The sequence below is a fragment of the Acomys russatus genome, chromosome 25 (assembly GCF_903995435.1).
Source record: "Acomys russatus chromosome 25, mAcoRus1.1, whole genome shotgun sequence".
Lineage (NCBI taxonomy): Eukaryota > Metazoa > Chordata > Mammalia > Rodentia > Muridae > Acomys > Acomys russatus.
The window spans coordinates 16,268,651-16,557,008 of NC_067161.1; the positions used below are offsets into that span (position 1 = coordinate 16,268,651).

The 288,358-nt window shown below is 46.6% G+C and overlaps 1 protein-coding gene across 2 annotated transcripts; it reads right to left on the reverse strand.

Moving 5' to 3' along the window:
* Window positions 1-18,785: 18,785 nt before the first annotated feature.
* Window positions 18,786-238,559, reverse strand: Kcnip1 (potassium voltage-gated channel interacting protein 1). 2 transcript variants are annotated; one of them, XM_051167752.1, is made up of 9 exons: window positions 238,135-238,559; window positions 43,924-43,956; window positions 39,054-39,178; window positions 37,804-37,873; window positions 36,474-36,544; window positions 35,621-35,728; window positions 24,150-24,254; window positions 22,536-22,598; window positions 18,786-19,654 (listed from the first exon to the last, which is right to left on the reverse strand). In XM_051167752.1, exons 1-9 carry the CDS (start codon window positions 238,193-238,195, stop codon window positions 19,607-19,609), a joined length of 684 nt encoding a protein of 227 aa, XP_051023709.1. In that variant the 5' UTR covers window positions 238,196-238,559; the 3' UTR covers window positions 18,786-19,606. The 2 variants fall into 2 exon arrangements, with proteins under 2 accessions (XP_051023709.1, XP_051023710.1); XM_051167753.1 differs by lacking the exon at window positions 43,924-43,956.
* Window positions 238,560-288,358: the final 49,799 nt, after the last annotated feature.

Here is a 288,358-nt window from a genome sequence, read left to right on the forward strand (position 1 = left end):
GATGTAAAATTGACCACGGGAACCACCTTAAATTTTGTGCATTTTAAAGAGATATTAAGCTCCTGATATCTACTTTAAGAGAGTTCTCGTCACCCAAAACAGAAGCCCTGCACCCATTTGCAATTGTTCTCCAGATCCCCCCATACCCCTCCACCCCCCTCCCCCACCTCCCTTGACAACCACTGGGATTTGCTTCCTGCCTCTGCAGATATGCGCAGTATGGGTACACATCACAATCTTTTGATGCCAGTATTATCCATCTTCATATTTTATAGATAAGGGAGCTGCAACCCACAGAGGTCCACGTTCTCCATTCAAGGTCGCAGAAGGTGATAAGTGTCAAGAATCCTGTCATGCGCAGGAAAGAGAGGCCATCTTGGCAATGGGGCAGGCCCCAACAATGAGAGGCTATCTTCACTGAAGTGGTATGTGGGAGCAGTCCAAGACTGGGGAATCCTCAGCAGTCCAGCCTAGAGAGGCCTCAGGAGCAGCAGCCTCAAACCGCCCCTTGTTCCAGTTCCAGCCACTTTGCTTTCTGGGGGGAGCCTCAGCAAGCAGGTTGCCCAGGCCAGTTTTGGAGAAACAGATCTGCCTCTATGCACAAGTCAGTCCAGGCTGCCTCAGGGCTGGGTGACTGAGGGAGAATTCATGAATGGCTTGGGATCAGAGGTGCCTGGCCTCCCAGAGAGTTGTGAGAAGCTTTTGTTCCCTCACTGGGAATGGTGGCTGCATGCCCACTGTTACCTGAGGCCCTGGGCTTTTGCCTCCTCTCAGAGTGTTACATAGCTATAAAGAGATGCTTTCTGGGCCTTCTTCTAGGCTGGCCACAGAGACTTGCAGAGTCTCTTGTCTTGCCTGTGGCCTTATGGTAGGTGTTTGGACGTGTTCCTCCATTGTTTCTAAAATTTAGAGGCTCATGGCTTATTTCTCAGAATATTAGCCTCTCATTTTCCCAGCATTCCCACCCAGCCTGTCTCCCAGGGGGAAAAAAAAAAAGAGGGATAAGTGGGGTTCAGAATGATTCAACTTAGCATCTATGGAGGGGCCTCTCCCCTTTGGGGCATTGCTTCCACGCAGGGTACAGCACCCCTTGGCCCCGAGGGTCCTCAGAAGGGCTATGGTTGCAGCAAGCAGAGTGCTCCAGATGGGCTGCGCCGAAGCAGCTGCTGACAGGGTTCTGCTAGCCCCCAGGGCCTCTGGAACTCAATCATGACAGCATCTGCCTGTGTCTGTTCCCACCAGATGGATGAGCTGGGAGGTAAGGCATGTGGCTGCCTCCTGGCAATGTCTGTCTGTGGCTGTGACCCTGCAGATGTCTGTCTACCTCCCCCATACTTCATCCCTCTGGAAAGAATTTCCAGCAGTAACCTGACCCCTATGGGTGAGCCTGTTCCTTGGGGTCAGGACCTTGACCGTCCAGTTACTGGCTGGGGTAAGTAGTGAGGATAGAGGGAGAGGGTGGTGCAGGAGATGGCTGACGACTGACAAAGAAGGATCTTGGAAGAGAGTGAGTAGCGATGGGAGCACCCAGCTTTGCCACAAGTGACCAAGTGAACGTAGTCAAACAATCCTTTTGCCTGGAGGAGGCCCCGTCTTGTTCATACAGGGGAGTTTTAATACCCACCTTGGTCAGTTGCGTTGAGGTTTCACTGCGAAGACGCACAGTAAGGAAAACCCAGGTAAAACCCACCAAATGTGAAGACTTACCTTACTCTTTGACAAGACTGTTTTCACCAACCTTTTCTGAAAGGATGGGTAGATGTGGAAGCCAGGTGTGGTGTAGACATCCACTCAGAAGGCTGGATTCCATGTTTGAAGCTAGGTAGAGCTACATGGTAAACATCCTATCCCACACAGTCAAGCTAGTAAGCAGGACAAACAGCTTTATGTAGAGCTAAGTGTCTTGGATCCCTTTCCTGGGATATGCCTCCGCAATCCCCCCTGGCTCTTGGGTCTGAGTCTGAGGGGACCCCAAGCTTTATGCTTGTGACTCTCAGCTGTCTCCCCGAGAAACAGGCATCTCAGGCTGTGCAGTTGTTTTACTAAAGGCTGCAAGCTGCCTTTTGCTCCTGCAGCTGGGAAAGCCAGCACCCACCTTCACCTGGAGCTTGTTAGACGCCCCCACCTGTTTTGAGTTTGAGTGCTGGCTTCATTATTAGCCAACCCATGCTATTGTAACCCAGGGCAGGTATCTCCACTGCTCCTGCCTTGGTTTTTCTCATTTCTTAGAGGATGACATCATCATTTTTACTTAGCCATGCTGGACCACAGGGGAGGACGATAAATGAGGGACTCAGGAAAAGCTCACGTGAGGGACATACATGAGGGGCAGACATGAAGGAGGGCAAGGGCTCCATAGCTCTGAGTCCTTACGAAGACTTCAGTTCCTGTAGGTTTGCCTAGAGACCATCCGGACTCAGGCAAAGTGTGGGCCAAAGGTAAGACAGCATGTTTACCTTGTAGATATGGGAGGCAGACGTGGTAGGAGGTAGCAAGAACCTGGACGTATCTTGCTGCCACTGGGTGCTGGCCTCCCTCGCAGGTGCTCACTCTATGTTTGTGTGTTTGTTTGTTTATTTATTTAGGTTTTTCAAGACAGGGTTTCTCTGTGTAGCCTTGGCTGTTCTGGACTCACTTTGTAGACTAGGCTGGCCTCTAACTCAGAGATCTGCCTGCCTCTGCCTCCCTGAATACTGAGATTACAGGCATGCACCACCATGCCCGACTCAATGTTTATTCTTTCTCCAGCTGAGAAGTGTGGGTCAGGCTTTCACTCCATGCTGGAGGAAACAGGTTAGGTGGGGGGGGGTACTTAACTGTCCAGGTCTCAGCTGGCATAAATGAGTCCAAGGTCAGCACCAGGTTCGTACGAAAAGCCCACCATTTCTAGTATCTCTCCTTTCGTCCTATGATCTGTTGACCAGGTCTTAAACAGAGGGAACCGTCAGCTCAGACTTAGTCATCGTATCATTATTAAGACACATTTTAAAAGCTGCCCAAGTGATTGTGTCCTGGCTATAAAGAGTAAGCAGAGGCTCTCCATTTGCTAACTCCCAATCTTGCAGGTCAAGTTGCTGACAGAGCTGTGGCTCTACCACCCATATGTCCCGCCAGTGACCTGGGCGTTTGGCTGATCGTGGACATAGCAAAGGTAGAAAGACCCATGGATGACTCTATGGTGGCCACTTGCCTGTACTGAAATGTGTTACTTTTACAAAGATGCAGGGTCGGGGGGCTTTCCTTCACACTACAAGCCAACCCAAAAGCCAATGTGTCTAGAAGCATCACACCCAGAAGGTTCATGAATGGTGGGTCGATGGGTTTGGAAATTCAGCAGCCCTTGGTGTGAACGCTGCGGAAGTGGAAGCACAGGAGGTAGAGAGGGGTGGCCCAAGGGTAAGGAGAGAGGCTACAGTGTGGTGCCTGTGGCTATCAGTAATGTGGCTTTATTGTTTTACATTATAACCAAACACAGGCAAAACTTACCACTAAAATTATTATAAACTCAGGTCACTTACCGGGTTGTACAGCTGTCACCACTATCTGGGTCTCCAACATTCTCACCATCACTAAGAGAAGCTGCGTGGTTAACAGTCCAATATTCCTCCCCGGCAGCTCAGGGCGTGGCTGCTCTGCGGGAGATGGGTCAGTTATAATGCAGGCCTTGCCTTTCCTCTCTCCCTGATCCTGGTTGAACGCTGGAAACCCACCTTTGGGGTCCATCTCTAGGCAGGGAGCAATAGTGTGAAGCAGCCTCTGGCCGTCACTCAGGGACTCTGGTGTGGAACCCCTTACAGGATCCAAGGCTCTAGCTTATGGGAAACGGAAAGTCGTCTTGGTATTTTAAATGTCCCGAGTTTCATGGAGGGACCCAGCTCCCAGCAAATTCTAGTTACCAACCTTGGGGGGGTGGGGGGAATAAGTGCCAAGTTATATATAAGTGGTGTCAGGTTAGCGCCATAATTTTATCAAAATCACTGTGCTCTTTCAATGTGGCTGGGACCATGGGGAGGCCACAAGAGAGGTGGTCATTTGACAAGCCACTCCTGAGTGCCTGCTGTGTTTGTGCTGGGAGGGGGGCCTATGCCTTAAGAAGATCTTGACACGGGAGCAGTGGAGCGGGTGCTCAGAGGTAGAAAGTCCCCAACACAGGAATGCTATAGTAGGAGAAGGAAGATTGTGTGAGTGTTCCTCATGATTGGTAACAGTTGTGAGGGGCCTGGCTACTGGTCCGAGGCTTGTCTATGGCCAGGGCTGAGCTCTATTCTAAAGAGAAGCAATGGTGCCGTGGCATGAAAGCTGATGGGGAGCTGCCTCTAGTTTGGTTCAGCTGTATGAGTTAGGACTCTAAGGAAAGAAGTTTGTGGCAGATGGGTGGGAGGGAGGGACAGGCTTCACTGTGAAGATCTTAGGGTCTTACAGAGAGCAGCTGGGTTTTCCCCTCTACACCGGGAGCAATACACTAAGCTGAAAAAGCCCCAGTGCTCAGTGACATCACGTGCAATGCTTACTCATGTGTTTATGGGGAGCTGGTATCTACAGATTTCTACTGTATGTTGTGCAATACTTGATAAAGACGATAAAAGACTGTCACTGCCTTGCACATTTACTGCCTTATGCATTTAATCACCATTTTAAAGCATGCTCCCTCACCTTGTATAAAAACCATTGTAAAACAGTGCCCCATGTGTGACCAGGGGCACCCACTGCCTCGGGAGGCCATATATGGCACTTGGCTGGTATCATCTAGATTCATGAGAGGACACTCTGAGGCTCAGGCCACTTCTAAGTTGCCTTCAGCCATGTTTCTCAGACAGTATCTTCACTGTTAGTGCTGTCATCTGTCATTATATTGTCAGTCTGTTGTTCTGTCCCTGAGTGCTTGCTGTATGTCAGGAACTTCTCTGACTGCTTTCGCGGCTCTCTGTCACTAGTGCCCTTGTTAGCTCAGCCTTACAGATGGGGGAAACTGAGACCCAGAAAGATAGTAAATGGTGCTGTAGTCAGGCTTGGTGGCACCTGGGGTTTAGGGTGGAGCTCAGGATTCTGGGGTCAGGTGGAAGGTAGCCTTGGTACAGGAATGGCCTCTTTAACAAAAGACAGATATAAACCCCTGCCTGTGCCTCCTTTCCAGAGAAGAAGGTTATGGAATTGCTGTCTTAGGCAGGACTTTATATCCCTACTTTTCAGTTGGGGAAATTGAGGCCCAAAGGAAAAAAGATAAAGGAATTTAGGGATCTGTACCCCTTATGACTGTAATATTCACAAACTTTCCTCAACACTGTTCTTCTCTGTGAGCTAAATGTTCTACCATCATTCCTGTCTTATAGATGACAGGCTCAGAGGAGTTGAGTCACTTCCCTGGGAACACACAGCATATTCATGCAGTCCTGGGGCTGGCACCCAGGCCTCTCTCAGTCCCCAAAGACAGCCTTCCATCCTGGTTCACCTCTGAGGAGAGCAAGGCCCTAGGCGGAGGGAAACTGTGGTCACCTAGCCCTGTGGTTTCCAGTGCCACTTGCAGCTTGTGGGTCAGGGACAGGGAGAGACAAGGAGGGTGTGGCCTGCTTGTCTTGCCCTGTTCTTCCACGCCCTTGACATAAAAACCCACTCTACAGTGTCAGGGTGCATGCTGAGACAAACACGGGAGGTGGGGTCAACTTGTACGATCCTCTTGTTCTTGAGCAAGCCACTGATTTATGAAGTGGATGCAAAGGACAGGTGGCTGTGTGACCATGTGACCAGCCCAGAGCGGTCTGACTCTACCGGTGGGGAGTGGCACAGTACACAAGTAGCCTATCTGTCTGTCTATCTGTTTGTCTATCTATCTGTCTGTCTATCTATCTATCTATCTATCTATCTATCTATCTATCTATCTGTCCATCTATCCGTCTGTCTGTCTATCTATCTGTCTATCCATCTGTCTATCTATCTGTCTGTCTGTCTATCTATCTATTTATTATCTATTTATTTATTTTGCTGTACTTCGTGGCTCCCCTCCACCCACCTGTCCAGACCAGCAGTTAGCCCCTCTGTGCCTGGTCTGGCAGGCTGGACCACATTTCTCTCAGGTTTCTAGCTCGGCAGCCGAACCCCAATTCTCTGGAGACCTCTGACTTCTTCTCCCACCTGAACTCTCATCTCCTGAGGGGACATTCCAGAGCCGACAACCTGGCTGTCTGCTTTGGTGATGAAATCCAAAAGTAAATCCTTGAATGTTTGCTGGACATGTCCGAGTTTAATCTTTGTGGCAGCAGCCCTGCGAATTTGATCCTCTGTCTACTTTTGATGAAAGCCAGACCCAGGAAGGTGCCTGCCCAGGAGCTTGCAGTTGAGCAGAGGGGTGTGCCCAGAAGGTGGTTTTCTTCCCTTCAGACCCGCCCAGCAGGCACTTGCTTCTGATGGCCTCTGTCTGTCCTCTCTATTTGTGGCTGGAAGTCTGTCCAAACATAGAGCTTGGGCCTGGAGTCACTGCCTCATCTCCAAGTTTCCCAGGGCTTTCCAGTCCTCAGAAGAAATGGAGCATCTCTGTCACATGCATGCCTCAGCTTCAGCCCATCCTCTTGGGGACAGGAGCCTACACCACAAATCCAGGCTCCCCTGACCTTGAGCTACATCAAGCACAGAAGGGCCTGGAAGTGGCTCCCGGCTTGGGTGGGTGGAGGCTTTGGTCTGCATTCTGTGTGCAAGGCAGCCTCCTGGGTAGGCTTTGGGCCCAGCACCACCTGTACTTGTTCCTCCCGGATAGACCTTTCATCCTCTGGAGCCACACTTTCTTGGTCTCTAAGATAAGATCACATCTTTACCTCATTGCGGTTGTTGGAGGGCTAAGTGAGTCACAATGTGCAACTGCTCAAAATCCTACGTCCTGAACAGGACCGGCTTTTGTAATTTGCGGGCCGAGTCCAACAGTGGAATGGTTTCTTTGTTCACAAGTTACTTTACGTGTCAGCGCGGCACGAAGGAGCGTTAAATCAAACCTCAGCTGTGTGAGCATAGGAAATCGCTGGCACCTGGTTTGGGATCTGGGTGTGGCTCTGGATTTTAGGCAGCCAGGCTTAAGAGTCAAATCTAGAGGTGGAAGCGGCGCTTTCGGCGGGGAGCTTACTCCATCTAGCGGCGTGAAGAAGAACAGCACCCGCTTCTTGCATCTTAGGTGGACTCCTTGGCTAGAGTCACCCCCTCTGCCTCACCTTACTCCACATCCCCAGCAAATTGCCACATCCTTTGTATTATTTTCTAGGGTCTCCAGGTACCTCTTCGTCATCAGCTTTTTGGCTCAGTCTATTTCCTATTTTAAATTAAAAATCATTCTATGCACCAAGTGAAAAATTAGAATATAAAACATTTACATTTTAAAACAAATAATACATCTTTGGCAGAGATCAACATTCCTTTACCTGAAAATCTTCCAACCAAGTACTCCAGAATTTTGACCTCTTTTTTTTCCTTCAAGATTTTAGAAACGTAGTTCAGTCTGCACATGCTACAACATTAACCAGCCCTCCCTCATAATCAAACTAAAATAAATGAATATTCACACTAAATGGGATGAGAAGATTCAATTTCTGTTCACACGAGATTTGGAAGCAAATTAATTTTTTGCCACCAAGCTTATGAAAACATTGTTTTCAGAATTTCTTGGATTTTGAGGTTACAACTGCAAATGAAGGAGTGACAAGGCGTGAATGATTACTTAATAATAATAATAATAATAATAATAATAATAATAATAATAATAATAATAATAAAAGCATACAGTCTTTTAAAACACACCTTCTGAATTCACAAGGGTTTTCCCTTCAGTGCTCTGCGTGCATGCGTGTAGGGGTACACACCATGATCTGCACAGTCAGGGCATCCCTGTCCTCAAGAAGGGGAGCCGTTGTCCTGACGGAAAATTAAAAATGGAGGGAGGAACGCCTGTTTATTGCGACACAAGGAAGTAGTAGGGTTTATTTTCCAAGAAGTGTAATTTTACTCATGAGCAATTTCCCCCTGTGGAGACACAGCTCTTTCTAAAAGGTGGTTTTCCATCTCAGTCTAGCCCGATGGTTCTCAGCCTTCCTAACGCTGCAACCCTTTAGTACAGTTCCTCATGTTGTGGTGACCCCAACCATAAAAATCCTTCACTGCTGTGCCACAATCGTAACTTTGCTACTGTTATGAATCAAAGTGTCAGTATCTAACATGTGACCCACAGGGTTTGTGACCCACATGTTGAAAAGCACTATTTTAGAGGATCCCCCCGCCCCCATTGTAATGCTTTATCAAGTTTGAAGATAAACATGTGAGAGCGATATTTCTAACTAGTTCAGAAAATCCATCGATTTTCTTAAAATCATGTATGTTCAGAAGTCAAAATTATTCAAACTAAAGGTACTGAATTTGTAAGATCACTTGTATCTGTAGTGCTTTCTTCTGCTGAGCGTGAAGAGGGTTTTCATGGAGGAAGAGTGAATTTGGATCGTGTGCAGCACTCACCTCCATAGGTCTAAGGACAGGGGACTCCAGTCAAAGGCCCTCATATGGCGGATGGGATCCTTTTAGGAAAAACATGTTGAAAACATGGAAGGAAATGTAGGCAGTTGGAGAGATGGCTCAGCAATTAAGAGCACTGTCTGCTCTTCCAGAAGTCCGGAGTTCCATTCCCAGCAACCACATGGTGGCTCACAGCCATCTATGATGGGATCTGACGCCCTCTCCTGGCATGCAGGTATACATGCAGATAGGGCACTCATACACTAAATAAACAAATAAAATTAATAAAAAAGGAAATCATATACGAAGAAAAGAAAAATAAAAGAGGGCCACCTGCTGTGTCACTAGACATGGTCGGGTGGTTGTGACCTTGCAAACTGAAATCTTGATGCTGTGGAAGAGCACCTTTCATGAAAGACAGAACTTAAATCACTAAGTCAGTTTACGTTTTTCTTCTACCATTTCTGCTCATGTCTCTAGGCACGGCCCAGGATGCTTGTGTTCTGCTGAGGGTGGGGGCAACTGTACTCTGTATGGGGTGTTGTCAGGAGACTCTGTGTTTCTTTCTGCCTCACTGCCTGCCCCGGAAGCTTTGCCAAGGCCTCTAATGTCACTTCACCTCAGGCAGTAGCACAACAACTTCCTGAGATGACCAAACAGCACCTAGGCAAGCATGGTCCTCCCTGTCCAGCTGACACAGTGACCTTCACCCTCTCCAGATGGTTGCTGTAGGAATGGCGGCTCTCTATCTCTGGCTTTAGCTGCTTATGCTGATGAGTGCAAGCTATTTCACAGATTCCAAGAAGTTCCCCCCCCACCCCGCCCCAGGGATTCCATAGGGTATTATTTCACATACAAAGCCACAACCTGATCCTCACTGGGTCTAGAGACACCAACCCCAACCCTTCCTTCCATTTTTAAAACCCTCAATAGATGCGGCTGACCATCTGCTCACTGTACCTCTCCAGTGGATGCTTCTGTGAAAACGTATGCCGTTTAGCATTCTGTTGCTGCGATTCTGAGATAGAAATGCTTTTCATTTCTGCCAAGGTCACACTGCAGGGAAGGCCCAATTGGCAATGCTGCCCTCCTACTGAGTTCTCCTTGCAGCCCAGGCACACGGTGTAGCCTTTGGTCCATGTCGTACTCAGCGGAGTGATTGGAAACTGCCTTGTGTTATCTCGTACAATTTGAGCTACATGATTGAATGGCTGTCTGGATGCAGGTGAGCCTTCACAGACAGCCTTACTTCTTAACTGAATGAATAAACCATGCAGCCTGCAGAGCCTCTAACTACACCTAACCATATTGAGAGGTTGATTTGTGAGGATCCAGAGACATTCTTGTGGTGGAAAGCTCTTAAGAATCAGAAATTGTAAAAGTACTTTTCTGTATGTTATGTAGTGTGTGTGTGTGTGTGTGTGTGTGTGTGTGTGTGTGTGTATGTGTGTGAAGTCTAGATGTCACTATCAGATGTCTTCCTCTGACTTACTTATCACCATCACCATCATCACCATCACCATCATCACCACCACCATCATCACCACCACCATCATCATCACCATCCCCACCATCATCATCATCACCATCACCATCATCATCACTCTCATCATCATTGAAACAGGGTCTCTCAACAGCACCTGGAGCTCACTGATTAGGTAGACTAGCTGGCCAGTAAAGACCCTTCTATCATTGCTCTCAGATTGCTGCCACTCTTGGCTTTTTTCACGAATTTTGGGGATCCAAATGCACGCCTCCATGCTCCATTGCAGCCCAATATGAGATGGGGGTGAATGAAGACCTTTATCATGCGGTAACACAAAAGAATTTTTTTCAGAAGCACCATTGATTTTGAGAGGCATCTATTTTGGATATCAATAGTTTATTCATTTTCTTCACCAAGTAGTATTTCGCTGCACTGAGTATGCCACAGGCTTGTTTATGCATTTGTTTATCCACCTGTTGTTAGGCATTTGGGTTATTTTAGTTACCTTGCTGTTAAATAAAAGCTGTTGTGAATTTTTGTGGATACATAAGCTTCCATTTCTCTTAAGTAAAAATGTAGGAGTGAAATGTCTGGTAATTGAGTGGGTACATACTAAACTTTTAAAGCAGTGGTTCTCAACCTTCCTAAAGCTGTGACCCTTTAATGCAGTTCCTCATGTTGTGGTGATCCCTAACCAAAAAATCATTGTAATATTTATTTATAACTGTAATTTTGTTTTGTTACTGTTATGAATCATGATGTAAGTATCTGGTATGAAGGGTATCTGACATGTGACTCCTGTGAAAGGGTCATTCAATCCCCAAAGGGGTCATGACCTACAGGTTGAGAAGCACTGTTTTAAAGACTGGGTGAGATTTCTCTCCTCAATTAATCTATTCTATAAATACCCTCACAGGCACATCCAGGGATGTGTTTCCATGGTGATTATTATAACTCTTTAAATTACCATGGTTGTTTCTTTAAAACAGCAGTTTTAAACCCATTCCCACAAACATTGAGTAAGTTGGAGCTCATGTCATCTGTCGGCACCACATATGACCAGTCTTAACCATAGCTAGTTTGGCAAGTTTATGGTGGTGTACATTTGGACTCTTGCTTCCTGATACCGAGCAATATAGACTAGCCTTCACACCTGACCTCCATTCTGTTCGGATGAAGCATCTGTTCAACTTCTTTGCTCTTTTGAAAGTTTTTGTCTGATTGAGTTGTGAGACTCCTTTATGAATTCTGAATATGAGTTCTATGTAAAATACATGCTGTGCAGATATTTTTCTCAATATTTAGCTTGTCCTTTCACTCTCCTCATAAAGTCATTCAAACAGCAGATGTTCTGAGGAACTCAAAAGTTCTAAAAGTGAAGAAATTAGGGGGGATAGAAATGCTAATTGCCTCAATATCTAATCAGGATACATTGTATGCATGCATTGAAATATTACACTGTACTCCATAAATATATGCAAGTGTGACATGTCAATTAAAAAGAAAATTTAAGATAAAAAACAAAAAAAAAATCAAAGAGCAAGCATTTTCCTTCTGATAAAGCTTGTGTCATCATCTTGCACTTTTGTGGATTGTGCCGTTCGAGAGACGTTTGCCTAATGTAAGATCATAGAGTTTCTCCTGTATTTTCAAATGGGTATGTACATTTGTGTATATATACATGTACACACCTCTGGTTTAAGCTTATGTTTATTATTCATTTGAGCTAATTCTTGTATACGGTAAGATATCTAACGTTTTTGTTTGAATGGGAATGTCCCCCACAGGCTCCGGTATTTGAACACTTGGTCCCCAGCTGGTTGTTCGACAATGTTATGGGAGGTGCAGCCTTGTTGGAGGGAGAACATCACTGGGCATGGGTTTTAAGAGTTCATAGTCTTACTTCACTTCCAGTTTACACTCTGCCCTTCTATTTTTTTTTTTTTTGAAACAGGGTTTCTCCGTGTAGCCCAGGCTGGCCTTGAACTCACTTTGTAGACCAGGCTGGCCTCGAACTCACAGCGATCCACCTGCCCCTGCCTCCCAAGTGCTGGGATTAAAGGCGTGAGCCACCGTACCCGGCTCACTCTGCCCTTCTTGCTTACAGTTGAGGATGTCATCTCTCAGCTCCCTGCTTTGGTAGGTCTCACACACCATCATGGGCTCTCCCTCTGGGACTGTAAGACAAACTAAGCTTCCATAAGTTGCCTTGGTGTTTTTGCCCCAGTAAGAGAGGCAGCTCACAGATACGGTGTCATTTCTTCACACACGGACGTCCAGGTTCCTCAGTGCTGTCTCTGTTTTAGCTGCTCCTCTGTCTGTCTGTGTCTCAGCTATTTCAGCTTAATAATAAAACTTGAAATTAAGTAATGCTAGTCCTTTCATTTGGCTGTTGTTAAAAAAATCACTTGGACTAGTTTAGGTTAGTCCTTCAGCTTTTATAGAAAATATGGACTAATTTTATCAATTCTGAAAGGGATTTTAACTGGAATTGAATCTATAAGTGGATTTGGGAAGACATCCCAATACTGAGGCCATCAACCCTTGAACATTCTAATGTTTTCCATTTAATTGTTTTAGATTTCCACGGAGCAGAGTTTTAAAGCATTTGAGTACTTCTTCAGTGTTTGTTTATGGCAGCATTATGATTGGTCCTGTTTTAATAATCTTAATTTCAGATTGTTTCTAGCATAAAGACATAACAACTGAGTTGATATGTATAGATCTTGAATTCCATTATCAAAGTAGCACAATTATTAACTGCAGAATTTCTTTCTTTCTTTCTTTACTTATTGATCAATTTATAGATAAATCCATTGGGCTTTCTGAAAGAATTTTCATTTTCATGTCATCTGAGAGAATAAACTTGTACTTCACCCCCCCCCCCCCTATTTTTTTTTCTTGGATGACTTGGTTTGTTTTCCTGCTCTAGTGCACAAGCCAGAGCCTCCAGAGCAATGGTGAGCTGAAGTGGCAAAATCTATTCTTGTAGAATTCCCTTCCCCATTCTAGCTCAGTGGTTCTAATGCCTTTAATACACTTCCTCATGCTGTGGTGAGCCTCAAGCATAAAATTAATTCATTGCTACATTACAACAACAGCAACAACAACAACTACTACTACTACTAATACTAGTATTATTTTGGTTTTTTGAGACAGGGTTTTTGTGTGTAGCCTTAGCTGTCCTGGACTCGCTTTGTAGATCAGGCTGGTCTCAAACAGAGAGATCCACCTGCCTCATCTTATTTTTTTCTTTAAATATTGGATAAAATGTATTGATGAAGTCATATGAACCTGGAGTGTTTTTCCTGATTTGATCAATTTGTTCTATTATTTTTAGAAATTTAAGTGTGGTGAAATAGGCATTCAGCATGTTATCCTGGAGATGGTGTCTTGCTGGATGGTCTTGTACTCTCAGGTTTAAGCTGTCCTCCTGCCTCACCCTTCCTAAGTAGCTCCCAACACAAGTATACGCCACCACACTGGGCCCTTATTCTCTTAACTACTTTTAAGGGCACAGTTCGATAGTGTTAAGTTAATTCACATTGTTATGCCACCATCTTGCAGAACTTTCTGCACCTTGAAGACTGGAAATCTCAATGCATTTTAAAGCAAGGCTCATTACTTCTTCCTGTGCTGACCCAGTTTATGCCTGGTTGGTCTTCAACAGAGGTTCCAAGAAAGCACAGTGGTTTCTCAACTGTCCAGGAAAAAAAAAAAAAAAAAAAAAACAGTGGGAAAACATGTAGTCATGCAAAATAATCAAATCAAACCCTTATCTCAAACATACAAAATCATTTTATGATTGATTAACATTGAAGTGTAAAACCTAAGCTTGAAACTAGTGGACAAGAGTAGAGAAGTTTCCTGGTACTGACTGGGCATTGTAGTTTGGATACAACCCAATGACCAGTTAACAAAAGGCAAACTGTGCAAGGGGATCTCATCACTCTCCAGTCATTGAGTAACAGAGGAAATAATCAATAGAGTGAAAAGACAGCCTATAGGATTGGAGGAAAAGTTTGAAAACTACATATTTGATGAAGAGTGGATGTGCAAAATACATAAGGAATTCAAACAACCCCAAAGCAAAAACAAAACAAAACAAAAACCAAATAAAACAACATCAAAAAACAAAACAAACCCTAACCAAACAAAACCAAGCAACCCACTGACAAATGGACAGAAAACATGAGTAGGTATTATTTTAAAAATATACAAATAAAGAAGTGGAAGCTGGGCATAGTGGTGCATGCCGTTAATCCCAGAACTCAAGAAGCAGAGGCAGCGTATTTCTGTTAAGTCTGAGGCCAGCCTGGACTACATAGCAAGTTCTAGGCTAGCCAGAGGATATACGGTGAGACTCTGTCTCACAAACAAAAACAAACAAACAAACAAACACGAGTCCGCTCTTCATCTCTTTACCTTTATGTCTGCCACCTGTGTTGACCTACATGTTGGTTTCTCTGAGGATTATAAAACGGGTAAGTGTGGGCTGTGTATTTTAAATTGTCCAGCAGGAAAAATGAACAACATCATTGCATTGTTCTGCTCAAAAGCCCTAACACTGTTGCTACTGAAATTGATTCTTTTTGATTCTCAAGCCAATCCCTGCAGCCAGGGGCATGGGAGGCAATGCTTGGCTTGGCACACTGCCATATCCTTTATTCTTAGGACTGGAGTACGGTCATCTCCCCAGAATTTTATGGGTCTTTTAAGTTCCACTCAGGGTTTGGCTGCCCTCAGGGTGTCCCTAAGTCTGAGTTTTAGATAGAGCAGAGATTGTAGCGATCTGCCAGTTGAGCTGATCCTTGTTTTTGAGAGACAAGGATATTTTGTTTTAGCTTCTCTAAGAAACCACATGGCCTCTTTGCATTCCTTCTTGGCATTATTTCCCACAGAGAAAGAGTGATTTGGTTTGGATTCATGGACTTTTCCCTCATGGCTGTTCTTAGTAGTAGTATTCATGGTAACTGCTTTTCAATACCTTCTGGTGTTTGTGCGTCCGTAAAGCCAGGACTGAGCTTCAGCCTCATTCAGAAATAAAGCTAGCATGGATTTTGGAGGTTGGCTAAGCCTACTTCCAGCTACGTAAGCAGCTGCTTCAATGTTCCTGGGAATCATCTTTTCATCTGCAAAAATAGATTCCGGGGACAGCTAGCTTATGGGGCTGTGACAGAGCTTGTGTTGGGATGCTTTCTGTTACTGTAAGAAAATCTTGGAGGCCGGGTCTTTCCTAAAGGGAATAGATTTTTTGTTAAAAAGGTTACAGTTTTGGAGGCTGAAAGTCCCAAGCTGGCTAGCCCCTTGGGTTCACTTTCTATAGTGAGGGTCCAGTGGCAGAGTAGCATCACAGTGGGAAGGATCCTACAGTAAAACGGGAAGCAGGAGTGTAGAGAGCAGCCAGGCATGCTCTTTGATAGCAAACCTGTCTTGAGGACTAACTAAGGTCCTGTGAGAAGTACATACATTCTTTCCAAGAGCAGCACAACTAGTGACCTACGTGTACCACCGCTTCTCCTATCTTAAAGGCTCTACCACCACCTGATACTTCCGCAGTAGGATGACAGTCCTACTGTCGGGGCACATTCAGGACATGTCCAACCCATAGCAAGGATATGTGTATAGAGAATTTCATAGCTGGAAGTCACACCACACTGGGCCATCTGCTCTTCAGACATGTATCATTTATAATCCTATATAGAGCATCCACCCTCACCCTTACTCTCTTCATTGAAAATAGCTCTGTTATCTGTTTCCTCCCACCAGAATATAAGGCTCACAGATGCAGGGCACATATCCATCTGACCGATTGTAGGCTACTGCTGTGGGAAATGGAGGGCAGTGTGACTGAGGATGTTAGGAGACAGAAGAGACCTCCAAGATTCCCCTACAGAGAGGCGAAGGATGTGAGGCATCAATCCACCAAGTCGCAATGGCCATGAGGTTAGGTCCTCTCACTACAGACACCGTTGACCTATTTATTCTGCCTTGTCCTACCCACAGGCAGAGTGGGACTCCCATGGCCAGAGTAATTTTGTGTCAGAGACACGCCCCCACCCCAAAGTCTTGCCACTTGCCCTTGGTAGTGGTTGAGCCCACCTGCACAGTGATGGTGAGTGCTGAGGGAGTGTGGATGAGGCAGCCACAGTATCCACTAGACAGTTGACTGGAGAATGGTGACCATGATCACAATGTGCCGCCAACCCAGGGCAGCCCTCTTCCTTTCATCTCGTTATTAATTTGAAGAATGTTTTGAGTCTCCACATTTTTGTCTGAACAACCTGAGGATGCTCAGGGCTCATTTTAGCTTCTTTTGTGTGGTCTGGCTAGCACAGGGATAGAGGTACCAGTCCTTCCTTTAGCCTGGAGTTTGGCTTCTCAACCTAGGTGCACACTGGCGTCACCTGGACTGCTTTAAAGTAGCCTGATGCTCAGGGCTCCACCATTAGAGACCTTGTCTCAACCCATCTGGAATAATGCCTCTACATTTAACATTTCCAAAGAAAAAGTCCCTTTCTTTGCTCCCTAGGGAGTTATGATATAAGATGAAATCCTCATTACATAAGCAGCTAATGCAAGCATCTGTGAAGGTCAAATTGTCTGACTTCGTGTACAGCTTGATTTGATGGTTCATGATGTCACTAGGGTCTCAATTTCTATGATCATTACACCTCTGCCTTGCCTTGTATAATTGATATCTGTTTCCTTAGCCCTTTTGTTGTCAGAAAAATGATTGTAATGCCTAAATAGATACCAGTGCATCCTAGGGCATATTCCTTCCCTTTTATGCCCAGAAGAGACAACATCCTTGTCTTGTTATTCCCAGCACATGTTTTGAGAGTCAGGCTGTTTGAGCTATACTAAGACCCCATTCTACTCTCAGTTGCTATGGCCATAAGTAGTTCAAATCATGAGCTCCATTCTAGAGATGGATGTGGTGAGTTTCCCATCTTAGCCTTGAATGCACAGTACAACTCCCCGGGTAGTGTCTAAACATGCTGATGCCCAGGCCCCAGCTACAGAAATTGTTCTTTGACATGGCGTGGGTCATAGATATTGGCATTTCTCCTTCTTCTTCTTCTTCTTGTTCTTCTTGTTCTTGTTCTTGTTCTTCTTGTTCTTGTTCTTGTTCTTCTTCTTGTTCTTCTTCTTCTTCTTCTTCTTCTTCTTCTTCTTCTTCTTCTTCTTCTTCTTCTTCTTCTTTTTCGAGACAGGGTTTCTCTGTGTAGCCTTAGCTGCCCTGGCTCACTTTGTAGACCAGGCTGGCTTTGAACTAACAGCGATCTGCCTGCCTCTGCCTCCCGAGTGCTGGGATTAAAGGCGTACAGCACTACGCCTTTACAGCATTGATATTTTTCAGAGGTTCTCCAGGTGGCTCTGAGGTGCAGCTAGGGCAGAGAACCATTGGCCCAGACATCACATAGCTTAGTGATGCAGTGTGGACCACATAAGGAGGGCCATGAGTACAGATGCTCTGCTTGGGTCCAGGAAGATGCCTAAATTAGGGGCAAGCCACACATCTAGCAGTCTTATGGGGTTACATGACTGTACTCAGGACACTTGAATAGAGGAACAAAGCTCTGGACCAAACAGTTCCCAACTAGGAAAGGAGATGTCTAATGGCCACCTGATGGTGAGTAACTCGTGCACATGGGTGCTGTGGTGGCATCTCCCTTTTACAGATCTACAGCTGCTAGATACATACATCTTCCCTCTGCTGGTTTCCTCATCTGATAAGTGGCTTTGGAGAATACCCATGCATTGTAGTGTTGTCAATTTAACACAAACTCAGGAAAAGATAATCATACTTGAATTGCCTCCATTTGATTGGCCCATGGGCATGCCTATGGGGATAGTTTCTTGATTGCTGATTGATGTGGGAGGGCCCAGCCCACCATGAATGATATTATAATAGACAAGTGAGCCTGGGATGTTTAAGAACTTGAGCTTTGGAGTGAGCTAGGAAGCAAGCCAGTCAGCAGCACTCTCCCATGGTCTCTGGTTCAGCTACTGCCTTGGCTTCTCTTGATGGTGATGGACTGTAAAGTGTACCATGAAATAACCCTTTTCTTCCTGAGTTGCTTTCGGTCATTGTGTTTATCACCACAACAGAAGAAACCAGAATACCATGTCTCTTTTTAATTGACTACAAATGATTGAGATTTGTGGGGAATGCCCTCACTTTCTTGAATCAAGGGGAATCTACTCACAGAGTCGGGGTGCTATATGAAGGAAGTCTCTGTACTCCTCTGAGTTTCAGAGTCATCATAAGGAAAACCAAGACTACCATTGGGGATGGTCTACCATTAGCATGAAATACAAGAACATCTATAAAACTTGTAATGCAGCCATTAACAGATAATAGTGCTTCCATGAGTTTTTTCAAGGAAACTCGTTAGAAAAATTTTAATGTGATATTACTGGGGAAACTAAGATACATGACGTTGGGCCCCCTTAATCATTCTACGGTGATAAGATGGAACTCCTTGATCAGTCTTTGGACTCCACACCTTCAGCAACAAAGCCTGGTCCTTTTCAGCTCTGTATCCCCAACTGCACCCAAGGGGCTCTGGAGTTTCCATCTTGGAGTCTTGGGGCTGATAATCTCATTAGGAAGGTGGGGTTGTAAAAGGCTTTGCCTTGGAGTCTGTATTTGCACATGGTCACAGTGTCTGGATTTGAATTGGATGTTACTGAGGATGGCTTAAGGATGAAGGCACTGTGGCCTGAAGAAAGTGCTAGTAACCCAAGGCCAAGTGTGTGGACTAACCATCCCTTGTAATAGTTTCCCTCTCCTGAGCAATGGAGCCATGGAAGAAGTGGTTGAGAGTGTATGAAATAGTTCTGTTTATTGATTAGAACAGGGTATAAAAGTACAGCATTTTGCAGGCATTCTGGACCTTCTGGGAGGGACATGCAGTGTTGCGCTTGAGCTGGGAATGGAGAAGAGGGACAGACCTTGGGCAATGACTCTCCCCCTGGGGAGTGTTGAGAGACTTGCTCTATGAGCACAGATGCTAGTGTGGGAGAATTATTAGTCCCTACCACTGGAAACAGTTTGGGTCATCTGATAACACCATGCTTGATAATCCAGTCCTATTCTACGAGTGTTATGTGCTTGCCTCTCCCGATCCTGTCATGATAAATTCTTAATTGTTCTGTGTGATGCTCTTTCTTCCCACTAGAGGAAGGGACACAGGCACATTGGCTTGGGAGGCCATCAGAGGAGGGTGTGTGTTTGGCTCAGGCCCTCTGGCTGGCAGATCCATCAGGCTCCGCCTGGCTTGGAGGCAGTGAGTTGGGGGCATGTAAGCATAAGATTGTGCACTATGGTTTAAGCTCAAGCAGAGGGGCCTTCCGCAGGGCAGCAGCACGAAGAGATAGGCATGCTTCCAAAACAAACTCAGATCCCAGCTCGCCTCTCTCAAGAGGAGTGACAGGAAATGTTGACAATCAGAGGCGAAGCCACAGGGTGCCAGATTTCGTGGAAAAGGAAAATCTTCAGCAGAGAATTCTTCCAAAGTGTAAAAGGTATCTCTGTCCCGAGAGTCGGTGTGAAAAACCAGAACAAGGGCAGATCAGGACGTTAAGGTGTTTGTTCAGTGTCTCTGAGAGCAGGAGGGCCAGTGTCCTTTGTTACATAACATTTTGGAACAGCTGTAGTGATCTCATGATGTTGTCATCCTGGGGAAAGAGGAGCAGGGGAGAGGGTGGTTAGAGCTGTTCGAGGCTCCTGCCCCAGAGCCCAGTAACTGCACACATTTCTGGCATGGGATTTCTTTTTCTTTTTCTTTTTCTTTTCTTTTCTCTCTCTCTCTTTTTAAATTGTATTTAGCCGGGCAGTGGTGGCACACGCCTTTAATCCCAGCACTCCGGAGGCAGAGGCAGGTGGATCCCTATGAGTTCGAGGCCAGCCTGGTCTACCATGTGAGCCCAGGACAGCCAAGGATACACAGAGAAACCCTGTCTCGAAAAACAAACAAACAAACAAACCCAAAAGAAGTATTTATTATTTATACAGCATTCTGCCTGCATATGTGCCTGCAGGCCAGAATAAGGAACTAGATCTCATTATAGATGGTTATGAGCCATGATGTGGTTGCTGGGAATTGAACGCAGGACCTTTGGAAGAGCAGATAGTACCCTTAACCTGAGCCAGGAAATCTGCAGGAGCATTATTAACAAGGAACAAGCGGGTGGGGGTCTAGCTAGCCATTAGCTCAAGGTCAAGCTGAATGCCGGTATTCAGGAGAGAAAAACGACCCGTGGAACAGTGCATTGGTTTTTCTTTAAGATGCTCTGTCAATGTATGAAATGACTTTGCACATTTGTGGAGATAGTCATGCATTTTCCTGTTTATTCAATTACTCTGATTAATTATACTGACTAATTCTTGGATGTTAAACTAACCCTGCAATTCCCATCTTAAGGCTTTGATAGTCCCATCAATCAAGCTGAGAAGGTCCTCTTTAATTCTCTATTCCTTGAGATTAGTACAATTTTTTCTTTAAATGTTTTGAAGAATGCACCATAGAAGCTACTTGAATTTGTCATTTTCTCTGAGGCAAAGTTTTAAATTACAGATTCAATGCCTTTGAGACATAGGACTATTTACATTTTTGCTTTATTTCTGTATTAGTTTTGAAAGTCTGTGTTTTGTGGGGAATTCATACATCTTATGCAAATTGTCAAATTTACTGATGAATAAATTACTATCTTTTAATGCCAGAGAAACTGATAGTAGATGTTATTATTTTTACTTCTGATACCAGCAGTTTGAGAATTAAAAAAATATTTCTCTTACTAAGTAAGCATTTGTCAATTTTATTAATTGTCCTCAAAGAGATCTGTTAGCTTTGTCTGCATTGTATATTTTCTATTGTATACTTTCTAAGGTATACTTGAGACAGGGTTTAGCCTCTATGTCGCTCTGGCTTTCCTGAGTTCATGAAGGCTGCCCATGGACTCAGAGGTCCACCTGCCCCTGCCTCCTAAGTGCTGGGATTAAAGGTGTGCACCACCCTTCATATACGGCTTTCTAAGGTATACATATTGAAGACACAAAATTCTTAAATCTTCGCCTACTAAGTACCACACTTCTACATTTTGAATTAAAATATAGTGAAAATATTAAAATTTGTGGGATCTGAAGCAATACTTAGCTAAAGCAATACTTAGTATTCAAGAACATTGACCGCACACGTGTGTGTTTGTGAGTGTGTGTGTGTGTTTGTCCCACTGAACTTAAGGTAGAGAAAGCAGACTTTTGATCAAGAAAATCAAAAGAGACAGAGTTGATTGTGGGGATCTCAGTCTTTGGAAGTCGCTGTGGGCTCTGGAGTTAGGCAGCCTGTGTTCAAGGCTGGGACCTCTTACTTCCTGCCTGTGTCACTTATCCTCTCCGTGCCTTAGTTTCCCTGTGTATAAAATGGGGTTGAGTATAATATCCACCTATTGTGAGGTGGTGAAAAAAATGAGCTGCAGAAGGAATGGCTGTGGAAGGTGTTCATATGAGGAACAAGATCTGAAAGATCTCACCTGGAAAGCAAAGGAAGCAAAGAACACTTCTGTTGGGCAATTGACATTGCCTTACGGTGTTTGACATTAACATGACAGAGCTTAAATTCCCTCTCTGTCGCTCACTGTAGTTCCTCAGTTTCCTCCTCTTGCAATGAGTATGGCAGGCATAGGGTTTAAATATTAAAACACTTCTAGCTCCACAGAGTAAGCTGCTGGCCTGATTTTATCCTCTACCTAAGTGTCCTTTCTCCTGGCTGCCTAGGAACTTGCTTGGGAATCCGCAGACTACCCAAATATCTGTCAACTAATGGGTGAGCATCCAGCTGGACTGGGTCACTCTCGGACAATGGTAAAGGTCAGTTAAAAGAGGTCAGTATTATCGAGTCTGGCCTAACTGTTAGCTCTCTGGACTGCCGTCCTGTAGGGGCATCTGCTTGTAGGGGTTTCAGGTGGCTGAAGCTTGGTTGGTGCTCTCTGTGTGTTAACACAGCCTTCTCCTCGACTCCCTGGCAGTGCAGTGTTTTGGGGGAGCTTAGGCTGGGGCAGCATGACCCATGGGACAGCAGTGTCTCCTGAGGAGCATGCACAAAGCAAGCCTAGCCTCAGACCTGTGCGGGCCCTCCGAGAAATCTGGCTTGCAGAAGCAAGTTCTAGCAGCCTTGGTACGAGACATTTACATTATGATGAGAATTTCTAGGGTATCTGCAATTGTACTTTGAAGACACAAATTGTACTTTGGAAAAATTTGCACATCTGTTAAAGCTGTCCCAACTGTTCTGTATCTGAGGAACAGGCACAGAGGCAGCAAAAAAGGACAGGGCTGCCTATTCTGCAAATCTCATTCCGTGACGACCTGCTGGGCTTCACTTCTCCTAGACCTGGGCTTCCGCTATCTGTTGGTCCTGAGCAAGCTGAGGCATAGAGGTTGTAGGCTTCTGAGTCCAGGGCTTGCAGGTGTGTGCAGATTCCAGATCCTTCCCTCTGCAGTTCCCACTCCCCAGATGCCTTTCCTCAGATCTATTGTGTCCCCTGGATCTCTCCTCACCTCCTGACAGGATTCAAGAAATTCTTCTAAAGTTACGATGCCGTCTTTATTTTTATCCATTTTCTGAAAGACACAACAGAGAGGTCTTCAAAGAACCGGTATTTCACAGTTCAGCATTTGCTCTGTGTTAACCCCAGGATGGTCTTTCGCCTGCCAGTTGGTTCGTGGTTATAGCATTATGGTCCTCATGGGCTTCCTTACATCAAAAGATTGCTCTCAACACTTAACTTATTGCCACATTATTGTTATCCTACGCCCCAACATGCAGTACTCTGTTTCTGTTATTATAAGAAAATAACTGAGGCTGGGTGTTGTATAAGAAAAGAGGTAGCCGAAGCATGGTGGTGCATTCCTTTAATCCCAGCACTTGGGGAGGCAGAGCCAGGCAGATCATTGTGAGTTCAAGGCTGGCCTGGTCTACAAATCACAGAAAAGCTTTGTCTCGAATAAACCAAAAAATTTCTCCCTCCAAAATAAGAGGTTCATTTATCTTATTGTTTTAGAGCAGTGGTTCTCAGCCTTCCTAATGCTGTGATCCTTTAATGCATACAGTTCCTCATGGTGTGGTGGCCCCAACCATAAGGTTATTTTTGTTTCTACTTAATAACTGTAATTCTGCTACTGTATGAGTTGTCATGCAACTATTTTTGGAGATAGAGGTTTGCCAAAGGGGTCACGACCCACAGGTTGAGAACTGCTGTAATAGAGGTCCAAGAGCACACCACCAGCGAGGGCCTCATGGAGGACGGTGTATCATCATAGTGGGGACATGTGGAAGAGGTCACACAACAAAAACAAGAAGCCAGAGGATATGAGAAAGGGCCGGCCTTGATCATTCAACTCAGCCTCATGGCAACCACAGCACTAATATCTGAGGTAGCTCTCCCAAAGACCTAGTCACCTCCCATCAGGCTCCACCCAGGAAGGATTCCAGGACCTTAAACAATGGCCACGCTGAGGACCAGGCTTCCATGGTGAACCTTGGTCACATGCCCAAAGCACTTCCAAACCGTAACACGTGTGTGTTCCGCCTGCCCACTTTCTCCTGGCCTCGCTATCTGGCAGAAAGAACCCTGGGGGATAAGAGGTTCTGGTCCATCTCTGTGCAGACTGTCTGTGCAAACTTTCAAGATATCAGAGGGATTTCTGTTTTCCTAGCTGCAGAGAGGGAGGCTTGAGCCGAGAGAGCTCTGAATTCTTTGGTACTCTCTATTGCTAGACTTTCTTTTTTTCTTTTTAAAGCTGGGTGCAGCTATGCGTATGCCACGTCTCCACTCAGTCGTCAGCAGTGTCCACGCACTCTTTACTACATCAAGGCTGAACTGTCCCACTTCAGAATCTCACAGGCTGGCTTTGCCCTGGTTTTCAATTTTATTCCCCTTTGTAGCCCAGACAAACGTGCTCAGTAAGTACCCAGAGGGGGTGAATAAAGTCTCCTCTATCCGCTCAGCTTCTGCAAGGATTCTTATGAGATTTGCCATCTGTAGTTAATGACAACTCTTCCCCGCCCGCTGCCTCCCGCCCCGCCCTGTTCTCTTGGGTAACGCACTGGCCCACCTTGCAGGAGCGTCTCCTGGCCAATCAGTGTAAGCCCGTGCACATGTGCATGCGTACCTGGAAGAAGACGTCCACGTGCTGCCTGGGCGTGTCCTCTTTGAGCACAGGGTAGGTGTATTTCCCCATCATGTCGTAGATAGCTTTGACTATGTCCATCATCTCCTGGAAGGGGACACGGAGGCCAAACCTTCATAGGTGATTTGTTTAGGGTTCCTCTTGCCAAGAAGAATGGCAAAGTGGACCCTTTTAAGCAGATGAATGGGAGTTAGGGAGAAGACGCAACACCCTCCTCAGAGAAAGTGGTGGAATCCTCTCTGCCTTCAGAGATCTTTGCGGTTACCTCTTTTTGCATTGTCCCCAGTGAGGGGTGACACTGGAGTCCCCATTTGCAAACTGAGACAATGAAGAATTTTCCAACTTACAGGTAAATGACTGTTTTAGACTAGCCTTGAAGACACCCTCACAGGTTCTATTGCTATTTTAAGATAAGAAAAAGTAGCCAACATAAGGATTATCTACAGGACACTGAGGTTTTCTCCAACCCTGTAATTAATAGGTTTAGACTTGTAGACAAGTTATGAAACCAATACAGAGGGCTCATGTATATTTTCACCCACTTTCCCTTAATGTTAAAACTTGTATAAATGTATAAAAATGATAAAAACCAGGAAATTAACATTGCTATAATATTATTATCTAAACTATAGATTTTGTTCATATCGCATCTGTTTTCCCCCTGATATGCTTTTCTCCTTGAGATTCCATTTTGTGTCAAGCTGTGTGTTCTTTGGGACATTTTTGGGACCTTGTCATGTATGATGAGAGTGCTGGTCAGCTGACAGTGCTCTCAGCTTGGGTAAGACTTTGTAGAAGCCATGGATGTCTCACCCTCAGGGCTCCATCAGGGAGGTATATGGGGTGGCTATGTCTTGTGATTGGCGATTACTTGATTAAGGAGTTGTTTGTAATTCTCTGATTTCAATATCTGTCAACACACATTGACAGCAGAAATCTCTATGGTGTTTGCCTATTGAACATTTTATATTCTCTCTTAGAAAGTTAATGTTTTAAATCACAGATTTAAAAATCTTCTCAGAATCTGTTGCTGTGTCAAATTAGGACAGGAAAGCCAATAGCCAATGTCCATAGGGCACTTGAGGCTTTCTTTACATAGATTACTAATAATTGTAGACGTCCTGGAATACTTCTGTAATCAAGAGGTGACTTCATTTATTTATGTACTTAGTTCTTTGGACTTATGGATATCTATTATATTTTGTTTGTGGCTATTTAATATTATCACAGTTTATTTTGTTGATCAAATTGCTTTAGCTTTGACTTACTAAAACTCCTCTAGGCTATTGCTTGTAGCTGTTTGACCTGCCCCAACCAGGATTCAGGTTCATTTTCTATTTCTCCTTTCCCAGTCCTAAGACACACAGCTCTCTAAGGAGACTGGCTCCTTTTTTTTTTTTTTTTTTTATTGGAGAAAGGTGTTTAGAAAGAATGACCTGGCAAGGCATGGTCGAGCACGCCTTTAATCCCAGCACTTGGGAGGCAGAGGCAAATGGATTGCTGTGAATTCAAGACCAGCCTGGTCTACAAAGCAAGTCCAAGCCAGCCAAGATAACAGAGGAAAACCCTGTCTTGGTAAAAAAAAAAAAAAAAAAAAAAAAAAAAAAAAAAAAAAAAAAAGAATGATCTGGGTGTCACTGGGGGTCTCCCCCAACACGTGGAACTAGGAAATGGGTTTGTATTCATGCGTTCACTCCACAGGGTGCGCTTTACTAGACTTTCACAACCATGTGGCCATTGAGACCTTTTCCACTTGAGAACTTGTATCAAAGAAGGGACAGGAAAAAGAATTTGAAATGCTTGGGATTCTCATTGCCTGCAAGTTTGATAAGAATGTTCCAGATTGCAAAGATGAGGTTTTAGAAAACTACCTACATACACCTGTGTCCACCCTTCATTAACTCTGCCATCTAAAGACGCCTGGCAGGCATTAGTGGGGACAGCTCTGTCTTCTTTGCCCATTATAAAAAAGGGACTATTTAGTATGATTACTCAGTGATGTGATGGAAAAATGGATTGAACCAAGGTAGAAAACCAGGTGGTATAAATCCCACCCTAGACTCCTTTCTTTAGGTGTTCTGTGAAGTAGTATTTGAATATTTTAATTTAGAGTACCAGACATGTAACCATGTATCTAAGAGCTTAGCTGCCTAGAAAACTGATATGATGCTATTACAGTACTTTTAAAAGTGATTTTGTCTTTGATTTTTGAGATAGGGTTTGTAAAGTGATTTTAAAACCATGTAAAATTACAAACAGCTGTTAATATTCTGTGATTTTAAATGATCACCTGCTATGTAATGAGTGTTTGAAATCTGGCCTGGAAAGATGGCTCAGTGGACAAGAACAAGAGCTCTTCCAGAACTCTGCTCCCCAGCACCCAGGTGGCGCCAAGCGACCTTTTACTCCAGCTCTAGGGGATCTGGTGCCCTCTTCTGGCCTTTGTGGGTACTGGGCAAATCCACCCCCCAATTAAAGATAAAACAGTTAAAATGTAGAGCTTCCATGATCTGATAGAAATCCTATTGTTATTTTACTAGCTTTGGTTTCTTTGTGAGTTTTTAAATGCAATGACTAGTTCTTACTGCATTTTCACAAACTATTTGTTTATCTACTTTGTTCATTGTTCATTTTTAATGTGATTGTGAGATCTCTTTGTATACTTTGGGGATGGATAAGTTTATTTGTAAGACATTTAAAACTACGCAGCATAGGCTAGATATGATGCCAAGGAAATACAGAGAGAAGCGAAGCAGATGCGAGACCGCTGTTAGCAATGGCTAGTAAGAAACCCCATCACTTTCTGCACGTTGCGGATGTTTTAGCAACAGTGTCGCCTGCTTTTCAACTTTGCTCACAGCATTTTTTTTTCCTCCCCAAGGTGAAAGGCTTAAGACTATTTAGAATGACGTCATCATACTTTTCTTTGTGTTTTAATTTTATGCTTTTCCCATTCTGAGTTTAGGTGTGATGTCTCCTCCTCCTCCTTCTCCTCCTCCTCATTCTTCTTCAAAGGGTTTACATCATCTTACAGCTTACTGTCCATCATGAAGGGAAGCCAGTGCTTGAACTTAAGGCGTGAGCCCGTAGACAGGCACCGAAGCAGAGAGCATAGAGGGGTCCTGCTTCCTGGTTCAGCTCTTAGTTTTTTTTTTTAAGATAGAGGTCACCTGTGTGTCCGTGATTGACTCACACCTGTGACATCCAGAACGCTCATCCACTTGCTGCTGAAATGTGATAGTGAGCCAGTTTCCCTGCAATCACCTCTTTCATTATTCACATCTGTTTGTTCTGCTCTTCATGCTCGTTCCAGTATGAACTGAATTTCTATTGGTTCCCAGCTTCCCCTTCTGCTCCCCCAATCTATCTACAACCCCCCAACTTTTCACACACCACAATATGTCATAGCTCCAGTTTCCACCTTTTGAAAATTACCTTTCCTATTTTCACTGGTGACTTTTCCAATTTTCTATTCAAACAACCATTTTATTTTGGTTAGGAACAACTAAATTTAAAATTAGCTATTTTTACAATAGTGCCATCTTTAAAACGGACTTCCCTTGAGAAAATGGCAGGTGTTTCTGTTTTTGTTTTGTATTTCTCAGAAAACTTTTTTCTTCATCTAAGTTATGAGTGTTCTTAAATGCTCACGCACATTACATTTTAGACGTACATAATTAGAATATTTTAGTTACAACTTTCTAAGTATTTGTAACCGAGACACACAAAATAAACACAGTTTAGTAACACAGTTTACATATATTATTCTCTGGACATGATCTTTGGGTCTAATTCTTTAAATGGTTTCTCTTGTCTTTCCTGCACTAAGTATGAAATCATGCCATTGCTGAACATGGAGGCTCACACTTGTAATCCCAGTGCTAAGGAGGCTGAGGCAGGAGGACCACCATGCACTCAAGGCCAGTCCGGGTTACACATTGTGCTCCAATCAGCTTGAGTTACAGTGTGAGACTATGGGAGAAAAGAAAGTCATGCCATTAACAAAGGCCGCCCTAGCTTCCCAGATGTGTGCTTCTGTCCCATTGAGTTTGAAGGGTGTTTGGAAGTGTGAACAGATGGTGTGGGTCAACAGCAAGCACTCTGGTCTTCATTTCTGCTGGAGCTGAGGACCTCTGAGATGCCATCGTGAAGTGACACCTTTGTGAAAGCTGCGTAGAAGGCTGGAGCGCATCCTGTTCTGCTTGAGATGCATTTTATTTCCATTTTATTAGGGGTTTAAAAAATGATCAAGAATGTAGGGTAAACTTGACGGAGTGTCATTTTAGAACCATATGGCTTATTCCTCTTATGAACTGATGTGTTGAATTAATAGAGATTCCCTACTATTGAACTCTGCAATAAACCTGTTTCTCGTCATGCAGGCTCCTTTAACTAGAGTGCTGGGATTAATCTCCTGGCGTTTCATTTAGAATTTGTGATGTGTATTTCAAGTGAGATTGGATTCGTGTTTTCTCTTATATACTTTGCCAACGTCTTTTAATTTTTTTCCTTCAACACATTTTGAGCACGTTCAACCATCTAGGCATTCCCATGTTATAATGAGATCTCCCTTTAAAAAATAGGGCTTGTCGGAGCACGATTTGATTATGGTGAACTCACTTATTTTAAGCATCCTCCTTGGTAAACTTTGGTAAATGTACACAGCTGTGGCTCCTCCACACTCAAGACATGGATTATTTTGATCACCTCAAGAAGTTTCTACATTGTCTGCCAACGCTTGGCATCAAGCCATTGATGATGGAACTTTGGAAACTAAAGATATTTTTGTTTTCTAGAACTTAATGTGAATTGAATGATAGCTGTATGAAGCCTAAGCTGGCCAATATTTAATGTACACAACTGCTATAGAATCTATGCCCACTATTTCATGTGATGGTGACTGATTTCTTTTTGCTGATGAGTACCCATTGGATGGCTGGACAACAGTATGCTTATCTACCATTCTCTGGAAAGACATTTGGGTTGCTTGTAATTTGGGGGCTGTTTATGGATAAAAGTATGCAAATCTCCATGTGGGCACTTATGAATTTATATATTTTCATTTCTTTTAGGCACGTATGTAGGGTTGGGATTTCTGGCTCATACACTAGTTGGATGCTAACTTTACTTAGGATGCTGTTTCCTAAGCAACAAGGCTTACACTGTTTCCCACCAGCAGTGTATAGGAGTTTCTAACTGTTCTTCATCTTTGCCTACACTTGGAATTGTTGACCTTTGTATTTACAGCCACTCTGGTGTATGCATAATTATGATTTTAAAAATCTGTATTTCCTTGATGACCATAGATACTCAGCCATTTTCTCTGGCTCTATTGTCCATTTACTAATATTTTCTGAAGTAAATGCTTAATTTAAAAAAACCTATTTAAAGATAATACTTCTTCTTCTTCTTCTTCTTCTTCTTCTTCTTCTTCTTCTTCTTCTTCTTCTTCTTCTTCTTCTTCTTATTATTATTATTATTATTATTATTATTATTATTATAGAAACATTTGTAGGCCAGGAGTGGTGGCACACACCTTTAATCCCAGCACTCAGGAGGCAGAGGCAGGAGGATCATTGTGAGTTTGAGGCCAGCCTGATCTACAAAGCAAGTCTAGGACAGCCAAGGCTAACACAGAGAAATCCTGTCTCGAAAAACAAAAACAAACAAACAAACAAAAAAATAAAACATTTTTTTATTTTGTGTTTTGGAACTAGTATGTCACAATATATGTGCAGAGGGCAGAGGGCAGAGGGCAGGAGTCATTGCTCTCCTTCTAGTTGGCAGGTGGGTTCCAGGGGTCAAACACACGTCGTCAGGCCTGGCAGCATGTGCCACTACCTTCTGAGCCATCTTGGCGCGGCCCCTTGCTACCTATTTTTAGCAGACTTGTTTATCTTATGAAATTATAAGCATTTCTTATGTATTTGGACCTCAGTCTTCCTATATAATAATAACTTGTAAGGAGGGCATTTTCCCAGACTCTGGCTTACATTTCCCTTTTTCTAGTAGTGTCTTTTGAGACAGAAAACCATAGCTTTGATGGGTGAAGAGAAACACCAGAGTTTCTTTCATGACCTTGCCCCCTCTGAAGTAGTGAGGGTGCTTCTCCTACGCGCTCTTTACAACAATGGCTTTTGCCTTTGTGTTTATGTGTATATCCACTTAGTGTTAATTTTTGCTTCCAGCGTGAAGTGAAGGCTAAGATCCATTTTTATTTTCAAATGGATGTAGAGTTGGCTCAGACTCGTCTGCTCAGGACCTCGTTGTATTTGCTTTGGTTTCAATTATCTTTTTTGAAATGACAATATGGACAAGCTTGTTTATGGAAGGGGATCAGATGTGGAGTCTTACACTGGCTAGGTAAATGCTGTACGGCCAAGCCATGGTCCCAGGCCCCTTCTGGACCACTCATCTTGATCTTGTAAGCTGTGTGTCTATCAGGATGCCAAGTCCCCAGAACTTCGCTTCTATGTTAATCTTGAGAGAAGGTGGCTGCAGTCCCCTGACTTTGCACATTTTGGTTGCTTTGATTTTTGCATTTTCGTATACATTTTAGGTCAGTTTATCAGTTTCTGTAAAGCACCTGCTGGGAATTTTGGTTGAGACTACACTGAATCTACAAGCCGAAGGTTTGAGAATCTCCATTTTAACACTGTTGAGTTACACATGTAAGCACGGCACATCTGTTTACTTAGGTCTCAATTTTCAGCAATATTTTGTGGTTTTCTATGGGTAAGTCTGTCGGGAGCCGCTCCGCCATTCCAAGATGGCGCCGGTTTCCTGTCTCCTGTTTCTTCACGGAAGCCCTTGTGGCCAGCGCGCGTGCACAATTACGTCACCCTTACATAACCCGCTTACGCAGGCGGTATGCTAATTGGGTATTCTCTAGAGCGCCAATGATAAGAAGACACGTCCCTTTATGCCCCTGTATTTCCTATATAAGCCTCGGGTTTTTCGGGGAAAGGGTCCTTCTCCATCAGTCTGCAGAGAGCTGTACAATAAAATGCTGTCAGAAGAATCCTGAGTTGCCGCGTCTCCTTTATCGGCGAAAGGTGCGCGCGACAAGTGGTGCCGAAACCCGGGACCTGCCGACCCCTGGGTAAAGGAACGACTTGAAGGACCCCCGACTGCTCGTCGGAAGAGGATTCAGAACTGACGGCGTGAGAAGCCTAGGCACTTTTCTGCAAGGTATGATTTCTTTTGTGTGGTACGGTCCGCTCTTGCTGGTTGCTTTCGTTAAAATCATGTATAGAAGATGAAAGATGCAGAGAGACAGTTAGCGAGGGGCAAAAGGCTTTGGCCGACCATCAAGATAGTCTATCAGAAGCAGAAAAGGAAAGAGGTTTAAAGAAAAGGAAGAAACCTCAATCAAAAAGATCCGAATTAAAAGGGAAACTGAAGGAGGGAGAGAAAGAGAAAGCCAGTGGGCTGTATCCCGTCTTAGATGAATTTAAAAATCTTAAAGTAGAATCTTCCGCCTCTGAGGAGACGTCTTCAGAGGACGGGGACTTGGGATCTGCCTCAGAGGAGGACAAGTTAGATCCTGAGGAGCAAATAGAACTGGATGAGGAAGCTGCTAAATATGAGTCAGAGAGATATGAGGTTGATCCGCCATTCGCCCCTAGGTGTAGACCGTCAGCGCCTCCTCTAGAGGAGGCAACCTCGGCAAAAAATAAAAGGATGACAACGAGACCTAAGACAGCTAGCTCCTTGATTCCAATGGAAAGATGTAATTGATAACAAATGGAAAGGCCCGGATCCAATATTAATAAGATCCAGGGGAGCTGTTTGTGTTTTTCCACAGGACCAAGAAAAACCTCCCGTTCTTCTACAGGCTGCGGCTGTGTTGGGGCAGAGCCCACAGCTGTGGGCAGGATGAGCTGAGCTCCAGCCATGCCTACCACCTCCTCTGTGCGGTTCTCACAGGCTTCCTTTTTGCAGCCCGTCTGCCAGAGCGCTTGGCACCTGGGCGCTTCGACTATATTGGCCATAGCCACCAGCTGTTCCACATTTGTGCGGTGCTGGGCACGCACTTCCAGCTGGAGGCAGTGTTGGTTGATATGGGCTCCCGCAGAGCCTGGCTGGCCACACAGGAACCCACCCTGGTGGGGATGGGGTCATTTGGCCTTATGTTGGCGGCGGGACTAGTTTTTTGTCTTTGGTTGCTCTGCAAATTTAGGAGACAACAACAACGTGACAGAGTTGTGCTTGCGCAGGCTATGCTTGCTGTGGAACAAGGGGCATCTCCCCAGATTTGGCTTAACATGCTCAAACACTGAGACACTATCTTGGTTCTAGCATTCCTGACGGGCACAGGTTCCCATTGCACCAGGATGCTACAGGATAGACCTGTATACCTCCCAGGGCTCGAGTTCCCATTGCACGGGACTTCAGGTGTACAGGGTCTCCGACCATGTGCCTACCTTGATCGCTCCCTACTGATGAAGTGGAGAGCTGGATCGGTAATTTCATGGCCTCAGTTTGGCATTTTTAATTGAAAGTTAAGGGGGAGATGTCGGGAGCCGCTCCGCCATTCCAAAATGGCGCCGGTTTCCTGTCTTCTGTTTCTTCACGGAAGCCCTTGTGGCCAGCGCGCGTGCACAATTACGTCACCCTTACATAACCCGCTTACGCAGGCGGTATGCTAATTGGGTATTCTCTAGAGCGCCAATGATAAGAAGACACGTCCCTTTATGCCCCTGTATTTCCTATATAAGCCTCGGGTTTTTCGGGGAAAGGGTCCTTCTCCATCAGTCTGCAGAGAGCTGTACAATAAAATGCTGTCAGAAGAATCCTGAGTTGCCGCGTCTCCTTTATCGGCGAAAGGTGCGCGCGACATAAGTCTTACATTAGCTTTGTTGAATTTGTCAAAAATGTGTGTATATGGATATTACCATAAATGGAGTTGTTTTAAAGATAATTTTAATACATATATGCATATCTATTATTTTAAAAAGTAGAATTCATATCCAGCCACCCTGATAAATAAGTTTATAATTTTTTTTCTGGGAGTTTGAGACTCCTTAGGGTTTACCATGAATTCAAGCTTATTAAAGATAAAATTTTGTTTTTTTTTTTTCTTGCCTCAGTTTCCTTTTTTAATTCTTGAGGAGAAAGTATTTAGTATTCATCATTAAACAGATGTTAGCTGTAGGGTTTTACAGATATTAGGCTGAGAAAGGAATCTTCTAGTCTTAGTTTGTTAAAAACTTTTCCGTGAATGAGCAGTGCTTTTGTCAAGTGCTTCCTCTGCATTTGTTGACGCAATATAATTTTTTCTTTTTATTATGTGTTTGCAGCAAACTATGTAGATGTTTGAGTGTTAAGCCAATCTTGCAGTCTTGGACGAATCCTTACTTAGTTAGACTGTATTGTACTTTTTAAAGTATTGATGGGCTCGGTTTGCTAATGCTTTGATAAACTTTTTATTTTTATTTTTGTATCTGTCATCATGAGAAATAATGGTAATTGCCGTCTCCATAAGCCCTTTTTTTATTTATTTATTTCAAGTTTGAGAATCAGGATATTGTTGGGCTTGGGCAAAAAAAAAAAAAAAAAAAAAAAAGCTGGAAACTTCTTTCCACCTCAGCTTTGTGGGTTTGTGTTAGATGTCACTAGAAAGTCATCTGAGGAAATTAAATTTTTCTGGGGTTTTTAATGTGAATTTTATTTCTCTTAGTGACAGACAGCTATACAAAATTTCCTGCTGTCTTTGGATCACCTTTATTTAGTACTTACTGTCTCTCAAAGACTCTGCTGTATACCCCAGTTCCTGGTGGGTGCAGTGGGCTATCTAACCAGCTGCACACCCCAGTTCCTGGTGGGTGCAGTGGGCTATCTAACCAGCTGCATACCCCAGTTCCCGGTGGGTGCAGTGGGCTATCTATCCAGCTGCATACCCCAGTTCCCGGTGGGTGCAGTGGGCTATCTAACCAGCTGCACACCCCAGTTCCCGGTGGGTGCAGTGGGCTATCTAACCAGCTGTACACCCCAATTCCCGCTGGGTGCAGTGGGCTATCTAACCAGCTGCACACCCCAGTTCCCGGTGGGTGCAGTGGGCTATCTAACCAGCTGCATACCCCAGTTCCTGGTGGGTGCAGTGGGCTATCTAACCAGCTGTACACCCCAGTTCCCGGTGGGTGCAGTGGGCTATCTAACCAGCTGCATAGCCCAGTTCCCGCTGGGTGCAGTGGGCTATCTAACCAGCTGTACACCCCAATTCCCGCTGGGTGCAGTGGGCTATCTAACCAGCTGCATACCCCAGTTCCCGGTGGGTGTAGTGGGCTATCTAACCAGCTGTACACCCCAATTCCCACTGGGTGCAGTGGGCTATCTACCCAGCTGCACACCCCAGTTCCCGGTGGGTGCAGTGGGCTATCTAACCAGTCTTCCACCCTTTGAGCCCGACAACCTTCAGGCTTCCTCCCGAGACTGTCTTGCTTTTCTTTTGTGCCCTAGCCTGCAGCCATCTGCAAGGCTTTCTGTTTGGAGGGCATGTGGAACTCCGCCTTCCTTGAAACCCCCCTCTAGTGGCTGTTCCTTCTTCCTGGGACACTTTTCCTGACTTTTGGGGTGACTGGCCCTGGCATGGCAGTTCCATTGTAGAGAGGCCATTGCTGAGTCTTATCAAACATCTGCACGTCGCCCTGCACTTTGCTGCTGTTGCCCATGCCACCACACTGCTACACGACAGTCAGACCTGGCCTGAATTCTCACTGTTATGTCTCCAGCACCCAGGAAGCTGAATGAGTTCTCAGATCCGTATTCAGCTCGCATGACCAAGTGAATGAATGCACTCTGAGTGTGACTCCTCCCTCGACACAGAGGAGAACTATACAGTGTTGAGGCGGGGGTCAGAGATGGTGTTCACAGCTCAAGGCATCACGCCTGAGATACAGGAGTTCAGCAAGATGATGTTACAGCAAAGCCCCTGTGTTTACAGCAGACACCCAGGCAACTTGATATAGTCCCTGGCTAAACACATGTACACATGCCCTGAATGAGCAGTGAAGATTCTGAAATGCTGTTTTTTGTTTGTTTGTTTGTTTTGAGATAGCTGCCCACCACCCCAATCTTCCCTTTCGTTGGTGTTATTAGGCTGCCAGTAATGGGATCTGATGGCTGTCACCTTCACCTTAAAGAGCTCTCTGTTCTGGGCACTTCCTGCAGCCTTCCATGCTCACCTTGAGCTTTAATATAAGGCTGCTAATCAGCAGAAATGCAGGGTCCCTGGGGAGAAGACTTTACCCAGGCATCCGCATGCCTGAGCTTTTGAGAAATGGCTCTTTCCTGAGCCACTACGGCAGGGTGGGAAGTGGGCACATCAGCAATGAGCTTCAAGTGAAACACTTGGTTTCACTCAGAGAGTGTTTTCCCAGGTCTCGGGTGGCTTTGGATTCTAGCACTTTTCACCGTGTTTATCTCGTGTCCCCTGCTCCCAGCTCACTCACCTCTTTGTTTATGTAGCCGTCTTTATTGATGTCATACAAATTAAACGTCCACCTTAGTTTTTCATGGACTGTCCCTCTCAGTAAAATCGACAGAGCAGTCACAAAGTCCTAAGGAGTAGAAAAGGCGGGCATAACATTAATCACCAGCCACTGTGTGGGTGGAGAGGAGCCTGACCTCCAGGTGGGACTGTGTGTTTTTACAAACTGACACCTCCCACATCTCTTGTCAGCCGGATGGAAATGGCCCATTTCAGTGAAGAGCTCCTCTCTTCCATTCTGTACACCTACACCGTTGCACTTCCTGATGCCCCTTGGGGAAGACAAGAGCTCTGTATGTGGGGACACTTCAAGGCAGTTAGTTCAGCTTCTTGTGCTGATCCTAACCCGTGGCTGCAATGGCCGCTCAGCATCCGAGAGCCTGTACATTCCAGTGGCTATGAGCATGGGCTGAGGAAGCATACTGTCTGTGTTCAAAAGCCTCCTTGGCCACTTACTCTTTCTTAAACCCTCTCGAAAAAGCTACTCAGTCTCTCTGTCTTGTTTTCTTCTTCTGTAAAATGACAATAAATGGCGATACAGCCTTGCCTTGTAGTGCTATCATAAAAGTTAAGCAGGTTAATAAATGCGCAGTGCTAGGTCCAGAAGCTACCACCTGGCAAGCAGAGCACAAGGGGGCTCTTCTGGGCGACAAGGAAACAGCTCCTCCCTGCCTTCAGGTGATGCTTGTTAAATGAATAGTTTCTTGTCTTAACTGAAGGTGTTTGATAATTAACCCTTTCCCCTGGGGTCCCAGATTAGGAGGGAGAGGCAATGTGGAACCAGGGGATACCCAGTCTGGACCCGTGTACTGTACCTCAAACTTCACGGAGCCTGTCTGGGTGGTGTCAAAGGCATTGAAGAGGTAATGGGCATATGTGCTGGCATCTGCAAAGGAGAGGGGAAGGTGGATGAGCTGGGGGCAAGGCTCCGCAGAGGGCAGAGGCAGCACTGGAAAACAGGCAGGCGTGGGGCCAGAGAGAGGAGAGGGAAGATCCACTAAGCGCCCCGCCCCCCGCCCCTGGAGTTTAGGTGAGACGTAAGTTCTAGCGAAATGACAGATAGGTTCTTGTCTCTCTCCTGACCTTGTCATCTTGGGAATGGTTCTACTGCCTGTTTCTCTGGCGGGTGATAATGCGGTGCCTGGAATGCGATGTCCTGAGCAGTGGTCCTTGCTATGGCATGGGCTCTCCATTGCAAGCAAAGACCTGAGCTTGGAGCAAAGCTGTTTCCATATAGCTGTGCCAGCCAGTGCAGCATTTCAGAGCGTCTAGTCCACACCTCCATAAAGTGGGAGGTAGCAAGACCTGACTCTTGAAACATGTGAAGGAATACATTAAACTGAATCTTCCTTGCCACACAGCAGAAAACCATCTGTATGGAAGTCATAACTGGGAGTCTGCTGCTAGCACAAAGTGAATCTATTTGTCCCTAATACAGAGAGAGGCCCTGCACTGAGTCCCATGCTAGAGAGACACTTGTGTATTGCTGGAAAGGCCCATGACAGAGAGGGCCCAAGAAGGGTGTGGGACACTTGAGTCTCTCTAATGTTAGAACTCAGAAGAGGCGTTCTGCACCTGTCCAGTTTGCACCTGTGGACAGGTGACACACAAGAAAGCCACAGGAGGAAGGACTCCCGATGTGTAGAACTAGACAGGTGGTGGGGGTCCAGGGCTCAGTAACCTGACTTTACAAATAAGTACAACTTCCCACTATCCGCAGTTTATTTTGTTTACTGATGTTTATGGTCTGTAGTAGTTACTGATGCTGTCTTAGCTGTTTAAGGAACCAAGATGGCAAAGCTTTTGCCTCATATACCTTTGTATTCCTGGCCTGCCACATATGAGCTGTGTGATCTTGAGTAAATTGCTTAAGGTCTCTGAAACTCAATTGTTCCTTTTGGGGTCACGACACTCTCTTCCTAGAGCTGTTGTGAGAGTTTCTGGCTCCGCGTTGTCAACTCGTCCCTTAGAGTGGGTCCACTTTTGTTTTTCAGAGAATTCTATATTTTGTAGTAAGGAAAAGTCTTGTCATGAGTTCTCCTTTGGCCCCGAAGATGACAGAGACAAAGGGCATGGGGGCTGAGGAAGGGGAAGGGTGCTGGTTAGCGAGGATACTGGGGGCCTATTTTCCAAGGATATACTCACCTCCATGGGGGAAAAACTGAGCGTAGATCTGCTTGAATGTCTCCTCATTGACCACACCACTGGGACATTCCTGTGTGAAGGGGAGAGAGAGTGAGTGCCACGAGTCTGGGAACCTGTACTGGCCGCGGAGCGTGAGCAGGTTCCTCAAGCCCTCTTCTGGGCAGAGACTGGGAAGTATCTGTGTACGGGGTATCTTCAGGGGGGCCTTGGGGGAAACCTTATCATGAAAAGCTAGTCTGCAAGTGAGGGGAAGTCATCACAGAATAGGCACTGTGCTGGGAGAGTCTTGGCTTTAGGGCTAGAAAGGTCTCCATTTGGATCCTGGTTAAGCCTGTTGTAATTTTTTACTTTAGCCAACACATCCTGTGATCTTGAATACACGTACCTGTGGAATGCGGCTCCCTCCCAACAATGCTAGACTTCTGGTCCCTTCTCAGCCAAATGCCCAATTGGGCAACAACCTCCCAGGGCCCTGCTCCAACTCAGCTGGCCACTATTAACATGACCTCTTCAACATTAGAAGGAAGAAAGCCCAGTGGTAGCAGCCCGGACACATGACTGGCATAGTCTGGCTATAGGACAATAAACCACCCTCCACCGGGAGGGTGCGCCTAGAGGGAGGGGACAGGGATGCTCCTGCTCTACTCCACCCAGCAATTTCAGGATATGACTGTGCTCTGAGATGTAAGCTTTAAATGCAAACTCCATATCCAGGCTGGGGTATGAGAGCTCCCAAAGCACCCAGAGCAGGCCCAGAAGGCAGGGGTGGACTCGTGTGTGTGTGTGTGTGTGTGTGTGTGTGTGTGTGTGTGTGTGTGTGGTGTGAACTTCCTTCCTTACATGTGCCTTTGCTTTCTGTGTGGCTCACAGAAAGAGAAGGTCCCAACAGCAGGAGAGGAATGTCAGTGCCACTGATCTAGCTTTCAGGACAAGCGAGCACAGTGACATTCAGGCTTATACATCAGTCTTTGTGGGTCCCATTAGCACAAATCCCTAGAGCTCAATTCCATCACTATTTGGCCACCAAAAAGAGGGCAAAGTGTAAATGTCAAGCTAAGGTTGGCATCTGGGCTAGGACAGCCTCTCTGAGGTCACACCACACTATGGCCCTTCTCTGCAGTGGGTGAGGTTCCTGTCTGCCTCATCCTCCTGTGAGCTTGCTTTCTCACCAGGTGAGGGTTCACAGTGGTAGCCTTCCCCAACCTCTGCACTCTGGGGATCCCCTTTGGGGAAACCACAGCAGGTCTCACATTTTTGAATCCCCGGTACAGGACTTGCAGTTCTCTCTTGGTGAAGTTCGTCTGGGCCTCGAGCTGCTCCAGTCCCTCAGGCCGGTGGCAAACCATGGTCATCTCTAGTTCATCCTCGATCTTGTCTGGAAGCAGAGAGTATGGCGTCAGAGCGGGGCCTCTTTGGTCTCTATGGGGACTATAGTCTGAGTTGTTAAGAGAGTGATGTTGGGACCTGGGACTTGGGGGGGGGGTTGGGCTGAGTCACACTGCAGGTGGTCCTGGGCCTTGAGCCTCACTCCCCTGGCCACTCACTCTGTTTTATAATCTGTCCTCTGTGTTACTCTAGGCGTGACAGACAGCAAAGGGGAGGGAAGAGCATCTCTCACAGAGAGGTGAGGGTAGAAGTGTTCAAAACATAACCACACACACACAAAAACTTCTCTTTTAAATGACCTTATTTGCATATTCAAATCGATGCCACTGGCACTGCTTTTTAAGCAGAGACACAGGTAACGGAACAGAATGAGTGCTTCCAAATAGTAAAGAGGAAGAAGTCAGAACTATTTTCGAGAAGGATAGAGTTTCACCACGTGGGCTAGCAAGGGAGATGCGCGGGAGACTTAGTGGGAGGTTCAAATTATGGAATGGAAAAACATGGCTTTAAAGAACCCGGATATATTTTACAGGCAGTTATTCTACAATTCCTGCTAGAAATCCTTAAGCACTAGGTGAGCAGTGTGAGCGTCTTTGTATAACTGAAGGTCTCCAGGGCGTCTGAAGGGCTCTATAAACAGTCACAGAGAATAAGGGTTCCACTTCCAGTGTGTGCGCTGAAATGGGGTCTAAGGGTAGGTGCACAGCTTGTCTGCAAACTCCCTGTGGGATGAACTACCTAACTTCCCTCAGAGCACCTCAAAGGTCACCACCCATCAGTGGTATTTCCAGGCTCAGCCTCACTCACGGGTGAGTACTTACGTTCCTTTGGGCCCTGCCAGAGTGCTGTCTGCAAATTTATTCCAGTCAAGGATCACTTAGCATCTACCCCGCTCTGCCTGGTGTTGTCATGCAGACATCAGCCAATCCATATATTGAACAAGTCCAACTTCCGCCTCGTGAAAACACAGGTGAGGTGGGCAGGCTGCTGGGAACATAGGAACCCCACTGCACGGTGACAAGTCAGAGAGGAAGCAGGCGTGGGTTTGCCTTGCAGAACAGGGTAAGCAGGTGTAATAATGGTAGGCTTTCCGTTGGGCTCTTTGTGCCAGATTTCCTCTGCTACTGCCAATTTTCTCTCTGCTACTTAAATCCCAATACGAAACAGATCCATCAAAATTTATATCCTTGTGCAGAGTCCCAACGGTAATGGATGTTAGAGAGTAAAGCTCCAATAATGTGGCAGCAAAGCCTAATTGTTATCTCTCTTATGTGCTGAGCGGCACATATCACCTAATCCTTCTGGGATTGAGGCAGATAATGATTCAACAGGAATAAGATACTCTGTTTATGTTACATTGTGGCAAGTGGCCAATTTCCTCACAATTCGTACAGAGCCTTTAATTATTGTCTAGCTTGTAGCTAATGAGTTAAGTACCAATTACCTAAATGCAGAAAGTTTCTGTGTAAATCAAAGGACCAGTGCCCACAAAGGATAGCAAGGGAACCCTAAGTGTAATGCAGAAAGCTCACATGTGTCTCATGAGATCGCAAACTCACCCTGAGACCAGCTGCTGGTTAGTCCTAGCACAAACATGCATGTGTCTTTAAAAATGCATGAAGTCTTTAAACTTCAGAAGGGGCTGTAGGTTTATAATATACCTCACATATCGCCCCTCAAAGACTCGCTGGGCAATGCCTGGGTAGCCCCAGTAAAGGAAGAAGAGTTAACAAATTACATTAAAATATAAATTAGAAAATGGAAAACTATATTTTGGAAAGAAATGATTTATTTTTGAAGGTGTCTACCTGTAAATGTTTATCAGACCCAGAAGAGTAAAGATTGTGTGTGTGTGTGTGTGTGTGTGTGTGTGTGTGTGTGTGTGTGTGTGTGTGTGTGCATGAGTGTGTGATATTGAGCTATTTCCTAATCTCCTTGTGGCTGATTCTTTATAAGCTAAGGGAACTTTTTGCAGAAGCTCAAAGGAAAATTTTCAACTCAGAACCAGGACTCACTTCCCATCCCATCCTCTTGCTAAGAGGTGCTGATTATTGAGATACCAACTGTTAAACCCACTTTATTAAGACAGAGAAGTTGCTCCCGTTAACCAATGATAGGCTTGCTCTCTGGAAGGCAGGGTCGAGTTCCATGTTAAGAGATTCTACAGGCTGTGACTGGCCTATTGATGGCCAAGCTTGTGCTTCCCAGCACTGGCCTTTCATCCATGACAGGAGCAATTTAGGTCACTGGGGTTCAAGACGTAGGGAAGTAGGCACCTATGAGCACTAGGGGCTTAAACCAGTAAGTAAAAATGTGACTTGTGTAGCAATCCAGTATATGCATAAATGCATAAAAATTTTGTCAACTATTTCGAAGGTATAACTTGATGAAGCGACACTGTCATTGACTGATGTGAGATATACTTTAGCCTTGGCAAATCTGTGCTGATGGGACCCTTGTGAGTCATGGCCTTTGACTAGAAAGCAATACTTTAACTTGCCCACAGCTTTTGCAGCTGTCTAGGCTTGACCACATCTGGGCATTCCTCTCCTTCATACCACTTTGCAGGTTCAATGGCCTGGACCACTGTAAATATATATATTTTGGAAGGGTGGTTTATTCACATCTCTCCTGAAGCCACTCAGGGATTCCTTGGATGTCTCCAGGAAGAGCCAGTAGAGGAAAGACACTGGACAAGCTCCCAGAACTCACACATGGGGAGCTTCCTTACTGTTTGGCTCTTGTGAGAGTTCAATGCCAAACGCTGCTTGCTGTCATTTTCATTATTAAAGATAATGATGAACTAATTACTAAGTCAGACTGAGTTTGGGTGATAACTAAACTTCAGGTTAATGCTGTGAGAATTTCTGTTTGATAAAAAGCAATGAGGATTATTTTCTATTTGTAAATGTTATTTAAAAAAATCATCTGTCAACTGCTTTCATGCGACTTTGTGTGTGATGGTGTGAGGGGTCCAGTGCTCTTCCTACCTGATATTTGGAAGAAAGTTATCTTAATAGAGAAGGTGATTTTTTTTCTAACAAGCGACTCACAAGGTGATGGAAACTGGGGGGAAATGTGAGCCGGAACAACACACTGTAGAGGATGACACCGTGGAGAGGCCCAGACAAAACAGTATATGATTTAGAGTAAATGGTTTTTAAAAATACTTTAGGGTTTTGAGTTAGTCAGGGTACCAGATGCATGAAAACTTTAGACCCTCCTAGGAAAAAATTGTATGTATCAAGCCTGTCATAGTGCCAGTGAGTTCTGTGTCCTTTGAACAGGGTCCATGCAAAGGTCTTCGATTGTCATTTCCCCCCAAGCTCTGGCACTAACTCTTTTTGGTCTGAGGCTTTGATGACATCAACCAACAGTGACAAAGCTGGACCTTGATTTCAGCCAGTCCAGGACTCTTTCATCAGATTCAGCTTCCATATGTCCCCACAGTGGCTTCTACCTCATTGCATCACAGATGACCAGCTGGTTTGCGACTAGCCTTGAGGTACTGATGTCTGTGAACAAGCAGTGGGGACCCACACCTGGGGTGCACCTGTCACTTAAAGTGTCTTCTCTGGCTGATAATAAAGGCCATGACCCCAAACTATGACCCTTTCCTTCCTGCCTTGGAATAAAGCTTCTTGTGTGTGTGTGTGTGTGTGTGTGTGTGTGTGTGTGTGTGTGTTGGGCAGAGAGGGGAGGGGATATCTGGGTTGTACTTTATACCCACCCATCCGCCCCTCCATTCCACTTTGAGGCTACAAAATTGTGTGATCCTTAGCTTGAATGTAGTCCAAAGAGGGGTTGTATAAGAAATACACAGAAAGAAGCTTATATTTTATATAAAATAAATGAAATATATTTAAAACCAGCTGTCAATGTTTATAAACAAGAAATTCATGACCAGGTTTATATTTCTGACTTCTCTCAGAAAACCTTGAGTCTCAAATTCTCACCAGGGCATCATTTACTAGAGCTAGGTACTCTGGGTAAGTAGATTCTGTCGTTCACCTAGGACTCTTTTTTTTTTTTTTTTTTCCTGTTTTGTTTTGTTTTTCTCTTTTTGAGACAGGCTCTTTTTGTGTATCCTGGGTGTGTGCCACCATGCCCAGCTTCTCCACCATGCCCAGCTTCTCCACCATGCCCAGCTTCTCCTCAGGTTCTTTTAATGCAACAAAGCTGCCTGCCTGGCTCGGAGGCCATTGAGTATGGCTCGTGATGAGACCTGCTTAGCCTCCCCACCACCTGCCTTTCTCCTGTCTTTGTCAAACAGACTATGATACTTTCTCACAAAGAACATGAAGTGGATGATAGGAACTAGATAACACAATAAACATGGATAAAGAAAAATTGCTTTAGAAAATGCTGATTTGATTGGACGGCTGGACTGTGTTGGGGGAGGGGAGGAGAACAGAGAAAAATCAGGTCATTTATTCTAAACAGTTAATATACTTAAGCTCCAACTCAGCTCTGAGCTTTATTTCATGGTTGTTCAATAATCATGGAAGGAAAATTATGAGTCTCTTTAGAGGAACAAAGCTTTTGTTAAACCCCATCTCTAAGTGAAACACCCCTACCTGTTTATAACATAGACTGAGTTTGGTAAGAAGGGGCACAAAATCTGGTAAACGAAAAAGCTAATTGCAGAATATACACTTGATTGAGAAGTTGTTCCTTGCCAAGTAATGTGACCAAGACAATCAAGTTAGTGTAGACTTTTTTTTTTTTTTTTACCTCTCTGATACTGGTAATACCACCAGGCGATGTCTAGGAAAAAGTAAGAAAACATTTTACCAAATCCATTCATTTCAAAAGCACAACACACTTTTATTGTCATCGGAGAGGCACTCTGAGGAAGTTCTGGTCACCACCCAGCTTGACATATGCAAGGGGCCTCGGACCAGCAGGGCGGAGCCTGGCTTTCCCATCCCTTTCCCACAGTCAGAACAGGCACGAGCATCGGGTCACTTCCCAGTGCCCACGCCACCAGCAGGGCTCACCCAGCATGCTCTGAGCCATGCAGTCATGCAGCCCAAAGAGAAATGGGATGGCACGTGGCGGAGGATGCAGATGTGGATGGCTTCTTGGAAATGCCCACAGGTTTGATTGAAGAGTGGCTTTTAAGACACCCTCCACCATGAGAAGGCCCCATTACCTCTTACTTCTTTGTGATTAAGCTATGGATCTTGTAGGGTAATTTCTTCAACAACTATCAATAAAGTATCTATTGTTATACACCAGTGAATAAATGATCCATTTACTGCTCTCATGGAGCTTGCAAACTATACAATTCGGTTCCTTTCCTCCTTTCTTAAGTGCGATAAGCAACTCAGATATAGAAGAGAAAAAGTGCAATTGATGTTAAGAATTAGCATATTATGTGTGTGACAGAGCGGGTGCAGGCTAAGTCTTTTACTGTGCCATGTATGAAATACAGGAGAAACACCAGACCTGGTAAATCCCCCATGGCACGTGAACTGGGTAAGCCTAGGTTCCCAGAGAGCTCTGCTAGATGCCTTCCTGCTGGCCTTTCGGGTCTATGTGCTGGCCACTCTTGCTTTCCCCTATGGGCTCCTACTTGAACTCACTCCTACCTTGCTTGCACCCTTGGCTAAAGATGTGTCAGACAGTCCAGCCAGCATCCTCGGTGTGTTCTAGTCCCCACAGCCCCAGACTGGAATGGCTTCTGTTCATGCTGTTCCTAAGAGTGGTAGTTCAGAGAGCTGGGTATCCACTGATACCAAACATGGCACTTGAGTGTATGTGTGCACACTCACATGTTGTGGCATACATGTGTAAGTCAGAGGACAACTTGTAGGGTCGGTTTTCTCCTACCACCAAATGTATCCCAGAGGTCAAAGTCAGGTCATCCGGTTTGGAGATAAGCAGCTTTACCCCTTGAGCCTCTCACCAGATCTAGTGGGATGTTTTAAAATTCTCTCCCTCTCTCCCTCCCTCCCTCCCTCCCTCCCTCCTGCCCTTCCTCCTTCTGTGTTATAGACATTTGTGAGCGCTGTGACCCAAGTGCTAGGATTCCAGTTCTCAGGACTGAGCAGCAAGTGAGACTAAGTGCTGAGCTGTCTCTAGCTCTGTGGGCTACATTTTTAAAAGCAGTATTAGATTAGTAGAAAAGTTCCCCTAGAAAGTATTGAAGTTTTAGGCTGGAGAGATGGCTCAGAGGTTAAGAGCACTGACTGTTCTTCCAGAGGTTCTGAGTTCAATTCCCAGGAACCACATGGTGACTCACAGCCATCTATAATGTGATCTGATGCCCTCTTTTGGCCTGCGGGTGTACATGCAGGCAGAGCACTGTGTATATAATAATACATAAATAAATATTTTTTAAAAAGTATTGAAGTTTCTCTGTTAACACCTTGCATTGTATAGTTGATTTGTTAAAGTTGAAGTACTAATGACCGATGAGCCAACATTGACACATTAGTAAAAATGGAAGTCCATTATTCATCTTAGATTTCAATCATTGTGCTTTGTGGTTCTATGGGTTTTGACAAATGCATGTCAAGGGTCTGTTGCTACAGCATCCCATAGAATAATCTTACTGCCTTGCCCATGTGCTTACAAATATGAATTGATCCTCTCTGCCCTGCCAGAAACGTGATTAGGTTCTGGAAGGAATGACAAGATTCAACAATTATCTACAATGTAGTCATGTTGGCAGGGAGGCACACAAGCAGACCAGAGGCTGCAAATCAAGTGCAGAGGGTCATGGGAAGGTGCTCTAGATAGGCCCAGGTTATAGACCTGTGAGGCATGGGAGGCTGAGGGCTGGAGAGTAACTGCTTGGTGAAAGAGGGTGAAACATTTTCAACCACCTGTTTTCATGTACAGAGTCCAGATATTTAGATTTTTCAAGAGAAGCCATGAATGAAAAATGTGTGTTACTAAAATCTTGGATGCTATCAACGAATGACATCTAAAACGTATAACATGTGCTAGAATAAACATGGCCGTGGGAAGGATGCTCTCAGTTGCTGGTCTCAGGATAAACACACTGTGGGAAGAATGCTATGAACTGCTGGTCTCATGCTCTTCATTGGAAACCCATTCCAGAGCAGCAGCGAGAGTGGCTAAGAACAGGGGCCTGAAGGGAAGAAGTGGCTTAACGCCACCTCCTAAAGGCTCAGGACCGGATGGGAGAGAAGTCAGAGAAGATTCCAAAGAGAGAGAATAATTTAGTTGAGTCTTGAAGAAAAGAGAGACAAGGGGCTAACATTTGTGAAAACACAGAAGCAAAGAGACCAAATTGGGTGGGCTATTTTGTAGCTGAGCTGAACTCCCACAGAGAACAACTGGGAAAGATAGCTTTAAAACGTCTCATCTCTTTGAAGGTGTTTGAAAGCTAAGCGGGCGGCTTGCCTCAAAGAAGCAACCCCTGTCTAGATCAAGGTTGTCTTTTATTATCTCTCAGAAGTTGAAGACTGAACCAAATGCCTTCCATGTGGGAAACATTATGTTCACCATTTAGTGGAATTTGTTGGGTGTGTAAAAGGCAGGACCTAAGGGAAAGAGATGGATACAGCAACAGATATATAGGTGCTTTGTATATTAGACCGATCAGGCACAGAAATAAAATTAACAATGGATATATGCCCAAGAAAAGAGACTCCAAAACTTGGAGAATTCCATCAGAGAACCAGAATGTATACAAAATGTTAATTAAGAATTGTAGAATGGAAAAATATGTTACCCGAGATCACCAATTCACCAGAATTATTTCAGAATAGATTAGACACAGATGAAAAGAGAATCAACAGAACAGGAAAGATAGAAGGAAAGAGAAAGAAGGGAGGGACGAAGGAAGAGAATGTAGATAAGGCATGTATGCGTGTATATGTACATAAACATATATATGATTAACACCTCCCCCAAAGAAGGAAACAAATAGTGCTGACGATGCAATATTTGAAGAGACACTAAGACTGGAACATAAGAAACCACAGATTTGAGCCTGTGTGGTGGTGCACACCTTTAATCCCAGCACTCAGGAAGCAGAGGCAGCCTGGTCTGTAACGTGAGTCCAGGATAGCCAGAACTGCACAGAGAAACTCTATCTCAAAAAACCAACTCGTTCCAAAAAAGAAAGAAAAGAATAAAAGAAGACACAGATTCAGGAAGCTCTATAAATAAACACAAGCAACATAAAAACAAAACCACATGGAAAACCCCAGAGATACACCACTAAAAACAACAGCAACAACTATGAGTAGAAAATCGTCAATGCAAGATGCTGATCATCAGATAAAAGCCAGACCTAACCCAATGCCACTTGAAGGATGCTCCATGCAAACATAAATTCAAAAATACTGGAGTGGCTGAGTTCTACCAGGTGAAGTACATGCTAAGTTAAGAAGCTTTAGGAAAGATAAAAAGGAGTTTCGGGACATTAGAAAGTTCGTCATTTAGGAGGATGTGACAACTCGAAGTTAGTATGAATTAACATTGTTTCAAGTATACTTAAAGCAAAGGCTAACTGAACTAAAAAAAAAAAAATAACACATTCACTGACATAACTGAAGAGTTAAAAATTCCTCTCTTGGAACAAGCTATTGACAGTTAGTGATGGCTAGGGAAGGAAGAGTCAATTCTTTTCAGGGGTGTGGTCAGGGCGTGGTCAGGGGTGTGGTCACAAATGTGACCATACTTCAGTACAGTGGTTCTCAACTTTTCTAAAGCTGAGACTCTTTAATACAGTTCCTCATGCTGTGGTGACCCCCAGCCATCAGACTATTTTCCTTGCTACTTCACAACTAATTTTGCTACTGTTAGAAATCATAGTGGAAATATTTTTGGAGACAGAGGTTTGCCAAAGGGGTCATGACCCACAGGTTGAGAACCAGTGCTCCAAAAGATGACCCAAATTAGATGCAGCAGGTTATTAAAAAGAAAGAGTTGTTGTTGTGCTCTCTCTCTCTCTCTCTCTCTCTCTCTCTCTCTCTCTCTCTCTCTCTCTCTCTCTCTCTCTCTCTCTCTCTCTCTCTCTGTGAGCACAAGAGAGAGAAAGGGGAATCTGGGAGAAGCTAGAGAGGACAAATCAATATTATAGAGGTGCATTGCATGCATACATAAAATTCTCAAAGAGTCAGTAAAAATATCACACACACACACACATGCACAAATATAAGCAACCCATCACGTCAGTATTAGCATAGGAGATCTGATCAACACGACACATGAAAGGCCTCATTGATGCACAGAGCTTCTACCCAACTGTCACAAATACTGTTCATTCTTTCCGCAGTGCACGAGGAACATTTACCTAGACCGATGTTTCCCAGGGATCTAGAGCTAGTCTCCATGAAGTCTGAGGACCAAAGTTACTCAGGGTGTGTTCGTAGATGGGAACCAAGCATGATGCCAAGAACAAACCAGAGTGCTAAGAAGTCCTCAGTGACGAACCAAGCACGCCCCTGGGAAATTCCTCATTCTCCAAATTTATCTTAATTTCTAAGGCGCTCATGTCTCAGAAACACTCATGCTGTTCTGCACTAAAGTACGATGACAGGACGTGTCAAAACATGTGGGATGGCGTTGAAGCTATGCTCAAAAGGAGGTTCTAGAAGCTGTAAATAATTTACATGACAATGTGTACAAACAGTACAGGCATCCTACTCCCTCTTAAAAATCTTACTCCCAGGAGGAGCTGCATCAGTGATCACATGCTGGCATTTAAAGTGTTACTTTGTCCCTTCCCTTAGACACGGATGAACGCTTTGTTTGCGTGAAGTCAGCAGCCATTTTTGATCAATGGCTTCCCCTGCCAATCAGGGCTAAAGATCCTTCTCCGTCCTTGCAGATAGCAGAGAGGGGAAAAGTCCCATTTGGTCTCAAAACCGTAAGGCTTAGATTCTCACAGCTGAGACTCTGAGGTGAGTCAAAAATCTACCCAGACACACACATTGCACACGGCTCGTCAGCTCTGATCTTTATCTACCTAACGAGTCCCGTGAGTGCCCAAGCTCAGCCTGATAAAGATTTTTTCTGAGTGTTCCAGATATTTTTTTTTTTCAGTCTTCTTGGTTCAATAAAACTCAAATCATGTTTTGCTTCAAGCGTTTGTTCTCTTAATCTCGAAACCCCTCCTGCCCTTTTTAAGCAAAATTGAATTTATACATTACTCATTCATTTACACCTGTCCTGAGAATGTTCCTAAGAAGCAATCCTATAGAGAAAAAAAAAAAAATTGAGTGCTTCTTGCTTCTGTTAAATGGAAGCTAAGGATCAAAGGAGCTGAGAGACCTTCAGCATGGAGCCTGTTAGAGCTCATTGCCCTTTCTCCCAACGGGAGGGCACACTTGGTCTTCTGATCCACAGGGCACTGAATGTGTGCGCGGATAAAGGCTGTCAAATGTCTCCTGCAGCTTCTTAGCAGGTGGGCATTTACTGTCAGAAATAAGTCTCAGCAATCTAACACAGCCATTAAAAGTCCACAAGTCACTGTATAGACAGTGGTGTCCACGTCCCCATGTCTCCAAGTAGCATCCTCTGCAGCTGAACCTACAGGTATGCTGCAACTTAGGAGCGTCGGTCTCCCTGGAGCTCCTCAGCCACAGGCAGAAGGATCCAGATGATATTTTCACTGGAGCGTTTTGTCTAGAAAAAGTGCCCAAGATGAAAATTTTGACAGTTTACTTAGTCACTCAAGTAGTCTCTGTGGCTCTAGGGGGCAATTAGTCAAACAAAATCCAAATCCTACCACCAGCTAGCATTTGGATGGCAGCGGGGAAAGCCTCCCCTGCCCTTCCCCCCCTCCTGTGGACTCTCCTTTGGACTCAGCAGGATGGTGACCCTGACCTTCCAGCCTGTGGAGCTAGCCTGTTAACGAGCACTGCTGACCTGTGTAGGGGCAGCGGTCTCAGGAGCTAGGCTATCTCTGCAGGAAATGACAGGAGAACATGGGTGGCTTCTCACTGTTCCTCCTGACCAAGAAACGGTGATGACAATTCATTGCAAACGAAAAGTCTCCAGGAAGGAAGGGTGGGTTTTTGTTTGTTTGTTTGTTTAAGGTGGAGAAAAGAAGGAGTGAATAGAGAAGCTGAAGAAATTGCTCAGCGTGAGAGTCCAAGAGGATTTATCTCAGATGAGCCTAACGTTTACTCCTGGTGGAAATTCACCAAATGGGTGAGGTGTGCACTCTATCCAACTGCTAAGTACAGATGCTCTCCAAGCGGAGTGTTCGCTTTGGTGGGTTCTTAAATGCCCAACAGCTGCTCTTGGGCAGGAAGAAGTCATCACTTATCAGTGTTCTTCCTGTCAATATTCCCACCAGGCTATCGGCGTGAAGAGAAGAAGGGAAGTGGTTCTGCTTTGGGGAAGATGATTGCCCAGGATAACAGGTCCCCAGCATATTCTCACTGCTATTTCAGGACACGTGACATGCGTTCAACTGCCTCAAATCAGTGTGCTGAAGAGTCCAAAGCTGATTTCATCTAATCAGCTTAGTCTGTAATCCAAGATAACAGCTTTTTCTTGTCACTCGTGCAAACATAAACTTCCATGCATTCGGTGGGATAGCTCAGGCAGAGACATAATGGAAGGAAGGTAGCTGAGACCATGTCTGCTGTATTAGGTACCTTGCTTGGTGGGCTCAGAGAGCACAGTAATAGTTTTAGAATTGATCTGATCATCTCACTGTCCCTAGGAGGAATATGGCTATTAGACTAATATGAGTTATAACCATAAGTGCCTTGTAGCTGTAAATCTAGGTGAGATGAGGTCTGCACAATGTCTCCGTGCACAATAGGAACCAAACTGCATAATTCAATTCTTGCTTGTATTATGACGGTGATTTTAAAGGCATTCTCAACGGCGGAATCCAATGGGCAAGCAGTCAGACACTGTGCAGGTCATGAATATGCATATCCTGACAGATCTAGTTAATTAAATGGGCTTCTTTTTTCATATAGGGAGAGTTTCCTCTTCTGTGATTTACTCTGTTAAAAGGGCACTCAATTGTCAGTTCAGGTTGGACTCTGGCTGGCTAACATGCCCATTATTGTCTATATTAACTATAATGGCTGTTAGCAGACTCAAGACTCAGGATGAAAGAACATCAAGACTGAAGGTGGCCATGGAACAGGGCAAGGTATCTGTGGGTAATGAGACCAGAAACAGTGCCTGGAGCATTAGCAAATAGACATAATAACTAGCAGTCATTGAGAGGATTTCTTGCCTCTTTCTCCCTCGAGTTATCACATGGCTCCATGTCCTCTGCCCTTAATAATCCAGGCAGTCATTGCATGTATTGTTTTGGTCTGTTTCTTAGCTGGAGAAGGCCACTGGACATTACCCTCAGCTGGCATATGAACTGCCAAATGTGAGGACTGCAGCCAGTCAGTTTGTATGAGAATGTGTGCACCTGCCCAGAGGCACGAGGTGATGTCAAGGTAGCACCCTCCTTCCCAGGACTCAGTGTGGAAGCCTCTTAACTGTGCACTTAATAAATGAAGCCTTGGCAGACACACCTTGAATTATTAATGAAGTTATTCAGCTTTGATTGTTTCCTTCTTTTGGGGAAAGGTTATTCACTCAAAGCCTTTGCTTAGCCTACACAATACATCACAATTGGGCATATTTTATGTGCAGCTTTATGGTGATAATAGTTCTGTCTCATTTAGAAGCAAATCAGGCATTATGAACTTCGTGATTTATTAATATATTGATCTCTAGAAATGTCAGCGCATCTCACATCCCGTCAGAGAGCCGGGAGCAATCAGCGGAGAGCCAATAAAAATGTAAAATGAGCCATCATAAAAAGAGGAAATGCAGCCAGTTTCAAAGCCCTGCTGGCTTCCTGAATTGTTTCAGGACCCAGATCAGTACCACAAAGGCACCCCAGCAATGAAACCCAGGCAGTGGGGGAGTGTCTTGGAGGGCTCTGTCCCACTTACATCTACTCTGAGTAAAAATAGACTTCATGGACTGAAATAGAACCCAAGAGGTGAGGAGTGGGTTTGATGTGGGAGAGGGCCGGGGCTGGTTCCCAGACGGTCCTGGAGGAAGATGGGGGTCTCTTTCTGTGAGGTTCACCACTACACCCACTGCTTGCCTGCTGAGGTAACTTCCGCTTCACCCTAGCATAGAAAGGTTTACACTGAGGTGCTGTTTACCTTGGGGTGACCCTCCACAAACCTCTGTGGGGATCCTCTGTAACAGCCTTGGAATCCAGTCACATGTAAACCTCTGTCTCTATGAGAGTGCACCATCAGCTGACACCACTCCCATTCACCCTTGAAACCTGACTGGAGTACTTAGCAAGTCCTCAGTGTGTGTTAAGTGAGTAGCAGCACTATGCGAGTGTGGCCGGAAATAGAGAGTGTTGTGTTCATTGACAGGCTCATTCTGTAATTCGACAGTTTAGCTCACAAACCATGGTAACTCTCCCATCATTGGCTCACTTCTTTTAAGTGGGAATTTCACCATTTATTTCACATAAAAATTTGGGACGCTGGCTTCTCTAGAGGTGGTGGCTGTGCCGGGCTTCCATTCCTATATGAGAACTCTAGCAGCAGAAGAGCAGCAGCCAGTTCCAGCCAGAAAATGCACTCTCTAGAAAGGTGCCATTACTCCTTGCATGGGAAGTGCAAGGATTATTTATTCATTGTGACTCATTCAAACTCCCTGGGCAGTGCTGCATTCCCGACCCGACAGCGCCTCTTCTCTGCCCTGTACTGTATTTTTCCAAGTGACTTTTAGGTGTTTGTGGCAGTCTAGAAACATGACCAAATTTCATTTTTTTGGGGCGGGGGGAGGGATCCCAAACGTCGAGCATCCTGGGTGCTTCGTTAACATCATCTCACTTAATTCCCTGTAGCTTTTCAATATCACTATGACATATTCAGTGTCAGTTTATTATCAGCTAAATATTTCCATTCCCGTTTTATCTGGAGACACAGCACCAGAAACATCCCAGAGGTGATGAATGGAGAGCAGAGACAAATCGCAGACCCTGCTTGGCCCGATGCTGTTCAGTCATCCTGAAGGTCTCTGCTGGGTCTGTTCTCCCGTGTCTGTGGTGTGTCTGTCTCCACAAGTTGGAGACCAGATTCCTCTAGCCAAACTTCTCTACTTTTGTGAATTTTAGGGACCCCCGTCTGAAGCAGCCGGAAGGGAGGTCTCTAATAGCTCCAGGAGTCCACTTCCCATCCTCCTCACCCCTCACCCCCCACCCCTCACCCCTGCCACCCCTCACCCCTGCCACCCATCTAGCATTTCTACCCTTGTTTCTATTTTCTCACATCGAGGCAGGCTTCAGTTCAGTTGATGTATCCAAGACCCAGGGCATTCTAACTATGGAGAGAGACTTTTATTCTATGTTTGCAAACTGCGGTCCTGGAAGGTAACTGGATTTTCCCAGGGTCATACACTGGCTCTCTGGCACAGAAGATGAAACTTAGGTTCAGGGTTGAAAGGACAGCATCATCACCTCATTATTCATGTACCTGTTCACCAAATAATTTCTAAGTCTCTAGTAGATGTCATATAGACATTATTAAATAAGAGCAGTGGCTAGCGGGCCCAAATGTGGTGTTGGAGCTCCGAATGAAGATAGATGGGGTTAGAAGACTAGAGAGAAACAGGTCGTAGGGGGCACTGTTTTATACAGGGTAGCTACAGAAGGTAGGGTGGTGGCTTGGTGGCCATGAACAAGCAGAAGACGAGGAGAGGCAGGCTGAAATCCCAGCTCAGCAGAACCTGAGCAGCCTTCCCAAATTCAGAGGGTGCAGCAGCAGACAGATCCCAGGGACCTCAGCCTCCCCATGCAAGGAGGTCAAGGGGACCTCTGCAGAGAAAGGCCTGGCATCTATCAGGCACTGCTGCTCTAGTGTCTCCCAATTGTAGGCAAGGCCCTGGGGCTTAGCTTCCTACTCAATGTCTTTGCTGGGCTGTGAGTCGGTTGAGACCTAGGGAGAGCTCACACATGAGTAACTGGGGAGCAAGTGGGAGAGCTGGCTAGAAGCCATTTGTAGTTGATGAGGACGGATGAGCCTGGATTAATTAGCCACGTGAAGCTGTGAATACATTGACTGGTCACAGGGCTCTGAAGCTGTTTAATCTGCCTAGTGGTAGGTAATAGTAACTGCTGATCCTGGCGCAATGCTTTAAGGGAGGTTTCCAGATGGAGTTCTGCCTTTAAATTGTCAACCCTTCTGAATGTCTCTCAGGAAGGTAGCAGGGCCTCTCAGCAGTCAGGCCTCGGGGGCGGGGGGCGGGGGGAGTTCGCCATAAAGCTTTGGTTGGAGTAGAAGAATCTTTGAAAATTAAGCCTCACATACAAGAACAAGCTTCAAGTCATGCTCAGCATGAAGCCTTTCTTGTGTTCCCAGCTGGTACCTGCACTTCAAGCTCCAAAGCCCTTCTTCGTGAAGACCGCATCCTGGGTTCTGAGGCTGGGGTGGAGACATGCCTTCCCCTTTACTTAGATTCATTTGTGTGTGAGTGTGCACGAGAAGTGCATGTGAGTGTTGTGTGCATGCGCGCGTGGGTGCGTGTGTGTGCGTGCGCGCACGCGCATGCATGTGTGCGCATGCCTGCATGCCATAGTGTGTGTATGAAAGTCAGAGGATAACTTTTGGGAATTAGTTCTCCTTCCACTGTGTGGGTCTCAGGGATCAAACTTAGGTCACAAGGTTTGGCATCAAGTTCTGCTGAGACACTGTGTCAGTCCTATTTGATCTTCTATAAAAGCCACTGGTATGAATTGCATTGAGAACTGTAATCTTTCTTCCTTCCTTCCTTCCTTTTTTTTTTGTGATAATAGGTAAATCCCATTGGAAGATGGGCTTGAGACTTCTTGCCTATGTTGTTTTTATTGAATAAAATTTATTTTTCAAAATATGACACTGTGGCGGTCACTGTTGCTCATCACCATCTCCTCCACGTACTTCTTGTCCCTGTGACTGGCACTGGCCAGTCAAATGTAAACAGGAGCGATGTGTATCCCTGGTAGCCCAGCTGGCTTATGTCCCATGATTCCGCCTAAGAACCCTCCTTGCCCCAGGGAGGTCTCTCTGTAGCATCCTTGTTACTGAGCAGGTAGAAGGCCAGGTGAGGAGTACAGAATGTCGTTGGGTGGGTGGAACAGCCTCTACAAGAACTTGAGAAGGAGGAGAAACAGTGGGATGTGTTTAAAAAGGGAAGGAGGTCCAGAGGAGAGCAAGGCATCCTGCTCCATCTTGTCCTGGACTTAGGAGCTCTGTTAGAAGTTCTAGCAGCAGCAAACCCAGTGTTAATTTATGTGTGCCACGAGAAGGCAGCGAAGAGCCATGAATTATAATAGTAATTATATGTATCAGACCCCCATAAGGTCTGATGTCAGTCATAGAAGAACTGGGGACTACACTGCCCTTCCCCACTGGCTGGAAATTCATGGAGACGGCTTTTTCAGGCTAGCTCTCTGCCTGAGGGCTTTGCTTACTTGCTCCCCTCCCACTTCGCTGGCTCACTGCAGTAGAGGACCTGATGAATTACACGGGTCTGAGGCTTTCCACTAGGTCCCAGTTCCCTGCAAGTGAGGTCAAGGGAAAGAACATCCATTTCCCCTTCTCAGTTAATAAAAGCTACAATCTGAGGTTTCGGCTAGAATACCAAAGGGCTTGATAATTCCTGTTTAGAATGCCAAAGGCTGATTCAGGTTTGGCTGGGGACCTGACTGCATGGCCTGAGAATATTATAAGGCTGGAAAAAATCTCCCAGGACTGAACTTTTTTTTCCCAGCTAATCAGTAACTTCCTCCTTTATTCTCACTTTAGTTGCCTCATGACCCTGCAGGGGGAAACAGGTCTTGATAGTTGTAATTAAAAGGAGGAGATTTAACATGAGAAAAAGATGTGATTTTTAATTGAAGCAACTAGAAGGAACTACGAAGCAAGGAAACCAGGTTCGGAGGCACTGGAAACATTTTGCAAATGTCATGAAACAGGAAACATGTGTCTCTGGTCACATCTATTACATCATGTCATGTCATATCGTACCATATTCCATCATATCACATGTCTTGCACCTCTCTATCCCTTCCTGCTTAGATACTGTACAGGCAAGTCGTACATGGCTGTCTCTGAGGGCTAGGGTTATGGATGAGTGTCACCTTCTTTGCTTAGGTGTGTTTGTCTAAATCTTCAGTCCATGACTTTGGATTTCAATTATGAAGAAATTCATAAGAGCCTTTGCTTGGGAGTTTCAAAAGTACATGTAGAGAGTTCCTCAACCCCAAGAAATCCTGGAGGGATAGAGTGAAACCCTGGGCTTGGAGTATCTCTCTTCAATGCATTCTGAGAAGCCAGGTAGGTAAGGGCAGAGCCTCTGGCTTAGAGGCCCTCTCTGAGGTAACCTTGGTCACATGTTTCATTTATCAGCCTGTGCTTCAGCATCTGGGAAAGGGTATGGCCAATCTACACGTTGCCAGATTTGTGGTATTTAAATGAAATAATAAGTGGAGGTGCCATCGGTTAGTGCTACTCAGCTACTAATACTTCTCTGTCTTGAGACCCCGGTCTGGTTAGGAGCAGTAGATCAGGCAAGGACCTGATTCAAGGACTTCCCGGGACAATGGGGGTTGCAGTTGGAGCTGGAGCATTGGTGACCTTCTCATCACTACCGTAACTAACATTTCAGTAGTGTGTGTCTCATGCGTTAACTTCTGTCACCATCCTGAAACCCTGTGGGCAACATGCTACCACTTATTACAAAGGAAAAAAACCCTGAGACTTAGGAATACAGGGTGATCTGCCCAAGGAAGACGCCACAGCAATTAGTAGAGTTGGGTTCAAATCCAAGCCAGCTTGATGCCAAAGTCCACATCCTTTTTTTTTTTTTTTAAAGATTTATTTATTTATTATTTATTGTATATGAACGTTTTTTTTTCTGCAGAAGAGGGCATCAAATCACACTACAGATGGTCGTGAGCCACCATGTGGTTGCTGGGAATTGAACTCAGGACCTCCGGAAGAGCAGGCGGTGCTCCAAACCACTGAGCCAGCTCTCCAGCCCCGAAGTCCACATTCTTATCTGCTGCAATCACTGAACAAGTTTCATAACCATGTACAATGATTCAAATACAAACATCATTACTGGATGCTACATGGCCTTGTGGTAGTCCCCCCATCCCCAGCCTCAGTTTACTCATTAAAACTGTGTATGTGATGTCATGCATGGCTCATAGTTCCCCCAAAGATGGAACATGGGGAGATGAGAGAACCTGAGCAACACGAATGTCTGTTTACCATGCAGCTGTCCTTGGTGCCCTGGCTGGTCCCTGAGAGGTCATTCTTACAGTACCTGGGTTTTTTGAGGCAGTGACTCTAAGCCACGCTGCTGAAAAAGCAATTTTTTTTGGCTCTGGCTGTGTGGATAGATTTTTAATATTTAATTAGGGAGACCTTCTGCTTGGAGAGAGGGCAGGACTTGTTATTAAATCCTGCTGCTTGGTCTTTCTCACTCGCCCGTGGGAATATTCATTCATTTCCAGTCACACAATTTAATATTGCAACAGCTAATGGGGAGATGTTGATAATTTGTAAAAACTGGTTGGTCCTGAGGCTGTGGGGAGAAGCTCCTGCCCGGGCCTGCTACGCGAGCTGAAGCGGATTCTTTGGAGACCAGGGCTCCTGAGAGCTTCGTGTTCTCTCTCTAATTGCACTCACAGAATGCCTTCTGAATGTCAAGTGCCATGTCAGGGGCTATGAGGATTAGAAAGATGGTCACGGTACAGTTGCAACCCTGAGGTTGGGATTCCTGCCCGCATCAGAACGGTAGGCTCTGCCACCAGACACACAGGCTCGAAAAGTCTCTCTTGACATTTCTTAACCTCAATGTCAGGCATTAGCCTTCTTTAGATTCAATTCCAAGGACCTGGGATCTCTCCCTAAGACACCTGTGGTGAACCAGCCTCCAGCCTGTAGGTTGGACCCTGCCAGTAGATAAGCTCCCTGTGTAAACATTGTAGAAGGATCTTTTGGAGACAATGGGGAGCAGGTAACTGTGGAGCATCTGGTACGTGCCAATCTCATTGACAGGCATTGGTGAGCCGAGCCAGGCATGGCCTTGTCCCTGGAGACTATGGTGTGGTACGTGAGGGAGAGAAGCTAAGAATCACAGGTGTGAAGTGTCACAGCAGTAGGAGATGCTGCAAGAGGGTACGCTGGCCCTGAGGGGGGAAGGGGCTGGGCTCAGGGGGATATGTAGGCTTGTAGGGGATGCTTCCCCAAAGAAGTGATGGTGGGGATGAAATTCAAATAAATGGGGCTTAGAAGATGAGAAGCAGTGGTGTGTGTGTGTGTGTGTGTGTGTGTGTGTGTGTGTGTGTGTGTGTGTGTGTGCTAGTGCATGTATGATGGGCAGGAAGATTCTCTGTGTGGAGGGAGGATAGGAAGGGCTTTCAAGAACCTTCTGTGCAGATGTGTGTGGGCAGAGGGAAATAGAACGCATTTAAGGAGGATATATTTGACCGTGTCTTCACTTCAAAGCCCTCCCTGGCTCCCATTGCTTGAGGTGAAAGGCTATGCTTTTGAATGTGGCATTCAAGGTACTTTACGACCTATTTAACCTTCAGGTTCTGGTTGGAGAGATGGCTCAGAGGTTAAGAGCACTGGCTATTCTTCCAGAGGTCCTGAGTTCAATTCCCAGAAACCACATGGTGGCTAATAATCATCTATAATGAGATCTGGTGCCCTCTTCTGGTGTGCAGGTGCACATGCAAGCAGAAAATTGTATACATAATAAATAAATAAACCTTCAGGTTCTGTCTCTCCTATTCATGCCATGCTAGTTTCTCCTCTTCTCCCTTCTACAGTTTGACTTTCTGATTGACACTTGCACACTTTGATTCCCTGATTGACACTTACACATGTCGACTCCCTGATGGACACTTGCACACTTCGGTTCTCTGTTGACAATTGCACATACCCACACATGCTCTTGTCTCCCCTCTGGTGCCTGCTTGCCTTCCCTCATCACTGGATCGTTTCCAGGTCTTTGTGTGTATCCCATTGTACCCACACCACCAGGGCTGCACTGACAGAGACCACATCTGAGCGGTGCTTTCTCTAGCCTTACAGCGCTGCAGAATTTGCACAGGCCTGCATTGGAAGCACTTTAAATGCTCTTCACGGTTCTGAGTGTGACGGGGAAGGGGAGCAAGTCTTAAAGGAATTCCTTCAGTAGAAAGCGCTATGCCAAATGCGTTTCATACCCTCCATTCACCACATTTATGAGGATTATTTTGCAGTTTCCATTTCTTCTGTCAGGAAAGCCTCATTAGTAGCTGTCAGGCTTAGGTACCCTTGCTTTCGCCGGCCCACTGGTGAAAGGGGCTCACTGGGGTGCTGGAGAAGGGTGGGACTATCACCCCAACCCCTTCCCTGTGATGATAGAGTGAACTTTGAGATTATAAAGAGTTTCCTCAAGCAAGACCTGTTCTAGTTGTTTTACCATTTAAAAAACACCTTCCCATAATGTTTCCTTATAGGTGCTGTAGTTACCATCAGTCAACTTGATACACCCAGGAAGATGGAACAACAATTAAAACAACAACAACAACAACAACAGCCTTCCATCAGATTGGCCTCTTGGCCTCTGGCATGTCTGTGAGGCATTTTCTTATAATTGCTAATCGATGCAGGAGGGCCCAGCTCACTGTGGGTGGTTCCATCCCTGGGCAAGAGGGCCTGGGCTATATAAGAAAGGAGCTGTGCAAGCCAGAGGAAGCAAACCAGTAAGTAGCATTCCTCCATGGTCTCTGCTTTAGTGCCTGCATTGAACTTCTGCCCTGGCTTCTCTCCATGATGATCGTAACTTGTAAACAAAATAAACCCTTTCACGGCATCGAAGAAACACACTAGGACGATAGGATACTAGAAAAAAATGAACCATCTGTGGTTCATTGAAAAACATGTCTCAGGCTCATTAAAAACACATGAATTTTTATAGGATGGCCATATCATTCAAGATTGCCAGCCAAAATGCACTAGCTATTATTAATTTATTCTTAATAGACAGCTTTCTTACAGATTAGCACTCTAATTACTCCTGAAAAAGTGTGCAACTGCGACATGAGACTGCCGATTAAAATGGTCCAGAAGATAAATTGAAGTCTTTGGCTGAGAGCATTTCGGCCTTCTCCCCATCTTCCAACAAGAGCATCTGTCATCCTGGAGGGCCATGCAGAGTCCTACTCATTTCTGATCTTCCTGAGGACTCTGAGGTTCAGCAGTCATCCAGGGCACTTTACAGTGGGCTGGAGTACTTTACAGTGAGCTGGGGTACTTTACAGTGGGCTGGGGTGCTTTACAGTGAGATGGGGTACTTTATAGCGAGCCAGGGTGCTATACAGTGATCTGGGGTGTTTTATAGCAAGCTGGGGTGCTTTACAGTGAGCTGGGGTTCTTTATAGTGAGCTGGGTTACTTTATAGTGGTCTAGGGTACTTTACAATGAGCCAGGATGATTTACAGTAAGCTGGGGTTATTTACAGTGAACTGGGTTACTTTACAGTGGTCTGGGGTGCTTTAGATTGAGCCAGGGTGCTGCTTTACAGTGAGCTGAGTCCTTTACAGTGAGCTGGAGGAACTTTTCAGTAGGCTGGGTGCTGTTGACTGAGCTTCCTGCAAGGGAAGTGTGCAAGAAACACAGGGATGAAGGAGCTGAGGGTAAACACCTTTTTTTGTGTTTCCCTGTAAGCCTGCATCTTACTTCTTTTTTCCCCCTCTAGTTCAGCCATTCTTAATCTGTGCTTCGAGACCCCTTTGGGGGTCATATATCAGATATCCTGCATATCACATATTTACAGTAGCAAAATTACAGTTAGGAAGTAGCAATGGACTAATTTTATGGTTGAGAGTCACCGCAACACGAGGAACTGTATTAAAGGGTCTCAGCATTATGAAGAGTGAGGACCGTTATTCTACGTCTTTTATGTTTGCCAAGACTTACTCAAATAGAAAATTGTCTGCCACAGTAATGTAGCCGTGGAATGAGAGCTTAAGGGATTTTCTTATGTATTTACAAGTGGAAAATTCATTTATACGTCAGTGGAGGCTCATTTGTGTCAGTGTGTGAGTTCAGGATGATTGAGCCTCTCACGGTAAGGTATTTTGCATCAAGAAAGGTGGAGAAATGGAGAGAGCTGGCTGGCGAACCTAGACACTGGAATGATTACAATGTTATTTCTGTCACATGCTTCCTGTGAGGCTTATGAGTGGCTTCGCTTGTCTAGTGGCCTCACCCGTAAAGGGCACGCATTTCTCAGGGCCTTCCAGGGGATGTGAGGAACCAGGGACTTGTTTCCAAAACATGGTACTCAGAGGGTGGGCAGTAGGCTGTGATGTGTTTCCTGTCACTCTAGTCTACCCATCTGCAAAGAAAGGTGGGATGTTAGCCCACATAGACATCTGTGGTCACCCCGCTCATGTGCCAGCCTGGCTCTATCAACAAGGTACAATGTGGAGGTCGGCCATCCTGTCCCCAAGAATGTCAACAATGCAAAGAACACTGGCCAGTAGGAATGACTGAGCGAGCATGGGGGCCGGGATGGGAGACTTGGGATCTGGGCCAGCGCATCCAATTCTGGGATAGGGACTTCCACTTTCTTGTTCCTCTCTTCCTTCTGCCACAAGCCCCAGGAGGACACTGGGTTTCTACTTTACCAGCATTGGTTGACTCTCTCTATTTTTAGTTTATTAATCAGCTATGAATTCTGTCTTGAGAATGGTCTCTAAAGTCATTTGAACCCATGCTATTTTCAATTTTTATGAATTTCCTCTCAAGACAGCAAATTTCATTAAATGTATTCATTTGTGGAAGTCAACCTTATTTTAATCAGTCCTAATTTACTTCTCCTAATCACCTAATTTCAGCATGTTTAGGATTGCGCAACCACTCACATACTTGCTCAACAAACCCATCAAAGCATCCATTACTACCATAGTCAGATATCAGCAGAGAAGACAGAGGGACATTTATTGAACAGCTGCCTGTAAAGATAAATTGATACTTTTGTGCTCACTAATCTCCCTCTATGCCCTAATAATCCTGTGTGGTAGTGGTCTCCCCATCATGCCATTCGCTAAGCCAGCTCTCAGGAAACTGAAGTGATGCACAGTCACCAGAGTCATCATTCACCCTGGCGTCTGAAGGCAGATTATACTTCCGGTAAAATGCTGTAATGGTGGCGTGGCTTATGCAAAGTAGTGATGAACTGATGCAATGCCCGGTGTGCTTCTTTTTCTGCCCTCTCCCTTACGCATCAGAAAGATGAAGTCATTCTGTCTGGATGGAGCGTCTAAGCGTTGAGTCTCGGCATCTCCAGAGCCTTGTTTACCCTTGACCTCCTTGCCTGTATTTTGGAAAAGGTTTGTAAACTCTGGAGGCCACCGGAGGTCCTACCCAGCAGCTGGCTTTTTCCCTGTTGCGCCTGTGGCAGAGGGATCGCTTAGGATAAAGCATAGTAATTGTTGTGGCTTGGTGGCGACCTGGATGAACAGCCGGCTGTATATTTAATGCCAGGCATGTTTATTTGCCTCTGGCCAATGAGCAGGCTGCATGCTTAGGGATCTTCACTTAGGTGGTTCTTGGGGAAAATTGAGGGCATGTATATCAAGCAATTTTTGAATTATGGCTCTATTAGTGTCTGTGAATGTCTCCCCGGGGAAGCCAGGAAAGCTCTATTAGTTGAGCAGTTTAAAGCAGGATTGGAGGAAGCAGTGGGGGAATATCCCATAGGGAACAATAATTATAAACAGCAGTTCCATGTAAACAGGTCTTAATGTGTTTTCTATATTGAATTCCTGAGAGCGAGGTCTTGTGGCATTCCAGCGCCCCCTCCAGGGCCTAGCCCCTGCGCGCTGGCGCCTGGGGGCCACTTTGGGGAGCTGAAGAGGAGCCTGGGGGCAGGGACACTGGCTCTCTAGGTGCCAGGGGCCTTTTGGACCTTAGCAATGCTGAGCCAGTCTGGCTGTGCCCACTGTCTGCCCGTGGGCCATGTGATGGCCATGACCACTGGGAGACTGCTTGAAAGCGGCTTGGGCGAGTCATTTTCTCTTTGTGTCCTTGCGAAGTATTTGTAGACAGCTTTAGGACTGAGTCAAGATCTTACACAGTGTATTTCAACTAAGCCTTCCAATATGCTAGAGATGGACCCTGTCACCCCATTCACAGAAGCAGGAGTCACAAGTGAGCAGATGGCAGAGCTCAGTCTAAATCTGTTTTATTCTTAAACTCTCATTCTTAGGGGTTATTTCCATAACGTCAGATAATTTCTACACTTTTCAAAGGGCTTGCATGGCCAAGCATTCCAGGACCCGTGCCTTGTCCACACAAGAAGCTTGAGGGTCTCATTTTGGGTTTTCAGTATTTCTTTAACTTATTTAGACTATAAAAACGTATTTAGGCTATAAGTAGAAGTCTTCCTCTTTAGTGCTTTGTGGCTGCTTTCTGACCCCTGTATCACGGAGATAAAGACCTGGGCCCACTGTATAAACCCTAGGATGTGCCCATAAAAGCATCCTACCTGATGTTTGTAATAGCAATGATTCTGTAGAGAAATGCTATGCCCCTGGGTCACATTACTCTTGACTACCCTGAAAGCCAGAATGCTGTGTGCCTTCTTACGTCAGTAAAGGAAAGTGATGGGGTCACGAAGACTTCATGGCTGGCCACACCTCACATTTCACCCATTGCTTTCCAAAGTTGCATAAAGGTAACAATTTCTTTAATGGAGGGAAATCACATATGGGGAGCTCAGTAGGTGGAACAGATGGCTGGGTTAAAGTGGAATGTTGGAAAGATGGCGCTTTCATTCGCCAATTCTTACAAAGTGGTCCTAAAGGGGAGTCTGATGATCATAACCTGGAAAACACTGATTTAACGAAGCTGCTCATTCCACAGCTGTAAAGTGATTCCAAAGTTCCTGGAGGCTGGTACCAAGGTGAGAGTCTGTCTCTATACATCAGGGAGGGAGTAGAGAGGGTTAATGAGCCGGTAATTGGAGCAAGAAAGCCAAAGCCTAGTAGACATGAGCAAGAGGTATGTGTGGGGTATGGGTGCTGGAGTCTTTATTGGTGAATTTGAAAGCATTTACTGTGTGCATTGGGCCACCAAATGCACCCAAAGGTATAAAAGGAAGTTTTGGCAATAAATCCTCAGGCAGGCTAACCACACACTACTTCTTTGTTCATTCATTCATGCAACATCTCCAGGCCACCTGCCATGTGTTGGGTTGTCCTCATGATGACTCTTCAGTCAGCTGCTCCCTCTGGCTACAGGATAAACTAGGCTTGCAGGCTTCCTTCAAGTGGAACACAGCCACTGAGCAGAACAGAGAGTGACACGTCCATGTCAAAACAGTGCGAAGGCCCCAGAGCAAGGCTCTCCAACAGCTTGGCCATAGCTCAGCAGTGTTCTGCATAGAGAGCCTAAGTCTCATTTCTGCTTGGAGCAGGGAATAGGTTTTTGTTTGTTTGTTTGTTTTGTTTTGTTTTTTGTTGTTGTTGTTGTTAAACCAATCATTGTAGTTCTCTTGAGAAAGGCTGAGCTCTGAAAGCCAACTTCTCAGGTTTGAGTCCCAGCTTGCTGCCTCCTTAATTGAGTGGCTTTAGTTCTTTGTGCTTCGTGTGTAAGACGGGGGGAGGTGATGGGGGTCAAGGACCAAATGAATTGATAGTTCTCTGAAGTTCAGCCAAACCCAGATCAAGACTGCCTGAGAAAGTGCACACATCTGTTCTGAGGAAACATGCAGCCATGTTTCCCAATGTTGGTTCCTGAACAACACGGGGCAATACTTATTTCTATAGCTCTCATATTGTGTAAGGGCTTATCTGTTATCTAGAGATGGTTTAAAGCACACAGGAGGTTGTGAGGAGGCTTTGTGCAAACCCAGCACCGTTTTACATAAGGGTTTTGCTATCCATGGGCATTCCAGACCTAATCCCCTGAGGACATGAAGGCATCCCCCTTTGAAATGTATTTTAAAATATTGCTTGACAGGGAGATCTTAGTAAATGTACCTCTTATAATACAGTCATATTCTTTTTCTCTTGTAAAGCCTCTAGGGCCCTTTCCTTCAGCCTTAGCACTGATGCTGTGCCCCCTCTTCTGTTAGGCACCACCTGTTTTCCTGTCTTCAGCTAGGTGACTTGGAATCTTCTGGAGAGAGATGGCATTTAGTGCAGCATCATTCCATGCTCAGGGAACACCCTCTCACACTGAATCTCACGACACCCATGTGAGACAGTAACTTTCTACCCATGTTGCAGATTTAAAAGGTTGGTTTCAAGAAGGTGACGTTCACTGTCTATGGTAACACTGTGCATACTATAGTCTTGGGATTCAGACCCTGCCTGTAACTCAAGAAGTGGGCACATTACCCAGCATGTAGCACATCAGCCCATTCCTTAAACCCAAATTTCCCAGGAGGCACAGCTTAAGCTGACTTCTGGAAAGAACGTATCACATCAACCCTCTTTAAAATGCGGCAAATCTGAAGGCAGCCTACAGTTTAAAGCCACAATGCCAAGATTACAATTTCAACAAAGAAACAATAAACCAGGAAAAATACAGTTTACATGTCAGGCTCAACCAGTGACCAAATGTTTGCTGTGGTGGTTTGAATAGGAATGCCCCCCATATATTCATGTGTTTGAATGATTGGCCCATAAGGAGAGGAACTATTAGAAGATGTGGCCTTGTTGGAGGAAGTGTGTCACTACAGAAGTGGGCTTTGCAGTCTCTTATGCTCAAGCTATGCCCAGTGTGACACTCCTGGCTGCCTTAGGATCAAGATGCAGAACTCTCAGCTACCTCTCTGGCACCATGTCTGCCTGTACACTGCCACATTTCCCGCCATGATGATAATGGACTAAACCTCTGAAACTGTAAGCCACCAAAGCAAAATGTTTTCTTTTATAAGAGTTGTTGAGGTCATGGTGTCTCTTCACAGCAATAAAACCCAAACTAAGACAGTTGCCTCAGTAGGATTTTTTTTTTTTTTTTTGTAGTATAACTCAAGAGCAGTCAGAGTCCAAAACTATAAGGAGGGAGGGGACACAGGCTGGGCAATTATTGATGCTAACAGACTAAAAGTAGAAGCCAAGGAGAGCATAAATGTAGGCCAGTTCTAGGTGACATCACAGTAGGGTGCCCTGAGGCGCAGGGTGTCGACGACATCTTGGGTCTGGAGGCTGAGAAGACACACACACACAGAGGTGAGGTGGGAGTCAGGAGAAGCAACCTAGGCACAACCTAGCTCTTTCCTTTCTGTGCTGCTTTGAGGGAAGCAACATTCTGACGGTGTCACTGTCAAGGAGAGTGGACCAATGGAGAACAGTGTTGAGCACACTAAACAAACAAAAGCCTCCAGTGACCTGCTCCAGGGTTTACTGAAGTGGGAGCCTTGTCTTGTGCACATCTGCTTCAGCTGTGCGCTGGTTTGTCTGGGAATTGTATCCTGGCCAGAGCTTAAGCACAGGGCAGGTCGCTGTGAATGAAGGCTAAGCCAATTGCAGTGAATTACTTAAACATTATGTGAACCAGAGAGCAACATGCTTGCCCGAGAACGACGAGGCTTCCTATTAATGTCTCTCCATTCCTCTCTCGCTTTTACTCATGCGCCTCTTTCCACCCTGCCATGTTTTATCTCTACTCTGTACCTCTCACCTTCCTATCTTACCTTTCCTTTTCTTCCCTTTCTGTAACTGGAGATGTTATGAACTTACTCGGTAGCTTTTTTCTTCTTCTTCTATTACATTTATATTGGCTTTTCTTAATGTAAGATGCAGGTGTCAATCCCAAGCAATCTGCCCCATGATTTCTAGCATCTGAACCCAAGTATCCTAATGTCATTTTGTCCTGAGGATCACAGGATGGGCGTACAGGCTTGGCTTCCTGAGGCTGGAGACAGAGAGGGGACAGACACACAGAGGGATGTAGTGGGTACCTCTTCTTATATGGTAAGGGGTTCCTGAAAAGATTCATACACTTGTTTTTGACCCGCGGGTTTAGTTATTTGTGGAGTGGCGAGGAGGGTTGTGACCTGTGAATAAAGAATGGACGAGAACAGAGACATGGGCCCAGGAAAAATTTGCTTATTGAGGGCCGTTTATTATAAGGGGGCATTTAAATTTATAATAAGCTTTTGAAAGGGCGGGGGTGAGAAGGAATGCAGTGGAAAGTTATAAAATTTTTTGGGCTAGGCCCAAGGACAGCAGGTGTGGAGTGGGGTAACTATATAGAAGTTTTGATATACCGAATTTTTTTTTTAAGGTTAGGCTGGATTTTTGTGGTAGCCAGGCAGAATAATTATTTTAAGTATGCAGACAGCTGTGGCTTTTAGCCAGCAGGGCCTCTCAGCCACTGGGGCAGGTCAGGCAAGGTCCTATGGCTTCTGACTAAACATTTAAAGCAGATAAACTGAATGGTTTTTTATTTTTATTTTCTTGAACAGAGTCCGATTCAACGCACTCACTTCCACATGGACATGTTTCCCCCCAAACCCTGCTCAGCACTTATGATCTTTGACAGAAAATTAAAATTTGCAATGCTCTACTGTGTTTGCTAGAGTATATTGCAAAGTACAGTCCTCAAAACTTGGTGCCTTGGTTTTAGGAGAGTCTCAGCTATAGGACGAGTCTGGGGACAAGCAGAGACACAGCAGGTTGGTCAGATTTGGGATCTTCAAGCTGAAGGGAGGATAGAAGACCTGTCCCTGGGCAGCTCTCATTGTCCTCTGGAGATGGGAAAGGCCAGGAGGACTCCTGAACACAGGGTATTCTGCTGGCGAAGGAGAAGGGGAGGTGTTCCTGACCACACAAGCAGAGAAGTTGGCAGACAGAACTGGGAAGCGCCCAAAACAGGAGCCAGGGTGGGGGTGGGGGTTGCCCTCAAGCTGAATGAGATGCTGCGGGAAGAGCTTCCCATTAGTATTGGAATAAGGATTTTTTTGGGGGTGGTGAATGTCAAAATGCTGGTGGCAATGCATAGACTTGGTAGACAGGATGGAAAAAGTAGGAGGAAGTGAAGGAGGTGTCCTTGTCTTCTCCTATCCTGGGCAAGCTGGGTCATAGACACAGCTTAAGCAAACAGACAAGCAATCAGGGCCAAACATGTCCAAAGTATGACTACATCTACAGAAGCCCTGAAAACCGAGCAAAAGGAAGAAGACGCAAGAGGAAAGCTTGAGATTGTAGAGGAGAAATGCATCTGTTCATGCATCTTGGTTCATTAAGAGTTTTTTATTGTTTAAACATGACACGTATATGCACGTGTCTGTGTGTGGGTATGTGCGTGCATGCGTGCATGTGCCAGCAGAGTCCAGAAGAGGGTGTTGGGTCCCTAGAAGCTGGAGTTATAGGCACTTATGAACTGCATAATGCATGTGCTAAGAACCAGACTCAGGTCTTTTGCAAGAACAGTATGTACTTTCAGCTACTGAGACATCTCTCTAGCTCAGGGGAATTTACTATGAGGAATTTGGCTTGGCCCATCCTGGATGTGCTCTCTTATTGCTGCCTTCACCCTTAAGGTAAATCTCTCCAGTCCTCTCTTGTTGGTGCTGACAAGTGGTCAGGTCTGCTACTTCTCATCTTTCCTCTAATGCTGAGAAAATGCAACCTGAGTCCTTATATTACTAGCATTCTGGATCAATAAGTCTATCCATTTCTGAGCTTTTAAGTGTATCTATTTTATTTCATATTCTATTGTAGCAATTGAAGACATACTTTTAAAAGGCTTTCACATTGTTTTCCTAAGGCTGTCACAACAAATTACTACAAGCTGATAGCTAAACTAGTCAAAATTTATGCTGTGCACCAGAGGCCAGAAGTTCAATATCTTAGGCTGAAATTAAGGAGTTAGCAGGGTCACATAGGAAACTAATTCTTTGCCTCCTCTAGCTTTGGGCCCAGGGGACTGCCAGCTCACCTTGACTTATCAGCACATCACTTCAAGCCCTGTTTCTGTCTCTCTGTCATCTCACCCATCTGTGTCTCAACCCTATCTGCCTCTCAGGACATTTGTGCTGGCATCTAGGACCCACCCAACAATCCAGGATAATCTCATCTCAGGCCCTTTAGCTTTGTCACATCTGTAAAGAACCTTTTCTTTTAAGGTAACTGATACGCATTACAGGGGCTCACATCTGGTCGCTTTGCACAGTCATTATTCAGCTTTCTACAAACCTGGCTGTATCAGGTTGTGAAAAATAGCCTAGATGGCCACTGAGTGGATTAGCCATACTCTGTATGTTCCAGGCACAATTTAAGCACAAACCTAACTATTCTTAGAAGAAACCCAAAGTCTTGAACTAAGCCTTCAAATAGTCACTTCTTGGTCATTCTGTTTGAAGAAAGAGCTCAAGTCTCAAGGACTTTTAGACCTATAAGTTTAGTGCATCAACAATATGCAGCTTTTGTATATCATAGAACTGTTCTGACATTCAAGTCAAACACTGTATGGGCAATGAATGGAGTGTTGAACTGTTAGACAAGTGATAAGCCTATAAATAATGGTTGAATCTAGGCGCATATGGTGGTGGCCTTCTTTTTTTTGTTTGTTTGTTTCTTTCTTTGTGTTTTGTTTTTTGGGGTTTTTTTTGTTTGTTTGTTTTTCAGACATGGTTTCTCTGTAGGCTGGCCTCGAACTCACAGAGATCTGCCTGCCTCTGCCTCCCAAGTGATGGGATTAAAGGCATGCGCCACCACACCTGGCGGTAGTGGCCTTCTTAAGAACCATATTTAACCTCTTCACTATCGAGTGGGCTTAGCAAGCCTACAGAGTGGCAGTGTTAGTACATGTTTCTGCTAATATAGAATGCATAGAAAATTGATCCAAGGGCCCCGAAGAACCTGGGTTCTCATTATTTCCACAAGAATTGTAATTATTGCTGCTGCTCTTGTTTTTGGTTGAAGCTCTTCAAGAGCCTGTGCTATTAGTGATTTCATGAATGAGTTATGAGGGTATAATAAAGTCATCCCTTTCTTAGACAGATGTAAGATATGGCAATAGGAAAAGCCTGTTTAAGAGACACTGATGTATGCCTTGCTGTCTCGGCCAGTAACTTGACTTGGAATAGCAGATACCTTCTGAAGTTGCTATGGCAGAGCTCATAGACACGGCTAGGGGTAATACCTGATGGAGATGAGGTTCCTGGTAAGGTGGGCCCACCAAGCAGCAGGTGAGCAGAGAGACGGCTAACAGACTGGGGAAGCTTTCTGAACTTCTAGAATCTGCTCACTTGCCCTCACCCCCTCCATAAGCACTTGCTATACTCCATTAGGTGGAAGCAATGATGAGTTCAGAGACTGGCAGGTACTGTAGGGAAAGTGGAGCATGCATGGTGACACAGCACACAGGGTATTCCTAGAATTTTTATTTGGGAAACTTCTATACCAACTGCCATACCAATTCTTCCCTCCCAAATCCAAAGGAAAGTATTATACTGCCCAGGGACATAGCCATAGCAGTGCATGTTTTCCCCCTAATGAATACTACATTCTTTTTTATTGGAACGCTTTCAGGTCAAAGGAGTGTTAAGCACAGATGAAGCACAGCCATAGGTAGGAAGGTTGGCCTTTTCCCCATGTGTCTTTCATTTACTCTTTTATGCAGCTACAGGAGCATGACTGCGGCTGTTCCGAATTGAATTACACACCCCCAATTGTTATAAATTGAATTGCACCGTCCCGAAAGGCTTATCGAAGTTCTAACCACAACACTTATTTGGAAATAGGTCTTTGCAGATGTAATGAAGTTAAGATGCGATTATTAGAGAGTCCCTGACACAATGTGACTGCTGTCCTTATAAAAAGAGAAAACGATCACGTGAAGACAGATGCACAGAGGAAGAAGAGCCTTGGTTGATGCTGACAGTGATGCCATGCTGCTGGAAGCTAAAGGGCACCTGGAGTACCATAAGGTAGAAGAGGGCAGGAAGGACCTTTCCCAAGATGCCCCAAACTTCAGAGTCTGCCAATACCTTGATTTTGGATACCTAGCCTCTGGAACCCAAAAGGGTGCTTGTCTGTTATTTTAAAACTCCTAATTTGTAGTTACCTGGTATGCAGCACCTAGGAAATTAACAGAATGACTGTACTGATCTCTTTTTTCTTACAAATGAGGAAGATGGAAGAGAGAAGGGACTCACTGAAACTCACAAACAACACAAGGCTCACCCAGGACTGGATCCCAACTCTTCTGATCCTGGGACCTGACAGCTCTGCACCTCTCTGATATTGCCCCTGAGAGAATATGTTAAGAATAAGACTAAGGTCCTAGAGACACCACTGATGAGTCCCATAAAGGTGCTTTCCTCTCCTTAGAGTGACATGTCACATGGACGCGATGCCCTTTCCTGGAGATGTGCTTTCCTTCAGTACTCACCCCAGTAGGTTAATGAGCTTGTGATGTCATTCCACACCTTATTGTGAGGGCTCTAGCTATAGGCTTAATGACACTGCAGACCTCATCTGGACCAGCTTACTGCCTGATGGTCTGTAAGGCAGAAGATGGAGCTATAGAGGCAAGCTCTTCCACCAAGCAACTGAACCTTTGGAAATTTTGTTTAACTTTTCTCAACCTGTCAAACTTTTCTCAACAAAGGCATAATGACACCTGCTTTCCAGAATTATTTATTTATTTATTTGTTTGTTTATCTTCCTTAGAGTGTCACTCTGCTGGTTGCATTCTCTCTTGAGCATAAAAACACTTAACTATCCTTGGTGCATTATAGGTGCCGCATGAATGCTCACCCCCTCCTTTCCTTCATGTGGGGTTCCTAGCAATAGTACTAAGTATGTCCCCACTCTTTAGCTTTACCTCCTCCCCATTTATATAACACCAGACGAATGAGATATCCCCTCTGGTAGCAAAGCAGGAAGGTACACTCTTTAGACGCGCTAGTGGGCCTAGGGAGATGGGTACTTATGGAGACCAGTGGGAAGAACAGGACATTCCAATATCACCCCTAGCCTCATGAGGCAGCGGGCAGCACATGCACTCACTTATGTGTCAATTCGTACCTACTCTGAAGCTCTGAGCAGGCCTGAAACATGGTCTCCCGAGGTCTGTTGAGCAACAGAGACACTACGTTGCTCAATTACGTCTGTTGTGGGTGGGTGGGCTGAGCTTGTATATTTGATGGATTCACTGAAGAGACCAAATTTCTCTATGCGTGTAGGTCTGTTCTTACAGATTTTTAGGTTTCAGGTGGCTTTTTTTTCTTTTTAAAGGAAGAAAAGTTTTTCTAAATGTGCTTCCATTTTCAACATCTCAGGGAATTAGGGTTATAAAACTACTGATTCGCTACAGTTTTAGCTAAAGCCTTCTAAATACAGGCCTAACCCAGACACCCCCGTTAGCTGGGCTGGCTGAGGCAGAGATGAAGGACTTGGAGTTAGTTACCATCTCAAACCACAAAAAGCAGTTAAAAGAACTAGCTCTAAAATTCCTTGGAGAAAAGATTAAAACACACCAGACAGAAAAATTCAAGACACAGATTGGATTTTTTTTTTTTTTTTCTGAGACAGAGTCTCACTCTGCAGCCCGGGCTGGTTTGGAACTCATGGTATAGATGAGGATAGCCTCAGACTCACAGAGATCCATCTGTGTCTGCCTATGGGAGATCAAAGGCACATGTCATCACACCCAGCCTAAAGAAGGAGACCCAGATACTTAAAAAACAAACTTAACCAAGATGAAATTGAACTAGACTCTTGGCTCTTGTTCAGGGGCTCAGTCAACCAAGCACTGTTACTGCTTGGTTTTTGGTCTACCTCAGCTTTGACTAGTTATTGATAAACAAACCATATTTCATTATTACCCAGTATTAGTCATACAATGCCCATTGGAGGGGAACTTCTGCCCACACTATGTAGTTATGAAAGAATATATATTGAATGCATTTGCATATACTTTGTGTATGCACTGACTGTAAATGTTGAAGGCTGGCATTGTTTAATACTCTGCTCATCAAATTGCAAATCTTTCCAGGGGCTTGGTTCTATGTGACAAAAATCAGAGACACTATACCAGGAACAATATTTCACAAAAAGGAAGAAAAATTAATAGCGTTCCATTAAGTTTGTGAAACTTGCTACTAACTTTCTTTTGTGTGGCTTTTAATTCTTTTGTTTTTAAAAATGTCTTAATTCAATAGCACAAATTTGTAAGACATCGTATAACAACGTGGTACATGTATGCAGCATATGATAATCAAATCTGGGTAGTTTGAAATCCCATCAGCAGCATTAAATTATTTTGGTTAGAGAATAATAATTGCACAGGTCTAAGGGTTATGGTCTGATTATATATATGCATGTTACTAGCAGCATTGGGGTAATTAACATTTTCATCTCCTTGTCATTACTCAAACAGTCACATGTAAGTACTAAGTTCTTGTATTCTACAGAGCAGTGCAGGAGACTGCAGTTTGAAAAACCTATTATGTATTTTATGTATAACCAGAAGAGAGGAACTCAAATGCTCCAAACCCACTACTAATTTTGCAATCATAAACAATACTGGTGACTCCGATTTATAGCTACATTCTCATTAAGAACTGGAAGTTAAAGTCACAGCTGATGAAGTGGTTTTAGAACAAGGGTCTTTATGAGGGTTGAGGGTTAGGGAAAGGAGCTAGTGTTTCTTAAATGCTTTCTAATTGTTAGGCACTGTGATTAGCATTTTTACCTCCCTATAATATTTTCAGCTGCTGCAAGTTAATCAACATCATAATGACTTTTAAAAGTCTTTGGCTTCTACCAAAACATGCATATTTATCAGACACCTTCCAGGAGAAGGAGTTTACATTGTGCTCTTACTCAGCAAACACACACACATGATCTTCACTGGCTCGGCACTGTTCAGCACCACGGACAGCGTCACGAGGGCAACGGGTTAGCTGGTGCAGGTTGCGCCCTCAAATCCTACAGGACTCCTCGCTATTTCCCGCGTGCCTTTTTTTTTTCTGAACTAGTTTCACAACAGTCTAAGCCAGAAAACACGTTCGTATAAAACGGGGAAGCTGTGGGGCTCGCTTACCGTCCGACAAGTCAATCAGCCCGAGGTAGTGCAATAGTTTCAGAGAGGAACACAAGACCACCACTATCCCCAAGGTCTGGAGCCCTTCGGACTCTCCCTCGGTCAACATCTCCGATCCCGGGTTGGCAAGCAGGATGCGGGCAGGCATTTAAAGCTGTAAAACCGCGCTTCTTTTCTCGCTGTTCGGAGAGTACGTTTATTTCCACCAGCCTCGCTTCCTCTCACTTTCTCCCTCCCTCCTTTCTACTCCTCCCTCCACCTCTCTCCTCCTACCTTGCAATCTCTACGTTTTATGGTAATCTTTGCTTTTATTTCCCTGTTTCCTAAGGTAATTTCTCCAAAGGTTCAGCCAGCCCCTAAACATCTGCCAGCTGAGAGAAACAATAATCGACAACACCTCATGGCATACCCTCCTAAGGATTAAGGGGGCGTTGTGTGCCAGTGTACACAGTTTTAAAGACAAAGACATTGATTGCTTCAGATCCCAAATCCAGACATGAAAATGAAAGTTCTCCCTCCCTCCCTCCCTCCCTCCATCTCCACCCCCCCCTTCTCCTTTCCTAGTGAAAAATCAGACAAGCCAATTCCAGAATACAGGTGATTTCAGAGTTGTCGTTATGAAGTGGCCCTGAAAATGATCACCAAGAAAGTTATCATAAACTGGGCACACCCACATTCACATCGTCTCCTGGCAGTCCCCTAACAGTGTCGGGAGTATACCTTGGTGGTCAGGCTGACCACGTGATCCCTGGGGCTGCAGTGAGAGAGCCAATCCAGAAATAAAATACGGGGACACAAAGGGGTGATGTCGCTCTAAACGTTCAGGTTCTGTGCAGGCTTCAGTCTCTTCTTACACAGAACGCTAAGAGTACGCTTGCTGGGGGAAATATTAAACGCACTGACAGGGAAGACCAGAGACTTAGAGTCATGGACACCTGATCTCCTGCACTATCCCGCACCTCCATGAGAGCAAGCAGGCATGCAAATGTGTAAATAAAACTGAAGACATTTCTTTGACCCAGAGATTTCACCTGTAGGGATGCATACCCATGTGCACCAGTACGGACAGACATATTTTATTTTTTTGTTCATTTGATTGTAGAAAAAAAAAGATTGAAAAATGTTCTATGCTTATCACTGAGGAGATGGTTAAATAATAAAGGCGCTGGGAAAAAGAATACTGTGTAGCCATTAACACAGTAGCAAACATCTAAGTCTGTTTGGGTGGGGTCTCCAAAGATACATGGTTAAATGAAGGAACAAGTTGTTTTCACATTACCATTTTAATGTTGAAAAGAGATATGCACCTCCTGGCATATTCATAAAATATCTCTAGGTGGATATAATGACTCATTGACAAATTTGATTGCCTCTGTAGAGAATTAAAGGATTGGATTAGAGGTCACCCCATTATTGAGGTTTCCTCATATATCTGTAGAATGGATTTAAAATAATAGTAACAACTAAATGTGAGCAGCAAATCTCATCTTTCTTTTTCTTATTTTAAAAAGGGGATGGTTCTACATAACTCAGTTTGACCTGTTTGTGTCTGATCTTACTGGTGTCTGGGCAGTGATATCCTGGAGTGTTATTCAATATCTGTTGCAATAATAAAGTAAGTGGGGGGGGGAGGAATTTTATAAACAAAAGTCAGCCCATAATCCTTGTTATTTGCATCTGTTTGGCTCCAAGAGGGTCCCAGAGCAGACAGCATTACAATGGTACAAGTGTGTATGAAAACTAGAAAGGTGACATGGTAAGACCTGGGGTGAGAGACCTGGACAGCCAGGTTTGCTCTTAATATAATAAGTTGTTTCAGAACTCTTTATGACCAGAGCAGACTCATTCTTTTCAGACAGCATTAATCTGTTCAGGAGGGGAAGCCTCTGTGACCTAATTGCTGCCTCCTAGACCCCAACTCTTAAGGGTTCCTGGGGACTAAGACTTCAGTACTTGAATCTGTGGGAGCCAAATCATGTCTAACCACAGCACCTGGGAGTCAGCCTGTACCAGCTTATAAAGCTATTCTTTTTTTTTTTTTTTTTTTTTTCAAAATTAAAAAGATAGTCATCAGCACGGTAGAAACATTTATACTTCAGAAGTCAGCAAATGTTATAGATGAACGCTTCATTTATCTCCTCACTGCTCCTGGTTTACAAGACACCATGATGCCCTTCCAGAGTCCATCTATCCAGAAGGAAACCTGACCAACCCACCTGTGCAGAGCCTTCATGATTAAGCACGTTTTGTACCCTCTGAGGGCTGGCTTCAGTGACCCTGCCAGGACCAGGCTATCCAGGCATGTGAAATGGCAACAAACATGGGAGGCCCCTAAGTAAGTGTCTCTAGCCTGAGCCTTGCCAGCACCTGTCCCTTTCTTCCACTTTATTGCCTCCTCTCCAGTAAGTCTCGGGCTCCCCAAGACTGTGCTGTGCTCGCTCCTTTGGCCTCTGCCTTCTCCATCCTTGCAAGTGTGTGCATGCATGCTTATGGCGTCAGATGACAGCTCTGGGCAGATGGCTCCATCTTAGCTCCTCTCCTGGGCTCCTGCCTCACCCTCAACTTTCACTTATTTCCCTATTTGACTCCACACACACACACACACACACACACACACACACACACACACACTCCCACTTCGTTCCACCACCAAGTATATTTGAGCATCTGTAAGATGCCGGAAACCAGATTTAATTGCTTGCCAAGTCCTCTGTGAGTGAGCAGTGCAAAGGGGTCATGACGGCTCCACTTTCTGCTCTGCTGTCATCATGTAAAGGCTAAAAACTTCCAAGAAACTGCAAGGTGGTCTCCAGGAAGATCAGAGGGAAACTCAGGTCTTCTGGATATGCCCCGCCTACCTGAGTCCAAGACCTGCAGCATCCCCGGACATCTGGTTGATAAAAGCATGTCTGTGGTTTGGCATTTGTGAAAGCTCCAGGACTCACTGACTCTAGAAACTGCCTCTCACATCACAGCCTCATCCACCCACAGAGCTTCCCCTGCCCACAGCCTCCTTTCAGCTCCATCATCTGTCACTTGAGAAAATTTTGCTCTCCTTGGACCATTTGTGAAATCCATTTTGCAAATTGCCATTTCTTATGTCCAGTGGACTATAAGGTAAACCTGTTTATATGGGCAGTCTAAGCGTGCACAGAACTTGACAATTTTCTCATTAGTTTGTCCCAAATTACTGTTTTTGGCTAACAATTTTCACTTTGCTGGCCTTCTTCAATCCTTCATTGGCACTAGCAGGCATTTGCCATAAGAAATGAAGGCTTGATCCCCTGAGACTCGCTGGGTGACTATCAGTTGTAGGTACTAGATATCTGACTTCTGTTCTGACTCCGAAACCACAGAAGGCCAGGTTCTGACACAGGTCTCCACTCTGACAGGTGGGTGCGCCCTGCCATGCTTTTGTGAGGTCTCTCAGGAATCCCAGAAATCAAGAAGCGCATATTTACAAGTTGGCGAATTGCTGCCAAATAGCCATCGAGTTCCTAGGTTTGAATTTTAACCGTCACCTTGTAGGTGGGTGACCTGGGCCAAGTCATTTTAATCTCTCCTCTTCCTTACTTCCGTGGTATGGATCAATCCTATGGCCTTGCATAGTCTGGGTGCACACTATACCCCTGAGCTATACCCACTCACGATAACTAAGTAAGGCTGTGAGTGCCACAGAGTGCTTAGCACAGTCCCTGCTGTACACTGAATAGCAGTGCCAACAAAGAGGAGGCCAGACTGATGAATTACATCCTCGCTCCACCTCCCTGTTGGTCCCTGAGTTGGCTCATCTCTGAAACACAAGTGATAAGCCATAATCGTATATCTGGCAGGCTTCGATCTGGAGAACAGAGAGGGCGTGTTTCAGACTTCCTGTGAAACTTTATGGGTTGTTGAACTTCCACTCGTCAGCTACAACTCCTCCTTCCAGACAGATGTTCTCAGCTGAGAATAATTTGTTGTTGCTTAAACCCTGCCTGAGAGTCTGCCCCAAGCAATCACGAAATCAAATTCTATTTTAGCCATTTACACCTGCACCCCAGCTAGCTTCCTGCTTGGTAATCTAAGCTAATGTAGGGGCCCTGTGATTCAGTGACCCACAGGAGGGAGCCATCTATTTAACTGACTGAAAACACATGCAATACTCCAACCTGACTGAACAAGGCTCGCTGCTAGCATGTGGCTTCTCTGAGTGGTTCTCTGGCTCTTGGGCCATTGAGACAAATTGTTCAGCTGAATCCCCCCCTGCTAAGGTACTGTCTAAACTTCATTTGGTTAAGCAAATTTGGTAGGAGCCTCATTTTCTGGAATGTTCTGCTGCAGGTATAAATATAATGCCAATAATTGCACCTGGAGTTTTTTTTTTTTTTTTTTTTTTTCTTTAAAAGGTTCGGAAGAAATGAAAGAATCCCTCAGAGTGCCGCCTGAGGGCTTCTGATCCGGCCCGAAAGCAAATTATTTAACTGCAAAATGGCTATGGTTCAGAGAGAAAAAAAAAATCATTATTATTCCCATCACCAGTCAAAATGAGGAAGCTATTTCTGTGTTCTTGAGCCTAGCTCTTTGCTTGGTGCCCTTTTGGGGACACAGGCTGAGCTTGTTTGAATTAGTTTTCTAATGATGATGGTAATTGTACACTAATAGAGCAATGATATTTACCTTTCTTCCTACCCACCTCCATCCCTTGTTTCTTTCCAATCTCAGTTGTTCCCTGTCCTCTACTTTCTGTGTTTCTCTTTTACACTGTGAATAGACCAGGAGAAAAGAATTACATCCACCCAAAAGTTGACAATGTTTAGAAAGACCCTTACAAGCTTTTTTTTTTTTTTTAAATTACTGCTTAACTCTTTAAATTCTTTGTATATTTCCAGATTTCAATAAATCCTTGTTGAGAAATTACTGTGGTATGGTTCCTAATTAGATTTTTAGTTAGGGTACACCCCGACCTGTTGTTCAGATAAGAAAGCAAGGGCGACTGAAGGAGACTACCTGTGTGTGGTGTCCATGAACAGGAATCATGCATGACTCTATTCTGGTTTCTTTCTTTGTCTGAATGACTGCAGCAGTCAAGGCGGTTTTCATTGGTGTCAACTGGACAGGGCAATTTTACACAGGGGCTGAAGGATGCACCTCACTAGTAGCCCTCTGTCAGAACCCTGTCCCTGAGAAGTGGTGCTCTGCTTTAGGTGGCTTTCCCTCAGTCTGGCTGACCTGGCTTTCCACTCCCCTCCCCTCTCCCATTTCCTTCCCCTACTCTCCCAGAGGCTTGCTCCTACCCAAATTCCTGTTCCAGTTCTCAGGACTCCATTCTCCACCAGCATCTTCTTGGTGCCATGGAGACCCAAGGCGAGGGAAGGGGACCGACTGCAGAGAAACCGCACTGGTTTCTGCCCTCGGAGTTCAGGAAAACCCTGGGGGAAATCTCCTTACAGGCATTTGGGGAAGTCAAATTGGAGGGACCTTGGGCCTTGTTTTCAGGATCTTGTGCTTTTTGGAATGGATAGTCAGGGACCAGTTCTCCAAACTTCCAGCCTGCAGCGCATCTTCTCCCTTTTCAATCTCCTGAATATCTGCCTCTCCTTCCTTGGCTCCAGGCCCGGGAGCAAAGCTGTGGGTTCTGGCTTAAAAACAGACCAGAGAGCAGAGCTCTGCTTCCATGAAGAGTGAGAGGGCACCAAGCACAAGCTGTCAGTGAGCATCCAGCATCTGTGTGGGTCATCTGTGGCTCCTCACTTGTGAGTCTGAGCAAATTTTGCCTGTTGTCAGTTGAGACAACACCAGCGAGTAATGGTATTTGGACACTGTTCCCCTCCCCGCCCCCTCCCCCTGCTGGCCGCACGCAGGCTTGTTTCCATATTTCCTCCTCGGCTTTCTCAGGGGGGCACTGGGCTCTGTCAGAATTTCAGCAGCAGAAGTTCTGAGGCAACACACACATTTGTAACTTAGCCTAAGGACCTGGCTTAAGCTAATTAACTGCGGGCCTCTCCTCTGTCTCTTTTCTTCTCACTGGTCTTCCTTCTCCTCCATTTCTTTCTCCATAGGAAGACATTACTTAAGACGCTGCGGTTCCCAGATGCACACAGCAGCCCCATAGCATAATAAAAAATATCGCACCCTCCAAACATGTACAGAGGTGGGAGAACATCTTGCCTTCCAGAGATCCCCAGGAGGATGACTGCGTCATGGGTGTGTTTTCTGAGTCACTAGATATGATATTGCCAATTACCCTCCAAAGCCATATTCCTAATGTACACTTCAATGAGTAAAGCACATTTTGTACGCCACGGACCCAAGGCTTTGAAGGCTCATAGCATGGCTTGGACAAGGATGGCCAGAGACAGGACACTAATAAGGCTTTGACAGAGACACCGATGTTACATCTCCCCAGAGAGGATGCAGCAAAGGAAGAGAAATCATATCCTTCAGTTAAAGAGTCATTTACCAGTTTCTATTGCTCGCTGGAAACTACAGCTTCTGGAATCTTCCCCCAAACTGCACAGACTGGCAGCAGAGCATTGCAGAATTTGATGGCATAGGCTCTGATGTCAGATGGCACTGCCATCAGGCTCCAAGAACAAGTATTTACTAGCTCTTGCCTTAGGAAAGATCTCTAAGCTCCACTTTTCCTCATCTGTAGGATGAAGTCCCCGATGAGCAACACCACAGTATTGTGGTAGAGATAAAGTGACAGGTGACTGTAATTATCAGGTGTCACAGTCAACTTCCTCATGGAACACTGTCTGACAATAATAGTGATCCTTTCATTCCAAGGGTGTCAAGTTATTGTCCTAAGATCTGAGGACTCCTAGCTCCATTATGACAATCTGGACCCCAGCAATCAGGGCAGTCCACAGGAACTGCTAGCAGTTAGAATCCAACAGACACTTAGAACAATGAATTTCAGTGGTTGCAGAAGTATTCAGCAAGAAAGTGAAGCAAATACTGCCATGACTCTATCCCCAGGGATGCTGTACCAGACAAACCAGGATGATCATTGATCCGGACACCAGCTGCGTGCAAACAGTGATTCTACAGCCTGCAGACAACCTCACTGTCCCTCAGATTAGAAGTACCCTCATCTGGTGTTACTGCGGTAGCCTGTCCGCCTTTGAAGACAACCCAATGAGACCTGTCACCTGGGCGAGAGGTCACAGTGTGGTGGTAGCAGAGTCCAAATGAACAATGCCTGCCTTCCTGCATCTCATTTTCAACAGAGTCCTGCGAGTTCTCCTCCCTCCCCCTCCCTCCCGGGAAGACATTTGTCTTCAGAGGCTGGCAATGAGGCATTTGCCAGTACACCCATTCTGACATGTTTTACATATGCTCCAAGAAGCAGAGGCTAAATTACATGGGTGAGTTATTAAAAACAGCGCTCAACGCTATTATTATTTATTGCGTTTCCAATTCTCAGCAGCAGCTGATTACGCCGCTTAATCTTGTACTTTTTAAAAAATCTCCCACCCTGAAATGAATGAGCAAGGTCAGCCACACCGGGCCTCCCACCCCAAGGGAAAAAAGACAGCTTAGGTTTTGGGGAGAAGTGTGAGTCCACCTTGTTCTCCCCAGAGCTGGCGTTCTTCACTTGAAACACAAACATTCCTCTCCACAGTGTCTCCAGGGGGAACTCTTCAAATTCGAGGTCTCGTGGCCAGGCCCTTCTGCCCAGTCTTTAGTTCTCCCTGCAAGGCGCCTCCCAGCCTCCCTTCTCCAGCCCAGCCCCTCCCTCCCAGGCTCAGTCACCATGGTGGTTGTTTTCTTCCAGCACTGGTCTCTGCTTTCCAAGTTTCCAACGTGGGGTCTGTCAGCTGAAGCTCTGAGGCTGCCTGGATTTTTCTCTGGGTCAACACAATTCTCCTTTCAGGATCAGCTTAGGGTTTTAGTTTTCTGTGAAGCCTCCCTGGTGAGGAGTGGGAGGTTTCTTCCTGTTTCCAAGAAGCCCCATGCTTAAGGCCCGGCCCGTTGTAGAACATGACACACTGTACTTCAGTGAGTAGCTGCATGTCTCTTGTTACATGGTCAGCTGACTGAAGGCAAGATAGAGCTAAGATATTTAAGCTCCCAGCATAAAGCCAAGCACAAAGGAAGTGCTTCGGGAATAAAGAAGTCCAAAACTGAAAGCAATATAGCGAAGGAGGAAGAGCAAAGCTTTTTTTTTTTTTTTTAAATAATTGAATTTATATTTAAAATATACATGTCTGTGTCTGTATAGGTGCACATGTATATAGGTGTCTGTGAGGGCTAGAAGAGGTTGTCCAATGCCCTAGAGCTGGAATTGCTGATGGTTTTAATCTGCCTTATGTGGGTGCTGGGAACCAAACTCTAGAGTGCTCTTAACTGCTGAGCATCTCTCTGGCCTAAGAGCAAAGCTTTTGAATTAGGCATTAGTTAATTAATTAATCCATCCATTCAGGGCCTATGTACTGAGCATCTATTATGAACCACACATGGTTTACTGCAAATGGCCTAGTCATGGAGACATCCATGACTCAAGTAATAGCACAGCTATATGGTTATCGGCTGTGCCAGTTCTGTGAAGGATTGCTATTCATAGCGGTGGCAGCAGTGGATGGAACTGGTGCCAGGAGTCATTCCAGATGTCTTCCTTGAAGTGATGTTTTGAGGTAAGAGTGGTGGATAAATAAACATTTACTAGATGAGAGGTGAGGCAAGAAGGTTCAACCAAAAGCACCTGTAAAGGACCTGAGGAAGGTGGGGGTTGAAGGTGAAACAGTGTTTAGGAGTAGATAGAGATGGAGGAGCCATGGCAACAGATAAAGTTGGGTGGGCCTTTGCAAGCAGGGTCGGATGTACAGAGAGCCATAGACCATGCAAAAAATTTGTACTTCCGGCAGAACAAACGGGTTTTAAGCATCTCTCTCTCTTTCTCTCTCTCTCTCTCTCTCTCTCTCTCTCTCTCTCTCTCTCTCTCTCTCTCTCTCTCTCTCTCTCTGTTTAGAATGTCCACAAGATGGGGAACAGAGTATATGGGGACAGCACACACAGATTGGATAGTATGCAACTACAGATCGCCTCAAAAGTATGAGCAAGGTGGAGTTAGTGACTAAAGTGGAAGAGTGGGCAGCCCCCCAGAGGCCATTAAATGGATACCTGGGCTAAGTGCCAGGCTCACAGGCCTGGCGATGTGTGCAGGAAGGCTCAGTGAGTCCAGAAGCTAGCTGCATCCAGGAAGCTCTACTTCAGAGAGGGAGAAGGTCCCCTGGGCAGTACCTAGGCTCAGGCTGGCTCTGTAGCAAGTAGATGTTGCCCTAGAGTAAAGAGGCAGAGAGCTAGCCCTGACCTGAAAACGCTGCCTCTACCTTCTAGAGTCAGGAAGCGGGCACTTGCTTGTACATTCTGCCTCTAACTTCTACATTTTGGGAGAGTCAGATGAGTTCCATAGAAGACTTGATTTATTGCTTTGGGGAAACTTGGAAGTCATCTTGTTCAACTCTCCATCCATCCACGCATCGTACAATCACTACTCAGAGAAAACAATACTGGAGGGAAGCCTGGAACCAGTCTGTTAATCCCTGATACAGCACATATTTGTCCTGGTCCACATCTGCCCTAATGAGTGAGGCCTGCCAGCTGTGGTCCTGGGGTGCAACCGGCCTCAGATGCAGCCTCATGGTTTTGCTCCTTCAGTTGCTGGGTTGCTGAATTGGAGGCCCAGGCAAACCCTGCCTTCGTCTCCCCTGATTTAATTGGCCCATTATTTTAAACTTTTGTAGATAAGGGAATAAAAAGTCAGTGGAATATTGTATTCATCACACTCAAATTAATATGCTTCATTACCACAAAGACAAGGAGCATAGTTGCAATATTTTCTCAAAACTTTTAATTGAACATAGCATGCGAGGGCCGAGGTGGGGTGGGGGAGCAATAGTGGAAACCACTGAGCTCAGATGCTGTTTTTCACTTTCTCAAAACATGTGCAGTGTGTGATCTGCTCATCTCATTAGTGTTAATTATGAACTAAAATAAAATGACATTTAACACTGTGCTGAGACTTTAATTAAAGCTAAGTCTTCTCACCCAGGAGCTCTCTGAAGTCCAGGATCGTTATCCCAGAGTGGTGCAGCCTTCCGCTCTGCCAGTGGGATTTCCGAACTTATGCTAGCCATGGCTACTGGAAGGATGCTCTGTCTGGCCTGCATCCATCTATTGTCCAGCCACTATACGTCTATGCATCCACCATCCTTCATCATCTGTCATTCATCTGTCTGCCCATCTTTTTGTTATTGTTATTGTGTTTTTTGGGGGGGGAGGTTGTTTGTTTTTTTGAGACAGGGTTTCTCTGTGTAGCCTTGGCTGTCCTGGACTCACTTTGTAGACCAGGCTGGCCTCGAACTCACAGCAATCCACTTGCCTCTGCCTCCCCAGTGCTGGGATTAAAGATGTGTACCACCACACCTGGCTAGTATCTTTTTTCTGTTTTTTTTTTTAAAAAAAAATTATTTATTTGGGCATCAGATCACATTACAGATGGTTGTGAGACACCATGTGGTTGCTGGGAATTGAACTCAGGACCTTTGGAAGAGCAGCCAGTGCTCTTAACTGCTAAGCCATCTCTCCAGCCCCATTTTTAAAAAGTTTTTCAAGACAGGGTTTCTCTGTGTAGCACTGGCTTTCCTGGACTCATTTTATAGACCAGGCTGGCTTTGAACCCACAGAAACCCGCCTGTCTCTACCTCCTGAATGCTGGGATTAAAGATGTGCACCACTGCCATCTAGCATTCACCATCTTTTTAACTAATAAACTTTATAGTAGTTCCAGGAGAAAGAAGCCAGTATTTTAAATGTTACTATATTCATCAGTTTAAGTACATCATATACAGCTTAAGATAGCACCAGGACACAGGGACATTCGAGCAGTGCTGGACAGTGATGGTACATGCTATCTTACACAACACACACAGATGGCCTTGTTTAATCCTCTGGAGGGAGAGAAAATTCTCATTTATTCTACTGTGCGGGAAGTGGGACTAAAACTCAGAGAGATTAGGCAATTCACCCCAATACTATCAATTCCATGCTTATCTCTTTTTACAATGCGGAGCTGGGAAGATGATTTTGGTTTACCTGAATTCGTTCATTCAACAAACACGATCTCTTTCCTGTGTACAAGGGCTGGCACTGAGGTCTGGGGTGAGTTAATCTCCCTCCTCATAGGTTCAGATGAGCGGGCTGCTCAACTGGATGGTAGAGCGGATTCTGAGAAAAGGAATCAGGGTGGCCGTGGGGCTGTGATGCTGGGGTCACAAGACCCAGCTTGGGGACAGAAGGAGAGTACTCCTAGGAGGGAGGACTAGTGAAATAGTTTCATCCAGAATTCCTAGTGAGTATCTAGCCTGAAAGCATTCTAATGCTTCTTCCAGAGTCTCTGGACCCTTAAGTCGAGCCACCCAGTCACAAGCATCAGCAGAGCCCACCTGGCTAGACTCCAGGAATCAACTGGATACCCTGCCCACACAGCACGGCAAGGATGGATCCCAGCACGTAGGCTGTCTACCATTGGCTGGTAGTGCTATCTCTTTGCCCTCTCTTCCTCGCCTTTGTCGGTTCCCCAGCAAGCCAAGTATGACTTTGCGCCAGTTCCCTCTCCTGCACTCCCCCAGCCCACAGTTGCTCACTATTGGAGGAAAATAATGACTTTTGATACGCTCAGGAATGAGGAGAGTTTTTAGGGCTGACTAGGTAGTAACCCTCCAACTGTCGAGGACAGACACAGGGGCCTATACCCAGGCAAGCCATCCCCATCCGTTCTGTGCCAGAGTGTAGATCATCACTTGTGCCCAAGACTCTTGGCTCTCTTATAGTGCCATTTTGCTTTCTCAGCCAGAGATTCTCCCACACAGAGTCTTGCCCGCCACATTAAGCCTGAACCTCAGTTATTAAATACTTGCATCTTGGAGTGTTGATAACAGTATTATAATAAGAACAATTTTACTTGCTGGACCATCTTTCCCACCCTTTATCACACGATCATGGTTAATCCTTGGAGACCAGGAAAGTCGGGTCAACTATGACACACAAGGAAGAGTGCCCACCTCTTCAGAGTCTGATGGACACTCTCTGACTCTTGGCCTCTGGGGCCTGTGAGGGAGGAGAGTCCAAAAGAACCCAGTAAACATAAGCAAGCTGTCCATACAGAAGACCAGCGACTTAGGTAGACACCCCCAGTGAGCTGGTAATGAAACTTCACTCCTGACTTGTGGGCTCTGCAGAATGACTTCTTTCCTGAGAGATCTGTACAACCTGGGAGGGAGAGTTACCAGAACACACTACCCTACCAGGGACCAAGGTCACCATCGGCAGTGGAGGGTCAATGCCAACAGTGTGACCCTTCAAACAGTGGAAATGATGGCATTTGGCTCTGTGTTTTCCCTCCCCAAACCTCATACTAATCAAGATGGCGATTTCAGATAAAACCCAGTAGAGGGACATCCTGCAAAACATCTACAGAATTCCTCCTGGGTACAAGTACCAAGGGAACGAAGCAGCATAGTGGAGAACTCCCCGCATGTGCGTGTTTATTGCGGGATTATTTACAATATGGGATCATTCCAGAGGCCCATCAATGAGGAGGGTGGATAAAGAAGATGTAACACACGTGCATGTGCGTGCACACATGTGTGCGTGCACACACACACACACACACACACACACACACACACACGGATAGTATTAAGCCATAAAAGTTGACATTTGGGGTGATGGTGGCTTGCACCTTTAACCTCAGCACTCAGAGGCAGAAGCAGGCAAATCTCTGTAAGTTTGAGGTTGGCCTGGTCTATAGAGCAAGTTTCCAGAACAGCCAGAGCTACATAGAGAAAAGCTGTTTAGAAGAACTAAAGAAAACAACAATTGGCATTTGTAGCAATATGGATGGAACTAGAGGACAGCATGTAAAATAAAATGAGTCAGACCCAGAAAAACAAGGATCATATGTCTTTGTCTGTATCTGTCTGTGTATTATGTCTGTATGTGTCTGTATATGATGTCTGTATTTGTCTGTGTGTGACATATGTCTGTGTCTGTGTATGTATCTGTTTGTGTCTGATGTCTGTATCTGTCTGTATATGGTGTCTGTATCTGTCTGTGTGTGATATATGTATCTGTCTGTGTCTGATGTCTCTATGTGCCTGTATCTGATGTTTGTATCTGTATGTATTTATCTGTGTATGATGTGTGTATGTGTCTGTGTATGTATCTGTATCTGCTGTGTATGATGTCTGTCTAGCATACATAGCTAAAACACTGGTTGTAGAACAGAGGTGACAAGAAGTTGCAGAAGTGTCAGGGAGTCAGGAGGCAGGTAGAGGGAAGACAGATTTGATTTAACACCATAGTACACGTTCAAACATCAGTGTGAACACATTAATGTATACAGTGCTACAAGTTTGAAAAACAGATTCCTGGACATCTCAAGAATGTACTTTGAGACAAGCAAGCACAAAAGCCAAATATCTGTAGGAGGTCTCTTTAGAACTGTTAAGGTCAGAAGTAGAGCGATGGCTCAGTGGTTAAAAGCACTGGCTGCTCTGTTCTTCTGGGGACCTGGGGCTAACTCTCAGCATCTATGTGGCAGCTCACAACCATCTGTAACTCCAGTCCTAGGGGATCTTATGCCTTCTCCTGGGTTCTGTGGGTACCAGACACTACTTGGTGCACAGGTACACATGCAGGCCAAACACCCTTCCACATCAAAAAGAAAAAAAGAAAATCATCAAACCCATAAAAATGAAGGAAGGACAAAGAAACTCAGCCAGGAGATGCATGAGGAGACTGGACCACTGGGTGTGAGGTGGTGCCTGGGACCACAGAAAGGACAGTAGGTGAAAATGAAGGCAATCTAAATTAAATATGAACTTTAGTTAATATTACAAATGTAGCAATTAGACCATTACTGCGGCAAGGCTAACCTAGGCAGGCCATGAGAGTCGGAAGACGTTCTGTAAATAGAAAAATATTTTCAAATGGAATTTATTTTGAGTCTTGCAGGGGAAGCTGAGGCACACTCCAAAGGCTTAGGCTGGTCCATCTGGCCTGCTCAGCACGTTCTTACTAGCTGCTCCACTTCCCTGAGAAAAACCCACATTTTTGCATAACTGGAAGGGGACAAGGTTATTGTGTCTAACTGGCTTTCCCCAAGTCCCACTGGGGTCTCCTGGCAGTTAGATTCATTAACTTGGCATTTTCTAATGATTAACACTGATCAATAACCCACCGGGTCTGGTCCTCAAATCAATTGCCCATTAATGAGAATGAAAGCACCATTTTATTATCTGAGCTCAGGACCTTTTGCAGAAAGGGCTTCTGGGGTTTGGAGCTGCCATCCTCTTCGCTGTACAGGTTAATTAAAACACGTGCTCGCTCCCTCACACCACACGCCGAGACAAGGAACAAAATTAACTGTAGGAAAAGATTTCTAGGAACTGTCCACTAAAGCCCTGTACATTAGGGCTTGGCTCCTAGGGTGGCATTACAGAGAAGTAGAGGAGCCTTTGAGAGGTGGGGTCTGATGGGAGGGTCCTTGAAGTGACCTGTGGCTGCAGAATCCTAATCTTCCTCAACTCCGATTGTTATTTTCCTCGTCGCTTTCTGGCCCAAGTATAAGTGGTTTATTCTGTCACATTCCTCCCTGTGGTGTATGGTCCCAGCCAGAGGCCCCCAGTACAAGGGAAGTGTATACCTGTGAGTGTAAAGCCCCTTTTATCTTTGTAAGTGACTTGTCTCATGCGTTTCATTGCAGCAGTTCAGATATGACTACTGTGGTGAACGAGTTAAGCAAACATTACTGAGGGTCTACTATATCTTCAATTCACTGCTAAAGTGATGCTCTCTTAGAGAGACCCATGGACCACCTTGTCTAGGAGAATCATGTGCTCCATCATATGAGATGCTCAACAAAGGCATCTGAGTAAAGATGTCCGGGGAGGGGGGTGCGTTGCTAGGTACTGGACTGGAGAAGTACATGAGGCTTGACTGTAACCCTGATGTCTCTGGAAGAGATGTGGACAGGGTTCGAAGGGAGCTGAGAAAGGGCTGAGAAGGGTGTGGAAACAGGATAGAGAAGAGCAAGAGTGAATCAGTTCGGTGACTTGAGAGATGTGACAGTGACAGCAATGGGACCTGGGCTGGATTTCCTCCTTAGGAAATGTGACAGCATCATGTGATGAGGGAGACAGGAAGTCTGTTCTGATCTTCTAATTCTGAGAATTTACCCAACATGCAATGTCTTGCCTTCTGCAGGGGAAACTCTAGAGATGGGCTAAGATCCCCACTGGCTGCACAACGTACAGGCATGTGAGATGATGGGCAGGGTGAGGCAGGAGGTGTCAGCCGAAGTCCTGAAGTCAACATCACTCAACAACTTCATTCTTCCCCTTTGGTTGATGTGGTGGGAGAACAACCTGTCCACATGACCCTGACCAGTTCAAGTTACAATGACTCAAGGTGGGGGAGTTTAAAGACTAGAATTTGTTATTATTGTTATTATTATTATTACTACAGACAAAATCCCATTCCACAGCTCAGGCAGGCCTTGAACTCATAGTGATTCTCTAGCCTTAGCCATCACCATGCATAGCTTAAAGGCTTGAATTTTAAAAGTCAAATACTTGAGCCAGGCATGGTGACGCATGCCTTTAATACCAGCAACTGAGAGGCAGAGGCAGGTGGATCACTGTGAGCTGGAGGCCAGCCTGGTCTACAAAGCAAGCCCAGGATAGCCAAGAATACAGAGAAACCCTGTCTTGAAAAAAAATAAATCAAATATTCCAGGATTCCAATCTTGCTATGCTAGTGTCTGTGTCTGAGTTCACATCACCCCCTGGAGAATGCGGCTGGCAGCACCCTGCTGGGATTGGTCTGGAGAGGCTCAGACAGCACACAAGTCAGGATGAAATTTGAAGTTCACCAGAGTGCCTTTCCTTGGTGTTTTCTCTTCCCTTGACCTTTCTGGTGCCTACAGTAGTGACTGGGCCTCAGGGGAGGACAACATTATTAGGACAAATGCCAAGAAGAGGGAAGAACACCAACGAAGACCCAGATTCTGAAGTTTAGAGTGGAGTTTGCAACCCATGTTCTTGGTTTCCAAACCATGTCCCTGAACTGGTCAACCTGCAAGCATATGTATTAACCATAGATCTTGAGAATGGGTGAGGACACATGTGACAGGCTCTCCATCTTTGAAGGCCAGAAAAGAGGAAGTCCAGACAGAAGAGAAGCAAGAGAGGGGCATGCTGGACCTATTCTTTCTAGGGCTACAGTAGGGCTTACGCATGTGGCCTTGGGACCATTGACCCCTCCCTTGTCCTTTGGGATTCAGGATGTGCATGCTGAATACTCTCTCCTGTGTAGTTGGGTGGTGATAATGCTCCAGTCTCTCTCCTCTGCTCAGGGACAGAAGCCCAGGCATGGTGAGAAGAGGCGGTCCTATCACTTGTATCGGAGAGGAGATGCTCCTGGCAGCTGAGGATCTTCTGTAAAGGGGTTAGAAGACAGCAGGGGAGGGGGGAGGACAAGCCTTCAAAGGCCTCATCATTAAACACAGAGGGCGATGGAGGGAACGGCATTCCAACCCTGACATTGATGTGGGAGGACATCCCTTCCCAGGGCTTCTCCCTCTACAGTGCCAGGGCATTGGTAAATTCTCTGCAGAGGAGAGAGAGAGAGTGGAAAGAAAACACTAAGCAAATCGCAAAAATCTCTGCACTGGCTGAGCTTATCCACATATTCTAAAATTAAAATATCCACAGAATGGAAACCCAGGACAGAAACTAAGCTTAATTATAAAAAAAAGAATTAGAAGCGACTCTTGTGCACACTGTGTCAGGGGTCTGACCCATGACCTACTAGAGGATTGTGTTTGCTAAGTGCTGGCTCCTATCATTTGATGGCAGATTTGTGTCTTTTCCTGATTAGACTTCAAGGGGCAGTGAGAGCCTCTGCTGATGGCTGCAGCCATTCAGTCCCAGAGATGAGGACTCTGCTGCTACTATGCTATGGCTTAGCAAGGGATGTTCCTTGTCATGTCACACATGTTAAAGGAGGCCTGGGAAGTGGAACCAATGTTGAGAAGAGTTGAGCTTTTCTGGGCATCGTGAGATCAACCCATGGGTCCAGTACATTTTTAGGTTCTTTAAAATTTTGTATGTATGTATGTATGTATGTATGTATGTATGTATGTATGTATATACATGTATGGTTTTCTGAGACGGAGTTTCTTTGTGTAGTCCTAGCTGTCCTGGAACTTACTCTGTAGACCAGGCTGGCCTTGAACTCAGGGATCTGCCAGCCCTCTGCCTCCGGAGTACTGGGATTAAAGGCGTGTGCCACTATCACTTGGCATTTTTCCCTTTCCATTTTTAGGTTCTTAATTAAAGCAGGAGATGGCTGGCTATGAAATACATCACTTTGTGTTGAATTGCAAAGAGGTAAAAATGTGGATTATGATACCAAGGGAGCAGTAACTGATGGGGTTTCTGGGCTCTGACTCTTGCTGATCTTGGAGCTCAGGAAAGTCCTCAGTTAGTTTAGGGTGTGAAATGGAGGAAGGATCCAGATGGGGAGCTGCCTACATTGAGCTGCATGCCACGGAGTCTAAGATTTTCCCACTCGTGCACATCTAAACCATGGCTGGCTCCCTCTTTGTCATTCTCAAATTCCTAGAACCTTGATGCCAGCATCTCCTTATACACAGGCTAGGGAGAAGTCAGACATCCTTGGCCTAAGACAGACAGGAAGCTGTGATAGATGTGACGTTGTAGGTTACCTGCAGCAGTGTGCACATGTGGATAAGTGCTCACATGTTCCTGTGTTCATGGAAATGCAGCATAGTTAAGTGCAACATATATGGCGCTTACATGGGTGACTCCCATGTGTGTGACTCTAGCCTTAGCTGATCTCCATGCCAGAGCCAATTACATTATGCCCAGCATTGTGTCTTTTCTTTCCTCCACCTCCTAGTTGCCATGGAAACCCTTCACTGGACCAGGCTCTGAGACAGACCTCAGGACTCTGCATGTGGATCTCGCTTGGTTCTTGTGCATCACTGGCTGTGCGTTGGCTCTGTGTTCAGGACTCAAGAAAGGATGGCCTAAACATATCCTCTGCTGGTGGTGGGCAGGAGCATGAAGACAGGCAGCTGTTGGGTGAGGGTTTATCAAGAGCATGGAGCTGCACCTTGGCAGGGTTCTATGGACCACATGAAGAGGAGACAGGACAGGACCTATCCCCATCTTCCCCTCTGTCCCCCTTTCTTGGTATCTCTTGGCTATAGACAGACAATCTGAACTCTGGGCATGTGCAGGACAATAGCACTAAGGTAGGGACATGAGCCAGACACTAGCAACCTGCTCCCATTGCCTGGGGTCTTTAGCTGCCACCCAGCTAGTCTAGGCTGAAGAAAAGAGCAAATCTCATTAGCTGGGTCTCTCCTTCCAGAAGCCGTAAATCAAGAGTGTTCCAGTCTCAACCCCAACTGGCACCACAATGTAATTTACTTTTAAGCAGACAAATGAGTATTTTGTATAAAAATCATTCTCCTTTAAATATTAAGGGGGTGGGGCTTTTCCATTTTCTTTTGTGTGGTTTTTTATTATGTCTTGAGGGTAAAGACTTCCAATTTTAAGATGGAAATCAATGAGGAACATGATTGAATTTCAGAAACATGGTGTTACAGCCAACGGTTTTGGACTGTGTCCGGAATTCTGAAGGCTGGACCTATCTATCTCCATGAAACACGCTGGCTGTTTGAGCCAACAGAATCCAGGACTCCTTCATGCAAGTGGTGTGTGCAATGTTCTGAGGACAGGGACATCTTGAGATAAGCACTATTTTTGTATTTATGTATAACCACTTCCATGATTTTTGGTAAGGAATGAGTGGACCCTGCTTGAGCAAAAAGCCAAACAGTGAGAGACAGAGGGACAGGGAGAGAGAGGGAGAGGGAGAGGGGAGAGGGGAGAGAGAGAGGGAGAGAGAGAGAGAGAGAGAGAGAGAGAGAGAGAGAGAGAGAGAGAGAGAGAGAGAGAGACAGAGACAGAGACAGAGACAGAGACAGAGACAGAGACACAGAGAGAGACAGAGACAGACAGACAGGGACAGAGACACAGACAGACAGAGTGACAGAGAAAGGATAGAGACAGGGAGACAGACAGGAGAGACACAGAGAGAGAACAGAGATGGAGATGGGAGAAGGACAGAGAGAGAGGGAGAGAGACAGAGAGAGAAGAAAAAGAGACATACAGAGGGAGGAGAAAGACAGAGAGGAGAGAAAGAGACAGAGAGACAGACAGAAGAGAGAGAGACAGGCAGAGAGGAGAGAAAGACAGAAATAAGGAAAGAGAGAGTGAGCCAGAGAGGAAGGAAGGGATGGAGGGAGAGAGGGGGGATCATTTAAACTTGGGAGCACCAAGAGGTCAAGAAAAAAGTCTAAGGTGTCCTTAGGAGATGGGCAACAGGGAGATAATGCAGGATGTAGCGAAAATGATTCTAACAGGACATGTTTCCCTCAAGATCAAAGTTCTGAACGCAGGACAGGAAAGGCCAAATGTCTTGTTCTCAGCCAGTGCTGGATAAAAGGCAAGATGCTGTCCGAACTGTGGGAATTCACTGTCTTCACCTCGAGAAAGTTTTGAAATTTCAAACAACTAAGACTCTTGGCAGATTTCGGGAACCATCTTGCTGTAGAAATGAGAGAAAGAGAGGAGAGATTCCCCAGCCTCCTGTGCAGCAGAGTTTCAGATGTTTTGCTTCTTGCTGGTCCTCGCTCTCTCATTTACCAGGGGACCACACAGTATCCATATAAGGGCCAGGCCCTGAACTCTCTCTTGTATCCCCCTACACTTGCCCACACGTTTGTCCAGAATAACTTTAAGATGTCCCACCTTGGATCCTGTCTGTCTCTTGTCAGGTTTCTGACGGGCACATGCCATAAACAGGTCATTGTAACCATGGAGACAACTAAGGAGAACAATGCCGTGAGGTTTCATTGAGAGGATGTGGCTTATCATGTGGCTCTTCTTTGGGTTAAGAGAGAATGGTGACGGAAGCCAGCCTGGATTTGAGAGGCCTTAAATGTGTGCATGTAAGAAGTGCAACTTTGTCCTTGAGTGACGCAAGTCCTGGAATTCCTGTCTCAGCCTGTTTCTCAGTGCTTTGGTGCCGATCCCATCTACCATCCCAACACAGTCACAAAACAGAGGCCTCAAGGTTTTGGAAGCTTCAGCTTAAACTTTCTTCTCAGCTCCTGCCAGCTCTTCAAGGTTCTGAGAAACTTGCACGTTTCCAGGTTTCCATGGCTGCTCGATCCCGAGGCAGTGGTTCTCAACCTGTGGGTCTTGACCCCCTTGGAGGGCTAATGATCCTTTAACAGAGGTTGCACATCAGATATCTATATTATGATTCCTAACGGTAACAAACTAACAGTATGAAGCAGCAATGAAAATAATGTTATGGTTGGGAATCACCACAACCTGAGGAGCTGTATTGAAGGGTCACAGCATTAGGAAGGTTGAGAACCACTGCTCTAAGGGGATGCAGTCTCTGGGAAGCCCTGGCAAGATCTGGTAGGAAGTGTGCGCTCCGGCCCCTTCCTTGTTGGGATATAGGTAACAAAGACAGTATGATACTGAAGGTCTTGCTGGGCAGTACTGGCCTGCAGCAGCATGACTCTCGGGGTTCTGCGCTTCAGTCTCAGGCTGGCTGTCACGCCCTTGTTGGCGAATCCTATCTCCAACCCGCTGCCCCCCCCCGTGTCTCCTATCCCCCCCCTCATGTCTCTAAGCCTTTACCACACCCATATGCACAGCCCTATCCTAAAACATCTGTCGTTTCTTGGGCACTGCTTTTGGACTCTGCCCACAACATTCTTAGCATTTCGCTATGTTTATTTCTGCTCCTCACTTGGTCCAGTTCAAAACGCAGAGTACGCTATGCAGGGGATACGACAGGCGCAGAGAACAAACAACAGCGATGGTGCCTGGGTTTTGTTTTGAAAAGACCCAGAACTCAGAACTGCAGAAGGACATGAAGCCAAGATAAAACACTTCCGGTACAGGCATGGGGACAGGGGAAGATGGGGACATGGGAAGATGGGGACGTGGGGAGGGGTTGTTTGTCACTTCTCTTGAGAAACCAGGGTCTCTGACAATAGGGGAAGAGACAGAAATACAGAAGGGGAGATCTTGGGATCCTCAGTCTACTGAGAAAGCTGAGAAGACCTCCAATAGAAAATGGCAAGATACGGTGCTGGGTGGCTGGAGGCGAGGGGCAAGGCAGCCTCAGACCTCAAGGTTTCTAGGTAGGACAGCAGGGAACAGGGTAGTCATCCATGTATGGCTGTGTTCCGAGAATAAGTTTCTCAATAGAGAGTGTGCTGGGTAGGTGGCAGGTGGGGGGGGGGGGTGAGTAGGGTAGGGGCGGGTGGGTGGCTTAGTGCTGCATGAGTTTCCAAGAGGCTCAGACCTATGGGAACTCCCCAGGACATTGACATTACACTGGTCAATTTTTTAAAAAACCAAACTGGCTATTAGAGTGGCTGTGAGGAAGCTGTGGTCGTGTCCACCCTGAAGAACACTGGAGCTGAGGGACTGTCTTGAACTCCAGGAGGGCATGATTTTTGCCAGCTGCAGATAGTTTAATTCTGGGGACTGCTGGTTTTCTGGATTGATGGATACTTTTTTGTTTTGTTTTGTTTTTGTTTGTTTGGGGTTTTTTTTTGTTGTTGTTGTTTTGTTTTTCGAGACAGGATTTCTCTGTGTAGACCAGGCTGGCCTCGAACTTACTGAGATCTGCTTGCCTCTGATTGGGCTTGCCCCTAGGAGCGCAAAGCTCCTAATCATCAGGAAGTAATCTAAAGGGGTCTACACCCCATTTTTCCTCTAACCTTCTTTCCCTCTTACCCAGTGTCAGGGTGTTGGGAGGAATTAGAGTGGAATAAGGGTTGGAAGGGAGGTAGAAATATAAAAAACCAGTAAACAGTCCAAAAAGTACAACTACAAAAAGTAATACACTGGTTCTGGGTTCGGCCATTTAAAGGGGGCCAGTGACTTCAGCCTTGGTCTCTTGGAATCCTGTACTGCTATATAAAAAGCCAGACTGTAAAACTGGAGAAATTCCTTGGAGACTTCTGGGGGAAGAGGACCTTGGTAGTGCAGCTTACACACCATCCCTGACAAGGTATTAGACATGTGACCATTTTGGACAGTGCAGCGTGTGTGAGGCAAGACTGTTTCTCACTATACACCAATAGTAATGCTGCACAGAACAGAGGCACCACTCAGCTGTGCCTTGGCCAAGGCATGACCACCAGTCTGCAAGAGGTGTTCTTCAAAGACAAGTCATCCTCACAGTGTCCTATGGGTGATACCTGGGCAGACACCAGCTGGGAGGGAAGGTGGGAAATGTAGGCTATGGCCCATGGTGTCACAAGTACTGAAGATGTAGTCAATTCTATCCTAACTCAGGGGTAAGTTGGAGAGAGATTGGAGATGGCTTTCCCTATATAGCCCAGGCTGGCTTTGAACACATGATCTCCAAAGCTTGAAGAGTATGGGTGTGTGCCATTCTGCCCAGCTTCCAGTTTATTTCTTGCACTATTAGTGCATGCATTGAGATTCCTTCTGGGATAGGCATTGAAGAAAGAGAAGACATCAGACTCCAGGGCCCAGAAACTATTCTCAACAAAATCATAGAAGAAAATTTCCCCAATCTAAAGAAAGAGATGCCTATAAACATACAAGAGGCCTACAGAACACCAAATAGAATTGACCAGAAAAGAAAACTACTGCCGCCACATAATAATCAAAACACAAAACATGCAGAACAAAGAAAAAATATTAAAAGCTGCAAGGGAAAAGGGCCAAATAACATTTAATGGTAAACCTATCAGAATTACACCTGACTTCTCAGCAGAGACCATAAAAGCCAGAAGGGCCTGGACAGAGATCCTGCAAACCCTAAGAGAACACAGATGCCAGGCCAGACTACTTTACCCAGCAAAATTATCAATAACCATTGATGGAGAAAACAAAATATTCCATGACAAAAACAAATTCAAACAGTACCTATCCACAAACCCAGCTTTACAGAAGGTACTAGAAGGAAAACTCCATCCCAAAGGGTCAAGCTACAACCAAAACTACCCAGGAAATAGATAACTATCCCATGGCAAAAACACAACTACACAAACGCTCGACTGGAAACAACATCAAAATTAAGACTCTTAACAGTCACTGGTCATTAATATCTCTCAACATCAATGGCCTCAATTCTCCAATAAAAAGACACAGACTAACCGAATGGGTACATAAACAAGACCCAACATTCTTCTGCATCCAAGAAACACATCTCACCCATAATGAAAGGCATTACCCCTCAGGGTAAAAGGTTGAAAAAAATATTCCAAGCAAATGGTCACAAGAAGCAAGCAGGTGTAGCCATTTTAGTATCGAACAAAATAGACTTTCAACCAAATTAATCAAAAGGGATGAGGAAGGACACTTCATACTCATCAAAGGTAAAGTCAACCAAGATGACATCACAATTCTGAACATCTATGCTCCCAATACAAGGGCAAACCCACATATGTAAAAGATCTCCTAAAAAAGCTTAAACCACACATCGATCCCCACACAATAATAGTGGGAGACTTCAACACCCCACTCTCACTGAAGGATAAGTCATTGAAACAGAAACTAAGCCGAGAAATAACATCATTAACCAATGCCATGGGTCAAATGGATCTAACAGATATCTATAGAACCTTTCACCCAAACAAGAAAGAATACAACCTTCTTCTCTGCACCCCATGGAACCTTCTCCAAAATTGATCACATCGTAGGTCACAAAGCAAGCCTCAACAGATACAGAGGATTGAAATAATACCTTGTATCCTATCAGATCACCATGCTCTTAGGCTGCAATTCAACACAACAGAAATACAAAAGCCTACACGTTTGTGAAACTAAACAACTCTCTGCTAAATGACACCTGGGTCAGGGAAGAAATAAAGAAAGAATCAAGGAGTTTCTGAAATTCAATGAAAATGATGAAACAACATACCCAATTTGTGGGATACATTGAAAGCAGTGCTAAGAGGAAAATTCATAGCACTAAGTGCCCTTTAAAAAGAAATTGGAAACATCGCACATAAGCATCTTAACAACACAACTGGAAGCCCTTGAAAAAAAAGAAGCAGAAACACCCAAGAGGAGTAGACGCCTGTAAATTATCAACTCAGGGCTGAAATTAACAAATTAGAAACTAAGAAAACAGTCCAAAGAATCAACAAAACCAAAAGCTGGTTCTTTGAGAAAATCAACAAGATAGACAGACCATTAGCCAAACTAACTAAAAGGCAGAGAGACAGTATTGAAATGAACAAAATCAGAAATGAAAAGGGAGACATAACAACAGACACTGAAGAAATTCAAAGAATCATAAGATCCTACTTTGAAGGCATATACGCCACAAAATTTGAAAATCTAAGGGAAATGGACGATTTCTTGATCAAGTTCACTTGCCAAAGTTGAGTGAAGAACAGATAAACAAGTTAAATAGTCCCATTTCCCCTACAGAAATAGAAGCAATCATCGATGGTCTTCCAACCAAAAAAAGCCCAGGGCCAGATGGTTTCAGTGCAGAATTCTACCAGACCTTTAAGGGCGAGCTAATACCGATACTCTTCAAGCTACTCCAAAAGATAGAAACGGATGGAAAATTACCAACTTCATTCTATGAGGCCATAGTCTCATTGATACCGTAACCTCACAAAGACTCAACAAAGAAAGAGAATTTCAGACAATTTCTCTTATGAACATAGATGCAAAAATACTAAATAAAATACTTGCAAAACGAAATACAGGAGCACATCAAAGATATCATTCATCATGACCAAGTAGGCTTCATTCAGGCATGCAGGGATGGTTTAATATACGGAAATCCATCAATGTAATCCATCATATAAACAAACTGAAAATAAAAAACCACATGATCATCTCCTTGGATGCAGAGAAAGCATTTGATAAAATTCCACACCCATTCATGTTTAAAGTTTTAGAGAGATCGGGGATACAAGGCACTTCCTCAACATAATAAAGGCTATATACAGCAAGCCAATAGCCAAAATCAAAGTAAATGGTGAGATACTCAAGGAAATTCCTCTCAAATCGGGAACAAGGCAAGGCTGCCCACTCTCTCCATATCTCTTCAATATAGTACTCGAAGTTCTAGCCAGAGCAATAAGACAACAAAAGGAGATCAAGGGTATCCAAATGGGAAAGGAGGAAGTCAAATTATCCCTCTTTGCAGATGATATGATAGTGTACATAAGTGACCCTCAAAACTCCACCAGAGAACTCCTAAAGCTGATAAACACCTTCAGCAAATTGGCTGGATAAAATTAACTCAAAAAAGTCTGTAGCCTTCCTATACACAAATGACAAGCTTACAGAGGAAGAATTTAGGAAAACCACACCCTTCACATTAGCCACAAGCAATATAAAATATCTAGGAGTTACCCTAACTAAGCAAGTGAAGGACTTGTATGAAAAAAAATTCAAAACTCTGAAGAAAGAGATTGAAGATGACCTGAGAAGATGGCGTGATCTTCCTTGCTCATGGATCGGGAGAATTAACATAGTAAAAATGGCCATCCTACCAAAAGCAATCTATAGATTCAATGCAATCCCTATCAAAATAACTACACAATTTTTTAAAGACATTGAAAGTTCAATTCTGAACTTCATATGGAAAAACAAAAAACCCAGAATAGCTAAAACAATCTTATACAATAAAAGATGCTCCGGAGGAATCTCCATACCTGATCTCAAACTGTACTATAAAGCAATAGTACTTAAAACAGCATGGTACTGGCACAGCAACAGGCTGGTTGATCAGTGGAATCGAATCGAAGACCCAGATATGAATCCACACACATATGGTCACTTGATTTTTGACAAAGGAGCCAAATCCATTCAATGGAAAAAGGATAGCATCTTCAACAAATGGTGCTGGTCTAACTGGGGTCTATGTGTAAAAAAATGAAACTGGACCCATATTTGTCACCTTGCACAAAACTCAAATCCAAGTGGATTAAAGACCTCAATATAAAACCAGAGACACTAACTCACTTAGAAGAAAAAGTGGGAAAGAGCCTGGAACATATTGGCACAGGAGACAACTTCCTGAACAGAACACCAACGGCCCAGGCCTTAATGTCAACCATTAATAAATGGGACCTCATGAGGCTGAGAAGCTTCTGTAAGGCAGGAGACACTGTCAAGAGAACAAAGCGACAGCCTACAGACTGGGAAAAAATCTTCACCAACCCTACATCTGACAAAGGTCTAATATCCAAAATATATAAAGAACTCAAGAAATTAAACACCACCAAACCGAATAACCCAATTGAGAAATGGGGCTTGGAACTAAACAGAATTCTCAACAGAGGAGTATCAAATGTCTGAGAAACACTTAAAGAAATGCTCAACCTCCTTAGTCATCAGGGAAATGCAAATCAAAACAACTCTGAGATTCCATCTTACACCCATCAGAATGGCTAAGATCAAAAATTCAAGCGACACCACATGCTGGCGAGGATGTGGGGAGAGAGGAACACTCCTTCATTGCTGGTGGGAATGCAAACTAGTACAGCCACTTTGGAAATCTATCTGGTGCTATCTCAGAAAAATGGGAATAGGGCTTCCTCAAGACCCAGCTATTCCACTCCTTGGAATATACCCAGAAGATGCTCTAGCACACAACAAGAAAATTTGCTCAACCATGTTCATAGCAGCCTTATTCATAATAGCCAGAACATGGAAACAGCCTAAGTGTCCATCAGTAGAAGAGTGGATAAAGAAACTGTGGTACATATACACTATGGAATACTACTCAGCTATTAAAAACAAGGAATTCCCGAAATTTGTGGATAAATGGATTGAGCTAGAAATGATCATAATGAGTGAGTTAACCCAGAAGCAGAAAGAATCAAATGGTATATACTCACTTATATCTGCATACTAGCCCAAGGGGCATGTCCCACGAAAGCCTTCACTTACCAGGAAACTGGGACAGAGGGGAAGGCATCCTATTGGGACTCTAAATGAGAGACGCATGGGAGAACAGCAAAATAAAAGGATCCAGAGGGTCCTAGAAATCTACAAGTAGAACAATATGATAGGCAGATTTGGGCCCAGGGGTCCCGCTCAAACTAAGGCACCAGCCAAGGACAATACAGGAGGTAAACTTTAAACCCCTTCCCAGATCTAGCCAATGGTCAGAATATTCTCCACAGTTGAGTGGAGAGTGTGATACGACTTTCTCACATACTCTGGTGCCTCACATTTGGCCATGTCCCCTGGAGGGGGAGACCTGGTGGCACTCAGAGGAAGGACAGCAAGTAGCCAAGAAGAGACTTGATACCCTATGAGAATATATAGGGGACGTAATCCCCTAAGGAACAGTCATAGGGGAGGGGAATAATGGGAAAATGGGGGGGGGAGGAATGGGAGGATACAAGGGATGGGATAAACATTGAGATGTAACAAGAATAAATTAATAAAAAAAAAGGGGGAAAAAAAAAGAATAAATTAATAAAATAAAATTTAAAAAAAAGAAGAAAAAAAAAAAAAAAAAAAAAAAAAGAGATTCCTTCTGGGAAAATGGGCAAGGTGCTCTCTCTCTCTCTCTCTCTCTCTCTCTCTCTCTCTCTCTATATATATATATATATATATATATATATATATATATATATATGCACACCGTCCACTAACGTTGCCCATGACTAGGTTTCTGGTAGCTGGAAGACCTCCTGAGATGGTCATGCCAACTCAGGGATATGCTGCCCCAGCAGCACTGGAAAGGCAAGATGACCGAGGCTCTCAGCCTTGTAGAGTGAGGATCGTTAGTACCAGACCTGGTGTTTCCTCCTCCTCCTGTCTCTCACAACAGACCTTACTCCCATCTCTGGGCGTCCAAGGCGTTTCCAGAGCTGCTGTGGCAACAGTCTAGAAGCTTTCTTCCCAGCACAGAGCTTTTAAAAACAGTCCCTGCCCTGTGGTGAAACCATTGGTCAATGAACAAGATGGGTCTGTGAGCAGTGCTTCTAGAATAAGATTTTTCCCCCACAGCAGGAACGTGGTAATTAAACTTTGTTACAGCTGGGAGGACAAAGGTTCCCCAAGCCGACTGTCAGTTCTCAGAGCACAGTGCGATCAATATTGGAGTGGAAACAAGGTCACAATCCCAGGCGTGTGGCATGCCCACTCTTCTGGCATGGACACCCAAGTCTTCTTCCTACTCTGACACACTGAGACCAGGCTGGGCACCTACACCTGGGGAAGAAATGATTTACAGAGATTTTTATGTTCCTGTTGGTCCAGCCTTTCCTGTAGCGCCTGCTCTCCTGCAGGTGCACATAAGAACTGTGGCTCTGGACCTCGTTGATGTTGCTTAACCCATGTGATTTTAACCAGAGTGTAATGGGAGTAGGGGAGAGACTGGCTGAACGTCTGAAGCCAGGCTCCAGAGGGAGCTGCTGCCTGCCTTGCTTGGCTTCAGTGTCCTCTTCTGCCTAGAGCATCTCACTGGGCTGAGTGTGACTTGCACATCAGCATGAGCGTGCACCAGACACACATTGTTTCTCAATGATACAGACCCAAGGAAGCCCCAACATCAGCTTATGTTCAATTAAAAAAAAAAAAAAAAAAAAAAAAAAAAAAAAGAGCTTCTCTTGTCAGTGTTGGGGGAAAAGAAATGGTTTGGTTGGATGTATTTTGAGTTGGTTTATTTACATATACCATATTTTAAGGATGATTTAAAAGATAATGAGGATAATTGCTACTGTGCTCAATTTTTATGTGTTGGTTGCAGTTACCAAGCTCATTACTTAATCTTTCACCCAGCTAACTTATAGACTCTTATTTTTGTGAATAGCAATGGAGCAACGGTGATCTCAGCTTATTTTTAAATTGGTCCGAGCTTCCAGATGAGCATGCTCTGGAGTTCCAGAGCAGGCAGTCCTGACCTTATCAGATGCACACTTTCTTACTGGCTTCAGAAAAAGCACAGGGAAAGTTCTTTTCACACCATGAATCAGATATTTTTTAATGCAAGCGGTGGCCCTCAGTGTGAAAGCAGAAAGTCATAGAACACCATGCAGTTTAGTTACTGTTGCAGTCTCAGCCAACAAAGGGTTAAGTCTGGCCACAGGTGGACTTGAGCTAAGTGCAGACCCTTGACGTATAGGTAATTTGTGGACAGTATCTGCAGAGGAAAAAATAATGAGGGAATCTAGTAGCAACTGGAATTACTTTGTTTTAAGTAATATGTTTTACCCCCATTAAATGCATTAATATTCATGAGTAACAGATTATATACATATAAATTTCCTACTGTAATGACCCAGATTCAACCAAGCCCCCCTTTTCTAACAGATATTCATCATCAATGTACAACACGGTTTTAGTATTGACTAGAATAGTGCTGTGTACAATTGTGAACGTATTTCCTCTTTGTGAGTGTGTCTGTAATGTGAGTTCCTTCTTTCTACGTCTTGTCTATTTTTTTGTCCTCTGGAGTATCACCATAGACTGGAATCACAGTACCTGGCACCTGGCTGGTGCTCAGCAACCTTCAGCAAATGGGGGATAACAGTGCTCAGGTGATGCCTGGAACCACCATGGCAGAAGAGCACTGAGAAGGCCGGTCATGGTGACCACAAGAGCCCAAGCTGGCCTTCTGGAGGAGGTGAGACTGAGCAAAGCTCGGCACTGGGGAAACGGTGTGCAGAGAGCGTGAAAGAGGTATCCGAAGAAAGATGCATGCAGGTGTGCAGAGGCAGGAAAGCGGGAGGGAACCGTGTAACCTGAGAGAGACCCCCGTGGTCTTCTCAGACTCTTAGTAGAAATGGTAGCATTCTTAGGATGAACCTGCTCCCTGGCTAGCACATGGGTCCAGACTAGAGCAGTGCAGATCTCCTGTGAATGAGTAAAGCTGGGGGGAGGGCTTCTACACTGGACATGGCTGACTTGTTGGCGAGAATGGCGTTCCAGCAAGCACGCAGGTGCTACTCCTTGACCAAAATGCTAGGAACCAGAAGGGTTTGGGGTTTTGATATCTTTTGTTTTTCCTTCAGTGCAACTTATTTCCTGTACATCTTATGCTTATAACCTGAAAATAATTTTAGGAAGTAGGTTTCAACTTTTTGTGCAGGGAGCAGTTTGCTGGTGTGGAATGTTCACTTTTGTCATCAGCAAAGAGTTTCAAATTTTCAGGTATTCGCATTGTGGATTAGAACGCACAGCCTCTCTGGTTTACTGACGGTATATCCATAGGTAAAACCAACTTCGGGCAGGAATGAGAAAATGAAAAGATTCCTGGGAAAGCTGGGCCACTCTGGACCCTGCCTTGCATGAGGTCCTCTTGCCTCTGTCCAGCAGGATGCTCTTGGCATAGATAAGTAATACAGCCTGAAGATTTTCATATACATTTGCAACATGGGGCTGCAAGAGGCACGGTGTGCCTCATGCGTTATTCAGCAAAACCCAGTTTCAACACTGGTTAGATCCACACGCCATGAAGGGGAAGGTAAGGCAATAAAGACGCCTTCGAGACAGGCTTCCTGTTAGATGCTGAGGTCTCAAGCGAGCACAGCAGGAGGTGAGCTTCTCACCCCTCTGACACGCAACATCCTTCTTAGGTATGGTGGGAAGAAAACAGGCCCAGAGCTGTGTGTCTTTCCTCACCTTCTCCCATGTCCTCCTATGTCCTTCCTAATTCTACCATCTGTACCTCCCACTTCTGCGCCTTTGTGAGCAGTCCCTAGGGGTGGGTGGAGGCAAGCCTCACTCCTCACTCCTTTACCGCCTCAGCTGTATGATCTTGAATCCCTGAAAGGAACACACTCCTGGCAGATTGGCTTGCAGAGTCTGTCCCCATGTCTGGAAGCTCTAGGTAGGGAGGCAGGGACCACCCCTTGGACTTCTGTTAGTTGTGTAAGGGTGAGGTGGGATGGTGTAGAGTGGCATCAGGGAGGGCACCCAGAAGTTGCATAACCACTCAGCTCTCCTGTTCCTTCATCTGTAAAATGGGACAGCCGTATTGATTCATCCCACAGGGTATTTTAGTGACACGAGCAGAGATGAGGTACACAAAGGAAGTAGCACACATCCGGTGGCCATAGTTGTGTGACTGATGCTAGGCCTTCCCTGTCCCAGCAGGGCACCCTTGAGTCTGACGTCAAAGGTCAGCACACAGGACAGCCTTTAACCTCCTGTCCAGCCTTCTGCTTTTCATCCTTGGTGGGCAACCTTGCTTTCCCCCCACTTCTGGCTACCTCTGATAAAACCCAGTGATGTCAGGTCTCCTACTTGTGGCCCCCTAGAATGCCCCCTTTCCCCAGCACAACAAACTGTGGAAGCTTCACCCCATCCTTTGTGCCTTTCTCTTGCCTCTCCTCCCCCACTGCCAGTCCCTCTCCCATCGCTCACCCTGGCAGCCACAAATGCCTATTTATTTGCCAACTAACTTCCTGGTGGTTTAATATCCCCTTGAATTACTGTACAATCTCTTTCGAGTTATATTTGATTATTTTTCACATTTAAAAACATGAACACAATTACCCAACAATGGCACGTGCCGTTACAGTTGGGAATAAAAAAAGTACATACGCATCTTAGACAAGTAGTCAATCCCTGGGAAAAATGTCTCTGGCGCGGAGAGAGAGCGCGGTGATAGGTGCCATATAAATGCATATGAGACAATAAATAGTTACAAAGGGAGCGGATGCTGAATAATTAATCCGCCGCCTCTCCAGGAACGCTCTTTATAAATCTGTCCCTGGCGTTCATTTTTTTTTTTTTTTTTTTTTTTTTTTTACGGAAACAAATATTTAAAAGTAAAGAATAAGTAATGTCCAGGAAGGAGACATAAAAAGAAAAAAGTCAGTAGGGGGGAGGTAGAAGATTATAAATGGCGAAGGCTCCCAGACAGCTGTAACTTTCAGGAATGCCATTTGCTAAGGAGGTGAGGGGAGGAGAGGAGGGATGATGGTGCCTGGGAGAGCGTTGGAGTGGAGGCCGATCTAAGCACGCGGCATTCCTGCTCGGTTGACATCATCAGCTGCTTGGGAGAAAGAAAAACCTCCAGGAACATCCCTTCCTCTGGGGGAAACAGACCTTTGAGACTCTCAGGACAAGATTAGGATTGATTGTGACCCAGGTCACACTTTAGATTTGTATCCCTCTCCGTGACAGGCGCTTACTGTTTCCACAGTCCTGATTTGTTAGAAGGTCCTGTCCAGTCCACAGTCTCTAGCTGTACCCAAGTTACATCTCTCTCTCTCTCTCTCTCTCTCTCTCTCTCTCTCTCTCTCTCTCTCTCTCTTTGTCACACACACACACACACACACACACACACACACACACACACACACACACACACACACCTTATGCCCTTCTGTCCTTCAGATGTTAGATGGAGTCCAGTTCACCTCTTCTCCCCTCTGCATGTCCTAAATATGGGTCCTAAATATTTCCACTCGAAAGCATCCTATTAAGGTCCTTGGACCAGTCATGTTTACCTTAGTGGGAGATGTGTATTTTTCCTTGTGTATTTCAGCTCCACGTTTTAAAAATCAGATATACGCTTTGCTGTTCCTCTCTCTCTCTCTCTCTCTCTCTCTCTCTCTCTCTCTCTCTCTCTCTCTCTCTCTGTGTGTGTGTGTGTGTGTGTGTATGCATGTGCACATGTACACATGTGTGTGTTTTTATATGTGCATAAATGCACACTCAGGCCAGTGATGGATATCAGGTGTGTTCCTCATTCACTCACTGTTTTTGGGGGGTGAGAGACATGGTCTCTCACTAAATCCGGAGGTCACAAATTCAGCTGGATTCAGGCAGCAAGCTCCAGGAATTCTGCAGTTTCTGCCTCCACAACAATGGGAATGCAGATGTCCTGGTTTTGTACATCCATACCGTGGCTCTCAACTCCAGACTTCATGCCCACATGACCAGAATGTTATTGACTGAGCCATCTCCTGAGTCTTTGTGGCTTTCCTTTTTACCAATGATGTTTGGGAGCATAAGTCCAAAGTTTCGATGAAATCTAATTTATGAACCAGTGGGTTGTAAAAAGGTGCAACTACTTAAGAAAATGTGTTGACTTTTTTTTTAATTAGCCTTCTCTGAGTGTACTTAACTTCAAACCATTTGTCTGAGAAGAGTAAAAAAAAAAAAATGCAGCAGTCCATGGGAAGCCTCATGCACAAATGTTAAGGTAGCTTTATCTGTGGTGACCCAAAATGACACAGCCTGAATGAATGCCCATGAAAAGGTGACCGGGCAGAGGAAGTATGGTGTGTCCCCACAAGGGGGCACTGGTAGGAAGTAGCCATGTCATTGATCCCAGAACATGTTAGTGAGTTAGCTGGCCAGAAGGTGTGCATCCTGAGCCACTGATTGCTCACACAAAACTAGAGATTACCAAGTTCCACAGAGACAAAAGCAGAGCAGGGTTTACCTGTGGTGGGGATGGTGGGTGGGAGGGATGAAGACAGGGGAGAAAGGAGCAGGAAGAAACATTGGGGGTAATACCTTTTTATATCATGGATTTTGCCTTATGTCAAAATGAATGAACTTGTATACTTTAATATGTACAGTTTTTAAACAATTCAATTAGACCCTGTATGTTTCTCTTTTTAAAGGAATTTGAATTTTTGTTTATTTTTAAAAATTTGGTTTTTTCCCCCTCTTATTTATGTGCCCTGTATGTCTGGGGGTGTTGGCACCAGTGCACACACGTGTGTGTGGGTGCCCATGGAGGCCCGAGAGCCTTGGAGTTGGAGTTACAGCATTTGTGAGCCTCCTGGTGTGGTACGGGTAGGTGAATTCCTGACCTCTGCCAGGGCAATAAGTGCTTTTAATCTCTGGGCTACTCTGCAGCCCTAGGAATTTAGATCTTTACAGGAAAGGGTCTTCAATAGATAACTCTTAGGAGCTCTTTAAATACCATTTTCTCTCTTTTGATTTTCTTCCATTTTCCAGCTGTGAGGCACAAAGTGTACTTCAAATTCTCAGCTTCTGAGTCTGTTCTAGCTCTTTCCCTCACTCTCATCTCCTATCACTACCACCACCATCAGCACCATCACCACCATCACCACCACCACTACCATTACCACCACCACCATCACTACTACCACCACCATCACCACCATCAGCACCATCACCACCACCACCACCATCACCACCATCACCACCACCACCACCATCACCACCATCACCACCATCACCACCACCACCACCACCATCATCACCACCACCATCACCACCACCACCTCCACCACCATCACCACCATCATCACCACCATCACCACCACCATCTTATCCCTGTTGTTGGCTATTCATGCTGACTCAAGGTCTCCCTTGGTAAACTTTGTAAACTCTCAAAACAGGAAAGTGGCCAGGCCCCAGCCTGAGGAGCTCCAGAAGCCAGGCCCCTTCCCCCAGACCTCTCTAACTGTCAAAACAGTGTTTCCAGCCTCTGTAACTGTCACAAAGGGCATCTCCAGTTCCTCAATAGGACTCTTCTCATACTATGCTAATTTAGGTGAAAAGTCAGAACAAAAAGCCACCAATCCCTGAGCAGGAAAATCCACCAATCCCTGAGCTCCTCCAAGCTCAAGACTTGAAATTCCACCAATCCTCACCCTGGAAATATCTGCCCTAGAAATATCCATCCTGCTAAGAAATTCTGTATAAAGGCTGTGTCTACTCAGTTTCCTGCTGTTCTCTCCTGGGAGCAGAAACAGCCAGCTCTGGATTTGTCCCTCCACACCCTAATAAATTTATGAGATTTACAGCCTGGTGTGATTTTTTTCATCAGAAGAAGCCAAGAACAAATGAAGGGAACAAGCAAAGAAGTGGGGTGGGGCTGAGGTTCCTGAGCTCCTGAGCTCAGCTGGGGATACCTTCCCCTGGGAGCTGCAATGCCTCTGCCGAGGAATCTTCCTCTCAGTGTGTGCTTCCTGGGCTCCCATGTCTCAGGATGTCTTTCCATTGGGATACCTTCTCCCCTCAGCGCAGTGTGGTTCCTGTGCTTGCTGGGCCCCCGGAGTCCCAGGACAGCCTTCCATCCTTCACTTAGAGCATGCACTTAAATGTCCTCTGTGTCTTTTGGGATTCACTAGCTTGCACCCTTTTGCACGGAATAGTCCAGTGTCCGGGTTGCACACAGTTCATCTGTCCACGCAGTCACAGAACAATATCTGGGTACTTTCAAAGCTTTCCAGCTATGTATAAAGCTGGTGTAAGCAGCTACATGTAGGTCTTGTTCATGGCTGAGGCAGCATTGAATGTTTTCAGTTCACTGGGGTAAGTGCCAAGGAGATGGATTGGGAGGAAGTGTGGGAAGGGGGTGTTGACCTTTGTCAGGGAACTGGAAACTGCTTTCCAAAGAAGCCATGTCCTGTCGGCATCTCTGCCAATGAACGGATTCCCTGGTCTACACTCTCATCAGAGCTCGACACTGTCAGTGGTTACGGCTCATCCTAAGAACTGCGGTGGTACCCCAGATGCCTTGGTGACCCCCTCAGTGACATAGGAGATTGAAAGTCATGTCCCACACTTACTCTCCATCTTCATATCTTCTCTGGTGAGCTGCCCAGATCTTCTGTTCACATTTGAATTAAGTGGCTCCTTTTGTTGTTTTTGGGCTTGAAGAGCTCTTTGTATATGTTGGACAATAGCTCTTTATTAGATGTGCTTTCTGCAAATGTCTTCTCCTGATCTATGTTTGCTCTTCTTGTATTTTTCTCAGAAGCTTCCCAATTTTAATGAAATTGCAAATTCTTTTCTCTTGTATCTTTCTCTGCTGTTGTAGCTAGAAATCCGCTGCCATGTTCAAGGTTGTCTACATTTTCTCTTACATTACCTTCCTGGAGATCTTAGTTTTGATCTTTATATTTAAGCCTCTAAAACTGTGATCCATTTTGAGTTAATTATTGTGGAGTGAGTAAAATCTGTGTCTTAGATTCTTTTCCCCCCTCTGCATGTGAAGTTCAGTTGTTCTAGTTTTATTTGCAGAAATGACTGATGTTTTGCCCTTGCTCCATTGCTGTGTATGTAGTTCTTTTTCTTGGTGTTCTCTTCTGTGTTCTCACTGAGCTATCTCTCGTTTTTTCCCCCCTCACCAGTATCATAGTGTCTTTACTATTGTAGCTTTGTAGTAGGTCTGGACCCTTGGAGAGCCAGTCTCCAACTCTGTTCTTCTTTAATAATGAAGTCGGCTGCTGGTCACAGGGTAGCTTGCTGGGCTATATAGCTGGGATGTATAACTCCCCATCAGCGGCGGAGCTTTACACCTCCTCCTTCATTAAACGGAGCATCTCTTCATTGTTTAAATTCTTCCATATTCTCATCAGCGTCGGACAGTTTTCCTCATGTGTATTTTGTCAGACTTACACTTTCATTTTGGGGTGCTGCCATGAGTGGTAATGGGTCGATACTGTCATGTCCCATATGTTCAGTCTCAGTGCATAGACAAACAATTGGCTTTAAGGTATAGATCTTTTGACTTGCAATCTTTTTTTTTTTTTTTTTTTTAAGAGACAGGGTCTCTCTGTGTAGCCTTGGCTGTCCTGGACTTGCTTTGTAGACCAGGCTGGCCTCGAACTCACAGAGATCTGCCTGCCTCTGCCTCCCAAGTGCTGGGATTAAATTGACTTGCAATCTTACCATCATCATTTTTGTTTCTTCCTTCAGATTCTGGCCCAGTGACAACCATGTCTTCTCTGAGTAGTAGTGTCTTTAATTTCTTTTTCCCAGGCTTCTTTCCTTTTCTTACCCCACATTGCATTAGCCAGGTTTCCAGTACAATGGGGAAAAGGAATGGTGACATTTTTAGGTCGCTCCCGACCTTCATGGGGAAACTTCTCAACATGAACACGATGTTACCCATGGTTTCTAGGCTTTCTTTATCGGGCCAAGAAAACTCCCTCCTGTTCCCAGCTTGCTGAGAGATGTTTTTGTTTATCGTGAGTAGGCATTGAATATTTGTCAAACATTTTCCCCACACTCATTGATATAAGATTCTTGTTATGCTGATGTGATGACTGAATTAATGATCTTTGACAGTTAAATCAGCCTTACATGTCAGGAGTAAGTCTCACTTTATTGAAGTGTATATTTCTTACATGTTTAGGTTCAGCTTATTAATATTTTGTTACCTACATGCATGAGAGATACCGGGCTGTAGCTTTTTTTTTTCTAATAATGTCCTTGTTTGGTTTTAATATTAGGGTGAGAGGTAACAAGAAATGTTTTTCCTTTAGTTTCATATTCTGAAAAGAATTAGAGGAGATTAATTTCTTCCTTAAATAGTGGTCTTAGCCAGTGAACCCATTGAGGCTGGCTGACTTCTACTTTGCAAGGTTAATTTCTTTTGACTCGGTTTCTCCACAGATAAAGGTTAATTCATGTTGCACATGTCATTGTACAGGAGTTTTGACTCACTGTATCTTTTAAAGAATCGGTCCATTTCATACAGTTTCTCTAATCTGTGGTCATAGAAATGTTTACAATATTTTCATTGTTATATAATGTGATCTATGGAGAACATTTCTGACTTTATTAACTCGTGTCTTTTCTCCCTCCCTCCCTTACTTATCCAGCTACAGGCCTACTGACTACAGGCCTACTGACTACAGGCCTACTGACTACAGGCCTACTGACTACACTTTCCCTTTTCAAAGAATCAACTTTGGATTTTATTAATTTTCTCATGTTGACTTCCTGCTTCCAATTTGACTGATGTATGATCTAGTTTTTGTTATGCCCTCATTTCTGCTTTTTAGATTATTGATATTTAGTTATTTTTTAAGCCACATTCACCGTTATATATCCTCTTCAAATCATCGCCTTTGCTGTGCCTTAAGCACTTTATAACTTGTGTTTTCATCTCACTTTAGTTCAAAACAGTTGTAAATTTCTCTTGAGACTTCCTTTTGGACCCGTGTGTTATTCAGCAAAGTGTTGTTTAATCTCTAAGCATTTACGGATCTTCTAGGATCTCTCTGTTATTGATTTTTAGTTTAATTCTAGACTGGTTCAGGAACAGACACGATATGATTTATATTATTTTAGATGTGTCAAGATATGTCTTAAGGCCCAAACTATGACCTTGTGCCTGTGCAGGAACGCAAATTCTCTTCCTGTGGAGTGATGGTCCACGGCAGTCTGCTGAGCCTAGCTGGATGACAGCGCCAATAAATTCGACTGTGCCCTCACTTATTTCTCCTGAGGCTTCTGGCCATTTGTGGGAGTCCCATGTTGAGGTTCCCAGGTGGGATGGTGGGTTGCTGCTCCTTGTGTTTATCCACTTTCCCCTCGTGTATTCTGACGGTCTGTTGTTAGGCACATGCTCCCTAATGGCTGTGTCTTTGTCTTCTTGGATGCTGAGCCTTCGTCATCACAGCACACTCCTTTTTATCCCCCAAAACTTCCCTGCTTGGTCTGGGGCCTACACTAGCTGCCCTGGCTTTCTTGGATTGCTGTTAGTGGGGTGCCTCCTCCACCTTTGGCCTCTTTAAGTCTGCTTCCAAAGCCTAGTTGAGGCAAGCTTGTGACCTGGTAGTGGAGAGAGTCCTTCCTAACATACTGTCAGAGCTACGCATGACCCATGAACAGCCAGGGCTCACATACTGTCAGAGCTACACATGACCCATGAGCAGCCAGGGCTCTGATGGTCGACGGTCTGATGCCCACACTTGGGGAAATGCTGATCCATGACTTCATGTCGCCAGACTCGGTGACAGAAGCTTTGGGTCAGACATGAAAATTGCAACGGGCCTCGCAGCAGTAAAGGTGACTGTGTGCTTCTTCCTAGGGAAACTGTGCAGAAGGGGCTAAGCTTGACTCAGGTCTTCATGGCCAGCCCTAGGGCTTGGAGACCTCTGTTCACATCTGAGATCTGAGGTCCCCCTGCCACAGCTCTGGGTTCTGTTTGACTATAATCACTGTGGAGTGGCTCCTGAAGACCTGCTTAAAGCCTAAGGACAAAGCCCCAAGCCAAGGGCATTAGAGAGCTCCTGGGAACAGGGATGGGCACGTCCTAGCCCCTTAAGACATGAGGAAAGCCATTTGTACAGTGATTTAAGCAAGTTCTCCTTCCCTGCTCTGCCTCTGGTCCACACCAGGACTGTGGATCTCCCAGTCAGAGATAACAGAGGTTGAAAGGTGGGTTAACCCCAGTTCTGAAAAAGTTGGAGAAAGCCTAGGCCACACATACGCATCTGGATGTCCCTTGTGCTCCCAGAAGGTGCACCATAAGCTTTTCATCACATGCATTTCAATGTTAGCAATCAGATGTCACATGGAACCTGGCCCTACAAAACAATGCCACATAGTTGAACCTCCTCTCCCCATTTCACACTGGTATAGGAGCCTACAACTTGTCCCTACTGGTTGGAACCTTGGCGTGAGGTGATGGGTGAGAGAGGTGATGGAGAGGGAGAAAGAACCTGGAGTGAGTGACATGGCTGGTGGGATGCCATGAGCTTGGAAACGGCTGAGGCTGCATGCCATTAAGGATGAGGGTCTTCCAGAGCAGAGCTGATGAGGCCTCAGCAAATGTCCTACCCCCTCCATTCCATGCCAGGAGGTTTCAGCCATCTGCAACTGCCCAGAGAAGCTCCTCAGAATCAATGCAGTGGATTGTGGATAGATGCCATGCCCCCAGTGGAGCAGGCAGCCCAGTGCAAGCTACATGCACAGACATTGGGGCCAGGTAATAGTGTCCACCAGACACCCTTCTGTCTCCCCCAGCCAAGGCTAGGGGCCCTCAGTGGGACCTCCCAAGGCTCAGCATCACCTTCCAGACCCAGAGAAATCTCCCACGGGACAGAAGCCCATCCTGATGCCCGCCCCAGCAACGTTGAGATACTATGAAGCAATGGTGTCTTACTGTGGCGACTTTTGCTCCCACACCGCCAACTGTGTCATCACACAGCCCTCTCGACTGCTCGAACCTGACTTACCTGCAAGAGAGAACACAGAAGGGTGACAGCCATATTCCCCTAGAACCAGCGTAGCCTCTGGAGCTGGTGCAGCCCCTTGAATCCAAGCTAAGTCAGGTCCCACAGAGCATTTCTCCATCAGGGCAGGGGCCAAGCAGGGGCTGCTGGACAGTTTCTCTAAATCTTGACTTTGACCAAGTCAACAGCCCAAGAGAAATGATCATGAGATACAGAGGCAGGGTCTTAGAAGAGGCTCTTCCCAGGGGTACAGGCAACAGCCATTGGCTAGAGGGAGCCAACCAGCCACAGCTGGAGGGGCATTCCCAGAGAGCTAAGAGGTGGGATTGCCTCTGGTTTGATCCTTTTCTGGGAGGGAATATTATTGATCAAGATCTTTTCTTTTCTTTTCTTTGTAACAGGTCATTGATAAATTTACAAAAACCTCTGCAGAGCTGCAAGCCAAAAGGAATGAGCAACAGTGAGTGGAGTTTAGCCTTCTTCCTTGCCCACTGTTCACTTGCACTGGAGGCAGTCTCAGGCTTACCTTGTCGGAGGCTCCCAGCCTGGACTTCATGGTTCTTCGGCTCAGGGGACATGCTGGGATGCTACACAAGACAGAGCTGAGAATTCTCCACACTGATACCTCTCCTCAGGATACAAATATGCCTGGTGCACACTGGGAGATTTTAGCAAACTGTGCCCCTGTGTTATAGCCCACATCCGTGTGTGTGTGTGTGTGTGTGTGTGTAAAAATGACCCACTCCTGTTGTCACAACCTCTGAGAGCAGGGAGAACAAGTTCTCTGTCTATCATTTGCACGATATTACTCATTTCAAGTCAATATATCAATCTGCAATTTGGGAACGTCACAGGGACACAGAGTCAAACGGTAAGATAAATGTCCTCAATTCAAGATGGTGGCTTTGGTGCCCAGTGACTTAGATTTAATCACTTTCTCACAACCTGCTAATGTCTCCCTTATGCCATGCGGGCTTAGGCAGCATTCTTTCCTCTCATTGCCTCCTTCCACAGTTGGCATGCTAATGAGCACCGTGATTTTCTGCTCACCACTTCCTGGCTAGCCAGCCATTGCCTGTGTCTCGTATAATGAGTCAATATCTTCCTGGTTCTCATACCAGCTACATGTGAGTCTCTTTTGGTGTCACCAAAGTCCTGTTGTTCCTACTTCCTGGAATTCTCTGGAATGGACTGTGGCTAGCTTGCCTCAGCTCCTAGCTGTGGAAATGGTTGCCCAGCAGTCATCTTGGACCCTGAAATACAGCCATGGATACTAGGAGAAGATAGAGGAAGTCCAGGTCCCCCAAGATCTCTTGAAGCATGCTCTTAGCTCCTAGGGAAATGCAAATCCAAATGACTCTGAGATTCCATCTTACACCCATCACGATGGCTAAGATAAAAAACTCAAGTGACAGCACCTGCTGGCGAGGATGTGGAGCAAAGGGAACGCTCCTCCATTGCTGGTGGGAGTGAAAACTTGTACAATTACTGTGGAAATCAATCTGGACATTTCCCCCAGAAAATTGGGAATAGATCTACCTCAAGACCCAGCCATGCCACTCCTGGGTATACACCCAAAAGATTCCACTGTACAACAAAGACACTTGCTCAACTATGTTCATTGTAGCTTTATTACCAATAGCCTGAATCTGGAAACAACCAAAGAGTGAACAAAGAAACTGTGGCACATTTACGCAATGGAATACTACTTAGCTATTAAAAACAATGCAATTTGTAGGAAAAAAAAAATCCTGAGTGAGGTAACCCAGACTCAGAAAGACAAACATGGTATGTTCTCACTTACAAGTAGATATCAGCCAAATAGTACAGGACAGCAAATGCTACAATCTACAGACTTAAAGAAGCTAAGTATTAAGGAGGGCCCAAGGGAGGATGCTTGAATCTCCCTCAGAAGGGGAAATAAAATAGACACTGGAAGTAGATGAAGAGAGAGAGAGAGAACTGGGTAGGGGAGGGTGTGAGAAGAGGAACAAGGGTGGGATCAGGTTAGGGGAGAGCAGGTGTGGGAGGCGGAAAGGCTGGGAGAAAGAAGGGAAACAGATGTGGTGGCATCTCTGGGACAAGCTAGAGACCTGTGATAGGGTAGGCTCCTAGCAGTGGGGGACATGGAGACTGAAGTGGCCACCTCCTTTAGCCAGGCAGGATTTCCAGTGGAGGGAGGGGGTACACCAATCCACCCACAAAACATTTGACCCCTAAATTTACCCTGCCTACAAGGTGTGCAGGGATATAAGTGGAGCAGGGATTGAGGGAAGAGCCAAACAATGCCTGGCTCGACTTGAGACCCACCCCATGGTAGAAAGCCAACCCCTGACATTATTAATGATACTCTGCTGTGCTTGCAGATAGGAGCCTAGCGTAACTGTCCTCTGAGAAGCTGCACCCAGCAGCAGATCAAAACAAACCCACAGCCAAACATTAAGTGGAGCGTGGGGAGTCTTGTGGAAGAGTTGGGGAAAGGATAGAGGGACCTGGAAGGGAACAAGAATTCTACAAGAAGACCAATAGAGGGAACTAACTGAGGACCATGGAGGCTCACAGAGACTGTGCATGGAGTGGACCTAGGCCCCAGACACATATGTAGCTTTCAGGCAGCTTGGTCCTTATGAAGGTCCCTTAGTAATTAAAGCAGGGGCTGTCTCTAACATGGACTCTGTTACCTGTTTTTGGAACACTTTGCCCTGGCTGTGCTGGGCCTCAAAGAAGAGGATGCATTTAGTTCTGATGAGACTTGATGTGCTGGGGCAGATTGGTGAGGGAAGCTCCCGTTTTTTTGAGGAGGAGGGGATCTGGAGGAGAGAAGGGGTGGGGGGCTTTGATAGGGATGTAAAGTGAATAAATAAATAAGAAAAAGATGTCTTGAAGCTACTGCACCAGTGTGTGCCTTCTAACGTCTTATGAGTAAGAGGAATAAACTTTTCTAAAGACCCCCAGATAATTTTGTGAAGGAAGGGAGGCTTGATCAGGTACGTATATCTGGTAGACAATCTTTATCTACCATAGTTACTCAGGGACAGGAGTTTGACTCACAAGTAGGAGTCCTCTGCCAAGACAGGCCTGACTTCTCGTTTTAGTGTGACTGGCTAGGAGGGATGGGAAATTGAACCAAGGGGGATATGTGACCTTGGGAGCCCCAGGTGGCCCAGCAATTAACACTGTGCCCAATAGCACGGACACTGCTCATCCACCTGGATGCATAGAGAGGAAGTCACTGGCCAAAGCAGCTGTGCTGGTTTGAGTGAGAATGGCCCCCAAAGGCTCATATAAACGTGAATGCTTGTGCATCAAGAGGGAGTGGCACTACTGAGAAGGGTAAGGAGGCGTGGCCTTGTTGCAGGAAGTGCGTCCCTGGGAGTGGGCTTGTGGGGTTTCAAACACCCAAACCAGTTCCTGCTGCCTGGGGATGCAGATGTAGGGCCCTCAGCTCCTTCCCCAGCGCCATGTCTGCCTGCACGCTGCCATGCTCCCTGCCATGTTGAGAATGTACTAAACCTCTGAAACTGTAAGCCAGCCCCAGTTAAATACCTTCTTTCATAAGAGTTGGCATGGTCATGGCGTCTCTTCCGCTGGAACAGGCCCTAAGAGAGCTCAGGTAGTGAAGGATTCAGAGCTGGGAAGAAGTCTGGCCCCAGAGTCCTGCCCTCAACAGCTAACAACCCAGAAGCGTGCTTTTTTGTTTTGTTTTTCCCTTTTGGGGTCTGGGAGATGGCTCAGAGAGTCAAAGCATTTGCTGAGCAAGCCGGATGACCTTAGTTTATACCCCAGAACTCACTGTGGAAGGAGAGAAGAGGCTACAGAAGGTTCTGGCTTCTTATGCTATCTTGTGTGAGTAGCAGCAGTAGCCAGGGAAAGAGAGGAAGACGCAGACCTTAGCCAAAGAGGAGCTCAGGTGGAATCTTTTGAAGAAATAGAAGGTAGGTAGACGCCCGTGGTGCAGCACAGGTGTTGCTGGTCTTGAAGAGATCCTCTGGGCCTGGGCCTCTGGACCTTCTCCAGGCTGCTGCTGCCCTCTGCTGGTCACTTCTGGAACTGGTGCACATTTAGCAGAGCTGACCATTAGAAGCCTGAGACAAAGATTTTTTGGGGGGGGCTTTCTGGATGCCTCCCTAGGGGGACATAGCTCCTACAGCCCCTGTCATCTTAGCATGAGGGGCAGTTGCATGAGTTTTGGGGAGGTGAAGGAAGAGACCACTTTATGTAAGGCGTGTTTCTAGGAACTGCTACTTGGAGCGCTAGGACCAGGTTGAAGAGGAGAAGACTGGAGCGAGGTCTAGGTGAGGCACCATGGGCACTTCATTACCAGCTTTAACCTCAGCCTCTACACCACCCAGAGCGGAATCTGCCGTTCAGAATGGCAAAATAGCTTCCTTCCCCTTGTGTCAAGTCAAACTGCCTGGATGAACCTGTGCCTCTATCACTACACGTACATGGCCTTGGGAGGGTTAGCCGGTGCCTCTGCAGGGGGGGCGTCACTTGGGGCACCCCAGCTGTGAGCTGTGAATGAGAGGACTCCAGGACCCCAGGCAGGTGGGCTGAGACACACTCCAGCCTCAGCACCAGGATTGCACAGAGCATCAGGCCTCCTCCCTGTCCCTGACTTCCTCCCATAGGACAGTTGGCCTTGGAGTACCATGAGGGTTGTCTGCTCTCTGAAGTGCAGGCTATAATCTGGGAGAGCTCTGAGCCCAGCCTCCTTCTCTCTGGAAATCACTTCTCCCCGGAGCCTGTGCATCCCTTGGGTACCTTTCTCTGCTTTGAGCAGAACCAACATGGGCCACAACAGAAAGCCGTCTTTTCCAGAGCCACCCAGGAGGACAAAACTGGCGATCTGGTAGCCTTGGCAGAGCTTATGTCCACCTAGAAAAGGCAAGATGTCCGCAGGGGTGGCTGAATGGAGCTATGCCAACAAGGAAGACGATGTTACATTAAATAGTGTGAAAGTCACGGGGCAGAAAGACTGCGGGGAAGGAGAGGAGCTGAGTCCACCTGTGTGACGACCGTACTAGTACCAGCCCCAGCATGTGCAAAGGCCCTGAGGCGGGGACATGGAAATCACATTTATGGGCTGTCAAGGAGGCCAAGGTGGACAGGGCAACATCAGTGAGCTGTAGAGTGGAGGTTCTGGGAAGTGTGGGTGTCAATGACAGCATGGGGCCCCCGTGCCTTCTGCTCTGAGCGAGAGAGAAAGCAGTGGAGGGGTCCTGAGCAGAGGTGCATGTGGTCAGCCTTGCCTGGGAGGCACCTGTTTGTCCACGGACTGAAGTGAGACTCAGCCCAAGCTTCTTTAAACTGTGGGTCACAGCCCCATATGGAGTCTTACCAGTGAACGAAGGGGACATGAGCAGTTTGCCAGTGTATAAAAGTTCCTGAGCACACAATGATCAAAGATTAATTAAACATCCAACCCTCAGTGGCTCTGGCTGCTTCCAGCAGGCCTCACCCACGCATGCTGCAGGAAGACACTTTGCAGAGGCCTCCGTTCTGAGCACAGGCTGGTGCTGTGCATGCCGCACACCTCTCATGATTATGGCCTGCTGTGTACCGCCGTCTCCGAAGCATAGAAACATAATTGTTTAATTACAGGAGGAAAAAAAGTCTTAATATTTTCCTTCTGCCATCCCTCAGCACATAAGTATCAAATTAGTATATCTTTGGGTTGCACTGTGTTAGAATACTTGATTTTAAAACTTGCTGACTTGAGTATCATTTAAAAAACAAAAACCATTCAGTGAATTTTGGAGCTTCATCTTTGGAGAGAATTTACACCAGTTTCTAAAATGGAGCTCAACATTTGTCTTCCACTACATACACGTGTGTGCTAAGTGATGTTCTCTGCACTCGTGACTATAGAACAGAGAGCACCTGTCAAACCTCTAGGTTGCTCTGTGCCCTGCAGCACGGACTATTCAGTCAGGATCCAGTTCTTCACGTAAAGATAAATAGCCACACCCATCTCATCAGTATGCAAACGATTTCTTCTTTAATGCACAGAGAAATGAAATTTACCCCAGAGATTTGTTTCAAAAGAAATTTACAATTGTCAGCAAGTGATTTGTATAATGATTTTAGAGTGTGATTGTGGAAAATTTGGGTGAAAGGAGCCGCACTTAGGACAGCTAAAGAAGCCAAGGGTGGCCAGACTGAAAGGGAATGAGTGGGGTGGAGCCCAGGGCAGAGAGTGGGAGGGGCTCCTGTAAAAGTCCAGCTAGAGAGCCAGTGGGTTTGTGCACTGGGCTGGCTGCTTCTGGGTGGGAAGCCTTGTTGGATGTTGAGGGCCTGGGAGGAAGAGACAGCTCTTGGGTGTCACAGCTGGCCTGGTAGTTCCTGGGAGAACAATGCAATTTGCACTAAGCACATATGGATGGGATGTCGCTGGGGAGTGTGTCCGGTGTGAGCGATGTGGCTGTGCCAGTGCCCTTGACTTGAAAGGGTTCTAGTTCACTGTGCTTTAGTCTCTGCTTATTTCACTCTGTGTATATGAGGTGGTTGGATGTGAGCAGCTGGCCGCTGCCCACGCAGAGGACTATCATGTGGGACAGCCTGATGTACCATCCTGGATCAGTCCCTTTAAGCCATGCATGACTTCAGATGGATGGCCACATGCTTAACCTCCATCTTCCAATGGGAGAAATGAGGTGATGAGGGAGGGTGGCCAAGAATGTGAGCAGAACACTTAAGGCTCTAGGCAAATATACCCCGCTTTCTGCTCCCTAAAAACTGCCCTTTCTTCTTGGCTGAGCTGTGGCTGGCCATAGGACTTGGGGCAGAGCAGCAATCTGTCCTCCCCAACAAATGCAGATATGCCTGAAATAGAAAGCACCCGCTTGCAGATCTGGGGTGTGGGTGAGACCATGTCATTGTGACCCCAGACTCACCACTGAGGAGGAGTCATCACCATATCAGGGGAGAGTTGGTGACAGTCCCTGTTCCAAGCTGAGAAGCTGGGGGTGTGGGGTGTCCCTGAAAGCTCTGGAAGGGTTCAGGCTATAAGGAAGCAAATGACTGTGTGCAGTGGTGTTCCAAGTGCTGACAAGGGCACAAGCCTGTTTGGACAGAGGGTAAGGTGCTACCTCTAAACAGAGTGTGGAAGTTATTGAGAGATTTGGAGCTAAGGACCCTTGAAACATCAACATTAATAAATCTTCTGGGTTCTCTTGTAGAAGAAGAAGGAAAAAGAGAAGAAGTCTAGAGAGACGAAGCAACATAATTAAGGCCACACGGCATATTATAGAGCTGGAATTACAAGCAAGTGAGTTGACAAGCTAGTTTGTGCCTTACAGAAGACTGGCCGGTGCTGCAGTTCCTGACAGAAATGTCTGAGGATGCTATGAGCTGTTACATGTCTAACACATACACATACGCGGATATATACCATACAGAAACACACACATATGCACATATACACAGACAAACACAACACACAGCACACACACATATACACATACAAACACACATACATACACTCACACACAACATACAACACAATACAACACACACACACACACACACACAGGTTTTCCCCTCAGTATCCAAGGCATGATGTTCACACATGACATAGGTTACTTTCACTCAGCATAGAACAGACCTGCCCTGTCAGCAATCATCGTGCTACGTTGTTTAGGAGATGGTCACAACATTCTGGCTTCTGCACTGGATGATCTGTCCCCAAAACTCACTCACTGAGATCCGAAAACACCTACTCCTGGAAACCTGACTATGGAGCCTGGCGTCTTTGTGCTTCCCTGAAAGACTCAGCTACACTCTCCTTTCCTTGTGAACGTATTTCCTGTCTGTCCAGCAGTGTTCTCTCCCTGGGGCAGAGGTGGCTCAGTAGCTCCTGACTCTTCAATATAGAATTCATCTACTCAGACCTGCCATGTCATCTTTGGACACCAGGTGGCGCCCCACACCGCCCCAAGTTCATAGCTTCCTTCACCCTTGCTAGAGACTGTCCAAGGGGAGGCCCGATCTGCCAGTGACCTCCCCTCAAGGAGGGTGCCTTTCCTGGCCACACATGGAAATGGCTCCACACAATTCACAGGGGAAGAAGGGAGCAGAATGGCCTCTTACAGATTGGATTCGGACACTGTCCACAAACAGCTCCCATCCCACGCCAGGGCTACTGTTGCGGGAGTGGGGGGTGAGGCTGTCCCGTGCAGGAATCCATGCTGCAACCGCTTCCTTCTTGACCCACTGAATCGTCACCACTGCTATGTGACATGAGTCACACAGTTTCCGTTTGCAGACAAGGAGCTTCGGAGAGGCCAGGAGACCCGCACGAGGCCGCAGAGCTGCCTTCCTCTGCACCCAGTTGTCTGCCCTACTGACCATCTCCTCATCTGGAGGGAAGGAAGCACTCACTGATCATGGCCCTTCTTTGGTCTGGGGCCCTTCTTTGGTCTGGGGGAGCGTGCTGGTCGCTGTGGTCTGCAGTCCGGGGGGCAGGGGGGGACTTTGGCAGACCATGTGGGTATGCACTCCTTGGATTTATTCTCCTCCCCCTCTAGAAGCACACACAGGCTCCAGGGCCCCTGATGTGGGTCTTTACTGTATGCTCTCAGTGTAGATACTCCTGTGAGGCAGTGCCAGGGAGGGGCTGTGAGCTGGGCCAGACGCTGGTGGAGTAGGACTGGCTGCCTCCACTGTGCCCCACCACTGACTATCCAGAGCCCCCGAGGGTGGGCTGGGAAGGTACACTGAGCTCTGTTGGAATGTCCCAGAAGTTAATCCCAGCACTCGGGAGGCAGAGGCAGGCGGATCGCTGTGAGTTCTAGGCCAGCCTGGAGTGAGTTCAGGATAGCCAAGGCTACACAGAGAAACCCTGTCTCAAAAAACCAAACCAACCAAACAAACAAACAAAAAACTAGCTGGTAAGAGCAGGTCCAGGTGCTAATCTTTTCCATTATCTGGTTATGATGGCAAGGGGTGGTTTGCAGGTCCTGGAGCATAGCGTGGCACCAGACTGTGGTGAGCACCGCAGGAGATGGAGGCTCTGCATCACAGAGGGCCTCCTCCTCGCTACCTAGCTACACTGTGTCACCAGCGACCATGAAGTGCAGCCTGGGCCTGGAGTGCTGCTGGAGGATGGTGGCATCTGTGGGACATGATTCTGTTTGCTCTATCCAGGAAGCCCTGTGTCTCCTCTGCCTTCTCTTTGGATCTGGGGCTGCTTCTGAGATGCCTCACACAGTGTTGAAAGGAACGGAAGTGCATGCAGCCATCATGAAGAAGCACATGAAGGTTCTGTCAAGACCTACAGGTGCATGTGCCACGTGATCCAGCTACCCCACTGCGAGCTATATATTGAGTAAAGTCAGCCAGAGTGTCAGATGCTTGTGAGGGATGGCCATGCGCACGCCCACTTTTTACAGGAGCTAAGACTTGTTACCAGCCCAGGTGCCCACAACATGGGTGGTAAATACAACGTGGCATATGTACATAATGACATATTTCTGAGCCACAAACAGGAATGAAATTATCTCACTGGAGCAAAATCGTAGACTGGAGGTGGGGTCGTCTACTGTAGTGTTGCAGGACATTTGATCCCATTGTGAAGCCCGAGACTGTGAGCAGTTTAAAAAAAAAAAAGGTTTCTAATTGTGATATGGCTCAGCCTTTGATCCTAGAGCTTCCTGTTTGCTGTAAACAAGTACTTGGGGTGTGGCTCAGCTTTAGCACACGCACCTTTAACCCAGGAGCTTTCTGTAGCCAAGAGCTAAATAAAGCCAACCATGGGTCATGAGGTGGAGCAAGCAACCAGTTGACATAAGAAAGCGCAGGAAGGAGCGACATTGAGTTGAAGGTTTTATTTGTTGTTGTTGTTTTGGTTTTTTTGCTTTGCTTTGTTTTGTTTTGTCTTTAAATGGTGTGGAGAAGAAGGGGCTTTTTCCTTCTGGGATATCATTGGAGTAAGAAGGTCAGCTGGGTGCTTTCTCAGCCTCTCTAAGCTAGCAAATTTTCACTCCAGCATCTGGCTTCATTGGTAAAATTGAACATTTGAGATTAAGAAAAACCAACAGCACTGCAGCACCCCTGCTGCTGTCTCTTTAAGCCTGCACAGGTGAGCAAGGGCAGGTATGAATGCTGCGTGCCTTTGCTCACCTGTGCGGACTGAAAAGAGGTGGCTCATCTACCCGAATGGAAAGGAGCGACTACTGGAGACAGGAAGCAGGGTGTGTGAGCAGAGGGTAAACGGTACCCACACATCGTCTATCCATGTGCTGACATGCCACACTGACTCATGAAAATACATGCATCAATACATGCTATCCATAGAGAGTTTTATTAAAAGCTTTGAAAGGGAGAATGTCAAAGGTCGGTCACCAAGGCCCTGCGACCACTATGGGGTCATGGGGTTCTGTGTGGGGACAACAGCATCACACTCAGCGTCACCTAAATGCCTACTGTGTAGCAGGGACTTGAGCTCCCCACATATTTTAGTCCTCCGCTCTGAGAGCTCCAACCTTGCCGCACACGAGGAAACTGCTCAGCCAGTTTACTGGTCAGCTAGGACTGGAGCCTGCTACAGATTCGGGTGCTGTTATATCAAACTGCCCTGCTCATAGAAGACAGGCTCACAGAGAGAAGCCATCTGACTGTAGTCACACAGTGGCCACTGACAAGCTACTCAAGCCCTGCGTTTGATCCTAACTCAATGTGTCATCCTCTAACCCACATTGTTAGCTGTTTTCTATTGCTCATGCCAGACCATGAGCAAGGCAAGGAGGCAACCTTGAAGGATGCTCTTGGCTGACCCTAGTACCAATCAGAATGGCTTCTTCCAAGCCTCAGTTTCTGGGCCTGTGAAATGTGGGTGAGGCTGGACCCAGGAATAACATTTTAAGCCAGTCCCAGCTCCCCACCACACTCCCTTCTGCACCATGAAGCTGTGTTTGCCCCTTCAGAGTACAGCTCTTTCTCAGGATGGCCACGTGCTCTTGGGACACGCCTTCCCTCTCCCATGAGCCTATTCAAACTCCACATTTGCCCTTCTTATTAGAGCCCTCTTGCCTCCTTCTAGACCATATACCATATGCCATCTCTGATTCAAGCTGTCCAGCGGCTCCAAGCTAGTCATCAAGGCAATTTTCATCTGCCTCCTCTAAGTCCCAGTGGCCATCCAGTTCCAGTCATGAACATGTGCTGCTCCAGACCCCCATGGGTCTCTTTCTGCTTCCGCTCTCTGATTCTGGTGTACTACGGGCCTCTCCTTCGTGTGCCGAGTGAACTCCTGTTTGTATTTCCCAGTCTAAATGTCTCCGCCTTTCAGAATCCTCCCTGCTTCTCTGACCTAGGCTGTGTGGAGGTCCTGGGGCCATAAAGCTAGTCAATAAATATTATTTTCTTATTTACTGCACTTAATAGGAGAACCAGAACATATTGATGAGCACTCAGTACACTCATCTGTCCATTCACCCTCCATCTATCCACCATCCATCCATCATCTATCCATCCATCTATCCATCCATCTATCCATATATCCATCCCTCCATCTATTCACCTAACCTCTGTCCATCCTTTCTTCATCCATCCTCTGCCCATTCATTCAACATCTGTCTATCCATCCATTAAATCCCTGTAGTCAGGTAGTATGGGGTGGACCCATCTTGTAAGCCACATGAAAGTCTTTTTTTCCTCCTGCAGTGATGGGTTTCCTATTAGAGAGTGACATTGCCTAAATCATTCCTGTTCCCTAGAGTTGGCAACGGGTCCATCAAAGCCTGTCACCCTAATAATCCCATGGACTCTTTCATGCTCTTTGCATAAGATACCAGCTACCCTGGCTCCCGGCTCCCAGACCCTTCATGGCAACATTCAAAACTATTAGCTTTTGCAGTCCCTACCCTTGGCTCCACCCTTGTTAGGAGGAGCAAATCCAAGGCATTGGAGTGGGCTGAATGAGGTGGTGCCATTGCTTCTGCGGAGTTTCTGCTGTTGTCTAAATTGTCTTGGATGAAAGGAGCACAGCAAGACAGCTTGCTCAGTAGTAAAATAAAAATTCATCTTGTTTAGAGCTAATAACAGCTGTTTTCCAACTTCCTTCTTCTTTTTCTTTTTCTTCTTCTCCTTCTCCTTCTTCTTCTTCTTCTTCTTCTTCTTCTTCTTCTTCTTCTCCTATTTTTAATGATTTATTTATTATTTATACAGTATTCTGCCTGAATGTGTGCCTGCAGGCCAGAAGAGGGCACCAGATCTCATTGTAGATGGTTGTGAGCCACCATGTGGTTGCTGGGAATTGAACTCAGGATATTTGGAAGAACAAGACCTCTGAGCATCTCTCAAGCCCCACAACTACCTTCTTTAAAAGCCATTGAACCAATGATGAGTGAGTGGTGGGGAAATGACAGAGACTCGGCTCCTGTTCTCACCAACCCCAGATAAAACCAGGAAGAAAGCACAGAGTTGGGAGCACAGTCCAAATTACCCCCAGGGAGGATGCATTTACCATTTCCCTGCTCTGAACATCTTATGCCACCAGTTCCTAAGCCCTCGTGTCCCAGACATACTCTAATATCCTAGCTGCAAGAGAGGCTCACGAAGAATGAATGCCTGCAAGGGAGCCTGATGGAAAGTACCTGGCCTCCTAGGATTCTCAAGAGGCAGGTGAGCCTGTTCCCACCTATACTCAGGAAGGTGTTCTGCAGTAGTCACCAGAGTGCCCCTCAAACACAAATGTCACTATATACAATATTTGTGGCTACCTCACTGTAGTGCCCACGCAGACTTCTCAGCCTAACACTATCTAGATCCAGCGGTTCCTTCTTCCTGGACAGCAATTGAGACCTGAGGCCAGGGGATAATTTCCCTGGGACTCTAGGGCCAATGACACATGTCTGTCTTGTGGACTGTGCCTTCAAAGGAATTGGCATGGGGTGGAGATGGAGCATGTCCAAACCCCGGAAATCTCACACGTGAGACTTAAAAATCTCATCCTGAGAACAGAAGGAGTGGAGCAAAGCTCTCTCCTTGTTTCCTGTGCCTGCCTTGGGAGCACGTAACCCAGCCCCCAAGAGCGTACAGGTGGTCAGTCAGTAAGCGGTCCCCTCTTATCCTTCCCGTGCAAAGCAAGCATTGCCAGCACGCTGGCCCCAGCCAATGAAACGCATTCATCCTCAAAAGCCTTTCCAACTGCCCAAGGTTTATAAGTCATATTTCACATGAAATAAATGGGCCAGCACCATCTACTTCATCAATGACTGTCTGAGACTCACTGTTTATTCTGGGGAAAGAAGGGCTCCCCTCCTCCCTGAAGAATTCAATGCTGGACCCCTTCCCACCCCCACCCCTAGGCTTGACTGTGGGCCAGGCAGCTTCAGTGGAACCGCCTCAGCCATAGCAGAAGCTCGCTGGACCACCACACGCTCAGCACCAATCTCTGTGCCGCTGTCCCCCTCGAAGCAGTTGCCAGGCCTGCGCTCCATCCATAAACTAATCAGGCTTGGCATTCGCCAGCACCAGTGGTTTAACCAAAGAGCATTAATACTGTGATACGCCCCCTGCTTCAGCTTCCGAGTCCCGATCTCTGAAGCCACTTGGTGTCAGTGGTTCAAACAAAAAAAGAGCTGTAGCCTTCCGCTATTAGAGCTGCTGTTTTAGAACAGTAACAACTTGCTGCAGAGAGAAATCTTTTCTCCTGCGCCTCCAGCTAAACAGGCTATCCTGTGACATGTGGCTCCAGTTCAGTATGTTTCATCCTTCCCTGCCTGGAGACCAATGTTCCTGGGAGAGGTGGAACCTTTGACTGTGCTTCACCCTTTTCCACTCGGAAGCCGGAAGCCGGAAGCTGGAAGCTGGAAGCTAGAACCAGGAGAAACATATTTCTGGCGCCGCCGAGCATCAGCTGGCGGGAGACACCAAACCACAAACCGCCTGGCAGTGTCATTCTTACCAACTACTGGGGTTTAAAAGTGTCTCTCAAATCTCATGTATTGCAAACTTATTTCCCAAATTCATATATTTGAGGGTAATAAGGGGCAGGGCCTTTGAGGGATTATTAGAGTTTGATAAAGTCATTAAGGTGGGGCTCCCACGACAGGAATAGCTTGGTAAGAGCACAAATAGGGGCCTGACTTGGGACATTGCTCTGTGTCATTATGTGATGCCTTCTGAAATTAAGAAGTGGCAAGGGTTCCTTACCAGATCCAGCACCAGACATCCCAACCTTTAAGAACCATTAACCAAATCCCAGGATATGGGATGCCTGCTGACTAACGCATGGGTATTCCTAATCAGAGGTAGCCGCCATGTCTATGGGTACCTGGGAGTCACCCCCAAAAGCAGCTTCTCTCTCAGAGAGTCAGCAGGTGCCTAGGTTTCCTGGCTAGAGCAGGGATGCTACTCAGGCTGGTGTGAAATGGGTATGGACTGGCTCCCAGTCCACCCAGTTGGAACACTAAGACTGTCAGAAGGAAAGCCAAGGGCATGGGACTGAATTTCTGTCCCTGCACCAAGGAGCTCTGGAGCTAGGGAGGTGCACAGGAGCCTTGGGTGACCAACTAGAGTCAGGGCTGAGCCTGTGTCTCCTGTACTTCCCTGATCTACAGTGTAAGGGCTCCCAGTCTCCTGGGACCAAGTGAGCTCTGAAGAAGAGGAGCAGGCCTAAGGAGTCTGGGGGAGAAGTCTTTCTCGCCAAGCCAGGAAAGCGGGTGCTGGGAATAGGAGGGCCAGTAGAAAGAGGATGAGGGGTGGTGGGTAGGGGAGCAGGGATGCTTATGGAAGCTCTACCAAAGGCAAAGCCATCTGTCTGCTTCCCAACAGCAGGACGTGCTCTGGGGACCAGCACTGCCATGGCCATGTGCCATGCTGGGCAATATTGCAGGCAGCCTGTTCTGGCCAAAGGAAGCTGCCACAATGCCAGCCAAGTCAAAACACCCTTGTGCCTGCTCTGCCAATTTCCCCCTTCCGCAGGTCAGGAAGGAAGAGCGAGAAATCAGGCAGCATCTCTTGTTTTATCCTGTCGTCCCTTCCCCAGGTGCTGGCCACGGAGACAGGTCAGAGTTCAAAGCCGGGTGCACATTTTAAGTATAGATAAAGCTGAAATTGAAAGTATAACTGAAAAAAAAATGCAACCTAGCTTTTGGAATGACAGCTTCAGTGACTTAAAACCCAGGGCAGTGGGAGACTTTAAAACTGTCATAAAACAGAGGGGAAGGAATACAATGGAAAGGCTTGGAGAGGAAGTTTGGGGAACACAAAGTCACCATAGTCTGTTTGGTAAGTGGGCTGCCTTCTGCTTCACTCATGTGCTATTTGTCTCTGGCTTCCCTCTCCCACACTGGACTCTCAGGGCCCCAAAACCAGGAACTTTCTATGGCAAGCCCTTTCTCGGTCCCCAGGACCCAGAACAACCACTTATGGCTCTCAGATGGCCAGTATATTTTTGGATGTGTGAAAGAAAGCAACATCGGCCTAAGATAGGTCATCAGTAGGTATGACCTATGTTTTCATTAAGTTGCTTGACTATTATATAGTATTTGGAGGCTGCAAATGACTTGGTAAAGCGGCCCAGAAAATGGACTGATCACCCAACACGATGCCTTCGGTCTGGGCCGCTGTTCTTAGAACCTGGGTTATGCAGGCAGGCAGTACCTGCTTTAGGGAGTCAACCCCTTGAGACTGGTGAATAGTGGAAGCTGGCCAGGCTTTTGTCCTGAGACTGAGCAGAAAACAGGCTCAGAGGCCCTGATGGGAGGCTTTCCAGTGCCAAGAACCTGTGGCATTTGGTCTGTGTTAGTCCAAAACCCACCAGAGGGTGGGGCTGTCATCCGCGTTTGGAAGATCCTTGTGGATCTCGGGCCAGCGTTCAGCCCTCCTGCCACCTTCAAAGCAGTTTCAGGTTTTAGTCTTTCTTCTGTCTTTGAGGGGAGGGCCAGGGAAAGGAGAGGGGGCTGGGTTCCTAGGCTGAAATGAAGTACCATAAGCCTTCAAACGACAGACATAATGGGGGTGGAAGGTGCGTCTCACTGGCAATGTACCTCCTTCTCATTAATGGAAGCCTGGGTTCAATTCCCAGCACCACCAATTAAAAAACAAACAAACAAAAAACCTATCAAACAACAAATCCATTGATTCTCAGTCGTTGGGGATCAGGAGTCTGAAACGGGTGTGTTGGCAGGGCTGTGTTCCCTCCCATGGCTCTGGGGGCAACATGCTTGTCTCGTCCAGCTGGTGGCCTTCTAGATGTTGTTGTCACTGCAGTCCACACAGCCATCCTCTCTGCTGTTTCCCTGTCCAGTCACCACTCACTGGATTAGCGCTCACCTCCCGCCAGCATGAATGCATCCCAAGACTCTAACCCAATCACATTTGCAACACTCCACTTCCAAACTGGGTCGCATTTTGAGGTTCTGAGTGGATATGATTTGGGGGCTCCCCTGCTCTCCATCATGCCCTGCCAGACAAGGGGGAACAACGTTGGGTCCAGTTTCTCTCCGAGAGATTCTGTATCTGAAGAAGAATCATATAGCTGCTTGGCAAGGACCCGGGAAGGGAGTTTAGGACTCAGACCCCAATTCCCCCGGCTTAGGAGCAGAGTGGGGACAGGAGTTTCTGTCGTGTTCACCTTTGCCCTTGCACCATCCATCAGAAGCCTGATGTGTGTCAAGCACAGTCTGAATCTCACGACAAGGAAGGAGGGGTGTCACTGGTCAACCTACTGAACCTCATGGCCGCTGGTCAGCTGGCTAGGGCTCCCCTTAATCCACACCAGGCAGTAATGCAGCTTGCTTCTATTCCCCCCCCCCAGCACCATTTCAGCTCACCTGGTAAAGGCGGGGCAGAGCAACAGGGCACAGGAAGTACAGTGTGCAGAGTGGTGGTTACCTGGATCCATCTTGGTGCTTCTATACCTCTGAGTCTTAAATGACTTGAGAGGGTCAGAAACATTTCTTGGAGAGTCAACTAAAGCAAGTGAATTTGCATGCCTACGTGGATACTTGGAAGAGTGTGGCAAACTCCCACATGAGAGTTGGCTCAGGGGGTCCAACTCTTGAAGATTTTAGTGTTAGTAAGAACTACTTGTTTTATTTCTCTGGCTGTTCCATTTGATCTGGGTATAAGAGAGCATTCATTAGCTTGTGGAACTAGGCGGTCCAGAAACAGATCACACTTCGGGACAGTTTGATCAGGACTTTGGCTTCATTCCGTGATGATTGGTTTCTCTCCACCATAGTGCACAGAGCAGCAACGTGATCTCAGCAGTCCTAGCTCTCATTATTTTTCCATATACTTCTTCCAAGGGAAGAAAAAGCATCATCTACAAGCACCGTCTACAAGCATCGTCTACAACCAACGAGGCAGATTTCAGAGCTTAAGCCTCACTGAATCAATTTAGACAATGCATTCTCTCTGCAGTAATGTTCAATGTCAAGACTGCACAGCCGACCAGCACCCAGAGCCTTCTCATGGAGGCAGGGGTGAGACCAACCATCCCAGTTGCTGTAGGATGGGGAAGGGTGGCGTGGCTGTCAGAAGATGCTCTCTGCAGATGTATTTCTGGTCTGGTGGTTCCCCTTTCTCTCTGTCCCTCTCACTCCCTTCATTCCTTTTCCCCATCAGAGGATCATGAAATGAGGACACTGACATAGAGGGTTAAAGATCCACACATAAAAAAGAGGGCCGAAGACAAAATTAACCGTGTGTTGCCAAAAGCCTGCAGAATTCTCTCATGTTGTCAGGGCCGTACCTCAACGCTGTTCTCAGAGACCCCTCAGCAAATGCATGGATGCACGGTGTGTACTGAAACCACAGAATGAGCAACCGAGGAATAAGGGAATCCTGTGCAATGTGCTCCCACAGTCTTTCTGAGCCTGGGAGGAAGGAGTGCTTGGCATGTTGGCTGCGGCGCATGTTTAACCGTTCTCAGCGCCAGTACCTTCAGCTGGGTTCTCAGGCAGATCTTGCGTTGGCTCACCCCCTCAAGCTCATGACTGGCTGTGAGCTCAGTGGCTCCCTCCAGAATCTCACTGCATTTAGTGTAACAGCTATCCTGATAGGTCACCGACCGGCGGGCTCTGGGAGACCTCAGCTCTTCCCACCTCGTGGCCACAGATGAGAAGTGGGGCTGAGGCCCTGAGAGGGGAACCGAGGCTTTGAGCATTTGGCCACCTGGCTAGGTCACAAGGTCCATGACTAGAGCCAGGCTGTAAACACCTCCAGCCAGCCTGTCCCTGGTATGCTACTCCTGGTCAGGACAGTGGGACAGGGTTTACCGGGAGGTGGTCTCTTCTCTGAAGAATGAGGTATCAGTCTCCTCATAATAGGGTAACTGTTATTGTCCATAGAATCGCTCCTTAACTTTGTCATCCATACTTGTTGTCAGCAGCTATTTATTGAGCACCTACTGTGCGTCAAGTACTGAGGCTACAAAAAGGAACAGGACAGATTCTCTGGCCTGGTAAAATTGCTTGCAATATTGCAATACTATGAGGCAGGGCACACATCATGTCAGACAGACTGGGAAACAGGCCCAGCCAAAAGAGAGCACGGGGCTGAGATCACACAGATTGAGTGACATCGCTAGAATTAGAACTTCAGTTGCTAGCGTCTGGGCCACATTGCCCTGGAGGCCAAGGAGACATAAGGGAGAGGATGTCACCACCCCCTCCCCCCTCCCCACCCCTACCCCAGTCTCCCTACTTCAACACACAGCAGACAGCTCGCTCTTCTGTGATTACATAGAGCGTGGTGAAGTCATGGGGATGCTGTGTGTACCTGGGGCCCTTCTGCTTCCAGGGCTTGGGGTCCCCAGGGAAAGGGCTTGCACGTGTGTGTCCCTGCAGCCGTGGGGCTTGTAACCAGGCGGCAATGAACGGTCCTGTTTTGTCTGTGATTATGCCGGATGTTTACATCACTTGTAATGAGACAAATTGGGACAAATTGCCAAGGACACTTATGTAAATGAAACCAGTGTCGATGCTCGCTTCTCTTCTGTCGGCCCAAGCTTTCATTCCCCTTTCTCCCAAGGGGCCACGCCTGGGAAGGGAGAACTTTATATTCTGGAGACCCTCTCTTCCTGCTGTTTCCTGCCCAGAAAACAGATTCATGGTGCATTCCTCAGAATATGTCCACAGTTGCTCAGCGAATCAAAGCAAGGATTCTCCACTCAGTTATGCGTAGGAATGGGGCCACAAAGGTCACCCCAGCTTTCCTGCAGGACTTTTCAGAGCCAAGGATAAGCTGAGGGACTATGATGGTCTCCTACAGCCCTTGTGGATCACAGGACCACAGAACACCAGGTATTCTACAGAAGCTGGTTTAGCCTCAGAGAAGTTGGACAGATGCTGTCTCTAGCAGGACTAAGAGCTCCTCTAAGAGCCCATAAAGTCTGGAGGCTGGCTGCTGTAGGTCAGGCTGTGGAGGATACGGTCCCCTGAGTGGACAGTGAGCACCCCATGGGATGTATGACACCCTGAGGGTCAAGGTGTTCAGGAAGCCTAGGGTGCTGCTGTCTTTACTTGGTCTTTTTTTCTACTCCTCCTGACCTGCTGGCCTCAGAGGGACCAAGTCGTGAAGGCCTTCTGTGTGGCTCTGGCTGCGTCCTCTGCCTGGGGTATCCTTACTCCCTAGGCACTGTTGTGGCTACAGTGGCCCAGGCCCAGGCAGGGTGTCGACCCTTAAAAATCAGTCATTAGTGTAGCCTGTTGTCTGTCCTCTGTGACCCACATAGACCTGGGGCCTTCTTAGAGCCCAGAAGGACTATGTTCCTAATCGAGATGAAAGAATAAGAGTCAGCCACAGTACAAGGTATGGGATGTACACCTGTAATTTCAGCACTCGGCATTCAGGCCAGCTTGGGTTACATGAGACCTAGTCTCAACCAAACCAAACCAAAACCAAAACCAAACCAAACCAAACCAAAAAACCAAAAACAACAACAACAAAAGCAAGCAAACAAACAAAAAACAAACCACAGCTACAATTCATTGCAGATGAGGGTGCTCAAAGAGGACACGCAGGCTCCTGGCCAGCAAGAGACACCTGGAAGGGCAGAGTCAAGGGATATTTCACACACACCATGGCATGAGGGTTAGTGAGTCAGTGAGCTGAGGACAGGTGTCAGGAGCCATAGGACCTTGCCTGACCTGCCCCAGTGGCTGAGAGGCCCTGCTGGCTGAAAGCCACAGCTGTCTGCATACTTGAGATAATTATTCTGCCTGGCTACCACAAAGATCCAGCCTGACCTTGAGAAAGAGAACATTCGGTGTATCGAGACTTCTGTATAGTCACCCCACTCCACACCTGCTGTCCTTGGGCCTGGCCCAGAAGATTTTGTAACTTTCCACTGCTTTCCTTCCTACCCCCGCCCTTTCAGAAGCTTATTATAAATTTGGATACCCCCTTACAATAAATGGCCCTCGATAAGCAAAGTTTTTCCTGGGCTCGTGCCTTTCTTTCACCTAATTCTTTATTCACAGGTCGCGACCCTCCTCGCCACTCCACGAATAACTGAACCCGCGGGCCGGGAACAGACAGGTATGTGGAAATATGTTCAAATCAGATAGGCGAAGACTTAGAAGCCAGAGAACACAGGCTGCCTTAAGATGTAGCATGGCTCAGGAGGAGCGTGAGGACACGGGTCCTGCTGAACACCAGGCAGAGTATCTACAACAGAGGATGCTGAAGAGAGGGGACCGAGCCCTACAGATTTCACACAGAGACACGTGGGACTGCCCCTCATACCCAGACCTTGTGGGAGAAGCGCTGGGGAGCACACAGTGGGAGAAAGGGGCCGGACCCGGAGGGGCAGAGAGGGGTGGGGCCCTGGGTGTGAGCATGAAGTCACTTGGAATTATTTCAAACTTTTCAGTTATCAAAAGGAGAAAATGGCCAGTGGTGGGAGCGCAGTGTAGCTGAAGACTCGCCTCTGCCGTTCCTGTGGCAGGGGTCTTGCGTCTCTGTCACCTGGTCTACTCCATCACTTCAGTCCAACCTCTCAGAGCTCAGATAGCACCCTGTCAAGAATCCACCCCCCCTCCCATTCCAGCGGCCCCTAGCTTGCCCTGAGCTCATGCCGACTGACAGTCTGTGTGTGTGGTCTCTTCTTTCTGTCCCTGACAGTTGGAACCACTACCACGCTCAGCTCTGTGGAGGCCGGCCTTGCCGCCATTGTGCTGTTGACTTCTAGTGCCAACTCTGAGACTGCCCAGGGTCTGCTGAAGAGACTGTGGACTGAATAAATAAATGCAAGGGTGGTGAAGAGTCCTGGATGGTCCCCAAATACCCCACAGAATCCTATATATTGTCCTCTCTGCAGGTGAGGCTCAGACAAGTTAAGTGGCTCATTCGGGCTTCCGTAGGCAGTCACTGGCAGAACCAGGGGCGAGCACAGACTTGAAGCTCTCTAGTGCTCCATCCCTGTCCAAAACACCTCAGTCCTGTCTCTTAGAGCCCAGGGAGCTCTTAGAGCTTTCAGAATTAGAAATAATAGTGCAACAGGCCCAGCAAGGATAACGTACATCAGGGATTTGCTCCGTGCAGCTGTGTGGAAGAGCTGGAGTGAACTCCATGCTCAGCAGGGCAAGGGATAGACACTCTGGTCCTCCAGGCAGGCTGAGTAGGTCAAGGTCCTTGTGTGTGCAGGGGAAGGCTTGGATTCAGGGATGGCATTTGGGCTTGGAGCCTAATCTTTTCTCTTGTCATAGCAAGCAGAGGGCACCAGATGACAGAAAAGTCTCATTTTTGCCATTGGATGACTTTTAACCTGGTAGAAAACCCCAGCCCATTGGGATTCTCTGTGCCAGGAACTCACACCATCCAGGCTGGGACAGAGATGGGTCTTTCCTAGGACAGGCAATTAATCAGGAGTATTAATGAAAACGCCAGTCCCACAATTGCAGAAACTTAAGTAATTTATTGGGAATTGAGCTCAGGCCATTAAAATGTCATTATAGGCTTGTCAGCGAAGCACCGCATGCCTGCGCCAAGGAGGAGCCATGCCTGAATGCAACTGGTTAGTGTTCTCTGAATAGACGAAGCCCGGTGTGTGCACTGCCCATAAGGGCGACTCACTACTCTGTGAGCTCAGGCTGAAGCCCAGTGCCTTTCCTCTGGGAAACATCTACTGCACCAGGCACTGAGAGGAGACAGACCAACAGATGTAAGGCCTGGCCCTGAGGGCCTTAGACACTTCCAGAGAGACCACATATGACACGGATGTGACCAGCAGAGCGGCTCAGGCAGGGGAGCCAGAAAGAGAAAGAAGCTCTGGCCGAGGATGCACAGAAGGCATCCTGGAGGAGGAGACCACAAAAGGATCCTCTCTTTGATGAGTTCCTTTCCCCCGCCTCCCCCCCTACAATCTGATAGAGCAGAAGTCAGCTTTTTGATGGCTCAGTGTCCAGCATCATAGTAAGGACAAGAACCTTCTGGTGGGGGAGACACTGATTCTTTATGGAGTAAGAGTGTCAAAAGCATCACTCATCCTATGTTTATGGACGGATATGCACACTGGGAGTAAGTAGAATGTACATCTGGTCCTATGCCAGTGGGTGTTTAGGAAAAATGGCCAGAAAGGCCATAATGAACACAAGGTGTAGAATGCAGTATGTGGCCTGCATTTGCCTGGCCTGGAGCCACGCTGTCTGAGGTGACCAGGGACAGTCTGGCTAGTCAGATGCTCAGCAGAAAAGGACTCCAGGCTCCCCCATGGAGTGTGGCTTTTACCTCTTCTCTACGTTGTACCCATGAGATCTGGGGCCCCGTCTTTATGGTCCCAGCCTTCTTCCTCTTGGCTGTGGTAAGTCCACGGATGAGTAGCCTTCCCCAGTCACCTGCCACTGTCTGCTGTGACCCAGCCAGATGAACCAGGCTTCCCATGGGGACCCAGCCCCGAGCATGGCTGTCTAGGGATTTGATGATTGCTTAGAAACCCGATGACTCATCTGTCTGGTGGGCAGATGGATGATAGCTTCCTGAGCATGTCTTGTTCAAGCCTGGGGTTTATTCTCTTTCTGGGGCCACCAAGAGCCAGCAACGCCAATTAGTGACCCTGCTAAAGGCTGACTAGGCATATTCCTCACCCCCTTGTCAGCTGTCTTTCACAGAACTTATCCGTCACTCTTATTCTTCCTCTTTTTCATCCCTTTATTTGTGTGTGTATATGCGTGGGGTATGCATCTGTTTGTGTATGTGTGTGTGTGATATGCATCTCTCTGTCTCTCTGTCTCTCTCTGTCCCTTTCTCTGTCTGTCTGTCTGTCTGTCTGTCTGTCTGTCTGTCTCTCTCTCTCTCTCTCTCTCTCTCTCTCTCTCTCTCTCTCTCTCTGTGTGTGTGTGTGTGTGTGTGTGTGTGTGTGTGTGTGTTCTGCCCTGTGTTTGTGTATGTGGAGGCCTGAGGCCAATGTTGGGTATCTTCCTGAACTCTTCTCCAACTTATGTTTTTAAGACCAGAGTATCTACTAAACCTTGAGCTTGCTGACTCAGATAGACTGGCTGGCTGACCAAGTGGCCTGTGTTGGCCTCCTGGGAATTGGGGCTACAGATGCATGCTGCCATGCCTAGCCTTTATGTGAGTGCTGGAGATCCACTCTCCAGGTGAGGGGGCAGCCTCACACCTGCCAAGCAAGTTCTTTGCCCAGTGGGCTATCTCCCATCTCTTTCTTGATTATTTCTTAACCTAGCAGAACCTTCTTGCTATGCATCTATTTTTGTTACTTTACAAATTTTGTTATTTATTTTATCAGAGAGATGTGCTGGGATTTGCTGTAGGGTCACAAGCCCCAACCTCAATGGCTCAGAATAGCAAAAGGTCACATCTCGCCCCGTCTCTTCCTTCTGTCCCCTAGCCTTTCATCTCCCCCTCACTGTGAGGTTCAAGGTTGGGCTCTCACAGCTGGCCAGCTCCCGTCTTTGTTATTTTCATCACTTCCCGCCTCTCTTGTCTGAAGTGGAGGACAATAATGGTATCTGCTTAATGAGATGTTGAGAAATTAAACAAATTAGCACATAGAGAGTCCTCAAATCACACCTGACATAAAATAAATGCATAATTAGTGTTTTGTCTAATTATTAGCTAGAATATTATGACTCTGTGGAAGAGATACAAAAGTGAACAAAATGGACTTCACGCCCCAAGTCTGGGACACATATTGGGGTGGGAGTGATGGGTGCTGGCTTGGGGCAAATGGGACAAAGGATAAACTGGGGTTTTCCAGGTGGACAGTGTAGAGGGGAGCAGACCCTTTGTCACAGAGAAGTGAGAAGTTGGGGTGTCTCTAAAGATGTCTTCAGCAGGGAAGAAATATGATTGCATGTGAGTTTTAGGAAAACCTCTACACAACGTGGAGAGTGGGAGGACCAAACTTGGCCCAGGAGGCAGGGGAACCTTCAGGAGGCTGAGGTTCCTTCAAGGATCTAGGGAGGAGGGGCTTGGCAGGTGCTGCAGTTTGGTTAACCTTTGAGGATGAAGAGGTTAACCATGGGTTTGCAGCTGACTGGCACAACTCACAGCTACAATTTAGAAGGTGAGATGGTGAGAGTCAAATCAGGCTGTGACACAGGCCACATTGGATAAAAGCTAAAGCTAACGTTGTTAGGCTGAGACTAGGGGGCTCATCTGGTCCTTTCCTGCCACCATGACAACGAAAATTCACTCCATTAGACTCCCTGTCTCCATCTCCTCAGACTCAGGGAAATGGGAGTGATCTCTGGGGAGGCCTGGCCCATCCCTGACCTTGGGCTCGCCGGGGAAGCTGCACATCTTCAGCTTTGTGCAGCAGTTACATTTGCTGTCCCTCGCTCCCGGTTCTGCAGTCTGAGATGTGTGAGTCAAGCTGCCTATGTGCATCTTCCCCATTAGTCTCAGAAATGGAGTCGGCTGGGAGAATGGTGCTTCTGGCTTATGATGGCTTCGTTCCCACTAATTGCACTTAATTTCCCTGTGCTGTGCCCAGCAGGAACCTGCTGAGAGCTCTCCTGACATTCAGCAAAGCTGACTGGCCCAGGCCACTCAAGATTTAAGCTTGCAGCTGAGTAGGAGATTGGGGGAGAGAGGGGAGGCAGGGGGGTGGTGCAGGGTGGGGGCCTACTGTATGAGGTGTTTTCCAGGGACAATTGGTACTTCCTCTTTCCCTGCTCACTCATGCTGTGACTCTGCATGTCTGAGGTCTCTGTGTAGACACCGTTGTCTCCGTACATGACAAAGCACTATACTGCCAGGGTGGCCACTCTGCTTGGGCCTATGGCTAGCTCAGAGTTTTCTAGTTCTCTGGACTTACCTCTCTGAGGGACTTGATTTGTCTGTCTTCTCAGCTAGATTGCAGCTTGGAGAGCGAGTGACTGGCTTGTGCCCCACAAATACATGTTCAATGAATCACCCTTGCCAATAACCCTGAGGTGGGGCTTATGTCCCTCTTGTCCCTCGCAAGCCTCAGTGAATTTGTTCTTGGTCACAGACTTGCTTTGGCCAATGCAATAGAGAAGTCAGGCCCAGCTTTAGAGTTATATAGCTCTTTCCTCCAAAAGCTGCTGGTCATGAAGGAGTTACACAGGGAGGGAAGATGAGTCCGCTGGGAAGGCCAATGAGTCAGGTTCAGAGGAGACAGTCATGGCTACAGCTACGGCTACGGGCTCTAGGAGAGAAGGGCAGTGGCCAGCTGCAGGCTTTTGGAGTCATTGACATTAAGTGGGTCACAGTGATGCCTTCTTGAAAGGTTGGGTGTATGATCTCTACCCTTTGACCTTCCCTGTCCTGAGCAGCTGGACCCAAGCTTTCTGCCCCACCCAGTTTCTCCATTCTCTGTGCTTTCTGCGGAGATTGACCTCGGTGTTCACTGGTGCCCTAGGGCTTGGGGCAGAGAGTGAGCAGCAGTGAGTTAGCCTGGACGGAGCTTGGAATCTGGACTGTCATGCTCTAAGTCTGGGTGCTACTGTTCTAAAACTGGCCCTCCCCTCCGACCCCCACTCTTCTATCGCCCCATCTCTGCTGGAAGTAGATTTGAGAATGACTTCTCCCAGAAGCAAAGGCTACCGACATTGCCATGGTAGAAAGCATCTCAAAGACCTTTAAGCCATGATTGGTAAAACTGAGTGGAGTTGGCAAGCCAGACAACCTGGAATCAAACCCAACTCTGTGGCTTTATTTCTTGGCGGGTGGGACGGTTGGCTTTAGAGAAGTCAGCTCACAGGGATGGACACAACAGATGAGAACCACCAGCTGTGGACAAAACTGTGGATGGAGAAGAGGAATGATGTTTGGTAAGGAAGCCTGTCCAAGAGTCTAGACTTTGTCCCTCGGGGATAATCCCCCAGGAAAGATGGGATGCTGTGAATGCATTGGGATTCATCTGCAGCCATTGAGAACCAGCTTGTAACCACAGGCCACTGATGAATCTGTGATGGGCTCTGCAAAGCTTGGCTCCCAGTGGCTGTGCAAGAATACTCCACAGCCCTGTTGGTACTTGGGCCATCGCACTGTATGTCTGGAGGATACTGTCTGGAGTGGCTTTCAGTAAACGGCGCCTTGACAGGTCCTGCTGAGGGCAAACTCCAGAAGCACGATTTGGAGCCCATGAGGGTGTTAACATTAGATGTACGGCCCAAATGACATCTGCTGCATACAGCTAGAGTAGAAGTTTTGGTTTCTTAAAAGAAACCAGTTGTGTTATGTTTTGGTTTTGATCTCAAGTGTGGGATGTGGGGCTGCTTTGTCCACAGATGATAAGTATTTTGTGAGGGCTTGGAGAGGGGTGTGGTCTTTGCCAGCTGAGATTGTTGAATTCTGAGGACTCTGAGAGGCTCTGAATATCCAGAGCCAATAAAAAGCCAGGGAACTCAAAAAGGATGGAGAGAGAGAGAGAGAGAGACAGAGAGAGAGAGAGAGAGAGAGAGAGAGAGAGAGAGACAGAGAGAGAGAGAGAGAGAGAGAGAGAGAGAGAGAGAGAGAGAGAGAGGATTTGAAAGGATGCTTCAAGGGACCCTCTGAGAGGAAGAAGACTGCTATTCTGCTGCTGCGTTTGTTGCTACTGGACTGCTAAATATCCTGACGACTGAGATTGGTATTGCCTCAAAGAACCCTACGACCCTAATCAGCTGGAAGCAGCTAAAGAGAACTTCGCCCCCTCTCCCTTCGAACCTTCTTTCACGCCTTCCTTGTGTTGGGTGATTGGTGGAAGGGAAGTAGAGGCATAAGAAAACAAAAATAAAATGGTTAAAAAAGGATGCTACATGCAGCAGCAGAGGTCTCTTACACAGGGATTTCGAGATGCCACTGTCTTTTGTTTGTTTTCCCCAAATGAAAGATAAGGAGCCAGGATCACCTGCAGGACTTATTAGGCACAGGTGCCACGCACCCAGATTTTTCAGTGGAGCCCCCGAGGAGCACACCCGGAAGGACCACTGCTGTAGAGCCTTGCCTTGCAGCCCTGTTTGCTGGGGCTGCTCTGAAGTCACACAAGAGGCCACTGCAGCGAGAGCTCATGACACGGCTTCTCTTTTGCTGTCAGAGTGTTCTCACGCAAATAAAAAGGAGCTGGTGTCTTAAAGATGAACACATCACCCCCACATCTGGGAAACTGCACAGGAAGGAGCTGATGTCCAGCAAGTAGCCGAGCTCTTTAGTTCTGATGATGGTGACACACGGTACCAGTTTAACCACTCTTGGCATAGGTGTGGACTAACTCCAACCGGAAGGGCCAATGCCTGAGCTGCAGCCCTCTGAGGTTTGTTTAGATAGCCGTTCAGGGACATACCTACAACAGGCAGCTCAATTCACATGAGCAAGCATTTCAGCTATTACCAGGCAGAGAGTAAACAAACAGCCTCATGCTGTTTACGCTGCTTGTTGACTCTGCACGCATTTGGAAGAGAGAAAGCCCTTTCTTGCTACACGCAATGAGAAGCCGCGGTGGGGAAGACAGGTGTCTCTTCCAATCCTTGCTGTATCAGGTTCAGCAGGTGATGCAGTGAACAACCTTCTCCTGCCCAGAGTGCGGCATTGTCGGGGAACCCCAGGCCATCCCATTACACTGCCACAGCGCAGGAGGAGGCAGCCATCTTCTGTGTGGATGGACAAAGATAGGAATGCTAAATATACAACTTAGGGAGACAGGAAGGGTACCAACCTCCCTGCCTCCACCCAGGATGGCACATACTTTGAAATGTAACAGTTCCATCAGTGGGCAAGTTTAAATCAGCTAGCAGCATGAACAGCATGACTAAAGCCGTCACTTTCCCTCAGACCAATTTCATCTGTACTGTAAGCCCATCTCACTGTGAGTCAATCAGGGGAACAGTTCTTCCCATCTACGGATGGGTAAACTGAGGCTCTGAGAAGTACAGTAGGCTTTTGAAGTCACACAGCTCTGCTAATGGACTTCATGTCCCTTATTACAGTGACCTCCACTCCCCCAGCGGATCTTCAGTCTGGAGGTGAGTTGGCCCTTCAGAGGGACCCATGCAACTTCTCCCAAGTCACTGCTCTTCACTGCTTCTTCCACCTCATGCCAATCTTGTGTCTGTCCTGACGACTTTCTATGTAGTTTGTATGCCCAGGAAACTCATGCTGGGTCATAATGGCTCAGTGGGGGCAGTGTGAAGAGGTAGCCCTAGGAGAGGTAGCACCTGCAGAAGGGACTCATGCCAGCAACCAATGGGACCACAGAGACCTAGCCCACTCCCCAAGATGCTCCACTTTCTCAGTTTCTCTAGCTTCTTCTATCGTGTGATCTTTTGGGTATATGCCCTACCGCGTGTTGCCATCCACCATGTTATAGCAGCCTCTACCATACAGTAATGCTGCCCTGTGTGGTATTTTTGACCAGATATATTACCAGACCATGAGCTAAGTATCCTCTTTTGTTTTCTCTCTCTCTCTTTTTTAAATACATCACCCCATATCAGGCATTCTGTCATAAGAATGCACAGTAGACTGAGACTTTCTGCATGAAAGCCCCAAGAAAGTACCCAAATGAAACAGCTGGTTCCACATCACAGGCCATTGCCACGGAAAGTCAAGAAGACAGGCTGGCAAGGACAATGTGTGCAGTAAACTTCGAACCCCTAACCAGATCTAACCAATGGACAGGACAGTCTCCACAGTTGAGTGGAGAGTGGAGAGCGGGAACTGACTTTCATATGAACTCGGGACCATGTCCCCTGGAGGGGGAGACGACCTGGTGGCACTCAGAGGAAGGATAGCAGGCTACCAAGAAGAGAACTGATACCCTATGAGCATATACAGGGGGAGGAGGTCCCCCTCAGTCACAGTCATAGGGGAGGGGAGGAGGGGGTAAGTGGGAGGGAGGGTAAGTGGGAGGGAGGGAGGAATGGGAGGATACAAGGGATGGGATAATAACTGAGATGTAATATGAATGAATTAATAATAATAATAAAAAGAAATAAACGTTGTTATTTAAGCCCTAAAAAAGAAAGAAAGAAAACAGGCTGTGTGTGTGTGTGTGTGTGTGTGTGTGTGTGTGTGTGTGTGTGTGTGCGTGTAATAGTGGAGGGAGATCTAGCCTGGGCCAAGAGACCAGGGTTGTCCTAGCTCTGCCATTTGCCAATACTTGTGTGATACTGACGGTGGCCTGAGCCTGATACAGACCCCTGGACAGTCTGGTCTCTATGCTCACACTTACATTACATTACATCTCCCCATAATGTTCTGAACTGTGGTTGAAAGGCACCAAGTCCTCACCCCAGAGTCACCTAACAGAACATTAAGTGTCAAGGACTTAGCAGATGGGATCAGATGAGACATTATTTTAGTTATTCAAATGATCCCTGAAGGTTGGAAGAAGGGTCTTTGCATGAGGGAAGCAAAAGGAGACTGAGGCAGAGAGAAGGCACTGTGGCCACAGAAACAGGTACCATTACTGTGGCACGGCCACAAGGCAAGGGATGCTGGTAGTCATCAGACACTGGCGGAAGCCAGGATCCAACTCCCCAGCAGCTGGTGGTCTCAAGATGAAGGGCAAATCTGCAGATGCCGAGACTTCAGTCCAACAACACCGATGAGGACTTCCAGCTGCTGAGACAGCTGGGTGAACCGTTGTTTCAAACACACTTGCTTTGTGGTAACTGGTTCTAGTCATCAGAAGAGATGAATTCAACCATAGCATCCTCCTTTCTAAGAGCCTTGGCAAGCTAAAACAAAGGTCCCAAAGGTTCCTTGGTTGGTTGGGGGGAGGGGTGGACACCCTTCATGACAGTGCATAGCTGTAAGCCTTCACATTAGGGACCTTGTCCTTACTCTTCCTGGATGCCCCCATTTCACCTCCACACATCCTCTCTCTGACCATATAGAGCTCTGGCCAGTTCCTCCTTGGTCATCTTAAGTTAAACAGTCTACTTGGCAAACAAAGGATCCCCCTCTGGGCTGGAGCCAATCAGAGGCTGGGTTCCACTGTTATATCAGAAGAGTCCTTTCTATGAGTCAAATGAACATGAACATTAGAGTCAAAGAAATCTGGCTTCATTTCTAGACCCTGTCTCTCACTCATGTAGGATGAATGTCCACCAAGACAGGGCAGGCTACTGACCATCCGTAGTTGGCCAGTTGCCCCATTCCATACATGATCATATCGGATATGTTGCTGAGGTGAGCAGGTCCACACTAAGTAAATGAGAGAAACCCATATATTCCTCATGGCTACCCAAACACGTGAAAACTGTAGACACACTTTCATTCTGCCATGAGAAAGTTGGGCACAACAGCTGAGAGTAGACTGCGCAGGCATGGCTGATAAGTGGACCCTCCCCTGAACAGAGCCTAGCTCCCCTTGGCATTGGGGGCCATGAAGATGTGACAGGCAGGGGACCCTTGGAGACACGTAGAGGGGATTTGGTCATGCTGGGCATGCTAGGGAGTCCACATGGTCCCTTCGGGAGCCCTGGTAAGAGGATCCTGAGCTGCTTCCTTGGGAGGAAGATCACAAGAGCAGCTGGGCAGGCAGGAATCTGTGCCCAGGCTATAGCGGCATATGGTTGATATGGGCACCTGGCCCAGTCTAGGTACCGTGTTGAGGGTGGGAAGGAAGGATTTCTTGGACAGTCATACTTTAGTGGAAGAAAGTGGGAGTCGCAGGAAGTGGGAACAGCTGATGCAGCAGCATTCACGGCTGAGTGCTGCAAAGTAGTGGGCAGATGAGTCAAGGAGGCTGGGGCTGCCGCAGTAAGTGTGGCCTCGCTGCCGGCTGGCAAGAGGAACTATTAATTTCCTTAAGTGCTGTTATGAGGACTAAGTGAGGCCATGTGTGTCTATGAGACATGCCACATGGCTCTCCAAGCCCAGTCTTCTTTCTCTGCCCCGCCTGCAGGCCCCAAACAAGGGGAAAGTTGAAATGGCCAAGTTCAGCTGCGTGCAGCAGTGCTCAACTGTAATCCTAGCACTGGGGAAGGTAGAGGCAGGCAGATCTCTGTGAGTTCAAAGCCAGCCTGGTCTACAAAGCTACACAGAGAAATCCTGTCTCAAAAAGAATAAAGAAAAAAAGAAGAAAGAAGTGGCCAAGTTCTGGGTCAAGGAACTACAGGCTCCTCCCACTCTGTTTGCTAGCCAAACCGATTGGCTGACTAAAGCTGTCAATCACTTCATCTTACAGATTACCAAGAGATCACTACCTGGTGATGTAAAACAAGAATGAAGAAGTGGCCTTCACATCACCTACAGTGGTCATGAAAACACAAGCATGCTTGCTATGGAGGGACACTTGTGCTCTCCCAGGAGGAACTCAAGATGGTACAGCCTTTGTGGAAAACAGTCCAGCAGGCCTTTGTTAAGTTAGACACAGGATTACCATATGGCCAACAATGTCATTTCTAGGTTTTTACCCAAAGAACTGGAGATATGTTAAACAAAAATATGACTATGAATGTTTATAGCAGAATTATGGGCAATCATCAAAAGATAAAAACAATCCAAATGCCCATCAACTGATGGATAGGAAGCCTGTGGTATGTCCACACACTGGGCAATATTCAGAGATCAAAATGAATGAGGTACCAGCACATACCACGCGGTGGATGAACCATGAACACGTTACGGTAAGAGAAAAGAACCGGGCACAGAAGGCACATGACACACATGACACGGGCTGATTCCATGTAGGTGAACTCCCAAGAGCAGGCGAATTCATAAAGACAGAAAGCAGAAGCTGGGGAAGAAGGGAGGGGCTAGGAATGGGGCTTCCATTCAAGGTGATGAAGTCTTGGAAGTGGGTCAGTGGTAATAGTCAGAGGACACAGGATATCATTAATGCCACTGAAATTGACACTTAAAATACATAGATGTACTTTGACTTACAGAGGATGCCAGTTCAATAAACCATTGCAAATGGAAAATTACAGGTTGAAATACATTCAATACACTCAACTTACTAAGTGTCCTTGCTTAACCCAGCCTCCTAAGCCTGGCCTCCGTGAAGCAGGCACCATTTCCTGTTGCTCCAGATCTCCGCTGTGGACCTTCTACAGTGTCCTATGCATTACTGCCTGATAGCTTTGGCATTAGTTCAGCCTACAGTGACTCCAGGGCACCCCGAGTCCATCCTTACTAAATGCCTTGGATCAGCCCAAACCATGAGCTCCGTCTAGATCGATTTCTATCACTGACCGGAATTGCTCTAGACTTGGACTTTCCCTTCCCACCTCCCCTTCTTAGCAGATGCTGCCCCCTGTTGGTCACAGCAGACACCTGTGCCACTGCCTGCCCTCACTCTAGCACGTCACACTGTCCAGCTGAATGCAACACTTTCTGCCCATCGCATGTCCAACCCTACCATCTCCTTCTTTAACAGTTCTCTTTAATAGTTTTCCAGCTGACTTCCTGCTCTCTGACTCTTACAATCTCCCCTCCAACAGCACAGTATGTCCCCACTCTTATTGGTCTTGGTCAATACCTTGCGTGGCTATATCCTCAATACCAGTGTCTGCTTGCTGGGCATTCAAGGCCAGGGTGACTGGGGATGAGTTGAGCCTCCACTTATCCCACAGCACCAGCTGGGATGGTTCCCAAGAACATTTACTTAGCTACCCCTCTCTTTTTACCCCGATTCCCCTTCTGTCTGGCTAATGGTCACCTACATGGCCTCTGCCCTCACACACCTCAGGCACACTCAGGCATCTCTCCCCTAACATAAACTCAGCCCCATGACCATCCTGTCCTGTTTCACATGTTGTGGCCCTATAAAGTGCTTGTCCCTGTGAGTTTGGTGTGTCTTGCGTTGACACCTATTTCTTTTGTGTCTGTGTCCCTGCTTCCCACCACAGGGCTAGTTCCACAGTAGCTGCTCCAATGTGAAACCAGTTAATACATGAAAGGAAGTCATCATTGAGCCCGGGCTGAAAGCCCCCAACTCCCAGGCAAAGCAAGCGGAAGCTGTTCCTTCAGCAGCCCTTGCCACCAGAGGCGTGATGTGGCCCATGGGAGCCTCTCTTTCACACCAGTTCTGCTCAGCAGAACCTCCAGTGACACTTTTTGGATTCCTGTAAATTACTTCCCTGCTATGACTTGTAAGCCACGTTGCCAAGCAACAAGAGGGGATTTGGTACTTATCAAAGGGCCTCATCTGCACGTGATGTGATGGAAGAGTATCCTAGAGCAGGTTAGGCATAGGAAGAACCCGACTTTAGCCTCATCGCCTCTTCTACTAGCTTCTGTCTGGGCTGACCCCTGGCCCTGAAAAGAGATGACTGTCTGGAGTAGTAAGTGTACCCCACACGGATGCCATCTGACTGGCTCGCTCCAGGACTGCGGGACCATAGGCTCATGGATCCTAGGACCCACTGTAAAACCTCAGGATCACTGGCTTTGGGATAAGGAAGGCTAGAACCCACACTCCAGAACCAGCACCCCATTCCATGCCTAGGAAGAGCTCTGTTTCTTGATGTGTTGGCTTTTTCTCTGCTCAGGGGAAATGGATGAAGGCAGTGAGGATTCTGTGGTGCAGCCCCTCACCCGGGAGTGGTGCAGGTATGGCTGTAGTTACTCAACACTCCAGGTACCATGGCACCCTGGGTTTAGGGACAACTTGGCCTTGGTTGTCAGGATTCCTCTTAGCAGTGCATGGGAGTCACCAGATGGAAACAAAGGAAGCCCAATTTGCTGCCGTGGCCCTTTGGAAAATGTCCTGTCACCCATTCCAAACATCACAGCCTGCAGAGCAGATGGGTGGATGCTCAACTTAAAAGATCCCTTCCAACATCAAATCCCCAAAGCGCTGTTTACTGGGCATCTGCTACATCCAGGAACCCAGCCAGGCACCCATTTTACTCTTCTCCAACACTCTGGCATTTGCCTGGTCTCCCTCCATGATCCGGAGGCTCTGGGGCTCGGGGCTGGTCTGAAAGCCATCTTGTTGCTGAGGGACGGTGTGGGGAAGACTGTTGTGGTGGGCCTGGATCGATGCCTAGGCATTTGGTCCTCTCCCTAAGTATAGCTAACTAACAGACGAAAAGCAAAACAGGGTAGGATTCCACTCACATAGCTACATAAGCCAAAGGCACCAGCCGAGCATCTGCATGTATTAGTAATGGGATCCTGGACTCCTGGGGGCTCTGCAGTGCATATACAAGCTGCCTTCTGCACCTGCCTCCTACAAGAGGCCAGGTGGACCCTGTGATCACCTGGTTTGGGCCTCACTCAGTCTTCCAAGTAGCACCAGAGGCTTGATGGCAGCTGTCATCCTCTGCTGCCTGCTCCACTGCCTTCTGCCTGGGACAAATCCCAGGTCAGACCCCAGATAGGGTCCTCCTCTGCCTGCATCCACGGCTTCACTGATGCCTCCTTTTGGAGGCACCATGGCTTCATTCCAGGCCAAAGTTCACACCCCAGTGGCCTTGTAAACAGCCAGGGAGAATTCTAAGCAAAGGACAGCACCTCGACCCCAGCTCTGTGTAAGAGAACAGGGAAAGCTGGGTTGAGTGCTCCCCAACTCTGCTTTCTTCACTGTTCAAGGATGTATCGTTTTCACCCTCATCTGCGCTCGAATTTGATTCCCTCTTCTTCTTCCATCTCATTTGCCTTTTTAGTGCAACCAACATCCTACCACGAGTGAAGAGTAAAAGGAGCCCAGAATGGACAAACTGCCCTGTCTGAAGAAAGGGCCTGAGAGTGACAGCCCCTGACTGTGGAAGAGAGTGTGTGTGTGTGTGTGTGTGTGTGTGTGTGTGTGTGTGTGTGTGTGTGTGTGTGTGTGTGTGTGTGTGTCTACTTCAGGCTGGCTTCCAGACAAGGTCCTTCTCTGCCTCCCTCCCTCCCCACTGTCTCTGGGGAGGCCTGGCAGCTGACCATGGTTCTGATCCAGTGCACCCATAATTACTTCCAAATGTTATTTTCGTGAAACCATATTCTCCTCCACACGGCTGTGACTTCCAGCCGTTGCCGCCATGTGCCCCATTAGGCCTGGATCGAGAGCTGGTGTGTTTAGAAGACAGTGCAGCCAGAGTCAGACTAGGCATGTGGACAGTGCCGGGGGCAGGGCTTTTAAAGCATCACCTACAGCATGTCTGGAATTGATCAGCTTTGTGCTCTTTAAAATCTTTGTAACCTTTAAAAATTTATCTTTTGATTGACAGGTAAAGCTTGCACGTGTTATAGTAACCATCCCATTGCTTGAGTGTCTGCATGCTGTGTGATGGCTGAACTAGCTTGGCTAGTGTACACAATTCACAGTTCGCACTTCTGTGTGTGGTAAGAATAATTAAAGTCTATTCTCAGCAACATCCATAAATCTCTGTTATCTTTAAAATAGGCAAATATGCACATAGGACATGAAGGAAGATGGGGGACTATGTGCGGAAGGGGAGGCCAAAGAGAGGGAAGAAGAAGAAGAGCAAGAGAAAGTGTAGGATAAGGGAAGACAGATATGAAATGTTTACTCTTATATATGGAGCCCACAAATCACCTACCTATGCATTATCATTCGCCTATTTATCTGTCTATCTATCTATATTTATCTATCTATCTATATCTATCTATCTATCTATCATCTATATAATAATAAATCAATCATGAGAAAAGAGGACTATTTGTTGGGAGAAAGAGGACCAGCAGGGGAGGAAGAGGGATACCAAAGGGTAAGGAAGGGATCCGTACAAACAATGCACAATGAGACACAGGTGTGACATTTTCCTAATACATTGAATAAAACCCATAAATTTGCACGCTAACTGAAGGCAATAACATAACAAACCTGCTTTGTAGATAAAGTCCTGAGCTGGGGGACCAAGTGACTTGTCTAAGACCAGACAGCTGGCCAGTGAAGAGCTGGGATTGAGATGATCTAATCAAAAGCCTGATTCTGAAGGGACCTCTCCAGCATTGACTGGCTACTTGCTGCCCCCCTAGGCCACCTATCAGCTCACAGCTTCTGTCTCACTTGACCACCAGTGGCCTTGGGGAGTGTACTGTTTAATAGGAACTGAAATGTGTGTAAGGAAGGAGAGCCTTGAACAACAGACTAACTTCTCCAGCCCTCACAGCCACCAAATGGCTGCGTCGAGACCTGAATCCACACACTTTGAGATCCAAAGCGTAGGCTCTACTCTTTTTCTGACTTTTTTCCTGTAAATAATATCTCTCTGTTGGCTGTAAGGCACCAAGCTGGGCTCTTGGCAGACTGCAGTGAGCATGACGGTGAGAAAAACGATGGTGTGGTGGAGTTCTGGTGCAGTGTGGTAGGCCTCGCCTGTCCATCCAGGTGGTGGGAGCGTGGTGGACTGTGGGTACGTTGCTAACTTGGTCTATTGGGTTGGGGGTGCCAAAGGGTTCCCAAGAGTAGGGGAAATTTCAGCTGGACCTGGATTGGAAAAAAAACCTAACAAAGCAACTAAGGAAACTAGTCCCAAAATCTAAAAAAGAAAGGGAGAAGGAATGGCATGTGGGAAGGCCCTGGAACAGAACACAGCATGCAATGCATTCAAGGAAACCCAAGTCATTCTTTATAGGAGTTGTCCTCAAATTTCAGATCATGAGCAGAGTAAGGTGTGGGCAGAGAGGCCCCATGCAGGACCAAGGTAAGTTAAGTCCGGAGTCAAGAACTAACCGAGTTCAAGTCCCAGTTCTAACACTGATTAGCTGTGTGGTTCCAGCAAGCTAAGTGACCTCTCTGCACCTCAGCCCTTTCATCTACATGGGGGAGCAGCACAGAGTCTTCTGGAGGGGCATCCCTGAGCTGTCCTCGGCCTTCTCTTTCACCTGTGACCAGGAAGGCTCTACTTGGTTGCCTCCAGTGATGGGAGGTTTGTTACTTAAGGCAAAAGCTTTGGCAGTGGTGAACCAGTTGCCTTGCTTTCCTCTGAGATGCAGATAAAGCAAACCAATGTTCCCTGGGCAAGGCAAAGGATCCCTGGGGAGGAAGGGTCTGTTTAGCATCTGGTGTAGGGATGGACGCACGATGTTGTAGTGAATACGATCAACAGCATCACTTGAGCACTTGTCGAGTGCCTGGTCCTGTGTGAGGTCATTTTCACTGTCCTAACTCCATCCACGTATGTTTAGCAAATATCCACAACAGAAAGAAGGAGACCCGGCCCCGCCTGGCTCCTGTTCAGGGGGGTCTTTTTCACCTCTGGCTTTATTTAAGAGATTCTGGCAGCCCTCGGAGCCTGGGCATCCCCCCTGGGAACTGCAGACAGCCTAGGCAGAGCTAGAATTTCATATCTGTCTGTCTGTCTGTCTGTCTGTCTGTCTGTCTGTCTGTCTGTCTGTCTGTCTCTCTCTCTCTCTCTCTCTCCTCGCTCCTCTCCTCTCTCTCTCTCTCTCTCTCTCTCTCTCTCTCTCTCTCTCTCTCTCTCTCTCTCCCTTGCCTTTGCCTCCTGTGCTCACATGGAGGGTCACACAGAGAGTGAGAGCTCTGATGCTGCTCCTGGGGGTGGGGAGGGGCTGTTGTCTTCTGTCCTCCAGGTTCAGCCTGCAAGAAGCTCCTCCCTCAACAAAGCCTGGCAGAGTAACTCTGTCAAGTGCCCCCCCCCCCATTCTGAGACAGCCCTGAGCCCTGGGGAGGTGAGGGCCTCCTGGCGGTGTCTCCAGGCTCCCTTAACTGAATGACAGCAGAGTCTTGACTTGTGCAAGCAGCTCTCTTGAGGCTTGGCTTCAAGTCTTTTGAGACTGTCTTCTCCTTGGGTGTCTTGGATCATGGGCGGTACTTGGGACAGTAGTAGCCTGGCTCTGAATATGTGCCAGATTTGTGTGGTTGATTTGTAAAATTCTCAGTGCAGAAGACTGCCAATGCTGAGATGACAAGCAAGTCCTTAGTGTAAAAGCTGGGCGCTTCCACCTTTCTTACCCTTTTGATCCCCATACAATCCCACGAGAGAGGCCATATAGGCAGGTGCTCAGGTGTTCTTGTTACCATTTTACAGGTCAGAGAAAAATGGGGCATCGGGAAGACAATATGGTTTGCCTATATCCAATGAAAGCTCGGAGCCAGGTCTTCCATCTCCTGGTCCTTGCATCTTCCAGCTGCTTTTTTTTTTTGGGTGTGTGTGGGGGGGGGGGCGGTGTGTATGTGGGGTATGCTCTTGAACTCCCAAGGCTGGGTCAACCATCTGGGAGTCATGTGTCTAGAAAGTGTTAGGGACAGAATCTGAACTCAGGGACTGCGGGTAGGCACCTGTGCAAGGCAGGTGTTTGTCAACTGCAGCCCAGTGACCCACAACAGCATGGCCTCCTCCTCAGTCTCCTGCTGCTCTGGATTTTCTCTCCTTAGTGCCAGGCACTGTACCGGGGTGGGTGGGGGAAGGGCTTCAGCTCTGCCTGCCTCTCAGCTTCCCCGGGCCAGCCTCAGAAGCAGGTGGCTTCCCCTCATCTCCCATGCAGAGGGCGACTAACTGGCAGAAGGCAGATGAATGAGCTCGTCAGCCAGGGAAGAGCCTGTTGCTAAAATACACGATCTGATTAGGAGTGATTGAAGGGCTGGAGAGAGGGAGGCTGTGCTTGGCTGTGATTTGTTCGGATTTGAAGTACTTCTAAACAAGTCACCGGGAGGCAGGAGCGCGCACTGGTGCAGCGGTGCGGGGCCGGTGTCGTCGATGATACATTTCTGTGGGTGCCAGGCTATTCCAGGGGACTCTGGACGGAGCTTTAAACAGTTTTTTTTTTTTTAAATCAGATTCAGTGTGTTTATCTTGTTTCTTTAACTCTTGGCATAAAAGCATCTGGGTTTTTTCCCTTTTATTTTGTCGTTTCTCCCCCACCCCCACCCCTTCCCCTGCCGAACCTTCTCTCCAGCATTAGTAGCGAGCTGCCAACGGAGTGGAGGTGACTTGGGAACCGGAAAAGCAGCCTGCTGCGGAATAATGATGTTATCTGTGGCCTGAGCCCTTGCCTTCTGTGTCTCCCGGACAGGAAGAAGGTGCTAGGGGGAGTTCATCCTGTCAGGAGTGATGGCAGTAATTGGGGCCGGTGATTCATGGCCCCTTTATGGGCTCATGAATACATTTATCTTCCAGATTGTTCTCATTTCAAAATTCCATGACTGCCCTTCCTCTGAGACAGGGTGGAGGGGTGGGCTGGTGTCAGGGGGAAGACTTTCTGCAGCGGGAAGATGAAGAAGAAAGCTCACTTGGGGAAGCCCCTCTCAGCAAGGTTTCAATTAGACAGCTTGCAGGATGACTGGGGTCAGCCCACAGCAAGGAAAGCTCCACCGTCGCCAGGAGACCTCCACCCGAGAGTCACTGTCCTCCTTTCATCACTCTGCCTTGGTTTGAGGTAGGATTGTTACTGCTGCCAGGGACTGTCCTTCACCTAGCCTCGAGACTGAACAGGTCACCCTCACGTGGGGGTCCAAATGATGACCTTGGACTGATCCCAGAAAGAAGAAGGCTGGACCAGCACTTAGGAGCTTTGGTGTTGGTGCTGACTCAGCTGGGTTCAAACCTTGGCTCCCTCCACCCCCACCCCCACCCCAGCAGCTTTATAAGCTTGAACATCCTCCTTAAATTCTCCTGTGAAACTTGTGTAGCCGAGAGAAACAGATGCATCTTCAACAACATTGGATCATAGCGAGTGCTGAGCACTGTGTGTGGTCAACACTCATTCGCCCTTTTTCCTGCTTTGCTACCTGCTCTCCTGGAACCCTGACCCTTGACTTTGATGTTGCAATCCAACCTCGTTGGCTGCAGAGCCCTCTGGAGAGGCCTCCCTTTTTCGATTAGCACAGCATCTCCTGTATTCATTTTTAGGCCTGGTTTCACCTTCAGCCTCAAGAACCTCACTGGTTATTCAGGCTGCAGGGTGCTGAGGCTGCTCGTTTGTCCAGCTGTGGGTCTGCTGTTGGCCAAGGCCCTTGGAGGCATTCCATACCCTGTCCTGGGAGGACAACACCTCCAGCTCCTCCTGTGGGGCTCAGGGTGGTGTTTGCCTGTGCTGCTATCCTCCCAGCCTTGAGTGGAGCTCAGACTGGAGTCCTGGTCAGGAACTTATTTTGCTGGCAGATGACTGCATCAGACTCTGTCTTAATTAGAATGCCATTGCTGTGAAGAGACACCATGACCAAGGTAACTCTTAGAAAGGAAAACATTCAATTGGGGCTGGCTTACAGTTTCAGAGGTTTAGCCCATTATCATCATGGCGGGAAGCTTGGCAGAATGCAGACAGACGTGGTGCTGGAGAGGTAGCTGAGAGTTCTAGATCTTGACCCCCAGGCAGCAAGGAGGAGAACATATATAAGACCTCAAAGTCCCACCTCCACAGTGACACACTTTCTCTGGCAAGGCCACACCTACTCCAACAAGGCCACACCGCTTCACAGTGCCACCCACTATGGCCCAAGCCTTTAAAAGCCCGAGTCTATAGGGGCCATTCCAAGTCAAACCACCTCAGACGCCTTAAGCAGGGTTTGGTTTGACTTGTGTTTCCAGGTGGGAGTTTCTCCGTCAGCCCTTGGTCCAGGAGGCAGCTGTGAACTGTGACGGGACCTCCTCATGGCGGCAGTCCTTGAAGTCCGTGTTGTGCTTAAGCAGAGCAGAGCATGCTGGTGTGTTCAGAGACAGAGACGCGTGCTGACATTCAGACGCACAGATGAGCACGCAAGTCCTGAAGTGGGCCAAGGGAGCTGTTTATCTTCTACAAAAAATCCTGTGGTGAATGACACCTTTGCCTGCTGTTTCCTTTTCCTAGGAACAGAGCCCCCGGGACCTCAGGAGCAAGCTTTTGGGTCAGTTCATTCCGATGCTGGAAGGGAACCTGGAGTAACCAGGCATTTACTCTCTAGGCAGCCAGATGCTCAGGTGGGCCCTGAAGGAACTCAGCTAAAGCCGACCACTCTGGCATCCCCTTCCACTCATTCTCAGGCTCACACCTTCTTTAAGGTCAGGGGTGCAGCCCCGCATGGCAGACAGATTGTCTAATTCCACAGCACAGACTTGAAACGTGCATAGGAGCCACCAGCAGAGCTGCTGTGGAGAGCTTGGTCCTTTTGGAAGGATCTAGTTCAAACCCAGTGATTTATTAGAAATGTCACGTTGGCACCATCATCTTCTATCTGTAAGCCTCAGTTTGCCCTTCTGCAAAATGGGTTACAAATGCCCTGTGGAGTTGTTGCAATAAGGAGTGACTAACTTTGCTGTGTCACGGACACTTGTTCCTTCTTCTCACTTCTAAAACCTGCACACTCCTGCTTATTACAGACCATGTGATCTGGGGAGGGGATGAGCCGGTGCACTCCACTTCCAAGCAGAAATCCAGCTGTTTCTATACATCTCCCTCCTCTGCCCACAGTCCTTCCCTCCATCCTCACTGCCACCCTGGTACCTTAGCCTCAGCTAAGCCCCCCACCTGCCACTGCCGTGAACACCTGTCACTCAGAGCCTTCTGGAAGAGACAGGCCTAGGGGTATGTTGGGCTGGACTTTCGAGTCTTCCACATGTCCCCTGACTCATGTATGTTTTGAAGGAACAGCTGAGCACTAGGGCTGGCTAAATTAGATGGAACCAGCTGTGCATGTGGGTCAGAAAACCATGGTGGTGTGGTATCTGGCTGTGTTCTCCACATGCCTCAGGACACATGCAATGTGAACAGTAGCTAAGGGTTAGCACATGTAGTCTTGGTGACAGTCTGAGGGGAAGGCTGTCTTTGAAACACAACTTTCTGACTATGAAGTGTCCCTGTTTTAACGGTATGGCTGTTCCTTTTCTTCAGAGTGGATAAAAAGTAAATGTCAGCTTTTTTCGTTGACTCAAGAGACTGTACCGTGATCCACCCCGGGGGTCCTCCACACACTGTGGTCAGCTCTGTGTATTCCAAACAGGTGCAAATTTTCAGGAAGGAGGAAGAACAAGAAAGAATTAAAAAAAAATGAGGCATACATGGGGCTCCTACTGTATGTCTCATACCATGTCAGGTACTGGTAGATATTCAAGTGCCCTTAGCTATGGCATACATGGGGCTCCTATTGTATACCTCATACCATGTCAGGTACTGGTGGATATTCAAGGGCTCTTAACTACATCATCAAAACTATGTCATCATCATTCTTGAATCCCTGATCCAAAAGATGGGGAGCCTCTCAAACAATGTTACTTTCTCCTTTTGGGCAAAAAGTATACTTTGACTCAAGATCTTCAAGGGCCACCTTGCTTTCTGTTCTATGTGAGAGTCTTGAAAGGCGGATAGGCTTTTCAGAGCTCACAGCCTAGGCAAGCACCTGCCACTCACCTACATCCCCAGTCCTCTTTCAGTTCTAACTTTGGCACAGGGCTTGATGATGACGCTCAGGCTGGCCTTGGATTCACTCTACAGCTCAGGCAGACTGCGACCTTGCAATCTGGCTGCCTCAGTCTCCTCTGTACCTGGGACTCCAGGCTTGTTCCACACATCTGGCACAGAGGCTGCTTCTTTCCCGTCAGCTCTCATTTCCTCTCTCTTTTCTGGGAAGAGAACGCCTCAATCATGCACCCCCAAATCTTTGCCTTCCCCAGAGGCCTGCGCTTCCACAGCCTCCTCCCATCTCTCTCTGCTCAGGGAGAAAGTGATTGAGAGCTAAGGGAGGAGGGATATCCCAGGCAGGGATGAAGTCTCACTTAATGAGGGGCTGTGGGAGGGTGGAGAACACACCCGATTTATCTCTGTTGCCTAAATACCTCTTAAATTCTCTGTTGAATACTTCCAATTCTGCGGAATGTGAACAATTATAGCAGGAAGCTATTCATAGGTGGAAGGGGGCTGATGGAATTATTTATCAAAGTGACATTTTAATTATAGTGAAGAATGAGTTTGTTGTCACCAAGATGGAAGGGTGGTGTTTCCCGGCCTCCACACTCCCCAGGGTAAATTAAGGAGTCCCTCTCTCATGATAAGTCCATTAGGTGTTGGAAACACTGGGAGCCCAGGGCAGGTTTTATGGCAAACATTTCTGAGATGGGATGAAGTGAGTCCCTGTGAGCGTGTCTGCTTCGTGCTCAAAAGTGTGGGATCACAGGATGTGATGAGTTGGAAGGCAGGAGCCAGATGTCTCCGGCAGGCCCCCTTCTCCCGGATAAAACCTGTGGGACAACTCTCCCGCCCACACTGATCTGGCTTGACACTCTGTTAAAAAGCAAAATAAATGTGTGGCAAATTCCAGTGTGCCAAAGTGTAAGTGGTCCAAATTAAGTCGCTTGTAGTGAATGTGCCTGTTTCCTTGACCACCGTGACCCCAGCTTTTCTTCTCCAAGGCAATCCACATACCTGGATTCTCCTGAATTGGCCCTGAGATGATTGACACATTCATAACATTTGTAGTCTGCATTGCCTTCAGCTTTCTACTTTCAGTCTCACTAGCATATTTTATCTCCCCAACTAGAAGGGAAGTAAGCAGAAAGCATGGATTACGTTGGAAGATTCTCTTGTGTTGGCCTGTAGTTCATAGAATGTGGCATTAGTAATTCTGCCACACAGTCTCCTGCCAGACACATGCCTAGCAGTCTGCAGAATCTCCGTTCAAATCTTTGACACAACCCAGTGAGGAGTCCATTTCTACTTCCATTTCATAGAGGAGGCAGTCCAGGTGGGCTAGCCTGGATCCAGCGTTCCAGGTGTTCTGTGGAGTAGCCTTGGCCTTGCCTCCGTGCATTCAAGACTTAACAGAGTCACATGCCTGCCAGCGGCCAGGACACAGTCTCTGCTCTGAGAGCACTTAAATCTGTGCCTGGAGTAAGACAAGGAGAAATCAGATAAGTGTGCCGATATGACGAGCTGTAATGATGTCGAGGATGCACTCAGTGCTCAAAAGGAGGAAGTCTAATGTTCAAAACAAGCTCTGTCTCCTTTTGTGTGTGTGTGTGTGTGTACACGGCTTTGGAGAACTAACTTATTCCTTTTAGGCCTCAGTTTACTTAACTATAAAATGGAGGTAATGCTTCATCTTCACTGGACTGTTCCAGGGTTAGGAATAATAACTATGAAGAAGTGAGAGGTGTTGAGTAGCCGTATTTTTCCTTTGAGAAATGTATAAATAGACAATAAACGTAAGGAGTCTCAATGTCATTAACTCAATCAGGAAGATGCATATCAAAGCCGCAGTAAGACCTGAATGATTTGGCTGCCTTGCCTCTCACTCCAACATATGAAACAACAGCATCCCATCGGCAAAAACACTAGTAGATACTTGTTTCATGTGAAATCTTACAAGACTACAAATTGTGCCTGCAACCGATGTAGGGATAGGAATCTCCCCTGAGGGTGGGCTGGGAGGCCCCAGGAGTGGGTTTGTTAAATGTGTGTAGTGAGCGTAGGAAAGCTGGCCCTGTGGAGAGCAGATTTCTTTCATTGTTTGTGTGAGTGCACACAGGCCGTCTCTATGCCTCATCTGAGAAATGACTATCGTGCCTCAGATAAAATATTCTAGGTTAGGGCTCAATACGTGGCTGCCTTCTCACATGCCTCCTTGCTATTGGTTTTATGGCACCCACTCTTTTATTTGATGACCCTAAAAAGTTCAGCTCTTGATGTTATGACCCCTGAAGGTTGAGGACACATTGATGGGCAAAGAAACTGGTCCCCAGAGAGCACTGGAGCCCACATTAGGCCTCAACCTCACTGTTAGGATGGCGTTCCTTATTTTTCTGTCTGTGACCTCTGATGCTTTAAACAATGAGTTTGGTGATTGCAAGACTTCTTGTCCCCCGCCCCCCATGGATGTCCAGAGGGTGAACTCCTGGAACCTCTGGACAAGATACCACATTCACTAAGGAGACTGTAGATGCGACTGCATAAAAGACTCTGGTTAGAGCTTCTGCCATAGCTCTCATACAGTTGGACTAATGTAACAACCAGGCCTTCACGAGAGAGAGGTAGAGGACCAGAGCAAGGGTGGAGTGAAGGAAGAGGCTTTAAGACAAGGTGGACATCCTCTAGGAAGTGAGGCAGGCAAGAGGATGCGCTCACGCCTTGTCTGCTGGCCAGTGTTGTGCAAGCACTTTATGGGCACAGCTTAATTTACTCCCTACAATGGTCCTGAAGAAAATGAGGGGCTGTGGTCCAGACCCAGAGGGTCTCATCATGCAAAGAATAGTGAGTTTAGTACACTCGCTGGACTCTAAGGTTAACTCAGTTTCTACTGCAACAAACTGTCACTCTGAGGCTTCTGAGACTCACTAGGGATGCTCCATTTTCACCCTCCATTTCCTCCTCCTTTTCAATATCATCATCATCATCAATCACCATGACAACCATCATTATCACCCTCCTCCTCCTCCATCACCATCATCATCATCATCACCACAGTCATGGCACCCTCCTACAATATCTAACAAGATTACAGAGGAGCACTCCTTCTTGAGGTCTTGACAGATGAGTTTCAGAGGGTGGGCCATACCACAGCAAGTCACAGAGAAGAAGGCCACCACTTACTATGCTAAACCACACCTGCTATGTACCAGGCACCATGCTACATTTATATTCATAGAAATATTCTTAGGACCATCCTATAGGCTAGCTATTATCTCTATTTTATAGTTGAGGGTACAAAAATCCATATACATTGTTCAGCTTGCCCAATTGTTAGGGGAAAGGTCAACACCGAGGTAGATACATCTGATATCAAAGACTGCATGATCAAACATCCCTATGCTCTCCAGCTTCCAGAAGAGTAGGGTCAAGGCCAGGTATTCAGAAAAAACACTATAAGATATATGTGGAAGTACTGACTCTTTCTGGCTTTGGGAGGGGTGGGATTTAGAGCTCTCTGATGCATGGCCAATCTGAGAGACTGTTGTGATATGGTGGAGGGGTGGAGTGGCTCATGCTGAAGAGGCCTGGTTAAATAAGCCTAGCTGACTCCATGACAGGCTTTAGTTTCTTGTTAGTTTAGGACAGGCCTAAGTCCCCATTCATCAGAAATGGGCTCAGCAGTCACTGAGAATACTACAGAGAATGGGCATCCCATCAGAGATGGCCTAACCACCTAATCAGAATAAGGTAAGATTGCTTAAGGTTGGTTTACTCCTAGTCTGGAAATCTCTTGTCTGATGATTAACTCATGACCCTGACTAAGTTTCCCTGCACTTTTTCTGTTTGAATGCTCCAATCATGTTACAGGTTGCCTTGGGACTGGGTTACAGGTTGCCTTGGGATTTCCTGGAATGTCTTTTAAAAGAGTCTGCAAGCTCACCTCAGGGTTTGTCTAAGTGGTGACTCCAGCATACTGGATTTCTACAGAATAAACATTCTTTCTTTATCCTGGGGTCTTTTCTTCAGCACATTCAAGACCCTAACAATGTGAGCATTTGCCATGTGACCCCTGGAGAATGACCCTGTCTGCCTGGAATGATACACATGGTGAATGAATTTAGTTTTAATTCCCTTTGTTCGCTGTGTTATCATGACGTGAGCTATGGAAGCCACTGGGGATACTGATTGCTTCCATAATGACAGAATCATCTTTACAGCAGGGCTGAGGCACAGGCTGTGAGGCTCACAGGTGTCATAGTGGGTCTGGTAATGGGCAGAAAGGAGGCGAGGGGAAGATAGCAAGCAGGGCTAAGCAGCTTCAAACAAGGAGAGACTGAGTAGGAGGATGGAGGGTGTGTCGTAGTCACAGAGTTAGTCCTTGGTGAAACTTGGCTGGGGAACTGCAGGGGTCAGGGCATGCCTGGGCATGCCCAGTGGCACAAGTGCAGTGGAAGGGAAGCCAGAGAAGGGAACAGGGAATGTGTAGGAAGCTGTGAGGCTCACACTTGCTTCGGGATCAGGTTCAAGGTCCAGTGTATCCGCTAATGCCGCTTGCTCACCTTGCGTAGACCACTGCTCTTCTCTCTCAGCAAACTGAAAGAGTCAGGGTTGGGAAGTGATTCAGGTGGTAAAGTACTTAGTGTGCGAGGATGAGGACGTGAATTCAGGTCCCCATCACCCATATAAATGATGGGTACAGAATTTGTACCAGAGACAGGTAGATCCCTGAGGGTTGCTGGACATCCAGCCCAGATATTGGTGAGCTCTGGGTTCAGTGAGAGAGCCTGACTCAAAAGACAAAGTAGGAAGTAATAGAAAGAGACACCTGACATTGACCTTTGACCTCTACATGCATATGTGTTTGCACACACACACAAACACACCTGCGGCACACAGGCATACTCCTACACAAACATGTTGTACACATACCTATAACACATACACACACACACACACACACACACATGAAAAGGGGGATGAGTCAGATGTTCCCCAACATCTGGGAAATAATATGGCTCTGTGAGAATAGGCACATAGTAAGGCAGCAACAATTGAACTCACGTGGTTTTTTTAGGTGATTTCAGATTCTGGATTTATAACTGACTGGTTCAGAACGTGTCTCCTTCCCTGTACATAATGGGAGCCACTAACACCAACCTTGTAGAGCTAGTAAGAGAGGCTCATGCCAGTCAAGGATGATGTCAGTAGTGGACCACGAGGGGACTGGGCAAATGTAGCCATGGTGACAATGACCACGAAGCCAGGAGACTGCTCTGCTGTGGATGTCAACTCTTCCTGTTGGGGGAGGAATGCCTGTCTCTGTGCATTTCTGGGGAGCAAAGGAAGGCAGCACCTGGCTTTCCTATTCTCACTGATTGGAACTGAAAATAAACCTGAAAGTCAGCTGGAGTAGAGGGAGCTTGTGAGTCATGGGAAGAGACCCTCTGCCAGCCACTGAGTCCTGGGAGCTGACTCTCTATGGCGCAGTATCCTTGACACTATGACCTGGGTGGCTCCTTCTGTGCCTCACATAGACTCTTCAGGCTGATCTTTTCACCTTCTTTGTTCTATATGCAGATTCTTAATGTTCTATATGCAAATTATTAATGCTAAATGTAGACATCTTTACTATTATTCCCCAGACTCCCAGACTTTCCTGACTCACAGGAAAGAAGGTCAGCTATTGTAAACATTCCTGGGTTCTAGTCTCAGGATCTCCCACAGTCCTTATCTCTGATGGTCCAAGCTGGTCTTCAACATCCGTATGAAAGGGTCATGTAGCCTCTCTCACTTTCAACTTCAGCCCTTTCCTCTAAATGTCAGGGAGAAGGTCTTGTGCACTGTGCATTCAGATGCTGACTCTGTGCTCTGAGATCTGGTTGCAGTTCGGACATGGGCATTGTCATTTCTATGAAGAATCTCCTGTCTCAATGTTGTGTCAAAATTGCTCTCTAATTATCTCTGATTGGTTAATAAAGAAGCTGATCAGCCAGTAACTGGGCAGAAGAGACAGAAGGTGGGACATCCTTTCCCAATCAGTGAGTCTCAGGTAGGGACCAGAGAGGAGAAAAGAAAGAGAAGTGGCCATGAGGAGGCCATGGAGGAGTTCACTATGGAGACAGAGAGTTACAGCAGAAGGCCAAGGCAAAACTGAGATGGCAGTTAAAGGCCACATGGCTGGGAGGTAGTCAGACTAGCATAATTGGGTGAGAACAGATGAATATATGCCCAGTTATGGAGCTCAAAGCTTCTTGAATAATTCAAATAGGTCTCTGTGCCATTATTTGGGAGCTAAGGAGAGTAGCATAAAAGGCCCCTCTAATACTTTTATTCAGCCTCTAAACTCTGCATAAGAGAACTGTTCACGGTGAAGAGTAGAGACACATGCCATTCATCTCAACACTTGGGAGGCTGAGGCAGGGGGATCCCTGTGAGGTTGAGGCCAGCATGGGTCATATAGCAAATTCCAAGCTAGCCTGGTCAACAGAGTGACACCTTGTCTCTCAAATAAAATAGCAGAAGTAGCAGTCCACTCCTTCATTCATCTATCTATTCAGAAAATGGCAGCCCAATTTCTAAGAAGCACAGCGTCTCAGAAGTGTGACACAGCTCTGATGGCCCATAAGTAGATCACCTTGGTCCAGTGCTTATGGCAGACATCACTAATATATCACAACAGTTCTTTTCTCCCCAGTTCCAGATCCTCCTCCAAATCACCCCAAAGCCATTCCTCAGGCAGCCTCTCTTCATCCATTGGGTTGGCTCAGTCCTTACTGTATCTTCGGGCAGATGGGGATGGGGGCTCCAGAAGCACTATTTGCCCATCGTGACTTCGAAGGATGAACACATTCATTCTGAGTACTCGTGTCCCCAGGCTAAAATAAGGACACTTATCTTTACCATGCAGGCCTGAGGGATTAGAGTTAATGAGTGCTGCAAGAGTATTTGGGGTTTCTCTGCGGCCCTCCTTTAGCAGCTCAGCAGCGTTCCCTGCCTCGGGATGATGTGAGGCTCAGAAAAGCTGGGGAAAGATGTTCAGGTTATTGAGGCTCAAGATTCCAATCTCTAAGACCGTTTTGTGTCTTGAAGCATAGATTTCAAAGCCTTTAGGTCAGATAAATCCTCTCTAAGTCACTTAGTGGACAGGGAGAGAACTTGGCTGCTGTTGGTCGCGCGCGCGCGCGCGTGTGTGTGTGTGTGTGTGTGTGTGTGTGTGTGTGTAAATAGCTTGGAGATGGGTATGCAAGAAAAGCAACCTGGGCTCCAGAGTTTCTCTATGCTTAGCATGGCGTGGGAAGTGCAGGGCAGCCCATGCAGGCAGCTGGGGTTGGCCTCCAGCCTGTGCTCTGTTTTTCCTTCCCCAGCAGGGCCCTGGAGTCCTCCACCCACAGGCAGAGAAGCTTTACGTCCACCATGCAGGCAGCTTCTCAGGAGTTATGAAGACATACGAACTGATAGCTCATCAACTCGGTTGTCAAGTACATTTGCTGTTTACTAAATGGTCTTTAAAGGTTCTTTTGTACTTTGATAAAACTGGGCCACAGCCGGCCTGGGAGGCAGTCTGAGCCTGCATGAAGAAGGACTGGAAGGTGAAAGGGGAAGTTGGCTGCTTCTGTCTTTCCCTCTCGGCCTCCTCTCCTCTCCTCTGTCAACTGCAAAGCTGGTCTTTTTAAGGGCAGGATTCCGACAGTTGGCCACGTTCCAACACTCTAGGGTTAATGACCTGTGTTCCAGAACTGTCTCTTCGTGTAGCCATTGCTGCTAACCTTCCGGCAGCCTGAAAGCAGTACTGGCACACAGAGAAAGGGGCAGATACGGCTCACCGAGGGATGTTGAGCATTTGCCTGCACTGACTTACTTGCTTATGTCTTCTCTATTTCTCAAGGCAGCCTTAATAGGGAAGGCATTTCTCTCAATTTAGAGACTAGCAAAGAACCTCAGAGAAACAGCCACTCATGACCACTATGCAAATGAGCAGGAGAACCATCTGTTATTTTCATAGCCAGTCATTCAACTCACTCACACACCACATATCTCATTGCATTGATTGGTGTATGCACTCATCATGCATGGGTCCTTCAGGTATTGCTGTTGATGTTGTTGTTTTAATAGCAGAGGTGGTAAGACCTGATCGCACATCACAATCTTTTCAGTAATATTAACACCATGCCTGCAAAGCCCTAGTTGCACATCCAGCAAGTCACTGGCTACCTCATAGAGGACAAGTCTTTCCACACTGGTGACTCATTCATGAGTCACAGAACTCATTTCCGCTGGGTCCAGATGTGCTTCCCAATCCTGTTTGAAAAGGACCCTGTATTAAACCATAACCGGATAAAGCATGGCAAAGCACACCTGAAGCTGCAGCCTGGATCTCAGGAGGTAGAGAAGGAGCATCAATGTGAGTTCAGGGTGGCAAGTCAATTCCAGGGTATCTTGGGCCACAGAGCAATGTCCTGTGTCAATAAAAGAAAGGCAGGGAAAGGAAGGAAGGAAGGAAGGAAAGAAATGCTAGCAGTAACCTGGGCCCTGTGGCACAAGTCACTACTTGTCATAGTAACTACTTAGGAGGCTGATCAGAAGGATTGCAAGATAAAAGCTTGTCTGGGCTGTAAAATGAGTTCAAGGCTGGCCTGGGCAACTTATTGAAACCCAGTCTCAAAACAGAAAGGAGAGAGAGAGAGTTGGGATGGGAGAGAAGGAAGAAGGGAAGGAGGGAGGAGAGAGAGAGGGGAGGACAGGGAGAGACAGGGAGAGAGTCAAGGAGAGAGACACAAACACACACACACAGACACACACACACAGACACACATAGAAAGAGAGGGGGGGCAAGCACTATGGAATTAACAGTTAGCATATGATGTGAACCCTATTTCCTTCTGGAGGAAAAGACCACCCACCAAGAGATCATTCTGTTCTGAATCTCTTTGAGGCTAGTGTGTGGGGAAAGAAGGGGGACACTGGTGATTTCAGACATGGGAGCCCAAGCCCTCACATAACTTGGCCACTCGCTTGCTCTGTGACCTTGGATGAGTCAGTTTCAATCTATACTCTTTAGCTCTGGGTCCCATTAGCTTCTGTACTCAGCAGTTCCTGACATATCACCTGATGAGGATGGGTGCAAGTGCTCTGGTGTGATCCGGGAAAGCAGTGCTTCCAGGCTCCCCTGTTGAAGGCTTGACCCCCCCACTGTTCACCACTGGGAGAGGTGGGGCTTGAGGGCATGTGCTGGTTAGATCACAGGGCAATGCCCTCAAAGGGTTCTGAGATCTCAGACCTCCCTGCTCCCTCTCTCTTCTTCCATGAGAGCCACTTCATCCAAAGCAACAGGGCCAACTGACCATGAGCTGAAACTGCTCTAACTGTAAGCCAAAATAAACCTCCTCACTTGGTGAGCCGATGATCTTAGGCATTTGTTATGTTGTCAGAACGCTGGCTGTCACTTGTTCCCTTGAGTTTCCTGTTGTGATACCAAAGACACATCATCCTGGAGCCACAGGGCTGAACTGGAGGGTTATGAAGGCCATGTAGCCTCAGACATTTTCGCAGCCATGTGCAGAGAGCTATCTGAGCTATGATTCAAGTGAATCACAAAGGAATTGCCTATTCTCGGGATCAAGGGGGGCCTCAAAGGTCATCTTTATCTGACACTTGGGACCCTTTCCAATCTGTCTTCAGAAGAAGGCATCAAACTTCTGCTAGACTGTCTCCAGGGAGATTTCTACTCAAGGCAACCCCTGCTTGGACACCTCTAAGTAAAAGCTCTCTCTCTCATAGATTGATATTAATTTACCTCACTGGACTTTAAAATTCCTGGACCCAAGAGGGTCAGCTAATTCTTCTGCCTCTTGATAGACGTTAACATCAATGTCTTATGCCTCTTTATCCTGCTCAACTATTTGTCTCCCCTTCCTTCATGCTAAGCCAGCCTCTCAACTAGGCCTTACATGATGCGATTCTAGGCCTCCATGCCTCAGGTGTTCCTAGGGCCCTCTCTGTTTATTTCTAACCTCAACGGAGAGATGCAATTCTGCTCTGCTCAGTGTAGCACATCATAGGAACAGGGAGCTGGCTGGCTTTAGCTCCTGGAATCCGATGGCTTGGCTCTCGACTCTGTGTAAACATGCTCTGGTTTCACCTGGAAATCAGAGCCATTAACAGCTCCTGACTCAGGAGGTTATTTTAAAAGGGTTAGGCTGAATGACACATTCAAAGTGCACCCAGGCAGTGACCAATTAATTTGAGCTTCAAAGTGCATCCAGGCAGCGCCTAATTGATGTGAGCTCTTATCACCCAGACTTACTAGAGATGGTGATTCCGTTAATGTTTCTAAAGAAGCAACTTTGCAGCAGAGTTTGTAATTAGGCACGGTCCCTGGAATCAGCTCCATATTACCCACAAAGGGACAAGGACGGCTGGGTGGCGGCAGAGGGCAGGCTGGAGGAAGTGAGACATCCAGGTGATTAATGACTGGGGTGATTGAGGTGATTTTTTTCCCTCCTCCTCCTCCTCCTCCTCCTCCTCCTCCTCCTCCTCCTCCTCCTCCTCCTCCTCTTCTTCTTCTTCTTCTTCTTCTTCTTCTTCTTCTTCATTAAAGACTCAGAGAATCAAATTTAGAGCAGAGAGGGCTAAATCCTAGCTGGGCAAAATGCACCAGGCACATCTATGCACTTGCAAGAAAACTCATTATTTTATTTTTATTCTTATTCTTTCACACTTAGGACTGTTCGTTCCAGGGTGTTTAAGTGCTGGTTTGGGGCAAAGTATATAAGCCAATAATGAGCTTTTGGAATGCCTCCTCCCTCTCAGGCAGGGATCAGAGAAGATGCAGGCAGGGCTGTGGGAGAAAGGTGGGGAGTGCTAGCTTTGATTCCTTCTGAGCCACTCTAAGCTCCGGCCCAGCAGGCCTTCCTGCCTCCCAGCAAAGTCAGATCCGACTCTTAGCTGGGGATAAAGAGCCTTTGGGTCCCAAGGGACCCCTGGGGACTGTTAGAAGAGTCTTTGCTTTCCCTCCATGGTGCCTCGGGATTTAGTAGCTCTCAGCGGGGAGCAGATTCTCAGGGGACGCATGTCCCGTCATAGCCAGGAGATGAGGTTAACTCATGGCATTTTCAGTTGTGTGAAGGCTTGGCAATACTGGCACCTGGGGGTGGGGGTGGGGCTCTAGGGTCAACCTTTTTTTTTTTTTTAAGTGATAAATGGAAGGACACAGAGCCATTGTCTAGTGTGCCTGAGACTTCCTGTGGCAAATGTCCCATTGTTATTTCTCCAAGTGTCACCCACAGAGGACCCTCTACATGGCTTTTTAAAATGCAGCCCTCTCCCTACTGTGTTGAATCACTGACTGGGGAGTCAAGGGGGCAGCCACAGGTGCTTCTCAAGGGTCTAGGGCTCCTGAGCTTTTGAGTCCAGGTACAGGGCCACATGCTCTGCTCCCAGGTGACTGTTGCTTTAAGATAAGCTGCATGTGGGGAGGTGGTGCGTGTGGGTGGAGCGAGGCCAGAGTTAAGAGAGAGTCATAGCTGGCTCTAGTGTCAACTCCACTACTTGGGTGTTGCTGCTGAGTTGGGTGACGACTTGCTACCCAGTGTGAGTAACATGTGCAGATACCCCGACTCCGGCCATCTTCAAAACAGCTCACTACACACCAGGCAGAGTCGTTGCCACACACCCATTGTGCTCCCACCTTAGGGCTGTGGTTTCTGCTCTTCTGCCTCCCATTTTATCTTCTTAACCTAGTCCAATCCTGACCAAGCCTGCCTCAGTATTCACTTCTCAGCTAAACCTCCCTCCCTCTGAGGTTCTCCTTGCTTATTCTTCCATGCCTGCTTCGGTCGACAGCACACCTGTGTCTTATCCAGTGTCTGGTCTGCTCACGGTCCATCCACATCTGCTTTAAGACCCTTCATTGTGTACACTCACTGCAAGGCCATCAGTGCTGGGCAGAGCTGTTGGTTCTGGGCCTAGTCTTTCTTCATTCCTGATGACCCCCTAATTTTCATGGGTTTTCCTCAAGAACTCTTTGCTCCTCCTGTATCTCCTAATGGGCATAGCATGCTTGAAGACCGTTCAGGGGCACAGAGTGTACCATCTGTGGTCATGGTTAGGCTTCCAGAGAGATGGTTTTGGTTTGCTCCAGGGCACTCAGCTAGCCAGTTCTCTCATTTCCTGCCCTCCACTTCTGTCCCTGGAAAGTTGGCTGTTCCCTTCCATCAGGCTGCTTCCTGAGCTCTTGAGTGCCACCTCAGTCAGTGTCACCATAACCACAGGGCTGTAGTCTCCTGAGTAGTGTTTCTACAGCCCACAGCCCCTTAGCTCCGCTGCTGTCTGCTCAGTTCCCCTCATTTTCTATTTCTCCCAGATCATTCTACGAACATGAGCACTCTTCATCAATCCCGGGGCTCCTAGTGTTTAAAGAGGTTTCCTCCTGGCATGTGGTGAGCCGTTGGGCCACATTCGTGATGCAGTGAGTAAACATGCCCCATGCTGAGTCCCAATAATTCCACCTCTAGCAGTTTATTGGAGAGAGGAATCAGACTTGGGCAGAGTTTTTCACTGAGGCATTTTTAGGATAGCAAAACACTATGCAATTTAAAATCAATCAATAAGAGATTAGATAAAGGAAAATGTGGTGTAGATATACAGTGGAAAGGTTTCAGCCACAAAAACAATAAAATCCCGTTATCTGTGGTGATGTACTTGGGGCTGGAGGACATTATGTTAAATGAAATAAGCCAGGCATAGAAAGACAGGTGCTGGGTGTTGTTACTCCTATATGGAAGCTCAAAAAGTTTATTTATTTTGAGAAAGAGAGTAAATAGTGGTCATTATAGATTAGAAAAGAGAACCAAAAAAAAAAAAAATAAATAAAAAAAGAAATAGAGGAAGGTCAGATAACAGGTATCTAAACACGGTTATGTAGGACAATAGATTTCAATGGCCTGTGCCATATCAGGGAGTGGCTACAGTTTACCGCAACTTATTGTATGTCTTATAAAAAACAAGAAGGGAGGAGTTTCAAAGTTCTACATACCAAAAGATGATGAATGGATGAGGGGATGGAAATGCTAATTATCCTAATCTAATACATCATTATGCACTGCAATGTATGTATTAATTATCTCACTGCACCTTATAAATATGTATGATCATAGTGTGTCAATTGGGAAAAGAGATGGACTGAAATGTTCTATGATGTCATATGGCGCCTGGGCCTGTTGACTCGGCTGCCTTCAGGTAACTTTCAATGTTTCAGTTTTCTTCTGTCTATAAATTAACCCTGTACTGAACAGCCTCCTCCTTACATATGTACTCATTTTTGCTGTGTTTTCAGGGTAGGACCTATGATTTTAATTACTATGTCACTAAAATAAACTCTCTCTCTCTTTTTTTTTTTAAAAAGTCCTTCTCTTTCCAAATTCACAAGCCTATCTCCCCAAATTCATCAGCAAATTACGTCAAGTCCCTGTGATAACATGGGGGGTGGGGTTAGTTTGTTTGTTTCTTTAGTCCATTTTAATAAAACAAAAAACAGTGCTTCCCTGGAGTGAGAATTAACAAATGAGACATTCCGTATTAAAAGGCTCAGTTAGAATGAAGACAAAGGCATCATATGAGCTCTGACACTTACATGCAACAGACACACAAATGGATTTCTCGTAGGCTCCAGCTTTTGACTCAATGTATCCAGGCAACAGAAGCCTGGATTTAATAACAGATGTTCGCTGCATAGCAATCACCATATAATGCCAGGGTAGACTAAAACAGCATTTTATCAACCAATAAATGTGCTGTTTGCTTTATTTTACCATGTTGTTCTTCAGTTCTCTTCAAAGCCGAGAGGACAGATTGAGTCACTCGGCATCTGCTGGGAGCAATATGCTTGGCTTCATTTAAAATGAAAAATCAGGTCTGTGTTTACATTTTTCACTAAAGCATGGGATCTGATGTGCTAACACTCCCAACTGGGCTAGCCGGAAGAGCTTTCAGGAAAATCTCAGGGAGCCTGGGATGGACACAAGAAGTCACTCGGCCTTCTGAAAAACACATATGGTGGCCTTGTCAACTCCACTCAGGCCCAGCAGAGGGAGGTCTGCTTCCCTCCTGCCCCCTGAGACCCCAGCTGGGCTGCTCCATAGTCTCTAGACTTTGAAACAAGAGTCTCTTTGGGAAAGACCAATCAGCTAGCGACCTGGTATCTCCACCTATGAGACACAGCATGCTTATAAATACAATGATATAATTTCTAGGGTCAAATGTTACAAAGCCAGTAGCCTGGAGGAATGCTGTTTCAAATTGGTCTAGGCAGAAAGAGATGAAATAGAGGAAGAGGAAAAGCAGGCGATATTGGTTCAGAATGCTCTTGTCTGTCTCCCTATCCGCAAACTGTGCGCCACACAGTCGACAAATAGAGGGTCAAAACTAATGGAAAACAATTGCATCAATACTGATTGTGGACAGAATCTTTTTCTTTTCATTACTCTATAAACAATACAGGGTTATAACTGTTTACACTGCATTTAGGTGGCTTTAGTTATTATGAGATGACTGGTGATGATTTGGAGTATACAAGATGTGTTTAAGTTCTATGCAAGTACTATTCCATTTTACAAAAGGGATTGCATCATCCTCAGATTGACACCTGTGGGAGATTCTAGACCTAATTCCCCTATGGGTACCCAAAGACAACTGTGCTATGTGGCAAACAGCAGGCTATTTTGTTATATATTGTCTCATTTGGTGATTGTAGCCTTAATCTGAGCTAACACTCATTTGTTACATCTGAGGCAAGATAAAGGACTAGAGAATTGTTGCCACTTGCCTAATCACCTAAGAAATTATGGGCTGTGGGAATAAGGGAGAGCATTTGAACTTGTGCTGGCATTGCCTGTAGCCAACTGCATTTTACACTGATGCTTAAAATATTATCTCCCATATGTTCTCTTAGAACCTTAACACTTTGATAAAAATTTGACTCTAGGGTTGAGGAGGACTCAGTCAGTAAAGTGCCTTCTTCTTCTTCTCCTCCTCCTTCTTCTTTTGAGTTTGATCACCAGAACCCAAGTAAAAAATATCTAGGCAGGGTAGACTATGTTTGTAATCCCAGTAGTGAGTAGAGATGGGAAAGGATCCCTGAAGCTCAGCAGCTAGACAGTCTTACCGACTAGGATAATTTCAGATCAATCAGAAACCCTATCTCAAAAAATAAATAAATAAATAAATAAATAAAAAATAAAAGTGGACAGCACTTAAGGAATGATACCTAAAGTTGCCCTCTGGTCTCCACATGTATACAGACAGACAGACAGACAGACAGACAGACACACACACACACACACACACACACACACACACACACACACAGAGAGAGAGAGAGAGAGAGAGAGAGAGAGAGAGAGAGAGAGAGACAGTCTATACCCTTATATGTTCAAGTGAGATGATATATGTTAAACAAAACATGTAGTTAGGTGTTGTGGTTGGATATATCTTATCTCCACCAATACTTAGGTTGAAATTTGACTTCTAGAGTAATGGCGTTGAGAGGTGGTGGGAGTTTTATCACACAATTAAGTTTTAGGAGCTTCACTTTTATGAATGGATTAATGTCTTCCCAGAGAGACTAGGTTATGGCTCTCAGTACCGGATTAGAGCTCCTGGAGCTGGATTAATTACAAGAGCAGGATGTTATGAAGTAAGATTATCCTTGGTGTTTTGTTTATCTTCAAATGTGCTTTCTGCTAGGAAGCCCTTGTGGGACTCTGCTGAAAAGGTCGAAGTCTGGCGCTTCTGGATAGCCTGAGTTCAATATACAGTGACAGACTCCCTTTTTCAGTGGCGTCTCCTCTCTACCTGAACCCCAGAAACCCTAAGGAGTATCACATAGCCCTCAGGGAAGATTACAGGTCTGACCCTTTGCTGATTGAACCTGTTTGGCAAACACCTGGGATTCCTGAAAATACCCCATCCTAGCCTTCAGCAAATGATCTTTAATCTTACCAGGAAGTTCTTCCCCCATCCATAGGATAACTAAGTACTGTGCTCTCCTTCTTGTGCTAGGACCCTGTGCCATTGCATGTAAATGAGGTACTGTACCACTGCATGTAACTCAAGTATCCCCAGCCGCAGAGAAATCAGACACAGTCACCCTTGAAACCCGTCCCACTGCCCAAGGTCTATAAATGTCTCTGATTCATGAAATAAACTCTCTCTCGTGCTTGTGCCATTCCTTCACCATGACCGTCTGAGATTCCATTTATTCTGAGGAAGGAAGGGCTCCCTTCCTCCCTGGAGAATTGCCACTGGACTCTCAGGGCTTGACTGCCAGTCAAGGCAGCAATGTCAAAGCTGCCTTGGCAGCTGCTGAAGCTTGCTGCGTCACTGCTAGCTTGGTGCTGACCACCAGTGAAGCACCCACCGGGCCTGCATCTCACCAGACCTGCCTTCTGGTTGGTTTTTGTCATCTCCCCACATCCTCTGCCGTGCTTAGCACAGCAGTTTAACCAAAGCACTGTTAACACCACGGCATTATCACAGGCCTTTGGAATGTTGTCTGGTACCAGCAATTTCATCCTAAAAGAGCTAACTGTAACACCCAGCAGGAAACTCAATTTCTATTTCCTGTGATGAGACCAGGAGCCTCGCCTAGTGCATGGACTTTGCCCTGAGTGCTCTAAACTGCCCCATGATCAAGAAATGGGACCTTTGAGCTTGAGGTTCCCCTGTCCTTGTCTAGAAGCAAGTAGCACCTGGACCATCCAACCGCCGCTGGACGATGAATGACAAGCCCTGGTCAGAACCAGTGGATTCGGGTTTCAGCATCGTGTTCTTGGACCTCTAGAACGTTGTATAGTACCCAGCCTTCAGTATTTTGTTTTAGTAACCGAAATGCACTATGAAAAGAGGCATGGCTGTGTGTTTTCTGAGGCTAGGTCACCAGAGCTACTCTAAATCCTACTTTGCTTCCTGGAATACTAACTGTAGAAGACTACAGCTGCAGTGTAAGAAGTCTGATGTGAGATTGCTCTAAACTGTGAGATTCAAATAAAGGACTATGGAGATGCTTATGCAGCCAGAAACCAAGCTTCTGCTGAAAGCCCTGCATGTGGCGCCATTTTTTTTAGTGTTGGGGGAAGGAATCCAGAGCCTTGTGCATGCTAGGCACATACTCTACTGTTTAAACATACCGCCAGCCATCTTGAAAGTGGATCTTTTCCATGCTACTTGCATTACATAAGGCTGTTTTTCATGGAGCAGACACAAACCCTGCACGAATTGTACACTAGTGAGCCAAAGAAATGATTCTTGCTGTTTTAAGGCATTACACTTCTGGGGATTTGTTACACTGCAATGGCTAACACTGAGGAGCATTGGACATTCTATTCTCCCTGATTGGAATGCCCAGGTAAAACCTTTCAGTTAAAAATAGTGTAGAAAACTATGCAAAGGTTGCAGTAAGGTACATTGCTACAGAGAACAGTCCAGTGCTGTTTGCTGCCCTGTCTGTTTCCACAATGAAGAGTTAAGCCAGCATTTTGCTACTGAATGCTTACAAAAAACAAAAAATAAGCAAACAAACAAACAAACAAAAAACAAAACAAAAGAGAGAAGTAGGAAGAGAAAAAAGCAGAAAGACTAAGTGGGGAGCACCTGAGCCTCTTCAGGTGCCCTCGCTTAAGGAAGGGCACTCAGAGAAAAGGAAGCAAGCTGTCTCGATGAGATCTGACAGACTGTGATCATATGGTGGGGGAGGAGGTCCCCTTCTGTCACAGGTCTGAGAGGAATAGGTTGAAAGAGGGAGGGTGGGGAACAGAACGGAAAGATACAAGTGAGGGAATAACAATCAGGATGTAATCTGAATAATAAAATTTAAATAAAAAAAGAACAGTTTTGCACACCCTGATGCAGTATAGACAAAGAAGTCAGTCAATTTTCTGTTACTATGACAAGATACCTAAGACAAATCTTATAAGCTTATAAAGAAGAGAGGTTTAATTCAGCTTGGGTTTCACAGACATGGACCGGTTGGTTATTGTTTGGGGACCTATGGTGAGGTGGCATATCATGGTGGCAAGAGAAACCCTGTTCAGCTGGTGGCACCCAGAAAATGGAAAGAAAGAAAGAAAGAAAGAAAGAAAGAAAGAAAGAAAGAAAGAAAGAAAGAGTCGGGTCCCACTACCTCCTTCAAAGGCACACCTCCATGACCTGACTTCCTCCCATGAGGGCTCACTTCTCAAAGCTCCAATAGCATTGTAAGCTGGTGACCAAGGCTTGGTGGGCAGCAGGGGAGGGGCGCATATCCAAACCATCATATCAAGTGGCCATCAGCCCATCAGAGAACTCCGTCTCCACTTAAGCTTGGGTTTCTTATTTGACAAGCTTCCACTGGGCACCAGCACGGAGATCCCCAAATACCTGAAATTGAATTTTCTGCCAGGGTGTCAGGTAGTGTGTCTCAGTTCACTCTGATTTAAAGACAAAATGGAACCAATGTCTCTTATACCTATTTTTCCTTCTTAACTGTGAGCAACATATGCTTTGTGAAAGGGGAAATTTTCACTAAGCATTGATTTAAATTATTTTTTATCTTAATGTTACTTAATATGTACAAACATAAAACTTCGGTATAAAATCCTTATGCGTTTAGTGCTACTCAGCTATAAAGCTGAAACAAATTTCTAAATTAAATACCAATAAGACTGTAAAACCAATAAACTTCAAATTAACAACACTAGTTTAATATAAGGCTGGCTATTGGAATGGACTGCAGCTGGCAATGTGTCTGCAGTGGCGGGGGTGGGGCATTCATGTTCTTAAATCCTATTTCAGCTCACCTATGAGACCCCTGCCCCATGCTGCAAGATCTCAGTGACACCGGCAGCATATAACCTGTGACCGGAGTCTTCGTCCCCTCCCCTCCCTTCCCATTTCTCTCTTTCCTCTCTCATTAGCCCCAATGGAAGTAAACACATACACACACACACACACACACACACACACACACACACACACACCTGGTTCTGTTCCCACCGGAAGCATAAAATGTGGGATGCTAAAACCACATCCCAGAGGGCAGGGCTCAGCAAAGGTTGTTGAACACCAAACAGTAAACATTTTCAACTGATGGGCCATACAGTCAAGCTGCAACTACCCAGATCTACTGTTCTATTTGCATAAGCAGAGTCAGAGGTGACAGTGGGTCCTCCATATCCGCAGGACATTGGTTTGAGGATGACCTGCAGGTACCAGCGTCTGGATGCTCAAGTCCTTCCTACAAAGTGCCATAGTCTTTGCTTTCAAGCTACGCACATCTTTGCGTGTACTATGATCGTCTCTAGACGGTTTATCAAGCCCACTACCCCGAACGCGGTGTGTAAGCTATGACACTGTATTGTGCGAGGGGCAGGAACTTCTTAAGCTGTGGGCAGCAGCAACTGAAGGTGGAAGGTCAGGGAAAATTTGGCAATAGTGAACATTTTCTGAATGCGTAACAAGCAAGAATTCGCTCAAAATGAAACGTCTAAGGATTTGAGGTGTGTCTGGCAGCAGTCACCTATGCTGTAGTGTGAGACTTCACCAAAGCTTGGGTTCTGAACAACAGCCCCCACACACTGTTCGCAGTATATGTCACACTATGTTATGCCATGAATGTTGCCCAACTAGAGACTGTGTGTTAAGAACACAGTGTTTTTAACTGTGCATATGGAGTTGTCTGCTCTTACAGAAGTGTAATGAGTGAATTATGGAAAACAAATATTTTTAATATTTTCTTACTGTCATTCCTCAACAGGTAAGTCTTGTCAATATGTCTTTGGATTGGGTTAGCCTGGAATGTTTGACTTTTAAAGTTGATGTTTGAGCTGCTGCTTGAGTTTCATTAAAAAAAAACAACAACAACAACAAAAAAAAACACTCAGAGAATTTTGGTTTGAGATTAGGGCAGAATTTTTATCAAAACTTGAAATGCCTGTAAATCATTCTGTAGTATGCATTTATGTAAAGTGTCATTCTCAACATCAATAAGTATAAAATTGAAAAGGTGATCAATTTTGAAAACTGTGGAAGATGCTCCACATCCAGGGCCAAAGATTCAACCAAGTGTAATTTTCATGTAAAAATAAACAAGTAATCCATGCCATTAGTATGCAAGTATACTTCCATATTGAGTAAATGATAAACTATATACCAAATAATTGTTTTAAAACAAACTTCTTCACAATTTGTTATCAATAAACGTTTAGTTTGTACATCTATTTTATATGCCCAGAAGCCTATGCCATTTCCTTTGGCAAAGAGGGGTAATGAGTGGAAAAGTTTAATGCCAGTGTCCAGTAAAGGCTTGCTGAATTGAGTACTAGAATCCTGCAGTGGGAATGGTTGAGCAGCCTGGAGTTGGTGGACAGTTAACATGGACAGTTGGGAAGAGAACAGTATTAAAAGAGTTGACGTAGAGTTAGACTGCCAACTGTAATGTAACTGGACATTTTACATTAAAGACATCAGTCACCCTGGAGGATTCATAGAGTCTGGGCCTCCCTCTCAGGATCTGAGTATGAGCAACACTCTTCTGGGGCAGCCGAGAGAACAGTGTTCAACAGGGCTCCAGAAAGAGACACATGTTTTCAGGTGGCCACTGGCTCTTCGGTGCCAACTCTAGTGCCAGTCACACACTGGGAAAATGCTAACGGGGCTAAAAAAAATGGGTCAGTGGGCAAACCGCTTGGCACCCAAGCAGGATGATCTGAGTTCAGACCTCAGCATGTGTGTAACAGGCATGGTAGCGGACACCCACAACCCTAGTGCTGGGTAGGGGGAAAGGGTGACAGACAAGGAGGTCTCTGGGGCTCTCTTGTCACCTAGCCAGTACATGGAGCTCTAGGCTGACTGGGAGACCCTGTCTCAAAAAATAAGGTGGTAAGTGAGACAGGAAGATGTGTAAAGTAAGCCTCTGTTGCTACGTGAGCACAAAAGGGAAAGGTGGCAGGGAGGTCTCTGGGAGCTCTCTTGTCACCTAGCCAGTACATCGAGCTCTAGGCTGACTGGGAGAACCTGTCTCAAAAAATAAGATGGTAAGTGATACAGGAAGATGTGTAAAGTAAACCTCTGTCACTACGTGAGCACAAAAGGGTTAGGGTACCGTGCACACACAAGCATATATGTGTATGTGTATATATACACGGACCAAACAGCACACAGAGTCCCTGACCATCCATGGAAGGTTATAGTAGCATACATTTCTGAAAGACATATGAATAAAAGCTGAAACCTGTTGCTTGCTGTCTAGTTTGGTTTTTTGCTGCTGTGATAGCATTGTGACAAAACCCATCTTGAGGTGGAAAGGGTTTATTTGCCTTAAGAGTCACAGTCCATCACCAATGGGAACCAACACCAGAACTTCCTAAGCACGTCAGTCAGCGTTAGAGGCCTAACAGAGCAGAGTACAACTGGCCTTAGTATCTACTGGCTCCGAGTCCTGAGATGCAACCACTGCTGACTGAAAAAAAAAAGCAGAAAGAAAGTGCATATGTCCTGAGCACAGATGGACTTTTTCTTGCCTTTATTCCTTAAACAATACAGTGTAACTACTATTTACACAGCTTTTGCATGGACAGTAGGAATTAGAAGTCATCTAAAGATGAAATAAAGTATGCAGGAGGATGCGTCGATGATATACCACTTTTTTTTTTTTTTTTTTTTTTAAACAAGGACTTGAGCATCTGGAGAATTTGATACTCTTGAGCATTCTGGAAGTAATTTTGGTGTAGCAAGGGACAGCTGTGTGTGTGTGGCATGCTTGGTACAATGATAACAACACATAGAGCTTTCAGCAGTTTAACTACTAATGATGGCATGATGGTTGTTGTTGGATAGCTGAGTTCCATTAGGCCCGTCACAGGTTGAAGGGGTCTGGTGTGGGCTGAATTGGGCAGCACAGAAATAGTGTGCAGCTTGCAAGCCCCAGACAAGCACTGCCTCACCCTAGAGCTTGCGTGTTCCAGCAGCCAAGCTGCACAATGAATATATCTGCTCGGTCAATAACATTGTACAACTTGTGGTGAAAACCAAGAGGTGATTAATCATTGCAATGGGAAGCAGTTGATCCCTCAGCAGAGAGAAAACAGGGATGGCTTGCCAGGGAGTTCAGCTTGCTGTGATCTTTTAAGTGCCATTTGTTGGGCTTCGAAATGGTTTTCCTTTTGTGTGGGGGTTTGCTGAGGCTTCGAGAAGGCACTGAGAGGCTGAGAAAGGAGGGCTTGAGGTTCAAACAAGTACTCAGGACCTGGTGGATTCTGGGAGTCAAAGGTCCCTCTTGAATCCACCTGCAAGGTGATTTTCTCTTCTCTTTGGGAACGTTTATGGAGAAGTTGTAATCTAAGAAGCCAAAGCCCTGAACAGATGTTTGATTGCCTGCTTGATTTTTATGTGTATGTGTGTGTGTTTGTGTGTGTGTGTTTTAATGAAGGCAACTCTTTAAAAATTTTGAACATTACACATATGTTCTGTTTCTAGCTTCTCTTGAAAAAAAGAAATCTGGCCACATGGCTCCCTACTCCCCAGGGCACACAGGCTGGGATGAGCAGCAGGCGCTCCTCTGGAGAGTCTGTGAACCTCAGCTGCCCCACCTCCACTCCTTGCCTCTTCCCAGGCACAGGCCCTGTCTGCTTGCCATTTGTCACCGCGCACAGGGTCTATTTGTCTTAAAGTAGAGACACACTCGCTGTAATCACATCTCTATTAAATGTGGGGAAATGAAAGACAGATCAAGAGGGGGGTACATTTTTCAAGAAAAACAAATCATAGCACACACATTTTTCTTGTGACGTTAAATAATACTTTCCTTGGGTGTTTCGTATGCAGATGGCCACCTCTTGCTTCATCTGACCAAAAGCTGCAGACTCTGCCCTGTTCCCTAAGCTTCCACAGACCTTGTGGCAGAATTCTAGTCATTGTTAGCTGTGGTCCTGCTTTGTGCTAAGTGCTGGGCTCTGACTCAGGTGAGTGGCTTAGGGACCTTCTCTGTCCTCCCCCAGTCTGGCCAGTTTAGGGAATTCTAGCAGTTTCAATCAGCTTCCCCTAGGCTATTGATGGAAAGCCACAGCCACATGGTATGAACTGGCGGAGTAGAGAGAAGGGCGGGAGTGGAGAGTCGGGTAGACAATTAGGGGCCGCCAATCTTCCCAGGGACAAGTGCTACCTCCATGGAGTCTCACCCACTGGGCCTAAGCAGAGGGCCAAGATGGAACAGTATGAGGAGCTGAGGACTGGAGGAAGCCAGGACTGTCTGGAATATTGAGCCTGAGCCCAGTGAGGCGAAGGATAACTAGCCATGGTGGCCATTAGGAAGGGCCGTTGACCCATTGGATTCCAGAGATGAATGGGGTACATCCTACCTGCCAGAGAAGAGCTAGAGTTAGCTAGAGCCCCAAAGACAGCCCTGCGAAGGGAGAGGTCAGAGGGAGGGGAATAAAGGATGGATACAGGGGTGGGGGATGGCTCAGTGGGTAAAGTGTGGCTGCTGCATGGGTGGACCCGAGTCTGCATCCTCAGCAGGGCATCAGGGCACCTTATCTGTAACCCTCATGCTGAGGGGGGATTGGATGGAGACTGGTGGATTCCAGGGGCTATCTCAAAGAGTAAGTTTGAAAGAGGTAGAGGAAGAAACCTGAAATCAACCCCTGGCCCTAAGGCATGCACCACGGGTCATATATGTGTACACATAGTCATACAATGTACACATGTACACACATGCAAACACATACACAGAAACACACACACACACACACACACACACACACACACACACACACACACACACATCAATTGGGGCTGACTAGGGATGCAGTGGCCCCTTTAGCATATGGCAGAAGACCTTCAAATCGGAGGCTGGCCAAGTCTCAGGAAACAAATTAAAAGCCTTCCAAGCAGGATAGAGCTGGTGCCTGGCTTTAGGACATCACTGGACCTGTTCCAGCTTCAGTTCCCTCACTTACAATCAGGATAATGACAAATGCCTCTCAGAGCAGCTACAAGGTTAGATGCAGCATAAAGCCCCCACGCTAGGGAAAACGTAATAAGAGTAAGCTAATTTTCAGCAGATTCAGGTGTGTATTTCCAAACTTGACACCTAACCTGGGATGACTTAGCTTTATTTCCTCCCAAGAGGCACCTCCTGCTTGAGTCCCCACTGGGAGGGAGGCCTCCCTAGTTGCTGCCCGCCATCTGTCGCTGGTGTTCCAATGCCGACCTGCCGCTTGGCACAGGGCTGCAGTCATAATTACCACTTCTGAATCGATTCCTCTGAGCCCTTTTGAGAAGGCTGAGGAATGCTGTGATTAAAATGATTTAAAACTGGCCTCCTCTTTCACAGCTTTTAATATTTGATAAGATTTTGGAGGGAGTAAAGGATGAGGGCAAGGCAGGAGGTCTGCAGGTTTGCAATCCCAGCTGCAGCTGGGTCTGGAATCTATGGGGACATTCCAAAAAAAAAAAAAAAAAAAAAAAAAAAAAACCGGATAGGGGAGGGAGGGAAGGAGGGAGGAAGGGAGGGAGCGGGAGGAATGGGGAGGGAAAGAGGAGGGAAGGAAGAAGGAGGGGGAAAAAGAGGGAACAGAGGAGAAAAGGGGAGGAGAGAAGGGGGGAGAGGTGGGGGGAGGATGTGGGGGGGGAGGAAACCAATGGTACATTCTTTTCTCCAAAGGAGAAAACCCCAGAAAGGAAAGGAGAGCCTTATTCTTCTAATCTGTGGGTGGACTTAAATTTCAACAATAATTAAAATTGCTATTATGGAAATAATAATAAGAAAACTATAATAGCAGTCACTTGTCAGGGAGCCAAAACTTGCCTGGCATGAGTGTTAGGAATATATCCCTTTAATTTCCCCCCCCCCACCCCCACCACACCCCATACAGCAACTGTAACAGAGAATTTGGTTTTTCTCAGCCACTAAAGAGGCTGGGTGGGGGTGGGGTGGGGTGGGGTGGGGGATGGGGAAGTGGCTTTAGTAGTGTCGTTCAGCCAGTTGCAAGGAAAGCAGAGCTAGGTGGGCTCCCCAACCCCATAGTCTCTCACACAACAGAGTAGAATATCAAAGTCTACACCAGGAACAGAGAAGCAGGGCACTCCAGAGGGCCCTCGTGCTGCCACCCACAGTGTTTATCTCAGGAGCCAGATCCTTCCCATGGATGCAAATGCCTTGCCATCTCCTTCCCCTTACAAGTCCAGGCCAGTCTTGCTCTCACCCTGCTAATTTTTTTCTTTCTACCAGTTTCTGGCATGGTTCAGGAATCTACACTCACAGAGGACAGTCTTTATGTGAATCAGAATGATCCTGGCAAAGCTACACTAGCGTTTACTAGGTGGCAGGCACTGTTAGCCCACCCCTTTCCCACGCGTTACCTCTGGTACCTTCTTCGTGTGCCTGGTCACCTGCTGAGTCTAGTACCATCACCACCATCAACTTGGCCCCTGAAGAGACTAGGACTCAGAAAGGTTGGAAGTTTGTTTTAATTTCCCCTGGGTGCTCTCTGAAATAGAAGCGATTTGGAAGCACCACAGAGCAGGGTCACAGAATGTATCTTGAAATCTGGAAGTGTCTAGGAGAGCAGAGGACAGCCCTCTCCTGCTCTGCCTCAGATTTCAGGTGCCTTATCCACCTGGGTTGGCCTGAGAAGCAGCTTTGTTCTCAGGGGCTCAGGAAGGTGCCGCAAGATCCCAAGTCACTGCTGAAGAGCTGTCTCTATCTTCCTGGTGTCACTCCAGGTTCCCTGAAGAACCTAGATGTTTCTGGGGAAGGGTGCCAGTGTGACAGCAGTTTGCTGCTCCCCACTCTGAAGGGAAGGGATATACTACAATTGGGAAGGCTCACCCAATCATGCAGAAGCTAAAAAATCCATCCTGACAACAGAAATAGAGGGAGTGTTGAGAGATGTGGCATTGCAAATCCCAATGGGATGGAAGAGAAAAATCAGCAAGTTTAGACAGAGAGAGAGAGAGAGAGAGAGAGAGAGAGAGAGAGAGAGAGAGAGAGAGAGAGAGAGGAGCAAGAAGTTGTTAGTTTATACACAGGTGCATGTCAACTCCCCTGGTCTAAGTGGTCTGTTAAACCAGCTGTGTGTCCCCAGGGAGGATGAGCTTGGGGCCACTGCAAAGTGCATGAGCCCTGGTGCCAATAGGGGATGTACTTAAGTGTCTGAATAAAGTTCTTAAATTTCAGCATGTCTTTCAACCCCCAGGAGCTCAGTAAACAAAGAGCATCTCTATTCATCATGGTGTCTGAGATATACTAGATACTACAAAACACTATTGGGTGAATGGATGGATGGATGGATGGATGGATGGATGGATGAAAGAACAAATGAGTCAATCAATAGTCTTCTGTAGCAAACTCACAATAGTGTTCTAACAGGAATAATAGCAATTTGCAAGGGTATATAAAGTGTAAGTGCTCCACCAAGGTGATCTCTATTGCTCCCATTTTAAGTATTTTGTGTGTGTGTATATGTGTGTGTATGCGAGTGCATGCATGCATGTGTGCACACATGTGTGCATGTTTGAGTGTGCATGTGCATGTATGCGCCATGCGAATGCAGGAGCCTGTGGAGGTAAGAAGAGGTGTTTGATCCCCCTGAAATGGTAATAACAGTCATGAGCCACCATGTGGGTGCTGGGAACAGAACCCAGGTCTGCAAAGCTGTAAGTGCCCTTATTTATTCTGAGTCATCTCTCCAGCCCTAAGTTTATATGAGAGGAAACTGAGATTCCAAGGGAGGCAGCCTCCTATAAAAGGTGGCACTTGTGGACTGAGGACCTCGAACTCCATAAATCTGAGTCTGTGGCCCATGCTCCACACATCAAGGCAAGTCAGATCCTGGCTGCCAGCTTCCCACTTTGCTTAGGGCAAGACTCTTCTCTGGGCCTCTGGGTTCATGGTGCTGGCATGTTAGGGCCAGCTCAGGAGCTGTGAAGTGAGCAATGGCCTCCATAGTCAGTTTGCCTGGAAGACTTATTCCTCCCTGACTGGCAATGATTGGTCAGATCCCTGGTATCCTAAGAGCACCTTCTCATCTTTTTTCTTTATTTTTCCCTCTCTGGGAGCTCTCAGCCACTACAGGTGACCATTACCCAGGGACTCTGCCCTGACCTTTAGAGGGGTTGAAGTTTTAAAAACCTGAATTCACCGTTAGCCCCTGGTAGCAAAGCACCACAAATTTATCCAAACCTCTCTGCAGAACACCATCATCTAGAGGCACATCTGCTACAGATGTTTCCCACCCGAGCTCCTCGCCTTTCTTCTGGCTCTGCCTCCACGTATCCTTTTCCATTGTATCTCTGTTTTTACCTCTTTAGGGGCAGAATTCAGATCTTGTAGGCTAAGCACAGGGCTTGTTTCTACCTTCTGAATTCCTGCCTGACTTAGCCTAGGGCCCCCTAACTTAATGATTAAGTGCTTCACATCCTTGTGATCTTTTTTCCTCCTGACTTCCCATTGGATGTTTGTTCTGACCTCTGACCTTCTCACTTCCTGTATCCCTCTTCTCAAATGTTTTTTCTTTTGTTTTTGTTGATGCTGGTTTGTTTTTGGTTTTCACTATTGCAGTCAGTTGCACCAGCCTCCCAGGTGCTAAGATTAAAGGTGTATATCACTATAGCAGCCTCTATCCATTCCTAAATCAGGGTTGCTACATAGTGACACTAGGCACTATATATATATATATATATATATATATATATATATATATATATATATATATTTCCCATTCCTGGTGGGTGACTAGCACCATCTCAGGAACCTAGGTAATAGATGTCAGTGATGAGTGATATCTTACCTATGGCAGTTAATGCATCTCCAGTTATGATCACATTGTAGGCTGCATGATGCGTGACCAGGGAAAATATCATGATCCTGTTCTTAGGGTCAAGTGGGACTCAGACACTTATGTTTTCAGATCTTCTAGTTACCAGCTACTCCCAGTCACCAAGCTACCAAGCACTGACCTGCAAGCCCAGGGTCAAATCCTTTTCTCAACATGCTGTCTTCTGTCTTTGGTACTCTGTTCCATCTTACTTCTTTCTGATCCTTTGTGGTTGTTTTTTTTTTTTTTTTTTAATCCTTCTTCTAGTTTATTATTTTAATAACCATTATAAATTTCTTATGTGCTCTGGGTGGGTCATTAATTACATGGTGCTCCATTCTCATTAAGAGTTTTGGCCCTGACAATGAGGGACCTGTTAACCTCTGCCTTGTTTTCTGCTTCAATTTAAGCCTTCCTCACAGTCCAGTCTCCAAGAGACACCAACACTGTTGTTGTTTGTATCATGGGAGTTTTCCTGAGGCATTGCAAACATGGGGCTTCAGCCCTGCATGTGGCCTGCTATTTATATGTGACCTATGGGAAGCCACTGAGCGTTTTTGGGATTCTACAGGATGCTATGTCTCCCTTCCCCTTTACAAGCTTAAGTGAAAACATACATCACTACAAACAGACTTAGAAGTGAAGGATTTCCCCTGAATTGTCCTCTTCTATGCTCCACCCATATACTCATCGCACTCTGCATTTGCTTCCTTTTCTCATTTCCTTACATATTAGGTACCATCATACTTCACTGTGCCATGTGCAGTTGGGGCAGTGGGTTTAAGTGCATTATGTACTGACGCCTGCTCTCAGGGGCAGAAATGATTTCTTTCCACTCTCCAGATGAAGACCTTGAGGTCACAAAGTCCCACCAGGAGAAAGACAAAGGGCTAGATTTTAGATTTTAATTTTCTCTACTTAAAATGCGATTGCCTTGCATATCGCATTGATCCTCACATAAAACTGACAGTCTTGAATATAATGAATGAAAGGTATTGTATGTAGCGAGACAGATCTGGCCCACAGTAGGCACTTACCAGGTATTAGTGCCTTTCCTTCCTTCCTTCCTTCCTTCCTTCCTTCCTTCCTTCCCTTCTTTTTGGAGGTGAAATAAGCACATTTTAAAGTGCTTATAAAAGAGCCATATTTGGGAAATTCTTCCCTCTTCCTAGCCACTCTCTATTGGGACCTAATTTCCTTTATGCTGAAGTAGTGTCTATCCATGAGCCTCATGAAGCACTAGAGACAGGGTTTAACAAATAGTTATTGATTCTGATCTTAGCTAAAGCAACACTGGAGGGAGCAGGTCACCTCCGCAGTGACTCTGGGGAGAGAAGGGGCTGATGCTTTGGCCCATGGCTTCTCTCAGACAAGGACATTGGTGTATCTGGAACGAGCTGTCCCCACCTCTAATACACATCCGAACGTCACTAATTGGCAGGCAGAGGCTGTGTTCTCTCTATGGGAATCAGAAGGGAGCTGAACGTGCCTTGAATGTTAATCTCTTCATCAGCCTGCACTTGGGGGCCAGAAAGAGAAAGGGAGATGGAAAAGGCTGAAGTTAATAGACATGGCACACACAGCTCTGATAGACGCCCCATTCCATGCTCCTGCTGCACATACTTGCATGCACACTGTGATCATTTCATGAGAATGTCCTAAAGTAAAATTGAAAGGGCACAGATTCAGAAGCTGGTAACTTAGAGTCCTCAAATCTATTTCTTGCCAATTCAGTCAGAAACAAATCTCCTAGCCTTCTCGGGTCCAGTTTCGTGTCTGGTTAGTGAAAATAAAACCATAAGAAATGCAACTGGTATGAATATTTGTTGAATATATTAGGAAAACCTGAACGATTTGTCCAAGGGAGGCAGCAGTGGTTATGACAATTATCTGTTCTGAAGGAGCATGAACAGATATCAAAGTGTCACAAAGCACACAGATTCTGACAAAGCATGCGCAGGTTTCTGGAGAGGCTTGGATAAGACCCGCCTCCTTTAAGAAGCAACATGACATACCAGCAGACTGATGTCCATGCCAGAGTGGGGAGTTGGGATGCTTCTTAAGAACCCAGATCTGCCAGGTGGTGGTGGCGCACGCCTTTAATCCCAGCACTCGGGAGGCAGAGGCAGGTGGATCCCTGTGAGTTCGAGGTTGGCCTGGTCTACAATGCGAGTCCAGGAGAGCCAAGGCTACACAGAGAAACACTGTCTCAAAAGACAAAAAAACAAAACAAAACAAACAAACAATAACAAAAAAAGAACCCAGATCTACAGATTCTATCTTAACAGTTGGAAGGAAGGCAGGATCCATCCAGGCACCACAGATTTTCTGAGTCTGCCACCATTCTAGATGCAACGATGGTTCAGCACCACGGTCAGCGCCACGGTTTGGTTATTTTTACTGCCAATGCTTTTCTCTGATCAAAAGGAAAACTGAATGGGGTGTCTCAGGTAGGATGTCGTTCAAATAAGTGGCTTTGGTCCAAGTTTACCCTCCCAGACATCTGGAAACACTTCAAATGCATGTGTAAGATAATCAGATGGGGGTGGGGCGCTACAATTTTTGAACACTTTCATTATACCATGTCGTATGAAGCATACTGTACCCTATTATATATACATAATTACAGAAATGTAAAATTACGTGATGAGAATTTGTTTTTAGGCAGCCTGATGGTGTCTTCCTCAATCCATAAAATCTAGAGGAAGCCTCTTTTTACACAACTAGGCCTTGGCGTCTTCTGAGTGTATACAACATAGGAAGGGAAAAGTGAAAGGGGGAGCAGGTGCTCTTTGTGTGTGTGCACAAGTGTGTGAGTGGCAGGAGCATGGCATAGGACTCTTCTGAGTGTGTCTGAATCATGAGACGTCAGAAAGAGCACACACATCCTTTTCTAAAATGTGTGCATCTGCCTTTGTTTTTCTCACAGAAGAAAGATAAAAGGAGTAGTGAGGGGCTGCAAGCATGAATTAGTGGGGAAATCTTAATGTAGCAAGTATGAGGCCCTGGGTTCATCCACAGCACAACAAACAAACAAACAAACAAACAAAAAACCAGGGAAACACAAGGTAATTTTTACCACATCTTTCATGCCAAATGACTAGTAGAAATTCTTCACTCTGATGCCTTGGGCTAGAGTGCAAGGTGTGGACCAGGACAAGACAGAGCCCTGTATTGAAGAAGATAAGGCTGAGATAAGGATGCTGAGACTTGTGCCCAGCAGGGTCTGGATACCATGCCATGTAGTTCCATTAATGGAAGTCTCTGGGAAGTAATTCTGATCAACTAAGCAATGGATTGATTCCAAGTCGGAATAGTCACAAGCCCCTCTCTACTTCCTGCTGAGCTTGTGGGGTTGGGTGGTATAAACTGTGCCCAACCAAGGTGAAGAACATCAGTATCTACCAAATCAATTGGTGAGACACTGTGCTCAGGGAGGCTTCTCATTGGGAGTGGGATAAGGACATGATCGACTGGTGGATGGAGGATGGGGGAGGCTCTGGCTTTCCTAGGCCATCCTAACAGGTCCCCTATGTGTCTGAGACTGGAAAAGCAGAGCACAAAAGGAACTAAATAGGTGTGTGTGTGTGTGTGTGTGTGTGTGTGTGTGAGAGAGAGAGAGAGAGAGAGAGAGAGAGAGAGAGAGAGAGAGGGTGCTCTTGGGGAGCAGAAGATGACTGTCTCTTTGCTGCTGTGGCTGGGATGGCTGGGAGCCTCAGAGGCTGGGGCCCTGTGTGCTCCTATAGAGCCTGAACCCCATTCTGGGAGAGCATCCCACCTGCTAGGTTTTAGCTCTCCAGCTGCAGCTTACAGCTCTGGGCTCTGGAAGATAGATTTCTTTGTACTACAATTCCAGGAAACTTGTAATGCAAATGTGCCCCTGGCTGGAAGGGCTTTTTATAAGAAAATGGAACATCCTGTGTCCAGTCATGAGACTGGTACAGGGGCCAGGAGATTGTGTACAGAGAATTGAGGTGCACAGCACTCATAGGGTACCAGGGCCTTGGGGAGGACTCTTGGGGGGAAAAAGAGACCCCTTGCAGAGAATCCTGAACCATAAGCACCGGGCAAAGGGAATTAGACCAGATAAGAGATAATTCATGTGCTTACTGGACAAACATTTGCCAAGTGACTTCCCAACCCTGGAATACCACAGTATAGAACAGAGGAAGCCTTGGCCTACACAGAGCTCACGTGCTGGTTGCGGAACCTTGTGTGGTCATGTGGTGCTCGGGGACAGCTTTCACAATGGAGCTGATGTGCTCAGGACTCAGTCTGCTTAATCCCGGAGTCCACCAAGGCTCACTCCTACCTCCACAGGGCTGAGTCCCCTATCTAGAAATGCCACAGCCTCCTTTCTTCCTCAAAAATGCATATTCATGCAAGGCATGTCTCAGCCTCATTTAACTCCCCCCTAGAATGCTGGCCCTGGAAGCCGGGCTGGGCCCGCTGCTTCTCCTCTTTGCGTATACCTAGCTTAACGTTTGCCATTGATCTGCTTTTTCTGTTTTGTCTCAGGGCATTTTCATCATTTTGCAGCCTGTTTCTAGGATAATCTTGGCACACCAAGACACTTTATAAATATCTATCCACATATTGAATGCAAATGAGTAATGTGCCACTTCTGGGTTTCTGGTGTGTATTAGATATTGGGTGCACGGGTGGTACAGAGGTCAATGGAACCTGAGAAAACCTCCAGTCTAATTGGGAATGATCACCCCAGACATAGCACTCATGAGAGTGAGTGCATTTTGCCCTCCCACCCACCATGGGGATATTTAATTTTCATTATAGGATGCTGAAAGGAGGAGCCCTTAGGAGGTAATTAAGGCTCTGCCTTTAGCAGCTTATTCATTTTTATGTGACTAGTAGATATTAATGATTAACAGGGTTACTTCAAGAGGTGGTTTAGTGTAAAAGCCAGTTGTACCAGGTCTCTCTCATAACCTCTGTCTTTCACCATGTGCCTTAGTTAGGATTATCATTGCTTTGATGAAAAACCATGACCAAAAGCAACTTTGGGAGAAAAATATTTATTTGGCTTATACTTCCATATCACTCACTGTCCATCATCAAATGAAGACAGGACAGGAACTCAAACAGGTAGGAACCTGGAGGCCGGAGATGATGCAGAGGCCATGGAGGGATGCTGTGTACTGGCTTGGTCCTCATGGTTTGCTCAGCCTGCTTTCTTATAGAACCAAGAACCACCAACTCATGGGATAGCTCCACCCACAATGGGCTGGACCCTCCCCCATCAATCACTGATTAAGAAAGTGCCCTACAGGCTTATCTATAGCCCATTCTTATGGAGGCATTTCTTCAATTGAGGTTCTCTCCTCTCAGATGACTCCAGCATGTGCCAAGTTGACTTAAAACTAGCCAGCACACCATTTAGGACCTTGGGTTACTGTGGGACTATGTTAACAAGAAGGTGATTACCAAATACAGACCTTCAACCTTGGACCCAACCATAAGCCAAAGCAAGCCTTTCCTCTCTGTGGCTTAACCACTCTGCTGTATTGTATCCCTGGCAACAGGGAATGAACTGGGACAGTCCAGGCTGTGGAAAGGGAGGTTGAAGCCTCTGCTGCCTTTAAATTCATTTCCATGGGCTCCAGCCAGCCCCTTTCCCCTTAGTGGTCATGGCTACTGACAGTAAGTACACTACTGTTCTCTTTGTTATGATCAACTATGAACTTATAGAAGGAAAGAGTTTTGAAGGGACCAGGGCTTGAGGTTACAACCTATCACAAAGGGAGTGTGAAATAGCTAGTCACAATTCTGTCCTCAGGGCACAGAGATGGATCTACGAATATTCTCCTTACCCAGTCCAGGACCGCTGCCCACAGATCTGTGCTCCCCACATCCTGGATGTGTTTCCTCAGTTAAACCTCTCTGGAAACACAGACACACCTGGAAGTGTGTTGTCAGGGTGATTTTAAACACCACAGGGAGTTAAGTGCATAAATGAGCCTTAGCCAAAGCTCTGACGGGCAGCTCCAGCTAGCTCCCCACACTCCCCTGCTCTTGCCTAGTGGTGCTGTTTAGTTCTTGTGTGGAGTCTCACAACACCTCAGCCATCTCAGACTTTTCCCATTTCCGTTGTCACAATCACTGTGGGTATTGTGTCATCTGCTTGCCAAAAGCCCCCAGTAGGGCTGGTGAGGCAGGCAGAGGACAATACTCATGTAAGAATCTAGGGGCCAACCAAGCAGAACGGGGACTTTTTAATTGACATTTAAATGTCAACATGCCACATTAAATGTTATGGGTGTTTCATCTCAGCCCTTGAGGAGCATAAACACGTCTCCCACTCCTTAATCACTGCCCACGTTCATTACAGATGCCCTTTCTGAGTGGAAACAAACCCACTGCAGGGCTGTACCCCAGCTAGGAGGCTGGGTCCTACTATAGGGTGGATGTATGTCCATCTCACTCAGGGCTTTGTCCTAGCCACTGGGCTCCAGAAAGGAGAAGGGTGGATAACTAGAAAGGAAGATTTAGGGAAGGAAGAGGCAGGAGAAAGAATGAGAGGAAGAGAAAAGGAAGAGGTGGATTAAGGCAGAAAAGAAGAAGTCCACAAAGCCACAACCAGAGAGGTAGAGAGGGTCTGGGGACTGGGATGTAGGCGAGAGAGCTCAAGACAGCAGACACACAGGAGGAGAAGGGCAGGAGGAGACAGAAGATGAACATCCTTTACAGATTACTGCTTTCAAGTAACTGCCCATATCTGCTCCCCCTCCCTCATCCTTATGTGACACTGGGTAGCCTCACCCAGGGTGCTTACATTCCACTAGCAAGTTCTGGGGCAATGCACACCTTGTTGGGCTAGCCTGTGGTGAATGGACAGAGAATTCTCTTGTGTTTACTGGAAGCCTGGAAGCTGAGAAAAGGACCAGAGAGATAGGCTGGTGTGAAGAGCTCTGTCCACAAAGCAAAGCGCGTTGTGTCCCCGAAGAGGCAATGCTTAAACTGAGGGAGAAATTTTGGGGTCAGACTTGGAAGGAGGCCAAGGGCGGGACAGAACCAGCTGCAGGTGTAGAGAAGGCACAAAACTGTTAGGTTTAAGAAATTAGAGTGTATTTATAAATAATTTCAATGCTAGAATTTGGGAAGGAACCAACACTGAAAGGCATCTATCTCTGAATGCCATTATTCCTTGGATAAGAACGACAGAAACAGTAGCTTAGAAGTAAAGAAGTGGAATTCTGGAATGGAACCATTTTTTCCCATACCGCTATCAGGTTTACAGAAGGAGTTTATATGGAAAGAGGGAAAGTAACTCGGTCTAGAGGGAAGGTAGATGCTACCTTGAGAGGCACTGCTTAAACCTGGCCTGTGAAGAATCTTCTCAGAGATGGGTTCTATCTAGGATTCTGGAAACACAGTGCTGCCCAGGGCAGATGTAACTAGGAAAAACTGAGTCAATCCCGTCCAAATATATGAAAATAGGGAGCCTTTTTCTTCCTTCCCTTCCTTCCTTCCTCCCTCCCTCTTTCCTCCCTCCCTCCCTCCCTCCCTTCCTTCCTTTCCTCCCTCCCTCCCTTCCTTTCTTTCTTCCTGAGTGTGGTGCATGCATGTGATTGTGTATGTGGACAGGCTCACTCTTCCTCCAGGCTGCTTGGCCAGCAAGCTCTCTGAATTCACCTGTCTTCATCCCTGCACCATGTGCTGATGTTCGTTACAGCGTGTATAGCTAGGCTGGCTTTTTACACGGGGGCTGGGGATTTGAACTCAGTGCTCTTACCCGCTGAGCCATCTCCTCAATCTAAGATAATTTTCTTTAAACCTAGTATTTTGTAGATAGAAAAGCTCAAGCCTGGGAGAGATGGGAAGTCATTCAGGACCTCAGGTCCTAGGAGCCGATGAGGTACAGCTTTTATGTCAATCTACATTTCCTGAGCTTTAAGCAACTTTTAGGTTTATAAACATTTTTGCTTTATTTTATTAGAGTTGCATGTCATGGCTGATGCCCTCGGGGATCTCTGTTTGTACTTTTCCAGCTCATTAAAACATAACCATAGGCTGGGGACCATTTGGGCTTCAGCACCCTGAGTCAGCACACAGATGCCTCTTCTTAAAGATGTGCAGGTGGGCTGGATAGAAGCTCTGCCATTCCCAGACGGCCCCAGGGGCTGTGGGATGCTGGATGCAGCTTCCTTCACAGCCCTGAAGGATTACTTTGAGTTCTCTAGGTCTTGGACGGAGTTGGCGTTGCTTTGCCTACTTGCATCCCATCCTTTTTTTATGGGTGGTTCTGGTGATGTACCTGCCCAGTGCTGAGGCAGGAAGGAATTGCTTCCAGGAACCCTGAACCACCATCCCGCCTTTACTGGCAAGAAAAGTTTTGATAATAAGAACCTAACCACTGAGCTCATCTGCATCATCATAGCCACCTGGGGTGTGCTGCAGCTACTCTGTAGAAATGCCTAGAAGGAAGGTGGCTGGATAAGTCACTCTGCTAGCGAGGGGTAGAGTTGAAGCCCCATACTCAAGTCTCTCTAACTTGAAGAAGTCCTTCCTCCCCGCTGTGTCAGGAAGTCTGCAACCTTTCTAGAGGACCTGGGTCTGAGTGCGGAGGCATAGGGGCAGCCGCTGTAAAATCTATAAAAGCTAACCATCTTCTGAGGCCCAGCCACACGCAAGGTTGGCGCTAAACACTGTCTCCGTGAAGAGATCACCTCAGGGCTTTTGCACAAGTTTCCCTTTCTCTGTTCCCACCGATGCTTACATATGTCCTCAAAAAGGTTGCACAATGTCACCATCCTCATCGATTCTGAGGAATAACTGGGACCCACACCCTGTCTCCGAGAAGATGGGGCCCTTGTTGCTCTTACTCATTGCTGTGCACGGAACCCACAGTTCAAGTCTCAGCACATAGCAGGTGTTAGATCCTAACCAGCCACTGCTCACATCCTTATCTGCGGGTGTGTCTCCCCCATCCTTGTAGCTGATTCTGCCCACAGGCTACAGGAAGGTCCCTTCCTTTCCCTCTGCCTCCAGGATCAGAGACAGACAGCCCAGTAGTGACGAAGAACTGAAGCGCTTTTCTGTTCGTCTTGCCATTTTATTTGAAACACGAAGTTTTACTGTGTAGACCTCAGCTTACAGTGATCCTCCTGTCACCCAAGTGTTGGGATTATAGGTGCGAGCCACCACTCCCTGCGGTGTGCTACTTCTTTAACACTAAGTTTAGTGGAGGGGTTTGAAGCAGGAAGTGGAAGAAGCCTCGTGGACCTTTCACAAGGATCTGAAGGAGCAGTTCAGACACTCGGGGATAAGAACTGCCGGGTGCCTTGGGAAGAGGACTGTGAGTTCCTCGTCTATTGTATGGCACAGAACCTTCCTGCTTCCTCTGAAGCCTATGGACCTTCAGTCAGCCATGTGAGCCTGAACCCTCCCTAGGTCCCCACCATGCTGCTGTTTGTCTGTCTGCTTATGGCATCAATAACTCTTCTGTATAAGTCTCTTACCCCAAAGGACAACCCACCTCCTGTCCCTCTTGAACCTCAAACCTGAAACCCTTCAACAGGCAGTTTAGTCAATGCTCACAGCATGAGGCACAGGAAGGATGCCAGCAGGAGTCAGAAAGGAACTGAGAAGAGAGAAAAGGCCACTTCTGCTCCAGCTAACCTCACAGTGAACAGATCTGCAGAAAAAAAAAAAATGTTTGACTGGAGTCTATCTCCTTGAACAACAGCTAAGATGCCTGAACATTTCCTGAGATCCTGGACGGATTGCTGGACCGGCCTGATTTTTTACAACAGGGAAGAAAGGCCCCAGGATCCATATCTACCTGGATCCACATCTACTAGTCACACAGCCAGCTGAGCTGCCTGGAGCTGCTTCTAGCCTTTGCTGCCAAACGGTAGGACCTGCTGTTTCTCATGGGAGTTGAGAGGACCTGTTCTAGGACAGACAGACAACATTGAAAACTGCGGGTGAACATTTGAATAGAAAATATCAGCAGCTAGAATCTGGGTCCAAAACTAGGAAGAGTATTTTGCAGTTCCCTGTGAGGTGGGGATCCAGAAATACTTTAGAAACTGAGGGAGGAGCCACCAATAAGCATGCCTGCATTTCCTAACTATAGAAAAGATTTCAGGGAAAAAAAAAAAAAAAAAAAAAACCCAAACCAAACTGAAACCAAAAAACAAACAAACAAACAAAAAAACCCAACCCACCCAAGACTTCATTCACAAGCTGTGTCTTCCACAGATGGGGCTAAGTGGAGACAGATGAAGACATGATTCATACTGCCAGACTGGAAAGCTGGCTAGGGCTGGATGTCTGCCACACCCCTCTGTCATGGTCCAGCACTGCTAGCTTAGTCCCATCCCTCTGTCCCTGCTTATGCAGAGGAAATGACATCTAGGTGGTACAGGGCCTGTGCACCTGAGTAGGTCGAGGTTAACCACGCAACAGGTATCTCAAATCTTCTGGAAATATGGAGTTGAGGACACAAGTGGTGCAGACAACTTTGGATGATGGTTTAGACCAGTGTGGTACTCTCAACCTGTAGGTTGTGATCCCTTTGTGGATGGAATGGCCCTTTCACAGGGGTCACCTAAGACTATCTTCATATCAGATATTTACATTATGATTTTAAAAAGTAGCAGAATTACAGTTATAAAATAGCAAACACAATAATTTTATGTGTGGGGGGGGGGGAGTCACCACAACATGAGGAACTGTATTAAAGCATTAGGAAGGTTGAGAAGCACTGCTTTAGAAAGTGTTATGCCCACCTGTTTTGAGACTCCCATGTTTGATGCTTGGCCTGGGGTACATGGTCTGGTGAAGTTTACTTCACTCTCCTATCAAACAGGAATAATATGGCCTACTTCACAGGCTCTTGAATGTTGTGCATGCTGATATGCTCTGTGTGCACTACACTGTGTTTGATGTGTATTCAATAGTCAAGGTATGTCTATTGGCCAGGTGGGTTGTGTCTACACCATCTTTGCATCACGGCGGGCCAGGAAGCTGCCCAGAAGGGACCTTGTAACCAGGATGAGCTGGAGCTGGGATCCCTGCCATGCATTATCCTCACCAGCTGTTTCCTCACATGGCCTGAATCTCTGGGTTCCTGTAGGATGATGGGACAGTCTCTGACCCGACATACTTCACAATGCTCCAGCTCTGCCTTGGCTGTCTAGGACTTGCAGACATACTCCCTCAAGGAGGTGCTGTTAGAGGCACAGGAGGCCTGTGACAGAGGAGGACAGCCTTGCCACACTCACATTGATGGCACAGCATAGCGAGAGGTACTTGCTCCGATATGGCTAAAACTTTCCAGAATCCACTAAAGATTCTGGGACAGAGGGAGAGGCAGCATGTGGCCTTCTTGGAAAACTATGCTATGCAGTAAAGACAACAGAAGCTGCAGAGCCAGTTGGCTCTTGGTTAAGAATCTCAAAACCACCTCAAATGACCCCGTGGCTTATTCTACCAATGCCTTGATTTCCCTACTTATAACATAGGATGATAATGCCAGCCTGGTGGTTATTGAGAAGGTTAAGTCCAATGCTCAGCAGGCATACAGCAGGTGCTGAATATACGTTGGCTCTTGGAGGAAAAAGAACAGTCTTAGGAGTTGAAGGAACCAGCCATTCTGCCAGGAGGCTGCTTGGCTCAGGTACTGAAATGAGGAGCAAGGATGCTGCTGGTCAGCAGGCAAGGCACCTGTACATCCGGTGAAGTCCTGTGTGGGGGCTCAGTCCCAAGGAGCGCAAGCCGCTTATAAGTAGAGCGACAAGGAACCCAAGGATTCTTGCTTGCAGAAGGTGGTGCCAGGAAGGAAAGTGATTCTGCCTCTGCCTTCCTGCCAGTGCTGAGGGATAATTACAGGGCTTGTCAAAATAAGTCGTGGAGATGGAGCCTGCTCCTCGCCAGCCAGCCAGCCGGCTTCTCAGATCCCCCCGGGAATCCCTGCTTTAATTAAATACCTGGTGCAAATTCAGGCTCAGTGCTGGGTGTGGGCAACATGCCTGGATTAAAAGTCCATCCTGAGCAGCCTTGAGCATCAGCTCTGTGGGCGTGGGGTGGAGGAAGGGCTGGGGTAAAAGGAGAGGGAAGAGGAGAGAGGGAGGGAGAAAAATGATAAACACGGGTAAGAAACAAACAGAGTCAAATGAGGCTCTGTCTGGAGCAGAAGGAATTAAGCAGGACATAAAAAGAATTTCCCAACTGGGAAGCCTGCCTGCAAAGAAATTTTCTGTCTTGATTAAGAAAAACCAAACTCACATCCTTGTCATGGGTGGTAAATCTCCACAGGGGGTAAGGAAGCTGGGCCTGGCAGCCGGGCCTGGGAGTTGATGCTTGAGAGCCCTTCTCTCTTTCACGCCCTGTCCACCCTCAGGACTCTCTCTCTTCATTGCACTAGTCCAGCTTTGTATACAAGACACGTCCTTTAATCCCCTTATAGGACGGCAAGTCTGGCTGCAACATTAGACAAGACTTAACTGAAATCCTGAGGTGACAGCCACAAAACACACAGTGAGCGCATCTCCAATCCAGATAAGCTGGTATACAAAATGCAATTTCCTTTTTGGAGGCTCCTGGGACCATCGTATCCTTCCTAGGTTTTTTTTCAGTTTCCCAGCCGAGGGCCAGTACCAGCCCTACCTCCCACCCCCTTTCTTACTCATTCTAGCTAGACGGATGGTCTCAAACTACTGGCCCATAGGCTTGTCCCGTGTTCTAGATATATTTTGCTGCGGACATAAAAACCTTAAAAACAAAAACAAAACCAAAAAACCTTGAATGATGTCTGCATATCCAGGTGTTCATGAACGGTCAGAGGACCTGGCCTCATCAGGTGACATTTCTACAGGTGTGATTGGTGGAGCCACTCTCTTTAGCCAACACATGCTCTTGTTAAAATCTGACATTGTCCCGCAGGTCCAGACATTAGAATGTGATGACAAGGCCCATGGCACTGCCCTCCTGTACTGAAGTAGGTGTTGGATCTGCCAGACCATCTCATAGACAAGTCACCTTATGCTCCTTCACCCACCTGGCCAAGTGTTCCCTTGATAAGCACCAAGAGGATGTCTTTTGTATCACATTAACCAAGACAGACTTCCTGGGCCCATCCCTTCCCCACAGGCTTCCTTACTCATAACTGAGAATGGCTGATTACCCCATCCTCCGGGGAGGTGTGTGGTACCCTCGAATACCCTACAATGAAATCCATGCCATGGAACAGTGAACTCGTCTGCACCACCATGCTCCTGGAAGACACAGATAGTTCTAGCTTGCCAGCCCATGGGCAGTAGAGGGACAGACTATGAAGCAATGTGTAAAACAATAGCCCTCCTAGACTAGCCTGGGCTTAAACCCTGGTTCACCGTGACCTAGGACAAGTGGCCCAGCTGCTCTGGGCCTCCGTGATAGTTCCCACTGTATAAAGAGCACTGATATCTGCGAACATGAGTGAGCATAGTAAGCATTCCAGCTGAGGATGCGATTAGTAAGTCAGTGTGAAGCGGAGATGTGCAGCCTCTGTGCTGGGCACAGAGCATAGGATTTGTAGGGACCCTTCTCTGTTCAGGATTTGGTGAGGCAACTAAACTTCCTCCCCTCCCCTCTAGGCTGACCATCTCGTGCTGAAGCATTTGGCCTCTGCATACCCTTGGAAGGAATCCCCGGCATACCAAGCAACCCAGATCTGAGGATGACATCATTCCTGGGAGCCCTCCAAGACCAGCTGGGCTGAGTATCCCGAGTCAGAACGCTGGTCCTGTTGCTGGCCAGCATCGCCCCAACTTGCACAGCTCCTGATGCCATGCTCGAGCATCTCAGGCCCTGCTGTCTCTTCCGACACCACTGAGCTGTGAAAAGCAGCAATCAGAGCTTGTCATCAATGCTCGGCATCTTCTACCAGGTTCCCTCTGCACTTGGGAATCCCACTCCACTCCCACCCCCTCAGCTCCAGAAGGCCTCAAAGGAGCGGATTCTTCTGATAACTCATCCTTTATTTTCTGTGTTTCAACCACTGCTGGACCTTCCTTTCTCTTCTGCCTGCCCAGCCTAGAGAAACTTTATCCTCTCCCGGATGTGCTTCATTCCTGGTCTTTCCTGTTACAGAACCCTGAATACAAAGGCCACCTCCTCTGAGAGTCCGCCAGGATCTCCACATTCAAAGCAGCCCCTTGCTCTGCCTCCTTTGTGACCTCTGATTTTACTTCTGTTGCATGGCCTGTCATTGCCTAGAACCATATGACTGATTCATTTACTTAGCAAGCTTTCTCTCCCCCAATTATTACTGTGGTAGAATATTAATTCCATGGAAACAAGAGCTTAATTTCAATCTGTATCCCAGCTGCCAGCACAGTGCCTGGCACACAGCAAACCCTCGATAAATATTTTAGGAATCAATATGTGAATTAATGGATTCATTTCTTTCAGACGCCAAGAGCTGCAGCCTGGCCCCACCCAGGCCTGATGCCGCTCAGGGACTTCTTTTGACAAATGGTTCTAATTTTACTAACTCCCTAAAGGCAGAGAAAAGGCAGCATCCTTCCTCAGTATAGCGGAGAGGCCTGCGCCACTCTCCCGCTCATCATGACTGTCGTGAGCACATGCACATGCTCACATACAACTCCCTTTTCAAGCAGGAGAGAGTGTGTGGATGAAGGAAAAGACAGTTGAGTCTTACCTTAGGCTCTGCGGGATGCCAGAGCTGATGAACTGAGTCCTGGCCTGAGAATGCTGGGAGATGAAGGGCAAAGCTGATGCTGCCTCAAAAGTCACCTGATTGTCACTTTAGAGGGAGAGGGAAGGATGTTTGCCCTGTGTATTTGCAATGCTTACCCAAGCATCTGTGGTCTCTACTGTGGAAGGGATTAGGAACAAACTAAGTAGGATGTCCACTCCAGCAGTACCTCCCAATGTAGACACAGATAACATGATCTTGAGTGTGGGGAAGTACATACAGAAAGGCGCAGAAAGCATTGTAGAAGCCTAGGCAGAAGTCAGGCATGGTGGTGCATACCTTTAATCCCAGCACTCAGGAGGCAGAGGCAGGCAGATCGATATGAGTTCGAGACCAGCCTGGTCTGCAAAGTGTATCTAGGACAGTCAAGGCTATACAGAGAAACCCTGTCTCAAAAAGAAAAATGAAGAAGAAGAAGAAGAAGAAGAAGAAGAAGAAGAAGAAGAAGAAGAAGAAGAAAAAGAAGAAGAAGAAGAAGAAGAAGCCTAGGTAGGACCTACATGAGTGAACCCTACATAGTGGACCCACAAGCCATTATAGAGAAGAAACTAGTCAAATCCTCAGAGAGGCTCAGACAAGTGAGCCCTATAGGATAAGTATACATACATTTTATTAAAAGACAACAGAAGAAAAGGTAAGGAGGAAAAGTGGGGGAAAGAAAGCATGATAGACTATTATCACCATCACCACCAATCCCATTGCCATCACCATCATTATTGTGATCATCACCACCATCATGATCACCATCTTCAATATTATCACCACCATCATGATCACCATCTTCAATATTGTCACCACCATCATGATCACCATCTTCAACATCATCACCACCATTATGATCACCATCATCACCACCATCATTATCACCATCTTCAACATCATCACCACCATCATTATCACCATCTTCAACATCATCACCACCATCATGATCATCATCTTCAGCATCACCACTATCATCATGGTCACCATTTTCAACATCATCACCACCATTATGATCACCATCATCACCACCATCATGATCACCATCTTCAACAGCATCACCACCATCATGATCACCATCTTCAGCATCATCACCACCATCATGATCACCATCTTCAGCATCATCACCACCATCATGATCACCATCTTCAGCATCATCACCACCATCATGATCACCATCTTCAACAGCATCACCACCATCATGATCACCATCTTCAACATCATCACTACCATCATGATCCCCATGTTCAGCATCATTACCGCCATCACGATCATCATCACCTTCTTCAACATCACCACCATTATGATCACATCATCACTTACACATCATTCCAGATAACACTTGGACCATGTCAGACACTGTTACATGGAGAGTGTTTGAAGAAGAATCTTCAGATCCATAAAGATTCTGTAAGCCTTAAAATCTACCTATTTGCTTATGTTCTATTGCTATAAAGAAATACCATGGCCAAGGCAACTTAAACTACAAATCAGTTAGTTGGGAGCTTGCTTATAGTTTCAGACGGTTAGCCCATGGTCATCATGGCAGGGAGCATGGCAACGGGCAGGTATGGTGCTGGAGCAGTAGCTAAGAGCTCACATCTGATCCACAAGATGGAAGTGGAAAGAGTGAGGCTGGGCCCAGCACTTGCTTTTGAAAGCTCAAAGCCTACCCCTAGTAATACACCTTCTCCAACAAGGCCACGCCTCCTTATTCTTCTCAGACACTTCCACTAACTGAGGACCAAGCATTCAAATAAATGAGCTAATGAGGACCTCTCAGTCCATCCACGAGAGCTTACCTAAAATATTTCTTAGATTGCCTTTCCTAGAGAAACTCCCTCTCTCTTCTTCTTATAACCCAAGGTGCTTCTGCTGAGTCTTCCTTATGATTCTTGAGAATGGCACACTTACATCAATACATTTCCCCCAAGAGACATAGTAACCAAAACCTTGAGGAGACGCTGGGTTCTAACCACTTCCTAGTGCCTGCCATGAAAGCCTAGTGCTCCTAAAGTCTCAACGAGACAGGCATCACATCTACCTTCCATCTCAGTACACCCACAGTTAGGCACATACCGAGCTTTCCGCAGAGATTTGCTGAATAAATGATACTTTAGCTATCAAGCACTTTTAGATGGTCACTGATAATAAACACAACAGTGGATTATCACTGTTTTGAGGTCTCATGTCTCCATGGTCGCAGATGGTTTGGAGACACCATGTTGGATGGAGGTAAATAGCCTCTCTCTCTTTGCATATTTCCTCTGAGCCCTCGACGGGTAGCATACTTTGTGAAGTCCTCATCTTCCAAGAGCAGTTTCAAGACAATAACATATTAAAGCATTGAAGAATCTTTTCATAGCCCAGGGCTTTTAAGTCCCCTTTCATGAATGCTACAGTTAAATTGAATGTTCAGTGATTCTGTCTACAGGAGACAGGGTGTCTTTTCCTCCTCAGAACCAGGAGTGGAATCCAAGGCCTCATAGTTGCTAGGCAAGCTTTCTCCCACTGAGCTGCACCCCAGCCTTTCAATTTTTTCTTTTATTGGAGATAAGGTCTCATTAAGCTGCCAGGCTGCCCTTGAATTTGCTGCACAATCCAGGCAGGCTCTAAATCAGTGATCCTTCGGCATCAGCCTTCTGATTAGCTGGGATTACAGGCCCAGGTTACCAGGCCTGGCTCTTAAGTGTATTCTTACTGTAGTTAAGAGGTAGATAATGATTTTATCAACTGGTTCACAAATAGTTCATTAGAAGTTTTCTCTGAACGTTATCATGGTCTAATGCAAGGTCTAAAAGCAGCTCACTGAAAAAAGAACCAAGGGGTCCATTCTTTGAAATGCGTGCAAAAGTTTAGATGAACCAGGCTTTTAAGGCCCAAGTGAGATTTCTTTTCATTAGAGTGAATAGAGCTGACAGTGACAGGATTTCTGGCGCTAGCAGAATTGGAATGATGACAGAAGGGCCCATTCCCAGAAGCGTGAGTCCCCTGTGCACTGCTTGCTTCTCCAGCCCCAGCCGCTATGCTAGAAGCACCAGCATCAGGTTTCCCCTCTGGAGGTACAAGGCCCATCAGTGTCTCTGAAAAATGGAGTTCATGAAGGAGACACCACTGCCTGGACATAGTTACCAAGGATTACTGACGCACTCACAGATCACCTCTAGTCCTGCCTGAGATGATACTTGCTCGGGAACCTGGAGGTGGCAGCCATGCCCTACCACGTAGGTAGATTCCCCTTACCTTGATCCACATAGACATCAGTGTGCTAGATCTTTATGCTAAAGGTGAATGACAAATTAGACCTTCAGGATGAAGATGAAAGAGATGTGAACTATCACAGAAAACATGCTGGCCCTGACTTTGATTCTATAACATCCTGGAGAAACAAAAATTCTCTAAAGAGATGCTTATGCCGTCCCCCCAACCTCCTTTGGCAATCAGACCATTGAAATAGTGGTTCCCAAGAAACCGGAATTTCTCCCCAGGAATATCATTCTGGAAGTAGAAGGAGACAGCTGAAGACCATCCAGAGTCGGATCACATTTTTCCAGGTTTCACACAGTGCCGACAACTTAACAGACTACCTACCGTGTAGGGAGAGACTGAAGCAGAGACGGAGCTGTATCTATGATGGTGAGACCACATCTGGACGCGGACTGCTAAGTTGTGCGTACTTATGGCCTCCTACTTGAAGACAAACCTCATGTCAGGATCCCGGAAAGTGGCCAGGGAGAGGGACTCACTCTTCATCTCTCTTCCTACACTGAACAAATCTCCCTTTTCTGCTTTTTATCACCAGTTTGTCTCTTTATTTGGCTCACTAAGGATGGACATACAGGCCTGGTTCTTTAGAACCACCAGGGCCCAGGCGCTGATCCTGAAATGCCTAGAAATAAAGGAGGTGGGAAAGGGAGGGGATTTGTGTCCCCTGAGAATTTATAACTAGGAGCAAGCACTCACTCGGGTTTGTTCTCTGAGGAATCAAAAGTGGAAAAGAATTGGAAATGAATTTGAGTTGGTAGCTCAGATGACTGAAAAAAATTATAGTCTTTTTACTCTGCCACCATGCCGTTTGGGTGACATAGGTGACAGAGCAATTCTGTTATAACTAAGGGGTAACTTTACAAAGAATAAGTGAGCGATGGGTAAACTGTCCAGAAAGCAGGCTGGAGAGGCAGAGAGACAAACACAACTGATAAGGCACCATGGAGGCAGAGTGTGAAGCCTAACGCTCTGCCAGGCTTACAGTTGCCCAGGCAGCACACAACACAGCTCTGAAGGCCCAGGAAGCCCCACAGACTGGGACAGAGAAGAACTTGAAACTAGCTCAGATAAACAATGGTTAGGCTACCATTCTAGAAGATGTAGCTTAGTCAAGAGGAAAATGAACCCAGAGAGGAGGTTTTCAATTCAGAAAACAAACGCGCGATTAATGAGCGCGTAGATGTAACCTGAGCTCACGGCAGAAGTTAATGATACTGGAATTCAACTTGCCGAGTTAAAAATAAGATAAGGTATTGAGTTCACAAGCGATTCAGTAGGCGGTGGTTGGCCAACTCCCCAACAATGGACGCGGTAAGTAAAATAAAAAGACAATTTGTAAGAATAGCAGTTGGGGGTGGGGCACATGGAAGGACTGACCCAATGGCCACAGCGGCAGATGTATCCTCTTAAGAATTCTGAGGCAGGCGGATCGCTGTGAGTTCGAGGCCAGCCTGGTCTGCAAAGTGAGTCCAGCAGGACAGCCAAGGCTACACAGAGAAATCCTGTCTCGAAAGAACCAGAAAAGAATTCTGATTGCTAGAAAAATATTCCACTCGAGGTGTTTTCTGAATGCTGATGCTGGCTGGGGCAGAGGTTGCCTAGCAGAGCATGAGTAGAGGAGCTTCTGATAGCTGTGCAGGGCTGGCAAGATGGCCTGGAATTCAACTAGGGAGTCAAAGCATAGAGGGCCAAGCAATGGTGGTTGGAACCCACATGCCAGAGCTGGGCACTGAGACCAAACGGGTGGCTGAGAAGCTGAAGAGGGTGATTGGAATGCTCTTTTCTGACTTCATGGGATGGAACCTCGGCAGACCAATGTACTTGCATGTTTGTCCCTTAAGGCATTTGACAGACCTTGAAGGAATCAAAGCTTACCGTGTCACAAGGCCACACTGTTGTTTGGAACCTGGACGCTCCCCAGCAGCCTCTGTTGGTTCCAAGCCTGGCACTGGTGGGAGGTAGCGGGGCTTTTAGTTAGTGGAGCAAGTGAGGGGCTTAAAGATCACTGGGGGTGGATCCTCGCCCATTCAGCCTTTCTTCCTTAGCTCCCTGACTCTTGATACAATTTTGTTCCACCACAAGCTCTTGCCATATGTGAGGCTTCATTACAGCCCCCAAACAAAAGGGCCAATCCAGCACACCCTGGAACATCCAAAACGGAGTCATGGTAAACCCTAGCTGTTATAGCTTAATTATCTCGAGTCTTTCATTATTGAGATGAAAGGCTGACTGGCACAGGGCAGAACCGCACCTTCTTCTGTCTTGTTAGACTGAGAAAGCAGATTAGCCAGGCTTTCTGTGAAAAGTCCCGAAGAGCCACGAACCAGAAGGGTCTGTCTCTCTAAAACCACGGCCCAAACCCTTTGCAGTCTAGTCGGCAGTAATTGGCCTTCCACTTGCGTTACTAGCAGAGGAAAGGCCGAGATCCCCTGGAGGATTAGCAGAGCGGGCCATGAAGTTCACGAGATCTAGCTTGCTGCCGCCAATTCCTGGGCCTCAAACAAGCACGAAGGGGGAGAGAAGAGGAAGAAAACAGTAAAGCAGACACACAGATAATTCCCAAATTGTAATCACTGGAGAAGGACTTCAAGGGCATCAAAGAGATAGAAGACGAGAGACCAAGTGAATGAAAATAGAGCGTTCTGCTCACTGCCAGCAGTTACTCGCAATCAGGGGGAAAGTACAAACTTATTGGACGGGTTTAAGAGCTAACTGGACTCAGCAGATCATCCATGATTTTAGAGTCTGAGCAACAGACAGCAAACTATACGAGAGAGGAAAGAGCAGGGGATTCTACAATGAATAGTGTGAGCATCGTGTGGGATACAGCAAGGGAGCGATGTGCTGAGGGCTGTTGTCCTCCGAGCAAGCCAGGCACAAGTGACTTTGGAAAAATCGCAGGCAGGAGTTTCAGAGCTAATAAAAGACACCAACCTACCAATTTGGAACCTAGTGAACTCCTCCCAAGGATAAGCAGGAGGAAAAACCACCCACTAAACTCTCCCCAGCCAAAATGTCCAAAGCCAAAGCCAAAGAATAATTTTAAAAAGTCATACAGAGAAAAGACACAGTATTTCAAAGAGGGACCAAGGCCATTATCTGACCTTCCAAGCTTGGATGGAATCTAGAAAGCAGTCTAAAAGCAGTCTAAATGGAAAGAAATGCCTCCCCTCCAGTATTACTTAAAATATAGATCTAATTGATAACTTTACCCTTCTCTGAAATGATAAGCAGCTTTTGGACTGTAATTACCTCCTTCCTGATACACAGACTATTTATTATTTGTCCTACAAATAATATTAGAAGCACTAGAATAATGCAAATAATATTAGAATAAACAAATAATGGAAATATTCGACAAAATAAGTTTCAGACAATGAAAGCTGAAAACTAAGAAAAACAAGTTGGTGGAGAGTCTCTATGATGAGCCAGAAAGAAGGATTCCAGGCAGAGTAGAAGACTACATGAAGGGGTGGGGGTGGGGACATCACAAGGTAAACATCTGAGATAATGTAAAAGAATACTGACTATTCAAAACAACAATGCTAGTGACTTACACTAGAGATTCACAGCAGAGGCTAAATGTTTAACTGTAGCACAGAAATAAAAAGGGTAACACTGACATTCATCTGTTGGCGGTTCTTGCATTGTTTGGGAGGTAGTTAAGGATGCTAGCTTAGTAATGAACTACATTCATCACTTAGGTGCTGAGGCAGGGGGATCATGGTTTTCATGCCAGGCTGAATCATGTTAAGACTGTGGCTCAAATTTTTAAAGAAGACTGTAATGAGCTAAAGGCATACATTCCAATGTCTAGGCTCACCCCTGAAAATAGCTCGTATGGGGAAAATAATAATTAAATGTTTGCTTAAGTAAATTCAAAGATATGAAAGAAGAGACAGTGGGAGGAAAGGTAGCACAAATAGAAAACAAATGGCAAGTGGTGGCTTGCCTATATGTTCAAGGCTCTGGGTTCGATTCCCAGTACCGCAAAAGATTTCCCTTGCCACTCAATTGTTGCTGGAGTGTAGCATCACGGTATGGCAGGTGCAAGGCTCTGTGTTTTATTCCTAGCGCAATGAAAACAAAATAGCAAGGTGATACAGTTAAAACAGATAGTATAGTGTCAATAAACATATTAAGTATAGATGGACTAAAAATAATAAAATACAATCAAGCTAACAAACAGTAAATAGTCTGTGCTTCAGGAAGGAGGTGATCACAATCCAATGTTGATTATTGTTCAAGAGAAGGGCAAAGTTATTGATGAGATCTATATTTTCAGTGCTTAAGTGTACATGAATATCTACTCTGAACTATGTTGGAAAGTCTGGCCACTCACTCCGAACCTGACAAGTCATATTGTTTTTTTCGAGTCTGCAGCTACAAGGCTTGGAGGGGAAGAAAAACTCCTTGTAGAAACGATTCACTAAAGAGCTAGTAAGTATTTAGCCTCAACTCCGATGCCAATCCCTGGCGACACTAGTTTGCACCCGTATTCATCTCTCTTATGGCTTTGTTAAGTTTCTTTTCCTTGCTGGTTGCTGGAACCATGTGAGGAAAGAGTGGGGATTCAGAAGCAATTGATGGAGAAAGGTGTGTGTTGAGAACCACTCTTCTCAGTCTTCCTAGCACCAATGCTAGGGTAGCTGTCCGTCTGTTTCTACCTCCTGCCACCCCATCTCTGGCATAACTTATGCATGCAACCATGCCTGACTTATCATGTGGGTTCTGGGGATCGAACTCAGTTCCTTACACTTGTAAGGCAAATGCCTTATTGCCGAGCCATCTCCCCAACCCTAAATGATATCTATTGGGATTAGTTATCCTGAGAATGGTGAATACTTCCTTGTCTCCTTTTTTTTTTCTCTTACCCCAGAATACAAGCACACATTGTGGTCTGAATGTTTGTACCCTCCCAGGCATACATTGAAACTAGATGCTCAGGTAGAGCTGTGAGGTGATGTGGCAAGGATGGGAGCCTCACAAATGGGATTAGTGCCCTTATAGAGAAGGTACCAGAGAGTGCGTTGCTCTAGAGGCAAAGCCCTCACCAGACCATGCCAGTACCATGATTCTGGGTTTTCCAGCCTCAGCTCAGAACCATGAGCAACAGATACATCTTACAAATTACCTGGTCTTAGGTATTTGGCTATAGCAACGTGAATGGACTGAGATGGCTTGTGTCTATTTTCTTTCCCTTGCAAAACTAAATCTTGACGCTTGGCAGCCATGAGCTAGGCACTTAGCTAAGCACGCATCTCAAGCTACCCTCCCAGCAACTCTATGTATGAGACATTTCAATGGAGAGGCTGAGGTCTAGAAAGTTCGTGTGATCTTTTCTGGTGCCTCACAGGGAGTTTATGACTCAGGCCAGCTTTACAACCCACATGGGTTGGATTTCCAAGCCAGCTTGAGATATTGATGGTCACACGTCATCATAATGTATTTTTCTCTCTGCAGGGTCATAGTTAATGGTGGCAGAACTGGCTTGTTGCTCCAATTCAGCCCTTGCTTCAGTGTTATAGGCTAAATGGAATCACTGCCGCCATTCAGCCTGACTTTGGGTGTGCGGCCAGGAGCCCAGCTGCTGTAAGTCTGGGATGGTGATACCACCTGGGCCGGAGGTGCTGGAAGTGATCCAGGGGACACGAGCCTCCTCACACACTGCCAGGCACTGTCTGAGCTACTTCACAGCTGTCTCCCAGAGCCCTGCAGAGGCACCATCATCTCACTTTGGGGTGACGAATAAAGTGGACTTCAAGAGAAGCAAGGGCTACCCCAAGGCCCAAGAGCCTGAAGTGGCAGAACCAGTCAGCATATTGGGGCTGTGAGCCTCTTCCCTCTTTCCAGCATCACTGTCACTTCATCGCCTTGGTGACAAAGAGGCTCTCAGACAGCGTGGGAGGGGCTTCACCACTGGGGGGGAGAGGGGCGCAGGGGGGAGGGGTGCGGGGGGGGGGAGAGACACTGTCACTGCTCTGCCAAGATGACAAAGTCACTCAATCACCTGCCTGGCTGGTGACGGGCACAGAGCAGCCCATCCCCCACTCCTGGGCAAGGCTGAACATCACTCACCCTGCTCAGAATGATGAATCCCTCCCAGGGGATTGATGGAGCTGGTAGGACTGGCTGTCGGGGGCTGGCTAGAAGCTTATTGTAAGTTCAGATGGAAGTCTTACAGTCAGAAGTCTGGAGAAACAATTGGAACAGAGTTCAAGCAGCCAGGGAAGAAAGCCTAAGGCCTGGCACACCAGAAGAGGGCGGTGGGTCACATGGAGTGTTAGGTCACCCGCGAACTTGAGGCACTTACAGCAATATAACAGAAATCCAGAAATGATTTGGATAAGGACGTATCCAAAGCCACAGTCAAATGAACCATGCTGAAGAAACTGGAGATCAGAAACAAGAAAACTTACCTACGTTTTCCTGTGACACTATCTAGGCCCACAACCCATTCTACAGATGAGATCACTGAGGCAGAGAGAGCCCAAAGAGGATGCATTTCAAAGCTGACACAGAAATGCCTCAGCAAGCAGAATCAGAGCTGTCAGCTTCCGCCCCTCTTTTTGGTGTTACCACCAAGCTCTCCCTTACCAGGGACAGTAGCAAGTGTCAGGGCTCTTGCCTCACTGACCACACAGTTCACACAGTTCATGCTTTTTGCTTGCTAGTCCAGTTGGGCTTTCCTGGGACTCCATTTTCTTCCTAGGTTGAAGGAGGGCTGGTTTGGAAGAAAGAACTGCTATGAAGTACAGTGGGAACTGGAACTCAATGGGGGGTGGATTTGATCTCCTGGCAGCCCAGGAGCAGGGCCCATTCATAAGAAATGACTCAGGAGGAGCTGTTTGGCCTCCTGGGTGGGGGGTGCGGCGGCAAGCCGTCAGGTTTTGAACTTCCCACACATGATGATCTGAAGAGCATCCTGGTCGCCAGTGTGACTGTGGATAATTTACAGTCCTGAGAGGCATACAGCAGAGCCAGGCAGTGGCTGCAGGAGTAGAGGCCTGCTCACAGCAATGCTGAGTGAGGAGGACTTCCTTTAGTAGTCCCAGAGCTGGGACTGTGCTCAAGCTCCCTCAGTTCCCGTAGTACCTCAGAGTACCTTTCTGAAAGATTTCTGGGTGTAGGGCCAGTGGATTGGGGCTCTACATTACTCAGGATGCCCAGCAGGTGGTCTGTTTGCAGGGTGTAGGCTATGGGAGCCACGTACCAATCACGCTCCCAAGCCCTCTAATTTCGAGCCTTAAAAAAAAAAAAAAAAAGATTTATTTATTTATTTTATGGATATGAGTACGATCTCTTCATCGCACACCAGAATAGGGCATTGGATCGCATTACTGATGGTTGTGAGCCACCATGTGGTTGCTGGGAATTGAACTCAGGACCTCCGGGAGAGCAAGCGGCAAGTGCTAAACTTCTGAGCCATCTCTGCAGCCCCTCAAGTGCTCTAATTTCAATATGGTTTGTCTCTGTAGCATTGACAAGTCAGGGGTCCTTTAAGAGGCCTGAGGATGGGTCCCTGTGGGTGGGTTAGTGCCTCTCTTGTGAGAATAAGAACTTTAGAGACTTTCTCTGCATGAACACAGGCGTGGGCTCCCATCTTTCCTGCTTCTCCAACACACACACACACACACACACACACACACACACACACACACACACACACACACACGTATTCCTGCCATGGTGCCACTCACTATGAGGTGCATGGCTGGGAGAGATCCCCCTCAGAGCCAGTACTGTGCTTTTTTTTTTTTTTTTTTAAATAAGCTTTTCAGCCTCAGGAACTGTATCACAGCAGAAGAAAAGAGGTGAATACACCATCTACTGTGCACCTTCTATGTCAAGCTATGTGGGGGCCGATCAGTCACCCCTGTTTAATTATCAGCTCAAGCTCTAGACTGTCGAGTGCCTCCGAATGGCTGTGTAAAGGTCAATTACTTGGAAGTGAAAGTTCATGCCTTGGGGCCTCAGCAGCTTCTCTGCTCCCTGGGGAAGGGTTGAGGATAATCAGTACTGCCTGGAGGCTTAGCCCCCAACCTGCCCCCCCCAAAAAAAAACTGAGAATCATTCTCAAATCCTTGGTTTCTTCATCCAAAAAAATGGGAAGGACCATATTAGTGGCTACTCAGAGCTATCTGTCCAGGTAAGGTGATCCCAGAGCCAAACTCAACACTGTTAAGTTATCCCTGCTAAGTCTGTGGCCAGAGATGACAGCTGCTTTGCTTAGGGTCTCTGCAAGACACAACAGCCCCCTCATAGTGGACAATTTGAGGACAGCATCATGAAGAGACTGTGCAGAGGATGGGGGCATGTGTGCAAAGCACAAGGGGAGAGTGGGAAGAGGGGGTGCCTGAGCACCCCAGTCTAAGTGGTGGTGGACGGCTATGCAAGAGAGAGCCTGGCAACGTAAGTAGCCCACTGCAGCCCTCAGCGGGCGCTGGCAATGCCACACTTCTGTCTTCAGACTCCTGTTGTTGCTTTGGCTTAGTAAACAGTTACAGGAGGCAGAGGGCTCCTTGCCAGAGTCCTCCCAGCTCAGTCTCTCAAGCTCGGCTTGTAGAAAGGTGAGCACGGAACAGATCCCAAGGACAAACAAGGAATGCTCAATATGAGGGGGAAAAGAGGGGGGAAGCAGCCCCCTAAGACACACTCATGTCATACATAGAGAAAATGGGGTTCAGTCGGGGCGTGACATAGGTTGCCCAGGATAGAACTTGCTAGCTTGACTCCTAAACCAACATCCGCTCACTGGACTACACTTTCAGTTTTCTTCATTTTACAGTTAATGTGTCATGCACCCAGGAAGGGAAAGTGAGCTTTTCAAGGTCACACACACACACACACACACACACACACACACACACACACACACACACTCACACACACACACACACACACACACCTGTCAGAACCAGGACTCTAAGCATCAGGCCAGGTGCCCCAACACCAGACTGTTCCCATCACACAGACCCAGCTGGCTTTTGTTAGCACAGAAACACGTGCGATTTATGCCTAGAGGTGCCATCTCTGAGTGACCGGAGGTGAGGTAGCGTGTGGCACACAGGTGGCCCTAGGGGTGCAGTCTTCCTTGGTAGCACTGGCCTAGGAATGAACCCTCAGTTTGCAAAGCCACCTTCCAGGGAAACAGAGGGGTGCACCCTCTCTCTCCTCCAGCAATGATTTTTCCACCGGCAGGACTTCATGGTGAGGCTTTTCTTAATCCATCCAGCTGATCGCCCTGGAGACACATCCCTGCTACCTCCCGCCCCCTCCTTTGCTGCCCTCCCCACCTCAGCAGCCCTTCAGACTTCAGAGTGGGTTTTCTCTGACTGCTTTCAGCTCCTGACAGATGATACGCAAGGCTGCTTGCCAAGGTCATTTTTAACTCTGGCGGCAGCGCACTGCAGGTGAGGAGGGAAGGAGAGGTAAATCACAGACCAGACCACAGGGGTAGCACATGCCTTAGGGGCTCAGCAAGTTTGTGAGGCGGGAGGGGACACTTTGCCCTTTTCCCAGTTCACTTCAGCTTGACTGAGGTTGGAGGACCTGGGCTAGCAGCAGGACATGCTTAGCTTCATTGATTGCTTGGTGGAGTGCGGGTTGGAAAGGGGGACCGCAAGGAGAGAGAGATGTTAAGGATGGGAAAGGAAAGGCTGCTGCCATAACCTGGGCAGGAAATAGTTCTTGAGGGAAGACGAAATAGGGCTCTGTTTGTTCCCAAGGGTAGAGTGTTAACCCACCCTGCTGCTGGGAAAACTGAGGTAGGGAAAGTAAGGCTGTGTCCAAAGCTACGCAGACCATGGATGTTGATAGAACAAGATGGTAGGCCCACATCTCCTGCCAGGGGCTGGGAGAGGGACCATGCAGATTAGAACCCAGGAGTCATCAGCTCTGGGCTCTGCTTTGCTGTGTGCCCCTGGAGAAGCCATGGCCACTCTCTGGCGTGCAGCATTCTCACCAAAGGCTTAGTTTCTAACCTGCCTACCATGTGTGAGGTGAGGTCATGCGGCTGGGAACAAGCAAGGTTCTGCCTCTGTGTAGTTTATATTCCTGGCTGTGAGCAAATCCGAGACAACATGAGAGGTCTCTGTTACTAATCTCATTTCACGCAGGATGAGATGGAGCTTCATGCTACATGGGACATTGGAGGGTAGGGGACGAGGTGATTCCTTGGGTCCTCTCTCACCCTGGTGGTCTGTCTTCTGCAGGAGAAGCAGTCCGGCCTCCCCCACCCCAAGCCCACAGCTGTGGATCTTGGAGTGTTGGAATCTTATTTATTTGGTCTGCAGATAAGCGATGAGGGTTCCCCCCCCCCACCCCCGCCCCGCCTCAAAAATAGATTTACCTTCTTAATTATGTTTGAGTTAGATTTAGCATGATCTTAATTCTCACTTCTTGAATAAACACGGAAAGCAGGTGTTTGCTTTGAGAAAGACTTCTGCTAGTGCAAGGGACAAGGGAGGGCTGGGCGCTAGTGTGCTGGCGTGGGTGGGGGCTTCTTAGAGGGTGACAGTCATTGAAGAAAACAAGTGGGGCAGGGACAGATTCCAACCTGCCCTAGCCTGGGCAGGAAATAGTGAGCTCTTGTGGGAACATGGGGCAGGGCTGTTTGCTCCCAAGAGTAGGTTTGGCCTTTTCTCTAATAACACCTCTATGGGTCTCTGGGGGAGACAGGTGTAAAGGTTCATATATGCTCTGTTCCCTCTGAAATTTCTACTTGATCTCGTCCCTATTACGGAGCTCTGGGAGAATGCACAATTAATCTGACCGTGGAGCTCAGCAGTGGGGATGGGGGGGGGGGAGGGAGACGGTCACCAGGATGGAGCTTTATGACCAAGTAAGAGGAGAGAGCAATCAGAGGACACACACATATATATGCCTTGTCCTCCCTCACTATATGATTGCCTGTGCCACCTTGGGACTCGGTCGGCAAGCAGGTCATCTCCAGAACTGTGGGCCAGATAATCTCTTTTTGCTTATAAAGAGTCCCTGCCTCAAACAGCCAGTCACAAAAATCCCAAATGGTCCAATGCAGTAGGCAAGTCTAATGTGGGGTGTTGTGTGAGGACATCCTCCAAGACAGAGCTGGGCAGGCACCCCTGCTCCTGGCCTCTGCCAATTGTCTGGGACAGGACTGGGACTGACTGCAGTCTTTGCAACCCCTGCTAGCTGAGCCACTGGGATGATTTAGCAGCTAATGAGAAACAGAAACTAGAACAAACAAATGAAGCCGCTACTGCCTGAGGGGAGAAACTCATTCATCAGACTGTGAAGAAATGGATGCGATCAGAGCATCCGCTGTATGCAGGTGCCTCTGGGCTCCGGGGTACCAGCCCAGGCTGGTGGGAGGATGCCACCTGAGACATGACTCCCAGAAAGTCCCGCCTCACCCCGCAGGCTCAAATCATTTCTGCCTCTCTGTCGCCTCTGTGAGGCACTGATGCAAGACAGTGCTAGGATCTCCAGATGCTTCTGAAGCCATGTATAAGCAGTTGCTCAGGAAAACACTTGAGGGTGTGAGCCCAGTCAGTCCATCCAGCCTAGTGAATGCCCTCCCACTCCCACTCTCTGCTGGAGCCACAGTTATTTACTCTTCATCAGAGTGCTTGGGTGCGCCCTGTTATAGGTGAGGAGTCTGGCTTTTGGAGAGGGCAGCGTGGCTTCTCAAGACTGGCAGCCCAAGAGCTAGAATGTGAACTTAATTTGTAGCAGTTTTGGGGTTCAAACTGAGCTCTTTCAGACACAGAGCTTAGGCTCAGTGACTCCAGCTCTTTCTTTCCTGTAAAGGGACTTCTGATTCTCAGGTCAGAGATGAGGCAATCTGGGAAACTAGCGGTATTGCGTCACTGATCCACTGCCACATAAGATGATAAATCAGCATCTCACAAGGTCCAGGCACTAACTGAGTATGTAAGGTAAGGAGATAGGGCTTCAGAGCCAGGCTACCATGAGCACTGGAGCCCCTCCCGCTTGAACTTGACTGACACCCAGCCCCACTCCCCCTGCCCAGGCTATGGCAGGCAGTTCCACACCAACCACCTTCAGAAAGCACAGAGCACAGAAGGTGCCCATTGACTTCTGAACAGAATTGTACAACTGCAAGCCTATACCACAGCCGGAGAGAAAAGGCTTTTGATTTCCTGGGTTCTCTGCATTCCAAAGCCCAGGACTTAATGGACTTGTGTAAAAAACAACAGATTCTAGAAATATACTGTAGTGGAAGGAGCCGCAGACTAACCATCCTCTCTCCTGACCCTCTGTGAAAATGTGCCTAGGTTAGGGAAGAAGAGGAGAAGGGAAAGAGAGAAAGGGGAAAAGAAAAAAGGAAAAGAGAAAGGGAAAGCAGAGGAAGGGGAGGGGAAGGGTGAGGGGAGGAAAAGGAGGAAGAGGAGATGGAAAAAGCAAAGAGGGAAGGGGGAAGAAAGGAGAGAAAGAAAGACTGTTGGGGGGTGGGGCGACTGAGACTGCATCCTCAGGACGATGCAGACACCCTCTGTGGTGCCATGAGAGCATATGTCTGAGAACAGACGGGCATCACACAAACAGCACTGAGATGTCTACAGAGGAATCCAGGCCAATGAGACTGAGGGGTACCAGGAGGCTGCCTTGCAGAAGAAGCTCAGAGTCTCCTTAAGCCCAAGAGGGCTGTGAGAGGAGAGATATAAAGAGATTGGCGAGATGGTGAGATGGTGAGATTTCCCATGGGTCTATGATAATTTGGGTCAAAGTCATCTCTGGAGATGCCAACACATGCACACACCATGTTTTGTCATGCCACAGGTGGCGGTCTCACCTGGAAGCATAGCCCCAGAGAAGGAGGGGGCCCTGGGTTGAGTAGGATTCCACTTATGTTTTGATAAGAACACACACTTGGTGTTGAAATTCAGTTCAGTCGTGGAACAATACGGAAAACAGAATTACTTGTATACCCGGGTCTGAGGGTGTGGTAGGCTATGAGCAAAGGAAAATGGGGCACTATTCTCTAGGATTTAGGTCACTTGAGGATCAGGAAGGGAAGATCAAGGAATGCTTTCTACAGCAGGTGACCCAGGAACTCAGTCCTGAAGCCACAGAGGAGCTGAGCAGATGGGGGCGGGGGGAGGAGGTACACAGGTGTTCCAGGCTGGAGCGCTGCCTGTGCACAGGCTTGGCAGTGAGGCATCGGGGAGTGGACTGGGGCCAAGAGGCTGTGGCAAATGGTATGAGTTGGAGCTAGAGAGAGCCAGAGCCAGTGTGGGGTTGCTTGTAACCAGCCAGGGTTCTGGGGCACGAGTCTCCTTCAAGGCCCTGCTTGCCCTGTGAGGACTAGGGTTGAGAATCTGGGGCCTCAGGGATTGTTGGCTTTCCTGGGCTGAGGTATGGCCACCGATAGCAAACTACACAGGGCCGTGGAATGGATCCTGCTTTTTCACAAAGCAAATGATTAAAATGTCCTGTTAGGAGGAGAGGCCAGCACCACCAAGCATGTTCGGTGTGAGTTCTGAAGCCCTCATCGCCTTAGGACTGGCTCTCCAAAGATGGGGATAATTGTTACTGGCAGACTCGCCAGGGGACAATTTGGTCTCATCGTGTCATGAAATTGAAGCAGGCATCTCTGAAACTTGCCAAGTTTTGCCTGAGGCGTGAGCATCCTAGGAACCTCACCACCTCAGGTGGTCCTCGTTCCACCATCATGAGAAAAACCTGGAGGGAAGCAAGGCAGGGTGTTTGATGGAAATGCAAGGTCCCAGCCCAAACGCCTATGTACCTACAGTACTGTGCCGTGAGCTGGTGACACGGGGGAGGCCAAGACAGGCTTCACCCAGCAGCAGTCCTGGGAGAACCATTCAAAGAAGAGTCTGCCAAGTGACCAAGGGGTGACATGAAAGAACTTAAAGTTTTGAGTCCAGGAGAACAAAGCAATGGACAGACTGTAGGGCTTGGTAGTCAAGAGTCTCCATTCTCCATTCTAGATTCTTAATGGTATGAGTTTAAATCCGGTGTCTACTACTTATAAGCTGGAACAATGCTCGGGGCAGCATTGCTAATCTACTGCGTATGTTTGAGGTCTGCCACCTGTACAATGATGGTAACAATGGAATGAACCTCAGGGGTTCCCTAAGAGAACAAAGGGGGGGTGCATTGGTGATAGAAGCAAGTGCCATGTGAGTGGAAGTGACAGCCACTGATGATTATTCTGCTTGGGAGTAACCTCATGTCTTTGAAGAAGGTAGCAACATGGTTTAGTTTCTGCTGGCCTGGCATGCATTGTTCCTGCAAGGGGCCCTGCCTGTCCACACATCCCAGTACACGCTCCACCAGTCGCTTCGACATTTATTTGAAGTTATCATCTGGAGCTATTCTAAGAGGAATTGGTTGTCCTGAGCCTACATTGTGCCTCCGCACATGTCTCATTTCCTGTTCATACCAGACATGCAGGGCAGCCCCACTCCTCCCAATGAAAGCAGTTTTTAGCTGAGCTGCAGTGTGGCCAGCAGCACCTTGCTCCAATCTAGTTGGTGCTGGGCGATGCTATGAGGCTCTCCGCAGGCTTTCCAAACACTATCCAACTCCCTCCAGAAGCTGTTCACACGGGGCCAGCTGACTGGAACAGGGCCATGAGAGGCTGGGAAGAATAGGTGGGGAAGACAGTTGGGGAGTCTGAACCTTGGTTTTCAGAGCTAGTTCAGGGTGATTGGCTAGTGGGGTGCAGGGATCCTCCAGGGTTGTCCTCAGGCAAAATCAATTATCTCTGGCAGCCAAGCCCTGCAGCTCCCAGAGGACATTCAAGCCATGCCAAAATCTTCCAGCTCACAAATACCACTGGAGCATGCTCTGACCCTCCCGATGAGCAATGAAGGGTAACTAAAATAAAGTGACCCTTTTAGAACATTCATGTAAGTAATGGCAGGATGATAGTCATTTATATATCTATTAATATAAACTTTGCCCCCCCAAATAAATGCTATGTGACATTAGATGACATCATGACTCTTTTTTAAAAGATTTATTTACTTATTATTATGCACATAGTGGTCTACATGTACACCTGCAGGTCAGAAGAGGTCTTCAGATTACATTATAGATGGTTGTGAGCCACCATGTGGTTGCTGGGAATTGAACTCAGGACCTCTAGAAGAGCAGACAGTGCTCTTAACCTCTTAGCCATCTCTCCAGCCTGACATCATGACTCTTAAAATAAAAGCATTTGCTTTGTTTTTAAAAATACTTTTACAGTCATTAGGAACCCAAGGACAAATAGAGGGGAACACAGTGGTCCTGAGATGTGCATGCTGGGGGTGAGTCTGTGAGTGTGTCTGAGTTATGCAAGCTTATGGCTCAGTGACCCTCAGATACCAGATCTCCAGGGAACACCCTCTGAGAGGGTACCTCAGTAACATAGCATGGGCCACCTTCTGAGGTTACAGATAACTCCTGGATAGTGTAAAAGGCCAGTGCCAACACAACTGCCTTTTTCTGCTGTGGCTATGAGCTGCTGATAGCATGTGGCTGTGTCACACACTCACAACAGCTGATAGCATTCATACCCTCCCACCTGCGCCATGATCTAAGAGAAAGTTTGCAATGACAGATGTTCTGACTAAAGCCTCACAAAGGCACGGGTCAGTGTCAGAATGCTTATCTGTGTCTTCCTGATGCTTGGAGCCATGATTTCTCTGGGTCAGCAGCCTGGGAAGACTCAGTCTACTTCAGCTCTGTGAACAGTACCTTATTCATTCAGCTGCCTTATGTCTTCTCTACTACATTTTTTTTTTAAAAGTTATTTATTTTGGGGGAAGGCAGGGTATGGAGGTGCATGCTACTGCACATGTGTGGCAGCCAGAGGACAATTTGCAGGAACTGATTCTCTCCTTCTACCATATGGGCCCTGGGCATCAGACTCAGGTCATCAGGCTTAATGGAAAACACATTTATTGGCTGAGCTTTCTTGCTGCCCTCGTGTCTCTTTCTAACAAAGCAGAATACCTGCAAGTAGGTGTGCGTGCAACTCCAGCTGCTGCTGTTATCCGGCACTATGGTTAGAAGCCTGGCTTTTGGCATCAATGCTTCATGGCTTAGATCTCGGCATTGGGCTGCTTGTGAAGGAGTTAAGACAAGGAGAAAGCTCACCTAAGCTAGCTTTGGGATGGAGGAGGAATATGCTTGGGCTGCATCCCAAAGTACAGGAAGGCACCAGGCAGATGGAAGGCGTGGGCACTGGGCTAGGCAGAGGTGCTCCAAACAGTGGGGACAGGCGAAGAAAGCCAAGAGTGTAAAGAAGCAGCTGACAATAGCTTAGTCCTTTTTCTCCAGAAGATCTTACCATTCACCAGGTCTTATTATCAGTTTTCCAAATCTAGCAAAGTTTCGAGGCTCAGAATGACTGATTCCCCACTTCAAGATGTATACGACCTGAGTGTGATGCATAGGTGACACGGAGAGGGAATGTTCAACCTTTCATACCAGCCAGCTCCATACAACCTGGAACCATCAGAAAGCCAGACTGAAGCCTATCAGGCCTAGGGGGAACCCACTCTGCCCATACCCCTTCCAAGCCTGGCACCTGCCTGTTTGTGCCCCCAGGGAGGGTGGATAGAGATGACAGTTGCTGCTGACTGAGTGAGTATAGCTTGGTATCGTTCTCAGTCCTGAAGGTGTCCTTCCACTTTTCAGACACTGAGACTCACAAATGAGGGGACCGAGCGCCTACAAACTTGTCCCAGAATTCCTGCATTACATTGCCAGCTTTAGCCTCTAGCTGCGGCTAACATCTATGTCTAATAGGACCACTTTTTTGAAGGTTCTGCAGACTGACCTGGGACTTGGTACATGGGGAATCATCAAGCAAGGCTGTGAAATGTGTCACCCAGAGGAGCACCTCAATTGGGTCTGACTTCTTAGCCATCCTCTTTCCCTGGAGACTCTGACACAGAAGCAGGGTACAGGGGTGTGGTTTCTAAGCCAGCACCACAGGAGGGAGGTCCAGCCTTTATGACCTGAATGATCGCCTTTTCCCCTGACTGAGAAAGATTGCAGTTCATTTTGTTATTACTCCCATGATAGACCTCCATGGAGTCAGATGGCTGTCTCTGCCCCACTCCCATCTCAGAAGAAGCTTCCAGAACACTCGTGCTTCTCCTCAGTTGCCTGAGGAGAAGGGGCTTGTCACGTGCTTGGCTGGCACTGCAATATTGCTGTCTGAGTCAGAGACGCACACGACAGGAAAGGTCACAGGCTCCCAAATTAACTCGAGGAAAAACTGCCAATCAGCAAAGATACACGCAGAGTTTGCAGAGAGGTCCTTCTTCCTTCCTCTGCTTTGAGTAGGGAACACACACGTGCGCGCGCGCGCGCACACACACACACACACACACACACACACACACACACACACACACGTATTAACGTTTAGAGACTCGGCCTCTCCACATACACTACAGCATTTCCCAGAAGTTTGTGGAACCTTTGCTAAGCTTCAGGCACTAGCCCAGTGCCTTTTTTCAGGCTACTTCCTCATGTCAACAATTAGGGTGGGGCCTTATGAATCTCCATTTTATAGAAGAGGAAACAGGTTTAGCAAGCTTAAGTTTAAGGCGCTTGCTCAGGGTCGGTGATGGAATTGAGGTTATCAGCAGGTCATGTGCTAAGTGTATGCTCTTAGCGCCTGCTCCCCCCCCCCCCCATCTGAGGCTCTCAGAGACTGGGAGCCACTCCTGAAGTGCAGCGCCCTGGCTCTGGGGCTTGTGTTCTCAACCTAATCTTGTACACACCATGGATATCCAGTATGTTGGGCACCTCAGGCCCTCAGTGTCCAGCAAAGAGCATGGCAGAAGCTTGCTCAACCACTCTTGTCACCAGAAGGCCTTTTCTTGGTATATAATATGAAGCAAGCTGATGTGCAGTGTTTCCTTTCCTTCTTTGACTTGCTTCTCTGAGCCATGGGTGCTGTAGGAGAGGAATCCCTGTATCCTTTGGCAAACTTAGAGAATGAGGCCGTCCGGAGAAAGCAGTCTTCACTATACCAGGTTAGCCAGGCCTCAGATGGCTAGCACTAGACTAGGACGGAAAGTTACACCCCAGGATGGCCATGAAAAGAACTTCTTTCCCATCCTGTACCTCAGTGTCTTCCCCTGGAAAGCAGACTAGCTGGAGCCTAATTTCTGTTTCCACCAGCCTTGACATTTCCTGAGTGTCAACTCAGGATACGCGGCAAACACTTGATGACATAGTTGCCAGGCACTCATTTTGTTTCGAGTGCTTAACATGAGGTATGCTATTGACACTCCCTGGTGGCCACAGGTGATTGGTTCTATCCATGCTGCAGGGTGGCACAGGGTGGTCAAGGCCAGCAGGGCCAGCAATAGTAAAAAGAAAGACCCAATCACCTTTAGTGTGGCCCCAGAGCCTAGAATGTTGACTCTTAGAATCTTCTACTCCATCTTTGGGTTTTCAGGCACCTCCAAAGCATTCGTGAGAATCTGGGTTAAGCAGCATCCAAAAGAGTGAGCCGAAATGAGTGCAGCAGCTGGGCTGGCTCACGGGCAGATTGGGAAGGGCCTTGAGCATAGCCTAAAGAGGTAAAGCAGGTGCTGAAGGTGACAGGTGCTGAAGGATGCCAGGCACAGGCAGAGAGACAAGCAGATTTGCCTTCAGCAAGGCAGATCTGGAGGCGTCAGGAGGCTGGACTCTAAGAAGATGCGGGCAAAACGAAGAAGCCACTTCAAGAAAGTCATGGCTGCCCAAGAAGCCTGATGGTAATGCTGGAGGTGGAGGAGAAGGGAGGGGTAGAATGTGATATAGAGGCATAGACACAAATATGTATATACATTCATACATACATACATGGAGAGAGACAGAGAGAGAGAGAGAGAGAGAGAGAGAGAGAGAGAGAGAGAGAGAGAGAGAGATAGGGAGAAACAGAGACAGACAGAGAGATGTATATAGAGAGATAAAGAGAGAAACACAGAGAGACAGAGAGAGACACACAGAGAGAAACAGAGAGAGAGACAGAGACAGAGACAGAGACAGAGACAGAGACAGAGCACAGACTATAGTGGCCTGGCTTCAGGTGGCCTGCAAGTGTCAGTAGAGCAAGCGAAGGTAAGAGAGACTCTTGGGTTCCAGCTGGGGTTCTGGGAGGATGGGTGCCACTGGCGGAGAAGATGGAGAGAGGGTAGACATTGACCTGATGAGCTTGAGACCTTCAGCAACGGATGCCTAGTATGCACTCAGTGACGCACAGCTGATGCCCAGAGGGCAAGATTGGTGATCCAATATTTGGACTCATTAGCATCCACGTAGGGGCTTGTGGGGGTGTGGGTGAGATGGCCCAGGGAGTGGGGGCCTGAGGAGAGCACAGAAGAAGGATTTGAGGGTTGGGGGTGCAGTGTTGGGACATCCTCTGGTAAGAGAATGGGCAGAGGAAGAGGGCCCTGTCAACTCTCTGCCTCTCTTCTGCTCTGCAAGCCTTCTTCGTGCTGGCAGGAGGGGCTATCTTCTTTCAGACTCAACTCTGAGAAGCAGCAAGTGGCCATAGTTCCAGAACCCTGCCTCTTTGCTCTGGCTCCGGCTCAGGGTTTTCCAGCAGGCTCCGGATTGTGTAATTATCCGTAATCATGCCTGGCAGAAAGCTTCGGCTTTCCTGGGGGAGGGCTTTCCAGCCACCACCAGCCTGCTCTGCCTGGCTCTTGATCTGCACAGGATCAAGGAACCAGCTAAGTGGGAGGGAGCCCAGGTTGTTCCTTGTGCTCGGGTGTTCTGTGCAGGGAGCAGGTGGGACACCTGTCGCCCAGGGGCTCCAAGGGAACCTGACAGCGCCACTCCGTTTGACCTCCTGGATACACACAGCCCCATCCTGGATGACTCCCACATACATACAGGGTTCCCATCATCTCCCACAGCCCTGTTTATGACCCAGAGGGAGGGGGAAAATCCATCAACTCGGCACAAGCAGCTAATCAGTTTACTCGGTTGCCTGGGGTCTTCCAATGTAATTATAATTCTTACTAAGACGCTGGCAAGTGTCAGAGGCATTTCAACAACTGCTGCGGATACGATAATCAAAGCACCAGCATTCCTTTGTTCCAAGTCTTGTACAGAGAGGCTCTCACGAGATATGCTTTGGAGGGAAACTCCAAGATTGGGTTGTGTTTCTCATGCTTCCTCCCCATTCCTGCTTCCTTCCTTCCAAAGCTGTCAGAAAACTCGCTTGCAGCTGGAAGCAGAGGTGGGCCATGGAGGTGGCTCCCAAGTGCTTATACCAGGCCAGAAAAGCCCCCATGGGGCGGGGGTAGCAGGAGTATTTCACAGTGGAGGCTGCTGGCTGCTTCCCAGAGACCTCACAAGGTGGCATTTACCTTGGCGAATTCCCCAGCCTCTGGCAGACAGCCGGGAGATTCGGAAGCCTGATTTTGCTGGCACACCCAGCAGGGTCCCATCTGTTAGGAGAATACTCCTGTTAACTCAGATCATGAGACCATGCTAGAAAACACAACGCACGGAATCAGGATGCCAAAGCTGCCAGGACCAGCATCACCTCTCTTTGAGGCAGTGCGCAGTCTTAGACTCATGGGCATGCTGGGTGAACCACTGGTATGCTTAATGGCATTGGGCTCCAGCCATCTGCTGCCCCATTTTCTGGGGGAGGGAGGCAATCAGCAGCAACACCACATAGGCCTTTTTCCCCTGCAAACGGTTTGGTGTGAACCCTTTCCTGTTGATTTCTGCTTCCTGAACTCTCCAGGGCACCTGGACTCAGATTTGTGGGAGCCTGAACAGCACCCAGCTGACTTAGCGCCATCCCTCAACTACTGTCTATGGAAGACCTGGTTGTGTGAACTTGGCCACTTCTACTGCATGCTTCTCCAAGGTGGGTTGTTCCAGGGCCAGGCAGGGATCAGACTTCTCCTCCCTCTTTGCAACGGGATAAAGCTAGAAAGTACAACCCCCTTAATGAAATGTGAGCCTAAGTAATGTTTGCCACTGCTAGGCAAAAGTGGTTGCAAAATGGGGTGCCATTTCCCAGCTTTTGCTAGACATAGGAGAGGCCTGGGATGATGGAATGACAAGGCAGAAGGAAGCTGGATCCCTGGGTACCATGTAGAAGAAAGATGCTTGCACTGAGAATACCCACACTGGCTCGTCCTAGGGGATGGTCAGTGAAATTCCATTAATTAAGCTGCTGAAACATTGGAGTTTATCTGTTATGGCAGCCAGGGCTGCTTAGCCTAAAGAATAAATTATGCTAAGCCTCCCCCACTGAGAGTACAGTTGTCAGCCACTTGAGTATTCAATATTTTGAAAGAGTTCAAATTCATATTCACACACCTCTTATGTTACTCCCAAAGGCTGAGGCTGTGTGCTGTGTGGGAACTTCCCTCTCTCCAGCTCCGACTCCATCCCAGATGTGAACTGATGTTACTTGCAGATCTTGACTCTGACAGATAAGATGTGGTTGGTGGGATTCTGAACAGCTGGAGATTTGTACACATAAATCAATGCACAAATGCCTAGAATGATCTTTCAGCATGGGAGAACAGTTTTACACACACACACACACACACACACACAGGCTGTAGAGAGCAACAGGCTAGCCTGTGCAGAGCGGAAGGAATTGGAAATGTGCATTTGAACTGGGACACAGATAACTGGGACACAGATAACTTACATAACGTTGCCTATCTCCCACCTGGCAGCATCTGCTTGGAGAACTGTCAAGAAAGATCCTGAGGTTACACTGTATGCAGAAGGAAAAGATTCTGTGATGGGTGGATCAATGTCTGCCGTGAGTAATGGATGAAGGGGTGACAGCACAAGCCAGGAGTTGTCATATTTGTCACAGTCATTAGACTTGTGACTGTAGAGGAATCTGACTTTATCAAGGCTAGATGGAGTCTGGTCAGACCTCAGCAACTCAAAACAATTCTTAACCCTCAAACACATGCCTGCCAGTGAAGAGGTATCTTACATCACAGCGCACCAAGGAGGAGAGAGATCATATCCTTCTCTTACAGATGATGAAGCTGAGGTTCAAATACAGTAGGCATTTACCCAAGATCATGAACTCAGCAAAGGCTTCATGGCTCCTAAGTCTGTGCATGTCATTCCTCAGACAGCCTTCTGAATCAGGAGGAGAGGGGCCATTGTGGCAGCCTGCGGGGCAGCTTCTGCCTCCTGCCATCCATAGAAGAGCAACAGTGGGGATGGCACATGCCATGGAGACAGCATGCAGACATAGACGCCAGGCTTAAGGTGGGAGATCCCTAAGGCTTTTTATCTTTTCAGTTGGTTTATTGCTCCCTCAAAGTTTTGGAAGCCAGCCAAAAAAGGAAGGAGGAGAAGAGATAGAAGATCCTTGCATTGTCAGCTTAAATGATGTGTGAGCGCCCAGGGAAGGGGAGAGAACGAGATATCTGGCATTCAGAGCTGGGATTTGGCCTCCTGGTCCTTCAGGTTGGCTGGGCAACTGTAGGAAAACACCATTCCTGAGTCTCAACTTCCCCAAACCTCAAATATTTGGTGGTAGGCACAGAATGCCAGACGTAAGGGAACAGGCACTGATCCTTCTCTTCCCAGCTACTTGACCTCAGGCTGCTCCTCATAGCTCTACTTTGAGATTCTATTTTCTTGCTTCTGAAATAGAGATGGCGACATTCTGCCTCACAACGGAGCAAGGCAGTTAGGTGAGATAATGCAGGGAAGTGACCCGCACAGTGTCTGGCGCTATGCATGCAGCAGCATTGTTCTGTCTCCACACAGTACACACACCAAAGAACTAGTGTTTGACCCACGGAGCCCCTTTTGTGGGATTAAAAGTGTGTGAGAGTTTACCCTGCCTCAGTTTCCAGCCTTCTCAGAATGCATGTTGGCACTTTGTAAGCATGTAGGTTCTACTCTCAAGCACCACGTCTTTGCTGTGGTTTCTTCTTACCTGGCTCCCTTCTTCTACACCTTTTAACATGTGCATTCACAACATGTAAAAAGAAAAACTAATTTATGCTCCCCACGTGGACTGCTTCCTTGGGATGGGCAGTGGCTACTGGCTTTCCCCATGTTTACATTTGCTTCCAGATTCTTCTTTCCCCTCACCCTCCTTTTCTTCCTCGCTTTCTTGATTTTGTTCCAAAATTTTAAGGGAACAATAAATCAATTTCAGAGACATATAAAGGCTGCAGGCAGCTCTAATCCCAAAACCACTTTGGTCTTTCCATTTCCTCCTGTTCTGAGCTGCCTGAGAGACGAATTCTCACCCTCACTCCATTTACAGTTCATTTTCCATACTCTTCCCAAGGAGCCCATGTGGTCAGTATTACCAGCCTCACGGGACTCGTGAAGGATCCAAGGCCCAAGTGAAGAAGTGAGCTAAGGTCACATAGGCAGAGAAGGAAACTGCCAGTTTCCTTCAAATTCTGCCAGTTACTATTCAAATTCTATTCCTTACTGGGCAGAATGGCCCCTGTCTAGGCTTATTCTTATCTTTCTCAGTAACATGGGATCTATTCAAAGGGTCACTTAGGATCAGAATTATGGGGCCAGGGATCCATGACAGATGAGAGCCAGGCCTACTGCACCAGAGACACAAAGGTCTAGTTTTATTCATCAGTTGCTGCCTCATCTCTCCAGCAGAAATAGAAACAAATCTCAGTATCAGTAAGGGCCACATTTTCCTGAGCCCTTACTATGTGTCAAAAAGCTATGCTATACTATGAGAACATGTGGTTACAGACAGACCCCAGATTATAACAGCTTGACCCAGTGATTTGCCAGCTTGGCTATGGGATTAAAAACGATACAAGTTCATTTAAAACCATATTTTGAGTTTGAATCTTTCTTGAGCCCGTGAGCTATAGAATCACACTCTCTCAAAGGTGTTCCCAGCCAGCCCCACATCAGGGGAGGAAACCACCAACTCTCTGCAGTGAGCTGTGTGGCTGAGCACAGATGTTTGGCACGTTGGGGCTGAGAGCTGATGAGAGAAAAAGGTGCAGCACGTTGGGTAAGGCAAACTGAAGGCCAGTCCTTGTAAGCTGTGGCTTAACTGGGCTGTTGGATTCTACCTTGTGCATCAGTCCCTTCATCTCTTAAATCACAATGACCATGGGACCAGCTGACTAGGTTGTTGCAAGGACTGAGATAATATAAGCGTTTATGAAGCTGTAAGAAATGCATACCTAAATGGTGGCTGCTATGTAAGCTTAACAGTCACAGTGGTAGAAATGATTTTCATGATGGCCGTGACTGTGGTTGGTGGTTGTTAATGATGGTTATAGTTGTTATATTGGGAAAAATGGTAGCAAGGGAGATAATAATAGTGATGGTGATAGAGGTGGTGTAATTGTGGAAGGGATGGTATTGGTGACGGCACAGGTGTTGGTGGCAATGATGATAGCAGTAGTATCGATGGGGCTAGTGATGGGATGTGTGCTCTCTGTGGTGATGCAGGGTAACAATGTAAACAGTGATGGTAATAAGTACAGTTGGGTCAAGGATGTTGACAGCGGAGGTGGAGGTGGTGGTAGCGATGGTGGGCACACATGTGATGTGGGTAGTAAGCAAGCGTGAGTAATAGTGTTGTTGACGGGGTGATATCAGTGGTGATAGTGGTGCTGGTGGGCTTGGGGCAATCGTTACTTTTGTATTAAACTAACCTCCTTGGATTTCATAGGATTTCCAACTCCCACAATCTGAGCCCCTCCTTCCAGATGTATTTGTCAGAAGGAGCAAAGAGTAAGACAGATACTCAGCCACGCCTTCATGGTTCTTCTTTAACATAGTTGGTACATTCAAGATAGCTGCATTCCAACACATAGCACATTGTTGTGCCCAGTATGCAGTCGTGTATCCAATAAGTATCAATTTAAATAAGTAAATAAATAAAATACACTATTTCCAGATAAGGAAAGTGGAGACTAAAGGGCATTGGTAGATACGTTATCCCTCCATATCTGCGAGCTTTATTTCCTCAGATCCAACCAATTCACATAGAAAACATTCAGAAATTAAAGTTCCAGAAAGTCTCAAAGGTAAAACTTGAGGGCAGGAGAGATGGCTCAGCGATGAAGTAAGTAAGTTAAATAGTGCAGTGGCAGAAGACAGTTACAAAAGAACACAGGCCGCGCTCTTGGGTTTCCTCATCAGGGTGAACTGTCCCATCTCCGAGGACCACACAGGGGTTATTTGGTATGTTCCCTGTCACCTTGTGCTAATGCCATGCAGTGGTGTGGGCTCGGTGACCACTCTTTTCTGGCAAGCTTGGAAAGTCCTGCTCCAGGAACCCCTAGGTGTCAGCTCAGCCTGATTCCTTGGGTGCCCCTCCCCCCACTTTGGCCCCAGGGCTATGGCTCCTCTGCTCTAATTTTGTGCTAACTTACTCTTCATATCTTTGGGGAATGGTTCCAAGAGCCAGTGATTAAAAAAAAGAAAAATCTGAGAATGCTTACATCTCTTCTATAAAATGTGTACTGTTTTCACGTAGCCTCCACACAGCCTCCTATATAGCCTAAATCATTTCTGGCTGACGACTGCTACCTCAGAAATGTCAGCACACCACTTTATGCGTGTGCCTGGTACTTGAGCATGCTGCCTTGTGTGGGGTCTGTGGCTTGAACCCGTGTCCTCATGCTTGCAAGGAGAGTACTTCATCACTGAGCCATCTCATCAAGGATGAAGGCTTTAGGGTCATTCAAAGCTGGTGGCAGTCCCTAGTCCCGGAGACCTTGAGCCAGTCACTTCTTCCGGAGCCTCTGTTCCCTCATCTATCAGCACCTACTTCCTGCTGTATGAGATCACATCTGCACAAAGTCCTTCTCCCCTCCTGTTGCTATGAGGGTTAAGGTGGTCTGCGGCATCAAAAGCACTTAGTGTAGCACTGGGCACAGTGAGTCATGCAAACGTTCTGCCTGGCTCCTCTAGTTTCTACAGTAAGGGCTATTTAACTGTCATTTTTCTTTTCTGCTGTCACTTTGCTGACACTTTGCACAGCCCTGGCATACAGTAGGTCTCCAAAGCACCTTCTTTCTTATTGTCTGTTCCAGTTCCAACACTGAGATATCAGAAGCCACCTTCAAGATGTTCCCACAGCATCAGACAGCACAGGCAACCAGACGCTGAATAAATGTGTTTTGACAACATATTGTATTCAAAATTTGTTACCAGTGTCGTCGTCATGGGAAGAAACTCAGATCCTCACTTTTGTTTTCTTAACTGTTTTTGTCTTGAATTGTCTAAATAGCTGCTAGTAGGGAGGTAAGAGATGAGATCAATTTAGCATTGGGGTCTGTAGGGCTTGGAGTTCTAATCCAGTCCAGTTATTTTCATGTACAAGGGCAGAAGAAAGGCACTCTAAGAGATGCCTGCTGAGTATGCAACATGACCTTCTTGGACAGTCCTGGCAGGCTAACTTCTAGAAATGGAAAGAAAATGGGAGAGGTGTGTGCATGAATGCAAGTGCCTGGCCTCCCCTAGGAGGCTGAAACTGCACAGTCTCTCTTAGAGCCCTCTTCTCAGCAGGTCAGCATGGTGAGGAGTTGATGGGCTAAGGAGAGGCTGGTGGCTGCCATTTTTTGGGTCCTAGGCACAAAAAGCTGGCCACAAGTGTTAGCCTCTCCCTAGGGATCAGAGTCCAGAAGCTGTTGCCTTGGTATCAGACCTGGTGCAAGGCGCCTCACTGTCTAATCACCAACAATCAAGACCCCGCCTCCCCCAGGCCCCTTGTTTCCCAGTCTATTAAGAATAATTGCACAAACGTAATAGTTAGCAAAAAATGTGAAATGGGCACCTCCCCCATAGAGCAGCTGTTCAAGGCCCTGAAAAGGGAACTTGACTTTCATGCTTCAGGGCATTTCTTTATCCTCTCAACTCCACTAACTTCTATTAGGTTTCCTGGCTTCACATCCCAACTCAAAGGCTTTGCACATACATCCAGGCTGGCAGCCTGCTTGGAGGTTCTCAATGCTATTGCCGGTGCTGCAAAATCTCTAGTTGCATTGCCACCAGGCTCTGTTGTGATCTCTGCCTTAGAAGCAGAGATGGAGGCCCAGGGTCTCCCCTCTGCCAGATCACATCTTCAGGTAGCAGAGAACATGGGGATAATGCTAAGGGATGGCTGGTAGAATCAGGGTTCAGTCTCTCACTTGGCTGGACTAACAGGTTCAGTTCCCAGAACCCACACGGTGGCTTATGATCCACTGAAACTCTAGTTCCAGAGTTTCCAACACCCTCTCTGGCCTCCCCAGCCTCCTCTATGCACATGGAACATACAAACTCACACAGGTACACACATACACACATAAATAAAGTTCTAAAAAGTAATGGATATGCCTAGCCTTGCACTTCCATTTTATTAAAATGAAAGAAAATCTCCAACGGCAGAAATGCTGATCCTGGGACTCTGGAATAAAATAATTCATAGGAAGACAAGCAGACTTGGGTAGTCAGTCAGGCTGAAATTCGAGCCATGTGACCATGGACAATGTGTTTTCTTTCTTCATCTTTATTATCCATAAGGAGAGGCTTGAGCCGGGGGCTTCCAGGAGCCCCTTCCAGCTTGATGCATTACCTTAGGTCATGCAACCTGTATATTTCTAGAATATGTGTTCTGGTCCACTGCTTCCCAAAGCTCAGTGGGTGTACAGACCATCTGGGAATTCTGTTAACACACAGCTTAGGATTTCCCAGGGCTGAGTTTGGGCCGGAGATCCTGCATTCCTAACAAGCGCCCAGCTAGGATGAAGCTGCTGGTCTAAAGAAGGCCATGCTTTGACCAGCGCAAACATGGAGAGTAATGACTTACTTTGATTGCATTCTTTCTGTGTGCTGATCACACCTTGAACATATCATTGCACTTAATTCTCAGAACAATACTGAAGGGAATTTACTATCAGTGCCTCAGTTTTGGAGACAAAGGCTTCTATAGACAATGTGACCTGGCCAAGGTCATGAAGTTAGTACACTGCAGAAAATTAGGTGTGCCTAACCATGACTGTGTGCTCATGGTGACTATGCTGCATGCATATATGTGACCGGACTTGAGGTAAGGATGTCTGACTAAGGACAGAATGGAAGTAAAGAGAAGGATGCTGTGCATTTGCAAATGTATAGCAGTCTCTTGTGTCTGGTCACTTTGCGTGGATACCACTCATCAACTGCAAGAGACCCCCTGGCCATCTAGACCCCGTGAAACTCTGAGCTGGCTGCCTACCACTGGAGGGCTGAGAGTCTAACAGACTTGAAGATGCTTAAATGGCTGCTCCATCCTTCCCTGACAGCCATGATGGCTGTAACAAAGGGAGAGAAATCTAGTTCACATAAATGATTAGAGGAGAGGAGAGAGGTTTAATCCTATTAATGAATTTGCTAATTGGCCTTCTGCCCCCAATCATTTCAAAGCCCAGCTTTCACGGTGTCGGGAATGAAATGGAAGCAGATTCAGAGGTGGTTTTAGACAGGCTGAGGGGGTTTTTCTCGGAGCTGGCAGGCAGCTCATTGCTCAGTATGGCTAATGAAGAGCTTCAGTCTCTCCTTGAGCACTACTTTCTACATCCACACCCCCATTTTGACTGTTCCCCCACCCCCTAGTACCTCAAGCTCCTGCTATAAGGCCAGGAACGGCTGGCATGGGGCTTCAAAGCTTGGGCTCTGCCATTGGTCAGAACCAGGCTCTGCTGTCTTCTGGCCTTAGGGTCCCAGCAAAGCACTTCCCTTCTTAGCGCCTCAGTTTTCTCTGCTGTAAAATGGGAGCTAGCACAGCATTGTCCTGCAGGACTGAAGTAAATCAACCCAGGAAGAGGAAGAACAAGGTGCCTGGCATCTTGCAGAGGCTTGGTCAGCTTTAGGTGGTTCTGATATTAGCACTGATGCTGGAAGCTGATCTATATTTTCAGTTACCAACGGAACTTGGCAATTCCCCATAGGTGGGAACAACTATGAAATGGCTCAGAATGTCAGTGACTGTGGCTGTGATGGCTCTGGGTCTCTGGGACGCAGAATCAAAGGGCACAGCTGAAAGGGGCAGAGCATCCCTACAAAAAGAGTGACGAAGGAGGCAAGTCTTTATAACCTTGACCCAGTGGTCCTAATCATCATTCACCTTCCTCTCAGTACCCTGGTTTTAATGAGGTCTCATTCTTGCATCGAAGCATGCTTTTAATATGGCATGGAATAATAAGACCGAATCCAAAGTATTCTTGTCATGGTTAGCACATGGGAAAAGAGCAATATCCCACCTGACTGTAGCTACTTCTAGAAGGTGACCTACTTAAAATAGCACCTGGAGGGAGCTGAGAAGCCGAAACTAGTTTCCCTGAAAGACCCAGGACCCTTGGTCTCTCTTTCTCCCTCTCTTTCCTTCCTAATTATGCTCCTTCCTGGCCTGATGAATGAGAGTACTGCTCCAGGGCCATTATGCAGAATGTTGCAGGCTTCTCCCCAGGCGAGGACTTGGATCTTGGATTTCTCCTCTGCACAGAAGTGCTCCCATACCCCTTAGTCATCACGCCCCACACACCCCAGCCCATCCATTCTTTCCTCCACACAGCCAACATCCATCAAGTCTAGACCAGGTGTCACACTTGACTAGGGTTTTGGAATAAGAATCAGCCCCCGAGAGCCAGGCAGAGAGATAATTGTGTAATAATGATCGCCTCTGTGTGTACAGATATCATCAGTGTGCATGTGTGTGTGTGTGTGTGTGTGTGTGCGTGCGTGCGTGCGTGCGCGTGCAGGGTACAGCATCAACAGACATGGAGGACCAGAGAAGGGGTAGGTGTGCTCAGTCTGCCGGAGTGTGGGATGATGTTGGGTGGGGCCTTGAAGAATGTATAGGAGTTCACCAGGTGATGGGGGGCAGGGGATAGAGGTGGAAGGAGATGCAAGCGCTGGAGTTGACCTTGGGCAGAAATGTCACCAGAGAGCAACGTTAGAGCACAATTATGGGATTGGCCAAGTGATCAAATGAGAGGGTGGACATGTAGACCAGGTAGCAGTGACCCTGGAAAACAAGAGGTAACGTGGGAGAACGATCTCTGCCTTTCTTCCAGCAAACGTGTGAAGCCAAGAGCTAGGCTGCCTTCTCTCCACTTTCCCTACAGACACTGCACACCCATCAGTAGCCAAAACCTCCCGGGACCTTCTAAACTGTGTTCTAGAAAGTGCTTCCCACAAGTTTTGCTACAAACCCTCTGCATGGGTGTTTCTTGTGCTTTTAACTCCTCCGTGTTTTTCCATGGGTGTTGTTATGGAGGGTTGCCACTCCCGCGCCCAAGCTCATGTTAGAGCTTGATTTCCATCATGAAGTATTCAAAGGCTAGGAAGTTGAGCTATTGAGTTTAGAGCCTTTGGGAGGTTAGTGACTAGGAATAAATAAGGGCTTCACAGTGGAGCCCCATCATTGAGTGAGTCCTGTGAGCTTTAAAGAAGAGGAAACCCCAAGGGTACCTCCCACCCTGGGATGCCATGTGTGCTTCAGGACTCTGCCAGCAAGAAGGCAGTCACTGAATGGACTACTTTCACCTCTGACCTCTAGAGCCGCAGACCAAAATAAGCCTTTTTTTTTTTCTTTACATAATTACTTGTCTGTAGTCTTGTATTGTTAGCAGCAGCCATGCATGAAGACAAAGTTAGAGGAAGCAGGCAGCACAACTGTTACTGTTCTTCATAAAAAGATAGTCTCTGCTACAGTTTCCCCATTATTTCATCATTCATTCGTTCGTTTGTTCGTTCATTCATTCATTCATGGATACAGTCATTTAATCACATGCTCACTTATTCAATCATCCTCTGTCATTCATTTGATTATTCACTTGCTCCTTCATTCATTTTTCTTGTTTATCGATTCTCTTTATGTGCAACCATCCATCACTCACTCATCTGCTAAGGAATGCCCTCCCTCCCTCCCTCCCTTTCTCACACATTTATAAAACATTTGCTGAGCAGAGCCCTTCTAAGTAGACAAAGAGGTCTTAGTCTTGCTCTTGTTCCTGGGAGCAGACTGAAAGCACCTCTGATTTTAGGTAGTGTGGCCCTTTACCAGTCCTGTGACTATCAGGAGTTGGGGAGTAGAAGCACTGTTCTCTCGGAGCTTTCCACTGAATGGTAAACAGATTGAGTACACTTCACAGACAAAGCCAGTTCAAAACCAACAGACCAAATAACAGAACCCATTCAGGCAGAGGGACTGGCAACTTAAATTCCAGTGGCAAGCTAACTTTTCCTGTGGGGTCTGCAATTCTTAGGAGTAATGATGAGGGACCAACAATCTCATTGTTTATAGTTTCTGTTGGGAAAAAAAAATTTACTCAGTACCTACTATGTACAAAGAATTAAGTCTGTGAAGAATGACTCAGACACGTGTCTGGCCCCAAGAATCCTAAGCTATAGTCAACGGGGAAAGGGTTAACACTTCTACTGGCTGTCTGATTCCAAGCATGAGTTGTGAGTCAGGAGAGCATACAACTTAAAAATGTTAGGAACTCAGATGGGAGAAGTCACCTCTGTCTGGGGCTTGGCAAAGGCTTATGGAATATAGAAACAGATGAGTGAGTTCTTGGGATGTGGGTAGAATTTGAATTAGTAGGTGAGGTAGGGACTGGCAGGGGGAAGAGGCTTACAGAGCTTAAGTGATGGACAGAGATGCTGAAATGGGAAAAGGCCACGGCACACACATGTCTCTTGCTCAGTACTCCCCTCCCCAGGTGAAGAAAAGGGTATTTCTAAGGCAAAGTAATTTGCCAATGATCTCTGAGTCTAGACTGATATGATTTGGGGCCACCTCTTCCTTAAGACTCTCTGCCTATTGCTGCCTCCCATGGCCCTCTAGGATTATCATGCCACTTCATCCATCAACTTCAAGGCCAGGCTCATCAGGAACTCTATGCCTCCACAATTCTCCAAAGGGCTTTCTGATTTAGGACCCACAAGACCAGTCTCATATTTGACTCTATCCAGCCATGTGACCTGATAAAAATCATATGATAGCCATGAGATTTTTCTCAGTGACTCAGTGGACACTGTGGAGGTCTGAAGTTCAGCCTTTCAAAAGTTCTGAATGTTGCACTTGATCATGGAGGAATTGCGACTCAGCCACCCACACAACATGGAGCTATTTGCTCATAGGCAAGTTTCTGTTATATGGAGCTGGTTTAGTGTTTTTCTGGTTTTCTGAGTCCCATGGAGCCAGCAACTGCACCTCCATGTTCCTTCTCTGCTTAGCCCCTACACCATAACCATCCTCATGCACACATTCAAGCCTAAGAGTCTTTGGAAGAAAAAACACACATGAAACTGTCTGCAAAAGAAACTCTACCTAAGACTGAGGACAGTGCCTGAAACCCGCAGGCAAGGTTTTCCCCCCATTTTTCAATTAAAGACGCACCAAGATTCCAAGCAGAGGACAGAAAGTTAACTCTACACTTTTGTTCTGTGGCAAAGCTCTTAAATTACTTTAGATTTCTTCCTGGGCATAAGGTTGAGCTGGGTGCATTCTTTTCCCAGAACTAAACACACAGAATTGCTACCCTGTTTCTGTAGATGTGTCTGTATCTCCAAGTTGTGTTTTTAAGCCCTTGGAACTGTAGCTGAGTCAGCTGTGGCATTTCCGGGATCAGGCGTGGTGCAGAGGGTCAGTGAGCCACAGCAAAGGCTCAGCATCCCAGAGCCTGGCTTTGGGTCCTGCTTATCTATACAGGGGTTGAAAAAGCATGCCAGAAATGAGATGTATAACTCTCAACAGTAACGGCATTGCATGACAGCCTTACCCTGGCCATTCACATGGCCTAAGCAGTGCAACCATACACTGAGCAGGATCTAAAACTTGCTGACCACTGATCACGTCCAGGGTCTGTGCAAAGCACTTGCCTTCCATCATCCCTGAAACGCACACAGCACAGCAGCTATTTTAAGATGGTAACTACTACTGTCCCGATTCACAGTAGAGGAAAATAAGGCTTAGTCATACAGCTAGTGAGTGGTAGAGCCTGAATTTGAACCCAGCAGGGAGACACATTCTTCTATTGAAAATCCCCACCGTCTACTTCTGACTGTATCTAATTAGATTTGAGCCTGACATCTCAGAGATCAGAGCAGCAGTCCCGTCAACAGCACCAACAATAAAACCTTTAGAATCTGAAGACCAAATGGAACCTGAAAAAAAAAAAAGTCCAGTGAAACGCCTCCCCTTTATAGAGATCAAAACACTAAGGGAGAAAGTGACCAGGGCAGGATAGGATACCTGATGGTGAGCCTCCTAGTGGAGCCCTGTCCATATCCCTACGCTTCTCCCCTATTCCTAAGCTTCTCGCCTCAAGAGGGTCTTGTACTGATCCTCATTGTGATAGGCAAGAAGCCAGTGAGGCTGGACTCTGTTCAGGGGGCAAATGCTTAGGAAAAGTATACAGTCACACTTGTAGAGAGTTCGGGCCGAAACTCTATTGCTCTGAAGAGAAGGAGTTAGTTTGGGGACCCACCCAGTGACCCTGGACACTCTTATAAAGATCAAATGAGAATATGCAGATAAAACACTGTGCTGGGCACTCCATTGTAACACACATGGTTAGTATAGGTACTCTTCTCTTTCTTAAGTTCATAGGAGAGAGAGATAAATATTGTGGTCTCTGGAGTGGAGAGACTGGAGTGATAGACGATAATGTCTGAATCCTGCAGCGCTATGCATCTCCATGGTCACCACTCATCCTTCGTTTTGCCTTTACAACAATCTCTTCTAGTGATTTCAGAAAGCACAGTATATGAGATGAGGTGCTTCCTCCCTCCATGTCCCCCAGCTTCCCATGAAAGGCAGCTTGGTACTTTCATATGCATAGGATGGATATGAAAACTGTGACTTATAGGAAGTGATATTTGCCAAGGTCCAAGACTGAAGTGATAGGGCTGAGGTTCGCACCTACACTCCACTGGATTATAGAGCCACAGACTGCTCTTTGATGCCACTCAAGGAGATACAGACATTGTAGGTAATTTTAAAGAAACCCAAGCTAACTGTGCCCTACAGTCCCTTCCACGGCCTGTGGGACCTCATGTTGTTAAGATGGATGATGGGGAGGAGCTGGCTTGAACTTGGTACTGGATGCTGGCCCAGTTAGGCAGCACCTCGCGATCCAGGAAAGGCAGAGTTCAGAGCACCAAGACCCTGGGACATGCTTTGCAGACCTGCCTTTCTCTGGGCTGCCGGAAGGTACCAGTGCCTTCCCTGCAGGGCGAAGAACTCAGCAAATAAGGAGACGCCCCTCCCACTTCCGGTCTGTCAAGCAAGCCTGGTCTCATCACTTGGGATCTGCACCTGAAGATGTCTTTCCATGGTCCTCAGCCAGGTTGTCTCTGAGGACCGGACCAAGAGCCTGATCCTTTCTTCCTGAGTATCTCTATGTACGATGATCCCAACCAAGATGGGATGAAATGGGTCCTACAAGGAGACTCATTGTGTACTGGGGCCCACTGTCATCCCAACACAGCTCTGGACACTAGCCAGCATAAGGTGTATGTCCTGCCGCCACCTGTAGTCAGACTATGCTAAATATCAGAACTTGGACATTTACATGTGAAACTACTTAGAACCCTTCTGCTATCTGCAATGGCGTTTGAGCATTAAGCAAACCAAACTTGTCATTTTCTTTTTCCTGATTGTTTCCAGTCTCTTTATTCCTATAAGCAACTTTCTGCCTGTTGAAAAAGAGACCTGCACTGTGTGCCTTGGCCCAGCAAGGTCACCCGACTTCACATTGACACCTGACAACTGTCCCACTGGTGATGGGCATGCTGCAGCTGGAAAAAGGCAGCTGTGGAGCCGGCTCCTGACCAGGGGATCCTAGAATATATGATCTTTGCACCCCAGCCGCCTCTTTACAGTTCCCCCTGAAGTTCTCAGACCTTAGCAGCACAGCCTTATTGTATGTTCTTTCTTAGAGACTCCCGGGACCTGCGCCTGGGGGTTCTACCACCTGGATGTAGCTGATTCCTTTTGGCTTGCAGAGGTTTTTAAGGACAGACAGGCAAATCACTGTCTCCCTCATGGTTAGGCTCCCAGGTCAGCACCTGGTACAGCATGGCCATTTCCGAGGAGGCATGCATGAGTGTAAGCACCCTTGCTGGATGCTCGAGGTTGCACCAACGTCAGCCCTCATGGTAGCGGGAAGAGCCTCCCAACATTTCCGCCCAGCCAGAGAACGCAGTTTTCTCCACCTGTGAATGTGCCCGATCTTGCTCTCATATATTCCCAAGTAGAGAAGGGTACACACACACCCCTGCTGGGGACCAGCGCCCACTCTGGCTGCTGCCCCTGGGTACTCACACCAACCTTCTCATGAGGTTCTTACTCCCTCGGATACAAGATGCTGTCCAGAACCCTCATGGACAGTGGATTTGGAACTAAGGGAGACAGACGCTCATCCCAACACAACACTCAGTGCCCCCCAAAACCTATCCAGGGGAGCGGACAGAGGACAGAGTGCTTACCTTTAGAGGGTCGCCTTTGTTTGGTCTGCAGGGATGAGAAGGTGCCCATGACAGCCCCCATGGCAGCGAAGACTTGTGTGCGACTTGGGACCCCAGGCCCTGTCTCTCCCCTCCCCTGAACACAGATCAGTGTGGATTGTCCACTCTGAATTGGAGGAGAGGAGAAAAGCAAGAAAGCAAAAAGCCCCGGGCAGCTCGCCTGCAGCTTGGTATTCAGAGAGCGTGGGGCCGGGGCGCCTGGAGCTTGTGGCTGCTGCCGTGTTCAGCCCGGCACATGCACTGACTTCCAGGGCCAAAGACTCGCGGGAGCCTTCGCAGGCGTCCTCCGGTGCGGGCACCCAGTCGGGCTACTGGCCTCACTGAGGGCCAAGCCCCGAGCCCGGAGCCCCGAAGCCTGCCTGATGCTGGACACGGGGCCGGAGCGCCCGCCCGGCCGAGGCTGCGGAGCCCGCGCCGCGTGTGGTGCGGGAGCCGCGCTCAGCCCGCCCCTGCTGCCTCCCGGCCGCTCCGCCCCGCGCTCGGGCTGGGTCTCAGGGGGCCGAGTACCAATCATGAATGAACGGCGCCCGGGACTGGCGTGGAGCAGAGCCGGGCTGCGCACCGGGCGGAGGGGGGGGGGGGGGATGGGGGGGGGGGGGGGCAGAGGCCGCCTCTGGGACTGCGGGTGGGCGGGGTGGGCTGCACTGCACTGCTCCTGGCTGTGTGGGGAAACTGGGGATGCCCTTTGGGGCACCTGGCTGATGGGCCCCAGGATGAGTGTGAATATGTGTGAGTATAAGAGAGGTGTGTGTGTGTGTGTGTGTGTGTGTGTGTGTGTGTGTGTGTGTGTGTGTGTGTGTGTGTGTGTGTGTGTGTGTGTGTGTGTGTGTGTGTGTGTGTGTGTGTGTGTGTGTGTCACAGAGGGCGTTAAGATTCCATTTGACTTCAGAGAAAAATCATATTTAACCACTGCCTGCCTTCCTGGGGTGGGGAAAAGTCTGCCCCAGCCAGAGAGGGTTGTCATCAGGAAGAAGGGCTCCCCTGAATTCTGTAGGAAGTATTAGGGACCTGCAAAATTCCCCCAGGGCCAAGGCTCATTTCTAGTGACAGGAAGTGGGGAGTGGGAAGTAGCTGTGGGTCCCCTTAAGCCCTTGCTGCCCCTTCCCCTCTCCTGTTTCTCCTCGTCCTCCCTCTCTGTCTCAGTCTCTGTCTCCCTCCCTACCCCTTTCTCTGCTCTGCAGAACAGTCATCTGTGGGAAAGTACTTGCGTTAATGCCCAAGGGGTTACTTTTGAATTTAGAACGCAGTCCCCTTTCATGACCTCCCCCTTGAGGTGACAAGGACCCTCAAGGCCCACTTCAGCTTTCCAATGAAAAGACAATGATTGGAGACCTGTGGCCTCACCTCCTGGTGCCAACTGATGACAGGGGTCTCTCTAGACAGCTCAGGAGTTCTCTCTTACCCAGCCCAGCTGCCTGTCTCCCCTGTCTGAACTTCCACTAAGAAGTGCATGTGCATTTGCACTGAGACTCCCTGACCCAGGCTGCTCCCAGACCCCTGTCCAGCCACTCCCCCCCCCCACACACACACATGCTGTGTTTGGAGCTCACAGCGTCCCCCAACATATGGCTTCATATACACGCACACATATATACTGCCATTAACATATGGGCACAGGCCCCTCAAGCCCACACAGACATTGTGCTGCTGCACACAGACTCCAAACCCATAATACACCCGTGGGGGTGTGTCTGTAAGACCTCAGCCAAGACCCTCATATGTGCACATGGTGCAAAAAAGCCATCAGCTCTTACACACATAAACCTGAACACACAGGTATGCAGTCTAACTCTAGGCATATAGGACCAGTGAGGGGCTACCTCTCTTTATCCAGCCCATTAGCTGCCCTTCAGGGCCACACATGGCCTGCAGCTTGGCTCAGGGGCTCGGAAGAGTGTGCTTCACCTTGGCAGCACTTAATGCTTGCTCAGATCCCAACATGCATCCTATTGTGCAGCAGGGAAGGTGGACTCAGTTCTACATGCGCCTTTCATTTGCACTGCCTGCTGCGGTAGAACCACATCACTCATGTGACACCCACAAAAGTCCCATAGACTAGTTGGTTCAGGCCTGCCATTTCCATAGAGAGAAACTGAGGCTTGTCCAGAATGAAGAACTAGTCTGAAGTTGTCCAGCCAGAAGTTGGGGTTATAATTCACAATCTGGGGCTCTGTCATAATCTCCTAGGGCCATTCATGTTGGTAGATGAGGGCCCAAGGAGGCCTCTGGGCATAAAAGACCCCACTCAAAGCCTCTGCTCTCTACTCAGTGTTCCAGGCTTGCCTGAGGGCTCTTCCCCTGGAGCTCTGGATGATGACGGACATAGGAGGCAGTGCCTGCCTCTTTCTTGCCCTCTGGGGAAAGGAGGAAGGGCAAACGTTGGGGTTCCTGGAAGATAACTAGTCCAGTGTGACTCAAGGGACAGAGGAGGGCTCCTTGCTGAAGAGAACATGGCACTGCCACAGGGGGCTTGGCCAGTTCCTCAGGGATGTCACGTGGAGGTGTACCAAATGGCTCCTCCTGGCTCTGCTAGTCACATTACCTGAATGCGCCTAAGCAGGGTGGTATTTGGCAGGTTACCAAAGACCAGAATGCCACTCTATCATTTCCTTGCTACAGTCCTCTGAAGAAGCAGCCTACAGAGGAATCTCTCTGCTTTACAGACCGGACATGGCTAAGTTCAGTTGTTGCATGCAGTTGCCTCTGAGCTGTAGGATTACCATATTGTTCGGACTATAAGATGCACCTGACCATAAGACGCACCCAATTTGTAGAGCAGTAAAACAAGAAAAACAGTAAAAACAGCAATTGGACCATAAGGAGCACCCTAATCCTCCCCACTTTTGAGGGGGGGTGCATTTTATGGTCTGAAAAGCATGGTAGCATTAAGTCACCAATATGAAGTGCCAGCTGCTGGGCCTTTTGTACCCTGGCTTCCTCCACTGATTCTCCCTGTCTATTGATCATCCTTTGGGAGATCTAGCCACACAAGCCCTCCATATTTCCCCAAAGTGTCCTCTATGGCCCTGCCTCAGGGCCTTTGCATGTCATCTGCCAAGACTATCCCACATCGCCTTCTCTATCTGGTAACCCACTGCCCATCTTTGATCTATTTCCCATCTGGACCCCAGCCAGTGCCTCCTTTGGAATTTCCATGGCACTTGCGGGTTCTCTTTCCACATTACAACCTTCGATCCCATTGCCTTTTTTCCTATCTGGCTTTCTCTATGCACTGCTTTGGTGCTACCCTGTCTATTCAGCTGTTGGTCTGATGCAGGTGTCCTCACTCTACGTGGAAAGAAGTGAGGAATTAAAGTGGGGGGGTTCCCTCCCCGACAAGGCCTTAGTTACTTTTCTATCATTGTGAAGAGATACCATGACTAAGGCAAATAAGAGAAGAACATTTGTTGGGACTTGCTTACAGTTACAGAGGGGGCATCCACGCCCTTAAAGGAGGGAGCTTGGTGGCAGGCAGGCAGGAAGACAGGAAGCAAGTAGGCAGGTAAGAAGGCAGGAAGACAGGTAGCAGGCAAGAGGCAGGAAGGCAGGTATGGGGCAAGAGCAGGAAGGCAATCAGGAGGTAGGAAAGCAGAAGGCAGGCAGGAGGCAGGGAGGCAGACAGGAAGGCAGGCAGGAGGCAGGAAGGCAGGAGGCAAGAAGGCAGGCAGGAAGGCAGGCAGGAGGCAGGAGGGCAGGCAGGAACGCAGGAAGGCAGGCAGGAAGGCAGACAGGAGGCAGGAAGGCAGGCAGGAGGCAGGAAGGCAGGAAGGCAGGAGGCAGGAAGGCAGGCAGGAAGGCAGGCAGGAACGCAGGAAGGCAGGCAGGAAGGCAGACAGGAGGCAGGAAGGCAGGCAGGAGGCAGGAAGGCAGGCAAGAACGCAGGAAGGCAGGAAGGCAGGCAGGAAGGCAGGAAGGCAGGAAGGCAGGCAGGAGGCAGGAACGCAGGAAGGCAGGCAGGAAGGCAGGAGGCAGGAAGGCAGGAAGGCAGGAAGGCAGGAAGGCAGGCAGGAAGGCAGGCAGGCAGGCAGGAAGGCAGGCAGGAGGTAGGAAGGCAGGCAGGCAGGAAGGAAGGCAGGCAGATATGGTACTGGAACAGAAGCTGAGAACTTACATTCTTATGCACAAGCACAAGACAGAGACAGCTAACTGGGAATGGTATGAGCTTTTGAAGCTTCAAACCTCAACCCCAGTGACACACCTCCAATAAGGCCATACCTCCTAAACTTTAACAGTCCCACCAATGAGGGACCGACCAACTAATGGCCCCTGTGGGGGCTATTCTTATTTAAGCCACCACACTAAATGATCAGTTAATTAATAAAAATCAGTGACCACTAGGTTATTCTTGACCATTTATGAAGCATGCTTTCTTAAGTGAAGATTCATTCATTCACTCATTCAACAGCTGTTGTTGGCATTTCTGCCCTCAACCAAATAGGTGCACTCACAATAGCCCATTTATTCTTGGTATTATTCTAAAGGATAGACATTATCTGCAGATAAACAGCACACACACACACACCACACACACTGTGCAACAGAAGAGCAGTCATCACGTGGGAGATGTTCACAATGAAATCTGAGGAACGCATGGAAGATGCATGAGGAACAAGAGAGAAGCGAGGCCAAGGCAGAGCCTCTCCTGCCTCCTGGGAACTTACACAACAGCAGTAGATTATGTGGAGAGGGAGAGTGCACAGAGTAGACGCGCCCAGGGGCTGCTGAAGGAGCATGTCATCAGTCACCCCGGCTGCAGGAACGACTTATTCTGCAGTCTCTGACAGGAAGTGCTGGCTACCATGAGGGCCTCATCCTACCAGAGCTTCCGTGCTGTGTGCTCCTCTACTCTGCAGCTCAATTTGCTTGCTTGTTCGCCATTTCTAGCTCTGATTCCTCTCTCATTTGTCCTAGGATGAACTAAACTTTTTGCATGCCCCCAATCTGTTACATTAAAGACATAACTCCTAGCTAGCCTGGCTGCATTTGGAGACCGAGTCTCAAGGTTAAAGGAGGGCAGAAGGGCAGAAACATGGTTTTATAGACTCTCTCTCTTCTAAAAAACAAAAACAAAAACAAAAACAAAAAACAAAAAACAAGATCCACTCCATGTCCCCAACATGCACAACAATGGGTGTGCGTACTGGGATTTGGTGGCCGTTTGCCATCAGAGACGGCAACCTCACCAGACTTCAGCTCTTGACTGTAGACTTCCTGTGTCTGGAACTGCCAGGGATGGGTCCCTGTTGCCTGAGCCACCTTGAGCATGCCCAGACTACACCCTCGGGATGCTCAGAAGGCAAGGTTGCCCTCAGACACGAGCGAGCTTCTAAACAGTACTTCTTTAGCATGTCCCTCTGAGGTGCCGGGTGGGGAAGGGGCTGGGTGGTCAGGGGTCCGAGGGGATCCTGGGAGAGTACGTGGCCGCTCGTCTCAACATATTTACCATAAAGCCTGTTCTTCTCTCCTCCTCTGCCCACTCTCCTGCCCTCTTCCCTTTCTCTCCTTCCTTCATGCCTCTCTTGTCCATCTCACCTTTCTTTGTCCCTTCCTACTCATTCTTCTCTCAAGTCCTGCTTCTTCGCTTCCGTCAGATCAGTGGCAGTTCCTCCCACCACAAACAGAAGCAATGAGGTACCTGGAGCTCGGAAGCTGGTAGAACTGAATTCAGGTGCACCCTACCTCACCCCTTGCTGCGTGACACTGGGCATGATGAGTACCGTCTCTGAGCCCTATTTTCATTGTGTGCATCTTACAGACTCTTCCCTCACCCTGCTGCTGTGAAGTTGGTGAGATAGTTCTTGCAAAGCCTTCCATAGGTGCCTGATACGTAGACATGCCTGGGATCAAGGGTGGACACCTGCTGTTCGGGCTGCTGTTCCTGCAGCATGGTGCTGCATTAATGGGTACAGAACCAAGATACCTCAGCCTTCCCCCTCCCCCATGGCTCCCATCTTTGCTCTTCGTCTGTCGGGTAGGAAATCTATTCTCAGGGTCCCCATCTGGTATTAAAAGACTGAGATTAGTGAAAAGCAGAGAATGCGGTTGGCACCTGATCATGTGCGGTTCAGTACTACGTTCCCTGCTTCTTGTACCATTTCCCAAATGTTCTGCATGCGTAAGTCGGGCCTCCTCAAATAGACTGAAAGTTTTAGAAAGCAAAGGCCAGGGCTCCTGCTTTGCATATATATATACACACCCCCTCCCCTTACCCGTGAAGCTAAACCTGGTCCCAGAGCCTCCTCAGACCTTTCTCCACAGACATCCAACTTGACACCAGACAAGATGGAAAGATGACTCTATCACTAGGCTCCTGAGGTTAAGTCCCTTCTACTAAATGTGTCTCTGTGTTACCCATTTCCTCATCTGACACATGAACATAGCCTCTTCCTGGGTTGCCATGAGGACTGGGCAAGAAAAAGGACATCGGTCTCCTCTCCAAAGCACACGACTGACATGTTGTCATTTACTTGGGGCTCATTTGGTTTTTCAGTCATTGACTCTGCACATGTTTTTTAAGCATCATTTGTCTGTCAGACACTGAGTAAGAAAAAGCAAGAATTCCTGAGCTCAGAGAGGGGCTGGTACGTGGTTGCAGACTGTCTGCCCATCAGATCACCCTGCTCGCAATCTCGGTTCCTGCTGGAAGGAAAGAAGGCTGCTGGAGAATTTGGGGAGGCAGGTGCTTCTAGGATCCTCACAGGACAGACCTGTGGAAACCAATGATACTGGCACAGTGGAGGGGTGTGAATGCAACTTTCAAGTCATGTTGTGAGTCCCAGACTTGTTATATGACCTTGGGCAAAGTATCAGACCCTTGAGAGCCTCCCGCCCTCCCTCCCACACTGACATCATCAGCAGCAGGATCCAGGTGAAGCTGAAATGACTAGGATTATCAAAGTGCTTGGTGGGGTTCTCCAGAGCTGGTTGGCAGTCCTGGCTTAAAGAACATCACCCCGTGTCTCAATTTCCCCTGCTTGTCCCCTTTGCTTACCTTTCCTCTGTCTCCCCAGCAAAGAGAAGAGACCTTTGAAAAGGTCTTGGGCACAGAAGGAGCATCCTCTCAGGCTGTGTTGCTGTGCATGAAGCACGACCTCTCCTGTCAAAGCTGATCATGTTCTCTTGGGAGCAGGACTCATGAGAGCTTCAGGGTAAGGGAGGAGGGGCTTGAGGACACCCAAATGCACAGGCTCTGACACGTGTCCTGCACTGCCCCCAAGGGATCTCCCCTTCACGCTCTAGCACTGGCACAGCCTTCACCGGAGCTGGGTGAGTTCAGACAGAGTGCAGCCACCCACGCAGCTGAGATGCTGGCAGCAGAGTGCTGAATTACCCAGATCCTGCGGGGGAGGGGAGATTCCTGGAACCCAGAGGCTTGGTGCCCACACCACACTAGGAGCAGGGTAGGCTCCATGGACCTTGATGGAGAAGCTCTCCAGGATGAGTGAGGGAAGGTGGGTGGATGTAAATCTGTTCAACCAATGAAGTATCAGGAGGCACTGTCAACCATGTACACATGCGCACACACTTACACTATATAGAGGCCATGGGTCTCCCACAAAGCACATTTGTGGACATCTGGTTAAGAAACCCCACTCATGGAGGAAGGGAGAAAGAAGGGCATGACCTGTTTGCCTCTGAGCTGTGTGACTTTAACTTTACAAAGCCCAGTTTGTACATCTATAATATAAGCATGGTAACTCCTAGGGTTAACTGAGGGCAGCATGTAAGGGCTTCCATTGAGGGTTTAGAGGGCTCCAAGGCTCAAGGTCATTGTAGCGTTGATGCTGACCTTCATGCAATCATCAGTCACACCGAGTGAAGGTGCTGAGTGAGCGCCTTTTGCTTGTCACAGCCTAGCCTGCCTTGGGGATGACAGGTCTGTGCCTACAGTGCTGCTCATAGTCTCAGGGGATGAAAAATCTGACAAAGAACTGTCACATCCCAACCATCATCTGGGGACTGTCAGAGTACTCCCTCCCTCCCTCCCCTTCCTCCCTCCCTCCTTCTGTCTCTGTCTGTCTCTGTCTGTCTCTCTCTGTGTCTCTGTCTCTGTGTGTGTGTGTGTGTGTGTGTGTGTGTGTGTGTGTGTGTGTGTGTGTGTGTGTGTATGCCATCCAGGATATCAGGCCTGGCTCTAGCCACTCTCCAGACCCACTCAAAATCCCAGGATTAGTAAAAGTTGAGACCATGAAAGCCAGAGGTCTAAGTCAGCTTAGGAAGGTGAAAGTCACAGCAGAGGAACAACACGCAAAGGATGAGAGTCAGAGGAGGTGGTGAAGCGTCAGCGATGAGGTTCTGAGCAGGGATGGGGCAAAGGTGAGGGGCAGATGAGGTTGTGTGCCATTACCCTTTGTCCCCCTGTGGTACTGAGCTTCGTGGCTGACATTCACTGTGAAATTCACTCAGAATGTCTTGTCTTTCTCACGTATGTACAGAATGTGGCCGCCTCTCATCTCCTTGGGCAAGTGTGTTTATTCCCTGGCAACATTATTCTCAGGTTACATAATCACTCTGTTAACGAGGGCAGCCATCCTCCTTGGAGTCCTTACCATGTTCCAGTCACATGCCTAGTCTCACTTAATCATTTCAATAGCCCCATGTGGCTAGCTCTTTCATTAGCTCTCATTTAGTAGATGAAGCACCTAAGGCGCAGAGAGGGTGCTATCCTGTCTAATGTCATATAGAAAATAAGTGGGGGAGCTGGCCTGTAGTTCAGCTCCTATGTTTCAGGAGCTCCCATTCACCCCCTTCCCCCCCCCCCCCCCACCGCCTCTCAGGCAACTGGCTTTTCCTCTGGGAAGGCAGAAACATACCAGGGACTAGAAGGTACAGTACATTTTCTCAGAGCCGAAGGATTGAAGCCAAGTGAGGGTGCAGGGTCTTGGACTCTTTGAGTGGCAGGTCCAACTCTCAGGGCAACCCTGGTCCTCGGGGGGCAGCATCCATGTCCACAGCCTGCTAAGGCATGTACAGCATTTGTTTTCCTCTCATAGATTCTACAAATGAAGACCCAGGAGGAAGAGACCAGCGAGGCAGGAGGGAAAGGCAGCCAGAGGACCTGATGATTAGTAATAATGCCAGCTAGAAGCGGATGGGTGCACCCAGCACCATGCCACAGCTTTGAACCTGTCAGCGTGCTCTGGTTCCCAGTGCTCCCAGCTGTCTGGGAGGAAAGCAGCCCCAGCAGAGGGATAGAAGGACCTCCCACCACCACTGTGCTCAGTGGCTGACTCTGGGACAAGGTCTGCTGAAACAAGACAGTATAAATCCAGGAGATTCGCATGGAATTTGTTATTTCCTGTGACCACATACCCAGCTCCACATTTGAGACTCGTGGCTTCTACTACTTGTGCTGACATGGCGTAGAAACAGTGGGTTGCTTTCTTGGGTTTTGACTCAGAAGTTTAGCATTAGATAAAAAGCCTGGGACAGTCTATTATCAGTTAGTAAGAGAGCAGCAGAGGGATATTTCATCCTTGATGGTATCAGGCAGGGTTGTGTGTCGGGGGCGCCTGAGATTAGTATCAGCTTAGCACATAGGAAACACAGCCTCCAGTAGGGCTGGAAGTTGAGAGAAGAATTCCAAAGCCTGGATATGGCTAGAGCGATCTCCCATCTCCAGCCCTTTCTGTGTAGGAATACTACACAGCGGCTGGCCTCATGGCTACAGGAAGCAAGATCTATCCCTTCTGGGTGAAGCTGGCAAGGAGAGGAATCATGCCCCCAGGCCAGAGAGTGGATGGCTCAGAAGTCACAGGGAGCCAGAAAAATGTCTGGTCTAGGCTGAGAGGCCCCAGCTGTGACCCAATCACATAGCGATCATAGTGGGTACAAGAAGGGGGAGCACCTGGGGGCTTCCCACCTGCAGTGCTATGGAAGCCCACGCCAAGTATTCGGGCAATGCTGGGGAGCAGGTAGGTATCTTGAACTAACAGCTTTCTCTAGAGCTGAGAGAAATGGAAACTTGGAACAGAAATTAAAGTTCAGCCATTTGTGAAATAGGCAGCACCACATTGCTGGCACATCAGAGTAAGCTGTGGATAAAGAGATTTCCAGCAGGGTCCCCGTGGCAGGCAAAACGCTCTTTTCTCCATTACATAGATTAGCAAACTGAGGTGCTGACTGATGACGGCATTTGCCCTAGATACAACCCTAACATGATCATTAGGGTAAGGCTCTGAGCCCTCAAGGCACAAGCTCTTCTCCACTCAGATGGGAAGCCAGAGAGGAGCTAGAGGGAAAGAGAGAGGTAGCTGCAGCATCATGAAGAGGAGGGGGCGACAAAGGTGTGCACTTGTCGCTTCTTTGCATCACAGAGAGTGACTGGGGAAAGCCTTTGTCTTGAATGACAGCACAGAACCCATGCCCATGGCCTGGCATGTCCAAGGGCAGGGAGTGAGAAGAGGAGGGCAGCAGCTCCTACAGCAGTGACAATCCTAGAACAATTGCTACCTGTGATCCTGAGAAGACCATCCTTTCCCTTAGGAGCTGAGGGAGAAGGCATGGGAGTCCAGCCTGCTTCTCCCCTCTCTGTGTTTCATGTAAATTATCCCTTCCTTGTTTCCACAGGACAGTCTTGGCAATGGTTATTCACTGGGCGCCTTCTGGTTTGTGTTGCCTCGCCTTGCACTGAGCTGACCCACAGCATCTGAGTGTGTTGGCTTCACTCTGGTGCTGAGGTTGCTAATTGATAGTCCTGGGTTCACTTCTGGGCTGGAATTTCCATGGTGCATTTGTATTTGTGCCCAAAGCACAGGGGATGCTGGGCAGGTGAGTCTCACATTCAGCCTGGTGTACGATGTGGAAGAGATGCAGTTTGTGAAGAATCAATGATGCCAAGTGAGGAGAGGCTAATGAACACAAAAACAAACAAAAAACAAAACACAAAACTAAGGCCAGATTCCTACAAGGAACTTCCCATACCTGCTGTCTCTGGAGTATCTGCTGTCTCTGATGTATAACCTCTGTCAGCCACATAGTCAACTTGGGGTCTTGCTATAGGTCCTGCTTGGCCTCACTTGTCCTGGGATGGCACCAGTGATATAGAGAGAGGTAAGCTAGGCATGAGTCTTGGCTTCAGGAAGCTCACAGTGCTGAGTACAGTCCTGAAGACAGAGATAGGTCAATGGCATTCAGATAAGAGGCCACATATCAGGTTAGAGAAGGGACATACAGTTTAATTTAAGAAATAAAAACAAGAGGGCAAATGGACCAGGCAAGGCTCTTCCAAAGAGATCTTTAAGTCCAGCCTTGAGAGACACTAAAAATTTGCCAACCAAAGGCTATTGTCAACACATGATTTCTTTCATGGACCTCCCCTTACCCCAGCACCAAAGGAGTCAGACTATTTCAGACTCATAGAAAGAGCCTGCTGGGCCAGGCAATCGCGCACCACAAATCCCATTTATGGATTTCCCAAACCTACAGCTGGAGAAAGCAGATACAAACGCCCTGAGTAGCTCAATAAAGTCTGTGATTCATGATTGAAATGAGGAGCTGAGTCAGCCAGAAGCAACTGGGTCGTCCTAAAGCTCTGGGTATAGAACCTTCCTAGCTTCTGTATGCAACCTGTGTTAGTCAGCTTTCTGTAGTAACAATCCCTGAAACTATCAACGTATGGGGCTTAGTGTGCTCTGGGCCTGTGGTGGCACCCTGACTTTTTGCTGCAAAAGATCCCAACGAAAGCAACGTAAAGGTGGAAGGTTTTATTTGGGGTGTAAGGTTGAGGCAGCTGGTCACAGTGCACTTGCCATCAGGAAGCAGAGGGAAGTGAATGCTGCCACTTAGTTCATTGTTACTCAGTCCAGGGCCCACGCAGCCCATGAAATGTCACTTCCTACATTTAGGATGGGCCATCCTACCTCAGTTTACCTAAGCAGGAAAACTCTTCATAAGCATGCCCATACTTTTACTTCCTCAGGGATTCTATGTCCTGTCGGGCTGATAGCAATATAAAAAAAACAAAAACAAAACAAAAAAAAAAAAACAACAACAACAACAACAACAAAAACCAAAACCTCCTAAGTCTACCCCTTGTCAATTTGATACTCATGCATATCATTTTAAAATCATAACGCTTTGCCCTTTGTTTGCATAGGTTCATGCCCATCTCATAATGTAAAATGCATTTTAGTTCAACTTCAAAACCACCTATAGTAACTTAATAGTTTCAGCACTGTTTAAAAGTATAAACGTAGAGTCTCTTCTGAGATGCAAGTAATCTTCTAACTACGAGCCCCTGTATAACCTAATACAAGTTACACGCTTCAACCCTACAGTGGCACTGAGTAAACATTTTTCTTTCCAAAATAGAAGAATATAGAAAGGAATACCCTACTGGTAAAACACCAAAGCTTGCAGCTCTACATCCATCCGGCATCTGGGACTCCTGATGAGACCAACTGGGCTCCAAATGGCTTAGATATAGCTCCTGCTTCTGCCCTGCTGCCTGGAGCATACACAGCTTTGCTCATAGATAAGCTCCAATACATGCCCATAGCTTTCTCCAGTAGATGTCCCACAATTCTGGCATCTTCGGCATCCTGAGGTCTGCATTACCTCACCCTCACAGCTCCACATGATTACCTTTGAGGGACTCCTTGTAGAGACTCTGGCACTACCATACATAGCCTGTTCTCTACTGCTCTCTAAAACCATGAAGCAAAAACTCTGTGATCCTCCCCATAAGCTTGCATTTTTTATGGCAATGCCAGTACCACATGGGTGATGCTGCCAAGTTCTGTCAAGTTCCCAGAGGTGTGAAGAATAGGGATTGGTACAGAGAGGAGGGTGATGGGGCCTGATCCCGATGAAGCACAGCTTAGTGGCTTTGTGTGCTGATCCTAGAAAAACACTTTCCTAGACATTTGCTTTCAAGGAGCAGAGAACCCTGTCAGCTTAATTCTCAGTTCAAGTTCTCTCTTTGCAAATAAATTTGCATTTTTTAAAAGTTAGAGCCATTGCATACTATATTTATCTTCTCTTTTTAATGTATAAGACTAGAGTAAAAATAAAATTGCCCTACCCATGGAAAAAAAAGTTAGAGTCTTTAATGGATAAGATCTTACCCCCTCAACCCCAACACCCCAACACACTTTTACTGTCCTGACACAAGGCAGGATAACAATTATAGCATTTTTAAAATTTCTCATGGTTATACTTTTTAACTTGCTCAAGCTCTTATCTTAACAAACTGCACATTTTAAATGTGCCAAACTTTATGCTATTGTCACTATGGACTTGGATAAGTACAGTAAACAGAGGCCATATCACAGCCTGAATGTTTCTCTGTCTCAAAATTTCCTCTATCAGACAAATCAGTTAGTCCATTATCTTTAAATTTAACTTCATGCAAGTTCTCAGGACATGCGCAAAATGAAGCATATATTATCAATATATAAATATATTATTAATATATTATATATTTGCCAAAACATTGCACAAATGATCCTTAACCCAAGTCCCATTAAAGCCCTTTCTTCTTCCTTTCTCAAAGTTCATGATCCAGCCTCCGTTTTTATTTTTCCTCCCTGGAATGCAAGGTCTCCCATGGAGCTACAGTGCCAGTGCTAAAAGGGACCTGGTGTGTCACGCTGGGCCTCTCAGTTCACAGTGCTCTGGGATTAGCAGAGGGAGGACTAGACTTGGGACTCTACGATCTAGAGTAGGGAGGCATTTTTCACTTCCATGACTTTCCCTCTAGAGCTGGACCAAATTTACTCTTCACTTTCTTTGAGGCACCATCATGGCGCATGAAAAGGCTTCTGACCCCAAATGTTCCTCCTTTCCCTTGACTGACTTTATTACTAGTGAGAAAGCTGGCACTAATATGGAATTCAAACTAGAATATCAGTGGTCGGTAGCATATCATATGCCAGATTGCCGTGAGTAGTGGTTAGCGATTTCCTTAGGGTCCATGCACAAAGGTCACTTCAAGGTTAGAGATGCAGATCGTGAAGAACCCAAAGGCTATTATTGATGAGGAAAGTTTCCACAGGTAACCAGCGGCATAAACCCTGCCTGAGGATTTACACAGGCAACTTACTCTTGACCTCCGTTGGAATGTCATCTTTCTGTAAAATTCATTCATTCATTCATTCATCTGTTTGTTCATTTGTTTATTCATTCATTTATTCACTATTGATTACTATCAACCACACACCTGCACACATCTGTTTATGTTACATGCATCAACACAACCCTGACTTTTTTTGTTTGTTTGTTTACTTCCTGGAGCCTGAGAGCCTAAATTCTGAAGAGGCTAAGAGTTTTCTTCAGTACAGTATTTGGGTGCATGAAGTTGGTGGGGCATGGGGGAAGCAGGGACCCAGGCAGTGTGAAGGAGTGGGCTTGGTATATGCAGGTTCTGAGAGAAGAGTAATAGAGCAGGGACACAATACCAGGAGGAGGCAGAGAGGCCAGATGGCAGAGTCAGAGGTCCTTGGGCAGAGTTGGGACCTTATTCTTGGAGCAAAGAGAAGCCCTGTGGAGCTTTCTAAATACTACTTTTTTTGAAAGGATCACAGACTCAAAGACAATGCTGGTGAGTGGTGGAATCTGGGAGACTATGGTTATATACTCATCTCAGGACCTGCCATTGGCACCAACCTCATGCCTGGCGTATCTTTCCATGATCTTGCTGGTTCCCAGGTGGCTGTGCATATAGTTCTGAACTGTGTTTCCCTGTGGGTTTGTGTAGCCGACATGAGCTAAGACATATGCATGTCTTTGTGTGCACAAAAAGATCCCTGTGGGGCTTGGTTAGAGTCTCCTCTTACCCTTCACAGAAGGAGGACATGTATCGAGAATTAAAAAAAAAAAAAAAAAGACGTGTTATGTGAATACGTTTTAATTCCAGGTGTGGAATATGAGACTGCTTCAGATTGTCCACAGCAGCTGACTATGATTTGCCTCAGGCTCTAGCAGAGGTGTGACTTTGCAAGCTGAGGACAGTTTACGTTTAGGATTCTGGGGACTCATATAAGGGCTCCGAGAGGGGTTAAGGTGGTTGCTGCTTCCTCTGCTGCTGCCACTGCTGCTGGTGGTCCCTGCTACTCCATCTGCTGCTGCTGCTTGTTGGATTTCTGGTTGCTGGCCGGAGATGCCCAAGGGACTCGATGTCCCTAAACAGCAGGAAGGATTCTAATGATATTGACGCTGTTTCCCCCCTCTAACCTTCTTTTTCTCCTCCCTAGTGTTGGGGGATTGGTAGGGATAGGAGTGGTCTAGGGAGGTAGGAAAAAGAACCCACTAAAGTAGGCAAAAGCCCAGCTACAAGAATGCTCCCAAGAGAAGCCAGGTCAAGGGACTAACAGTATCTCTCAGGCCAAAGCCATGGCCTGCCTGACTTTGGATGCCCTAAGAGACCTTTGGACAAATAACCTTCTTCTCAAGTGGGAGTTTGTTTGGAAGTCTTGACTTTGGAGCTGAAGAGTGTAAACAAAGAGGCTCATAAACTCAACCACAGCCATGCAGCTCTACTCATGGCTTCCCGGAGGTATCAATTTAGAGGTTTCTAACAGCTGCCAAATGCTCTGTCCCTTCACTCTCTCTACCAGTGAGGGGAGAGGGAGTGGAGCAGGTGAACTCTGCAGGAATGGGCCAACGGCTCTCAAAGCCTGAAACTCTTCCCATGTGTAACTGGTCCATGCTACAGGATGTTGCATACATCTCAGGACCCCCGGTACGGCCGTGGTACAGGAAGCGAGGGGACCCCCCAGACCTCCCATGGTTCTGGTGGGTCCCAGGGAATAAGCTGACTTCCTGAGGCTAGAGGTGAGGTCTGGCTTTGGGCTCCAGCTCTCAGCAATTTTGAAGGTACCTTCTTCCCTGTTTGAACCTGTCTACCTCCCGAATGATTCACAACAGAAGCATGCTTGGGATTGTTTCAGAAGCAAGCACTGGTGCTGGATCTAAAAATCTCTGTCCCGGATAACGGATTGTTTTCTGTAGTGGTCTGCTCAGAACTGCCCTTGGGCAGGATGCTGTATGGGGTCAAGAGGCAGGATATAAAGAGCAGAGCATGGCAAGGTGGAGAGAAGAGGAGCCAGCAGCTTGGGGCTTTTGTCCTTATTAACAGCCATTAGCCCAGGATGCCCACCCTTACCATGCACTGACCAGGCCCCGGCTGCCTCCAGACAGCCTCGTTCGTTTTCAGTTCACAGACAAGTGGTTCCAGTTTTCTCTTTCTCATAGGGTGTTTCTGCCATTTCTGGCAGGCATTCTCATTTGTCGGGGAGCACTGCTGAGGTGATGGATGGAGCTGCCTCACCCCCCTTCCTATGCTTCTGAGCCTCCAGGCTGCTCTGTCACTGTGGTGGAGCCTTGAGATCACTCTTCCATCCGCCCTACCAGTGCCCTCCAGGCTCAGGGTAGCAGACCAGGTCTCCTCTTCATTGCTAGTGATACTCTCTTGCTAAGCCACTGTGAGTACAGGCCTTGCCACAGCCATGCTAGCTTGGCTCCTCCACACTCTGTCCATGGAGAAGCATGGGAGGTCCTCCGTGGGTTCCTAAAGGCTTTGCCTGTCCACAGGAAACCCTCTCTCCCCCAACCCACACTCAGCACATCTTTCCACATCCTCTACCAAGTGCTTTTTCTGGCCCGGGACTCTGCACATTCTGCATCACTTCCTTCTGGAAGCCTTTCTCTCCAGCCAGAGATACATGACCTCACAGCGACCGCCTGCTCCTGAGCTGAGTGTTGGACTTCAGGCTCGGTGCCTCATGGGCTGCATACAGTAAGCTGTGAAGGGATGGATGGAAGGATAGGTGTGTGCACCCACGGTTCACCCTCTTGCACACTCAATCATATTAGTTTTTTGGTTTGTTTACTGTTTCACAAGGAAACATAGAAAACCCTTGAAGGGAGGAAGCTTTCCTTCAGTGGCATTCTCCACCAGCCCCAGGCTTGTTCAGTGTACGCCCATCTATATCAGACCGGCAATAAAGCCCTCTCTACCCCCAATTTGATGAAATCCATGAACTGTGTCCCCAGAAGCACACAAATGATAGTAAAACATGGCATCGATTTCAAGAGTCCCTGTCATCTCTGGGGTGGGAGGGGTTGTACAGTTGTGAGGAAAAAAAACACAAAATGACACGATTTTTTTGTTTGTTTTGCATGTTAAGGTGTGTTCTAGGAGGCTGAGGCAACTGTTACCAGGAGTCACAGGATACAGAGAGATTAACACACTTTGTGTGAGATTGGGTATCTTGGGGTGAGGAACTCAAGGACTTCAGGGTAGAGGAGCGACTTTTAAGGACTGATTGAGTTTAACAGGTCAGGCAGGGGGAGAACACAGCAACACAGAGAGAGCACATACACAGACATGAGGGGGGACAGGGCGCTGAGGGGCCAGTGTCTTCGTGGATGACAAAAGTTCCCTGATATTGGACACTGATGGCGGTTGCACTGCCCCGTGCACATGTGACTGTGTATGTCATATGGTGAGTTTTATCCTAGGATATGTAGACTGGAGTGGTTAATTGTGTATGCCAACTTGACACATTGATGTCCAGATGTCTGGTCTTACACCAGCCTAGAGGGTACGGAATATTTTTTTAAATTTTATTTAAGTAGTTTATTCAGATTACATCTCAATTGTTATCCCCTCACTTGTATCTTCCCGTTCACCCTATTCCCCTCCCCTAGGTCTGTGACAGAAGGGGACCTCTTCCTCCATCATATGGTCACAGCCTGCCAGGTCTTATCCTGGTAGTCGTAATGTTTTTAGATACAGTTAATCAGAAGTCTCAGAGCAAAGCAGCTCACTCTCAGTAATATGGATGGACAGACTGAGGGCATCTGATAGGCTCCTGATATGAGACTGAAATCTGTCTTCAGGCTACCTTCAAAAAGAACTCCTCTCTCTCTCTCTCTCTCTCTCTCTCTCTCTCTCTCTCTCTCTCTCTCTCTCTCTCTCTCTCTCTCTCTCTCTCTCTCTCTCCTCCCTACCTCCCATCATTCCTTCCTCCCCTCATGTCTCACCTTGACAAACTTCTAAATTGCAGTTTGTATCTCCATTTAAAAATGCTCATTATCGGGATGGTTAGCAAACCATCTACTCCCAGGGCACCAGATGACCCAGTGTGGCCCACTCAGGCCTCAGCAAGACAATCTGATGCGGCTGCAATGCTGTGGTAGCTGAGTTGGGCTTATTTAAAAAAATTTTTTCTTTTTAATTGCAAGCAACAGAAATTGAGTCTAGAAATGATGGGAAGATTTGGGGGTGGGGTGGGGTGGGGCTCACAATCAGAAAATGCAAAGCAATCAAATCCACAAGCTGCCAGGACAGTTAAGACATCTTGGCAGCAGGAACTCGCCAGCTGCATTTCCGCAGGGCAGAGCAGCTGCCATCACCTTTAGCTCTCAGTTACTCTACTCAAAGCACACACACTCTCTACAAAGGGAGTAGGTCCATGCACTGCTCAACTTTTGAGCAGGAGTAAAAGTAGGACCTGCCCTTCAACTTCTGACAAGATGTGGTGTCCTGGAAACATGCTCAAGTGCTTCTCTGGGCAAATGCTGGTGAAAGCTGGCAGGGGGAGCCATGGACACACACACACACACACACACACACACACACACACACACACACACACACACACATACACACATACACACACACCATGGAACAACATTGAAATTTCAGCCAGCCAGTGAGTGAGTGAATTCAGGCAGGCCTGGGGGCCACTGGGTTGGATGCCTGCATCTCTACTGCAGTAAGGATGCTGGTTCTGCCTCTGATGTGTCAGGGCCATAGGCTACCTACCCCCTTGCTGGTACACAAAGCCCTGTGGGGACTAAGGCAGGCTGGACAGGCCCCTCATGCTTTGTGCTGTGTGGTCTTGATCAATCACTTGGCTTCTCTGAACTTCACCAACCTCACCTGCTTCATAGAAGACTATCAGACTTGATGCCTACATTTTTCTGGAAGGATGAAAAAGAAAGAGACAGGAAAAGTGGCCAACTCAGGGTCGTCCACATTCCAGCCACACAGTCTGGTTTTTTCCTCTAGGGAAGGTCTCCAGGCTTGACAATCACGCTGGGTCTGGAGGAATGATGTGAGAATTATCATTGTGAGTTGCATGATGGCAGTTTCCATTAAATGTGTACCATGTATAAGATAAGGCCAAGAGAGAGCTGGAGCCAGCGTCACAGTGAAAACATTGCTCACATGTGTGTGGTGACAGCGGTGTGAGCGAACCAGTAACACTGCTCATCACGTAAGAGCATAGTGTCCATAGTTACGTACAGTGCACGGCACTTGATAGTCATAATAAATGGCCACGTCTGCCTTGTATATATACTGTTCTGCACTTTTAATCATGATTTTATCATGTCCTCCCTCTACTTATAAAATAGTTTATGGAAATCGGTGTTCTGAGTTATGGTGCCAGTGGCCTCATCCATTTCCTTTATCACATCCTTTGATGGCATCAGGAGGCCACATCAGATGATTAGTTGACCCCATCCAGGTTTGTGTAAGTGCATGCAGTTACGCTCACACAGTGATGTACTTGCCTAATGACACAGTCATCAGGAGACATTCTGCATTAAGTGATATATGCCTGTTATCTGAGAGCCGAGGCTGGGGTTGGGGCTGGGGCCCAGAGTGTGGGTCCTTGGTTTGGGCTGAGTTGCTCTTTCCTGAAGTTTCCTGCTTCTTCCTCTTCCTGCACATAGCAGGCACAGAAGCAGTGCCCAAGCTGTTCTCCATCCTCTGATAACTGTTTTTTCAAAATCCCCCCTCCCAGGCCCAGGAGAAAGGAACAGAAGCTCAGCCCCTGAGAGGCGGAGGGTGGGTCCCATGGAGAGGCAGGCTTGCCCTAGCTCCTTTGTGGATTCCTGGAGGTGGTTTCCAGAATAGTCTTCACAAAGCCCACACCACCTGAGGGTGGATGCTCCATGGTGTGTGTGTGTGTGTGTGTGTGTGTGTGTGTGTGTGTGTGTGTGTGTGTATGGTATGTGTGTGTGTGTTGTTTTGTGTGTATGTATGGTGTGTGTGTGTGGTGTGTGTGTGGTGTGTGTGGATGGGTGTGTGGTGTGTTGTGTGTGTATGTATGGTGTGTGTGTGTGTGTGTGGTGTGTGTGGGTATGGTGTGTGTGTGTGTGGTGTGTGTGTGGGTATGGTGTGTGTGTGTATGGTATGTGTGTGTGTGTTGTTTTGTGTGTGTGGTGTGTGTGTGTGTAGGTGGTGTGTGTGTGTGTGGTGTGGTGTGTGTGTGTGTGTGTGGTGTGGTGTGTGTGTGTGTAGGTGGTGTGTGTGTGTGTGGTGTGGTGTGTGTGTGTGTGTGTGGTGTGGTGTGTGTGTATGGTATGTGTGTATGTGTGTGTGTGTGTGTGGTGTGTGTGGATGGGTGTGTGGTGTGTTGTGTGTGTATGTATGGTGTGTGTGTGTGTGGTGTGTGTGGGTATGGTGTGTGTGTGTGTGGTGTGTGTGTGGGTATGGTGTGTGTGTGTATGGTATGTGTGTGTGTGTTGTTTTGTGTGTGTATGGTGTGTGTGTGTGGTATGTGTGTGTGTAGGTGGTGTGTGTGTGTGTGTGGTGTGGTGTGTGTGTATGGTGCGTGTGTATGTATGGTGTGGTGTGTGTGTGTGTGTGTGTGTTTACTGACTCTGACTTCTGGACATCAACCACTAGGCTTGCCCATACTCTATGCCCAAGCTAGATTTTGGAGTTTAGAATGCAGAAGTTGGGGGTTGAAAGAAAGAGCAAGGCCTCCGTGGTGACAGAAGGTAGAATGGCAGGATTCTTTAAGACCCTGGCCAAAAGTCCCAGCAGGTTAGGTATAGTCAGTCATATAGGCATGTGAAGATCCAGCTCCGGTGTCCCGCCACCACGGTATGATGTCATAGAACGATGAAGATGGGAATGGACGATGTGGAGGAAGAAGTAAAAGTGAGTCAGACCCAGAGAGATGGAGCGCAAGGGACAGAGAGGAGAAGAGGTGGACAGACACATACAGAGAGCGGGGAAGACAGTGGAAGGTGTAAGGGTTATCATGAGCCTTGATGGAGGAAGACTTAGGAAAAGAAGAGAAAGGGAGGGAAAGAAAGAAAGAAAGAAAGAAGAAGAAGTGGGTGTGGAGGGAGAAAGAGAGAAAAAGAACTTGGAGGAAGAAGAGGGGGAAAGAGAGAAACTAGAGGCAGAAAAAGAAAGGAAACACAGAAGAAAAAAATGGGGGACAGGTTCAGAACAGGATAGCCATTCAGGGGTCACAAAGCAGAGCAGGGGAACCCGTGAGCAGGCCTGCGCCAGCCACCACTAATATGTGAGACAAGGAGCATCCTGGCCCAGACTCAAGGAGGAAGCCAGTGCCTAGTTAGTGTCGTTTGACTCTGACATGTGACATGTTCCAAATGATCTATTAAAGCAGAGTGAATTCTACAAATGCCTCCACCCACCACCGCCCCCTGGGGAAAATACACTATATTTGTGAGGTGATTCATCCTAGCTGCCACAACCCCTGGAGTTCTGAGGCAAAATGCTTCTCGTGAGTTCACCTTCAAAAGATCACAAGACAGCAGAGATGGGCCAAGAAAAGTGGAAGTGCACGGACAAAGAACACTGGATGAGTAAGTTTGTCAATCAAGTTGGGATTGCTCCTATTATAAATGGCCAGAGGGACAGTGGAGTGATGGCAAAATCCTTCCAAACATGTCAGATAGTTTTGAAATGCATGCCTAGCTCTTAACTTCTTGAAGTAAATCCCATTGAAATGACCAGAGTCCATAACAACTTCCTGTTTAATTTAGCAGCAAAATGTTGAGCTGAAAAATGGTCACCTCGTCCATTCAACCCTCATTCCATGCTGTCATTACACTTTCTACCTCAACGTTGCTCTGTTCCCCAGAGTCACCATGTAACAAGCAATGTCGTGTGTCCTCATTATTACTAGCCTCTTTTGGGCCAGAAGACCCAGAGTTCTATGTTTATTAAAGACGGTCATTGGTCTGGCTCACTGTTTTATCCTCAGCACATGGTGCCATTTTGTATAAGCTGGGACTGGTGAAATAGATTCGAGCAAGTACCTAGAATTGTTAAAGAAGATTTATTAATTTAGCTTATATGATTGGAGACAGAAAACTAGGGAAGAAGAGAACCCAGCAGCTACTTAGCCCAGAAACCTGGATGCCCAGAATAAGGAGCGCCAATGACATAGATCCTGCCCAAGGCTGAAGGAAGCTCCCTGAAGAGGGGCTGCCGTGAATCATATGGGAGGGATGAAGAAACTGGGGTTGACATTCATGGGAAGTGGCAGCAGCAATAGATCCACTGTCTCAGAAAGAATGGAGCTTGGACATGCTGGGCAGCTTCCTCCTCCCTCTTCTTTCCATCTGGCCCCCAGGCTGTGGGATGTGGCTGCCCTTTCGCAGCTCTTCCTGCCTAACAGACATAGCTACACATGTGCCTCACTAACTCCCAAGGCACCTTTCAAGCTAATCACATTGATAAGATGACCCGTCAAACCTCCCAAGAGAGCTACAGAGTGGAGACTGGAGAGGTGGCTCAGTGGACAAAGCCCTTTGCACAAAAGCATGAGACCCTGGGTTCGGGTCCTCCAGTACCCACTTGAAAGCTAGGCATTGTGGCACACACCTGTAACCCCAGCACTGACAGAGACAGATGCTTCCCAGAGGCTCCTTGTCCAGCTATTCTCTCTGTAACATGGAGCACCAGGTTCAATGAAGACACCCCATCTCAAAAAATAGGATGGAGAAGAGACTGGAGAGACATCCTGATGCCAACCTTCAGCCTGTACTTACCTATACAGGTGAGCACACTGGTACATATCGCAGACACACACAGACACACACACAGACGCACGCACACACACACACACACACACACACACACACACACAGAAGCTGTATCAGACAGGAGAGGTATCTCAATCTTGGGAGACTGGATATGCCCACCTGAAAGACATAGAAGGCTGTTCAAGCAGCTCTGTGTGGTAGCCTAGGGATGGTCACTAGAGTGTGGAAGAGTTGCATTGCCTCCTGAAGGGGGTAGGGCTGGAGTTTTGTCTTTTATCCTTTAGTCCAAAGATGCCCAGACTTGGACCACTGAAGATTACTCCCACGGCAGTTTAGACTCCTCCTACTCCAGGAGGAGGAGTCGCGTCCCAGCCTAGGGTTCAGATGGAAAGAAGAGGAAGGAGGAAGCCGCCCAGCATGTCCAAGCTCCATTCTCTTTGAGACAGTGCAATTTGGGTCCCCATAAAAATGACAGGGTACATCCATAAACTCCCAGCTCAGAAGCCTTCCTGTGAACACTCAGCAGCCAAAGTACTCTCATTCATCTTTAGAAGGAAGGCCAGTAGCTGAGAGGGAAAGAGGGGCTATTTTTTTCTAACTCACACTTAAAATTTAGAATTTAGGTTTTGTTTACCTGAGCACACTAAATCTCCTTGCCAAATACATACATATATATGCATATACACACGCATATATTTCATTATGTATTCATTATATAACGAACACACACACACACACACACACACACACACACACACACACACACACACACACACAAACCTTCAAGAACAGCCCTGCCTGATGGAAGCACAAAGGGCTACTAACTGAGCGTTCCAAGCCCATGGCTACAAATGTCAGCAGAGCTAGTCCACGCAGAATGGAATTAATCAAGTCTTTGGAAGAAGGGAATGGAGAGATGGCTCAGCATGTTGTGCTCTTGCTTAGGACCACAGTTCCCTTCCTAGCACCCACCTCAGATAGCTCACAACTGTCTCTAACTCCAGCAACACAGGGTGGGGGGTGGGGGAGGGAATATCTGATGCCCTCTTGCGTGGTGGCACACGCTTGTAATCCCAGCACTCAGCAGCAGAGGCAGGCAGATCTCTGTGAGTTGGAGGCCAACCTGGTCTACAAAGCAAGTCTAGGACAGCCAAGGCTGCTCAGAGAAACCCTGTCTTGAAAAACCAATAAGTAAACAAATAAATAATATATTTTAAAAAGGTTTTAGATGTTATTATAACTTTGAGGCAGGAAAAACCACCCCACCCTGAACCTGACCTTGTTTGAATTTTACAGTGTACTAGGTGAAATATGGATGTTAGAGGCTTAAGCTCTGAATGCTCATATACCGCGCCCAGTCCCCCAAGGCCCAATAATCATGGCAGACGGGAGACAGGAAAGAGTCTAAGAGCCAGAGGCAGTGGATGGTTACAAGGAAGCATCTGCACGCAGCAAGGTCGTCGCACTTATGAACTCACAGTGGTTTCACAAAACCTGAGCTAGCCAAAGCCAGACCAAACCCCAGCCTGGGGAGCAGAATTTGACACACGGTCCCACCCTTAACTCTGGAGTTACGGAGGTCATTTGCTTCCGGGAGAAGGAGAAACAGTTTTCTCTGAGAGTGTAGAACCAGTCAGTGACCACTCTCCAGGGGAAGGACACACACACTAAGAACGTCCAAGCGGCACAAATTAGTCTGAAGGACTTTTTAAAAAAAGACTCAAAGTCGGGTGGGTAGAGAAGGGGGTGGGTCTAGGGAACGTTAGCGGAGGGGGTGAATATGGTCAAGACATATACGGAATCCCAAAGGACTAATTCTTTTTCGAAAGCCAGTGCCTGAGTTCTACCGAAGCAAAATTATACAGGAATGTCTGGAGACTATGGCTTTGGGGTGATGGCTCTTTAAAACACTAACAGCAGATACACCTGGTTGTAGGTTTTGCCACTAACCTGCTATGAGGAAATGAGAAATTATCTTAAGTCCAATCAGGAGAGCTTTTGGTTACTTCTACTCCCCTAATGGTGTTGGCAGTATCACAGCAGTGGGCACATCTTGCCTGGGAAGCTGGAATTACAACATAATGGGTCTGGCACAGGATAACAAACACCACTGATGTCCTTTCTCCCCCAGCAGCCTGTATAGAACCTTCCAGCACCATGCAACCCAACCATCAGGGAGAGTTTCCTGGTCAACTCAAGATTCTTGTTTTGTTTTGTTTTGTTTTTCCTAACAGCTATTTTTAAGAGGTTTCTATCTCCTAGGTTCTCAACTGGCCTGACACACGGCACTAGAGAAAATGCTAACATGGCGCGTCTGGCTTAAGAGAGAGATTGTGTAACAGCCCATGACCACAGCAACATCCTGGTAATCGTATCAGAGGGAAGCAAAATGAATTATCAGTTAATAAGGGACATGGAATCAAGGAATTCACTCTATACAGAAGCAAAGAATAAATTTATCTATAAGAGCTTGGAAACAAGAGTAGCTATTTCAATCCCGATATGCCCGCCCAGTTCATTCAGGAAAGCATCCACTACAGATTACGTCTTTCTGTCACCATAAAAAGGAATAGCTACCATCTTGGAGGGTGGGAGGGTTATTGGGCAAGGTTAGATACAGGTGCCCTTCACCAAGACAGGCCTGCCCTCCTCCTTACACACGCCAGAGGCCTGAGAATTAATGAGAAATGTTAAGCATTTTAAGCATATTTATTTCACATGAACTACAAGAAAAGTAAAACATAACGAATAACTTGAATGAAGGTTCAAGATGCTATCTAAGTAGACTGTTGGTGAAACAGATCAGAAATATTTAAAGTAGAGAAGTGCCATTGGTCAACGATGAAGTTAAACAATATGAACTCTTCAAGGCAACTGTTTTCCTTTCTCCGTCAGTGGCGACGGTATGGATGTCCATCACCAGCCCCCATGTGACTCTAACACTCAGATTTTGTTTTGTTTTGTTTTTGAATACAGGTTTTCTCTGTGTAGCCTTGGCTGTCCTAGACTCCCTTTGTAGACCAGGCTGGCCTCGAATTCACAGCGATCTGCCTGCCTCTGCCTCACGAGTGCTGGGATTAAAAGCATGCGCCACCACGGCCCGGCCCTTAACACCCAGAGTTTATATCAAACTCTTTTCTCTGCCAAAAGAAATAGCGGAGATTTACACAGGGTCAAGTCAGATTAGATCTGCAAGACTCCTCTGTGCCAGGAAAGCAGAGGGTTGTCAGACGTGCACAGAGAAGCTGTGGAAAGATGAAGAAATTGGGCGGAGAGGGCTTTATCCTGAGTATCAAAATACAACCGATAACGTAATCAATTAAAGCACGTGTAATCTCTGAGGGACCATAAATTCCCAACCGGCTCCCAAGAGAGAAGTTGCTATAAATGCTGAGCAGGATAAGATTTCATTTTCCACCACTGTAATCCATATCCGTATACATGGATGGTGCTATTTCTTCTTTATAATGTGTGTTAGCTTGTTATGCCTGGGAAGGTTCTGTGCCCTGTCTTGTGAGGAAGGCTGCCTTTTGAATACATCTAATAGTTTGGGAAGAGATAGAAAAGAGTAGTTCTGCCCAATGACATGAAAAGGAACCCATAGCGCCGCGGGAGAAGCAGTCAGACGCCCTCATGAGTACAGCAAACTGCTGGTTTCCTAGGAGATGAAATGCGTTCAAGGAAAACCTCTGTTCACGGAAAAAGAAGACCCGTGTGAAAGAGACATTCGCATTCTTAGTCAGACCACATTGCAGCTTAAACACAATATTGTTGGGAGACTTTCCAGGACCTCCCCCCCAAATAAGAACGTGGAGATGATATTACTGGCCGCTTTCAAGGAGAAATCTGTATTTGCAGGACTGGGTGATTTGATACCCCATTTCTGGGAAACAAACACGTAAAATGTAAAATAGTAACTTCTAACTGCCCCCACCTCTAATACATACCCACGACCTTCCCAGTTGCCTGAGCAGTCTCAACACTAAGTGGAAGCATGTATTTTTTAATCAGTTTGATGTTTTGTGCTCACTTGAATGGTTTTTAAGTGTAGAAACATTTAAGGGAGGCTGACACACTAAATTTATTATTTTAATTAAAAGTGTTGGAGAGTGTTGTTAAATAATTTTGTAAGCAATGCTTGTAATTTTGTGAGATTTTAGTTAGTTCAATTTTTAATGTCCTGACTTATCAATTATGCACATAGTGTTTGAACGTCAAGAAGAATGTTGTTTAATAGCTTTATGAGGTTGGGAAGTTGAACAGTAAAGCATAAACAGAGTTTTTCTCCCAGTAAATATTCTGGGAGTTTAAAGGATCCATCAGTGCATTACAGCCCAAACGCCTTTGCGGGGGCCCTGAGCAGACAGAAGATGAGATGGTGTTATTCATGGGTCCATACCATGATCAGAAGGAAAGCATGCTTAGTTTAAGCTTTCTGTGCATTGTATTATTTTATGTGCTTATTGATCTGAAGATTCAAATGAAAAAAAGGTATGTATACCTCAAAAGAATCGACACAGGGAACTTATCTAGATCATATGCAAATGAGAAGAGGGATGGGGACCCACCCAGGTGAGTCCAGTGCTTTCTTCAAGTCTACCAGACCCCAAGTTCACTCCCCAGCCAAACTCTGATATTCTTTGTTTTAGTTATTTTTGTATCAGCATGGCAAAATTCCTCACACAAACAACTTAAAAGAGGAAAGGTTTATTTTGGCTCAGTTCACGGCTATTTGGCCCACATGCTTGTGGAGAACACACTGATGGTGAGAACCAGTGGCAGAGGAGAGCTGTTCACTTCATGGCAGAGAAGAAGTAAGTGGATAGCAGGGGCAAGATACTCCCAAAGGACCCTTCCCCAGTGAGCTACTTCCCTCGGCAGGATCTCTCCTACCAATGTTTTCAGAACCTTCTGGAATAGTACCACCAGCTGGAGATCAGACTCCCAACACATGAACCTTTAAGGAAGTGGTTCTCAACCTTCCTAATGCTGCAACCCTTTAATACTGTTCCTTGTGTTCTGGTGACCCCACCCCCTGTCCCCTGCCCACAACCATACACTTATTTTTGTTGCTACTTCATAACTGTAAATTTGCCGCTGTTATGGATTGTAATATAAATGGCTGTGCTCTCTAATTTCTTAGGTGACCCCTGTGAAAGGGTCATACGACCCCCCAAAGGGGTTGTGGCACACATGTTGAGAACTGCTGCTTTAAGGAAATCCTTCGTATTGAAATCATGACATCTGTGGACCTTCTCAGCACCTCCTGTAGGGACTTCTTCCCCAGGCTGCAAATCCAAATAATGAGAGCTTGCCTCCAGTGGGACACCACCCACAATGGTGCCTTCTCTGCTTCCGCTATCTCCCTCACCAGTGACTTGTACTCTCACTTTTCAAAGTCTGAAGAAATTAGGACTGAAATAGTGGGGAGCAAATACCCTAAAAATGCTGTCAATCTTTCCTTTTCTTCTCCTTTTTCATTAACTGCACTGAGAGGCATGCATGAAACTCAGACTCATGCCTCCAAACTGATGTTCCTTTTGCAGGCAGCATTCAGCTATCCATGCTGGTCACCTTTGGCACCTCCAGTGACTGCTGCACTGTAATCTTGAAAGCTAACACCTGGCAGGAAGTCTTTTCTTCTGGGCTTCAGAGCTCATAACTGTGTCCTAGTTACAAGAAACCTAAGATGCCTGCATTCTCACCTAGACACTCAGATGCACCAGCAACTTGTCTTGTAATGGGAAATTAATAGGGAGATGTTTTCTCTGAGAATCTGACTACAAGTCCCACAGCTTTTGTAGGTGACAGCCAGGCTCAGGGCTGTCCAGGAGTGAGATGCTCTGGTCAAGGGAGGGTCCAAATGCCTGAGGGGTCTAAACTGGCCTTAGAACAGTATGGAGTGGTTAACCTTGTGGGATCTTGACCAGGAAAGCTGAGTTTTTCTGGGTCTTCTAGTCCTTCAAAAAGAGTCAAATTAAAGGATCCCATATGCCCTGTTTCTCGCTGTGATCTATCACTGACCCAAAAGCCACCAAAGTTTCTTACAGTCACACAGTGAATAGCAAAGAACTTACAAAAAGTATCTAAAGATCACAGCTTCCAAAGACATACTTGGACAAAGGCCCTATTGTTACCTGGCCTGCTAGGAAGTCTGTCATCTGGCCTCGGCTGACTTGGACAGCTCTCCTGAAGTGCTGTTTGCACTAACGACTCAACCTTCCAGGAGGCTTGACACATCTAGTTCTATAAGCTGTCCCCACAGGAAGGCCCCACGCACATCACCTCCACAACCGTCCAACTGTGCAACTGATGTTTTTTGTCATCCTCTCTTCCAAGTATTTATTACTTTAGAAAGTTGTAAAGTGGAAGAGGCTGAGGACAGGGGCTGTAGATCCACTGCTGTATCTCCTGATTGCCTGTAGAGGGCAGCACTCAAAATTGATCAATGAATAAAAAGTGACTAATACCTGGGAATGAGTGATTCTAATCTATGCTATCAAGGAAATAATTGAGAGCCATACGATGGGGAAAAAAAAAGTCCTAAGAAAGCAGCTATTACTCTAATTTTTAGGAGGAAATTGTAGAGTCTTGAGAGAGATAAACTTTAGAGTGAATCTACAGTTCACAAGGACTCACAGGGAATGACTTCATCTCTAGGTCACGTGACATTATGCTATGAATTTATTTTATGAAGCAGTGCTCTGTTTGTATGAAAACAGAGTGGTAAGCAAACAGGGCTTTTGTGCACCTCCTGTCCCCATACAGATGCTATCCCCACCCCAGAACAGCTTATTTACATCATCCATGATTTTATATTCACACATTATCGCTCAGTGTTTGTGGATTTCTTTAGACTTTGTCCTGGGTGTTGCAGAGAGGCCACTTCTAATTAAACAGTGCACATTTTAAAGGTGTCTTTGCGGGCCGTATTTATACTGGTCATCACTGTTGGGAGAAAACGTTTTCATTTTTCTGAGAACCTTGAGTGCCTTTGCTTTGTGGTGGGGAATGCTGTGCTAAATTGTGAAGTAACAATAAGTTTCCTTGAAGAAAAAGGCAAATCCTGATCCCCAGGGCTACAGTCAGTAGAAATAGTTTATCTTACTTACCAGAATTTGTCTCAGCAGTCAGAATTCCAGGCCAGTAACCGTATCAGCGAGCCGCCATTTTACCACCCAAGATCGTAACTTTGACATAGTGACCAAAAGTCGAAAACAAAACAACAACCAAAAACCCCAGCACCAAGACAAACCCACCAACCAACCAAGTTAAGGCATGCCTGTTTCTAAAAAGCCACCCAGGGGTTGTTCCGATTCACACTGTGATTGCCAACACTGGGGCTCCTCTGCAGATTGGAGGACAGGTCTGTATCTGACACACGATGGAGTCCAAGATGCTAAGTCTGAATGTTGGGATCAAAAGGGAGAGCACGGCACCAAGGCTTCACCACCTACGGGTGTGATTAACCCAAGATGAGAGTCTCTAACAGGCTGAAGCAAGCGAACATTAGTAACATTCCAATCGTGTGTTTGATCCCCAGCCCTTCAAGGCATGGACCCTCAACCCATCACTGACTGAATCATTCAGGATTTTGTCCTGAGGTAGGAGTCAGGCCCATTTCTATGGGGAGTGATTCCTGAATAGAACTGGGTCTGCCAGCAAGGAAGAGGGGGGAGGGGAGCAAATGGCAATGGGTCAGATGTCCACAGCTGGCATTTGGGGAGCCACTGAAGATCTACGGGCAAGGGAGCCCTTGCTCTATTTGTATTGGGAGAAACATCCAAAAGAAAGGGTATTTTGGGGCTTCTTATAACTTTATGACTTTCTCCTTCTGTTTTATTATTTTTATCTCCTCTATGTCCTTGTCTTACTAACAGCGAGAATCTTAACTTAGAAAAAAAAATAAGAAAGAAAAGCCATGTACTTCTTCCTGGGACAGGAATGTGGGAAACTGTTTCCCTGTGATTCCAGCTGGAGGTCAGAGGTTCCACTTGGCAGTGACCCTCCCTGGACAGAAGACAGACTCAGCATGGACATCAGCTCAAAGTGACCTGGTCAAGGCGCCCTTGGGCTGGTACCTGGCATATAGTAGTAGGTGGTCAGTGCGTGGTTAGGGTGAATGTATAGGTTGAGGGCTATAGAGAAGCCAGTGGAGAAGACTTAGGGGTCTGCTCCCAACATTGCTGATTCCTACTTGTGTAACCTTGGGCAAACCAATGATGCCTTGAGCTCGATGTTCCTCATCAGTGAGATGGAGCTAATAATACTGATTGCTGAGGGGGTCAGCAGTTATGAGTGTGACCTATACTGGATGGGGCCTGGCACTTAACAGGTGCTCAGTGGGCAGAAGCTGCCTCTTCTGTCCTAGGCCTGTGCTTTCCAAGTAGCTTAAGGTTGAATATGGCCTGCTCAACACCACCCTGGCTCCTTTTATACCTCTTGGCACAGGGCTAAGGGCATGACGTTGGCAGACACTCCAGGACCATAATGTCAGCTGAATATTTGAGGGTGAAGCAGAAATAATGAAAAAAAAACCACCCTTGTAGATTGTGTCAGGGGTGAGTGTCCCTCTCCAGCCTCACTTCAGGCTCCTGGGACCCCACACTCAGCCGGAATGACTGCACTCCTTTGATTTCAGAGACAGACTACTTAGAATGGAAAGATTTCTGAGTTCCCCCTGGTTTTATCAGGGCCACAATCTCATCAATAAGAAGGTGGAGTCTGGAGCTGGCCAAGCTCTGTAACTTTAGACACATTCCTTTTCCTGTGCCTCTCTGTTTTCATTTATAAGGGAAGGCAGCACTAGAACTCATTTTGTAATACTAGTAATGATTGGGGAAGCTGGGATGTTTACCTAAACCATCTGTGCACATCAAGCCCTTGGCGCAGAGCCTGTGAATGCAAAGCATTTAGGAAATATTAGCTATTATTTATTATGATTATCGGGGACCCCACATTGTAGTTGTATACCTCTCTTATCCAAAAGAGCAGCCCATGAGGTCACAGTTCTATTCTCGCCTGTCTGTTGGCTCCTGTCAGCCTGCCAGTCACTTCTTATTTATTCCCAGGGCTTTTTTTTTTCTTCTACCCTTCCATGTCTCTGTCAGGTTTCGATGGAAACTAGTCCCACTTTTCAGACTTGAAAGCTGGAGCCTAAGGGAGCTGCATCTCTCCCTTAAACTCTGTGCAGCTGTCTGCTGAAGAAGAGGGCTCAGTGCCAGGTCTCCTGACCCGTGTTCCGTGTGCAGAGTGTGTTCCAGTCCCCCAGAAGGAAAAGGGCAGGCAGGAAAAGGACCCAGGAGTGCTGCTTCCTCTGCTTAATCCTTCAGGGCCCAGAAAGGGCTCTGACATCCCCCCATCCTGCAGCCTCTACCCTCCCACCTGGCTGCCAGGAGACCTCCAACAGGGAAGTGAAAAATGAGCCACTGGATGTATTATGACTCGTGAGGCTGTCTTAATAATTAAGTTTGATTAAAATGAACACCAAGAAATTTCCTGACATGGCCTGCCTGGCGGAGCTCATCAAAAGCTGATAAATGAGTGGGTTCTGGAGACAGAGTGGGGAGTAGGGACAGGGTAAGAGACCTGTGTGAGGTAGCTGGTAGGAGGCAGGAGGAGACTGGGAAGCCTTGTGCAAAGGGACAGCTGGTCCTAATCGGCTACCTTGCATACGGGTTTTCCTCTGGATTGCAGCTGAAACAGGCGGCCTTGCAAGAGTAGCTGTGGACTGTAGCTTTCTAATAAGCTCGGGCTTTAGAGCCTGGCCAAGCACTACTCATGCCCCACCCATCTCCGACCCCCACCTCCACTCCCAACCTGGCTCTTCCTTGAGCTGGAAACGTGCCAGGGTAAGAGGTAGTCAGCTGCCCTTTTCGGGCAGTTGTCTCCTTCTTCAGACATTGTGGAGACCCAGAATTGGCAGTGTTTTCTTCTGAAGAGGCCATCATTTGGACATTCTACAACCAGTCTCTGTTGCTTTTGTACAGCCAATGAATGAACGTTTCCACCCACGCATTCTAGAGGCCTTGAGTGACGTTCAGTGGGAGGTAGAGGATATGAGTCTACCGAGAGACAATCCTAGCCAGTGGAATTCCAGCACATGTCTCTCTGAGGTGGGAAGGGGCTAAGAGCCATTGTGTAACAGGAGTTTAAGTCTTATCCTGTGTGTTTTAAGGGTTGCAGCAAAGGTGAGCCCCAGGATGTTGGCAAAGGGCAGAGAAAGACCTCCAGTTTTCTGAGCTTGCAGACACCTGAGTTGAATTCTGCTTATGTGGTACTATTTAGTATGACAAACGCAGAACCGGAGGACAGCTGAGCCCACAGGCCTGGATACACACCAAGAATGCACTCTCCCAGCAAACTCTACAGGGATAGGTGCCCTCTGATTGGCTGGTTAGTTTCCACACTTGATGACTAAAGATTTTAAGCTGCTTGGCTGATAACACTGTCCTCAATCAATAGCCTAGAATAATGACATTTGGGACCTTGCCAGAACATAGCCGTGAACCTTTTGTCATCTCCTTCTCCCATTAGGAAAAAAAGAAAATTTCTCTTGAAGGAATTCTTGTTTGTGGAGGATTGACTGAAGGACATTCATTTCCCAGGACCCTGCGTTTTACCCTTGAATCGAGTCAGAAAACTTGTACTCAAGGAAAGTGCAATCAATGGAACCAAATGGGCAAGACAGAAATAGCCCTCACTAGGAGTAAGAACCAGCCAGGGACACTGTAAAGGGGAGCTCACTAGCTATTTGAAACAAAATAATACTGAAGCCAGCACCTCACACATAACCCTAACTGAGCTAGCATGCGTACACATGGGATGGGGGGCGGGGGAGAATAAGAGAATTCGAAATACAGAAAGAAAACAATAGATAGTGATTTTTATAATTGAGTAGGGGAAAATCGCCAAGGCTACAAAAGAAATGGTGACAAATACGATTATAAAAATAAAAACAGAGAAGTTCCTGTTTGCCAGAACTGAGCATCACAAAGTTAAAAGAAAAGGGCCAGGATGGGGAGGAGAGGAGGGGCGTTCAGTGGGAAACTGGAGATAGCTAGCATTTGAGTACTTGGTCCCCTGCCAGAGGCTGTTTGGGGAGGATTAGGAGGTGTGGCCTTGTTGGAGCAGGTGTGTCACTGGGGGCAGGCTTTGAGGTTTCAAAAGCCTCTCTCTGCTTCCTGTTCCTGGTTGAGATGTGAACTCTCAGCTGCTCCAGTGCCATGCCTGCCTGCCTGCCTGCCTCTGCCATGCTTCACATCATGATAGTGGCTGACTTGTATCCATCAGGAACCGTAAACCCCAAAGAAACCCTTCTTTCTCTAAGTTCCCTTGGCCATGGTATCTTATCATAGTAAAGGAAAAGTAACTAAGACAGAAGCATCTTAAACAGAGGATGTAAACTAACTGATGGGTTGGATAATTGTCATAGTTTTATATTTCAGGGAAAAAATGCTGAGTATGGTCCTAGCTTCTCAGGGTCTAGCAAGAACTTGTCTCAAAATATAAACCTCTCCAGACATTTTGTGAGCTATAGAATTACAGGGGTCCTATTGGAATTAGGGAGGAAGGTGGAGTTGGTGGGAATCATAGAAAGGCTCTTGATGACAGGTCAGATAGGAGACCATGGCCACTAGAGGCCAGGCAGGTGATAACTGGCATGACTCTGAGTGAGTGTATTTGGGAGCAGATATGCACACAGGGACTTGGTGGTACACTAGATCAAGGGGTCAGAAGAACAAATGACTCCCAGATTACATAACTGGCTAATGGTGGTACCATCTGTAGGAATACAAAAGAAGAAAAGACATATTTAGTGGTATAGGTGGCAGGTCTATGTTTTCTTTCAAACTGAAGAGTTTGAGCTTGGTTTAATCTCCTCTGCCAAAATACTTTATAGCTTTAAAACAGAATGACTTGTGTTTTCATTATGTACTGAGCTCAGCTGACTTTGTAACCTATCCTCCTTTTAGATATTTTTGGAGAGATACTGTTAAACAGTGATCTGGATCTTACAGGATCTCAAAGGATCTTCCTGAGATGAAAGTAATCACTTCCAGAATGTGCCTAAGATGACATGAGGATAGCGAAAGATCACACTTGGACATCCTTGTGGATGGCTATGAGGATCTGAGAGTTTATAAAGTGGCGGGATAATGCAGGAAGCCTGGGAAAGGGAGTGCATAGGGAAAGCAGTTAGCATATGTGGTGATTTGAATAAGAATGGCCCCCAGGGGCCATTCATGTATTTGAATGCTTAGTCACCTCAGAGTGGCACTATTTGAAAGGATTAGAAGGATTAGGAGGTGTGGCCTTGTTAGAGTAGAAGTGACCCTGTGGAGGAAATGTGTCACAGAGGGTGGGCTTTGGGGTTCAAAAACCAAGTCAGCACCCACCTCCCATGCCTGCAAAGCATGATGTAGATCTCATATATTTGCTGTCGTGCTCTTTGCCGTGATGACAATGGACTAAACCTACAACACTGTAAGCAAGCCCCCAGTTAAATGCTTTCATTCATAAGGGTTGTCTTTGTCATGGTGTCTCTCCACAGGAATACAACAGTGACTAAGACAGCATCTAAAGGCAGAAATTAAGAAAGATGTAACCTGTGAAGCCTAGTGAGCTGGGGTAATGGTTAGTTTTCATTGCAGCTTGACACAGTGTGGAATCACCTGAGAAGAGAGTCTCAATAAGATACCATCTAAGTCAGGTTGGCCTAGGAGCATGTCTCTGGGAATTATCTTGATTACAGTAGTTGGAATGAGAGGACCTGCCTACTGTGGGCAGCACCATTCTCTGGGTCTGGGTCCTGAACTGTATGAGAATGCAGAGCACTAAGTGTGCATGCACCCTTTCTCTCAGCTCCTGACTGAGGACGTGATGATGTTTTAAGTTCCTGCTGTGCCACCTTGAGTTCTCCCACTATGATAGACTGTAACCTGGAATTGTGAGATAAAATAAACCCATTCTCTCCCAGGATGGTTGTTGTCAGGGTATTTTAGCCACAGCAAGAGAAATGAAAGTAGGACATTGATGAATGCATGGCTCACGTGTGTGTGTGTGTGTGTGTGTGTGTGTGTGTGTGTGTGTGTGTGTGTGTGTGTGCATACATGTGCTGACAGGGTTTGTGGAAAGAGGGAGAGTGGCAGTATGAGCAGCAACTTGAGAGGCTGGCCATGACTGATGGCAGGGATGAGGCTGTGAGCCCCATTGGGATGTGAAGGGTAGAGGGCAGGATTTTAATACTTATTTTTTGTAAGAGACATGAAAATGTTGGTAAGTATCTTATTAAGCAGAAAGGCTGTAGCATATGAGCCACAGAACAAGGCCTTGTAAAAGTAGAGCAAGGGTCATGTGTACATCCAAAAAGAATTCTGGGAAGACGTACAAGAAGTTTATAATAATGCTCCCTTTAAGAAGCAGGTCAAAGGGTTCACTGTATTTCTTCCCTGTTTTTTTTTTTCAGCATAAGCATATGTTTTTTAAATAATGAAAACTATTAATTTGATGCCCTCCAGGGCATTTCTTAGACACCAAAAGAATTGATCAAAGGTTTCTCTTGCTTTTAAAATTAATCTTCAATTTATTAAAGTTACAAATTTATTCAGACCTAAGTTCTTCATAAGCTTTGAAATTCAGCTTCCAAATCTTATTATTTATTTATAAGTGTAGCAAATTTTAAGAGTCACTTTTAAGGGGACCTTTGAGAAATGTCATGACTCATTTACAAATGTCCTTAATTTAACTGCTGTAAACACTGCAAACTGCATTTGTACATACTTAACATATTTGGATTCTTTCTTAAATACTTCAATTCAAATCTCCTCAAGTATTTAAGTAACTGTTGTAAATCTAATCTATAGAACTTAAAAATATTTACAAAAATCTTAAATTCTTCTTTAGGTCCCAATACTTAAGTGTAGTAAGGTTTTATCTTAAAATCTAGTGCCGAAATAATTTTCATAAACACTTTACTCTGGAATGGAAAGGTTACTTTACAACTCAGAAAGACCACATCTTCATTAATCACAAGGATATAAACACAGCTTCTTTCAAAGCACAATGTCTTAGTGGGTAGGCTTGACTCTCTTTATTATTAATTCTGAAAGATGCTCACTCATGCACCTACCACATACCTCCCTTACCCTGAGATATGTACCATGGGCAGGACCTAATTGTGTGTGCTTTGTACCACACCTGCCACCTCTACCTATGTGCCTATCTCTGCTTACTTTCTACCTGGCCTCTGGCTAAGGGTTTAGCTATGATCTTTTCATGTTTTTAAGTATCTGTTGGGCATTATTCTTTCTTGCCTTATATGTTTGATAGTTTCCACTCAACTTGAAAATGTCACATCAACATTTTGTCCATTTCTTTATTCAAAATAAGTTTAAAAATGTTGACTTCTGGCCAGGATAAGGAGTGATGAACATTGGAGTCTTCATTTCTTTTTCTTTTCTTTTTTTAAAGATTTATTTATTTATTAATTATGTATACAGTGTTCTGCCTGCATGTAACACCTGCAGGCCAGAAGAGGGCACCAGATTTCATTGTAGATGGTTGTGAGCCATCATGTGGTTGCTGGGGATTGAACTCAGGACCTTTAGAAGAGCAGGCAGTGCTCTTAACCTCTGAGTCATCTCTCCAGCCTGAGTCTTCATTTCTTAACCTCTGCTCATTTAACACATTCTAGGAAAACTTCTGTAATGTTACTGATGACACTTGTGTTGTGGCATCAAGCAGCCATTTTTGAGGCTTGGCTTTACTCAACCTCTCAGCAACTCTGGGCTCATGGCTCTGTTTGGAGCAATCATCTCCCTTGCCTACTGTGGATTCATCCTTGCCTGGCTCTCATCCTTCCATCCTGATTGGAGGACGAACGTTTGTACCTCTACCTCCCACATCCATACATTGAATAGCTGGCCCCTATGCTACCTGGAGGTGAGCCTTTGGCAAGGGATTAGAGTGGAATCTCATGAGTGAGATTAGTGTCCCTTTCAAGGACGACCTGCACAGCTGCCTCGTCCTTACATGAAGGCATATCCAGAAGTAATCATCAGTGGACCAGAACACAGATCAGGCACCAAAATCCTGGCACTTCAACCTTGACCTTCCAGACTCTAGAACCGTGAGAAATAACTTTCTGTTACAAGTGATCAGTCTATAGTAATCCCTCATGCTTCAAAGGCTGGGTTTTTTTCAAACTTTCTCCTAGCTCTTATATTTCCACTCCCAACTTGTTGGTAAACTCACCTGCTCTTTAAAATTCAACCAACATCTCTTTGCAGGTGACACTTATGTTTGAACTTCCACTCTAGACCTTCCTTTTAAGCTCCAGACTGATATATCTATCTGCCGACAGCATATCTACTTGGATGCCAGTCTGAACTTGAACTTGAGCCCTCTCCGGTGCCAACCATGTCCCCGTCTGGGGGACCTCCGCTTGGTGAATTATGTCACACAGGGATCCGGGCCATAATCAGTGCATTCTTGGCACAATCTGCTTTCTGTATCCCCTATGCCATCTCAACTGGAAGCTTCCAGTTATTTCTTTTTATAACATTGAAGTTGCCTCTCACTGATTTTCTGTATCTGCTCCACATTTTCTATCACATCCTCACTTGTTCTCCAAACAACAGCTAGCTTCTAAGATGTGAAGTTTATTACTCTCTATGGGCCCTCCATAGTTTATGTGGGTTTTAAAGACAATTATAGCGTTCATAGCAGCCTTTTGTTATTCTGTTTTTTCCTCCTGCACTTCATAACCTAGAGGCATTGGCCTTTTGGTTGCAAGCAGGAACCAATTCCTGTAAACTTGCATGCACTCTGTTTCTATAGCTTAGAATGTTCTCTTGAGTCTTTCATACCTGATCACTAACAAATTCCTACTTGTTTTTCAGATCCAAGTTCAGAACACCTTTCTGCTCTCCTGGTATAAGGAGGTTCAGAGCATCACCCCAATTGCTGATCGTGTGTGTGTGTGTGTGTGTGTGTGTGTGTGTGTGTGTGTGTGTGTGTGTGTGTGTGAAGTCTGTTTCCTTTAGAGAACTGTAATCCTCTTGAAGTCTTGAAGTCTTGTAATCCTCTAGTCTCCTCAGCTTTTGCAGATCCTAGCAGTACTTGGTCTATAGTAGGTGTTCAATAAATCAAATGTCATGTGATGAGGAGGCTGGTGTAAGACACTTGGGTCTCCTGGATGAAGAAATTTCCCTGAGAAGCAAATGCTGTGGGAATAGCCATTTTCTCTACATAACCGGAATATGAGAAAGAAAGAGGGGGAAGGAGGGGGGAAGAGGAATAGCCGGGGGTAGTGTATAGCCTTAAATCAGAAGCTAGCGGTGTTTCAAATATTTCCCTGAGGAACATGCAGAGTTATGTCCACACACTAATAAGGACTAATGGGTGCGTTGTTAGATATCTCCTGAGGGATTGTTGTGCAGGAAAATGTCATCCTTTGTCCCCCCTCCCACAGGCGCCCTGACAGATAGCACACGGGCTCTGACGGCTCTGCTGGCTGCTTTGTTCCTCTGTGCCCAGCATCTCCCAGGGCTCATGTCTCACACGGGCCACTCTGAAGAGCTACAGAGCAGATGATGAGGACAGAATGGGTTTGCAGGCACTGATGCCACACTGACTGGGGTGGAAGCACTCAGATACAGAGCCCCAGGTTCGCCCCTACACATGCATCTAGACACTCATACCCCTACCAGTTAAACAGAAAAGAATGCTGTTCATGGAGTGGACACCTCCAGAAACACCACTCAGGTGAGGCAGGCCCCTAAATGGCATCTGTGCAGGAGGAGGGAGGGAGGGATGAGGGCTCTGCTGCTCTGAGGTTAGGGTTCCAGAGTGCTCAGCTTCTTGGCTTCCTCACAACAGAGCCGATACAATTTTGCTTTCTGCCAGGACTATTTTGGTTCTTTGCAGCGATTCTTCATCCCTTCCCAGCTGCTATCACAGACCATCTGATTGCATACCGTATAAAGGAGTATTAGGCTTGCGATTGTGAAGTGCTAAGAGCAGCCACTCTGGTCCTGCTCAGAGTCTCTTGCTGAAAACCCAAAGAGCCAGAAGAGCCTGTGCAGTGGAGGGCAAGGACAGGCAGGGCCCAGGTGTACTTGACATGGACCAGCACAAATCCCTTCATGAGTGTGGTGCTCTCATGACCTAATCACCTCTGAAAGGTCCCCCAAACCTCTCAACATTACATTTGAGATCCGGCCTTTAATATAATGTGAGTCAACAAACTATATTCAGACCATGGCAAGGTCTTGTGGAATGTACACACATCCCAGCAATGGATTTTTCATTCCTGTTACAGAAGAAAAAAAAGACATAGGCCATGGGGTTTTGATGGGGATAGTATTGAATCTACACATCACTTTATCTGTAAGCCACTTTGTTATATTACATATTGCCATATTAACAATGAACTGTTGTTTTCTCTTTTTGTTTTGAGGCAGGGTCTTGCCATGTAGCACAGTTTGGCCTTCAGTTTGCAACCGCCCCATGTTGTGGACCTCTTGCTGAAATCAGAGGCACGATGGAGATCCTTACCCAAGATTCCAGCCTCTGCCCCCTTCCTCTGGAACCCCCAGATGCACGTGGTTCACAAGGTGCTAGAAGACATGGGAGAGGAGGAAAGTAAACTGAAAGGGGCCCCAGTAATGCACCTGTTGGGAGGTCATCACCTACGCTGGCAGGACTTTTCAGTGTTGCAGCTGCCTTTAGTTGTCCACACTCCTGAGAGTAACCTCCAATAAACTCATTGGTTCACCACATTTGACTTGGATGGATTTTTTTTTGTTTGTCTTTGATGTCCTATCTGGGATAAATAGAAATTTGTTCTTGTCTCTCCAGAAAAAGTAAAAAGTAATATATCATCCTGTTCACCCTGTCTTTGGCTTTGGAGGAAACTTTCTTCTTTCTTTTCCTTTTTTCCTTCCTTCTGTCTTCCTACCCTTCCTTCTTTCCTCACCGTTATCCTTCTCCCCTTTTGTTTTGTACTGAGGGTTAAATCCAGGACCTTATGCCTGCTAGGCACATGCGATACCACTAAACCACAGCAAGTCACTACAACTGTCAGTTTTAGAGTATACATTTTGTATTTATGTCAAGATTATTCATTAGGGGCTGGGGTTATAGTTTACTGAGTAGGATGCCTGCCTAGCATGCAGGAAGCCCTGGGTTTCACAACACACTGGAAGTGGAGAAAAGAAGTCAGCTTGGCTACATAACAAGTTGGAGGCAATCTGGACCACATGAGACTCTATCTCAACAAAACCAACCAACCAAACAACCAACCAAACAAACAAACAAAAATGACTGGTTTTTTTTTATAAGGATTTTATTCTTTTCATATTATTATATCTGAAATTACTTTTACAATTTTATTTTTGGTTAACTGTTAGTAAAATATAGGAATATAACTGATTTTATATCCTATAACTTGGTGAACTTTATTAGTTCTCGTAATTATGATAATGAAATCTTTGGACTTGCTTATATGTGAGTGCTAAGGAAAGTGTACCATGGTGTCTATAAGCTGAAGCCTTGTTTCTTGGGATGAGGATGTTGGAAGGTGCTATGAACTATGGGAGGAGGGTCCTGGAAAAGTCCTAAGATCACTATGGGGGAGGGGATGCCCTCAAAACATATTGCCTCTTCCATTCTCTGTTTCCTTGATCAGGATGTGACCATTCATCTGGACAGTTGTTCTGTCGTTGTCACTCTTATCAGATATATAACTTCAATTCACCAAAATTGTTAGCCAAATAAACATTTTTCTCTTGATGTGCACATTGTTTCAAATATTTTACTCTGTGTGTGTATATGTATGTTTGTGTGTGTGCATGCATATGTGTGTACACATGGTACAGATGTGCATGTGTGTGCATATGTGTGGAGGTCAGAAATCAGCCTCATTTGTTGTTCCTTCGATGTCCTCCCATCTATGTCTTTGAGACAGTGCCACTCACTTGTCCTGGTCCCAACCAATTAAATTGGCTGAGCCCCAAGGATCCCCATGACTCTGCCCCCCCAAACCCTGGCACTAGAATTACAAGCAGGTATGACCACACCCAGCTGCTTTATATAATAATAATGATAATAATAATGATGGTGATGATGATGATGATGGTGATGATGATGATGATGATGATGCAGGTTTTGGGAATCAAACTGGACCTCACATTTGTGCAGCAAACACTTTACTGCCTGTATTATCCCTCTAGTCATGCCCTAGGTATTTTAGTTCAGCAATGGGAAGCTGGTTGAAGCAAGAAGATCATGTCATCCATGTTAAAAAGAATTTTATCATTTATTTTCCAAGTTGGATGTACTTTATTTCATTTTCTTGCCCAGTTGCCCTGGCCAGAGCTTTCCCAATGCAATGAGTCCTACACAGGCAGCCTTTCATGTTTGTTTGCAATTAAAGTCCTTTCATTTCTTGTTTGTTGAGGTTGTTTGTTGTCATCCAAGAGAGAGGTTGGTTTTTCTGTTATCTATTGAGATGACCATATGGGAAGTCTTGTTGGTCTCTCCAAAACCCCACTTAAATGATATTGCAACTAATTTTTATGTTAAACTAACTTTTGTATTTTTTTGTATAAATCTCTCACTTTGTCATGGTTATACTTTCTAAAATATCGTTGGATTCCATTTGATAGTGTTTTGCTGAGGATTTTTAGGTCCTTAATGTTCATAAACAATTTTGTTGTGGTGGGATTTTTTTTGTAATTGCTTTTTATGCCTTTGATATTTGGCATTATTGACCTCCTAACAGCTGGGAAACATTCTGTTTCCTGTTTTTAAAAAAGGAGCAAAAAGAGTCTGTGAAGAATGCGTGCTAATTTCTTTTTAAATGGTTGGTAAAATTCTATAGTGAAGCCAGCTGTGCTTGAAGTTTTCCTTTGGGGAGACTCAAAATTATTAATATTTCTAGATGCCTATTTAGATTTTGCGTTTCTTCATGAGTCTACTTCTCAGAATAGTTCCACCTCATCTGTTGCTTAAGTCTTGTCACATAGTTGTTCATAGTATTCGCTTCCCCAAAAGGTTGGGAATCTTGGCCCCTCATTCACTCTTGATTTTTTTGATTTGTTTTTTTCACTTCCTGAAAGTTTGGTGTTTAACTACATAGTCTGACTACGTTCCTCTCTCTCCCTGACAGTAAACATTGAACCCCAGTGTGAGTTCTATACCCACACCACAGAGATGAGTCATCTCAGAAGGCCATCAACAAGGTAAGGGAAGAATACGAATCGTCCCCTCACCTGAGCAGATTCCAAGGGCTTTGAGTGGAGATTGTTCATTATTTTATTTTTTATTTTTTTAAAAATTTGTTCTTTCTAGAACTCACACTGGGGTTTAATGGCCACTGTCAGGGAGAGGCACTTAGTCAGACCACTTATTTAGAGGTCAAACTTTTAGGAAGTGAAAAAAGATCTGCAGATGGTTTTTCTTGATCAGTTTAGACATAACATGCAAAGTGTTTGACGTCGCTTGAGAACAATAGGTATGCTTCCACTGTGAAATATATTCTTCTCCAGATTAATGTACAGTCTAGATGTTTTTAGTGTTACCTAAATGACCTATTTCCTTACCTGCTATTATGCCAATTATTGAGAGTAGGGCACTAAAGTTCCAAAACATTATTGAACTTTCCATTTATCCCTTACATTTTTTCAGTTTTTATTTTATATATTATAGGAGTTGCATTATTAAAGGGTCATATGTATTTGTAATGGTCAAAGCTTTCTGCTATTTTGACAGCTTTTTTTCTTCTTTTGTCTGTAGTAGCGGTTTCATTTGATTGTATGTTTTGTCAACATTGGTGTAGTCGTATGTTCTATCACCGAAACACATAGAGAGAAGAAGGATAATAAAACATCAATGGAATATGGAGATTAGAAGATTCATAAAAATAACCAATTACTAATGCTTCCTGGAAAGTATGTTGTGTGGATTTTTCAGGATCATGTATCTTAAAGAGTTCTAAATGTTTTGAAGCATTCACAATTATGAAATGCTTCTGACTGCCTACTCATTTTTTTTTAAAAAAACAGAAATATACAGATAAGATTTTATGACGTTTATCAGGTAAAGTGTAGTATCTTTCCCTAACAGCCACCAGGAAGTCTTCTAAACATCTGACTTGAATCCTTAGTTCTTCATTTATGTAAGACAGCACCCAGAAAACAGTTCAAAATGTCCCAAGCCTCTCTGACTCATGGGCAAAGCTCTCTGATAAAATTCAATAATCTCTGCTCAAAGCCCTTGGAATCTGCTCAGGTGAGGGGACGATCCTTGCTCTTTTCTTACTGTGTTGATGGCCTTCTGAGGTGACTCATCTCTGTGGTGTGGGCACAACTTGTTCTTTCCAGAACCCACACTGGGGTTTAATGTCTACTGTCCAGGAGAAGAACTTAATCAGGCTATGTATCTAGAGGTCAGACTTTTTTGGAAATAATGGGCATCAGATAAGGTCACAGGGCTGGGGCCTATGATGGTTATGAGAGAGAGAGAGAGAGAGAGAGAGAGAGAGAGAGAGAGAGAGAGAGAAGAGACATGTGTGCTCTTTGCCTCCTACTCTGTAACACCCTAGATTCTGCTAACAATGAAGCCATCCTCAGATGTAGGCCCTTGACCTTGGACCAGAACTGTGACCCAAATAAACTTCTTTGCCATTAGTCTAGGGTCTCAAGTTATCAGCAGCAAAACAAGACTGATGTACTCTGTGTAACTTGGAGAAGTCTCATGTATTTAATTTGTTCTTCTTCTCATTTTCTCTGAGTTAATTACATTCAGTTCTCTGAGCTGACCATGTTAAACAAACAAAGAAACAAACAAATTAAAGTGCACACACATACACACTACACACACACACACACACACACACACACACACACACACTCTGACTATGGTGAGAAAAATTGCTTCCCCAGCCCTCCTTCCAGTGCTAATATATATATATATATATTCCTGTCACTTAATTACTCCAAGATCATCTTCCCAATGTCATGTTTGTTCTCTCTCTTAAAACAATGGCAACAACAACAAACAAAAGAAAAATCCACTAAAAATCATGGAGTCTATTTGTCTTAGCCAACTACTCCTGATCATCAAGACAGGGTCTTACTATGTAGCCTGGCTGGCCTGGGATTCACCATGTAGACCAGGATGGCCACAAACACACAGGGATCTGTCTGTTTATCTCTCAAGTGCTAAGATTAAAGGAGTGCATTGTCACCATGCTTGTTGAATCTAAGTCATTTCTGTGTCTGGAGTATGGGTACAGTTTAGATATGTTTTCTTAGGTCTCAATATTAAGTTGGTGGAACTCTCTAGCTGTACAGCCCAGGGCTTCAGTTTCCTGCTGGCTGTTTGCTGGAGGTCACCATCAGTACCTAGTAGCCGCCCACAGCCCCTTGCCATAGCCTACGTTATCAAGCCAAAAAAGAGACTCTCTAGTATGCATCATCTAGCATGGGAGTCATGCGAAGTTAACGCAATCACGGGAGTGACGTGCTATCACTTCGTTCATGTTCTGTTGGTTAAAAGCAAGCCACAGCTCTCAGCTACCTTCAGGGGAGCATATCTTACAGAGACATGGATGTTAGATCCTAGAGGTTACAGGTAACTAATCTGCAACCTCTGTGCTTGTTGGACTAGAATGGTCTTCAAGACAGATGTCCCAAAGTTACCTTAAGGCCCTTTAGAAAACAAACTGGACTCAGCAGATGATCCCTTCCCAAGCAGGTCATGGAAGCCCATCTGTCACCTGTATGTGGTGGAGGCTGCTGATAACTGCACACAGCTTTCCTTCACCTCTCAGCACCAAACAACATGTAAAAAGAACCGACAAGGAACATTACATGGAAATAGCGGCCACTTCCCCTAATACAGTTACTTTGTCTTAAAGCTAAATTGAGAAACTAAGTGACTGAGTGATATCCTTTTAATAGCAGCCGAGTGTAAATGTCTTTGGAGGGAAAATGCTCTTTCAGAAAAGATCATTTCTAATGTTCTTCCAAATCATCAATTTGAAAGGAGAAGAAATGTGATTACAAGACCAAAATAACAAAGAATTTTCAGAGCAGCAAAAATGTCGGCTGTGTGAATGTGTAATTTAAGCTGCCAAAGTGCTCACACATTTTTGATGCCAAATATACTTAATCAGTAATAATCCTGCCCCTCAAGAAGGCTCCTAATTTGTTTTATTGCCATTTTAGATCCGTCGACTTTCATTTCTTAAAATATAATCAGAGTTCAGCGACTCCATCTGTGAGCGACACGGCGATGAATTCTGGGTGGCAGCGATATTCCTTAATCATGCTGTTTCCTCGATTGTCGCCTCATTTGAATTCACGGCTTTCAGAAAATTCAATTATATTTACAATGTCATCAAGGAAGTATGCAGATAAGTAACTGACAGACTAGCAGTTCACCTACTCGTAGGTCAGCGGCTGAGGGCCAGGGAAGGGGAGGGAAGAAGCGAGATAGGACATATCTGATCGAAAGTGTCATAATGAAGTCTTAGCGCTCTGAGAGCCTTGCCTGTGAGTTCAGCCTGTGCAGAGGATGTGACAGAAGCCATCGTTGATCAGGCCTGGCCTAAAGACTGTCCCTGGAGCTGTCAGTACACTTCAGCAGCATCTGTGACACCCTGGTCCTCATTCCAGGAAGGAAACTAATGCCAGGAGATTGGAGATTCTTATTGTCCCCTTTATCACCTGGGTTTCCTATGGAGTGTCTGTTGCTCACGCATCAGGGACTTCTGGCGGCTGAGGAGAGGCCTTATCTTGACTTTAATCTTGTCAATAAAGATTCTCTGAGAGGAGAGAAAATTTATCCCTCTTCACAGCTAACATCTGTTGGCATCTTGTCAGAATGATTCGGCCCATTAGCCTTATACTGTCAGAGAAGAACCAGCCGCCACAGAGTCACTGGCCCACATTGAGACCCAGATCTGTGCAGTTCTAAGTCCCAAGTGCTATCAACTAAGGGCCCCTGGAATCTTTCCATCAGAAACCCAGTGGAGAATGGTGACTTCTGGTACCATAGTGGTATCTGTTAGGTTGGGGAGATGGCTGTGAGTGCCACTGCCTATCCATGTCCACAGCTACCTCTTAGAATCTGGGCAGAGAAGTCTGGGACAGATAGCATTTGCATTGTGTCCCCTTGGAAACATGTGTAACCACCCAACTAGAATTTTCTCTTTTTCATTGCATCTTAGCTGATGTCCCTTAAGACACAACATAGTCACAGATACTCAAGACTGAAGACCTGCCTTTCTCCACCCAAGCCCCCTTTATGGACACAAACAGATGCATATGCACAGGATGAGGCAATTCCTCAGAAGGCACCCGCATCAGCATCTTATTATGTGCAAAGGGATTGGCTCCAGGAGCCCCCATGGGTACCAAAATCTGAAGATGATTGCCTATAATATAAATGTAGCAGTATTTGCATATTACTTTTGCAATCTTCCTGCATACTTTAAATCATCCCCAGAAGATGTTTAATACTCAATACAGTGTAAATGGTCCCACAAATAGACGTTATATTGTATTGTTCAGGAAAAATTACCAGAAAACAGTCAGTGTATGTCCAATGCAGACACAATTTTATTGAAGTGTTGTTGGTGCTGGTGTTGCTGTTAGAGACAAAGTCTTACCACATAGCCTTGGCTCAGCTAGAACTCACTATGTGGACTAGGCTGGCTTTGAACGTATAGAAAACTACCTCTACCTCCCAAATGTTAGGGTTAAGGTGTGTATAATCATAGCCAGCCTCACTGACATATTTTTTATGTGTGGCTGTGAACCTGTTAACATGGGCTGTATATACAATATTACTTACTCCAGCCAGATGTTTTCTATCGGAAATACATTATCACCATAAGTTTTTAAAGACATTTTAAACAGAAATTCAGGGTTTCTAGAACCAGGTGGTGTCAGTTTTCATTAGCTGAAGGAAGACCTCTGGGAATACTCCTGCAGCAGAAAAGAACAGTATTTATTGGCCTGCTGTAGTGAGGGTCATGTGTATCATGGGAGTAGTAAGGTGACTCTATCAGAAGTGTTAGCAAAGACTAATTGTGCTTGTGGTGGGAGATTTGGGGGAGGGTTTGGGTGGATTCTATTAGGTGACAGGGGCTGCCTACAGCTGCGTGTCTTTAGGACGCTGGTGTTACTGCAGAAGGAATAACTCAGAGTGAATGCTGCCATTCTAAGATAAGCAGTAGATACCCATCACCCACACAGGGTGAGCTGTCATCCGTTAGGGCTTTGGCTCATGCACACATATTGTCATCTGCTCTCAAGTGTGACTTTACAGTGCCCTTGGTTTTCTCTTGCTCTGTTACAGTCTTGGCCTTATCTGATGTTACATTCTTTGAAATCGTTAATGTACAACAGGAGGAGAGCACAGCTGTGGGGACAAGGCTGGCTCCGGTCTGTAGGGGACATGAGGCTCTTTCTCAACAATGGGAACTTTCTTTTCTTCTTTCTTTCTTTCTTTCTTTCTTTCTTTCTTTCTTTCTGTTTTTGTTTTGTTTGTTTGTTTTTTGTTTTTCGAGACAGAGTCTCTCTGTGTAGCCTTGGCTATCCTGGACTCACTTTGTAGACCAGGCTGGCCTCAAACTCACAGTGATCCGCCTGCCTCTGCCTCCCAAGTGCTGGGATTAAAGGCGTGCGCCACCACACCTGGCTAACTTTCAAAGCTAAAATACTATCTTCCTACCCATGTTCTTGATTATTTTCCTCTCAGCAGATTAAGCACCTGCTCTGTGTCAAGTGCCAGGTGATGGGGCAACAGGCACAAGATGAACTCCCTATACCCCTATTTTCAAAGTCCCTTGGCTCTGGGGGAGACAATTACGGTCTCTGTGGTGGATGCTTAATTAGAGTTAGCTGATGCTCTCAACTATGATTGGATGTGACTCGGCATGGCCAGGAGGGCATTACTACCAAAGTTAACTGGACATAGCCTAAAACCAACTCAGAGTGGCTCAAGGAAAAGAAGGGGAAAGTGTTCCCTTGGGAGACACTCATTATAGAGAAAGCTGCAAGTGGTTTAGTGGGAGCAGGAGTGAGCTAAGGGGTTGGGTAGAGAGATGGCTCAGTGGTTGACGGAACCTACTTCTTTGAAGTTCTCAGCATTTGATACCTCTGGCACTTGTGTGTGTGTGTGTGTGTGTGTGTGTGTGTGTGTGTGTGTGTGTGTGTGTGTGTGTGTGTGTGTGTTTTAAAGATTTATTTATTTATTTTAATTGTTATGTATATTTGTGGTTTTGCTGAATGTGCCCCTGTTTACCACACATGTGCAGTGCTGAAGGGGGCCAGACAAGGGCATTGGATCTTTGGGAACTGGAATTACAAAAGGTCGTAAGCTACCACAAGAGTGCTGGAAACCAAACTCAGGTCTCCTACAAGAGCAACAAGGGCTCTTAAACCCTAAGCCATCTTTCTAGCCACTGCTTTATTCATTTTTTAAAGTCAGGACTCACCATGTAGCTGTGGCTGAGCATGGGCTTTTGATCCTCCTGCCTCCAATAATCAAATACTATAATTACAGGCCTGTGACACTGAGCTTGAGAGCAAATACAGGACACTCTACCAACTAAATTACATCCCAAGGCCTAGAAAGTCAATTTAAAATGTCTATTAAGGTACACAATGGATAATGGATGCTGGGTAAAGGACAGGTTGTATCGAAACCAGGCGTGTTAGTATAGCCTTATGAATCACTACATGGCTCAGCTTCATCTCCCTAACTTAGGGAGAGGAGTCAGGGCAGGCCTGCTGTTGTCTGCAGACTAGCTCACACACTATTATTTGTTCACAGTGCCATCTTACTTGTGCCTTTACTTCTTGCTTTTTCTTGAAAAACTGTCAAAGAAATGGGTGTTGTTTGGGAATTATTCTCCATAGTGGTCTGTTCTGCAATCAAGTCTTTCTATTAAAGAGTTGTCATGGCAACGGGCCCATTCAAGGGTCTTGCAGGTGGCCCACTCTTCTCCCAAGATGGAGGCAGCTGTGAGGGTCTCAATGGCTGGGCAGTAATAAGGAAGAAGTAATAAATAAGTCCTTCTCCCTGAAGGTCTAAAATGTGGGTCTAAGATGATGTAGGATCTGGCGTTCAGGAGAAGGAAATAAACCACAAGTTGGCACAACACTGTGGGTTCTGGATCAAAAATGTAAGGCATCCTTTTATAATCAGGCATTGATAGTGGAGATTTCCCTGGGGACTGTTTTGTCCTGAAGTAGTTTCACCTACCCACCCATCTATCTGCTTACTCATCTACCCACCCACCCATCTATTCCTTCACTCATCACAATTAATAGACAAGATACAACAGAGACGTTAGTTTTTGTCTTTAATTAGGTCACAGAGTCATGGGCCAGGCATTACTCTA

Bases quoted from the DNA above. Each gene is read 5' to 3' on its own strand.
- Kcnip1 (XM_051167752.1), bottom strand. From the start codon at position 238,195: ATGGGGGCTGTCATGGGCACCTTCTCATCCCTGCAGACCAAACAAAGG. The intron at 43,957-238,134 runs GTAAGCACTCTG...ACTTTTTCCTAG, and splicing joins ACAAAGGCGACCCTCTAAAG to ACATCGCCTGGTGGTATTAC. The intron at 36,545-37,803 runs GTGAGTATATCC...TCTCCTTTGCAG, and splicing joins TCAGTTTTTCCCCCATGGAG to ATGCCAGCACATATGCCCAT.